A 288,358-nucleotide genomic window follows, 5' to 3' on the forward strand; every position below is an offset into this window, starting at 1 on the left:
CCGTATTCTCTGGTTGCAGTCCTGGTCGGTGGACTTGGACTCTAAGAAAACCCTGGAGGTGCTCCCGTTTAAAGGAAACATCCTCTTTGGTGAGGATCTCAACAAGATTGTCGCTGACTTGGCGTCTGCTAAGACTGCATGTCTACCTAGTACTACTCCTTCGGCCCCGAAGGCTAAAAGAGTACTTCCTTTCGTTTCTTTCACCCTCCGGGTAAAGCAAAGGGTCAGGCGTACCCAAAACAGTCTCACACTTCCAAAACCACCAAACCCAAGCCTAAACGTGCCTGGGCTGCCCGTCAGCCGGCTTCCAAATCTGACAAGCCTGCGGCATGACGGGATGGGCCTCCCCCTGGGGGATCCCAGGGTGGGAGGCTGATTTCTACAGTTCACCCAGGTATGGTTGAAGACCACTTCAGATGCTTGGGTGTGGGAAGTCGTCACTCACAGATATGCTATATCCTTCAAGACACATCCCCCTCCTCGCTGTTGCCTGACGGACATCCCTTCCGATCAGGTGAAGGCAACAACTCTTCGTTTAGTGGTACAATCTCTCCTGGACACCAGAGTGGTAGTACCGGTGCCTCTGGCTCAGAGGGGCAGGCGGTACTACTTAACGCTGTTCCCAGTCCCCAAACTGAATGGTTCCTCTCGGCCCATTCTCAACCTCAAATCTTTGAATAAGTTTGTGAGGGTCTCCAAGTTTCGTATGGAGACCCTTCACTCTATTGTCCTGGCTTTGGAACCAGGGGACTATGTGGTATTCCTGGATATACAGGATGCTTACCTGCATATCCCTATTGCCATGTCACATCAGCAATACCTGCGGTTTGCTATTGGCAATCTCCATTACCAATTCTGGGCCTTACCGTTTGGTCTGATCACGGCTCTGCAAATTTTCAGCAAGGTCATGGCAGCTATGACAGCTTCACTCCGCCATCGGGGCATCTGGATCCTGCTGTATCTGGATGATCTGCTGATCCTGGCCTATTCCCCAGAAGTTCTCCTTCATCATTTGGATCTGATGGTCCAGTTTCTGCCAGCCCGTGGGTGGCTCATCAACTGGAAGAAATCATCCCTGGTCCCTGCCCAGAGCATGGTGCATCTGGGAGCGTTGTTGGACACACACAACCAGAGGTTGTTTTTGTCACAGGAGAAAGTCCTGAAGCTTCAGGAACAGATACATTGCTTCCTCTCTCATCCGTGTGTGTCGATACACCCGGCGATGCAAGTACTAGGCCTCATGGTGTCGGCTTTCGACATGGTGGAGCATGCTCAATTTCATTCCCGCCCTCTGCAGAAACGGATTCTTGCCAAGTGGGACGGCCTGCCTCGCCGGATCAGGTCTCAAAGGATCTCCTTGTCTCTGGAGGTCCGTCTGTCACTGACCTGGTGGCAGCAGGACCATCGATTGAGCAGGGGTCGTCCCTTCTGGATCTCCAACTGGGTCCTTCTGACGATGGATGCCAGTCTGCGGGGTTGGGGCGCGGTGTTGGAACAACAGTCTCTTCAGGGTCGGTGGACCAGGGAGGAATGTCTCCTCCCAATAAACATTCTGGACTTGCGGGCAGTGTTCAATGCTCTGAAACTGGCCCGGCATCTGGTAATGAACAGGCCTGTTCAAGTACAGTCAGACAATGCCACCACGGTGGCGTACATAAATCATCAAGGCGGCACTTGAAGCCGCATGGCAATGTTGTAAGTGTCAAAGATTCTTCAATGGGCGGAACGCCATCTGCCAGCCATATCGGCAGTGTTCATTCCGGGGGTCCTCAACTGGAAAGCGGACTTCCTCAATCATGAGGATGTACATGCCGGAGAGTGGAGCCTCCATCCAGAAGTATTTGAACTCCTAATAGACAAGTGGGGCCTACCAGATGTAGACCTGATGGCGTCTCAACACAATCACAAGGTTCCGGTCTTCGGAGCAAGAACAAGGGATCCTCAAGCGGCGTTCGTGGATGCACTGGCAATTCCATGGAACTTTCGGCTGCCGTACGTGTTCCCTCCGGTGTCACTTCTGCCCAAAGAAGTGAGGAAGTTCAAGCAAGGAGGAGGAATCCTTCTTCTAATAGCTCCAGCGTGGCCCAGATGGCATTGGTTCTCAGACCTACAGGGTCTCTCGCTAGAGAGGCCTCCCTCAAGGTTCATATTTTTGCCTTGTCGATATGGTTTCAGAGAAAAATTGCGACTCTTCCTGATGTTCATGCCTTCAGGGTGTTTTGCGGATTCAACCTCCCTATGTCCCACCTGTGGCTCCTTGGTTTTGTCGGTGGTTCTGGAGGCTTTGCAAGAGTCTCCGTTTGAACCTCTTGAGTCTGCGGACCTTAAGTGGCTTACTCTTAAGGTTTTATTTCTGCTGGCTATTGCCTCTGCTAGACAGGTTTCAGATTTTGGTGCCTTATCCTGTCGGTCTCCCTTTCTGATTTTTCACTGTGACCAGGCGGTTCTTCAGACACGCCCTGGTTATCTACCTAAGGTGATGTCTTCTTTCCACCTTAATCAAGAGATTGTGGTTCCGGCCTTTATCGCTCCTGAATTGTCATCCAAAGAGTGGTCTTTGGACGTGGTACGGGCTCTCCGTATCTATGTGAAGAGGACAGCTTCCATACGGAAGTCTGATTCTCTCTTTGTCCTTTTTGGTTTTCAAACGTGGCTGGCCTGCGAATAAGCAGACCCTGGCCAGATGGATTAGACTGGTGATTGCACATGCTTATGTACAGGCTGGCCTTCCAGCTCCTGCTACCATCTAAGCCGCCCATTCTACTCGGTCTGTTGGACCTTCTTGGGCGGCCCGCCGTGGTGCTACCCTTGAACAATTGTGCAAGGCGGCTACGTGGTCCTCAGTGAACACATTCATAAGGTTCTATGCCTTCGATACTTCCGCCTCTAGGATGATTCCTTTGGACGCCGGGTTCTTGTGGCCACTACAGTGCATCCCCTCCCATAAGGAACTGCTTTAGGACATCCCCAATGTTATTCTCTGTGGAATATCAGTGTACCCCGCTGCAGAAAAGGAGATTTATGGTAAAAACTTACCCTTGTTAAATCTCTTTCTGCGTGGTACACTGGATTCCACAGGGCGCCCCTCCTGACGCACTTAGCTTCTTTGGGTTGGTATTAGCCGCTGATACCTTCTCCTGTCATGAGAATGTAGTGTACGTGGCTACTAACGGCTGTTGTCTCTTTTGCCTGCTACTGCATTGGACTGGTTAACAAAATTGAGCTACTGTGCACGGAGGCGGGGTTATAGAGGAGGCGGCGCTGAGTATCTTGGGAACAGTCAAAGCTTTTAGCCTGTTGGTGCCTCGGATCAAGATCCTACTCTACACCCCAATGTTATTCCCTGTGGAATAGAGTGTACCTCGCAGAAAGAGATTTAACAAGGGTAAGTTCTTACCATAAATCTCCTTTTTCCACTAAGCGCTGGCTGGTTACCCGGGACTGTCTAATTTGTAAGATGAGAGTATCAGGAACCTCCTTGAGTTCAGAATGACATGTTTAAAAATGACTGGAAAGATACAAATGGACCTTTATTTTAAATAAAAAACTTGAATGTATGTACAAACACACAGGCATATGGATAAAAGTAAGTTACAATAAAAGGTTCACTACATAGACAGCAAATAAATCACCCCTACTTACAGGGGTGGTATTCATGTGACCGGCGGTCGGGTGACCGACAGTCACATGACCTTCTCCAGCATCTCGACCTCTCACTATCCCGATGCTCGGCATGCAAACCAACAGGGACTATTTCCCCTCATGGGTGTCCACGACACCCATAGAGTGGAAATAGAACCCGTGTCGACCGCAGGTCGCCACCGAGCCCGCAAGGGGCTTGCTGCACTCGCCCCTCCCCGCCGGGATCCCGGCGTCTGTATGCTGACCGGCGGTCTCCTGACCGCCGGTCAGCCATACTACACCCCTTTCAGAGGCTAGATATGTAGAAATGTATTAAAGTCTTGTACAAAATACGTGTCTGTATTTCATGTCATCAAAATACAGATGCTCAGCCTCAGATGTAGCCACACGCTGTGTCATACTTAGAGGGGAATTCAGTTATATGCAGTAATTTACTGCAGGCTTATTGAACTGCTCAGTTTATTCAGGTACAGCCCACAGGTTGCAGTTTACAGGAAAACATTTTTTAAATGGCCCGATCACAGCTGGCATGAATGTGGTAACCCATAGATGTAGGAACTTATCCTAGATTCTATGGATTAATGCATATTAGCGGGGTAATTTACTAGGTGAGTAACAGAGCCTGTAATTAAATAGCCCCAGCGGGTACAGCCTGAGGCTACCACCCTTTTCCTCCTGCGGTAAATTACTGCATCTGATTGAATTTCCCCCATGGAGACATCTTACACTGTGACACGATTAATGACTATCCATTTGTAAACAGGTGGCAATTAATTCAGCAGATAATGTAAGTACAAATTACACCCAAAATGCCCATAAATGGTGTAACATATCACTTCCCTAATATTTATAAGTAGGAAGATATCTGGCTAAAAGTAGTTTTCTTGTTTTAGTAATATTTTATATATAATTGCTCCTAGAAAAATCCTCTCGTATAACTTAGCAGAGAAAATCCTATCCTAAAAGCATTATCTTTTTCTTTTTTTTATTCTTCTTTATAATAAATGAATGTGGAAGATTAACCCTTTCAGAGGTCCAGTTCCCTCTACAATGCCTTGTTGGGTGCGATGGGCTTGAACATCCTTCAGAGGACTCAAATCTAACACCTCTAGGAGTATTCTTTCTCGGTAGCTTCAGTTTTTTAGTGCACACTTGTCTAAATGAAACTTTCCTTTGCATACACATTTTAACTGAATCAGGAATTTTTACAAAACGTTTTGATGCCTCGGGTCTTAGATATTGCTCTAAATGGGACATGCACTGTTGTGCTTTCACCACGGGAATAATGGAACAAGGCTTTAATTGTGAAACAAACTCAATAAGTTCATCATATGAAGAATGGTCTGAATATGGAACCACAAAGATATCTTTGCGCCGGAACTCCACTTTTCGACTGGTGGGAAGAATAGCAATGGTTGGATAGTTACAATTCCATTTAAGCATGTTAGAATAATTAACTTCTGACTGATTCACCACACGGATTCTCCCTGCTCCATCCAGTGTTGCAAAGACATCTTCAGTTTCTAAGATAGTGAGTAATTCCAGTCTCTGAGGGCTTACAACAACCCAAGACTTAAAAGTCTCTGCCAAGTCCACCAGAAGCGACTCCTTTCCAATAGTGTAGAGGCCTGTAAGTTAAGCATTTTGGTCAGTTTCTAAAATATTTACATCTTAACACATTGTGTGGGCAGTTGAGTAATTACAGGGTGGCTAATCTGGCAAATGTCCAGGGGCCCAAAAGGTGAAGAGGTCCCACCCCAAAATCAGTCACTAAATACTGTAGACTACGTGATTTTGCCAATTTGTTTCTGTGTGTACTATTAACCACTTGCCTGGCATCAGATGCGACCATACCAGCAAGTGCTTTATCTGACCTGGTCGCACAGGACCAGTCAGATAAACAGTGTTAGCAGCGGCAGGGAAGAGAAACTTCTCTCCGCTGCTGTTCTCAGAGGGACTGGAAGGTCCCTCTGCCTCCTGCACCCTCCCCCAGTGTTGCTGTGCTGCCAATCATTGCTGATCGGTCAGCACGGCAAGACCCCACACCCAAAGGCTGCAGATAATAGCAGCCGCTGGGGAAGTGTAAACCAATCCCCCTCCCACCCCCCTGTGTACCTAGCAGCTGACGGGGGTGTAAAAAGCAATGTTGCAATGTTCCGATGTTTCCAATCGATGTTCCGATGTTAAGGAAAATTATATATATATATATTTTATTTAATTTTTTAATAAAAAAACTTTTTTTTTTTTTTAAACTAAAACCAATTTGGATAGGGTTAAATTCATGTTCTTCACCTAATTCAGTCATAAAAAAATAACATTTCTGAGCGTTTTTTTTGGGGGGGGAAATCATCAGTTGCGTGGTTAAGGTACTAATTGTCACGGTTCGGGTAACTGGTCCAGGGCCGTATTTTCGTATGGGCTCAATGGGCTCTTGCCCAAGTGCCCCAGGAGCATAAGGGCCCTAGGCTGATAGCTGAGGGTCCCCTCTTTCCAGAGGTACCAAATTTTTGAAAATCGGCCATAGGGAACCAGAGATATCCGACTTCAAAGCAGTGGTCCCCATCCAAGCCTGTTAATTGCTCTTGCCAGCCAGATATCTCGGGTTCTGTATGATGTAGAGTTTTTCTGAGGGTACATTATTTCAAAAGCTGGGACTCTCCACTTTTGGTGGACACTGGCAGCTTGTCTCTACTATGTCCAGAACCAGAGATATCAGCCTTCAAGCAGCTGGTCCCTGCTCCAGCTCCACACGCCTGGGATGCAGTTTTATATTTTCATTGGTGGATTGCTCTGGCTCCTGAACTCTGATCCCCAAGTCCCCAGAACCTCCTGACAGGTGAGACTCTCTCATTTTTTTCCCATTCAAATCTAAGAAATCATTTTCCAGGAACTTGAGATATCTACAGTCATGCAAGCTGCTCTCTCACCAGAAAATGATGAATATTAAGCCCACTCCGCTATCCACACCTCCCCTGTGTATTAAACACTCCCTGCCACCCTGGAGGTTATGTACCGGGCCCCTTCATTCAGCCCAATGCCACCTTCTATAGTTTAGTGTTCTCCATCCTGCCCCATCTGTGCAGTAAAGGAGTAATTAGCAGATTACTGCTCCAGGTTCTACATGTTTAGCGGAATATAGAACACCCCCTACCCCTGCAGGACATCAAAGCTGACGCTGATAGCCCCCCCCCCCCCCCTGGAGGATGGGTGGAGGCCCCAGTACATTGCTGTGCCCAGGGGCCCACACTGCTGTTAAGACGGCCCTGAACTGGTCGTCATTTCTTATCCGTCAAGTGTCTTCTGAGGTTGGCTCTGCGTTCCAGGCTCGGGTCCCAGCTGTGTTGCTGATGTATGTATTCTGCATCGCTCCACTGTTAACCTGTAGCACTGGTACAGTGTCCGCTCCCAGTATACTTGTCAGGTCCCTGAATGGCGTTCTCATCCCGCCGCGACCGCTGCAGTTGTGCCTGTGCCTTCAGTGTGCGGAGAGCTGGTTATGACGTCTCATGCTCACTGCGGTCTCTGTCACTGTCCCTGTGGCCTTGCTGCTCAGTGTGCAGAGAGCTGGGTATGACGTCTTCTACCCACTTCGGTCTCTGCCACTGTACCTGTGGTCTGGCTGTGCAAATGGATCAGTGTGGTGTCTCCTGCCTGCCGCGGCCTCTGCTGCCATTACTGTTGTTTTCCACATGTTTCTTCCCTGACTTTCCCTCCAAGTAGTAACATGGGCGCAGCCATGTTGCTTGTGGTCACATGCTCCTGTTTCCTCCAATCCACTGCGCTACAGAACACTGTCTAATTGCTTAGCCAATGCCTGCATACCAGCAGGTATAAATATCCTGTTCCTGTGCTGGAGGATGGTCAGTGCTTCAGTTATTATCCCAGTGATACCAGTCTCTTCCCATTGTGGTCGTTCCTGCCTGCAAACTCCACTAGAGACTCGCACCAGTTCTACTCCTCCTGGTGCAGCCTGACTCCGCAGTGTCTCAACACTGCATCCTGCGTTTTCTGGATTACTTAACACCGGCTCCCAGCACTCCAAGCTCCCAGCGGTGTCCTGTCTCTGTTCCCTGGTAATCTGAGCTCTCAAGCATCTCCTGTATATGCTCCCAAGCATCATCTATATATGCTCCCAAGCATCTCCTGTATATGCTCTCAAGCATCTCCTGTATATGCTCCCAAGCATTACCTGTCTGTACCTCCGCTCCCTAGCTACATTAGTGCTCACTAGCACTATCAACACAGCTCTTCCATTGGACCAGTCCCATCTGGTAAAACCCGGCAGTTACATAGTCACTAGCTTCTGTTCCCAAAGTCACCACTCTGTGCATCGGTGTTGGTAAGGACATACCACCTCAAGGTCCTTTAAGACTTTCTCCTGTTAAATCCACACCTAGAGACTTCCACTGCACTCTAAGGAACTGTGACTTACTGCCTGTGACTTCCACACTGCAACTGCTAATATACCTGTGAGCTGTGTACTCAATAAAGCCTTTGAAACTTATCCTCTGGTTGTCGTGGTCACGCCTTCGGGCATTGGTACTACAAGTGTACACGCATGTTCAGGAATCCTATCCTGCCTCCAAAGTTTAAGTATTCCTCAGCCCCTACAACTGAGGCTTCCTGCCGTCAGCACCAGCCCTCAGTTGTGACACTATTCAGATAAGAGTTGTGACTTCTAATAAAACGATATGATGGCCCCAGCGATCGACAGCGATTTGTGTTTCACAGCCGCCACCGCACTCGGGATGCAGCAACTCTCATCTTCTCCTTACTATATAGGCCTGCCCCCAGACTCATATAACTAGCCAATGGGTCTGGGGGCACACATATAGGAAGGAAAACTGAAGCAGAGTGCTGCGTCCTGAGGGGTCTACTACGTTTTGCCGGTGCTTGGGATCTTGACCGCCGGCATGCAGGCAGCAGGGCAAGCACAAAAGAGCTCCTTGCGGGCCACGTATTTATTCTCGCTCCTGGGGTGTCATGGACACCCCAAGAGGGAGAATAGTTCTCGGTATACTGGCTGTCGGGATCCCGGCGCCGGTATGGTGAGTGCAGGGATCCCGACAGCTGGCAAATCAAATGCCTCCTGTCCTGATTGCAGCCAGGCTGTGAAACACTGGTGCCGATCCCAGAGTCAAGCTGCTATCACACATATTACATGTAACATTAAATGGTGTTTTAACTGCCCCCCCCCCCCCCCCCCATGCTAGGGGCAGCAGCAGCAGCCACTGATAATGACTAGCAGCTGAGTAAGCGAAGACAATACACTTACACAGCTTTGCCACTATCTTGTAGCGCCGGCCAGTGGTGGAACTAGCAGCGATGCAAGCGGAGCATTGCACCGAGGCCAGCCACAGTGAAGGGACCCAAAGCTGCCGGCATTACAATGAGTCACACTGACTCGTATGCCCAGAGCCGGCCTTAGCTATAGGCAGGCTAGGCATTTGCCTAGGGCATCCAAGCATGTCTAGGGGCATCCAAGCATGTCCCTGCAGTATCTCATGCTGGGAGGGACAGTCCGCAAACTAACTGTTACTTTCCAAATGTATTCAATCAGTACTTGTATACACTGCTGTTTACATTTGTAAAAAAAAATGCACACTGTGCCTTAAACTTCCTCTGACATGCTTGAATGCCCCTGACTTGTGAGACCTCAGACAGACAGCAGAAGCCAAGTAAATGCAATTCCTGGACCTGTGACATTTTCACTGACTATATAAGGTTATTACTGGATGGCTTCTATAACACATGTGTATTTTGGAAGACTGCTTCACAGAAACCTGACATCACCTATATTGCTTGTGCACATAGGGGAGGGGGACCCTGTTATCCTGTGTCCCTTATCCCTGTGCAATTCCCAGGTGTCTGCAGGGACATAACATGGGCAATATTCTCCCCACACTTTATTTCCTAGTCAGTCCATGCCGTAAAATTCCCCTGCCACCCAGCACTGTAACGTGGTCAGTAAGTTGCGTTGTGCTTTTCTATATGAAACATCAGTGCAGCATGACTTTCGGACACATCAGACTGGAGGGCAGAGCATATCACTCCCACAGTATAAAGTAAAGGGCATGCAGTAACAGACACCAGCAAACACACTGAATAGTGAAGAGAATGGACAGTTTCTACATGTTTGATACTGGTCTTTTTGTATAACCAGCAAGTGTGGCAGTATCTGTGGCAGTAGATGTGTATTATGGGCATTACTAATGTGGGGCATATGTGTAAGGTGCATTACTGTGTGGCATTATGTGTATTATGGGCATTACTAATGTGGGGCATATGTGTAAGGTTCCTTTACTGTGTGGAATTATATGTATTATGGTCATTACTGTGTGGCATTGTGCAGAGTTGAACTGGCCCACAGGGTAACCCCCCGGTGGGCCCCACTACCTGAGCGTTGCAGGTACAGATGCAGAACTAGCGGTGGAGCTAGGGGGCACCAGACAAAATTTTGCCTAGGGCATCAATTTGGCTAGGGCCGGCTCTGCGTATGCCGCCGCTACCAGTGCTGCACCCGCCGCCAGTGACCCCGGTAACATATAGCAGTAGCATGCTGCGGCAGCACATATTCAGGTCACGGCCAGAGGCCCTCATTCCGAGTTGATCGCACGTAGCAACTTTTGCTGCTCGTGCGTTCAACTTGACGCCGCCTATGGGGGAGTGTATTTTAGCAAAGCACGGCTGCAATCGCTTGTGCAGCCCTGCTATGCTAAAAAAGTTTCCTGCAAAACAAGACCGGGGTCAGACTGACTTACCCTGTGCGACGGATCCAGCGACGAAGGTCCCAGGATTAACGTCAGAAATCCGCCCTCCAAACGCCTGGACACGCCTGCGTTCGAATTTCCACGCCCGGAAAATGGTGAGTATCCGCCCCGGAACGCCTCCCTGCAGTCAATCTTCTTGCAATCGCGCAAGCTATTACTTTCTTCTCTCTTCTGGTCGTTGCCTGGCGACGGCTGTCACTGGGCAACGACGTGCATGCGCATTGTGGGCGCCGCGCATGTGCAGTTCCAACCCATTTGCACCGCACCGAAGAACCGCTGCGTGCAAATGGGTCGGAATGACCCCCAGAGTTGGAAGAGGGGCCTTTCAATTCTTTCCTCTCCTCCCTTCTCGGGCGCCTGGTGCTGCTGCTGATTGTGAAGGGTAAGGAGGGGCTGCTCTCCCATCTCCTCCCCTTTCCTCTTGAATGCCTCCTCCTCACATATACTGCTGACTGTGGGGCTAGCTGCCCATCTGGAGGGGGAGGAGGGGGAGGAGAGGCCTCTCTATGCTACTCTGCCGTGACCTACTGTATTACAGTACAGCTGATGAGGAGGGACCCCTGTCAGTTTTCCAACCATCCTCCCTCTTCCTATGTATATTCCACCCCTCCCCATCTCTGCTGCCCATCTACATGCGCCTTTTCTTGGACACTCGGGACATGAGAGCATCATGTCATGCCAGGTTCTTGTGCCTGACCCCAGCGCCTTCTGTGATAATGGCAGGGAAGGAGAAGCCATTTCCCTGCGCAGTAGCAGCCCCTGGTGAGAACACACTAGTTTCACATGCTTTTTTAATTATTTATGTATGTGTCTAGAGATGAATGTCTATATCTATCAATTTAAATAGTTGCTGGTGTGGACCCAGAGTTTGTGAGTGTTTATGTATATATGTCTCCCACTATCTCCCTGTCAGCCACTGCCTCATCTGTCACCTGCTATCTCCCTCCTACCATCTCTCTGTCACCCACTATATCCCTGCCATCCTCTCCCTGTCACCCACTATCTCCCTGCCACCCTCTCCCATCACCCACTATCACCTTGTAACTCTCTCCCTGTCACCCTCTGCTCTCCACTGTCACCCTCTGTCTCACCCTGTTTGTCTCTCCCTCTGCCTTCTGCTGTTGGACTCTGCTTCTTCATCACCCTTGGCCTCTCCCCCCCCCCCTCTGCCTCCCATTCACCCACTGCCTCTCCCTGTCAAGCACTGACTTCCCCGCCACTCTCTTCCTGCACCCACTGTCTCCTCACCCACTGTCTACCTTTCACCCCTGTCTCCCACTATCGCCCTGTCTACCTTTATCTTCCTGTCTACCTTTATCTTCCTGTCACTCATTATCTTCCTGTCACCCACTGCCTTTCCTGTAACCCACAATCTCCTTGTCACCCTCTCCCTGTCACCCTTTGGCATTTGCTGTCTCCCTCTGTCTCTGCCTATTTGCCTCTGCCTGTTGCCCTCTGACTCTACCTGTCCATCTCTGTCTCTCCCCATTGCCCTCTGCCTCCCCAATTACTGCATCTCCTTATCTGCCCCTTCCTGAGACCTTCTACATCTCCCTGTCACCACTGACTCCCCTGCCATCCACTGCCACTCCCTGACACCCACTGCTTCTCCCTGCTACCCACTGCCTCTACCAGCCACCTCTAAATGTCACCCACTGACTCCCCAGTCACCATCTGCCTTTTCATCACCCACAGCCTCACCTGCTGTCACTCACAGCCTCACCCACTGTCACCACTGCATCTCCTCATATGGTGGAGGAGGGGGACCCAGATCATATTTTTGCACCTGGGCCCACCACTCGTAAGTTCTGTCACTGGCGCCGGCTCATGTATTTCTAATATGCACGGTACAGAAATTATTCGGATATGATAAAACATGTAGACCTAACGGTGTGAAGAAATCAAATACAGTAGGAGGCCAACCTTGACAGTGTGCCAGGGGCCTCCAAGCCTCTAGTTATGCCACTGTATGTGGGCCATATATCAGAGCCTCTTTCTACTGATCAAAAGCACAATTCAGCAGACATCAATGATTGGCATTCCATTAGGGAATCTGCTAAATCCTGCATGTTAAAAATCCAATTCCTTCCGATCCCAGTCTTTTTTTTTTTTTGTCATAATCAGTGAATTTAGGATTTCCGACATGCTGGATTTCCTTGATCCCCTGCCCCAGATATTGGTAGAACAGGGAATTGCCCAATACCTGCATGAAGTATGAGCCCCTTTAGCCCTGGTGTTAATGTACTTACATTAAAATAATGTAAAATGCACAAACACAGACTTTTATAGATAGATAGATAGATAGATAGATAGATAGATAGATAGATAGATAGATAGATAGATAGATAGATATAGGCAATAGTGAGTACAAGCGCCCACAAGTGTGACAATGTATTATAACAAAAGGAATACTTAGGTGGATATATTTTTGGCCCAGTGCATCCGGAAAGTATTCACAGCGCTTCACTTTTTCAACATTTTGTATTTTGGTATATTACAGCCTTATTCCAAAATGGAATAAATTATTTTTTTCCCCTCAAAATTCTACACACAATAACCCATAATGACAATGTGAAAAACATTTTTGAGATTTTTGCAAATTTATTAAAAATAAAAAACTAAGAAATCACATGTACATAAGTATTCACAGCCCTTGCTCAGTACTTTGTTGATGCATCTTTGGCAGCAATTACAGCCTCAAGTCTTTTTGAATATGATGCCACAAGCTTGGCACACCTATCTTTGGGCAGTTTTGCCCATTCCTCTTTGCAGCACCTCTCGAGCTCCATCAGGTTGGATGGGAAGCGTCGGTGCACAGCCATTTTCAGATCTCTCCAGATTCAATCGGATTCAAGTCTGGGCTATGGCTGGGCCACTCAAGGACATTCACAGAGTTGTCCTGAAGCCACTTCTTTGCTATCTTGGCTGTGTGCTTAGGATTGTTGTCCTGCTCAGAGATGAACCGTCGCCCCATTCTGAGATCAAGAGTGCTCTGGAGCAGGTTTTCATCCAGGATGTCTCTGTACATTGCTGCATTCATCTTTCCCTCTATCCTGACTTATCTCCCAGTTCCTGCCGCAGAAAAACATCCCCACAGCATGATGCTGCCACCACCATGTTTCACTCTAGGTATGGTATTGGCCTGGTCAATGAGCAGTGCCTGGTTTCCTTCAAACACGAGGCCTGGCATTCACGCCACAGAGTTCAATCTTTGTCTCGTCAGAACAGAGAATTTAGTTTCTCATGGTCTGAGAGTCCTTCAGGTGCATTTTGGCAAACTCCAGGCGGGCTGCCATGTGCTTTTCACTAAGGAGTGGCTTCTGTCTGGCCACTCTACCATACAGGCCTGCTGGTTGTCCTTCTGGAAGGTTCTCCTCTCTCCACAGAGGAATGCTGTAGCTCTGACAGAGTGACCATCATGTTCTTGGTCACCCCCCTGGCTAGGGCCCTTCTCCCCCGATTGCTCAGTTCAGATGGCCAGCCAGCTCTAGGAGTCCTGGTGGTTCTGAACTTCTTCCATTTATGGATGATGGAGGCCACTGTGTTCATTGGGAACTTCATAGCAGCAGACATTTTTCTGTACTCTTCCCTAGATTTAGGCCTGAAAGCAATCCTGTCTCAGAGGTTTACAGACAATTCCTTTGACTTCATGCTTGGTTTGTGCTCAGGCATGCACTGTCAAGTGTGGGACCTTATATAGACAGGTTTGTGCCTTTCCAAATCATGTCCAATCAACTGAATTTACCACAGGTGGACTCCAATTAAGTTGTAGGAACAGCTCAAGGATGTGAATACTAATGTAAATGTGATTACTTAGTTTTCTATTTTTAATAAATTAGCAAAAATCTCAAAAAAAACTTTTTTTCACTTTTTCGGTATGGGGTTTTGTGTGTAGAATTTGAGGGAAGAAATTAATTTATTCCATTTTGGAATAAGCATGTAAAATAACAAAAATAGGATTTTAAATACCTACTGGTAAATCCTTTTCTCGTAATCCATAAGGGATATTGGAGACACAATTAGTACGATGTGTATAGACAGGTCCAAAGGAGCAAGTGCACTTTAAAATTCTTCAACTGGGTGTGCTGGCTCCTCCCCTCTATGCCTCCTCCTACAGCTCAGTTATAGGTAAAACAGTGCCCGAAGGAGAATGACATACTTGAGAGAAGGAACGTAACAACAACAGGTGTGGTGAGATTTAAACACCAGCACAACAATTCATAACTTAGCCAGCAAGGTCTGGCAACATTAACATAATCTTAGCCAGCAAAGTCTGGCAACATTAACAGCAACAGCTGAACAGGAACACCAAACAGAGAACCTGCAGAAAGTCAACGCACAGAGGCGGGCGCCCAATATCTCTTATGGACTACGAGAAAAGGATTTACCGGTAGGTTTTTAAATCCTATTTTCTCTAGCATCCATAAGGGATATTGGGGACAGAATTAGTACGATGGGGATGTCCCAAAGCTTTCAGAACAGGCAGGAATGTGCAGAGACAACTGCAGCACCGCCTGTCAAAACTGGGTATCCTCATTGGTCAGGGAATCAAATTTGTAGAACTTCACAAAAGAGTTAGTCCCCGACCAGGAGCAGCCCGGCATAGTTGTAGGGCCGAGACTCCACGGGCAGCCGCCCAGGAGCCCACCGATCTAGTAGAGTGGGCCTTCAGAGACTGTGGAACCAGTAAGGCTGCCGACACATAAGCCTGTTGGATCGTAAGCTTAATCCAATGAGCAATGGACTGCTTTGAAGCAGGGCAACCCTTCTTTTGTGCATCAGACAGCACGAACAAGGAATCCGTCTTCCTGATCTGAGCCGTCCTCTTGACATAGATCTGCAAGGCTCGTACAGCATCCAATGCCTCCGGAATGGAAGCAGTGTCAGAACTGGACGTAATAAGTTGATCACAATAGGTTGATCAAAGTGAAACGCGGAGACCACCTTCGGCAGGAACTGCTGTCGAGTCCTGAGCTCTGCTCTGTTCTCGTAAACGACCAAGTACGGACTTTGCACGACAAGGCCCCCGATTCTGAGACAAGCCTAGCAGAAGCCAGAGCCAGTAACATCACCATTTTCCATGTGAGGTATTTATCCTCTACCGTCGTCAGAGGTTCAAACCAGGACTGTAGAAAGCGTAACATAACATCTAGATGCCAAGGTGCTGTAGGAGGCACAAAAGGAGGTTGTATATGAAGCACCCCTTGCAAGAAGGTCTGAACTTCAAGCAAGAGAGACAACTTCTTCTAGAAGAAGATGGTAAGAGCTGAAATCTGGACCTTAATAGATCCCAGACGTAAGCCCTTATAAACTCCAGCCTGCAGGAACCGTAGGAACTAGGGATGAGCGGGTTCGGTTCCTCGGAATCCGAACCCGCCCGAACTTCAGTTTTTTTTACACGGGCCCAAGCGACTCGGATCTTCCCGCCTTGCTCGGTTAACCCGAGTGCGCCCGAACGTCATCATCCCGCTGTCGGATTCTCGCGAGACTCGGATTCTATATAAAAAGCCGCGCGTCGCCGCCATTTTCACACGTGCATTGAGATTCATAGGGAGAGGACGTGGCTGGCGTCCTCTCCGTTTATAGAGAAGAGAGTGACACAGTAGAGAGAGACACAGTAGTAATTTTGGGGAGCATTAGGAGGAGTACTAGTAGTTACTTGCTGAAGTGATAGATAGTGTGACTGTATTATCTGACTTGTGGGGGAGACACTGACAGTGGGGAGCAGTTAGAGTCTGAGAGCAGGACTCAGGAGTACATATAACGTACAGTGCACACTTTTGCTGCCAGAGTGCCACACTGCCATTGTGACCACACTGACCACCAGTATAATATATATTGTGATTGTCTGCTTAGGAGTACTACTTGCAAGTTGCTGATAGTGTGACCAGTGACCTGACCACCAGTTTAATAATCACCACCAGTGAGTTTAATATATATATATATATATATATATATATAATTGTATATAATATATATATAATATTGTATACCACCTACCCGTGGTTTTTTTCTTTCTTTCTTCTTTATACATACTACTATAGTAGCTTACTGTAGCAGTCTGCGGTGCTGCTGAGCTGACAGTGTCCAGCAGGTCCGTCATCAGTCATTACATAATAAATATATATACCTGTCCGGCTGCAGTACTAGTGATATTATATATATATATATATATATATATATATATATATATATATTGATTTCATCTCATTATCATCCAGTCTATATTAGCAGCAGACACAGTACGGTAGTCCACAGCTGTAGCTACCTCTGTGTCGGCAGTCGCTCGTCCGTCCATAATTGTATACCACCTACCCGTGGTTTTTTTTTTTTTCTTTCTTCTTTATACATACTACTATAGTAGCTTACTGTAGCAGTCTGCGGTGCTGCTGAGCTGACAGTGTCCAGCAGGTCCGTCATCAGTCATTACATAATAAATATATATACCTGTCCGGCTGCAGTACTAGTGATATTATATATATATATATTGATTTCATCTCATTATCATCCAGTCTATATTAGCAGCAGACACAGTACGGTAGTCCACGGCTGTAGCTACCTCTGTGTCGGCAGTCGCTCGTCCATCCATAATTGTATACCACCTACCCGTGGTTTTTTTTTTTCTTTCTTCTTTATACATACTACTATAGTAGCTTACTGTAGCAGTCTGCGGTGCTGCTGAGCTGACAGTGTCCAGCAGGTCCGTCATCAGTCATTACATAATAAATATATCTACCTGTCCGGCTGCAGTACTAGTGTGATATAATATATATTGATTTCATCTCATTATCATCCAGTCTATATTAGCAGCAGACACAGTACGGTAGTCAACGGCTGTAGCTACCTCTGTGTCTTTTAGTTGTGCTTATTAAAATATGGAGAACAAAAATGTTGAGGTTCCAAAATTAGGGAAAGATCAAGATCCACTTCCACCTCGTGCTGAAGCTGCTGCCACTAGTCATGGCCGAGACGATGAAATGCCAGCAACGTCGTCTGCCAAGGCCGATGCCCAATGTCATAGTACAGAGCATGTAAAATCCAAAACACCAAATATCAGTAAAAAAAGGACTCCAAAATCTAAAATAAAATTGTCGGAGGAGAAGCGTAAACTTGCCAATATGCCATTTACCACACGGAGTGGCAAGGAATGGCTGAGGCCCTGGCCTATGTTCATGGCTAGTGGTTCAGCTTCACATGAGGATGGAAGCACTCAGCCTCTCGCTAGAAAACTGAAAAGACTCAAGCTGGCAAAAGCACCGCAAAGAACTGTGCGTTCTTCGAAATCCCAAATCCACAAGGAGAGTCCAATTGTGTCGGTTGCGATGCCTGACCTTCCCAACACTGGACGTGAAGAGCATGCGCCTTCCACCATTTGCACGCCCCCTGCAAGTGCTGGAAGGAGCACCCGCAGTCCAGTTCCTGATAGTCAGATTGAAGATGTCAGTGTTGAAGTACACCAGGATGAGGAGGATATGGGTGTTGCTGGCGCTGGGGAGGAAATTGACAAGGAGGATTCTGATGGTGAGGTGGTTTGTTTAAGTCAGGCACCCGGGGAGACACCTGTTGTCCATGGGAGGAATAGGGCCGTTGACATGCCTGGTGAAAATACCAAAAAAATCAGCTCTTCGGTGTGGAAGTATTTCACCAGAAATGCGGACAACATTTGTCAAGCCGTGTGTTGCCTTTGTCAAGCTGTAATAAGTAGGGGTAAGGATGTTAACCACCTCGGAGCATCCTCCCTTATACGTCACCTGCAGCGCATTCATAATAAGTCAGTGACAAGTTCAAAAACTGTGGGCGACAGCGGAAGCAGTCCACTGACCAGTAAATCCCTTCCTCTTGTAACCAAGCTCACGCAAACCACCCCACCAACTCCCTCAGTGTCAATTTCCTCCTTCCCCAGGAATGCCAATAGTCCTGCAGGCCATGTCACTGGCAATTCTGACGAGTCCTCTCCTGCCTGGGATTCCTCCGATGCATCCTTGCGTGTAACGCCTACTGCTGCTGGCGCTGCTGTTGTTGCTGCTGGGAGTCGATGGTCATCCCAGAGGGGAAGTCGTAAGCCCACTTTTACTACTTCCACCAAGCAATTGACTGTCCAACAGTCCTTTGCGAGGAAGATGAAATATCACAGCAGTCATCCTGTTGCAAAGCAGATAACTGAGGCCTTGACAACTATGTTGGTGTTAGACGTGCGTCCGGTATCCGCCGTTAGTTCACAGGGAACTAGACAATTTCTTGAGGTAGTGTGCCCCCGTTACCAAATACCATCTAGGTTCCACTTCTCTAGGCAGGCGATACCGAGAATGTACACGGACGTCAGAAAAAGACTCACCAGTGTCCTAAAAAATGCAGTTGTACCCAATGTCCACTTAACCACGGACATGTGGACAAGTGGAGCAGGGCAGGGTCAGGACTATATGACTGTGACAGCCCACTGGGTAGATGTATGGACTCCCGCCGCAAGAACAGCAGCGGCGGCACCAGTAGCAGCATCTCGCAAACGCCAACTCTTTCCTAGGCAGGCTACGCTTTGTATCACCGGTTTCCAGAATACGCACACAGCTGAAAACCTCTTACGGCAACTGAGGAAGATCATCGCGGAATGGCTTACCCCAATTGGACTCTCCTGTGGATTTGTGGCATCGGACAACGCCAGCAATATTGTGTGTGCATTAAATATGGGCAAATTCCAGCACGTCCCATGTTTTGCACATACCTTGAATTTGGTGGTGCAGAATTTTTTTAAAAACGACAGGGGCGTGCAAGAGATGCTGTCGGTGGCCAGAAGAATTGCGGGACACTTTCGGCGTACAGGCACCACGTACAGAAGACTGGAGCACCACCAAAAACGCCTGAACCTGCCCTGCCATCATCTGAAGCAAGAAGTGATAACGAGGTGGAATTCAACCCTCTATATGCTTCAGAGGTTGGAGGAGCAGCAAAAGGCCATTCAAGCCTATACAATTGAGCACGATATAGGAGGTGGAATGTACCTGTCTCAAGCGCAGTGGAGAATGATTTCAACGTTGTGCAAGGTTCTGCAACCTTTTGAACTTGCCACACGTGAAGTCAGTTCAGACACTGCCAGCCTGAGTCAGGTCATTCCCCTCATCAGGCTTTTGCAGAAGAAGCTGGAGGCATTGAAGGAGGAGCTAAAAGGGAGCGATTCCGCTAGGCATGTGGGACTTGTGGATGGAGCCCTTAATTCGCTTAACAAGGATTCACGGGTGGTCAATCTGTTGAAATCAGAGCACTACATTTTGGCCACCGTGCTCGATCCTAGATTTAAAACCTACCTTGGATCTCTCTTTCCGGCAGACACAAGTCTGCTGGGGTTCAAAGACCTGCTGGTGACAAAATTGTCAAGTCAAGCGGAACGCGACCTGTCAACATCTCCTCCTTCACATTCTCCCGCAACTGGGGGTGCGAGGAAAAGGCTCAGAATTCCGAGCCCACCCGCTGGCGGTGATGCAGGGCAGTCTGGAGCGACTGCTGATGCTGACATCTGGTCCGGACTGAAGGACCTGACAACGATTACGGACATGTCGTCTACTGTCACTGCATATGATTCTCTCACCATTGAAAGAATGGTGGAGGATTATATGAGTGACCGCATCCAAGTAGGCACGTCAGACAGTCCGTACTTATACTGGCAGGAAAAAGAGGCAATTTGGAGGCCCTTGCACAAACTGGCTTTATTCTACCTAAGTTGCCCTCCCACAAGTGTGTACTCCGAAAGAGTGTTTAGTGCCGCCGCTCACCTTGTCAGCAATCTGCGTACGAGGTTACTTCCAGAAAATGTGGAGAAGATGATGTTCATTAAAATGAATTATAATCAATTCCTCCGTGGAGACATTGACCAGCAGCAATTGCCTCCACAAAGTACACAGGGAGCTGAGATGGTGGATTCCAGTGGGGACGAATTGATAATCTGTGAGGAGCGGGATGTACACGGTGATATATCGGAGGATGATGATGAGGTGGACATCTTGCCTCTGTAGAGCCAGTTTGTGCAAGGAGAGATTAATTGCTTCTTTTTCGGTGGGGGTCCAAACCAACCCGTCATTTCAGTCACAGTCGTGTGGCAGACCCTGTCACTGAAATGATGGGTTGGTTAAAGTGTGCATGTCCTGTTTATACAACATAAGGGTCGGTGGGAGGGCCCAAGGACAATTCCATCTTGCACCTCTTTTTTCTTTCATTTTTCTTTGCGTCATGTGCTGTTTGGGGAGTGTTTTTTGGAAGGGCCATCCTGCGTGACACTGCAGTGCCACTCCTAGATGGGCCAGGTGTTTGTGTCGGCCACTAGGGTCGCTTATCTTACTCACACAGCTACCTCATTGCGCCTCTTTTTTTCTTCTTTGCGTCATGTGCTGTTTGGGGAGTGTTTTTTGGAAGGGCCATCCTGCGTGACACTGCAGTGCCACTCCTAGATGGGCCAGGTGTTTGTGTCGGCCACTAGGGTCGCTTAGCTTACTCACACAGCTACCTCATTGCGCCTCCTTTTTTCTTCTTTGCGTCATGTGCTGTTTGGGGAGTGTTTTTTGGAAGGGCCATCCTGCGTGACACTGCAGTGCCACTCCTAGATGGGCCAGGTGTTTGTGTCGGCCACTAGGGTCGCTTATCTTACTCACACAGCTACCTCATTGCGCCTCTTTTTTTCTTCTTTGCGTCATGTGCTGTTTGGGGAGTGTTTTTTGGAAGGGCCATCCTGCGTGACACTGCAGTGCCACTCCTAGATGGGCAAGGTGTTTGTGTCGGCCACTAGGGTCGCTTAGCTTACTCACACAGCTACCTGATTGCGCCTCTTTTTTTCTTCTTTGCGTCATGTGCTGTTTGGGGAGTGTTTTTTGGAAGGGCCATCCTGCGTGACACTGCAGTGCCACTCCTAGATGGGCCAGGTGTTTGTGTCGGCCACTAGGGTCGCTTAGCTTACTCACACAGCTACCTCATTGCGCCTCTTTTTTTCTTTGCGTCATGTGCTGTTTGGGGAGTGTTTTTTGGAAGGGCCATCCTGCGTGACACTGCAGTGCCACTCCTAGATGGGCCAGGTGTTTGTGTCGGCCACTAGGGTCGCTTAGCTTAGTCATCCAGCGACCTCGGTGCAAATTTTAGGACTAAAAATAATATTGTGAGGTGTGAGGTATTCAGAATAGACTGAAAATGAGTGGAAATTATGGTTTTTGAGGTTAATAATACTTTGGGATCAAAATGACCCCCAAATTCTATGATTTAAGCTGTTTTTTAGGGTTTTTTGAAAAAAACACCCAAATCCAAAACACATCCGAATCCGACAAAAAAAATTCGGTGAGGTTTTGCCAAAACGCGGTCGAACCCAAAACACGGCCGCGGAACCGAACCCAAAACCAAAACACAAAACACGAAAAATTTCAAGTGCACATCCCTAGTAGGAACCTTCCTCAGTGGAATTCTGCAGAAGGACATATCTCCGCCAGATATGATAATAGTGTTTTGATGTCACAGGTTTTCTGGCTTGTACCATAATGGCAATTACCTTTTTGGAAAACCCTTTGTGAGCTAGGATGTTCCGCTCAACTTCCATGCTGTCAAACAAAGCTGCCATAAGTCCTGGTAGATGAACGGTCCTTGTTGAAGAAGATCCCTTCTTAGTGGTAGAGGCCAAAGGTCCTGTACAGACGTGTCCAGAAGAGCCGTGTACCACGCTCTTCGGGGCCAATCCGGGGCAATCAAGATTGCTTCCACTCTTTGATGTCTAATCCGCTTGAGCACCCTTGGGATCAGAGGAATCGGAGGAAACAGGTAGACCAGCCAATAAGGCGAAGGCGAAGTCAGCCCATCCACTGTGCTTGCCTGAGGGTCTTCTGGTTCATCAGCAATAGCAGCGAAGCTTCTTGCTGAGATGAGAGGCCATCAAGTCGATCTGTGGGCAACCCCACCTGTCAATGATCAGTTGGAACACCTGAGGGTGTAGTCCCCACTCCCCCGGGTGGAGGTGGTTGCAACTTAGAAAGTCCACCTCCCAGTTGTCCACTCCCGGAATGATGATTGCTGACAGTGCTCTTGCATGCTTTTCTGCCCAGAGGAGTATTTTTGACACTTCTCGCATGCAGGCCCTGCTTTTTGTCCCTCCTTGTCGATTGATGTATGCCACTACCGTGGCATTGTCCGACTGCACCTGGATCGCCCAATCCCTTAGTAGAGGAGACGCCTGAAGCAGAGCGTTGTGGATAGCGTGAAGTTCCAGAATGTTGATTGGAAGAAGGGCCTCTTGGGCAGACCACCTGCCCTGGAACTGCGCCCCTTGGGTGACAGCTCCCCATCTCGCATCTGTCATGAGAAGGATCCAATCCTGAATCCCAAAGTTTCAGCCTCCCAGGAGGTTGGAAGACTGTAGCCACCAAAGGAGTGAAAACCTGGCCCTGGGTGACAGCTGAATCATCCAGTGCATCTGAAGATGGGAACCGGACCATTTGTTCAGGATGTCTAATTGGAAGGGTCTGGCATGGAACCTTCCATACTGTATCGCCTCGTAGGAGGCTACCATCTTTCACAATAATTTTATGCAAAGATGGACGGAGACTCGAGAAGGTCTGAGAACCACGCAAACCATTTCCTGGAGCGTTCTTGCTTTGTCCTTAGGGAGGAACACTTTCTGTGCTACAGTATCCAGTAGCATGCCTAGGAACAGGAGCCGCTGAGACGGTTCCAGGCGGGACTTCTGTAGATTGAGGATCCATCCATGGTGAGACAGAAGTTGGATAGTGAGATCTACATGGAGCAATAGAAGCTCCCTGGAGCTCGCTTTTATCAGGAGATCACATTGACTCCCTGGACCCTGAGCTGAAACATCATTTCCGCCATCACCTTCATGAACACCCTCGGAGCTGTAGACAGGCTGAAGGGTAATGCCTGAAATTGGTAGTGATTGTTTAGCAGGGCAAACCTCAGATAAGCCTGATGAGGAGGCCAAATTGGGATATCCAGGGACACTAGGAATTCCTGTTGTTCCAGGCCTGCACTCACCGCACTCAAAGATTCCATTTTGAATTTGAAAACCTTCAGGTAAGGATTCAAGGACTTCAGATTCAGAATGGGTCCCCCAGACCTGTCTAGTTTCAGTACTACAAACAGGCTGGAGTAGTAACCCTGTCCTTGTTGCAGTAGTGGTACTGGAACAATGACCTTGGACTGGACCAACTTCTCTATGGCCAGTAGTAGAGTACCATGCAAACTTCCCAAAACTGGTAAGCCTGATTTGAAAAATCATTGGGGAGGAGTACATCAAACCCATCAAGAGAGCGCAAAATCCAAGACAAAGTTCAACTGTATCATTTAGTCCATATGAAAATAATGTATGTAATCGATAGATCCAGAACGCTTCTCTACGACATAGTTGGCTATATCTATCCCCCCCCCCCTTCCTCTATTCGTTATTTTGATCTGTTTAATTCCTTTAATTGTAATGTCCTTATGTGTGGATTCAGTACAATATGTATTGTGGCTTGAAAGTGGGTGAGTTTTTATACCTTTGTTAATATTCCGCTAGTGCTCCATAAATCTGGTGTTTAGCATAGTTCGACCTACGTAGTTTTCCACAGTACACTGCATAGTGTAAATCACAAACGTTGACCTGCAATTAATACATTTCTTGATTTGAAAAACGGCCCCGCTATAATTACATGTAAATTCAGTTTCCTTCTTACTTGTATGATTGCAGGTATTACATGTAGTTCTCCCACACTGGATACTAATTTAGATTTAAAATTTTCAGATTTTCTGAAAATTATTTTCCCATTTAGCGCAACTACTTCTTTCAGCACCTCGTCTATTTTTAAGAGTTCTACATTTTTCTTAATAATTCTTCTAATCTCCTGTGCACAACTATTAAATTTAGTTATAAAGAATGTTGATCTATCTTCCCTTTTCTTCCTCTGTTTATCCAGACTTATTTCTATTTCTTTTTTGTTCCATCACTAGAAGATCTTTCCTTTCTATTTTACTAACCTCATTTAAAGCTGTTTGTATAATATCAGATGGATATCCTTGTTCCACAAAAGATTGGAACATTGTTTTGCTTGCCTCTCAAATGATTCTTCTGACCCTGCTATGCACTACTGGTTCCATCTCGGTTCCTAATATGCATTACTGGTTCCAGCCCAGTTCCTGATACACATTACTGGTCCCAACTCTGTTCCTGATATGCATTACTTGTCCCAGCCCAGTTCCTGATACACATTACTGGTCCCATCCCGGTAACCCTAATACACGTTACCTGTCACAGCCCAGTTCCTGTGAGGCATCACCAGTTCCAGAACGGTTACCCTGCTACTTGTTAAAGGAAAAGTAAAACCGTTATCTTGGTTGGCTGGTTGGTTGGTTGGTTGGTTGGTTGGTTGGTTGGATCAATTACTTACCAATCACTATGTTATGGGATGGGTGATCATCAATGATTTCCTTAATTTGCTTTGTTGCTTCTTGGCGAGAGGGTAACTTGAGTTTTGGATCACAGTTTGTATTATCCAGGTAAAGAACATCAATGTCCTTGTTCCTTAATGGTGGGTATGTTAGCATATCAGGGCTATAGCGGAAATCACCTACAATACAATAAATAATACAAATCACTGAAGATGTGTGTTCAGTAATTAATGAAAACAAATAAATGTTTGTTAACTTAACAATGGGCAAGTAAAGTTAATCTTTTTTGGATATGTATTGGAAATACAACATACTTAATGTGGAAAAGCATAGTATTTGCATGGTACACAAATATAAAAGCAACAATAAAAGACTCATCCCACAGCTCATACAGTATGCCATGGATACAAAGCTCACATTACAAGCTAAAGCATATGCATTAGATTGACAGAATATAGGTGAGCATGCAATCCCTTTGTTTATGAGGATCTAAAATGTTCCTCTGTATGGCGCTGCAGACCACATGTGGTGGCCAATAAATACATTATATTATTTTTATTATTATTATTATTATTATTATTATTATTAATAATAATAATAATAATAATAATTATAACATTCCAGAAACTTTTGCTCATAAAACTGTAATGTTAAGATGAGAGTTGATTATTTGTATCTCCCCTCTTTCTAACCAGGGCCAGTAGCTAATATAACAATATGAATATAGCAAAGTGAATGTACATGACAGTAATAAAAGGAATTTAAAAAGTTTGTGGCTTGAAACCTGTCTCCTCACATCAGTCTGATAGGAACCTCACAACACTGCTTTCCTTTAGTGTACCAATTCTCTCTGTGGCTGCCTTCTTGGCTCCATTGTCCCCCTGATGCAATGAAACTGTCCTTGCCCTGTGACATGAAGTTTATTCTCTGTGACATGACTATTCTGTCCAAGCATTAAGCATACTACAGAGGATAGTAAAAATGTATATAAACATGCAATATCACTGCCTGATGTTATAGTCACAAGTTGTGACGCTTAGGAACGCTTTGTCATAAACGATCTGGACCAGTGATCAGGGACGTAAGTTCATACCAGGCGTCTGGCAAGTTACAATAAAAAACAATCCTTATTACACAACTGGCTGCAGGCAAGCGATAGCAGCTCCCAAGAAGCCCCAAAGATAGATTCACCCAGGGCCGCCATTGGGGTAGACAGCTGGGACTTTGGTCCCAGTTCTGGACTGGGAAGGGGGCCCGCAGTGTAGATTGGTGCTGGACCGGCAGCTAACTGCAGTTGTCACGCCGGTCGCAAGCCAATTGGAACAACAGCCAATCAGTTGCGGACGCAGAGGCGGTTCCTAGTTGGCTGCATGTCTTCAAGTTACGATTGGCCATGCCTATTAGCAGGGCCGGACTGGCCATCTGGCACTTCTGGCATATGCCAGAAGTCAGGGATTGGCCATATGTTTAAAGCAGCAATCTTTACGAGACAAAACCAGTTTGGTTTTGCCTTGTAAATGATTGCCACTTTAAAAATATGGCCATCCTCAGATAGTATCCCGGATCTGCAGCAACCCGAATCCTATTACATTTACCCCCAGGACTTAGGATTCCTTAATAGCCATCCAGCGAACTTGGTGCACCTCTTTTTTTCTTTGCATCATTTGCTGTTTTTGGACTATTTTTTAAATCGGCCATCCTGTCTGACACTGCAGTGCCACTCCTAGATGGGCCAGGTGTTTGTGTCGGCCACTTGAGTCGCTTAGCTTAGACATCCAGCGACATTGGTGCACCTCTTTTTTTCTTTGCATCATGTGCTGTTTTTAGACTATTTTTTAAATCGGCCATCCTGTCTGACACTGCAGTGCCACTCCTAGATGGGCCAGATGTTTGTGTCGGCCACTTGGGTCGCTTAGCTTAGCCATCCAGCGACCTTGGTGCACCTCTTTTTTTCTTTGCATCATGTGCTGTTTGGGGACTATTTTTTAAATCGTCCATCGTGTCTGACACTGCACTGCCACTCCTAGATGGGCCAGGTGTTTGTGTCGCTTAGCTTAGTCATCCAGCGACCTTGGTGCAAATTTTAGGACTAAAAATAATATTGTGAGGCGTGAGGTGTTCAGAATAGACTGGAAATGAGTGGAAATTATGGTTAATTAGGTTAATAATACTATGATCAATATGACCCCCAAATTCTATGATTTAAGCTGTTTTTGAGGGTTTTTTGTAAAAAAAAAATGAATCCAAAACACACCCGAATCCGCCCAAAAAATTTCAGGGAGGTTTTGCCAAAACGCGTCCGAATCCAAAACACGGCCGCGGAACCGATTCCAAAACCTGAAAAATTTCCGGTGCACATCACTAATATATATATATATATATATATATATATATATATATATATATATCTATATCACACACACATTCGTACATACATACAGTACACAAATACATACACAATCACACACATACATAAACAAGCAAGCACACACAAACGTACATACTACCTACACACACTTACATAAGGTACAGTACTACATTTATACTGTGCATACCAGGCCAGGGGCTTGCAGCAGACAGGCGTCACTAAGAAGAAAGAGGGAGCTGCTGTGGTTGAGCATGCGCAGCCAGCAGCTCCCTCCGGACAATCTGTTTGTAGAGAGCTATGTAGCTCTCTGATGTTACTGCTATTGCGATTGCGGTCGTGGCTTTTGCTGAGACGGAGACAGATCTGTCTCCCTCTCTAAAACATTAAACTCAGGTCATCAGGGGGGTTTCCAGGTACTCAGAACCCCCCCCCCCCCCTCTGCGTGCGCCACTGAGGTGGGCACAACCATGTGCACTGCAGGGGGGGCAGATATGACATGTGCAGAGAGAGTTAGATTTGGGTGGGGTGTGTTCAAACTGAAATCTAAATTGCAGTGTAAAAATAAAGCAGCCAGTATTTACCCTGCACAGAAACAATATAACCCACCAAAATCTAACTCTTTCTGCACATGTTACATCTGCCCCCTGTGCAGTGCACATGGTTTTGCCCATCTGCTAACAAATTTGCTTCTGCGATCAACTCTGAATTACCCCGATAATTGTATAGGAAAGCTATGAAGGTAATGTGAGCAGTTCTGGAATTTGATAAACTGTCTGAATAGGTGAGTTTTCAGGGAACGCTAGAAGGTTTGAAGACTAGAGAAGAGTCTTACTGTACGTGGTAGGGCATTCCACAGAGTGGGTGCAGCCCCGAAGAAAGTTCTGTAATCGTGCATGGGGGCAAGTAATGAGAGTGGATGAGAGATGTAGATCTTGTGAAGAGTTAGAGAAAAGAAAAAGGAAGATTGCCCTAAGGTGGTGCACTGTAAATAATAAATATAACTTTTATTACAATATATGATAAAACCAGGGAATATTAAAAGGAAAATAAAGATGGTGAAAATAAGAAAGAAATCGTGATTAAAAGTTAATGTTCTGTGCACTAGATGTTGCTGGATGAACTACTTGTAAATATATCTTTAAATTCAGTATAAAGAGTGTCCTATTCACTCTTATCCTTAAAGCCCCAGCAATCAGAGATGTACAATTTTTACCAGCCTTCCCCAGACCTTACCCAATTTTTATCGTCCTTCCCAGGACCTCAAATATCAAAGATAATAAGTCATGTAGGGACAGGATAACCGATTACCACTTTGTGTTAAACGTATTCACCTTATCCAGTACCTGTCTATATGGAGTATATTGTTCATCATATTATCCCTCCCAGAGAAATGTGCTGGTCTGGTGGATTCATATGTGAATGCTGATCTTCTAGGGCATAAGTTTTATTTTCACATCCAGTTATGTTTCAGTAGTGAAACTGTTGCAGCTGCCGAACTGCTTAGTTTAGAGTGTGAGAGAATGTATTTCAGGCCACATAGAAAGTATTAACTCCACAAGGGGAAGATAGTTTGTGTCAGTTTGAAGACTGTTTCCATTTGTGTTTATTCCCCTTTCAGTGTAGCAGTTGTCAGGCAAAGTTATGCCAGCTTCACGTCGTGGCACTCTCTTGATTGGCTGTGTGCTCCTGTAGTGTCTGTGAGGCAGCACACGGCACAGATACAATGTAGCGCCTATGCGCTCCATTGTAGCCAATGGTGGGAACTTTGCGGTCAGCGGTTGAACGAAAGTAACCTCACCGCTGACCGCAAAGTTCCCACCATTGGCTACAATGGAGCTCATAGGCGCTACATTGTATCTGTGCCGTGTGCTGCCTCACAGACACTACAGGAGCACACAGCCACTCAGGAGAGTGCCACGATGTGGCGCTCCCTGATAGGCTGAAGGGACCCTCTTTGACAGGAGTCAGGGGGGGTCCTGGCAGTCGGGGAAAGGGGTCCCATGTATAAACATGGGACCCCTTTCAGTGCGTGGTTGGGTTTCATTTTTTTTGTTTTGCCAAGTACGTGGATTATACTTTGGACACAATCTACACTGGATTATGTGAGTATAATTTTTTTCACAGGTCCCCCAAGGATTCTACATGGAGAAGAGGACCGAGCCTCGTGGGAACATAGGTAAGTATGTATGTATGGAGGTGTGCATGTATGTAATAAACTTATACTTTCACGGTGTGTGTGTCCTGTTTTTTGAGGGGTAATTTTTTAGTAGTAGTACTACAGGTACCAGCGGGCCAGGTTTTCAACCACATGCTGGTACTTGTGGTTCTCCAAGTACCAGCTTGCGGGGGAGGCTTGCTGGGACTTGTAGTACTGCTACTAAAAACAATATTCACATTTTTTACACATGGCTATCAGCCCCCCATCCGCCGCCCTTGGATGGGGGGGGACAGCCTCGGGCTTCACCCCTGGCCCTTGGGTGGCTGGAGGGGGGGGACCCCTTGATTTAAGGGTTTTTCACTCCTCCCGGGTTCCCCCGGCCAGGGGTGACTAGTTGGGTATGTAATGCCAGGGCCGCAGGGACCAGTATAAAAGTGTCCCCCGGCTGTGGTATTATGTACCTGGCTAGTGGAGCCCGATGCTGGTTTCAAAAATACGGGGGGGACCCCTACGCTTTTTGTCCCCCGTATTTTTGGAACCAGGACCAGGCGCAGAGCCCGGTGCTGGTTGATGAAATACGGGGGAACCCCTGTCATTTTTTTCTCCATATTTTGTCAACCAGGACCGGCTCAAAGAGCCCGAGGCTGGTTATGCTTAGGAGGGGGGACCCCACGCAATTTTTTTTATGTTTTCACACTAAACAGACCCTTTCCCATAGATAACCATGCACAGATCTCACTGATCCGTGCATGGTTATCCAAACTCGACTGGAAAAAGCAGGTCTATTTTTTTGCTGCTTTTTTTAACGAATCGAAAAAAAACAGACCCGCACTTGAGCACTCAGAGACTAACACCCAAATACGAATGAATAGTTAATGCCCGTATTGTATGAAATAACAGACGTGTTTGACCGATGGTCTATTCATTCGTATTTCTGATCTTTAATAATCAAACCATTACGAATAGTCCAAACACTGCCGAGATTGGTGCTTAGTGAATTCCCGGATTGGGACTTTGAAAAAAAAACACAAATCGGACAAACTCGAATTCTTAGTAAATTTTGTCCCTAGTCTTCAAACTGACACAAACTATCTTCCCCTTGTGGAGTTAATACTTTCTATGTGGCCTGAAATACATTCTCACACACACTAAACTAAGCAGTTCGGCAGCTGCAACAGTTTCACTACTGAAACATAACTGGATGTGAAAATAAAACTTATGCCCTAGAAGATCAGCATTCACATATGAATCCACCAGACCAGCACATTTCTCTGGTAGGGATAATATGATGAACAATATACTCCATATAGACAGGTACTGGATAAGGTGAATACGTTTAACACAAAGTGGTAATCGGTTATCCTGTCCCTACATGACTTATTATCTTTGATATTTGAGGTCCTGGGAAGGACGATAAAAATTGGATAAGGTCTGGGGAAGGCTGGTAAAAATTGTACATCTCTGATTGCTGGGGCTTTAAGGATAATAGTGAATAGGACACTCTTTATACTGAATTTAAAGATATATTTACAAGTAGTTCATCCAGCAACATCTAGTGCGCAGAACATTCACTTTTAATCACGATTTCTTTCTTATTTTCACCATCTTTATTTTCCTTTTAATATTAGCTGGTTTTATCATATATTGTAATAAAAGTTATATTTTATTATTTACAGTGCACCACCTTAGGGCAATCTTCCTTTTTCTTTTCTCTAATGTATACTTACCTTGCCTGTGGTAGCACCCCCCAAAAAAACATTTCTTGATGAATACGAATGTAATTAATTAATGGGGGTCATGCATGAGATATAGATACACCTGTGCAACCAGTTTCTATATAGCGATCTTGTGAAGAGCGAAGGGGCCAGGTTGGGAGATATTTTGAGATAAGCGAAGAGATATATGCCCCAACCCCAGGGCACAGACAGCAGTAATAAATGGATTTATCTGTGCCCCTTATCAGTGTTGGACTGGGGCATGAAGGGCCCACAGGAGGAATGCAGTGGAAGGAGCCCATGTTTAGGGGCTGTGGCCAGTCTCCAGAGTGGGTGTGGCCAGCCAACACATTGGTATGGCTAACCTTTAGAGAGTGCATAGGCTGGGCCCCTTGATAAATATATATAGTAAATACTGCTAGTGCATACATGATACTGTAGCAGATTAATAACAGCAATGCTCTGTAAAGAATGCAACATAGTCCTGTGCAGTATACGGTAACATGAATATTTCAAGTGCACAGTCTGGAGTCTGATCCCTAGAGGATGAGATGAGCCCCCCTTCCCCTCCCCCCCACACACACGCTGTAGGGCCCTCCGGGGGGTTCCCTGTACTCCCCGGTGGGCCAGTACGGCCCTGCTCCTTATGCTCCCCTGACTTCTGGCACCTGGAGGCCAATGCTTCCATTGCCTTCCAGAGATACACCGTTGCCAGTGATCATGTCACTGTGTTTTCCTGCCTATTATCAGGGTCCAAATTGTGATGCATGGGGGTGGACACTATTTTCCTATGTGTCTAACTGTCTGGGTCCACCCCCCTCTTCCCAGCAATTACAGAATATTTTCTGCATATCCCTGAATGTCACAGTAAATACTCGCTCCCCAGGTTGAGAATCGCTGTTCTAGTGGATCTAGTAGGTGTTAAGGACTGCAAAAAATGTGCCTACTTTTTGGGTAGTGTTCCCAGGATACTGCAGAACAAACAGATTTATATTTTTTTGTGCATGGAAAATACAGTCTGGTTTTGTATGTAGCCGGAGCTGGCGCTACCTGCTCAGCAGCACCTGCAAAGCTGGCAGGCGCCGTGCTGCAGAGGTACTCTCTCCGCTCTGCTGTTGCTGGCGCGTATGAAGCGCAGCTCCAGTGCAAGTCTCTCTGGCTCAGTCCCTCCTCTCTCATCCCGGAGCCGGCAGCACTCTCTTGCTGATCTGTGTGCAGTAAGTACCGCACTCCCCCCTCTTTCTCCTCCCCACCTCCTGTGGATATAAGTGTAAGGGGCACTTCTAGGGTAAGGGGCATTATGTGTGGCACTACTACTGGTGGCCCTATGTGTGGCACTACTACTGTGGGCATTATGTGTGACACTACTAATGTGGGCATTATGTGTAAGGTGAGCTACTACTGTGGGCATTATGTATGGCAGTACTACTGCGGACATTATGTGTAAGGGGCACTACAACTGTGGGCGTTAAGTGTAAGGGGCAGTACTGCTGTGGGTGTTATGTGTATGAGGGACACTATTGTGGGTATTGTGTATAAGAGGCACTACTTGTGTCGTAACGTGAATAAGGTACACTACTACATTATGTGATACAATATGAATCAGGGGCACTATGGGACCGATTCAGACCTGATCACTAGACTGCGTTTTCTTACAGCCTGCGATCATATATGAACTGCGCATGCGTATGCACCGCAATGCACAGGCACAATGGACCACAGCAACGGGATCGCCAGTCAGCGACGAGATGGTGCAAAAATTCCAACTGTACCGGCGATCGCAAGGAGATTGACAGGAAGAAGGCATTTGTGGGTGGCAATTGACCATTTTGTAGGTGTGTCTGGAAAAACGGGGGTACTACTGTGTGGCCATGAACCTTCCTTGTGAGACCCCTTTTTGTGTTGCACGCCTTCAGCTTGCGCTGTCCCTTTATTAGGTATGCGAGGGTGGGTGCATATTTATTGTTTGCAGGTGGGCGCCAAACACCCTAGCCCCAGCCCAGCATGTAGCCCACAAATATTAGCTTTATTTTTACACTGCATATTATTTCAGTTTGGACACACCTAGAGGTGGATTGGTCATAGGGCTTACAGGGAAGATCCCCGGTGGGCCGACGCACCCGTGGGGCCTGTTTTGTTTGAGGACATGTGGTCCTATTTATAGACATAATGAAAAAGATGCAAAATAATTTGCATATATGAAAATTTCTTTGCCACTTAGCCTGTGATTGCAGATGATCTAGTGTATGCTCTGTCTGCCTGCTTGGCAGACATATAAGATTAAGTGAATAGTGATTGGGATACGGTTGGTGTAATAAGCAAGAAAATATATCTTTCTAAAGAATTGTATAGTTTCCTAAATTCTAAAGGTGTATCATATAATGTGCTCATAAATATTTAATTATTTCCTTTTAACTTCCCCCTTGATGCTGGACATGCCCACTATCTGGAAAGTCTTGGGGGGGAGGGTGCTTTCTGCCATGGCCCATGGCTAGACCTTACACCTCTGGTGCTGCCCATGTGGGGCCACTAGTACAAATTTTTCCAGGGCTGCTTTTTGTTCCCAATCCGCCCCTGGACACACCCCACCCAAATCTAAATCTCTCTGCACATGTTATATCTGCCCCATCTGCAATGCAACATGGTTTTACCTAGTTTGCTTTTTTGGTTTGCTTCCACATCTGAACAATCCCATCGCTTGCAATCGTTTTCTCACAACATGTGTACCAGAAAGATAGTGTCCACTTTTATAAATGAATAAATTCAACATACTGTAGAAAAGGACAGAGGCCCTCATTCCGAGTTGATTGCACGCTAGCTACTTTTAGCAGCCATGCAAGCGCATAGTCGCTGCCCACGGGCGAGTTTATTTTCTCTTTGCAAGTGTGTGAATGCCTGTGCAGCCGAGCGGTACAAAAACATTTTGTGCAGAACAAGACCAGCCCTGTAGTTACTTATCCTGCGCGATTAATCCAGCGACGGAGGCCCCAGAATTGACATCAGACACCCGCCCTGCAAACGCCTGAACACGCCTGCGTTTCCCCAACCACTTCCAAAAAATGGTCAGTTGACACCCATAAACGCCCTCTTCCTGTCAATCACCTTGCGATCGGCTGTGCGAATGGATTCTTCGCTAGAACCATTGCACAGCAACGATGCTCTTCGTACCCGTACGAAGCGCGTGCTCATTGCGGTGCATACGCATGTGCAGTTTTGCTGCGAAAATTGGCAGCAAGCGATCAACTCGGAATGACCCCCATAGGGCGCTATTCAGAGTTGGTAGCAGATTTTGCTCTCGATGCAAAATCTATGACCATATACCCACATGCTGGGAGTCGCCCAGCACAGGGCAGGGCAAATGAATTGCGATTGCATCGAATAGAGGTTGACCCCTGTCTTGCAGGAATCCCGCTGCCATGTTTCCTATCGCAGGAAATGCAGGTGATGTCATCATCCAGCCCCGAAAAAGACGCTTCTGATGCAGGACATTCGTGTCTAAAATCGCGTTATGCGTGGCTATGGACTTTTAGGATTTCCACTTTGCCGAACTGCTTGGACGCTGCTGTGCTATTCACAACATCTAGGAGTACCTGGAGTGATTCTCGCTGTTTGCCACCGTGGGATATTTCATGCTGTGTTTTTAACACCTTTTGTAAGTGTACATCTGTATTAAAACCATTTGTGTCTTTATGTATTTACTCTATTGCTTTCTGTTTTTGTTTCTATGGCACCTCATATACTATTGCGGAGTTCTGGATCTAGACGCTTTGATCCATGCTGTATTGCCACTATGGAACCTTTTCATGCTGCTAACAATCACTTGTTTGTAAGTGCACATCGACAGTAAAAGCATTTTTATTGTATTATCCTCTGCACTATTGTGTTTTTATTTTCTGTTCCCTACATGTGTTATTGTGGAGCCTATGGGGGTCATTCTGACCTGATCGCTCGCTGCAGTTCTTCGCAGCGCAGCGATCAGGTCAGAACTGCGTATGTGCTGGCGCCGCAGTGTGCCGGCGCATGGCTGACAGCCAAGGGCTGTAGTTGCCTAGCGATCGCCTCTGTCTGATTGACAGGCAGAGGCGGTCGCTGGGTGAGAGGGGGCGGCATGGTAGCATTTGGCGTCCATTTTGTGGGTGCGGTCATGGCCAGACCGTGCAGGAGGGCGGGCCGCAGCGGCTGCGTGACGTCCACATAGCCGCTGTGACCCGGGCAGCGACGAGTAACTCCCAGCCAGCCACAAGAGCTACGCTGGCTGGGAGTTACTCTTCAAGTACAAGAGCATCGCCGCTGTGAGATGCTTTTGTACTTGTGTGCGGGGGGGGGGGGGGGGGGGGCAGACTGACATGAGGGGCGGAGCGTCTCCCCGCATGTCAGTGTAGGTGATTGTAGCTGGGCTAAATTTAGCACAGCTACGATCAGGTCGGAATAACCCCCTATATGAATTAAAGACAAAAAGCTGTGAATGTGAGGGGGTGATTCAGACCTGATCGTAGATGTGCTAAATCTAGCACATCTACGATCAGTCACACTGACATGCGGGGGGGGGGGGGGGGGATGTCAGTCCCTGCCCCATCGCACAAGTACAAAATCGGTGATGCTTTTGTACTGGAAGAGTAGCTTCCTACCAGTGCAGCACCTGCGTGCTGGCAGGGAGCTACTCGTCGCTGCCCAGGTCGCAGCGGCTGCATGTGACGTCATGTAGCCACCGTGGCCTGCCCCCCCTCGTGTTGCCTGGACCGCGCCCCCTAAACGGCAGCTACACGCCGCAGACCTGCCCCCTCCCACCCAGCGATCGTCTCTGCCTGTCAATAAGGCAGAGGCGATCGCAGGGCTACGACAGTCGTCGGCTGTTTGGCATGCTCGGCGCACTGCGGCGCCAGCACATGCGCACTTCAGACCTGATCGCTGCTGTGTGAACACACACAGCACCGATCAGATCTGAATCACACCCATAGCCCGCAAAGCTTCCCTGCACAGTGGCGCACCCAGGGGGGTTTCCGAGCACCCAGAAACCCCCTCCACCAAAAAAAAAAACCTTTTTTTTTTTTTTTTTTTTAGCTGCATGAGTATTATTAATGGCTGTCTAGCATCCTCTGCAGCCTGCTGTCTTCCTGGTGGAACTTGTAAGTGCTTAATAAGAGTTTATTTTAATTATAGTACATATATATCCATGTGCATACATATATGTGTATATGTATGTATATGTATATATATATATATATATGTATATACGGTATATAAATGTGTGTGTAGATATATATATATATATATATATATATATATACACACACAGACACACTAGTTTTACGGGCCCAGCATATACTGGGTCACCTCAGTCCCCACCCCCGTGCTTGGCTCCACCCAGTTTTGGAAACCCCCCCATGCAAATCCTGCATTTGCCACTGCTGCATCTACAACTCTTGAAATTTAAGTGTACAGTATTTATGTTTTTTTGATATTGGTGGTATTTCTTGTGTGAACCATGTTTTTGTGGTGAATGTGGTATTCCTCCTAGCGCTTAAGTTTGTGTATTTACCCTTTCTAATGTGCACCGGAAATTTTTTGGGTTTTGTGTTTTGGTTTTGGATTCGGACGCGTTTTGGCAAAACCTCTCTGAAATTTTTTTGTCAGATTCGGATGTGTTTTTACAACAAACCCTCAAAAACAGCTTAAATCATAGAATTTGGGGGTCATTTTGATCCCATAGTATTATTAACCTCAATAACCATAATTTCCACTCATTTCCAGTCTATTCTGAACACCTCACACCTCACAATATTGTTTTTAGTCCTAAAATTTGCACCAAGGTCGCTGGATGGCAAAGCTAAGCGACCCAAGTGGCCGACACAAACACCTGGCCCATCTAGGAGTGGCACTGCAGTGTCAGACAGGATGGCAGATTTAAAAAATAGTCCCCAAACAGCACATGATGCAAAGAAAAAAAGAGGTGCACCAAGGTCGCTGGATGGCTAAGCTAAGCGACCCAAGTGGCCGACACAAACACCTGGCCCATCTAGGAGTGGCACTGCAGTGTCAGACAGGATGGCAGATTTAAAAAATAGTCCCCAAACAGCACATGATGCAAAGAAAAATAAGATTTTAAACCTACCGGTAAATCTTTTTCTCCTAGTCCGTAGAGGATGCTGGGGACTCCGTAAGGACCATGGGGAATAGACGGGCTCCGCAGGAGACATGGGCACTAAAAAGAACTTTAGGTATGGGTGTGCACTGGCTCCTCCCTCTATGCCCCTCCTCCAGACCTCAGTTAGAGAAACTGTGCCCAGAGGAGACGGACAGTACGAGGAAAGGATTTTTGTTAATCTAAGGGCAAGATTCATACCAGCCCACACCATCCACACCGTATAATATGGAATATACGAACCATTTAACAGTATGAAACAAAACAGCATCAGCCCGAGACTGATTAAAACTGTAACATAACCCTTATGTAAGCAAACTATAAACAAGTCTTGCAGCATTTAGTCCGCACTGGGACGGGCGCCCAGCATCCTCTACGGACTAGGAGAAAAAGATTTACCTGTAGGTTTAAAATCTTATTTTCTCTTACATCCTAGATATGCTGGGGACTCCGTAAGGACCATGGGGATTATACCAAAGCTCCCAAACGGGCGGGAGAGTGCGGATGACTCTGCAGCACCGATTGAGCAAACACGAGGTCCTCCTCAGCCAGGGTATCAAACTTGTAAAACTTTGCAAAGGTGTTTGAACCCGACCAGGTAGCTGCTCGGCACAACTGTAATGCCGAGACGCCTCGGGCAGCCACCCAAGAAGAGCCCATCTTCCTAGTGGAATGGGCCTTAACCGATTTTGGTAACGGCAATCCAGCCGTAGAATGAGCCTGCTGAATCGTATTACAGATCCAGCGAGCAATAGTCTGTTTAGACGCAGGAGCGCCAACCTTGTTGGCTGCATACAGGATAAGCAGGGCCTCCGTTTTCCTAACCCGAGCCTTTCTGGCCACATAAATTTTCAATGCCCTGACCACATCCAGGGACTCGGAATCCTCCACGTCCCTTGTAGCCACAGGCACCACAATAGGTTGGTTCAAATGAAAAGAAGAAACCACCTTAGGCAAAAATTGAGGACGAGTCCGCAACTCAGCTCTATCCACATGGAAAATTAGGTAAGGGCTTTTGTGAGACAAATCCGCCAACTCCGACACCCGCCGTGCCGACGCCAAGGCCAATAGCATGACCACTTTCCAAGTGAGATACTTTAATTCAACTGTCTGAAGAGGCTCAAACCAGTGAGACTTAAGGAACCGTAACACCACGTTAAGGTCCCATGGTGCCACCGGGGGCACAAAAGGAGGCTGGATATGCAGCACCCCCTTCACGAAAGTCTGGACTTCTGGAAGAGAAGCAAATTCCTTTTGAAAGAAAATGGATAGGGCCGAAATCTGAACCTTAATGGAGCCTAATTTTAGGCCCAAATTCACTCCAGTTTGTAGGAAGTGGAGAAAACGGCCCAGATGGAATTCTGCCGGAGTAGCAGTCTTGGCTTCGCACCAAGACACATACTTCCTCCAGATACGGTGATAATGTTTCGATGTCACCTCCTTCCTAGCCTTTATCAGAGTAGGAATGACCTCCTCCGGAATGCCCTTCTCCGCTTGGATCCTGCGTTCAACCGCCAAGCCGTCAAACGCAGTCGCGGTAAGTCCTGGAATAGACAGGGCCCTTGTTGTAACAGGTCTTCCCTGAGAGGAAGAGGCCACGGATCTTCGGTGAGCATCTCCTGCAGATCCAGATACCAGGCCCTTCGAGGCCAATCTGGAACAATGAGAATTGTCCGAATTCCTCTTCGCCTTATGATTCTCAGTATCTTTGAGATGAGAGGAAGAGGGGGGAACACCAGTGGCGTGCAGTGAGGTCAGTGGCTGGTGAGGCATGCCCACTAAAGCTGCTGCTATGGCCGCTGCCAGAGGCAAGTTTAGACCTCACGGAGCCCTAAGCAACACACCAATTTGGGGCCCCCTTCCTCATACAATCCATAGCACTATGGGGGTCATTCCGAGTTGATCGCTAGCTGCCATTGTTCGCAGCACAGCGATCAGGCTAAAAATCAGCATTTATGCACATGAGTATGCACCGCAATGCGCAGGTGCGTCGTACGGGTACAATGAGCATCGTGGGTTTGCATAGAATCTAACGAACATTCCAGTCACACGGCCGAATGCAGGAAGATTGACATGAAGTGGGCGTTTCTGGGTGTCAACTGACCGTTTTCAGGGAGTGCTTAGAAAAACGCAGGCGTGGCAGAAAAAACACAGACATGGCTGGGCGTTCGCTGGGCGGGTGTGTGATGTCAAAAGCCGTCCCTCCATCGTTAGAATCAACGCACACGAAGAGTAACTACAGGACTGGTCTTGTTTTGCACAAAATGATTTTGCAGGCGCTCTGGCGTTTGCACTTCTGCAAAGCTAAAATACACTCCCCAGTGGGCGGCGACAATGCGTTTGCACGGCTTCTAAAAGTAGCCAGCGAGCTCTGCTTGTGGTGGAGGCTGGAGACAAGCAGAGTCATCCCTGGCCAGCAGTACCAGTTTAGGAATGGGCTCTACCTAGCGCAGTTTAGGAACAAGCTGCAGGCAGGGAGGGTTAGGGTAATAACCTAACAGTTTTCGGTATTCTGACCATCGTCATCTCAAGCGCCACAATTCTAATACCATCCCTCACAGTGGTTGAAGTGGGGATATGGAAAAGTGAAGGTTGCAATTATGTGCGCACCGAAGGCATGTACGCCCTGGATAAGGGGGCATTGTCACTCACAAGGGGCGTATCCTTTAGTGTCGTTTATCACACCATATACTCCTTATACACCACAATAGTAGGACCCCTTATACTGTCTAGTACTGGTGTCCATTTCACATTATACCACACAGTATGTGCAGGAATTCACATTATAGCACACAGAATGAGCCGAAATTCACATTATATAGCACACAGAATGAGCCGAAACTCACATTATAGCATAGAGAATGAGCCGAAATTCACATTATACCACACGTTATGAGCCGAAATTCACATTATACCACACAGAATGAGCCAAAATTCACATTATAGCACACAGAATGAACCAAAATTCACATTATAGCACACAGAATGAACCAAAATTCACATTATAGCACACGGTATGAGCCGAAATTCACATTATAGCACATGGTATGAGCCGAAATTCACATTATAGCACACAATATGAGCCAAATTCATATTATGCCACATGGAATGACAAAAAATTCAGGGAGAGTGACAGCAGGGACAGGGAGAGTGACAGAGAGTGACAGGGAAAGTGACAGCAGGGACATAGGTACAGGGAGAGTGATAGAGAGAGGGACAGCAAGGGCATACTGTAGGGACTAGGGAGAGAGAAAGGCAGCAGGGTAGGATTACCTGTTTAGCAGCGGAGGTGCTGAGGATGCTATGGTCTGCGGTGCGGTGGATGAGGAGGCTGTGGTTGGCATTGGTGTGGAGGAGGCAGAGGTGCAGGGAAAGACTGAGGGCTGCGGTGCGGCTGAGGGTGGAGGAGGTGTAGCGAGGAGGAGGCAGAGGGCGGCGGCACTGCGGCTCCTATTACTGCAGCGCTACTCTTTCAAATCTGCTGTGGACCGGCAGCCTATCAGGAGCGGTACACCACAGAAGATCCGCTTATACACGATAGACCACAGAAGAGCCTTATGTATATAATATAATAAACTGATTTATTTTATTTATAAAAAATAAACAAATATAATAAATATAACATGTATGTTTGTTGTATTAAAAATCCTAGTACCGGTATTCACATATATGGACAGACAAATAGTATGAAAAAGATTAACTGACGATTCAGAGTGGAGAGAATAGAGTAGATTATTGAGACAAAATAAAATAGGATGGAGTGGGTAGAAACGCTAGTGTGCGTTTTACTCTACCCATCAATATGTATGTTGTTTCTTAGTAAAAATAATATTGGTTATAACGATCCAAAAGGTATTTTGACCTGCTTGGTATCTTCTTGTTTTTTTTTGGTATTTTCCTTTATAATGATACTATGTCTCAACCAAAGCCATGGTAGTAGTCACAATGTCTCAGTTCAAATGGATACCTTTATATTTTGTTACTTACGGACTCTCCGTTGCTGGAGGTGCCTGTCCGCACTGGTCCGAAATGACCCCCTTGGAGTCCGACTGGATGTTCCTGCCGGGGCGCTTATGTGCGCTGGTTCGGTGTCCGACTGGATGTCCCTTCTGGATGCGCATGCGGGTGCTGGTCTGGGGTCCGACTGGATGTCCCTGCTTGGAGGCACGTGCAGGCGCTGATCCGGGGTCCGTCTTGATGTCCCTGCTGGAGGAGCGTGCGGGCGCTGGTCGGGGGATGAGCGGTGCTGATCGGGGGAGGGGGTGCAGGTGATTAGCAGTGAGCGACGGTGCGTTAGGGGTGATGAGCGGGGGGGGGGGGGGGTTTGAGCAGTGAGCGGGGGTGAGCTGGGGGTTATGAGTGACGCTGAGTGGGGGGGGGGAGTTGATGAGCAGTGAACGGCGGTGAGCTGGGGGTGATGAGCGGCGCTGAACGGGGGGGTGATGGTCAGTGAGCAGCTGTGATGAGCGTCGGTAAGCGCGGGGGGGGGGGCTGGGAGTGATGATGTGATGAGCGGGGGGCTGGGAGTGATGAGCGGTGAGCTGCTGTCATGAGTGGGGGGGGCTGGGGGTGATGAGCGGTGACCTGCTGTGATGAAGGGGGGGGGGGCTGGGGGTGAAGCCCGGTGAGCTAGGGTGGATGAGGGGGGGGGGTGATGACAGGTGAGCTAGGGTGGAGGAGCAGCTGTGATGAGTGGCAGTAAGCGGGGAGGGGGGCTGGGGGTGTTGATGTGATGAGGAGGGGTGATGGGCGTGATGAGCACAGAGCAGTGATGAGCGGCGCCGGCGGTGACTGGGGGTGATGAGCGGCGGAGACGGGTCCTGGGGGTCATGAGCGGGGGGGCATGATGAGCAGTGATAAACGGCAGCGGCGGTGATCGGGTGATGAGCACGGCAGCGGTGAGCAGGGGGCGCTGGGGCTGATGAGCAGCGGGGAGTGAATTCAGCAGCGCCCGTTGCTCGATGCGGCCGCGTAGTCAGGGGAGCAGAGACGGCCAGGGACTTACAAGAAGTTTAGAGGATCTGGCTGCTGGCCGGATGAATGGAAGAGGGACCCGACCCGGGCTGCAGGTTGCTGATCGGCAGCGGAAGTGATGGGAAACTCTCATTATTTTGCCCAATCATATTTGCATCAATGACAGGGGCGGGCTTTCATATGGGCAGAAAGCACGCCCCTGTCACTGAGGCACTCATACTAGTGCCGCCTGACCTGCTTTTTTTAATGGGCGTTTACAGCCCTGTCTTTGGCCCCGCCCCCTGCCCGCCCCCCGCTTCCGGCCTTTTGCCATTATCCGCAGGCGGCACCGCTCTAGGTGCCTCCAAAACAAATTTGAACATGTTTTAAGATAATTACAATAATATAAAGCATATACTTATGTCACACAATATGTGTCATAAGTATCTTCTTTATATTATTGTAATCATTAATGACAGGGGAGAATGACAGGGGAGGCACTGCCTCCCCTGCCTCCCCTGACTGCACGTCCCTGGGGAACACATAGACCGACTGAAACACCCACGGTGTCACCAGTGCGTCCACTGCAAACGCCTGAGGGTCCCTTGACCTGGCGCAATATCTCGGAAGTTTTTTGTTGAGGCGTGAAGCCATCATATCTATTTGAGGCAGTCCCCACTGACTTACAATCTCTGCGAAGACTTTGATAATGTCGATTTTATCTTAAAACATAAAGCTATACCTTAAACACACCTTAAATACACTTTAAACCTTTAGCCGCTGCGGCCGCTATACTTAATACACACGCTCTGTACTTTATACACTGTTTGCGTACGGAGTCCTGTATCACTGTACGGACTTAGCGTACAAACGCCACGCTGGGGGTACAAAGTACACACAGCGCGCACACACCCAGAGATTCACTTTAAACCTTATACAGCAATGCGATGCGTTACTAATACACTCTTGAACCTTAGCAGGAAGACACAACACCGATTTGTAGTTAATCACTGGGTTCCGACACCACATAGTAATATTTCTGAAAGGGGGTTAACAATACAAATTATGCATTACAATACAACAGAGTAAATGGCTAGAGTCAATGTACATATGTGAGAATATTCGCATGCGCCTCCCGGTCCGGTCCTTCGCTATCAGGTTGATAACGTTGAGAGTCTTGTGCCCGGCCAGGCTGCAACAGGCTTTTTATACAATACTTCCAAAAGCAATACAATGGATACTGTAATCCCTTTGTCCATTGGACACAGGAATGCACCTTTACAGTACAGGAGAGGTCATAGGTTGATTTGAAAAGGTGGGCGATGTCTTTCTCAACTGCTCTTGTGGGTGGTCTCCCCTGGATTCCCGCCGCATACATAGTATGCAGTAAATACAGTTTATATCTATATTCTGCTTCTGCACCTAACTATCCGCAGGAACATGCGATCTTCCGCAAACCAACACCGGAATGTTACCCTTAAAATACCCTACAGCTGGATACCAAACACCAGCTTATAACCTTAGTCTGTCCCCTCTTATCCTGTAAAGGCGAATCCCTTTGTTCTGGAATCATTTGAACTGTTGATACTTTCTGATGTGGTGCAGGGGGACTATGTGTACAATGTGCACTATTTGGATTAAATATGTAATGTTTTGATAGCTCTCCATGCGTTCACAAACTCTGCGGTAAATACCCATACCACGCGCAGGACCGCGGGAGCGACCATACGCAAATTGCGGATATGTGCACGCACGGCGGAACAAGTGCACGCGCAGTGGGCATGTGTGTGCAGTTTATACGTGATGTGTGCTTTGCAATATTTTTCAACTTTGACAACTTCTTGATGAAGTCCCCACTCTCCTGGATGCAGATCGTGTCTGCTTAGGAAGTCTGCTTCCCAGTTGTCCACTCCCGGAATGAAGACTGCTGTCAGAGCGCTCACATGACTCTCCGCCCATCGAAGAATCCTTGAGACTTCTGCCATTGCCACTCTGCTCCTCGTGCCGCCTTGGCGGTTTACATGAGCCACTGCTGTGATGTTGTCTGACTGAATTAGAACCGGTAGACCTTGAAGTAAGGTCTACGCCTGACGAAGGCCGTTGTATATGGCCCTTAATTCCAGAACGTTGATGTGTAGACAAGCTTCCTGGCTTGACCACAGACCCTCAAGAGAAAGTTTGTTCCTTGAAAGAGATCAGGGAACCAAGAAGTAACCTCTTTGTGGGGGCACTCTTAATCAACAATTGAATTTAAAACATAACTTTTATTTAGTCAAAAAATAAAAAATGGATATGGTATTTAACCTTTTCCAAACATGATTTTTAAGTATATGTAAAATAATTAGGTTCGAGAACACATTAAATATGCTCAAAGTTGAGAGTTCTTTGTCCTAACTAATCAGTGTGGGTCGCCCATAGGTGAAAATATAATGTCTTATGAGAAAAACAATCAAAGATTTAAGGCAATTTCTCTTAATACAATTAAATTTTGAGAAACAGTGGTCAGAGAAATAATCATATTCTGACCTAACGGCACGTCAAAAATTCATAGCGGGACATCCAGCCAACAGCTTACAAAAATATCAAACAGTATCTCGCACAGTCACATAATGGTTATACATTTCACTCTTATTGTAGTAAAAATTACCACAAACATTATAGATAGTTTTGTGACAGAAATATTCCCAAGTACCTGTAAATAAATAAATATAACATGCATCCACTAGAGTTGTAGTTAATTATTTTCACTGATGGGAAAAAAAGAGGCATGTGAACAGCCCTTGCGGATCAAAGCAACAGGCTATTATCTATAAATGACCAATTAATTAGAAATATCAGTTAATGATTTTGTAGAAAACAGAGAAAAAAATAACTGAATGATGACAGTCTCCCTGTAAATAAGATCATAAAATATGGTCATGCAGTCAACATAAGGAGTTTAGGTACTCCACAAATTATGACTGTTTGTTCTAGATGTTGTTCTGGCAGATGGTGATCAAGCCCGTCATAGGGTGAAACGTACGTTCTGTTCTTGAGCGTCACATGACGCTATTTCCGGAATCCCGAGATACGTCACTGGGCCCGGACCTCGGCACTGACGGAGACGCCAGCCGTAGCAGCTGCATATGGGGACACCTTATCCCCATTAGGTATTTCAGTGCACTCTCATCACCTGCATGGCGGTTCCTGTTAACTCTGCACTGACTACGGTTAACAGGGTTGCAGGGTGCCGCAGCGGGTGACAGACGAACCACTTCTTTCTTTCTTCGGCCCGTTACCGTCGGACCGGCTCTCTCACCTCTCATTCACTGTGTGCCTGCATACACATGGGAAGGCAGCAGAGGTTGGCCAGACATATGGTACGGGCTCCTTTACTATCTACAGCAGGAGACTGTTCAGAAATTTTACCATGTTAAAGAGAATGATTATTACTCTCCCTATCATGTACTTGGGAGCTTTATCTCATTAGAAATGTATCCCTGTGAACCTATACCTGCATCTTACAATTAATCACAGAAAGACTCAAATCATCGTTATTTCCTTTTGCTGAAACTAAATATTGTTACATCTCTTATCTAGAACAAACAGTCATAATTTGTGGAGTACCTAAACTCCTTATGTTGACTGCATGACCATATTTTATGATCTTATTTACAGGGAGACTGTCATCATTCAGTTATTTTTTTCTCTGTTTTCTACAAAATCATTAACTGATATTTCTAATTAATTGGTCATTTATAGATAATAGCCTGTTGCTTTGATCCGCAAGGGCTGTTCACATGCCTCTTTTTTTCCCATCAGTGAAAATAATTAACTACAACTCTAGTGGATGCATGTTATATTTATTTATTTACAGGTACTTGGGAATATTTCTGTCACAAAACTATCTATAATGTTTGTGGTAATTTTTACTACAATAAGAGTGACATGTATAACCATTATGTGACTGTGCGAGATACTGTTTGATATTTTTGTAAGCTGTTGGCTGGATGTCCCGCTATGAATTTTTGACGTGCCGTTAGGTCAGAATATGATTATTTCTCTGACCACTGTTTCTCAAAATTTAATTGTATTAAGAGAAATTGCCTTAAATCTTTGATTGTTTTTCTCATAAGACATTATATTTTCACCTATGGGCGACCCACACTGATTAGTTAGGACAAAGAACTCTCAACTTTGAGCATATTTAATGTGTTCTCGAACCTAATTATTTTACATATACTTAAAAATCATGTTTGGAAAAGGTTAAATACCATATCCATTTTTTATTTTTTGACTAAATAAAAGTTATGTTTTAAATTCAATTGTTGATTAAGAGTGCCCCCACAAAGAGGTTACTTCTTGGTTCCCTGATCTCTTTCAAGGAACAAACTTTCTCTTGTGATTTATGTGTTTTTGACCTTGGGGAGCACCACCAGCAGGATAATTTGTTTCTGGAATATTTTTACCAAATACTACTCCATATTGCTGGTTTGCTATATATCTTTCATTACTCTTCAAATAGGTAGTGCAGGACACCTCCCCCTTTGACCACAGACCCTGGAAGCTTCTTCCCTGTGTGACTGCTCCCCATCCTCGGAGGCTCGCGTCCGTGGTCATCAGAACCCAGTCCTGGATGCCGAACCTGCGACCCTGTAGAAGGTGAGAACTCTGCAGCCACCACAGGAGACACATCCTGGCTCTGGGGGACAGGTGGATCATTTGATGAATCTGTAGATGTGACCCCGACCACTTGTCCAGAAGGTCCCACTGAAAAGTCCTGGCATGGAACCTGCCGAATGGAATGGCCTCGTAAGACGCCACCATTTTTCCCAGCACTCGAGTGCAGTGATGTACCGACAGCCTGTCCGGCCTCAAGAGGTCCCTGACCAAGCTCTGAAGTCCTGGGCCTTTTCCATTGGGAGAAAGACCCTCCTTTGTTCCGTGTCCAGAATCATGCCTAAGAAAGGCAATCGGGTCATTGGAACTAACTGTGACTTTGGTAGATTTAGAATCCAACCGTGTTGTTGTAACACCCTCAGGGAGAGTGATACGCTGTCTAGCAATCGTTCTCTCGATCTCGCTTTTATCAGGAGATCGTCGAAGTACAGGATAATTGTGACCCCCTGCTTGCGCAGGAGCACCATCATCTCTGCCATTAATTTGGTAAAAATCCTCGGGGCCGTGGAAAGCCCAAATGGCAACATCTGAAATTGGTAATGACAATCCTGCACTACAAATCTCAGGAACGCCTGATGAGGTTGATAAATGGGGACATGAAGGTATGCATCCTTTATGTCTAGGGACACCATATAATCTCCCTCTTCCAGACTTGCGATGACCGCCCTGAGCGATTCCATCTTGAACTTGAACCTCTTTAAGTATAGGTTTAAGGATTTTAAATTCAGAATTGGTCTGACCGAACCGTCCGGTTTCGGGACCACAAACAGGGTTGAGTAATAGCCCATCCCCTGCTGCTGCAGGGGAACTTTGACCACCACTTGTTGAAGGCACAACTTTTGAATTGCTGCCAAAACTACCTCCCTCTCTGGGGAAGAAGTCGGCAGTGCCGATTTGAAAAACCGGCGAGGAGGCACCTCTTCAAATTCCAGCTTGTACCCCTGGGAAACAATGTCTATTGCCCAGGGGTCCACCTGAGAATGAACCCAGACCTGGCTGAAAAGACGAAGACGTGCCCCCACAGGAGCGGACTCCACCCGCGGAGCCCCAGCGTCATGCGGTGGATTTAGTAGAAGCCGGGGAGGACTTTTGTTCCTGGGAACTGGCTGTAGCTGGCAGCTTTTTCCCCTTGCCCTTACCTCTGGCAAGAAAGGAAGATCCCCGAGGTCTCTTGGATTTATGCGGCCGAAAAGACTGCATCTGATAATGTGGCGCTTTCTTAGGCTGTGAGGAAACATAAGGTAAAAAAGTTGATTTACCAGCAGTAGCTGTGGAGACTAGGTCCGTGAGACCTTCCCCAAACAACTCCTCACCCTTGTAAGGTAAAACATCCATATGCCGTTTCGAGTCGGCATCACCCGTCCACTGTCGGGTCCACAGTGCTCGCCTGGCAGAAATCGCCATAGCGTTCGCTCTGGACCCCAGTATGCCTATATCCCTCTGAGCCTCTCTGATATAAAGGACCGCATCTTTAATATGGCCCAGGGTCAATAAAATAGTTTCCTTATCCATCGTATCCATATCAGCAGATAAGGTATCGGTCCACGCCAGTACAGCGCTACAAACCCAAGCCGACGCTATTGCCGGTCTGAGTAATGTACCGGTATGTGTGTAAATTGACTTCAAGGTAGTTTCCTGCTTGTGGTCAGCAGGATCCCTGAGGGCAGCGGTATCCTGAGACGGCAGCGCCACCTTTTTGGAAAGGCGCGTCAACGCCTTGTCCACCCGTGGGGAGGATTCCCACCGTATCCTGTCCTTGATCGGGAAAGGATAAGCCATAAGAATCCTTTTGGGAATCTGCAGTTTCTTATCTGGAGTTTCCCAAGCACTTTCAAATAACTCATTTAATTCAAAGGAAGGTGGAAAGGTAACCTCAGGCTTCTTTTCTTTAAACATGTGGATCTTAGGATTAGGCACCGCGGGGTCATCTATAATATGCATCACATCCTTTTAGCAATAATCCTATAATGAATACTCTTTGCCAACTTTGGCTGCAACCTCGCATCATCATAATCGACACTAGAGTCAGAATCTGTGTCGGTATCTGTGTCAACTATCTGAGAAAGTGTGCGCTTTTGAGACCCCAAAGGCCCCTGTGACATAAGGAAAGGCAGGGTCTGACCCACCGTACCGTCCCTGGACTCTGCTTTATCCAAACGTTTGTGCAATAAATTCACATTTGCATTTAAAATATTCCACATATCCATCCAGTCATGTGTCGGCGTTGCAGACGGCGACATCACACATGCGCTCCACCTCATCCAAAGGAGAGCCTTCCGCTTCAGACATGCAGACACGCACGTACTGACACACCACACACTCAGGGAAAGCTCTATCTGGAGACAGTTTCCCCACAAGGCCCTTTGGAGAGACAGAGAGAGAGTATGCCAGCACACACCCAGCGCCAATAACCCTGGAAAAACAAAAATTTACCCAGATATAGCGCTTTTATATATATATATTCACTGCACCAAATTATGTCCCCCCCATTCTTTAAAACCCACTGTCACCGGTGATCAGCAGGGGAGAGTCTGGGGAGCCAGCTTCTCAGCGTGTGCTGTGGAGAAGATGGCGCTGGTGAGTGCTGAGGAAGAAGCCCCGCCCCCTCAGTGGCGGGCTTCGGTCCCGCTTTTTTTAAAACAAACTGGCGGGGATACACTGAAATACCACTAAATAGTGTCAATCAAATCATAGCCAGCCCTAGAGGTATACATTGCTGCCCAGGGCGCAGCCCCCACGCCCTGCACCCCCCAGTGTGCGCTGTGTGTGTGTTCTGTGTGGGAGCAATGGCGTGCAGCGTTACCTCATTGAAGATCTGAAGTCTTCTGCCGCCTCTGAAGTCTTCTATCTTCTTATACTCACCCGGCTTTTATCTTCCGGCTCTGTGAGGAGGGCGGCGGCGCGGCTCCGGGACGAACCGCTAGGGGAGACCTGCGTTCTGACTCCCTCTGGAGCTAATGGTGTCCAGTAGCCTAAGAAGCAGAGCCTAGCATTTAAGTAGGTCTGCTTCTCTCTCCTCAGTCCCACGATGCAGGGAGCCTGTTCCCAGCAGGTCTCCCTGAAAATTAAAAACCTAACAAAATACTTTCTTTCAGGAAGCTCAGGAGAGCTCCCTGTAGTGCACCCAGTCTCCTATGGGCACAGTATTAAACGGAGGTCTGGAGGAGGGGCATAGAGGGAGGAGCCAGTGCACACCCATACCTAAAGTTCTTTTTAGTGCCCATGTCTCCTGCGGAGCCCGTCTATTCCCCCCATGTCTCCTGCGGAGCCCGTCTATTCCCCATGGTCCTTACGGAGTCCCCAGCATCCTCTTAGACGTAAGAGAAAAAAGAGGTGCACCAAGGACGCTGGATGGCTAAGCTAAGCGACACAAGTGGCCGACACAAACACCTGGCCCATCTAGGAGTGGTACTGCAGTGTCAGACAGGATGGCAGATTTAAAAAATAGTCCCCAAACAGCACATGATGCAAAGAAAAAAAGAGGTGCAATGAGGTAGCTGTGTGACTAAGCTAAGCGACACAAGTGGCCGACACAAACACCTGGCCCATCTAGAAGTGGCACTGCAGTTTTCTAGCGAGAGGATGAGTGCTTCCATCCTCATGTGAATCTGAACCACTAGCCATGAACAGCATTCCTTGCCACTCCGTGTCGTAAATAGCATATTGGCAAGTTTATTCTTCTCATCAGAATCTTTTAATTTTGATTTTTGGGTAATTTTACTGAACTTTTGTAGTATACTTGACGACACAGAGGTAGAGCAGTGGACTACTGTACCGTACTGCTATATATATATATACTGATGGTCACAGCAACATTCTGCACTGTCCCCTCCTACTATATACTGCGCACAACTAAAATGCAGCACAGGTATGGATGCATAGTATACTTGACGACACAGAGGTAGAGCAGTAGACTACTGTACCGTACTGCTATATATTCCATAGACAAAAACCTTACGGTTTCACATGTCCCATTAAGGCTTCTTAGACCTGATCAAAATTTCAGAAACCTGTTGTAACGCTTCCACTCAAACTCCAAAAAGCAATGAAATTCCGATCATTAAGGCTGACGCCTTAATGGACGTGTTCCTTGCGCAATACAGATATGGTATGCCATCACAGCCTGTGGGTAAGTGCAGATTCAGCACTCTCACAGAGTGAGATTGCTGTCACTCACACAATGGTGGAGCTGCTAATTCACAGATTTGTGTGCTTATTGGAATATACACATGCAGTCTATGCAACTGAAGGTCTGAGCAGTTTTGTGGTGCTCCCATCCCACTCAGTGCCCACAACCATCCCATTCGGTCACCACAACAATCCCACCTTGTTACAACAGCCTTCTCACTCCATACATCCATCTCACAGAGGGGCATATTTATTAAGCTTGGTGAAGTGATAAAGTGGAAAGTGATAAAGGACCAGCCAATCAGATCCTAACTGCCATGTTACAGGCTGGGTTTGAAAAATGACAGTTAGGAGCTGACTGGCTGGTCCTTTATCACCTTCCACTTTATCACTTCACCGAGCTTAATAAATCTGCCCCTTAGTATACACATTTAGCTCCATCAAACATCTTGGTTAATTGCTAAAACTATAATACCCCATCTACGGGCTATGCATCTACACTTACTTCCCCTATACACCCCATGCTGCTCAGAGAAAGCCCGAGGCAAAGACATACCCTGCCCGCAGCTGGGCTACCCCCAGTACCTCAGTGCTGGCCAGGCGGAAGTCTATGGAGGGGACCGAAAGGGGTTTCGGACCGCAGCAGCAGCGGCCGCAGCCAGATCAGCGAGGCCTGCACTTCCACCACCACTGTCACCTCTGTGTTGAGCATGTACACCAGTCCATACAGCACTCTCAACTACAGCGCCTTCCAGCACTACACCACCTATCTCACACTCTTCTCTCAGGGGTCTATTCATGAAGCAGTGATAAAAGTGGTGAAGTGAGCCAATGGAGAAGTTGTCCATAGCAACCAATCAGCATTGAAGTAACATTTATTATTTGCATACTATTCAATTGTATAAAGCAGTTGATTGGTTGCCATGGGCAACTTCCCCACTCATCACTGCTTCATGAATAAACCCACTCTTTTCTCAGTTTCAGGTGATTGCTTCCTTCCTTCCTTTTTCCTCTACCCACTGATGGGTGAGATACAGTAGCTGTACATATAATGGCCAGGTCACCCAGGTTTGTTGTAGAGTTGAATTTTCCCCGGGGGGTGGCCGGGCAGAAACAGGCAGATTATATTGCTTCAAAGTCGGCCATATTTGTACACCCATTTGAAGCTACTCTTAGTACACCCCATATAGGTGGCTACTGAGCATGAGCAACAAATTGAAATGCCCTATATTTAAAATGGGGCATATTTTACTAAATTTAAAAAAACCTGTAACTTTCTGAAAAACCTTAAACCCAAAATGCACTACACTGGGACAAGCTCTATCTAACATAACAAACCCAAAGTCTTAACTCGTCCTCTATCCTGAGTTATGCCATCCCAAATATCCCCCCCCCTCCCATAGGCTACATTAGAAAACTGTCACATTAGCCAAACAGGAAGTAGCAGAAAAAAATTGACAGTTTAAACTTTAGATTACTCCCAATTACTTATTTTTAATTATTTTGCCATTAAATTTGGCATGCAGCACCAGGTGAATATTCTACGCGTCTCTGCCAATTTTCACTTTTGAGGTGTAGCCTCTCAAACACCATGCCCCATCTCACGAGTTCCCTATGGGAGAATTTCGTTTGTTCGATTCAGCCTTTATATAAGGGCACAACCGTGCCCTTATAATACGCCAAGACAGGCGTGTAACTAGACTTTGTGGGCCCCATAGTAAAATTTTAAGGGGACCCCCAACTCAGGTCTCCAGCAGAGTGGGTATGGCTAGCAGAAGCGTAACTAGGGTCTTTGGTGCCCAGGGCAAGTTTAAGAATGGCCCCCTCCCCCACAAAAAAAAATCATGCACTTCCGAAAAAGGGGCATGGTCAACTGGGGAGGGGCATTATCACTGTTTTGGTGAGTAACTGAAAGAGACACATGGGGCAGAGAGAGAGGGTTACATTGGAAAGAGAACAAGAAACCAGGGGCAGAGAGAGATGGAGACATGAGAGAGAAAGGATCAGTAGCAGAGAGAGAGAGAGAGAGAGACCAGGGACAGTGAGAGGGACACATGGGAGAGAGTGAGACAGAGACCAAGGCCAGAGAGAGGAGACATGGAGGAGAGAGAGACCAGGGTCAGAGAGAGACTGGAAGACATGGGAGAGAGAGAGAGGTGGAGGAGACAGACCGGGGCATAGAAAGGGAGACAGAAACCATGGGTAGAGAGAGGGGGAGGGAGACAGACAGAGAGAGACCAGGGCCCGAGAGAGACTGGGAGACATTGGGTAATAGAGAGATCAGGAGACATGGGGGAGAGAGGGGGAGACAGAGAGAGACCAGGGCAGAGAGACAGATGGAGGCCAGGGGCAGAGAGAGAGAGACCAGAGCCAGAGAGAGACGGGGTGTAGAGAGAGAGAGAGAGAGAGGGGGGGGAAAACAGAGAGAGACCAGGTACTGTTACAGAAAGAGAGAGAGAGAGAGACCAGGGACAGTGAGATAGAGATACAGAGACCAGGGGAAGCAAAAGTCACACCAGGGGCAGTGAGAGATGGAGACATGAGAGAGAGAGAGAGAGAGAGACCAGGGGCAGTGAGAGGGACACATGGGAAAGAGGAAGACAGAGTCCAGGGCCAGACAGAGAGAGTGAGACATGGGGGAGAGAGAGGGGGGATATAGAGAGATCAGGGGCAGAGACAGTGAGAGACCAGCGGCAGAAAGAGAGGGAGACATGGGTCAGAGAGAAACTGGAAGACATGGGAGAGAGAGAGGTGGTGGAGACAGAGACACACCAGGGGCAGAGAGAGAGAGAGTGAGACAGACAGACTAGGGCCAGAGAGGGACTGGGAGACATTGGGGAAGAGAGAGAGAGAGAGAGAGAGGAGGAGACAGAAAGCAGGGACAGAGAGCCCATGAGACATGGGGGAGAGTGAGGAGGAGCCAGAGAGAGAACAGGGGCAGAGAGAGATAGACAGACGGAGGCCAGGGGTAGAGGGGGAGACATAGGGGATAGAGAAAGGGGGAAACAGAGAGACCAGGAACCATTACAGAGAGAGAGTAACAGACAGACCATGGGCAGCGAGAGTGACAGAGAGGGACCTGGGGCAGCGAGAGAGAGACCATGGACAGCGAGAGAGAAACAGATAAAGACCATGGACAGCGAGAGAGAGAGACAGAGCATGGACAGCAAGAGAGAGAGAGACAGAGCATGGACAGCAAGAGAGAGAGAGACAGAGCATGGACAGCGAGAGAGAGAGAGACAGAGCATGGACAGCGAGAGAGAGAGACAGAGCATGGACAGCGAGAGAGAGACAGAGCATGGACAGCGAGAGAGAGAGAGACAGAGCATGGACAGCGAGAGAGAGAGAGACAGAGCATGGACAGCGAGAGAGACAGAGCATGGACAGCGAGAGAGACAGAGCATGGACAGCGAGAGAGAGAGAGACAGAGCATGGACAGCGAGAGAGAGAGACAGAGCATGGACAGCGAGAGAGAGACAGAGCATGGACAGCGAGAGAGAGACAGAGCATGGACAGCGAGAGAGAGAGAGACAGAGCATGGACAGCGAGAGAGAGAGAGAGAGACAGAGCATGGACAGCGAGAGAGAGAGAGACAGAGCATGGACAGCGAGAGAGAGAGAGAGACAGAGCATGGACAGCGAGAGAGAGAGACAGAGCATGGACAGCGAGAGAGAGAGAGAGACAGACCATGGACAGTGAGAGAGAAACTATGGACAGCGAGAGAGACAAACTATGGACAGCGAGAGAGAGAGACAGATCATGGACAGCGAGAGAGACAGACAGACCATGGACAGCGAGAGAGAGAGAGACAGACCATGGACAGCGAGAGAGAGACAGACCATGGACAGCGAGAGAGAGAGACAGAGACCAAGGGCAGCAAGAGACGGATCAGGGGCAGAGACAGATACAGACCAGGAGCAATGAGAGAGAGACAGACCAGGGGCAGATAGAGAGGGAGAAAGACATACAGATAAGGGGCAGCGAGAGAGAGACACAGAGAGACCAGGGCCAGTATTTACTAAAAATCCGAGTTTTGCCGATTTGTGTTTTTTTTTCTAAGTCCCAATCCGGGAATTCACTAAGCAGAAAACTCGGCAGTGTCTGGTCTATTTGTAATGGTTTGATTGGCAAAGTTCAGAAATACGAATGGATAGACCATTGGTCAAACGCGGCTGTTATTTCATACAATACGGGCATTCACTATTCATTCGTATTTGGGTGTTAGTCTCTGAGTGCTCAAGTGCGGGTCGTTTTTTTTCCGATTCGTTAATAAAAGCAGCAAAAATATAGACCTGCTTTTTCCAGTCGAGTTTGGATAACCATGCACGGTTCAGTGAGATCTGTGCATGGTTATCTATGGGAAAGGGTCTGTTTAGTGTAAAAACAGAAAAAAAAATTGTGTGGGGTCCCCCCTCCTAAGCATAACCAGCCTCGGGCTCTTTGAGCCGGTCCTGGTTGACAAAATATGGGGGGGAAAATGACAGGGGTTCCCCCATATTTCATCAACCAGCACCGGGCTCTGCGCCTGGTCCTGGTTCCAAAAATACGGGGGACAAAAAATGTAGGGGTCCCCCGTATTTTTTAAACCAGCACCGGGCTCCACTAGCCAGGTACATAATACCACAGCTGGGGGACACTTTTATACTGGTCCCTGCGGCCCTGGCATTACATTACATACCCAACTAGTCATCCCTGGCCGAAAGTAACCTCACTGCTGACAGCAAAGTTCCCACCATTGGCTACAATGGAGCGCATAGGCGCTACATTGTATCTCTGCCGTGTGCTGCCTCACAGACACTACAGGAGCACACAGCCAATCAGGAGAGTGCCACGACGTGGCGCTCCCTGATTGGCTGAAGGGACCCTTTTTGACAGGAGTCAGGGGGGGTCCTGGCAGTCGGGGAAAGGGGTCGCATGTGTAAACATGGGACCCATTTCAGTGCGTGGTCGGGTTTCCGTTTTTTTGTTTTGCCAAGTACGTGGATTATACTTTGGACACAATCTACACTGGATTATGCGAGTATAATTTTTTTCACAGGTCCCCCAAGGATTCTACATGGATAAGAGGACCGAGCCTCGTGGGAACATAGGTAAGTATGTATGTATGGAGGTGTGCATGTATGTAATAAACTTATACTTTCACGGTGTGTGTCCTGTTTTTTGGGGGGTATTTTTTTAGTAGTAGTACTACAGGTACCAGCGGCCCAGGTTTTCCACTGCATGCTGGTACTTGTGGTTCTCCAAGTACCAGCTTGCGGGGGAGGCTTGCTGGGACTTGTAGTACTGCTACTAAAACAATATTCACATTTTTTACACATGGCTATCAGCCCCCCATCCGCAGCCCATGGATGGGGGGGGGGGGGGACAGCCTCGGGCTTCACCCCTGGCCCTTGGGTGGATGGAGGGGGGGGGGCCTTGATTTAAGGGGTTTCCACTCCTCCAGTGTACCCCGGCCAGGGGTGACTAGTTGGGTATGTAATGCCAGGGCTGCAGGGACCAGTATAAGTGTCCCCCGGCTGTGGCATTATGTACCTGGCTAGTGGAGCCCGGTGCTGGTTTCAAAAATATGGGGGGCCCCTACACTTTTTGTCCCCCGTATTTTTGGAACCAGGACCAGGCATAGAGCCCGGTGCTGGTTGATGAAATATGGGGGAACCCCTGTCATTTTTTTCCCCATATTTTGTCAACCAGGACCAGCTCAAAGAGCCCGACGCTGGTTGTGCTTAGGAGGGGGGACCCCACGCGATTTTTTTCTGATTTTTAACGACTTTAAACACCTTTTTAAGGTACACAATGAAGCCCTGCACGGATCTCACAGATCCGGCCGGGATTACTTGTGTTTTGTCAGGCAGTGTTTTACTCATCACTCCCGTAAAACACTGCCTAACATTACGAATCACATCGACATCGGAAAATACGAATTGGGAAAAGTCGGCAGCTTAGTGAATGATCGTATCAGGATACAAAAAGTTGCAGTAAAAAGCACCCGATACCATTCGAGTTCAAACACCCTTCAAAACGGCAAAAACACGAATCTTTGTAAATATACCCCCAGGTGTAGTAAGAGAGAGAGAGACAGACCAGGGGCAGAGAGAGAGAGAATAACAGACCAGCAGCAGTGAGAGAGAAAGACCAGGGGCAGCAAGTGTGAGAAACACATCAGGGACAGCAAGCGAATGACAGACCAGGGGCAGCAAGAGAATGACAAAGGGAACAGGGGCAGCGAGAGAATGACAGACAGAGACTAGGAGCAGCGAGAGAGATAGACAGAGAGACCAGGGGCAGCGAGAGAGATAGACAGAGAGACCAGGGGCAGCGAAAGAGAAAGACAGACAAGGGCAGTGACAGAACTAGAGAATGGTGGGCCCAGGAGCAACAATATGCATTGGGCCCCTCTCCCTTATTGAAAATGACAGCACGCGCCATAAGAAAAAACTGTTAATGGGTGACTGAAGTAGGGGTGACAGGGAGATAGTGGGTGACAGGGATATAGTGGGTGACTGAGGCATGGGCGACAGGGACAAAGTGGGTGACTGAGACAGGGGTGACAGGGAGATAGTGAGTGGCTGAGACAGGGGTGACGGAGATAGTGGGTGACTGAGGCAGTGGTGACAGGGAGATAGTGGGTGACTGAGGCAGGGGTTACAGGGACATAGTGGGTGACAGAGACATAGTGGGTGGCAGGGGCAACAGGGACATAGTGGGTGACCGAGGCAAGGGGTGACAGGTAGAGAGTGGATGGCTGAGGCAGGGGTGACAGGTAGAGAGTGGATGACTGAGGCAGGGGTGACAGGTAGAGAGTGGATGACTGAGGCAGGGGTGACAGGTAGAGAGTGGATGACTGAGGCAGGGGTGACAGGTAGAGAGTGGATGACTGAGGCAGGGGTGACAGGTAGAGAGTGGGTGACTGAAGCAGGGGTGACAGGGAGATAGTAGGTGACTGAAGCAGGGGTGACAGGTTGAGAGTGGGTGACTGAGGCAGAGGTGACAGAGAGAAAGTGTGCTTGAAGAAATGAGGCAGCCACAGTGTGCGACCCTGTCCCAGTGGTTTCCCTCCCTGGCTCCCCACTCACCTCACCCTGTGGTCCAAGCTCTCTCTGGTGAAAGTGCAGCAGGTGTGCGAGCACACCTCAGGAGGTGACAGCCGGGATGAGAAGGCAGTGGCTGCACCCTCCACATATGGTACTCTCTGCGATGTAACGGTCGGGCTGGCCCTGTATATACACACACATAGTAAAATACACATACATCCGCACACAGTCGCTCTCATACATTTGCACACCGCCGCTCTCATACATCCGCACACCGCCGCTCTCATACATCCGCACACCGCCGCTCTCATACATCCGCACACCGCCGCTCTCATACATCCGCACACCGCCGCTCTCATAAATCCGCACACCACCGCTCTCATACAGCTGCACACCGCCGCTCTCATACATCCGCACACTGCCGCTCTCATACATCCGCACACTGCCGCTCTCATACATCCACACACCGCTGCTCTCCTACATCCGCACACCGCTGCTCTCATACAGCCGCACACATCCACTCTCATACATCTGCACACCGCCGCTCTCATACATCCGCACACCGCCGCTCTCATACATCCGCACACCGCCGCTCTCATACATCCGCACACTGCTGCTCTCATACATCCGCACACTGCTGCTCTCATACATCCGCACACCGCCGCTCTCATACAGCCGCACACCACCGCTCTCAAACAGCTGCACACCGCCGCTCTCATACATCCGCACACTGCCGCTCTCATACATCCGCACACATTCGCACACCGCTGCTCTCATACAGCCGCACACATCCGCACACTTCCGCTCTCATACATCCGCACACCGCCGCTCTCATACATCCGCACACCACCGCTCTCATACAACCGCACACCACCGCTCTCATACATCCGCACACCGCCACTCTCATACATCCGCACACCGCCACTCTCATACATCCACACACATCCGCACACTGCCGCACTCATACATCCGCACACTGCCGCTCTCATACATACGCACACCGCCACTCTCATACAGCTGCACACCGCCGCTCTCATACATCTGCACACTGCCGCTCTCATACATCCGCACACCGGTGCTCTCATACATCCGCACACCACCGCTCTCATACAGCTGCACACCGCCGCTCTCATACATCCGCACACTGCCGCTCTCAGACATCCGCACACCGCCGCTCTCAGACATCCACACACCGCCGCTCTCATACATCCGCACACAGCCACTCTCATACATCCACACACATGCGCACACTGCCGCACTCATACATCCGCACACTGCCGCTCTCATACATCCGCACACTGCCGCTCTCATACATCCGCACACCGCCGCACTCATACATCCGCACACCGCCGCTCTCATACATCCGCACACTGCCGCTCTCATACATCCTCACACCGCTGCTCTCATACATCCGCACACTGCCGCACTCATACATCCACACACTGCCGCACTCATACATCCGCACACTGCTGCACACTTCCGCTCTCGTACATCCGCACGCTTCCGCTCTCGTACATCCGCACACTTCCGCTCTCATACATCCGCACACCACCGCACTCATACAGCCGCACTCATAAATCCGCACACTTATGCTCTCATACATCCACACACTTCCACTCTCATACATCCGCACACCGCCGCTCTCATACATCCGCACACTGCCGCACTCATACATCCGCACACCGCCGCTCTCATACATCTGCACACTGCTGCTCTCATACATACACACACCGTCGCACTCATACAGCCGCACACTGATGCATTCATACATCCGCACACTTATGCTCTCATACATCCACACACTTCCACTCTCATACATCCACACACTGCCACTCTCATAAAACCGCACACCGCTGCACTCATACATCCGCACACTGCCGCGCTCATACATCCGCACACTGCCTCTCTCATACATCCACACACCGCCGCTCTCATACATCTGCACACTGCCGCTCTCATACATCAGCACACCGCCGCTCTCATACAGCCACACACTGCCACTTTCATACAGCTGCATACTGCCACTCTCATACATCCGCACACCGCCGCACTCATACATCCGCACACTGCCGCTCTCATACATCCGCACACCACCTCACTCATACAGCTGCACACTTATGCTCTCATACATCCGCACACTTATGCTCTCATACATCCACACACTGCCGCTCTCATACATCCACACACCGCCGCACTCATACATCCGCACACCGCCGCACTCATACATCCGCACACCGCCGCACTCATACATCCGCACACCGCCGCACTCATACATCCGCACACTGCCGCTCTCATACATCCGCACACTGCCACTCTCATACATCCGCACACTGCCGCTCTCATATATCCGCGCAATGCCACTCACATCTATACATACATAGCCTCCATACATCTACACATCCAATCCCCGCGCAAGGGAACACTGAAATCACTATCACTTTTCCCTGGGGTGTGACCACAGCCAGCCACTACTCCGGCCACCATCTTGTGACACCAAAATACATCTTACCTATGGTCAGGGTTTTGCTGCTGAGGGTGGGTTGCTGCCTCAGTCTCCTGGTTGGTGCTGCGACTGGAGGGGGTACTGCTTCCCGGTGCTGCCGCTGTCTCCCAGATCATAATGCCGCTGGCCGAGTTGCGGCTTGGCGCTACTGCTGCCGGGAGTAACAGATTCCTGACTGTTGCTGGCGGCTGCATACTGCTTATTGCCGCCGGCACGCTAGCCGGCTCGACAGTGATGCTGGCGGGGGAGGTGGTGCCTGCTTCCTTCCCTCGAGCACGCCACAGTGTAAAAAAGTAAATAATAAATAGAGAGCATACACGGGGCACAGCATAAGGACACCTTGCTGTGAGGGGCACTAAATGCATAGGTTGCTGCACCCTCTCTCATGTCAGCCGCTGCCCTCTCGTTCTCTGGGCCGACAATTCCAGTGTGAGGTAGGAGGGGAAGAGAACACACTGGAGAGCAGCCCTGATATATAAAATAGGTGGAAGTTCTATAGGCAGCAGCAGCAGCAGAGACCAGCTAGCCAGTCTCCCAGTGCCCTGATCACTAAACGCCACCAGCACAGCATTACAGGAGGGTCCTATAGCGCTGCCCTAAGCTAACAGGTGTGTGTGCCAAGTGTACCCCGTACAGTGTGTTGCGCTCTGGTGTCTCTGAGAGGGGTGAGGTCACCGTGCCGCTTTAGTATATGGCTGTTCCTTAGTACTGTATGTTACAGCCCTGCACTAGTAGTGGCACCTCTACCCTATGTGAACCTGTGATATTATTTTCCTATTTACAGAATAACCGGGGAGAAGGCGGCCATATTGCGGCTCCCAAGTGAATCCACTCTAGTACACCCCCTGCAGGTGGCCACTGTGCAGGCGCAACAAATTGAAATGCCCTCTCTCTATAATAGGGCATATTTTACTTAATTAAAAAAAACCTGTAACTTTCTGAAAAACCACAACCCCAAACGGCACTACACTGGGACATGCTATATCTAATTAAACAAACCCCGAGTCTTAATTCTTACTCTACCTTGAGTTATGCCTTCCCAAAAAACTTCTCATTGACTATATGGGAAAACCATACTAAAAAGCCAAACAGGAAGTCGCAGAAAAAAAACTGACAGTTGAAACTTTAGGTTACTCCCAATTCCTAATTTTTTATTATTTTGCACTGAAATTTGGCATGCAGTACCGGGTGACGATTCTACGCGTCCATGCCAAATTTCAGCTCAGTATGTCTAATCAGTTTTGAGGTATAGCCCCTCAAACACCATGCTCCCATCTCAGAAGTTCCCTATGGGAGAATTCCATTTGTTCGATTCAGCCTTAATATAAGGGCATGACTGTGCCCTTATAATATTATATATATATATATATATATATATATATATATATATGTGTGTATATATAGCACAGGTGAACATTTTTTTATTGCCAGCTACTGTTGCCCAAATAGTTTGATTCTTCTAAATCAGTGTTGATTTACTCCTCCAAAATATCAGTTACTTTGTAACAACTCTATGACGATTACACGCTGGTGATAACAAAATAGCAATGCACTTCTATTGCGATCATATTTGACATATAGTTAGAGGTATTCTGTCAGCTGTGGAGCTTACAGCGAGCTTTTAGCTCCTGGTTTAAGAGGCTGTAGCTATTAAATTATTGCCAGCAATAAGTCCAGATGGTGTATCTAATACCCCTTTCACACCGCACAGCGACCCGTGTCGACCCAGTTTCCTACTTTCGTGCTCCAGTTTCCTACTTTCATCTTGACTTATGCTGAAAAGCTGAATCTTTTGACTGTGCTGCCTAAACCTTGAAAAAGGTCCTGGTGTGTACCGAAACGTTGGATACCTTCTGAGAACTGTGAGATTGACTTTGACATTAAATATGAAAAATCTTTGATTTATTTGATACCCTAGTCTGGAGAGTGCTATCATTTCCATACTGTGGAGATAAATAATGTTATATATATAATAGAGATGAGCGGGTTCGGTTCCTCGGAATCCGAACCCCCCCCCCGAACTTCAGCCTTTTTACACGGGTCCGAGGCAGACTCGGATCTTCCCGCCTTGCTCGGCTAACCCGAGCGCGCCCGAACGTCATCATCCCGCTGTCGGATTCTCGCGAGGCTCGTATTCTATCGCGAGACTCGGATTCTATATAAGGAGCCGGGCGTCGCCGCCATTTTCACACGTGCATTGAGATTGATAGGGAGAGGACGTGGCTGGCGTCCTCTCCGTTAGAATAGATAGAGACACTTGAGTTGATTACTTAGTAATTTTGGGGAGCATTAGGAGTACTCAAAGTGCAGAGTTTTGCTGATAGTTACTAGTGACTGACCACCACCAGTTTTATTTATTATTTAATATAATCCGTTCTCTGCCTGAAAAAAAATGATACACAATCACATACCATATCTGTGCTCAGCCTCAGTGTGCTGCATGATAATATCATCTATGTATATCTGACTGTGCTGAGTGCTCACTGCTCACACAGCTGAATTGTGGGGGAGACTGGGGTGCAGTTATAGCAGGAGTACAGTGCACACTTTTGCTGCCAGTGTGACTGACCAGTGACCACCAGTATATTGTCTGCCTGAAAAAGTTAAACACTCCTGTGGTGTTTTTTTTTTTTATTCTGTAAACGCATTCTGCTGACAGTGTCCAGCAGGTCCGTCATTCATTATATTATATAAATATTTACCTGCAGTAGTGTTATATTTTTTTTGTTCATCTCTATCATCTTTATCATCTCTATATTAGCAGATGCAGTACGGTAGTCCACGGCTGTGGCTACCTCTGTGTCGTCAGTACTCATCCATAATTGTATACCTACCTGTGGTGGGGTTTTTTTTTCTATCTTCTTCATACTAGTAGTTTAGGAGTCTGCTGACAGTGTCCAGCAGGTCCGTCATTATATTATATATACCTGCAGTAGTGATATATATATATTTTTTATATCATTATCATCTCTATACTAGCAGACGCAGTACGGTAGTCCACGGCTGTAGCTACCTCTGTGTCGTCAGTGCTCGTCCATAATTGTATACCTACCTGTGGTGGGGTTTTTTTTTTCTATCTTCTTCATACTAGTAGTTTAGGAGTCTGCTGACAGTGTCCAGCAGGTCCGTCATTATATTATATATACCTGCAGTAGTGATATATATATATATATTTTATATCATTATCATCTCTATACTAGCAGACGCAGTACGGTAGTCCACAGCTGTAGCTACCTCTGTGTCGTCAGTGCTCGTCCATAATTGTATACCTACCTGTGGTGGGGTTTTTTTTTCTATCTTCTTCATACTAGTAGTTTAGGAGTCTGCTGACAGTGTCCAGCAGGTCCGTCATTATATTATATATACCTGCAGTAGTGATATATATATTTTTTTTATATCATTATCATCTCTATACTAGCAGACGCAGTACGGTAGTCCACGGCTGTAGCTACCTCTGTGTCGTCAGTGCTCGTCCATAATTGTATACCTACCTGTGGTGGGGTTTTTTTTTCTATCTTCTTCATACTAGTAGTTTAGGAGTCTGCTGACAGTGTCCAGCAGGTCCGTCATTATATTATATATACCTGCAGTAGTGATATATATATATATTTTATATCATTATCATCTCTATACTAGCAGACGCAGTACGGTAGTCCACGGCTGTAGCTACCTCTGTGTCGTCAGTGCTCGTCCATAATTGTATACCTACCTGTGGTGGGGTTTTTTTTTCTATCTTCTTCATACTAGTAGTTTAGGAGTCTGCTGACAGTGTCCAGCAGGTCCGTCATTATATTATATATATACCTGCAGTAGTGATATATATATATATTTTATATCATTATCATCTCTATACTAGCAGACGCAGTACGGTAGTCCATGGCTGTGGCTACCTCTGTGTCGTCAGTGCTCGTCCATAATTGTATACCTACCTGTGGTGGGTTTTTTTTTTCTATCTTCTTCATACTAGTAGTTTAGGAGTCTGCTGACAGTGTCCAGCAGGTCCGTCATTATATTATATATACCTGCAGTAGTGATATATATATTTTTTATATCATTATCATCTCTATACTAGCAGACGCAGTACGGTAGTCCACGGCTGTAGCTACCTCTGTGTCGTCAGTGCTCGTCCATAATTGTATACCTACCTGTGGTGGTTTTTTTTTTCTATCTTCTTCATACTAGTAGTTTAGGAGTCTGCTGACCGTGTCCAGCAGGTCCGTCATTATATTATATATACCTGCAGTAGTGATATATATATATTTTTTATATCATCATCATCTCTATACTAGCAGACGCAGTACGGTAGTCCACGGCTGTAGCTACCTCTGTGTCGTCAGTCACTCGTCATCCATAAGTATACTAGTATCCATCCATCTCCATTGTTTACCTGAGGTGCCTTTTAGTTGTGCCTATTAAAATATGGAGAACAAAAATGTTGAGGTTCCAAAAATAGGGAAAGATCAAGATCCACTTCCACCTCGTGCTGAAGCTGCTGCCACTAGTCATGGCCGAGACGATGAAATTCCATCAATGTCGTCTGCCAAGGCCAATGCCCAATGTCATAGTACAGAGCATGTAAAATCCAAAACACAAAATATCAGTAAAAAAAGGACTCAAAAATCTAAAATAAAATCGTCGGAGGAGAAGCGTAATCTTGCCAATATGCCATTTACCACACGGAGTGGCAAGGAACGGCTGAGGCCCTGGCCTATGTTCATGGCTAGTGGTTCAGCTTCACATGAGGATGGAAGCACTCAGCCTCTCGCTAGAAAAATGAAAAGACTTAAGCTGGCAAAAGCACAGCAAAGAACTGTGCATTCTTCGAAATCACAAATCCACATGGAGAGTCTAATTGTGTCGGTTGCGATGCCTGACCTTCCCAACACTGGACGTGAAGAGCATGCGCCTTCCACCATTTGCACGCCCCCTGCAAGTGCTGGAAGGAGCACCCGCAGTCCAGTTCCTGATAGTCAGATTGAATATGTCAGTGTTGAAGTACACCAGGATGAGGAGGATATGGGTGTTGCTGGCGCTGGGGAGGAAATTGACAAGGAGGATTCTGATGGTGAGGTGGTTTGTTTAAGTCAGGCACCCGGGGAGACACCTGTTGTCCGTGGGAGGAATATGGCCATTGACATGCCTGGTGAAAATACCAAAAAAATCACCTCTTCGGTGTGGAAGTATTTCAACAGAAATGCGGACAACAGGTGGCAAGCCGTGTGTTGCCTTTGTCAAGCTGTAATAAGTAGGGGTAAGGACGTTAACCACCTCGGAACATCCTCTCTTATACGTCACCTGCAGCGCATTCATCATAAGTCAGTGACAAGTTCAAAAACTTTGGGCGACAGCGGAAGCAGTCCACTGACCAGTAAATCCCTTCCTATTGTAACCAAGCTCACGCAAACCACCCCACCAACTCCCTCAGTGTCAATTTCCTCCTTCCCCAGGAATGCCAATAGTCCTGCAGGCCATGTCACTGGCAATTCTGACGAGTCCTCTCCTGCCTGGGATTCCTCCGATGCATCCTTGAGTGTAACGCCTACTGCTGCTGGCGCTGCTGTTGTTGCTGCTGGGAGTCGATGGTCATCCCAGAGGGGAAGTCGTAAGACCACTTTTACTACTTCCACCAAGCAATTGACTGTCCAACAGTCCTTTGCGAGGAAGATGAAATATCACAGCAGTCATCATGCTGCAAAGCGGATAACTGAGGCCTTGGCATCCTGGGCGGTGAGAAACGTGGTTCCGGTATCCATCATTACTGCAGAGCCAACTATAGACTTGATTGAGGTACTGTGTCCCCGGTACCAAATACCATCTAGGTTCCATTTCTCTAGGCAGGCGATACCGAAAATGTACACAGACCTCAGAAAAAGACTCACCAGTGTCCTAAAAAATGCAGTTGTACCCAATGTCCACTTAACCACGGACATGTGGACAAGTGGAGCAGGGCAGACTCAGGACTATATGACTGTGACAGCCCACTGGGTAGATGTATTGACTCCCGCCGCAAGAACAGCAGCGGCGGCACCAGTAGCAGCATCTCGCAAACGACAACTCTTTCCTAGGCAGGCTACGCTTTGTATCACCGCTTTCCAGAATACGCACACAGCTAAAAACCTCTTACGGCAACTGAGGAAGATCATCGCAGAATGGCTTACCCCAATTGGACTCTCCTGTGGATTTGTGGCATCGGACAACGCCAGCAATATTGTGTGTGCATTAAATATGGGCAAATTCCAGCACGTCCCATGTTTTGCACATACCTTGAATTTGGTGGTGCAGAATTATTTAAAAAACGAGAGGGGCGTGCAAGAGATGCTGTCGGTGGCCAGAAGAATTGCGGGACACTTTCGGCGTACAGGCACCACGTACAGAAGACTGGAGCAACACCAAAAACGCCTGAACCTGCCCTGCCATCATCTGAAGCAAGAAGTGGTAACGAGGTGGAATTCAACCCTCTATATGCTTCAGAGGTTGGAGGAGCAGCAAAAGGCCATTCAAGCCTATACAACTGAGCACGATATAGGAGGTGGAATGCACCTGTCTCAAGCGCAGTGGAGAATGATTTCAACGTTGTGCAAGGTTCTGCAACCTTTTGAACTTGCCACAAGTGAAGTCAGTTCAGACACTGCCAGCCTGAGTCAGGTCATTCCCCTCATCAGGCTTTTGCAGAAGAAGCTGGAGACATTGAAGGAGGAGCTAACACTGAGCGATTCCGCTAGGCATGTGGGACTTGTGGATGGAGCCCTTAATTCGCTTAACAAGGATTCACGGGTGGTCAATCTGTTGAAATCAGAGCACTACATTTTGGCCACCGTGCTCGATCCTAGATTTAAAACCTACGTTGTATCTCTCTTTCCGGCAGACACAAGTCTGCAGGGGTTCAAAGAACTGCTGGTGAGAAAATTGTCAAGTCAAGCGGAACGCGACCTGTCAACATCTCCTCCTTCACATTCTCCCGCAACTGGGGGTGCGAGGAAAAGGCTCAGAATTCCGAGCCCACCCGCTGGCGGTGATGCAGGGCAGTCTGGAGCGACTGCTGATGCTGACATCTGGTCCGGACTGAAGGACCTGACAACGATTACGGACATGTCGTCTACTGTCACTGCATATGATTCTCTCACCATTGAAAGAATGGTGGAGGATTATATGAGTGACCGCATCCAAGTAGGCACGTCAGACAGTCCGTACATATACTGGCAGGAAAAAGAGGCAATTTGGAGGCCCTTGCACAAACTGGCTTTATTCTACCTAAGTTGCCCTCCCACAAGTGTGTACTCCGAAAGAGTGTTTAGTGCCGCCGCTCACCTTGTCAGCAATCGGCGTACGAGGTTACTTCCAGAAAATGTGGAGAAGATGATGTTCATTAAAATGAATTATAATCAATTCCTCCATGGAGACATTCACCAGCAGCAATTGCCTCCACAAAGTACACAGGGAGCTGTGATGGTGGATTCCAGTGGGGACGAATTGATAATCTGTGAGGAGGGGGATGTACACGGTGATGAATCGGAGGATGATGATGAGGTGGACATCTCGCCTCTGTAGAGCCAGTTTGTGCAAGGAGAGATTAATTGCTTCTTTTTTGGTGGGGGTCCAAACCAACCCGTCATTTCAGTCACAGTCATGTGGCAGACCCTGTCACTGAAATGATGGGTTGGTTAAAGTGTGCATGTCCTGTTTATACAACATAAGGGTGTGTGGGAGGGCCCAAGGACAATTCCATCTTGCACCTCTTTTTTCTTTCATTTTTCTTTGCGTCATGTGCTGTTTGGGGAGTGTTTTTTGGAAGGGCCATCCTGCGTGACACTGCAGTGCCACTCCTAGATGGGCCAGGTGTTTGTGTCGGCCACTAGGGTCGCTTAGCTTACTCACACAGCTACCTCATTGCGCCTCTTTTTTTCTTTGCGTCATGTGCTGTTTGGGGAGTGTTTTTTGGAAGGGCCATCCTGTCACACTGCAGTGCCACTCCTAGATGGGCCAGGTGATTGTGTCGGCCACTAGGGTCACTTATCTTAGTCACACAGCTACCTCATTGCGCCTCTTTTTTTTCTTCTTTGCGTCATGTGCTGTTTGGGGAGTATTTTTTGGAAGGGCCATCTGGCCTGACACTGCAGTGCCACTCCTAGATGGGCCAGGTGTTTGTGTCGGCCACTAGGGTCGCTTAGCTTACTCACACAGCTACCTCATTGCGCCTCTTTTTTTCTTTGCGTCATGTGCTGTTTGGGGAGTGTTTTTTGGAAGGGCCATCCTGCGTGACACTGCAGTGCCACTCCTAGATGGGCCAGGTGTTTGTGTCGGCCACTAGGGTCGCTGAGCTTAGTCACACAGCTACCTCATTGCGCCTCTTTTTTTCTTTGCGTCATGTGCTGTTTGGGGAGTGTTTTTTGGAAGGGCCATCCTGCGTGACACTGCAGTGCCACTCCTAGATGGGCCAGGTGTTTGTGTCGGCCACTTGGGTCGCTGAGCTTAGTCATCCAGCGACCTCGGTGCAAATTTTAGGACTAAAAATAATATTGTGAGGTGTGAGGTGTTCAGAATAGACTGAAAATGAGTGGAAATTATGGTTATTGAGGTTAATAATACTTTGGGATCAAAATGACCCCCAAATTCTATGATTTAAGCTGTTTTTTAGGGTTTTTTGAAAAAAAACACCCGAATCCAAAACACACCCGAATCCAACAACAAAAATTCGGTGAGGTTTTGCCAAAACGCGTTCGAACCCAAAACACGGCCACGGAACCAAACACAAAACCAAAACACAAAACCCGAAAAATTTCCGGTGCACATCTCTAATATATAATGCTGTATTATGATGAGTGTCCTGTGTATACTACACTAGTACCATACTGCCCTGATGCAGCCACGCTGCTCCCCATGCAGAGCGCCATCATACCTGTCACCGCACGGCCTCACTCCCTCCATGCCTCTCACTTTGACAGAGACCACCGAATACATGACGAAGTGCTCCAGGATTCCTGCCACGGCTCTGGCTACCATGTGCGTCAGTATGGAAATCCGTCCAGCAGGCTCTCGCAGTCGTCCCTAGGCAGCCTCCTCTCTCGCTTCCATTGGGATGCCGGCGCTTCGGAGCTCCATGGGGCTGCTATGGACAGGGGCGGCACAGAGCCCTCTCCCGGGTAGAGCTAGCAGACCGAGCTCTGCTCGCTGTGTGCAGCCAGGACGCAGCACACAAACTGACATGGGCCAGGCGATGAGAGTTTAGCAAGAGGTGGGGCCAGTGGACCATACATAGAGGGCGCAGCTGTGGCGTCCCTCTACCTTGCAGATTGGTTCAGATGGGGAACGCTGGCGGAGATGCTTTGTTGTGGAGTCACAGTGCGCCCTGAAGGACCCACTCACATTTCAAAATTGAGTTCCTCACTGCCTACAGTGCGTAAAATACGCATTATAGCGCATTTTTGCGAACACTGCGTCCTGTCTGCTGTCTATGAGCAGGGCACCACAGCAGTGCGAAACACTATGCATACTGCAGCCTTCTACCCCTGACTCACCTACAGCGGTCACCTGGGACAATACACGGGCACCAGTCTCTTATTAGAAGGAAGGAAGGTGCGTGGGTGTGTGACCAGCCTGCAGTGCACAAGGCTGAAAGTCACTGCACATCAATCCGTCCACATCCCACTGCTACCGCTTGAAATACATTGTGGGTGGTGTGGGGGAGGAGTCTGTGGCATTGGGTGAATGAGATGTGGGGGCAGGCTGCTAAAGTTGCAGGGAAGGAGGGGGAGGTAGCCAGAGGGATCTGAATGTGAGCCGCACGTACGGGACTACTGATCCTCCTTGCGCCAAAACCACCTCAGTCCGCTGATCCGGATATCTCCTGCTGCTGCCTGACTTCTTCCGTGCAGCACAGCTATCTTCTCCGGCTGCCGCTCCTGCACCCACTTCAGATGTGGCGGTACCACACCGCTCAGTAGGCAAGCGCTGTCAGTCAGGAGTCAGCGCTGCGCCAGATGCCTCCTCCGGATGTCCTCTGTTTGACTTTCTCCTGTGGCGCAGCTCCAGATATTCCTCCCGCTGCGGCTCCCACTTCGGGTAAGGGGACCATATTGCTCAGTAGGCAGCGGTTTTGTTATGCCTGCTCCTGTGGCTGCTATGCTGCTACCCATCTCCTCCACAGTCCTAATGGGTTGTTGCAGTCTGTAAGGGACCGCAGCGTGCACACACCCAGGAACTGCTGGCTCTACTCCCGCCGCCAGCAGCTACTTTTGTAACCTCAGCCTGCACGAGCCTGCTCTACTGGCGGCCACTGCGCAGCCGCAACAAATTGAAATGCCCTCTCTCTATAATGGGGCATATTTCTCTTAATTAAAAAAAACCTATAACTTTCTGAATAACCACAACCCCAAAAGGCACTACACTGGGGCATACTCTATCTAGTAAAACAAATCCCAAGTCTTAATTCGTCCTCTATCCTGAGTTATGCCTTCCCAAAAAACTTTCCATAGACTATATGGGAAAACCATCATCAAAAGCCAAACAGGAAGTCGCAGAAAAAAAAATGACAGTTGAAACTTTAGGTTACTCCCAATTCCTCATTTTTTATTATTTTGCCCTGAAATTTGGCATGCAGTACCGGGTGACGATTGTACGTGTCCATGCCAAATTTCAGCTCAGTACGTCTAATCACTTTTGAGGTGTAGCCCCTCAAACACCATGCCCCATCTCAAAGTTCCCTATGGGAGAATTCCGTTTGTTCGATTCCGCCTTAATATAAGGGCACGACCGTGCCCTTATAATATACTGGTGGTCACAGCAACATTCTGCACTGTCCCCTCCTACTATATACTGCGCACAACTAAAATGCAGCACAGGTATGGATGCATAGTATACTTGACGACACAGAGGTAGAGCAGTGGACTACTGTACTGTACTGCTATATATATACTAGAGATGTGCACCGGAAATTTTTCGGGTTTTATGTTTTGGTTTTGGGTTCGGTTCCGTGGCCGTGTTTTGGGTTCGAACGCGTTTTGGCAAAACCTCACCGAATTTTTTTTGTCGGATTCGGGTGTGTTTTGGATTCGGGTGTTTTTTTCAAAAAACCCTAAAAAACAGCTTAAATCATAGAATTTGGGGGTCATTTTGATCCCAAAGTATTATTAACCTCAATAACCATAATTTCCACTCATTTTCAGTCTATTCTGAACACCTCACACCTCACAATATTATTTTTAGTCCTAAAATTTGCACCGAGGTCGCTGGATGACTAAGCTCAGCGACCCAAGTGGCCGACACAAACACCTGGCCCATCTAGGAGTGGCACTGCAGTGTCACGCAGGATGGCCCTTCCAAAAAACACTCCCCAAACAGCACATGACGCAAAGAAAAATGAAAGAAAAAAGAGGTGCAAGATGGAATTGTCCTTGGGCCCTCCCTCCCACCCACCCTTATGTTGTATAAACAGGACATGCACACTTTAACCAACCCATCATTTCAGTGACAGGGTCTGCCACACGACTGTGACTGAAATGACGGGTTGGTTTGGACCCCCACCAAAAAAGAAGCAATTAATCTCTCCTTGCACAAACTGGCTCTACAGAGGCAAGATGTCCACCTCATCATCATCCTCCAATTCATCACCGTGTACATCCCCCTCCTCACAGATTATCAATTCGTCCCCACTGGAATCCACCATCACAGCTCCCTGTGTACTTTGTGGAGGCAATTGCTGCTGGTGAATGTCTCCATGGAGGAATTGATTATAATTAATTTTAATGAACATCATCTTCTCCACATTTTCTGGAAGTAACCTCGTACGCCGATGGCTGACAAGGTGAGCGGCGGCACTAAACACTCTTTCGGAGTACACACTTGTGGGAGGGCAACTTAGGTAGAATAAAGCCAGTTTGTGCAAGGGCCTCCAAATTGCCTCTTTTTCCTGCCAGTATACGTACGGACTGTCTGACGTGCCTACTTGGATGCGGTCACTCATATAATCCTCCACCATTCTTTCAATGGGGAGAGAATCATATGCAGTGACAGTAGACGACATGTCCGTAATCGTTGGCAGGTCCTTCAGTCCGGACCAGATGTCAGCATCAGCAGTCGCTCCAGACTGCCCTGCATCACCGCCAGTGGGTGGGCTCGGAATTCTGAGCCTTTTCCTCGCACCCCCAATTGCGGGAGAATGTGAAGGAGGAGATGTTGACAGGTCGCGTTCCGCTTGACTTGACAATTTTCTCACCAGCAGTTCTTTGAACCCCTGCAGACTTGTGTCTGCCGGAAAGAGAGATCCAAGGTAGGTTTTAAATCTAGGATCGAGCACGGTGGCCAAAATGTAGTGCTCTGATTTCAACAGATTGACCACCCGTGAATCCTTGTTAAGCGAATTAAGGGCTCCATCCACAAGTCCCACATGCCTAGCGGAATCGCTCTGTGTTAGCTCCTCCTTCAATGTCTCCAGCTTCTTCTGCAAAAGCCTGATGAGGGGAATGACCTGACTCAGGCTGGCAGTGTCTGAACTGACTTCACGTGTGGCAAGTTCAAAAGGTTGCAGAACCTTGCACAACGTTGAAATCATTCTCCACTGCGCTTGAGACAGGTGCATTCCACCTCCTATATCGTGCTCAGTTGTATAGGCTTGAATGGCCTTTTGCTGCTCCTCCAACCTCTGAAGCATATAGAGGGTTGAATTCCACCTCGTTACCACTTCTTGCTTCAGATGATGGCAGGGCAGGTTCAGGCGTTTTTGGTGTTGCTCCAGTCTTCTGTACGTGGTGCCTGTACGCCGAAAGTGTCCCGCAATTCTTCTGGCCACCGACAGCATCTCTTGCACGCCCCTCTCGTTTTTTAAATAATTCTGCACCACCAAATTCAAGGTATGTGCAAAACATGGGACGTGCTGGAATTTGCCCATATTTAATGCACACACAATATTGCTGGCGTTGTCCGATGCCACAAATCCACAGGAGAGTCCAATTGGGGTAAGCCATTCTGCGATGATCTTCCTCAGTTGCCGTAAGAGGTTTTTAGCTGTGTGCGTATTCTGGAAAGCGGTGATACAAAGCGTAGCCTGCCTAGGAAAGAGTTGTCGTTTGCGAGATGCTGCTACTGGTGCCGCCGCTGCTGTTCTTGCGGCGGGAGTCAATACATCTACCCAGTGGGCTGTCACAGTCATATAGTCCTGAGTCTGCCCTGCTCCACTTGTCCACATGTCCGTGGTTAAGTTTACATTGGGTACAACTGCATTTTTTAGGACACTGGTGAGTCTTTTTCAGAGGTCTGTGTACATTTTCGGTATCGCCTGCCTAGAGAAATGGAACCTAGATGGTATTTGGTACCGGGGACACAGTACCTCAATCAAGTCTATAGTTGGCTCTGCAGTAATGATGGATACCGGAACCACGTTTCTCACCGCCCAGGATGCCAAGGCTTCAGTTATCCGCTTTGCAGCAGGATGACTGCTGTTATATTTCATCTTCCTCGCAAAGGACTGTTGGACAGTCAATTGCTTGGTGGAAGTAGTAAAAGTGGTCTTACGACTTCCCCTCTGGGATGACCATCGACTCCCAGCAGCAACAACAGCAGCGCCAGCAGCAGTAGGCGTTACACGCAAGGATGCATCGGAGGAATCCCAGGCAGGAGAGGACTCGTCAGAATTGCCAGTGACATGGCCTGCAGGACTATTGGCATTCCTGGGGAAGGAGGAAATTGACACTGAGGGAGTTGGTGGGTGGTTTGCGTGAGCTTGGTTACAAGAGGAAGGGATTTACTGGTCAGTGGACTGCTTCCGCTGTCGCCCAAAGTTTTTGAACTTGTCACTGACTTATGATGAATGCGCTGCAGGTGACGTATAAGGGAGGATGTTCCGAGGTGGTTAACGTCCTTACCCCTACTTATTACAGCTTGACAAAGGCAACACACGGCTTGACAAATGTTGTCCGCATTTCTGTTGAAATACTTCCACACCGAAGAGCTGATTTTTTTGGTATTTTCACCAGGCATGTCAATGGCCATATTCCTCCCACGGACAACAGGTGTCTCCCCGGGTGCCTGACTTAAACAAACCACCTCACCATCAGAGTCCTCCTTGTCAATTTCCTCCCCAGCGCCAGCAACACCCATATCCTCCTCATCCTGGTGTACTTCAACACTGACATCTTCAATCTGACTATCAGGAACTGGACTGCGGGTGCTCCTTCCAGCACTTGCAGGGGGCGTGCAAATGGTGGAAGGCGCATGCTCTTCACGTCCAGTGTTGGGAAGGTCAGGCATCGCAACCGACACAATTGGACTCTCCTTGTGGATTTGTGATTTCGAAGAACGCACAGTTCTTTGCTGTGCTTTTGCCAGCTTAAGTCTTTTCATTTTTCTAGCGAGAGGCTGAGTGCTTCCATCCTCATGTGAAGCTGAACCACTAGCCATGAACATAGGCCAGGGCCTCAGCCGTTCCTTGCCACTCCGTGTGGTAAATGGCATATTGGCAAGTTTACGCTTCTCCTCCGACGATTTGAATTTAGATTTTTGAGTCCTTTTTTTACTGATCTTTTGTGTTTTGGATTTTACATGCTCTGTACTATGACATTGGGCATCGGCCTTGGCAGACGACGTTGATGGAATTTCATCGTCTCGGCCATGACTAGTGGCAGCAGCTTCAGCACGAGGTGGAAGTGGATCTTGATCTTTCCCTATTTTTGGAACCTCAACATTTTTGTTCTCCATATTTTAATAGGCACAACTAAAAGGCACCTCAGGTCTGCTAGTATAGAGATGATAATGATGTAAAAAATATATATATATCACTACTGCAGGTATATATATAATATAATGACGGACCTGCTGGACACTGTCAGCAGACTCCTAAACTACTAGTATGAAGAAGATAGAAAAAAAAAACCCACCACAGGTAGGTATACAATTATGGACGAGCACTGACGACACAGAGGTAGCTACAGCCGTGGACTACCGTACTGCGTCTGCTAGTATAGAGATGATAATGATATAAAAAATATATATATATCACTACTGCAGGTATATATATAATATAATGACGGACCTGCTGGACACTGTCAGCAGACTCCTAAACTACTAGTATGAAGATAGAAAAAAAAACCCCACCACAGGTAGGTATACAATTATGGACGAGCACTGACGACACAGAGGTAGCTAGAGCCGTGGACTACCGTACTGCGTCTGCTAGTATAGAGATGATAATGATATAAAAAATATATATATATCACTACTGCAGGTATATATATAATATAATGACGGACCTGCTGGACACTGTCAGCAGACTCCTAAACTACTAGTATGAAGAAGATAGAAAAAAAAAACCCACCACAGGTAGGTATACAATTATGGACGAGCACTGACGACACAGAGGTAGCTACAGCCGTGGACTACCATACTGCGTCTGCTAGTATAGAGATGATAATGATATAAAAATATATATATATATCACTACTGCAGGTATATATATAATATAATGACGGACCTGCTGGACACTGTCAGCAGACTCCTAAACTACTAGTATGAAGAAGATAGAAAAAAAACCCCCACAACAGGTAGGTATACAATTATGGACGAGCACTGACGACACAGAGGTAGCTACAGCCGTGGACTACCGTACTGCGTCTGCTAGTATAGAGATGATAATGATATAAAAAACATATATATATCACTACTGCAGGTATATATATAATATAATGACGGACCTGCTGGACACTGTCAGCAGACTCCTAAACTACTAGTATGAAGAAGATAGAAAAAAAAACCCCACCACAGGTAGGTATACAATTATGGACGAGCACGGACGACACAGAGGTAGCTACAGCCGTGGACTACCGTACTGCGTCTGCTAGTATAGAGATGATGATATAAAAAATATATATATATCACTACTGCAGGTATATATATAATATAATGACGGACCTGCTGGACACTGTCAGCAGACTCCTAAACTACTAGTATGAAGAAGATAGAAAAAAAAACCCACCACAGGTAGGTATACAATTATGGACGAGCACTGACGACACAGAGGTAGCTACAGCCGTGGACTACCGTACTGCGTCTGCTAGTATAGAGATGATAATGATATAAAAAATATATATATATATATCACTACTGCAGGTATATATATAATATAATGACGGACCTGCTGGACACTGTCAGCAGACTCCTAAACTACTAGTATGAAGAAGATAGAAAAAAAAACCCCACCACAGGTAGGTATACAATTATGGACGAGCACTGACGACACAGAGGTAGCTACAGCCGTGGACTACCGTACTGCGTCTGCTAGTATAGAGATGATAATGATATAAAAAATATATATATATCACTACTGCAGGTATATATATAATATAATGACGGACCTGCTGGACACTGTCAGCAGACTCCTAAACTACTAGTATGAAGAAGATAGAAAAAAAAAACCACCACAGGTAGGTATACAATTATGGACGAGCACTGACGACACAGAGGTAGCCACAGCCGTGGACTACCGTACTGCGTCTGCTAATACAGAGATGATAAAGATGATAGAGATGAACAAAAAAAATATAACACTACTGCAGGTAAATATTTATATAATATAATGAATGACGGACCTGCTGGACACCACAGGAGTGTTTAACTTTTTCAGGCAGACAATATACTGGTGGTCACTGGTCAGTCACACTGGCAGCAAAAGTGTGCACTGTACTCCTGCTATAACTGCACCCCAGTCTCCCCCACAATTCAGCTGTGTGAGCAGTGAGCACTCAGCACAGTCAGATATACATAGATATATCATGCAGCACACTGAGGCTGAGCACAGATATGGTATGGAGCGTTTTTTTCAGGCAGAGAACGGATTAAAAAAAACTAGCAAAACTCTGCACTGACTGTACTCCTCCTAACAGCTCTCCCCAATCCTCCCCACAATAAGCTAAGCAGCAATCAGATCAACTAACTACTAACAGTAACTATAAACGGAGAGGACGCCAGCCACGTCCTCTCCCTATCAATCTCAATGCACGTGTGAAAATGGCGGCGACGCGCGGCTCCTTATATAGAATCCGAGTCTCGCGATAGAATACGAGCCTCGCGAGAATCCGACAGCGGGATGATGACGTTCGGGCGCGCTCGGGTTAGCCGAGCAAGGCAGGAAGATCCGAGTCTGCCTCGGACCCGTGTAAAAAGGCTGAAGTTCGGGGGGGTTCGGATTCCGAGGAACCGAACCCGCTCATCTCTAATATATACTGGTGGTCAGCAAAATTCTGCACTGTCCTCCTACTATATATACTGCGCACAACTAAAATGCACCACAGGTATGGATGAATAGTATACTTGACGACACAGAGGTAGGTAGAGCAGTGGACTACTGTACCGTACTGCTGTATATATACTGGTGGTCAGCAAAATTCTGCACTGTCCTCCTACTATATACTACAATGCAGCACAGATTTGGAGCGTTTTTCAGGCAGAGAACGTAGATATTTTCAGCACACTGAGCACAGATATTTGCAGCTCACTGAGCACAGATATTTGCAGCACACTGAACACAGAAACTGAGAGAACGCTGCACGTCCTCTCGCTATCATCTCCAATGCACGAGTGAAAATGGCAGTGACGCGCTGCTCCTTACATAGAATACGAATCTGCGAGAATCCGACAGCGGGATGATGACGTTCGGGTGCGCTCGGGTTAACCGAGCAAGGCGGGAAGATCCGAGTCTGCCTCGGAACCGTGTAAAATGGGTGAAGTTCGGGGGGGTTCGGATCCCGAGGAACCGAACCCGCTCATCACTACTTTCTATATGACATTTTTGTGTATTTTGGATGCTTACTCTTAAACACAAGTTTAGCTGCATTGTGGGGGACTCTTATTGCGCACCATTTCTAAGAAACTTTTTTGACCATATTCTGAATCAATACAATAAGAGTTAACCGAAAATGACAGTTTTCATCCATGCTGCCGAAACCTTGACGACTAGTGTAATTAAGAAATATGCTGAATAAACAGTTTAATGAGCATAACTGTCAATACTTGAACGGCAATTCTGCAACAATCCATCAGTATTGGAATTCAACAATTCCAAAATTGAAAGAGGGGCACCGGACTGGGTATGGGACTCAGAGTCAGCAGTGTCTAGGTTGACACCTATTGGTCAACAGCGGTTAGGTCGACACTGGAAATAGGTCGACACTGCCATTAGGTCGACATGAAAAAAGGTTGACATGAGTTTTTTGTGTTTTTTTGGTGTCGATTTCTTCGTAAAGTGACCGGAAACCCCAATTAGAGCACCGTGTCCCCTCGCATTGCAAGCAAACTTTGGGCAAGGTGCTTCGCTCCGCTGCCGCTGCACTATGGCACAAGTTACCGTTCCCAATCGTAGTCCACGTGTATCGGAAAGTATGAAAAAGTAAAAAAAGAAAAAAAATGTGAAAACTCATATCGACCTTTTTGCATGTCGACCTTGTTCATGTCGACCTATTGACTAAGTCGACCTATTTCTAGTGTCGACCTAGCCACTGTCGACCAATGGGTGTCGACCTAATGGGTGTCGACCAAGAGTCCGGATACCCACCGGAATCTGGAGTGCAATGAAGAAATACCTATACAATCCTGAAAACTGGTTAGAAAAAGTAATCACTAAGCCCAGGATTCTTAGGTTCTACCCTATTCTAATCCTTTCCTATTGCACTTAAAATGTCAGTTTCCTTTTATGTTTTATAACCAGGGGATAATATCATTAGTACCTAAAATTACCTATTTTTACTTAATTCTGTAACTTAAGTAGAAACTATTTAAACTTACTGTGGAAATGTGCGGAATGAATAGTTTTCATATGTAATTCCAGAGCCGGTGCAAGGTTTCTCGGCACCCTAGACAAAATGCCTACTCTGCCCTGACACACCCCTACCCCCAAGAAAAAAAATGAAGACATGCCACTAGGTATGACATCTTGTGGCGACCCCCAGGCATGCTGTAGTGTGCGCGTGTGTGTTTGTATGGGGTTACGTTCATTATCCCGTTGCAGAAATACAACCATCAGAACACCAACACTGGCATCCAGAAAACATTGGGATCCCGACGCTGGAATCTTGACCGCCAGGATCCTGAAGGTAAGTATAGCCTGGAGGTTAGGGTTAGGCTGCGGGGGAAGGGGGGTTAGGGTTAGACTGCGGGGGAAGGGGGGTTAGGGTTAGGCTACAGCCAGGGGGGGTTAGGGTTAGGCACTACCGAGGGGGGATTAGGATTAGGGGTTAAGGTTAGGCTGTGGGTGGGTTTTAGGCACCAACCATGGAGGTTAGGGTTAGGCACCAAAGTGGGAGGTTAGAGTTAGCCTGCGTAGGGTTACGGGGGTAGGGGGTGAGTTACAAAGCTTAACTAACCCTTATCAGGATCTTCATCAGGATGCCAGCATCGGTATTCTAACCGCCGGCATCCCGTGTGCCGGCATATCATACCCAACCCTATATATATATATATATATATATATATATATATATGTATATATATGTGTGAGTGTGTATGTGTGTATATATGTATATATATATATATATATATATATATATATATATGTGTGAGTGTGTATGTGTGTATATATATATATATATATATATATATATATATATACACTGCTCAAAAAAATAAAGGGAACACTTAAACAACACATCCTAGATCTGAATGAATGAAATATTCTTATTAAATACTTTGTTCTTTACATAGTTGAATGTGCTGACAACAAAATCACACAAAAATTATCAATGGAAATCAAATTTATTAACCCATGGAGGTCTGGATTTGGAGTCACACTCAAAATTAAAGTGGAAAAACACACTACAGGCTGATCCAACTTTAATGTAATGTCCTTAAATAAGTCAAAATGAGGCTCAGAAGTGTGTGTGGCCTCCACATGCCTGTATGACCTCCCTACAATGCCTGGGCATGCTCCTGATGAGGTGGCGGATGGTCTCCTGAGGGATCTCCTCCCAGACCTTCCTGGACTAAAGCATCCACCAACTCCTGGACAGCATAGGCGTGCGCAGGACATTTTATTAGGGGGTGTACCGTTGGAGCGGTGTGTTTAGCACCACCTACTGGGTATGTCTAGCACCACCTACTGGGTGTGTCTAGCACCGCCTATTGGCATCAATGCAATATAAATTACATACCACAAGGGGCGTGGCCACTGCAAACAAGGGCATGTCAACATGACACGCTACCTGTTTCTAATCACTCTGGGAGCTTTCCTTCCCATTCCATATGCACCTTACCTATACGGTGGTTTCTCAGAACGGGGAACCTCTGAAGAAATGTTCTCCCTGGGCAGACAGCATCTTCAGTCAGTATTCACTATTCATGTAGGAAATTACATTGTCTAGAGGATGCTTGATCGTGTAGGAATATAACCAATATCATCATCATGCAACAGAGGTTCAACCAGACTTGTGTCACCTCCTGCCATCTGCGTCTCTCAGCGACACAAACATCTCCTCCCTGTGTTTCTCAGCCACACCATCATCTCCTCCCTGTGTGTCTCAGCCACACCATCATCTCCTCCCCTCCTCCCTGCGTTGTCTTTCACCCCTACGTCTTCTCTCATATACACCATCATCTTCTGACTGCGTCTCCCTGTCACGCATCTCTCACAATCCACCTCACTTTGTGTCTCTCAGTCTTCACTCTGTGCTAGGGATGGACATCGAAAGCAAACCATCATATGATGGCAATGCTCCACCATTGAAACTTTCGATGCAATGGTTACTAACCATCACATCAAAAGTATTCGATGGTGAAAACTATTTATATGACTAGTTCATGCGCAAAAGCCTGCATTTTCGTTTACAATGTGAGAATTGGGATCGGGGGCAGGGCCAGACTCTGAGCAACATATTACTTTATCACTGGACATTGTGTGTATAATATACATATATAATATACACACACAATGCCCAATGATGAAGTAACATTGCCCCCACTGTGCCAAATATACAATGCCCCCACTATGCCAGATATACAATGCCCCCACAGTGCCAGAGATACATTGCCCCCACTATGCCAGATATGCAATGCCCCCACAGTGCCAGATATACAATGCCCCCACAGTGCCAGATATACAATGCCCCCACTGTGCCAGATATACAATGCCCCCACAGTGCCAGAGATACATTGCCCCCACTGTGCCAGATATGCAATGCCCCCACAGTGCCAGATATACATTGCCCCCACAGTGCCAGAGATACATTGCCCCCACTGTGCCAGATATGCAATGCCCCCACTGTGCCAGATATGCAATGCCCCCACAGTGCCAGATAAACAATGCCCCCACAGTGCCAGATATACATTGCCCCCACAGTGGCAGATATACAATGCCCCCACAGTGCCAGAGATACATTGCCCCCACTGTGCCAGATATGCAATGCCCCCACAGTGCCAGATATACAATGCCCCCACTGTGCCAGATATACAATGCCCCCACAGTGCCAGAGATACATTGCCCCCACTGTGCCAGATATGCAATGCCCCCACAGTGCCAGATAAACAATGCCCCCACAGTGCCAGATATACATTGCCCCCACAGTGCCAGATATACAATGCCCCCACAGTGCCAGAGATACATTGCCCCCACTGTGCCAGATATACAATGTCCCCACAGTGCTAGATATACATTGCCCCCACAGTGCCAGATATACAATACCCCCACTGTGCCAGATATACAATACTCCCCTGTGGCAGATATACATTGTCCCACTGTGCGCTCATTGCCCCCCACCCCTTACCGCTGGCTCTGTTTCTTCTATGTGAGGGGCGGAGAGCGCAGCATAGCGTCTCTCTTGCCCCTCAATTCTCTTTGATGCCCGGTCTCACTCTCCAACGGCGGCGGGGTCAATCTGAAATGATGCGCCGGTTCGTTAGCCAATCAGAGCTCGCGGACCGGCAGCCAATCAGGAGCTGCGGCTGCCGGTCCATGAGCTCTGATTGGCTAGTAAACCGGTGCCTTATTCAGATTGACCGTGCCGCCGCCGATGGAGTGTGAGACTGGGCATCCAAGAGAATTGAGGGGCAGAGGAGGCGCTGCGCTGCGTTCTCCTCCCCTCACACAGAACAAAGCCAGCGGAATGCAGTATTGTGGACAACCCGGCGGTACGGCGTACCGGCTGGGAATTTCTTACAATAATGTGGATGGCAACTTGCTCAGTGCACGGTTTGCCTTGCTGTCTCACATGGGACCAATTCCAATGATTGTGGTGTGGAGTTTGTATGTTCTTTCCATGTTTTTTGTGTTTTCTCTTGGTTTTTCCCACAGTCCAAAACATACTCAAGCAAGGACTTTGTCCATAGCCCTCCTAAAGTATTCGCCCTGATCAGTGGTGGTGTATAGCTGGAGTGATATAAATATCTGTGAGGTCACTGAGTCTGTCTCCTCTGAATCCTCCTGAGCTCCGTGTGTCTGTGGCTTCTGCTGCTGCAGGGTAAGGTCTGGGATCTGATTGGCTCTCTGAGTCAGTGAGAGCCAATCAGAGCTTGCAGTGGGCCCTGTTGCCTAGCAGCAGCCTAGAGAGGGGAGGGGGTGAGGGGACTGGCTGAGCAGGCTCATGTCTGAAACAGACAGCCTCCAACGGACTTAGGAAGTTTCCCTGATAGACACAGCAGCAAGGGGAGGCATAGCTATTTGGAATTAGAAAAAAACAAGCTACCATCGGAAGACCATCGAATGGCTATCATTCGATGGTGAAAAACATCGGGAGGGCACCATTAAATGCTAAAAACACTACCATCGAAACGAAAACATCGATGGTTCGGAAACATCGACCATCGATGTCCATCCCTACTCTGTGCCTCTCAGCGCCCCTTCACTCTGTCTCTCAGCTTGTCCACCTTCATTCTGCGTCTCTCAGCCATCAACCCTTCACTCCATGTCTCTCAGCCTGCCTATCCTTTACTGTGTCTTTCAACCTCCACCTTCCTTCATTTTGTGTCTAATGCTGCTTACATACAATGCCCACAGCCGTAGTGCCCCTTATACAATGCCTATAGTAGTGGTGCCTTTTACACAATGCGCACTACAGTTGTGGTCCTCAGACAGTGCTCACAGTGGTTGTGCCCCTTACACAAGAGGCGCAAAGAGAGGAGAAAGAGGCAGAAACTTAAGAGAGAGGCAAAGAGAGAGGAGAGAGTCAAAAAGATGAGAGAGGCAGAAAGAAAAGAGAGCGGAGATACAGACAGAGAGAGGAGATAAAAGGCAGAGAGGAGAGAGGGATGAAAGAGGCACAAAGAGGAAAGAGAGGAAGAGCAGAGAGGAGAGACAGAAGTGAGGCAGAAATATGGGAGAGAAGCAGAACGGTGAGAGAAAGAGCGAGGAGAGAGGGAGCAGAGAGAGAGATGGAGGCACAGAGAGGAAGAGAGAGTGCAGAAAGGAGAAAAGCAGAGAGGAGAGAGGCAGAAAGATGAGAGAGATGCAAGGAGAAGAGAAAGAGAGAGGAGAGAGGGGACAGAGAGGCATCAAGAGGAGAAAGGCAAAAAAAGATGATAGGCAAATCAAAAAAGAGAGAGAGAGAGAGGAGACAGTGTCCCCATTAATCCTCAGGATCCCCCTAGTGTTCCCTATGAGCCATCAGACCCTAGATAGTAGGCCTCATATCCCCCTTTTACACAATGTGGCCCCCATCATCCCCAGTTTGTGGCCCTCAGTACCCACAAACTGTGGCCCCCACACAAACCAGCACTCAGTGTGGCACCTGTCAGCCCCAACCCATAGCCCTCACCTCCCCCTGCACTAAGTGTGGCTTCTGTCACCCCCATCATGTGGCCCTTACACCTCCTTGCACTTAGTGTACTCCTTTATTTCCCCCCTTGCTCATCAGCCATGCCCCCTCCCCCAGCTCCGTTGTCACTACTCATCACGCTCCCTGACCTCATTGATGGGAAAGCTGTCACTTGCGCCGGGGACACTCCGCCTGCTCCCCTGCCGGCCCCGGGACTCTTACCCTCCTGCAGGTGTCTGATCTGGCTGTCTCCGTCCAGCTCTCCATCCGCCATCACAGTGATTGCACCTGCGTCCTTGATGCTGCCCATGGATCCTCTTGCAGACTGTCCCCATTGGTGAATAGATGATCCTGGCCTGGCCCCTCCCAGTCGGCTCGAGTTCTGCTGCACTGCGTCCCTGCCACAACCCCCAGCAGTGTGACAACTGCTCCTGCTGCAATCTGTGCCACGGGTGCGGAGAGGAGGCAGCACTGTGGTCCACTTTGCTTATAATGACAGGTGCCAGCGGGCACTTGAGACCTGGTGGGCCCTAAGCAGCCGTGCCAGGAGTGGCGTGTGTGAGGGGTTTCCAGACATTAGGGGGTGCCTGTGCGCACCAGGCACCCCCCGTGCGCACGCCTATGCTGGACAGTCTGTTGGTGGATGGAGCGAGACATGATGTCCCAGATGTGCTCAATTGGATTCAGGTCTGGGGAACAGGCAGGCCAGCCCATAGCATGAATGCCTTCGTCTTGCAGGAACTGCTGACACACTCCAGCCACATGAGGTCTAGCATTGTCTTGCATTAGGAGGAACCCAGGGCCAACCGCACCAGCATATGGTCTCACAAGGGGTCTGAGAATCTCATCTCGGTACCTAATGGCAGTCAGGCTACCTCTGGCTAGCACATGGAGGGCTGTGCGGTCCCCCAAAGAAATGCCACCCCACACCATTACTGACCCACTGCCAAACCGGTCATGCTGGAGGATGTTGCAGGCAGCAGAACGTTCTCCTTGGCATCTCCAGACTCTGTCACGTCTGTCACATGTGCTCAGTGAGAACCTGCTTTCAGCTGTGAAGAGCACAGGGCACCAGTGGCGAATTTGCCAATCTTGGTGTTCTCTGGCAAATGCCAAACGTCCTGCACGGTGTTGGGCTGTAAGCACAACCCCTACCTGTGGACGTCGGGCCCTCATACCACCCTTATGGAGTCTGTTTCTGATCGTTTGAGTAGACACATGCACATTTGTGGCTTGCTGGAGGTCCTTTTGCAGGGCTCTGGCAGTGCTCCTCCTGTTCCTCCTTGCACAAAGGCGGAGGTAGCGGTCCTGCTGCTGGGTTGTTGCCCTGCTACGGCCTCCTCCACGTCTCCTGATGTACTGGCCTGTCTCCTGGTAGCACCTCCATGCTCTGGACATTACGCTGACAGACACAGCAAACCTTCTTGCCACAGCTCACATTGATGTGCCATCCTGGATGAGCTGCACTACCTGAGCCACTTGTGTGGGTTGTAGACTCCATCTCATGCTACCACTAGAGTGAAAGCACCGCCAGCTTTCAAAAGTGACCAAAACATCAGCCAGAGAGCATAGGAGCTGAGAAGTGGTCTGTGGTCACCACCTGCAGAAAAACTCCTTTATTGGGGGTGTCTTGTTAATTGCCTATAATTTCCACCTGTTGTCTATTCCATTTGCACAACAGCATGTGAAATTGATTGTCAATCAGTGTTGCTTCCTAAGTGGACAGTTTGATTTCATAGAAGAATGATTGACTTGGAGTTACATTGTGTTCTTTAAGTGTTCCCTTTATTTTTTTGAGCAGTATATATATATATATATATATATATATATATATATATATATGCAGATCATGTGGATCTCCTCTAATCACATGCAATGCACCGGGTGCCTCCGTAATGATGAAATATAAAACAGCAGAAGATGCGGCAGTCCATAGTGTTATTTGTGTGAGTCACCTGGAGTGCCGCGTCTGCTGTTGTTTTGTGTATATATATATATATTTATATTAGTGATGAGCGGGTTCGGTTCCTCGGAATCCGAACCCCCCCAAACTTCACCCTTTTTACACGGGTCATGGCAGACTCGGATCCTCCCGCCTTGCTCGGTTAACCCGAGCGTGCCCGAACGTCATCATCCTGCTGTCAGATTCTCGCGAGATTCGGATTCTATATAAGGAGCCGAGCATCGCCGCCATTTTTCACTCGTGCATTGGAAATTATAGTGAGAGGACGTGGCTGGCGTCATCTCACTTTGTTTCAGGGGGCTGCAGTGCAAATATCTTTATTCTGGGGACCAGCAGTATTATAGGAGGAGTACAGTGCAGAGTTTTGCTGACCAGTGACCACCAATATACGTTGTCTGCCTGAAAAACGCTCCATATCTGTGCTCAGTGTGCTGCATATATCTGTGCTCACACTGCTTTATTGTGGGGACTGGGGACCAGCAGTGTTATATAGGAGGAGTACAGTGCAGAGTTTTGCTGACCAGTGACCACCAGTATTATACGTTCTCTGCCTGAAAAACGCTCCATATCTGTGCTCAGTGTGCTGCATATTTCTGTGCTCACACTGCTTTATTGTGGGGACTGGGGACCAGCAGTATTATATAGGAGGAGTACAGTGCAGAGTTTTGCTTACCAGTGACCACCAGTATTATACGTTCTCTGACTGAAAAACGCTCCATATCTGTGCTGCATTGTAGTATCTAGTAGGAGTACAGTGCATAATTTTGCTGACCACCAGTATATAATATGTAGGAGTACGGTACAGAAGGCCACTGCTCTACCTACCTCTGAGTCGTCAAGTGTACTATCCATCCATACCTGTGTTGCATTTCAGTTTTGCACAGTTTGCTGACCACCAGTATATAATATATAGCAGTACGGTACAGTAGGCCACTGCTCTACCTATCTCTGTGTCGTCAAGTATACTATCCATCCATACCTATGGTGCATTTCAGTTTTGCACAGTTTGCTGACCACCAGTATATAATATATAGCAGTACGGTACAGTAGGCCACTGCTCTACCTACCTCTGTGTCATCAAGTATACTATCCATCCATACCTGTGGTGCATTTCAGTTTTGCACAGTTTGCTGACCACCAGTATATAATATATAGCAGTACGGTACAGTAGGCCACTGCTCTACCTACCTCTGTGTCGTCAAGTATACTATCCATCCATACCTATGGTGCATTTCAGTTTTGCACAGTTTGCTGACCACCAGTATATAATATATAGCAGTACGGTACAGTAGGCCACTGCTCTACCTACCTCTGTGTCGTCAAGTATACTATCCATCCATACCTGTGGTGCATTTCAGTTGTGCGCAGTATATATAGTAGTAGGCCATTGCTATTGATACTGGCATATAATTCCACACATTAAAAAATGGAGAACAAAAATGTGGAGGGTAAAATAGGGAAAGATCAAGATCCACTTCCACCTCGTGCTGAAGCTGCTGCCACTAGTCATGGCCGAGACGATGAAATGCCATCAACGTTGTCTGCCAAGGCCGATGCCCAATGTTATAGTAGAGAGCATGTAAAATCCAAAACACAAAAGTTCAGTAAAATGACCCAAAAATCAAAATTAAAAGCGTCTGAGGAGAAGCGTAAACTTGCCAATATGCCATTTACGACACGGAGTGGCAAGGAACGGCTGAGGCCCTGGCCTATGTTCATGGCTAGTGGTTCAGCTTCACATGAGGATGGAAGCACTCATCCTCTCGCTAGAAAAATAAAAAGACTTAAGCTGGCAAAAGCACAGCAAAGAACGGTGCGTTCTTCTAAATCACAAATCCCCAAGGAGAGTCCAATTGTGTCGGCTGCGATGCCTGACCTTCCCAACACTGGACGGGAAGAGGTGGCACCTTCCACCATTTGCACGCCCCCTGCAAGTACTGGAAGGAGCACCCGCAGTCCAGTTCCTGATAGTCAAATTGAAGATGTCACTGTTGAAGTACACCAGGATGAGGATATGGGTGTTGCTGGCGCTGAGGAGGAAATTGACAAGGAGGATTCTGATGGTGAGGTGGTTTGTTTAAGTCAGGCACCCGGGGAGACACCTGTTGTCCGTGGGACGAATATGGCCATTGACATGCCTGGTCAAATTACAAAAAAAATCACCTCTTCGGTGTGGAATTATTTTAACACAAATGCGGACAACAGGTGTCAAGCCGTGTGTTGCCTTTGTCAAGCTGTAATAAGTGGGGGGAAGGACGTTAACCACCTCGGAACATCCTCCCTTATACGTCACCTGCAGTGCATTCATCATGTCAGTGACAAGTTCAAAAACTTTGGATGACAGCGGAAGCAGTCCACTAAATCCCTTCCTCTTGTAACCAAGCTCCTGCAAACCACACCACCAACTCCCTCAGTGTCAATTTCCTCCTTACACAGGAAAGCCAATAGTCCTGCAGGCCATGTCACTGTCAAGTCTGACGAGTCTTCTCCTGCCTGGGATTCCTCCGATGCATCCTTGAGTGTAACGCCTACTGCTGCTGGCGCTGCTGTTGTTGCTGCTGGGAGTCGATGGTCATCCCAGAGGGGAAGTCGGAAGACCACTTGTACTACTTCCAGTAAGCAATTGACTGTCCAACAGTCCTTTGCGAGGAAGATGAAATATCACAGCAGTCATCCTGCTGCAAAGCGGATAACCCAGGCCTTGGCAGCCTGGGCGGTGAGAAACGTGTTTCCGTTATCCACCGTTAATTCACAGGCAACTACAGACTTGATTGAGGTACTGTGTCCCCGGTACCAAATACCATCTAGGTTCCATTTCTCTAGGCAGGCGATACCGAAAATGTACACAGACCTCTGAAAAAGAGTCACCAGTGTCCTAAAAAATGCAGTTGTACCCAATGTCCACTTAACCACGGACATGTGGACAAGTGGAGCAGGGCAGACTCAGGACTATATGACTGACAGCCCACTGGGTAGATGTATTGCCTCCCGCAGCAAGAACAGCAGCGGCGGCACCAGTAGCAGCATCTCGCAAACGCCAACTCGTTCCTAGGCAGGCTACGCTTTGTATCACCGCTTTCCAGAAGAGGCACACAGCTGACAACCTCTTACGGAAACTGAGGAACATCATCACAGAATGGCTTACCCCAAATGGACTCTCCTGGGGATTTGTGACATCGGACAACGCCAGCAATATTGTGCGTACATTACATCTGGGCAAATTCCAGCACGTCCCATGTTTTACACATACATTGAATTTGGTGGTGCAGAATTATTTAAAAAACTACAGGGGCGTGCAAGAGATGCTGTCGATGGCCAGAAGAATTGCGGGCCACTTTCGGCATTCAGCCACCGCGTGCAGAAGGCTGGAGCACCAGCAAACAGTCCTGAACCTGCCCTGCCATCATCTGAAGCAAGAGGTGGTAACGAGGTGGAATTCAACCCTCTATATGCTTCAGAGGATGGAGGAGCAGCAAAAGGCCATTCAAGCCTATACATCTGCCTACGATATAGGCAAAGGAGGGGGAATGCACCTGACTCAAGCGCAGTGGAGAATGATTTCAACGTTGTGCAAGGTTCTGCAACCCTTTGAACTTGCCACACGTGAAGTCAGTTCAGACACTGCCAGCCTGAGTCAGGTCATTCCCCTCATCAGGCTTTTGCAGAAGAAGCTGGAGACATTGAAGGAGGAGTTAAAACAGAGCGATTCCGCTAGGCATGTGGGACTTGTGGATGGAGCCCTTAATTCGCTTAACCAGGATTCATGGGTGGTCAATCTGTTGAAATCAGAGCACTACATTTTGGCCACCGTGCTCGATCCTAGATTTAAAACCTACGTTGTATCTCTCTTTCCGGCAGACACAAGTCTGCAGAGGTTCAAAGACCTGCTGGTGAGAAAATTGTCAAGTCAAGCGGAACGTGACCCGTCAACAGCTCCTCCTTCACATTCTCCCGCTACTGGGGGTGCGAGGAAAAGGCTAAGAATTCCGAGCCCACCCGCTGGTGGTGATGCAGGGCAGTCTGGAGCGAGTGCTGACATCTGGTCCGGACTGAAGGACCTGCCAACGATTACTGACATGTCGTCTACTGTCACTGCATATGATTCTCTCACCATTGAAAGAATGGTGGAGGATTATATGAGTGACCGCATCCAAGTAGGCACGTCAGACAGTCCGTACGTATACTGGCAGGAAAAAGAAGCAATTTGGAGGCCCTTGCAGAAACTGGCTTTATTTTACCTAATTTGCCCACCCTCCAGTGTGTACTCCGAAAGAGGGTTTAGTGCAGCCGCTCACCTTGTCAGCAATCGGCGTACGAGGTTACTTCCAGAAAATGTGGAGAAGATGATGTTTATCAAAATGAATTATAATCAATTCCTCCGTGGAGACATTCACCAGCAATTGCCTCCAGAAAGTACACAGGGACCTGAGATGGTGGATTCCAGTGGGGACGAATTAATAATCTGTGAGGAGGGGGATGTACACAGTGAAAGGGGTGAGGAATCGGACGATGAGGAGGAGGTGGACATCTTGCCTCTGTAGAGCCAGTTTGTGCAAGGAGAGATTGATTGCTTCTTTTTTGGTGGGGGCCCAAACCAACCAGTCATTTCAGTCACAGTTGTGTGGCAGACCCTGTCGCTGAAATGATGGGTTTGTTAAAGTGTGCATGTCCTGTTTATACAACATAAGGGTGGGTGGGAGGGCCCAAGGACAATTCCATCTTGCACCTCTTTTTTCTTTCATTTTTCTTTGCATCATGTGCTGTTTGGGGACTATTTTTTTTGAAGTGCCATCCTGCCTGACACTGCACTGCCACTCCTAGATGGGCCAGGTGTTTGTGTCGGCCACTTGTGTCGCTTAGCTTAGCCATCCAGCGACCTTGGTGCAACTTTTTTTTTCTTTGCATCATGTGCTGTTTGGGGACTATTTTTTTGAAGTGCCATCCTGTCTGACACTGCAGTGCCACTCCTAGATGGGCCAGGTGTTTGTGTCGGCCACTTGGGTCGCTTAGCTTAGTCACACAGCTACCTCATTGCGTCTCTTTTTTTCTTTGCATCATGTGCTGTTTGGGGACTATTTTTTTGAAGTGCCATCCTGTCTGACACTGCAGTGCCACTCCTAGATGGGCCAGATGTTTGTGTCGGCCACTTGGGTCGCTTAGCTTAGTCACACAGCTACCTCATTGCGTCTCTTTTTTTCTTTGCATCATGTGCTGTTTGGGGACTATTTTTTTGAAGTGCCATCCTGTCTGACACTGCAGTGCCACTCCTAGATGGGCCAGGTGTTTGTGTCGGCCACTTGGGTCGCTTAGCTTAGTCACACAGCTACCTCATTGCGCCTCTTTTTTCTTTGCATCATGTGCTGTTTGGGGACTATTTTTTTGAAGTGCCATCCTGTCTGACACTGCAGTGCCACTCCTAGATGGGCCAGGTGTTTGTGTCGGCCACTTGGGTCGCTTAGCTTAGTCATCCAGCGTCCTCGGTGCAAATTTTAGGACTAAAAATAATATTGTGAGGTGTTCAGAATAGACTGAAAATTAGTGGAAATTATGGTTATTGAGGTTAATAATACTATGGGATCAAAATGACCCCCAAATTCTATGATTTAAGCTGTTTTTGAGGGTTTTTTGTAAAAAAACACCCGAATCCGCCCAAAAATTTTCAGGGAGGTTTTGCCAAAACGCATGCGAATCCAAAACACGGCCGCGGAACCGAATCCAAAACCCGAAAAATGTCCGGTGCACATCACTAATATCTATCTATCTATCTATCTATATATATATATATATATATATACTGTATATATATATATATATATATATATATATACTGTATATATATATATATATATATATATATACACACACGTGTGTGTGTAAATATATATATATATATATATCTATACATAAAGAAAAGTAGTCCACGGCACTCCAATATTCCAGATTAAGAGATAAGTAACCATAAAGCGCCAGTGCCCTCCAATGGTAACAGCTGCGCTGTGTCTAGTAATATAGAATACTTGGTACAGCGGCACTCACGGCTTAAAGAAGAGACAGACTGCATGTCTGATGTCCATCAACGTTTCAGTGTTGTCATAACATTTTCATCAGGATATCCTGACAAAAATGTTATGACAACATTGAAATGTTGATGCACATCAGACCTGCAGTCTGTCTCTTCTTTAAGCAGTGAGTGCCGCCGTATCAAGTATTATATACTAGGTGCTTCATCGCGACCTACGGGCGCTCTTCACACTGTCGCAAGGGGCTACGCCCTCTTAACCCTTGCATGCCTTTCTGGGGTTCAATATTTGTATTATATGGAATATTACCTGCATTCCTTTGTTAGTGGTTAAATATTGCACAATGAAAGGGCGTGCGATGGTGAAGGAGGCGCAACACCTTGCGATGGCGTGAACAGCACCTGCAGGGCACAATGTACAGAATGTAGCGGGTGCGGGGGGGACTGCGGATGATGGAGGGTGTCTGTAGATGCTGCGGGTTAAGGGGGGCCTGGATGGGGAAGGGTCGGGAGGTGCTGCAGGTCGGGGAGGGGCAGAGGAGTGGGGGCTGAAGATGGGGGATGGGTCCGGAGGCACTGTAGGTGGGGGAGTGGCAAGGGTGCCACGGGTGGGAGAGGGGCAGGTGCGGGGATGTTGCGGATGGGTGAAGGGTTCCGTAGGTGCTGTGGGATGGGAAGGGGCGGGGGGGGGGGTAGGGGGTCCGGAGGCGCCGTGGGTAGGGGAGGGGCAGGTACGGGTGGTGCGGTGGATGGGGAAGGGGGTCCGGAGGCGCGGCAGGTGCGGGGGTGCCATGGGTGGGGGAGGGGTGGTTGAGGGGGGGACTGCAGATGCTGCGGGTGGAGGGGGGCAGGTGTGGGGGGAGACATATGGGGGGTGGATGGTGGAGGGGGTCTGGAGGTGCTGTGGGTGGTGGAGGGGCATAGGAGTGGGAGCCACGGGTGGTGTAGGGGGTCTGGAGGCACAGCGTGTGGGGGAGGGGTGGAGTGTCGCATGTGATGGAGGGGAAGGTGCGGAGGTGTGGTGCATTGAGGAGGGGTCTGGAGGCGCTGCGGGTACTGTACCTGCCAAAAAGGTAGTTGGAGGGCATGCAGTAACAGGGCCAAGACAGGAGTGACAGGGTCAGAACAGGGGTGACGGGGCTAGGACAGGGGTGACGGGGCCAGGACAGGGGTGACGGGGCCAGGACAGGGGTGACGGGGCCAGGACAGGGGTGACGGGGCCAGGACAGGGGTGACGGGGCCAGGACAGGGGTGACGGGGCCAGGACAGGGGTGACGGGGCCAGGACAGGGGTGACAGGGCCAGGACAGAAATGACAGGGACAGGATAGGGGTGACTGGGCCAGGGTAGGGGCGGCAGGACCAGGACAGGGGTGACAGGGCCAGTATAGGGTTGACAGGGCAAGCACAGGGGTGACAGGGCCAGGATAGGGGTGACAGGGCCAGCATAAGGGTGAAAGGGCCAGGATAAGGGTGACAGGTTAAGGCCAGGGTTGACGGGGACATGACAGAACACAGGGCACGGGAGAGATTGGTATTAGGGAAAAAACAGTGGTGACAGACAGATGTGTCTTACCGGAGTCACTGCTGCTGGCTGCTGCTGTTCCACTCCAACCTGTTGGGATCTGCTGCTGGGGGAGACTTGGCATGGCTGACTCTCTCAGGCTGGAGTCCTGCTTCCTCTGCCCGTCAGCATCCCTCCCCCCCTCCTCAGTCACACACCGCAGACCTCGCGTAGCTGCCGGGCACTGTGGTAAGGGGAGACTGGGAGTGACTGGTTAGCCCCCAGGAGACGCTGCGACTGGAGGGAGGAGGGGGTCATAGCATGCACGCAGCGCGGACCTCGCGGCTGCTGGGCACTGTGGTAAGGGGAGACTGGGAGTGACTGGTTAGCTCCCAGGAGACGCTGCGGCTGGAGGGATGAGGGGGTCGGAGCCTGCAAGCAGGTCGGACTTTTGCAGCGCTATCCGCTGGCTAAAGTGTGTGAAGGAGCTGGGCGCACCTCACTGCGGGTGGCAGCGCTGCAGATAGTGGTGGGGTTGCCGGGGCTGGAGATAACAGAGGCAGTACGGAACCTGCACAGCGGCAGGTGCCCCACAAAACTGCAGCTAAGAAGCGTGGAGTGTGCTAGAAAGTGACGCTCCTTCGCGCCAGAGAGACCCTGCTGAGTATGCTGATGTGGGGGGTCAAGCACACAGTGAGCCGGTGCCCGTCTGTCTGTACGGCATACCCCCTCACACACCCCCATACCTCCCAACTGTCCCGGGGTACCGGCAGCAGAGCTGGATTAAGGGGGGGGGGGGCAGGGGGTACGTACCGTGGGCCCCACAGTTTTAGGGGGCCCCCTGGCTGGAGTAGCTCTGTCCCAGCTCAGAAGCTCCCCCGTCCTGCCAGCAACAGCGGCAGCATTGTGCTACAGTCAGCACACGCTGCTGCGTGTTGGCAGGTCTGTGGTGTTGCAGGGAGGCAGCAGTCTCCCTGCTTTCTTCTGCCTGTGTGGGTGTGTAGGGGGAGCGACCACCTCCTCTGGATTTAGCCCTAGCTGAGGGGCCAAAATTCCATATAAAAAAAAATCCCAGAATTTGCATAAGGGGGCGTGGCCACACGAGGCGCGATTATGCCATGCCCCCAACCCCACAGCAGGCACAGCAATGAGATAGGGCTCCCCTGTCTCAAGTGCCCTGGGCCCCCCGGACTCATAATCCGCCCCTGGAGGCATGCCAGCAGCTCGCAGAGTGCTGGGCATGCCCCCTCACTGACGAAAACGGGGCCCCTCCCATGAAGCCACGCCCCCTTGTTTGCCACGCCCCCCTTTTCACTGCACGTGTGTCCCTCCTTCTGCCTGCAGAAAGCTGGGAGGTATGCACCCCTGTCTGCCTGAAGAAAGCTGGGAGGTATGCACCCCTGCCTGTGCCATGCCCATACTATCTGCTTCTGCTCCTAGTCTCCTATAGATTTGCCCAGATCTGTGACTCATTTGACTAACTCCGCCCAGTGTTGTGACTCCGCCCAGCGTTAGCAAATGAGTCACAAAGTCACAGATCTGGGCTATTATATATAGGAGATATATATATATATATATATATATATAATTGCAAAAATGAACCGTCACTCGTTGCCGATACCAGTGTTGTGCGGTGCCTTCAGTGAAAACTGTGTAGCAAACTTGGAAACTGCGGCACTCGTGGTTGATGAAAAAAAGATACAATTTAATGAGTCAAACCCATGGTGAATATGCCATACAAGGCCGACATTTCGGTGCCATGCACCGTTTTCAAGGCAGGCATGTAAAATGAACAAAAAATAAATAAAAAATTGCGATATTGGGTTAATAAAGCCTTTGCCACAAGCATCTGGTTGGAGATACATCTCTTTCAAGTTCTGACTGTGATCACCTGACTGTAAATTCCTCACATCAACTGAAAAATGTTTATGTATGATACTGTTATATTGTTTTATTGAACTTTATACACTTGTGTCAATGACGAATGTTTAGGTTACAAATATCGTTCATTTTTGTATGAATAAAAAATCTTTTAAATATTGTCATACTAAAGGCGATTTGGCTCCCACGAGAATCTTTTACTATTCCATATCTACTCCTAATACCTTATCTGACAGAGGGTATTTCTTAGTGGTTTGAGACTAGTGGTATAGCGCAAAAAAGGGTTATCTTTTGTTTTGCATATATATATATATATATATCCAATCTTCACCCCGTCACTCCTCCAAATTACTTTGCTGTGGTGCACTTACTTGTGGACATGGCAGTCCACCAACATGCAACAAACAATGATAGGTGGCACTCACAGACTCATGGAATGATGAAAAAACTTCACCCCGTGAAGTGTTTATTAAAGCAGACAGGTAACGTTTCGGGGACACTTCCCCTTCCTCAGACAATTAATCAGTGCCAAACAGTGTATATTTATAACATAAAATGACCCCACTTACCCCCACAGAAATGACTCTCAGCGGCGTGGACCACGGAGTTCCCAAGCTTCCCCTATCCCGCACTTCCGGTATCGGCGACTCGGCCTACCCGGAAGTGACATCATCAGGCTTTGCCGGTCCCCATGATAACGCGCCTAGAGTCCTGGTAAACAGAACAATGTGACAAATGACTCAATTAAAAAACATTTAAAGTAAATAAACAGTGACTAAAAACGGCACACACAGGCAAAAAGCGCTCTCACGGAGCTAGAGTGTGCCAACCAGTACAATAACAAATCAAACGGTGACATGACATATAGAACATGATAATAAAACCCATTAAAACAGAACAATGTGTCCTCCGCAATTAGAGCTTATCTATAAATTAAGTGGTACCATCCCACTAACATAAACCAATTGTATTTGAAAAACATGCTAAAACATCCATAATAGCAGCCTGGCATAGATAGCTAAACAGCAGAGGGAACCCTTATATCCATCAACTAACAAATATATATACAAGCAGTGCAGCCGCATCCACACTACTAACCAGGTGTGATGCTCATTTAATAATTAATCAAGTGTAAAAGGGTTTGAAAACTTTTGAGACATTTAGAAAAATTCATAAAAAATTATAAAAAATTAATTAATCCCAGGGACTCGTTTAACCCTGTAGGGGCCAAACAATCTAGGCGGAAAATCCACCTAGATTCTAGTTGGAGTAATCTTTTCCCCCTGTCACCACCCCCCATCTGGAGGCTGGAACATGGTCAATGGCCCTGTATCTGAGACTCACCAAACTGTGTTGATGTGTGGCAAAATGTTTTGCCACTGGTTGCTCACTGGTCCCTGTGTTGAGGGCTGCTCGAATAGCGGACCTATGCTGGGTTAACCGGACTTTCAGGTGGCATTCAGTTTTGCCTACGTAATAGAGCCCAAATGGGCAAACTATCACGTAGACAACAAACCGTGACGTTCAAGTTAAAGGCCACTTGATTTTTAATCTTTGGCCCGTGTGGGGATGTGGGAAAGTCTCACCAACCAGAAAAAAGGAACAGGTGGTGCAACCCAAGCATTTGAAGCAACCATTTTTCTTGCTTAAAAAATGCTTGGATGTGGTCTTAACGTCAAAACCAGTCACGTCGGTTTTAACTACCAAATCTTTCAGATTCTTGCCCCTGGAGTAACTCGGCATCAATTTACTATTTTGAAAACACTTCAGATCAGGGTCTGATGTGACCATTTGCCACATCCCCCTGACCTGTTTTGACAACCATGGGCTATTGGAATTAAATTCCGTCACCCATGGTATGATGTCCCTAGATAGGGCTTTAGAACGACGCTTATTCGGTTTCTGAAAATTGCACAACACTCTCTCACGTGCTTTTTTCAGTTCTGGTAGAGAGTACCCTCTTTCGGTGAATTTCAATACCATCTCATCCAACTGTGTCTCCCATGTAGCCGGGTTGGTGTTATTCCTGCAAACCCTCAGTAACTGAGAGTATGGCAGGCTACGAATCATCGCTTTGGGATGAGAGCTCTAAGCCCGGAGCAGGGTATTCCTGTCAGTGGGTTTCTTATATAAAGCCGTATCCAACTGCCCCTCCTTCAGCTGTATACATACATCCAGACACTGGCGTGCGCAGCACATTTTATTAGGGGGTGCACCATCGGAGGGGTGTGTCTAGCACCGCCTTTTGGGCATGTATAGTACCATCTATTGATGGTCAACGCATATAAAATATCCATCTTTGTACCAATCCTAATAAAGCAGATACATTATCAGATGTTGTGGTGTGCACCAAACAAACACACGCCCCTGATGGCACTCACTGCAATTACGCTGCTCCTCCTCAGCCTGGCCTGGCTCCCCCTCTCTTTCTCCTGCAAGCTGCAGCAGCTTACTTACAAGTCAGTCACTCACTGACACTGACTGTCGCAGACTAGTACTGATGCTGCTGGAAATAGAGTGACGTGTCAATTCTGCTGCCGGCCGTCTGCCAGTATTGAATTTGTCTTCCTAAGAGGAACGCTGGCTGCATGCTGCTCCTCATCAGTGGCTGGTGTTGGCATAGCATAGAAGGAGAGAGGTGTGTATGTGGCGGGTGTGGCGGGTAGGCATGCGAGCAGCATGACGTAATCACGTCACATCACACTGTTTTTGTACATGGAGGTGGAGCTGGGAATTTGAAAGCCGGTGTCAGTGGCACCCTTGATTAAGGCGTCGGGTCAGTAATGCATTCCTGACAGGGTGCAGCGCAGAGGGGACAGTAATCAGCCTGCTCGGCGATTGCTGCAGCAGGCATGTGAGATCGGGGTGCCAGACATTAGGGGGTGCCTGTGTGCACCAGGCCCCCCCTGCGCACACCTATGCATCCAGATAACAAATCTCTGATTTACTGGAAGTCCAGGTAAATTTAATGGGACTATCTGAGTTGTTTTGTCTAATGATAATCTCAATCAATCCCTGTATGTCATCTCTCCAAAAGATAAGGAGATCGTCAATGTAGCGGAAATATAACAGTATTGTTTCTGAAATGCTTGCGTCTTCAAAAAACAACCCTCTCTCAACCTCCCACATGTAACAGTTGGCAAACTACATCGAGCAACCTGTCAGCTGCCTATAGAACCTCCTATTAAACAAAAAGAAGTTGTGTGATAATGTGAAGGCCAATAACTCAATGAACAGACCCACATCTGCACCTGTGTAGAGCCTGTTTCCCGTGATCAGTCGTCTCACCGCCTCTAACCCTGCCTCGTGGGGAACACACGTATAGAGGCTGGTGACATCTAAAGTCACCATTGACACTTTACTAGGGACTGGTCCCAGCCCCGCTAATCTCTCTAACAGCATGCTAGTATCTTTTAGATGCGAAAAGGTGTCTTGAATGCATGGCTGCAGGTAGGTATCCAGAAACACAGCTATCGGTTCGCACAGAGACCACCAGGCAGAGATGATGGGTCTCCCCGGAGGCCTCTGTGCGTCCTTGTGAATCTTGGGGAGGGTGTAGAATAGTGGAACCACTGGCCATTTTGTGGACAATTTATCACTAATTACCTGTGAGATCAGCCCCTCACCCACCGCTCGTTTCAACAATAAATCTAACTCCAGCTTAAAACCAGAAGTGGGATCCTGTTCTAACAGACAATAAGTCTTACTATCACTGAGTAACCTGTCACACTCTGCTACATAAGAGGACGTGTCCTGAATAACAATCGAGCCGCCTTTATCATCGTCTCTCAAGATGATATCGGTCCTATGCTGCAGGTCCCTTAGTGCTTGTCGTTCATCACCTGTCCAGTGAGGGGCCGATCTCACAGGTAATTAGTGATAAATTGTCCACAAAATGGCCAGTGGTTCCACTATTCTACACCCTCCCCAAGATTCACAAGGATCTCACAGGTAATTAGTGATAAATTGTCCACAAAATGGCCAGGGGGTCTCTGTGCGAACCGATAGCTCATTGTGAGAGGCTTGCATTATAAAGTGAGGCTTGGCTTATTAAGTGAGTTTGAAACAGCAGCAGAGTGTGAAAAGAAACTAGGAGGAGGAGTGGATGAATCTAGGTGTGAAGTGATTAGGAGGAGGGGCTGAATAGAACAGCTATCTGAGAAACGATATAAACAGTGACCAGACTCAGTGAGCGTGCTCATTGTGAGAGGCTTGCATTATAAAGTGAGGCTTGGCTTATTAAGTGAGTTTGAAACAGCAGCAGGTGAGTTAGAATACAGCTAAAGGTGAGTTTTATAATACACCAAGTGACACAAAGATTTGCAATACCATTAACAACTGATACAATGTTTGGCCTTGTGCAGTGCAATGGATGTAAAGCATTTGTTTGGAAAGAGGCAGCGTGGAGACTCGGCTGCTGTCCAATCTGTGAGCAATTTTCTCTGCTGAAGGAGGAGATAGCAAAACTACATGCTGAGATTTGTAGGATGTCTGTGTCTTTGAAGCCTCCACTGCCTCAGAGAGCCACCAGAAGACATTCTGCCTGGACTACTGTGGGCTCTCAAGGGCAGAGATTTCCAGAGGGACACAGACACCTCCCGCAAGCGGTGACACTGCAAAACTCGTATGCTACTCTTGCAGGGCTGGAAGATACAACTAATAGAGGCACTTCAGAACAGGAGGATATGGGGACTTCTACCAACTATAGGAACAGGAAATGGAACAGGAAAATTGCATCTCCAAAAAGGACTGCACTTCTCTTGGGAGATTCCATTATTAGAGGAATACATCTGGGAAAAGCAAATGAAGTAGAGAAACAAGTAAGGTGCTTACCTGGAGCCACAGCTCCAAGGGATAAAGAGCGCATGCTAAGAATTGTGAAGGCAGAAAGAAAAGATGGGGAGGTGGATGTCATTGTCCACCTAGGGACAAATGACCTGGCTAATGCTGAACTCATAGCCGTAAAAGATGAATTTAGGAAGTTAGGGACTGCTCTGAAGCAGATGGCAACCACTGTATCTTTTTCAGAAGTATTGCCAGTACACAGAGGGGAAGACAGAACTCATTGCATCAGAAACTTCAATGTTTGGCTAAGGACATGGTGCAATGAGGAGAGATTTGGATTTATAGGCCACAGTCACACCATCTGGCAAGATAGGAGCATATACAAAAGTGACGGCCTGCACCCATCTTCAAGGGGAACAAGAATACTAACTGAACAGTTTGGATGCTTCATCAAGAACTATTTAAACTAACAAAGGGGGGCAGTGAACCAAACAGGAATAAAGAAATCTGCTCCCCCAACACAGAGGTATTGTTTCTGCAGGCAAAGGGAATAGGAAGCATATCCACAGCAACAGAAGATAATTCAGATCAAAACCAAATAAAAATAGGCAGAGAGAAGAACATAGCTAGGAACAGAAAAAGCACAAACAAAACTCTAAAAGCTATGTGTGCAAATGCTAGGAGCTTAGGTAATAAAATCCCAGAACTAACTGCAATAATGACAAGGGATGATCTAGACATTGTGCAAATGCTAGGAGCTTAGGTAATAAAATCCCAGAACTAACTGCAATAATGACAAGGGATGATCTAGACATTGTGGCAATTACAGAGTCAAGGTACAATGAAAATCATGACTGGGACATAGCTATACCGGGATATACTTTATTTAGGAAGGACAGAATTGGAAAAATCGGAGGTGGGGTAGCAATGTATGTAAAAAAAAAAAAACATAAATACTACATTAATACAAAGTATTGAAGAAAAAACTGAGGCCCTTTGGGTGACATAGAAACAGGGGAAAAGTTGATTATTCGTATTGGTGTGATATACAGGCCACCAGGTCAGGAAGAGGAACTCGACAAGAACCTATTGCAGGACATAACTAAAATGGCATTAAAAGGAGAGGTAATAATCATGGGAGACTTTAATCTTCCTGATGTAAACTGGGAGGTGTCTGTTGCTAGTTCCACTAGAAGTAGGGACATTTTAAATTCCCTTCAGGGAGCATCCCTCCACCAATTGGTGAGGGAGCCCACTCGGAAAGACGTAATATTAGACTTAATACTTACAAATGGAGACAGATTATCGGATGTAAAAGTGGGTGAAAACCTGGGATCCAGTGATCATCAAGCAGTATGGTTCAGCATTAAGACAGAGATTGACTCGTCCCATACAAAAACAAAGGTGTTGGATTTTAGGAAAGCTGATTTTGTAGGGATGGGAAAATGTGTAAGCGATTCTTTGGCAGAGTGGAGGAACTTGGAAGCAGTGCAGGAGAGGTGGGAAACATTAAAATGTGCAATATTGAAGGCAACAGACCTTTGTATCAAAACTGTTAGGAAAAACACAAGGAAAAGGAAGCCAGTGTGGTTTGCAAAAGAAGTAGCAAATATTGTGAGAGTAAAAAAGATAGCTTTTAGGAAATATAAGCAGACACAAAACAATGAAGACAAATAGATATATCTTGTTAGACAGAAGGAGACTAAGAAGGTAATCAGATGTGCAAAGGCACAAGCTGAGGAGAAAATGGCCCAGTCAGTGGGTAAAGGAGGCAAAACTTTTTTTAGGTATATAAGCGAAAGGAGAAAAACAAAAGGTGGAATTATAAAACTAAAGACGGACACTGGGAGTCTTGTTGAAGGAGACAATTTAATAGCAGATCATCTTAATGATTATTTTTGCTCAGTATTTACTACTGAAAGAGAGGGGAAGGGGCCACAATCAAGTTGCAGGGATATTCAGTAAAATGAAACAAGTACATTTACAGAGGAGAAGGTCCTAACAGAACTCTCAAAGCTGAAAGTGGACAAATCTATGGAGCCAGATGGGATACATCCAAGGATACTAAAAGAACTTAAAGAGGTGCTGGTAGTACCATTGACAGAATTATTCAACCAGTCATTAGCTACAGGAGTAATTCCAGAGGACTGGAAAAAAGCAAACGTAGTCCCACTGCACAAAAGTGGAAGCAAGGAAGAGGCAAACAACTACAGACCAGTGAGTCTTACATCAGTAGTAGGGAAATTGATGGAAACACTCTTAAAAGAAAGAGTTGTAGATTATCTCAAATCTGGCAATTTACAGGATCCCAAACAGCATGGATTCACTGGGGGGAGATCATGTCAAACAAATCTTATTGACTTTGATTGTGTGACTAAAGTGATGGATAAAGGTGGAGCCATGGATATAGCTTATCTAGACTTTAGTAAGGCTTTTGACACTGTTCCACATCGCAGACTGCTAAATAAATTTGAAAGTTTGGGATTGGATATTAGGATTATTGAATGGATAAGATCTTGGTTGAAGGATAGAAAACAGAGAGTTGTGGTAAATGGAGTGCATTCACAGGAGGGAAATGTTACCAGTGGAGTACCCCAGGGATCTATACTTGGACCAGTGCTTTTTAATATCTTTATTGGTGACATTGCAAATGGCATTAAAGGGAAAGTATGCCTTTTTGCAGATGATACAAAGGTATGCAACAGGGTAGACACACCAGGTGGGGTAAAACAAATGATTGAGGATCTAGGTAGACTAGAGGAATGGTCAAGAGTGTGGCAATTACAGTTTAATGTCAAAAAATGCAAAATCATGCACTTGGGTCTCAAAAATCCAAAAGCTAAATATAGTATTAATTAGAGATGTGCACTTTAAATTTTTCGGGTTTTGGTTTTGGGTTCGGTTCCGCGGCCGTGTTTTGGGTTCGACCGCGTTTTGGCAAAACCTCACCGAATTTTTTTTGTCGGATTCGGGTGTGTTTTGGATTCGGGTGTTTTTTTTTAAAAACACTAAAAAACAGCTTAAATCATAGAATTTGGGGGTCATTTTGATCACAAAGTATTATTAACCTCAAAAACCATAATTTCCACTCATTTTCAGTCTATTCTGAATACCTCACAATATTATTTTTAGTCCTAAAATTTGCACCTAGGTCGCTGGATGACTAAGCTAAGCGACCCTAGTGGCCGACACAAACACCGTGCCCATCTAGGAGTGGCACTGCAGTGTCACGCAGGATGGCCCTTCCAAAAAACCCTCCCCAAACAGCACATGACGCAAAGAAAAAAAGAGGCGCAATGAGGTAGCTGTGTGAGTAAGATAAGCGACCCTAGTGGCCGACACAAACACCGTGCCCATCTAGGAGTGGCACTGCAGTGTCACGCAGGATGGCCCTTCCAAAAAACCCTCCCCAAACAGCACATGACGCAAAGAAAAAAAGAGGCGCAATGAGGTAGCTGTGTGAGTAAGATAAGCGACCCTAGTGGCCGACACAAACACCGGGCCCATCTAGGAGTGGCACTGCAGTGTCACGCAGGATGGCCCTTCCAAAAAACCCTCCCCAAACAGCACATGACGCAAAGAAAAAAAGAGGCGCAATGAGGTAGCTGTGTGAGTAAGATAAGCGACCCTAGTGGCCGACACAAACACCGTGCCCATCTAGGAGTGGCACTGCAGTGTCACGCAGGATGGCCCTTCCAAAAAACCCTCCCCAAACAGCACATGACGCAAAGAAAAAAAGAGGCGCAATGAGGTAGCTGTGTGAGTAAGATAAGCGACCCTAGTGGCCGACACAAACACCGGGCCCATCTAGGAGTGGCACTGCAGTGTCACGCAGGATGGCCCTTCCAAAAAACCCTCCCCAAACAGCACATGACGCAAAGAAAAAAAGAGGCGCAATGAGGTAGCTGTGTGAGTAAGATAAGCGACCCTAGTGGCCGACACAAACACCGGGCCCATCTAGGAGTGGCACTGCAGTGTCACGCAGGATGGCCCTTCCAAAAAACCCTCCCCAAACAGCACATGACGCAAAGAAAAAATGACGCGCAATGAGGTAGCTGTGTGAGTAAGATAAGCGACCCTAGTGGCCGACACAAACACCGGGCCCATCTAGGAGTGGCACTGCAGTGTCACGCAGGATGGCCCTTCCAAAAAACCCTCCCCAAACAGCACATGACGCAAAGAAAAAAAGAGGCGCAATGAGGTAGCTGTGTGAGTAAGATAAGCGACCCTAGTGGCCGACACAAACACCGTGCCCATCTAGGAGTGGCACTGCAGTGTCACGCAGGATGGCCCTTCCAAAAAACCCTCCCCAAACAGCACATGACGCAAAGAAAAAAAGAGGCGCAATGAGGTAGCTGTGTGAGTAAGATAAGCGACCCTAGTGGCCGACACAAACACCGGGCCCATCTAGGAGTGGCACTGCAGTGTCACGCAGGATGGCCCTTCCAAAAAACATTCCACAAACAGCACATGACGCAAAGAAAAATTAAAGAAAAAAGAGGTGCAAGATGGAATTGTCCTTGGGCCCTCCCACCCACCCTTATGTTGTATAAACAGGACATGCACACTTTAACCAACCCATCATTTCAGTGACAGGGTCTGCCACACGACTGTGACTGAAATGACGGGTTGGTTTGGACCCCCACCAAAAAAGAAGCAATTAATCTCTCCTTGCACAAACTGGCTCTACAGAGGCAAGATGTCCACCTCATCATCATCCTCCGATATATCACCGTGTACATCCCCCTCCTCACAGATTATCAATTCGTCCCCACTGGAATCCACCATCTCAGCTCCCTGTGTACTTTGTGGAGGCAATTGCTGCTGGTCAATGTCTCCACGGAGGAATTGATTATAATTCATTTTAATGAACATCATCTTCTCCACATTTTCTGGATGTAACCTCGTACGCCGATTGCTGACAAGGTGAGCGGCGGCACTAAACACTCTTTCGGAGTACACACTTGTGGGAGGGCAACTTAGGTAGAATAAAGCCAGTTTGTGCAAGGGCCTCCAAATTGCCTCTTTTTCCTGCCAGTATAAGTACGGACTGTGTGACGTGCCTACTTGGATGCGGTCACTCATATAATCCTCCACCATTCTTTCAATGGTGAGAGAATCATATGCAGTGACAGTAGACGACATGTCCGTAATCGTTGTCAGGTCCTTCAGTCCGGACCAGATGTCAGCATCAGCAGTCGCTCCAGACTGCCCTGCATCACCGCCAGCGGGTGGGCTCGGAATTCTGAGCCTTTTCCTCGCACCCCCAGTTGCGGGAGAATGTGAAGGAGGAGATGTTGACAGGTCGCGTTCCGCTTGACTTGACAATTTTGTCACCAGCAGGTCTTTGAACCCCAGCAGACTTGTGTCTGCCGGAAAGAGAGATCCAAGGTAGGCTTTAAATCTAGGATCGAGCACGGTGGCCAAAATGTAGTGCTCTGATTTCAACAGATTGACCACCCGTGAATCCTTGTTAAGCGAATTAAGGGCTCCATCCACAAGTCCCACATGCCTAGCGGAATCGCTCCGTGTTAGCTCCTCCTTCAATGTCTCCAGCTTCTTCTGCAAAAGCCTGATGAGGGGAATGACCTGACTCAGGCTGGCAGTGTCTGAACTGACTTCACGTGTGGCAAGTTCAAAGGGCATCAGAACCTTGCACAACGTTGAAATCATTCTCCACTGCGCTTGAGACAGGTGCATTCCACCTCCTATATCGTGCTCAATTGTATAGGCTTGAATGGCCTTTTGCTGCTCCTCCAACCTCTGAAGCATATAGAGGGTTGAATTCCACCTCGTTGCCACTTCTTGCTTCAGATGATGGCAGGGCAGGTTCAGTAGTTTTTGGTGGTGCTCCAGTCTTCTGTACGTGGTGCCTGTACGCCGAAAGTGTCCCGCAATTCTTCTGGCCACCGACAGCATCTCTTGCACGCCCCTCTCGTTTTTTAAATAATTCTGCACCACCAAATTCAAGGTATGTGCAAAACATGGGACGTGCTGGAATTTGCCCATATTTAATGCACACACAATATTGCTGGCGTTGTCCGATGCCACAAATCCACAGGAGAGTCCAATTGGGGTAAGCCATTCCGCGATGATCTTCCTCAGTTGCCGTAAGAGGTTTTCAGCTGTGTGCGTATTCTGGAAAGCGGTGATACAAAGCGTAGCCTGCCTAGGAAAGAGTTGGCGTTTGCGAGATGCTGCTACTGGTGCCGCCGCTGCTGTTCTTGCGGCGGGAGTCCATACATCTACCCAGTGGGCTGTCACAGTCATATAGTCCTGACCCTGCCCTGCTCCACTTGTCCACATGTCCGTGGTTAAGTGGACATTGGGTACAACTGCATTTTTTAGGACACTGGTGAGTCTTTTTCTGACGTCCGTGTACATTCTCGGTATCGCCTGCCTAGAGAAGTGGAACCTAGATGGTATTTGGTAACGGGGGCACACTGCCTCAATAAATTGTCTAGTTCCCTGTGAAGTAACGGCGGATACCGGACGCACGTCTAACACCAACATAGTTGTCAAGGCCTCAGTTATCCGCTTTGCAGCAGGATGACTGCTGTGATATTTCATCTTCCTCGCAAAGGACTGTTGGACAGTCAATTGCTTACTGGAAGTAGTACAAGTGGGCTTACGACTTCCCCTCTGGGATGACGATCGACTCCCAGCAGCAACAACAGCAGCGCCAGCAGCAGTAGGCATTACACTCAAGGATGCATCGGAGGAATCCCAGGCAGGAGAGGACTCGTCAGAATTGCCAGTGACATGGCCTGCAGGACTATTGGCATTCCTGGGTAAGGAGGAAATTGGTGGGGTGGTTTGCGTGAGCTTGGTTACAAGAGGAAGGGACTTACTGGTCAGTGGACTGCTTCCGCTGTCACCCAAAGTTTTTGAACTTGTCACTGACTTATTATGAATGCGCTGCAGGTGACGTATAAGGGAGGATGTTCCGAGGTGGTTAACGTCCTTACCCCTACTTATTACAGCTTGACAAAGGCAACACACGGCTTGACAAATGTTGTCCGCATTTCTGGTGAAATACTTCCACACCGAAGAGGTGATTTTTTTTGTATTTTGACCAGGCATGTCAATGGCCCTATTCCTCCCACGGACAACAGGTGTCTCCCCGGGTGCCTGACTTAAACAAACCACCTCACCATCAGAATCCTCCTGGTCAATTTCCTCCCCAGCGCCAGCAACACCCATATCCTCCTCATCCTGGTGTACTTCAACACTGACATCTTCAATCTGACTATCAGGAACTGGACTGCGGGTGCTCCTTCCAGCACTTGCAGGGGGCGTGCAAATGGTGGAAGGCGCATGCTCTTCACGTCCAGTGTTGGGAAGGTCAGGCATCGCAACCGACACAATTGGACTCTCCTTGTGGATTTGGGATTTCGAAGAACGCACAGTTCTTTGCGGTGCTTTTGCCAGCTTGAGTCTTTTCAGTTTTCTAGCGAGAGGCTGAGTGCTTCCATCCTCATGTGAAGCTGAACCACTAGCCATGAACATAGGCCAGGGCCTCAGCCGTTCCTTGCCACTCCGTGTGGTAAATGGCATATTGGCAAGTTTACGCTTCTCCTCCAACAATTTTATTTTAGGTTTTGGAGTCCTTTTTTTACTGATATTTGGTGTTTTGGATTTGACATGCTCTGTACTATGACATTGGGCATCGGCCTTGGCAGACGACGTTGCTGGCATTTCATCGTCTCGGCCATGACTAGTGGCAGCAGCTTCAGCACGAGGTGGAAGTGGATCTTGATCTTTCCCTAATTTTGGAACCTCAACATTTTTGTTCTCCATATTTTAATAGGCACAACTAAAAGGCACCTCAGGTAAACAATGGAGATGGATGGATACTAGTATACTAATGGATGGACTGCCGAGTGCCGACACAGAGGTAGCTACAGCCGTGGACTACCGTACTGTGTCTGCTGCTAATATAGACTGGATGATAATGAGATGAAATCAATATATATATATATGTATGTATATATAATATCACTAGTACTGCAGCCGGACAGGTAGATAATATATTTATTAGGTAATGATGACTGATGACGGACCTGCTGGACACTGTCAGCTCAGCAGCACCGCAGACTGCTACAGTAAGCTACTATACTCTATAGTAGTATGTACAAAGAAGAAAGAAAAAAAAAACCACGGGTAGGTGGTATACAATTATGGATGGACTGCCGAGTGCCGACACAGAGGTAGCTACAGCCGTGGACTACCGTACTGTGTCTGCTGCTAATATAGACTGGATGATAATGAGATGAAATCAATATATATATATGTATGTATATATAATATCACTAGTACTGCAGCCGGACAGGTAGATAATATATTTATTAGGTAATGATGACTGATGACGGACCTGCTGGACACTGTCAGCTAAGCAGCACCGCAGACTGCTACAGTAAGCTACTATACTATAGTAGTATGTACAAAGAAGAAAAAAAAAAACCACGGGTAGGTGGTATACAATTATGGATGGACTGCCGAGTGCCGACACAGAGGTAGCTACAGCCGTGGACTAACGTACTGTGTCTGCTGCTAATATAGACTGGATGATTGATAATGAGATGAAATCAATATATATATGTATGTATATATAATATCACTAGTACTGCAGCCGGACAGGTAGATAATATATTTATTAGGTAATGATGACTGATGACGGACCTGCTGGACACTGTCAGCTCAGCAGCACCGCAGACTGCTACAGTAAGCTACTATACTCTATAGTAGTATGTACAAAGAAGAAAGAAAAAAAAAAACCACGGGTAGGTGGTATACAATTATGGATGGACTGCCGAGTGCCGACACAGAGGTAGCTACAGCCGTGGACTAACGTACTGTGTCTGCTGCTAATATAGACTGGATGATTGATAATGAGATGAAATCAATATATATATGTATGTATATATAATATCACTAGTACTGCAGCCGGACAGGTAGATAATATATTTATTAGGTAATGATGACTGATGACGGACCTGCTGGACACTGTCAGCTCAGCAGCACCGCAGACTGCTACAGTAAGCTACTATACTCTATAGTAGTATGTACAAAGAAGAAAGAAAAAAGAAAAAACACGGGTAGGTGGTATACAATTATGGATGGACTGCCGAGTGCCGACACAGAGGTAGCTACAGCCGTGGACTAACGTACTGTGTCTGCTGCTAATATAGACTGGATGATTGATAATGAGATGAAATCAATATATATATATATGTATATATAATATCACTAGTACTGCAGCCGGACAGGTAGATAATATATTTATTAGGTAATGATGACTGATGACGGACCTGCTGGACACTGTCAGCTCAGCAGTAGAGATGAGCGGGTTCGGTTTCTCTGAATCCGAACCCGCCAGAACTTCATGTTTTTTTTCGCGGGTCCGAGCGACTCGGATCTTCCCGCCTTGCTCGGTTAACCCGAGCGCGCCCGAACGTCATCATGACGCTGTCGGATTCTCGCGAGACTCGGATTCTATATAAGGAGCCGCGCGTCGCCGCCATTTTCACACGTGCATTGAGATTGATAGGGAGAGGACGTGGCTGGCGTCCTCTCCGTTTAGAATTAGAATAGATTAGAGAGACACTTGATTTACTAATTTTGGGGAGCATTAGGAGTACTCAGTAGTGTACAGTGCAGAGTTTTGCTGATAGTGACCAGTGACCACCACTTTTATTTATAATCCGTTCTCTGCCTGAAAAAAGCGATACACAGCACACAGTGACTCAGTCACATACCATATCTGTGTGCACTGCTCAGGCTCAGGCCAGTGTGCTGCATCATCTATTATCTATATATAATATTATATATATCTGTCTGACTGCTCAGCTCACACAGCTTATAATTGTGGGGGAGACTGGGGAGCACTACTGCAGTGCCAGTTATAGGTTATAGCAGGAGCCAGTAGTACATAATATAATCCGTTCTCTGCCTGAAAAAAGCGATACACAGCACACAGTGACTCAGTCACATACCATATCTGTGTGCACTGCTCAGGCTCAGGCCAGTGTGCTGCATCATCTATTATCTATATATAATATTATATATATCTGTCTGACTGCTCAGCTCACACAGCTTATAATTGTGGGGGAGACTGGGGAGCACTACTGCAGTGCCAGTTATAGGTTATAGCAGGAGCCAGGAGTACATAATATATTATATAGTGAGTGACCACCAGACACACAGTGCAGTTTATTTAATATATCCGTTCTCTGCCTGAAAAAAGCGATACACACAGTGACTCAGTCAGTCACATACCATATCTGTGTGCACTGCTCAGGCTCAGGCCAGTGTGCTGCATCATCTATATATATTATATATCTGTCTGACTGCTCAGCTCACACAGCTTATAATTGTGGGGGAGACTGGGGAGCACTACTGCAGTGCCAGTTATAGGTTATAGCAGGAGCCAGGAGTACATAATATTATATTAAAATTAAACAGTGCACACTTTTGCTGCAGGAGTGCCACTGCCAGTGTGACTAGTGACCAGTGACCTGACCACCAGTATATAATATTAGTAGTATACTATCTCTTTATCAACCAGTCTATATTAGCAGCAGACACAGTACAGTGCGGTAGTTCACGGCTGTGGCTACCTCTGTGTCGGCACTCGGCAGCCCGTCCATAATTGTATATACCAGTGACCTAACCGTGGTTTTTTTTTCTTTCTTTATACATACATACTAGTTACGAGTATACTATCTCTTTATCAACCAGTCTATATATTAGCAGCAGACACAGTACAGTGCGGTAGTTCACGGCTGTGGCTACCTCTGTGTCGGCACTCGGCAGCCCGTCCATAATTGTATATACCACCTAACCGTGGTTTTTTTTTCTTTCTTTATACATACATACTAGTTACGAGTATACTATCTCTTTATCAACCAGTCTATATATTAGCAGCAGACACAGTACAGTGCGGTAGTTCACGGCTGTGGCTACCTCTGTGTCGGCACTCGGCAGCCCGTCCATAATTGTATATACCATCTAACCGTGGTTTTTTTTTCTTTCTTTATACATACATACTAGTTACGAGTATACTATCTCTTTATCAACCAGTCTATATATTAGCAGCAGACACAGTACAGTGCGGTAGTTCACGGCTGTGGCTACCTCTGTGTCGGCACTCGGCAGCCCGTCCATAATTGTATATACCACCTAACCGTGGTTTTTTTTTCTTTCTTTATACATACATACTAGTTACGAGTATACTATCTCTTTATCAACCAGTCTATATATTAGCAGCAGACACAGTACAGTGCGGTAGTTCACGGCTGTGGCTACCTCTGTGTCGGCACTCGGCAGCCCGTCCATAATTGTATATACCACCTAACCGTGGTTTTTTTTTCTTTCTTTATACATACATACTAGTTACGAGTATACTATCTCTTTATCAACCAGTCTATATATTAGCAGCAGACACAGTACAGTGCGGTAGTTCACGGCTGTGGCTACCTCTGTGTCGGCACTCGGCAGCCCGTCCATAATTGTATATACCACCTAACCGTGGTTTTTTTTTCTTTCTTTATACATACATACTAGTTACGAGTATACTATCTCTTTATCAACCAGTCTATATATTAGCAGCAGACACAGTACAGTGCGGTAATTCACGGCTGTGGCTACCTCTGTGTCGGCACTCGGCAGCCCGTCCATAATTGTATATACCACCTAACCGTGGTTTTTTTTTCTTTCTTTATACATACATACTAGTTACGAGTATACTATCTCTTTATCAACCAGTCTATATATTAGCAGCAGACACAGTACAGTGCGGTAGTTCACGGCTGTGGCTACCTCTGTGTCGGCACTCGGCAGCCCGTCCATAATTGTATATACCACCTAACCGTGGTTTTTTTTTCTTTCTTTATACATACATACTAGTTACGAGTATACTATCTCTTTATCAACCAGTCTATATATTAGCAGCAGACACAGTACAGTGCGGTAGTTCACGGCTGTGGCTACCTCTGTGTCGGCACTCGGCAGCCCGTCCATAATTGTATATACCACCTAACCGTGGTTTTTTTTTCTTTCTTTATACATACATACTAGTTACGAGTATACTATCTCTTTATCAACCAGTCTATATATTAGCAGCAGACACAGTACAGTGCGGTAGTTCACGGCTGTGGCTACCTCTGTGTCGGCACTCGGCAGCCCGTCCATAATTGTATACTAGTATCCAATCCATCCATCTCCATTGTTTACCTGAGGTGCCTTTTAGTTGTGCCTATTAAAATATGGAGAACAAAAATGTTGAGGTTCCAAAATTAGGGAAAGATCAAGATCCACTTCCACCTCGTGCTGAAGCTGCTGCCACTAGTCATGGCCGAGACGATGAAATGCCAGCAACGTCGTCTGCCAAGGCCGATGCCCAATGGCATAGTACAGAGCATGTCAAAACCAAAACACCAAATATCAGTAAAAAAAGGACTCCAAAACCTAAAATAAAATTGTCGGAGGAGAAGCGTAAACTTGCCAATATGCCATTTACCACACGGAGTGGCAAGGAACGGCTGAGGCCCTGGCCTATGTTCATGGCTAGTGGTTCAGCTTCACATGAGGATGGAAGCACTCAGCCTCTCGCTAGAAAACTGAAAAGACTCAAGCTGGCAAAAGCACCGCAAAGAACTGTGCGTTCTTTGAAATCCCAAATCCACAAGGAGAGTCCAATTGTGTCGGTTGCGATGCCTGACCTTCCCAACACTGGACGTGAAGAGCATGCGCCTTCCACCATTTGCACGCCCCCTGCAAGTGCTGGAAGGAGCACCCGCAGTCCAGTTCCTGATAGTCAGATTGAAGATGTCAGTGTTGAAGTACACCAGGATGAGGAGGATATGGGTGTTGCTGGCGCTGGGGAGGAAATTGACCAGGAGGATTCTGATGGTGAGGTGGTTTGTTTAAGTCAGGCACCCGGGGAGACACCTGTTGTCCGTGGGAGGAATATGGCCGTTGACATGCCAGGTGAAAATACCAAAAAAATCAGCTCTTCGGTGTGGAGGTATTTCACCAGAAATGCGGACAACAGGTGTCAAGCCGTGTGTTCCCTTTGTCAAGCTGTAATAAGTAGGGGTAAGGACGTTAACCACCTCGGAACATCCTCCCTTATACGTCACCTGCAGCGCATTCATAATAAGTCAGTGACAAGTTCAAAAACTTTGGGTGACAGCGGAAGCAGTCCACTGACCAGTAAATCCCTTCCTCTTGTAACCAAGCTCACGCAAACCACCCCACCAACTCCCTCAGTGTCAATTTCCTCCTTCCCCAGGAATGACAATAGTCCTGCAGGCCATGTCACTGGCAATTCTGACGAGTCCTCTCCTGCCTGGGATTCCTCCGATGCATCCTTGCGTGTAACGCCTACTGCTGCTGGCGCTGCTGTTGTTGCCGCTGGGAGTCGATGGTCATCCCAGAGGGGAAGTCGTAAGCCCACTTGTACTACTTCCAGTAAGCAATTGACTGTTCAACAGTCCTTTGCGAGGAAGATGAAATATCACAGCAGTCATCCTACTGCAAAGCGGATAACTGAGTCCTTGACAACTATGTTGGTGTTAGACGTGCGTCCGGTATCCGCCGTTAGTTCACAGGGAACTAGACAATTTATTGAGGCAGTGTGCCCCCGTTACCAAATACCATCTAGGTTCCACTTCTCTAGGCAGGCGATACCGAGAATGTACACGGACGTCAGAAAAAGACTCACCAGTGTCCTAAAAAATGCAGTTGTACCCAATGTCCACTTAACCACGGACATGTGGACAAGTGGAGCAGGGCAGGGTCAGGACTATATGACTGTGACAGCCCACTGGGTAGATGTATGGACTCCCGCCGCAAGAACAGCAGCGGCGGCACCAGTAGCAGCATCTCGCAAACGCCAACTCTTTCCTAGGCAGGCTACGCTTTGTATCACCGCTTTCCAGAATACGCACACAGCTGAAAACCTCTTACGGCAACTGAGGAAGATCATCGCGGAATGGCTTACCCCAATTGGACTCTCCTGTGGATTTGTGGCATCGGACAACGCCAGCAATATTGTGTGTGCATTAAATATGGGCAAATTCCAGCACGTCCCATGTTTTGCACATACCTTGAATTTGGTGGTGCAGAATTTTTTAAAAAACGACAGGGGCGTGCAAGAGATGCTGTCGGTGGCCAGAAAAATTGCGGGACACTTTCGGCGTACAGGCACCACGTACAGAAGACTGGAGCACCACCAAAAACTACTGAACCTGCCCTGCCATCATCTGAAGCAAGAAGTGGTAACGAGGTGGAATTCAACCCTCTATATGCTTCAGAGGTTGGAGGAGCAGCAAAAGGCCATTCAAGCCTATACAATTGAGCACGATATAGTAGGTGGAATGCACCTGTCTCAAGTGCAGTGGAGAATGATTTCAACGTTGTGCAAGGTTCTGATGCCCTTTGAACTTGCCACACGTGAAGTCAGTTCAGACACTGCCAGCCTGAGTCAGGTCATTCCCCTCATCAGGCTTTTGCAGAAGAAGCTGGAGGCATTGAAGAAGGAGCTAAAAGGGAGCGATTCCGCTAGGCATGTGGGACTTGTGGATGCAGCCCTTAATTCGCTTAACAAGGATTCACGGGTGGTCAATCTGTTGAAATCAGAGCACTACATTTTGGCCACCGTGCTCGATCCTAGATTTAAAGCCTACCTTGGATCTCTCTTTCCGGCAGACACAGGTCTGCTGGGGTTGAAAGACCTGCTGGTGACAAAATTGTCAAGTCAAGCGGAACGCGACCTGTCAACATCTCCTCCTTCACATTCTCCCGCAACTGGGGGTGCGAGGAAAAGGCTCAGAATTCCGAGCCCACCCGCTGGCGGTGATGCAGGGCAGTCTGGAGCGACTGCTGATGCTGACATCTGGTCCGGACTGAAGGACCTGACAACGATTACGGACATGTCGTCTACTGTCACTGCATATGATTCTCTCAACATTGATAGAATGGTGGAGGATTATATGAGTGACCGCATCCAAGTAGGCACGTCACACAGTCCGTACTTATACTGGCAGGAAAAAGAGGCAATTTGGAGGCCCTTGCACAAACTGGCTTTATTCTACCTAAGTTGCCCTCCCACAAGTGTGTACTCCGAAAGAGTGTTTAGTGCCGCCGCTCACCTTGTCAGCAATCGGCGTACGAGGTTACATCCAGAAAATGTGGAGAAGATGATGTTCATTAAAATGAATTATAATCAATTCCTCCGCGGAGACATTGACCAGCAGCAATTGCCTCCACAAAGTACACAGGGAGCTGAGATGGTGGATTCCAGTGGGGACGAATTGATAATCTGTGAGGAGGGGGATGTACACGGTGATATATCGGAGGGTGAAGATGAGGTGGACATCTTGCCTCTGTAGAGCCAGTTTGTGCAAGGAGAGATTAATTGCTTCTTTTTTGGGGGGGGTCCAAACCAACCCGTCATATCAGTCACAGTCGTGTGGCAGACCCTGTCACTGAAATGATGGGTTGGTTAAAGTGTGCATGTCCTGTTTTGTTTATACAACATAAGGGTGGGTGGGAGGGCCCAAGGACAATTCCATCTTGCACCTCTTTTTTCTTTTCTTTTTCTTTGCATCATGTGCTGATTGGGGAGGGTTTTTTGGAAGGGACATCCTGCGTGACACTGCAGTGCTACTCCTAGATGGGCCCGGTGTTTGTGTCGGCCACTAGGGTCGCTAATCTTACTCACACAGTCAGCTACCTCATTGCGCCTCTTTTTTTCTTTGCGTCATGTGCTGTTTGGGGAGGGTTTTTTGAAAGGGACATCCTGCGTGACACTGCAGTGCCACTCCTAGATGGGCCCGGTGTTTGTGTCGGCCACTAGGGTCACTAATCTTACTCACACAGTCAGCTACCTCATTGCGCCTCTTTTTTTCTTTGCGTCATGTGCTGTTTGGGGAGGGTTTTTTGGAAGGGACATCCTGCGTGACACTGCAGTGCCACTCCTAGATGGGCCCGGTGTTTGTGTCAGCCACTAGGGTCGCTAATCTTACACAGCTACCTCATTGCGCCTCTTTTTTTCTTTGCGTCATGTGCTGTTTGGGGAGGGTTTTTTGGAAGGGACATCCTGCGTGACACTGCAGTGCCACTCCTAGATGGGCCCGGTGTTTGTGTCGGCCACTAGGGTCGCTAATCTTACTCACACAGTCATCTACCTCATTGCGCCTCTTTTTTTCTTTGCGTCATGTGCTGTTTGGGGAGGGTTTTTTGGAAGGGCCATCCTGCGTGACACTGCAGTGCCACTCCTAGATGGGCCCGGTGTTTGTGTCGGCCACTAGGGTCGCTAATCTTACTCACACAGCTACCTCATTGCGCCTCTTTTTTTCTTTGCGTCATGTGCTGTTTGGGGAGGGTTTTTTGGAAGGGACATCCTGCGTGACACTGCAGTGCCACTCCTAGATGGGCCCGGTGTTTGTGTCGGCCACTAGGGTCGCTAATCTTACTCACACAGTCAGCTACCTCATTGCGCCTCTTTTTTTCTTTGCGTCATGTGCTGTTTGGGGAGGGTTTTTTGGAAGGGCCATCCTGCGTGACACTGCAGTGCCACTCCTAGATGGGCCCGGTGTTTGTGTCGGCCACTAGGGTCGCTAATCTTACTCACACAGCTACCTCATTGCGCCTCTTTTTTTCTTTGCGTCATGTGCTGTTTGGGGAGGGTTTTTTGGAAGGGACATCCTGCGTGACACTGCAGTGCCACTCCTAGATGGGCCCGGTGTTTGTGTCGGCCACTAGGGTCGCTAATCTTACTCACACAGTCAGCTACCTCATTGCGCCTCTTTTTTTCTTTGCGTCATGTGCTGTTTGGGGAGGGTTTTTTGGAAGGGCCATCCTGCGTGACACTGCAGTGCCACTCCTAGATGGGCCCGGTGTTTGTGTCGGCCACTAGGGTCGCTAATCTTACTCACACAGCTACCTCATTGCGCCTCTTTTTTTCTTTGCGTCATGTGCTGTTTGGGGAGGGTTTTTTGGAAGGGACATCCTGCGTGACACTGCAGTGCCACTCCTAGATGGGCCCGGTGTTTGTGTCGGCCACTAGGATCGCTTATCTTACTCACACAGCGACCTCGGTGCAAATTTTAGGACTAAAAATAATATTGTGAGGTGTGAGGTATTCAGAATAGACTGAAAATGAGTGTAAATTATGGTTTTTGAGGTTAATAATACTTTGGGATCAAAATGACCCCCAAATTCTATGATTTAAGCTGTTTTTTAGTGTTTTTGGAAAAAAACACCCGAATCCAAAACACACCCGAATCCGACAAAAAAAATTCGGTGAGGTTTTGCCAAAACGCGTTCGAACCCAAAACACGGCCGCGGAACCGAACCCAAAACCAAAACACAAAACCCGAAAAATTTCAGGCGCTCATCTCTACTCAGCAGCACCGCAGACTGCTACAGTAAGCTACTATACTCTATAGTAGTATGTACAAAGAAAAAAAAAAACACGGGTAGGTGGTATACAATTATGGATGGACTGCCGAGTGCCGACACAGAGGTAGCTACAGTCGTGGACTAACGTACTGTGTCTGCTGCTAATATAGAGTCTAGACTGGATGATAAATTATTGATAATGAGATGAAATCAATATAATATCACTAGTACTGCAGCCGGACAGGTACTATATATATTTATTATGTAATGACTGATGACGGACCTGCTGGACACTGTCAGGTCAGCACAGCACCGCAGACTGCTACAGTAAGCTACTATAGTAGTATGTATAAAGAAGAATGAAAAAAAAAAAAACCACGGGTAGGTGGTATACAATATTATATATATATATATTTATTATATACAATTATATATATATATATATATATATATATATCGTTGGAGATCCGCACTCACATCAAAAAATACATAGAAACATGTTCAGGGTGCGCCCAGTGGAACTGACTCGGTCAGCCACAAATACATAGCAGAGATTCCACAAACGTGGAAAGGGGCACTCACTAGTAAATAACATATACAATTAGGTAGCATAAAACAATCATGTTTTTAATAGGTGCAACTGACTATTAAAAACATGATTGTTTTATGCTACCTAATTGTATATGTTATTTACTAGTGAGTGCCCCTTTCCACGTTTGTGGAATCTCTGCTATATATATATATATATATATATATATTAAACTGGTGGTGATTGATTATTAAACTGGTGGTCACTTCAGGTCACGTTGCAACTTGCAACTAGTACTCCGAGGCCTAAGCAGACAATCACAAAATATATTATTATACTGGTGGTCAGTGTGGTCACAACAATGGCAGTGTGGCACTGACTCTGGCAGCAAAAGTGTGCACTGTGACTGTACGTTATATGTACTCCTGAGTCCTGCTCTCAGACTCTAACTGCTCCCCACTGTCAGTGCCTCCCCCACAAGTCAGATAATACACTTACAGTCACACTATCTATTATCTAATCTAGTATAAATATCACTTCAGCAAGTAGTATAGTAGTATACAGTATAGTAGTACTCCTCCTAATAATGCTCCCCAAAATACTGTGTCTCTCTCTTCTCTAAACGGAGAGGACGCCAGCCACGTCCTCTCCCTATGACTCTCAATGCACGTGTGAAAATGGCGGCGATGCGCGGCTCCTTATATAGAATCCGAGTCTCGCGATAGAATCCGAGTCTCGCGATAGAATCCGAGCCTCGCGAGAATCCGACAGCGTGATGATGACGTTCGGGCGCGCTCGGGTTAGCCGAGCAAGGCGGGAAGATCCGAGCCTGCTCGGACCCGTGTAAAAAACCTGAAGTTCGGGCGGGTTCGGATTCAGAGGAACCGAACCCGCTCATCTCTAGTATTAATGGCACTATACTGGAAACTACTGAGGAGGAAAGGGATCTAGGAGTCACTATTTCAGATGACTTAAAGGCAGGTAAGCAATGTAACAAGGCAATGAGGAAGGCTAGTCAGATGATTGGCTGCATTGGGAGAGGAATCAGCAGCAGAAAGAAAGAAGTAATAATGCCACTGTATAGGTCATTGGTACGGCCTCATCTAGAATACTGTATTCAGTTCTGGAGGCCATATCTTCAAAAGGATATTAATACATTAGAAACTGTACAAAGGAGGGCAACTAAAATGGTGCATGGCCTACATCACAAAACATACCCAGAAAGACTAAGAAATCTCAATATGTATAGTTTGGAGCAGAGAAGGGAAAGGGGGGACATGATAGAAACTTTCAAATATATCAAGGGTTTTAACAAAGTCCAGGAGGGAAACATTCTCCAAATGAAGAGAAGCAATAGGACACAAGGACATGCACTGAGACTGGAGGGGGGGGGTTCAGGGGAAATTTGCGGAAAAATTATTTCGCAGTAAGGGTAGTGGACAAGTGGAATAGCCTCCCATCAGAGGTGGTAGAGGCTAAGACAGTAGAGCAATTTAAACATGCATGGGATAGACATAAGGATATCCTTACAAAGAAATAAGAATCAAATAAGGTTAGAGATAAAAATAATGTAAAAAAAAAAAGGGGCAGACTAGATGGGCCAAGTGGTTCTTATCTGCCGACAAATTCTATGTTTCTGTTTCTGGATACCTACCTGCAGCCATTCAATTCAAGACACCTTTTCGCATCTAAAAGATACTAGCATGCTGTTAGAGAGATTAGCGGGGCTGGGACCAGTCCCTAGTAAAGTGTCAATGGTGACTTTAGACTAGTGATGAGCGGGTTCGGTTCCTCGGAATCCGAACCCGCCCGAACTTCAGCTTTTTTTACACGGATCCGAGCGACTCGGATCTTCCCGCCTTGCTCGGTTAACCCGAGCGCGCCCGAACGTCATCATGACGCTGTCGGATTCTCGCGAGACTCGGATTCTATATAAGGAGCCGCGCGTCGCCGCCATTTTACACGTGCATTGAGATTGATAGTGAGAGGACGTGGCTGGCGTCCTCTCCGTTTAGAGAAGAAATAGATAGGAGAGTGAGAGTGAGACAGTGACACTTCATTTACTGGAGCTTAGGAGGAGTACTCAGACAGAGAGTGCAGAATTTTGCTGATAGTATTAGTTAGTTATACTAGTGACAGAGTGAGACAGTGACACTTCATTTACTGGAGCTTAGGAGGAGTACTCAGACAGAGAGTGCAGAATTTTGCTGATAGTATTAGTTAGTTATACTAGTGACTGACCAGTGACCACCAGTGCAGTTTTATATTATTTAATATAATCCGTTCTCTGCCTGAAAAAACGATACACAGTGACTCAGTCACATACCATATCTGTGCTCAGCCCAGTGTGCTGCTGCATCATCTATGTATAATATCTGACTGTGCTCACACAGCTTAATTGTGGGGGAGACTGGGGAGCAGTTAGGTTATAGCAGGAGCCAGGAGTACATATTAAAATTAAACAGTGCACACTTTTTTTCTGCAGGAGTGCCACTGCCAGTGTGACTGACCAGTGACCTGACCACCAGTATATAGTATACTATATTGTATTGTGAATGTCTGCCTGTAAAAGTTAAACACACGTCGTGTGACTTGTGTGGTGTTTTTTTATTCTATAAAATAAAAAACTCATTCTGCTGACAGACAGTGTCCAGCAGGTCCGTCATTATATAATATATACCTGTCCGGCTGCAGTAGTGATATATATATATTTTTTATATCATTATTTATCATCCAGTCGCAGCAGACACAGTACGGTAGTTCACGGCTGTAGCTACCTCTGTGTCGGCACTCGGCAGTCCATCCATAATTGTATACCACCTACCCGTGGTTTTTTTTTTCTTTCTTCTTTATACATACTACATCTCATTATCATCCAGTCTATATTAGCAGCAGACACAGTACAGTACGGTAGTCCACGGCTGTAGCTACCTCTGTGTCGGCACTCGGCAGTCCGTCCATAATTGTATACCACCTACCCGTGGTTTTTTTTTTCTTTCTTCTTTATACATACTACATCTCATTATCATCCAGTCTATATTAGCAGCAGACACAGTACAGTACGGTAGTCCACGGCTGTAGCTACCTCTGTGTCGGCACTCGGCAGTCCATCCATAATTGTATACCACCTACCCGTGGTTTTTTTTTCTTTCTTCTTTATACATACTACATCTCATTATCATCCAGTCTATATTAGCAGCAGACACAGTACGGTAGTCCACGGCTGTAGCTACCTCTGTGTCGGCACTCGGCAGTCCATCCATAATTGTATACCACCTACCCGTGGTTTTTTTTTCTTTCTTCTTTATACATACAGACTACATCTCTTTATCAACCAGTCTATATTAGCAGCAGACACAGTACGGTAGTCCACGGCTGTAGCTACCTCTGTGTCGGCACTCGGCAGTCCATCCATAATTGTATACCACCTACCCGTGGTTTTTTTTTTCTTTCTTCTTTATACATACTACATCTCATTATCATCCAGTCTATATTAGCAGCAGACACAGTACAGTACGGTAGTCCACGGCTGTAGCTACCTCTGTGTCGGCACTCGGCAGTCCGTCCATAATTGTATACCACCTACCCGTGGTTTTTTTTTTCTTTCTTCTTTATACATACTACATCTCATTATCAACCAGTCTATATTAGCAGCAGACACAGTACGGTAGTCCACGGCTGTAGCTACCTCTGTGTCGGCACTCGGCAGTCCATCCATAATTGTATACCACCTACCCGTGGTTTTTTTTTCTTTCTTCTTTATACATACAGACTACATCTCTATCAACCAGTCTATATTAGCAGCAGACACAGTACGGTAGTCCACGGCTGTAGCTACCTCTGTGTCGGCACTCGGCAGTCCATCCATAATTGTATACCACCTACCCGTGGTTTTTTTTTTCTTTCTTCTTTATACATACTACATCTCATTATCATCCAGTCTATATTAGCAGCAGACACAGTACAGTACGGTAGTCCATGGCTGTAGCTACCTCTGTGTCGGCACTCGGCAGTCCATCCATAATTGTATACCACCTACCCGTGGTTTTTTTTTCTTTCTTCTTTATACATACATACTACATCTCTTTATCAACCAGTCTATATTAGCAGCAGACACAGTACGGTAGTCTACGGCTGTAGCTACCTCTGTGTCGGCACTCGGCAGTTCATCCATAATTGTATACCACCTACCCGTGGTTTTTTTTTCTTTCTTCTTTATACATACTACATCTCATTATCATCCAGTCTATATTAGCAGCAGACACAGTACAGTACGGTAGTCCACGGCTGTAGCTACCTCTGTGTCGGCACTCGGCAGTCCATCCATAATTGTATACCACCTACCCGTGGTTTTTTTTTCTTTCTTCTTTATACATACATACTACATCTCTTTATCAACCAGTCTATATTAGCAGCAGACACAGTACGGTAGTCCACGGCTGTAGCTACCTCTGTGTCGGCACTCGGAAGTCCGTCCATAATTGTATACCACCTACCCGTGTTTTTTTTTTCTTTCTTCTTTATACATACATACTACATCTCTTTATCAACCAGTCTATATTAGCAGCAGACACAGTACGGTAGTCCACGGCTGTAGCTACCTCTGTGTCGGCACTCGGCAGTCCATCCATAATTGTATACCACCTACCCGTGGTTTTTTTTTTCTTTCTTCTTTATACATACTACATCTCATTATCATCCAGTCTATATTAGCAGCAGACACAGTACAGTACGGTAGTCCACGGCTGTAGCTACCTCTGTGTCGGCTCTCGGCAGTCCATCCATAATTGTATACTAGTATCCATCCATCTCCATTGTTTACCTGAGGTGCCTTTTAGTTGTGCCTATTAAAATATGGAGAACAAAAATGTTGAGGTTCCAAAATTAGGGAAAGATCAAGATCCACTTCCACCTCGTGCTGAAGCTGCTGCCACTAGTCATGGCCGAGACGATGAAATGCCAGCAACGTCGTCTGCCAAGGCCGATGCCCAATGTCATAGTACAGAGCATGTCAAATCCAAAACACCAAATATCAGTAAAAAAAGGACTCCAAAAACTAAAATAAAATTGTCGGAGGAGAAGCGTAAACTTGCCAATATGCCATTTACCACACGGAGTGGCAAGGAACGGCTGAGGCCCTGGCCTATGTTCATGGCTAGTGGTTCAGCTTCACATGAGGATGGAGGCACTCAGCCTCTCGCTAGAAAAATGAAAAGACTCAAGCTGGCAAAAGCAGTAGCACCGCAAAGAACTGTGCGTTCTTCGAAATCCCAAATCCACAAGGAGAGTCCAATTGTGTCGGTTGCGATGCCTGACCTTCCCAACACTGGACGTGAAGAGCATGCGCCTTCCACCATTTGCACGCCCCCTGCAAGTGCTGGAAGGAGCACCCGCAGTCCAGTTCCTGATAGTCAGATTGAAGATGTCAGTGTTGAAGTACACCAGGATGAGGAGGATATGGGTGTTGCTGGCGCTGGGGAGGAAATTGACCAGGAGGATTCTGATGGTGAGGTGGTTTGTTTAAGTCAGGCACCCGGGGAGACACCTGTTGTCCGTGGGAGGAATATGGCCGTTGACATGCCTGGTGAAAATACCAAAAAAATCAGCTCTTCGGTGTGGAAGTATTTCACCAGAAATGCGGACAACATTTGTCAAGCCGTGTGTTCCCTTTGTCAAGCTGTAATAAGTAGGGGTAAGGACGTTAACCACCTCGGAACATCCTCCCTTATACGTCACCTGCAGCGCATTCATAATAAGTCAGTGACAAGTTCAAAAACTTTGGCCGACAGCTGAAGCAGTCCACTGACCAGTAAATCCCTTCCTCTTGTAACCAAGCTCACGCAAACCACCCCACCAACTCCCTCAGTGTCAATTTCCTCCTTCCCCAGGAATGCCAATAGTCCTGCAGGCCATGTCACTGGCAATTCTGATGAGTAATCTCCTGCCTGGGATTCCTCCGATGCATCCTTGCGTGTAACGCCTACTGCTGCTGGCGCTGCTGTTGTTGCTGCTGGGAGTCGATGGTCATCCCAGAGGGGAAGTCGTAAGCCCACTTGTACTACTTCCAGTAAGCAATTGACTGTCCAACAGTCCTTTGCGAGGAAGATGAAATATCACAGCAGTCATCCTGCTGCAAAGCGGATAACTGAGGCCTTGACAACTATGTTGGTGTTAGACGTGCGTCCGGTATCCGCCGTTAGTTCACAGGGAACTAGACAATTTATTGAGGCAGTGTGCCCCCGTTACCAAATACCATCTAGGTTCCACTTCTCTAGGCAGGCGATACCGAGAATGTACACGGACGTCAGAAAAAGACTCACCAGTGTCCTAAAAAATGCAGTTGTACCCAATGTCCACTTAACCACGGACATGTGGACAAGTGGAGCAGGGCAGGGTCAGGACTATATGACTGTGACAGCCCACTGGGTAGATGTATGGACTCCCGCCGCAAGAACAGCAGCGGCGGCACCAGTAGCAGCATCTCGCAAACGCCAACTCTTTCCTAGGCAGGCTACGCTTTGTATCACCGCTTTCCAGAATACGCACACAGCTGAAAACCTCTTACGGCAACTGAGGAAGATCATCGCGGAATGGCTTACCCCAATTGGACTCTCCTGTGGATTTGTGGCATCGGACAACGCCAGCAATATTGTGTGTGCATTAAATATGGGCAAATTCCAGCACGTCCCATGTTTTGCACATACCTTGAATTTGGTGGTGCAGAATTTTTTAAAAAACGACAGGGGCGTGCAAGAGATGCTGTCGGTGGCCAGAAGAATTGCGGGACACTTTCGGCGTACAGGCACCACGTACAGAAGACTGGAGCACCACCAAAAACTACTGAACCTGCCCTGCCATCATCTGAAGCAAGAAGTGGTAACGAGGTGGAATTCAACCCTCTATATGCTTCAGAGGTTGGAGGAGCAGCAAAAGGCCATTCAAGCCTATACAATTGAGCACGATATAGGAGGTGGAATGCACCTGTCTCAAGTGCAGTGGAGAATGATTTCAACGTTGTGCAAGGTTCTGATGCCCTTTGAACTTGCCACACGTGAAGTCAGTTCAGACACTGCCAGCCTGAGTCAGGTCATTCCCCTCATCAGGCTTTTGCAGAAGAAGCTGGAGACATTGAAGGAGGAGCTAACACGGAGCGATTCCGCTAGGCATGTGGGACTTGTGGATGGAGCCCTTAATTCGCTTAACAAGGATTCACGGGTGGTCAATCTGTTGAAATCAGAGCACTACATTTTGGCCACCGTGCTCGATCCTAGATTTAAAACCTACCTTGGATCTCTCTTTCCGGCAGACACAAGTCTGCTGGGGTTGAAAGACCTGCTGGTGAGAAAATTGTCAAGTCAAGCGGAACGCGACCTGTCAACATCTCCTCCTTCACATTCTCCCGCAACTGGGGGTGCGAGGAAAAGGCTCAGAATTCCGAGCCCACCCGCTGGCGGTGATGCAGGGCAGTCTGGAGCGACTGCTGATGCTGACATCTGGTCCGGACTGAAGGACCTGACAACGATTACGGACATGTCGTCTACTGTCACTGCATATGATTCTCTCAACATTGTAAGAATGGTGGAGGATTATATGAGTGACCGCATCCAAGTAGGCACGTCACACAGTCCGTACTTATACTGGCAGGAAAAAGAGGCAATTTGGAGGCCCTTGCACAAACTGGCTTTATTCTACCTAAGTTGCCCTCCCACAAGTGTGTACTCCGAAAGAGTGTTTAGTGCCGCCGCTCACCTTGTCAGCAATCGGCGTACGAGGTTACATCCAGAAAATGTGGAGAAGATGATGTTCATTAAAATGAATTATAATCAACTCCTCCGTGGAGACATTGACCAGCAGCAATTGCCTCCACAAAGTACACAGGGAGCTGAGATGGTGGATTCCAGTGGGGACGAATTGATAATCTGTGAGGAGGGGGATGTACACGGTGATATATCGGAGGATGATGATGAGGTGGACATCTTGCCTCTGTAGAGCCAGTTTGTGCAAGGAGAGATTAATTGCTTCTTTTTTGGGGGGGGTCCAAACCAACCCGTCATATCAGTCACAGTCGTGTGGCAGACCCTGTCACTGAAATGATGGGTTGGTTAAAGTGTGCATGTCCTGTTTATACAACATAAGGGTGGGTGGGAGGGCCCAAGGACAATTCCATCTTGCACCTCTTTTTTCTTTTATTTTTCTTTGCGTCATGTGCTGTTTTGGGAGGGTTTTTTGGAAGGGCCATCCTGCGTGACACTGCAGTGCCACTCCTAGATGGGCCCGGTGTTTGTGTCGGCCACTAGGGTCGCTTATCTTACTCACACAGTCAGCTACCTCATTGCGCCTCTTTTTTTCTTTGCGTCATGTGCTGTTTGGGGAGGGTTTTTTGGAAGGGACATCCTGCGTGACACTGCAGTGCCACTCCTAGATGGGCCCGGTGTTTGTGTCGGCCACTAGGGTCGCTTATCTTACTCACACAGTCAGCTACCTCATTGCGCCTCTTTTTTTCTTTGCGTCATGTGCTGTTTGGGGAGGGTTTTTTGGAAGGGACATCCTGCGTGACACTGCAGTGCCACTCCTAGATGGGCCCGGTGTTTGTGTCGGCCACTAGGGTCGCTTATCTTACTCACACAGTCAGCTACCTCATTGCGCCTCTTTTTTTCTTTGCGTCATGTGCTGTTTGGGGAGGGTTTTTTGGAAGGGCCATCCTGCGTGACACTGCAGTGCCACTCCTAGATGGGCCCGGTGTTTGTGTCGGCCACTAGGGTCGCTTATCTTACTCACACAGTCAGCTACCTCATTGCGCCTCTTTTTTTCTTTGCGTCATGTGCTGTTTGGGGAGGGTTTTTTGGAAGGGACATCCTGCGTGACACTGCAGTGCCACTCCTAGATGGGCCCGGTGTTTGTGTCGGCCACTAGGGTCGCTTATCTTACTCACACAGTCAGCTACCTCATTGCGCCTCTTTTTTTCTTTGCGTCATGTGCTGTTTGGGGAGGGTTTTTTGGAAGGGCCATCCTGCGTGACACTGCAGTGCCACTCCTAGATGGGCCCGGTGTTTGTGTCGGCCACTAGGGTCGCTTATCTTACTCACACAGTCAGCTACCTCATTGCGCCTCTTTTTTTCTTTGCGTCATGTGCTGTTTGGGGAGGGTTTTTTGGAAGGGACATCCTGCGTGACACTGCAGTGCCACTCCTAGATGGGCCCGGTGTTTGTGTCGGCCACTAGGGTCGCTTATCTTACTCACATAGCGACCTCGGTGCAAATTTTAGGACTAAAAATAATATTGTGAGGTGTGAGGTATTCAGAATAGACTGAAAATGAGTGTAAATTATGGTTTTTGAGGTTAATAATACTTTGGGATCAAAATGACCCCCAAATTCTATGATTTAAGCTGTTTTTTAGGGTTTTTTGAAAAAAACACCCGAATCCAAAACACACCCGAATCCGACAAAAAAAATTCGGTGAGGTTTTGCCAAAACGCGGTCGAACCCAAAACACGGCCGCGGAACCGAACCCAAAACCCGAAAAATTTCCGGCGCTCATCTCTACTTTAGACGTCACCAGCCTCTATACGTGTATTCCCCACGAGGCGGGGTTAGAGGCGGTGAGACGACTGATCACGGGAAACAGGCTCTACACAGGTGCAGATGTGGGTCCGTTCATTCAGTTATTGGCCTTCACATTATCACACAACTTCTTTTTGTTTAATGGGAGGTTCTATAGGCAGCTGACAGGTTGCTTGATGGGGTCCCCGGTGGCCCCGTTGTTTGCCAACTGTTACATGTGGGAGGTTGAGAGGGGGTTGTTTTTTGAAGACGCAAGCATTTCAGAAACAATACTGTAATATTTCCGCTACATTGACGATCTCCTTATCTTTTGGAGAGATGACATACAGGGATTGATTGAGATTATCATTAGACAAAACAACTCAGATAGTCCTATAAAATTTACCTGGAATTCCAGTAAATCAGAGATTTACTATCTGGATGTATGTATACAGCTGAAGGAGGGGCAGTTGGAGACAGCTTTATGTAAGAAACCCACTGACAGGAATACCCTGCTCCGGGCTGAGAGCTCTCATCCCAAAGCGATGATTCGTAGCCTGCCATACTCTCAGTTACTGAGGGTTTGCAGGAATAACACCAACCCGGCTACACGGGAGACACAGTTGGATGAGATGGTATTGAAATTCACCGAAAGAGGGTACTCTCTACCAGAACTGAAAAAAGCACGTGAGAGAGTGTTGTGCAATTTTCAGAAACCGAATAAGCGTCATTTTAAAGCCCTATCTAGGGACATCATACCATGGGTGACGGAATTTAATTCCAATAGCCCATGGTTGTCAAAACAGGTCAGGGGGATGTGGCAAATGGTCACATCAGACCCTGATCTGAAGTGTTTTCAAAATAGTAAATTGATGCAGAGTTACTCCAGGGGCAAGAATCTGAAAGATTTGGTAGTTAAAACCGACATGACGGGTTTCGACGTTAAGACCACATCCAAGCATTTTTTAAGCAAGAAAAATGGTTGCTTCAAATGCTTGGGTTGCACCACCTGTTCCTTTTTTCTGGTTGGTGAGACTTTCCCACATCCTCACACGGGCCAACGATTAAAAATCAAGTGGCCTTTAACTTGCACGTCACGGTTTGTTGTCTACGTGATAGTTTGCCCATGTGGGCTCTATTACGTAGGCAAAACTGAATGCCAGCTGAAAGTCCGGTTAACCCAGCATAGGTCCGCTATTCGAGCAGCCCTCAACACAGGGACCAGTGAGCAACCAGTGGCAAAACATTTTGCCACACATCAACACAGTTTGGTGAGTCTCAGATACAGGGCCATTGACCATGTTCCAGCCTCCAGACAGGGGGGGTGACAGGGGGAAAAGATTACTCCAACTAGAATCTAGGTGGATTTTCCGCCTAGATTGTCTGGCCCCTAGAGGGTTAAATGAGTCCCTTGGATTAATTAATTTTTTATAATTTTTTATGAATTTTTCTAAATGTCTCAAAAGTTTTCAAACCCTTTTACACTTGATTAATTATTAAATGAGCATCACACCTGGTTAGTAGTGTGGATGCGGCTGTAGTGCTTGTATATATATTTATGTTAGTTGATGGATATGAACGTTATGGTAAGAACTTACCGTTGATAACGTGATTTCTCTTATGTCCACAGGTATCCACAGGATAACATTGGGATATTGTCGAGCGACAGCGAAAATGGCACCAACACGGTCACAAGCTTTCTGGCCTCCCAGGATGCATTGGGGCCTCCACTATATAGTCCGGCCCACTGACTCAGTCAGATCATTTTTTTCCACAGCGATTTTAGGCAGGAACATTAGGTAGAGACCTGTACAGGCGATAAGAACACACATGCACACCCTTCCATACAAGAAGGAAGAGGTTTAGTGATTGTCTAGATCCTCAAATCAGATGTGTCAGGGTGGGATCCCTGTGGACATAAGAGAAATCACGTTATCAACGGTAAGTTCTTACCATAACGTTCATTTCTCTGGCTGGGTCCACAGGATTATCCACAGGATAACATTGGGATTCCCAAAGCCATTTTAGTGGTGGGGACGCTCCTGATTGCACAGGAGGACCTTTTGCCCGAAGTCTGCGTCATGAGAGGCAAAAGTATCCAAGGCATAATGTCTGATGAATGTGTTTATGGAAGACCATGTGGCTGCCCTACATATCGTTTCTGCTGATGCACCCTGTTGTGCTGCCCAAGAAGGACCTACCTTACGTGTAGAGTGTGCAGAGACATTAGCCGGAATAGGGAGATCTGCATGAGAATAAGCTTCAGATATTACCATTCGGAGCCATCTCGCCAGCGTCTGTTTACTAGCAGGCCATCCTCTTCTATGGAATCCACAGAGGATGAAGAGGGAATCTGTTTTCCTGATGGCACTAGTACGATCTATGTGAAGTTTTAAAGCCCGGACCACGTCCAGCGACGCTTCTCCCACAGATAGTCCCGATACCTGAAAAGCGGGGACTACAATCTCTTCATTCAGTGAAATTTTGATACCACCTTTGGAAGATAGCTAGATCTCGTTCTGAGAACTGCTCTGTCTGGAAAAAAACTTAGGAAAGGAGACTTACATGATAATGCGCCCAAATCTGACGCCATTGCCAGTAAAAAAAAGACCTTTAACCGTTAACCACTTAAGATCTATTCTCTCAAGTGGTTCAAACAAAGGACCCTGGAGAAATTTAAGAACTAAATTCAAATCCCAGGGAGCTGCAGGAGGAACAAATGGAGGTTGAATATGTACTACCCCTTGGAAAAACGTACGTACATCCTGTAGGTCAGCAATCTTCTGCTGAAACCATACCGTCAATGCTGAGACTTGCACCCTCAAGGAAGCAACCTTCAACCCTTTATCCAATCCTGCCTGCAGGAAATCCAAAATTCTAGCTACTTTAAAGGATCTCTGATTGTAATTTTTTCCAGAACACCAATGAATATAGGCTTGCCATATTCTATGATACACACGGGCCGAAGAAGGCTTTCTTGCTCTAAGCATGGTTTGGATTACTTGCTTTGAAAATCCTTTAGCCTCTAAGATAGAGGTTTCAACAGCCACGCCGTCAAAGACAGGCGATCCAGATGACTGTGACAACAAGGACCCTGCATTAATAGATCTGGACGTTGAGGGAGCAGTATCGGTGCTTCCACGGACATTCTCAACAGATCTGTGTACCAATGCCTTCTTGGCCAAGCTGGAGCTATTAGAATAATTGCTCCTTTTGCCTGTTTTATCTTTCTCACTACTCTGGGTAACAGAGATATTGGAGAGAACAGATATGCCAGCTGAAACCTCCATTCCACCGACAGTGCGTCTACCAGGACCGCTCCTGGGTCCCTTGTTCTTGATCCGTACCTCGGACCTTTGTTGTTTAGACGAGACACCATAAGGTCTATCTCCGGTAGACCCCATCTGTTCACCAGTGTCTGAAACACTTCTGGGTGTAGTGCCCATTCGGTTTCCTGAATGGTGTGCCGACTGAGAAAATCCGCTTCCCAATTTAGTACATCCGGGACAAATACTGCTGACAATGCCGGGAGATGGAGTTCTGCCCATTTTAGAATGGGAGTTACTTCCTCCATCAGACTCTTGCTGTGAGTTCCTCCTTGATGATTGAGGTAGGCTACTGCCGTTGCATTGTCTGAGCGGATCTGGACTGGTCTTCCTTGTAGATTGTCCTTTGCCTGAATCAGAGCCAAGTAGATGGCTCTTATTTCTAACAGATTTATCAGCAGGCGACTTTCCCTTGCTGTCCATTTTCCCTGGAACCATAGGCTTCCGAGTACCGCCCCCCAGGCTGGCATCTGTTGTCAGGACTTGCCACTTTTTTATCCAAAAGGGTCTCCCCTTGTTTAAATGATCTGTCTGTAGCCACCATGCTAGAGACCTTTTTACATTCACTGGAATCTTTATCATCTGCTTCTTTATTGTTTGATGATTTCCGTTCCATTTGGTCAAAATGAGATGCTGCAATGGTCTGGAGTGGAATTGCGCATATTCCACCATGTCGAACGTTGATACCATCAGACCCAACAGTCGCATTGCTGCATGGACTGACATTGTCTGGGCTTGCAACGCTTCCTGAGCCATGACCTGCACCTTGACTTTTTCTCTCTCTGTAGGTCTGAATCCAATATGGCTCCCAAATGAACCATCCGCTGTGACGGATTCAGGGACGACTTCTCCCAATTTATGAGCCACCCGTGTCTCTGTAAACAAACTATCGTCTGTTGGAGATGGCTCGACAGTAAATCTTGCGACTGTGCTAAGATTAATAGGTCGTCTAGGTATGGGAATATTCTTATCCCCTGCTTGCGCAGACAAGCTGCCATAACCACCATGATCTTGGTAAACACCCTGGGTGCTGTAGCTAGCCCGAAGGGCAGAGCTTGGAACTGGAAGTGTTCCTTGAGGATGGCAAACCTGAGGTAACACTGATATGATAGTGCTATAGGCACATGCAGGTAAGCATCCTGTACATCCAGAGATACCATATAGTCTCCCGGTTCCATAGCCAACATTATGGAGCGTAACGTCTCCATGTGGAACTTCGGGATCCATATGTAGTTGTTCAACATCTTCAGATTTAGAATTGATCGATATGACCCATTTGGTTTCTGGATTAGAAACAGATTGGAGTAATACCCCTGTCCCCTTTGTGATGGAGGTACTGGGACAATCACACCTGACTGCAGTAAATTTTGGACTGCTTCTTGCAGGGCATTGGCCTTCGACTCTATACAAGACGGGCTGGTGCAAAAAAATCTTTGAGGAGGCTGCCTCCTGAATGGGAACCCATACCCCTGAGATACTACCTTCTGCACCCAGGCATCTGCTGTTGACTGTTGCCATATGTGTGCAAATTGCAGGAGTCGGCCCCCAACCCTGGAATCCTCCAGGCGGAGGCCCGTCTCTTCAGGCTGAGGGTTTCTGCTCAGGTTTGGAAGCTGGCTTTTTGCTAGCCCACTGCTTCCTACCCCTGGATTTAAACTGGGGTTGTTTAGGCTCCTCTTTAGCTTTCGCTTTGCTTTGCCAGCGAAATGAGCGAAATTTTAAACCCTTGTACTTAGGGTTATAGGTAGCCGGAAATCTGACCTTTTTCGATTCAGCCTCTGACTCTAGGATATCCGATAAAGGTTTTCCAAATAATATATTACCCACGAAAGGCAATGCTTCCAATTCTTTCTTGGACTCCGCATCTGCCTTCCAGGTCCGTAGCCAAACTGCTCTGCGAGCGACTACTGTCAGGGCTGAAGCTTTAGAAGCAACAGTGCCAACATCAATAGCTGCTTCTTCTAAATACTGGGCAGATTGTCTAAAACGGCAAAGACGATCCTCTTGCTCCCTTAGTAGGAGAGGGGATGTCATTCTCTAGTTCCTCTATCCATTCGCCCATTGCCTTTGCTACCCAGGCCGAAGCCATAGCAGGTCTGACCACTGCACCTACAAGAGAAAAAATATTTTTCAATAGGCTCTCTACCCTTCTGTCTGTGACATCATTCAAAGAGGTAGATGACAGTGGTAAAGCAGATTTATGCACGAGCCGCAGATCATGTGCATCTACTTTTGGAGGAACTTCTCTCTTCGAACAATCTCCAGCAGGAAATGGATAATAAGAATCCCATCTCTTAGGAATCTTATACTTTTTACTGGGCGCTGCCCAAGACTCATCCATCATTTCCGTCAACTCATCTGACGCTGGAAATTCAGCCTTCACTGACTTTGTTTGTTTGAATACAGGTGCTTTTGCTTTTAATGCTGTCTTGGCTGGTTCTTCCAGAGAAATCACAGCCTTCACTGCATTAATGAGTTCAGCTACATCATCTGAACTAAAGCTCTGCGACTGATCATCATACGGAGTTGACTCTATTGTTTCCGCATCATCAACCAATGTATCATCTTGTGTAGTCTGCCATACAGACGTATCTGTCTTAGTCTTACCTGCCCCTTGGTTGCTTGTAGAAGCTACTGGAACCAAACCATAGGAAGGGAGCTGCATGTATGGGTTCATAGTGTAACCTAACCCTTGAGGTGGTGCTACTGGAGCTAACCTGTCCGCTATTGAAGACAGAGTCTTTGCGAACATATTCCATGGTGGCTCTACTGGAGGCTGAACTAACTCCTGTTTTTTACTTCGCTGAAAAGCGAAACAGTTTGCACACAAACCCTCATAAGTGACCAATTGATTCATATCAATTACCCCTGACTTACAAGATAAGCATGTTAGGGCTATGGGAGTGCTTGACAAATTCTCCTCATCACTTTTGCCGCTCACAGACATTTTATCTGATATTGACTACACAATTTTGTGACTGAAAAACACCCTATAATCAGTATATAGAGGTGAAATCAATCTGACCACAGTGCACCTGATTTGAGGGTCAGAACAGGACTGACATTACACAGAAAAGTCAGCACGCATACTAGCAGTCAGTCACATGTTAAAGCATTAGACATTGTCATATGAGAATACAACCTCCATAATAACTTATACAAAAGTAGGAAAATTGTACTTCTGTTTAACTGGTTCTAATTTCAACATAACATGCAGAAAACACAGTAATATACAGGTCTCATATGCAATATGTACTAAAAATTAACAATGCATACCAAGGAGTAGAAAGGAATTTTTAGTACTGTATACCCTGCCTCCAGAGAGCGGGATACAGGGAGACTCACCACACTTCCATATCCAAGCAAAGACGCTCGTAAGACTCTGAGTGGATTCAGACGCTACTGGTGTATACTGCCGCTCTTGGTAACTGATATCGGACATGGACGCTCACCAACGGACACGGACGCTGAGCGACTCCACGTCATGCAGACGCTAAAGGCCTGCAACTCGGTCTGGGTGGGTTTATATCCAGTGTACACAACCGCAGCATCTAAGCTGCGACCGAGTACCCTCGTGGTAGCGTCTGAGCCGGAAGTGAGGTCATTCAGTTCATGAAACGAGAGACACGCGGGAACTGGCCATGAACTCGGAGGAGGGACGGCCAGGAGAGCGTCTGAAACCCCCCGTTGACTAAAACTCCCAGGATCGTGGCCTCACCTAGTCCTGGCGCCTATGATCCCCAGAGCGTAGCGCTGTCACACCAGGATGTTCGGCGCATCAACACACTGTTTGTAGTGTCCACCAAATCAGTGTAGCTGTGTCCTGACCCCTCTAGTAAGAGGAAGTCCATAGACTCACCGTCTGCCCATGCTCCGGCCACAGCCTGGTAACGTCTGCTGGACGTGCTAGAACATCCGACACAGACGCCCGTCGAGACAGCACTGTACCGCGGAGGTAAGCTTTGTTGCGACCCAGTGGGGAGTTGTTGGAGCGACCCTTTCTAATATGCGTTTAAGACGCTGTTAAGAGAAGTCGCTCAAAAACCAAAACAGTAAGTCTATAAAAATAAATTAAAGAAAACTTAAGGCTGCTTTCACAGCAGCCCTGTGACCATGCGGCGTCCTGCCGCACCAAGCAAAAAACTGATCTGACTGAGTCAGTGGGCGGGACTATATAGTGGAGGCCCCAATGCATCCTGGGAGGCCAGAAAGCTCGTGACCGTGTTGGTGCCATTTTCGCTGTCGCTCGACAATATCCCAATGTTATCCTGTGGATAATCCTGTGGACCCAGCCAGAGAAATAAGGGTTCCCTCTGCTGTTTAGCTATCTATGCCAGGCTGCTATTATGGATGTTTTAGCATGTTTTTCAAATAAAATTGGTTTATGTTAGTGGGATGGTACCACTTAATTTATAGATAAGCTCTAATTGCGGAGGACACATTGTTCTGTTTTAATGGCTTTTATTATCATGTTCTGTGATATGTCACCGTTTGATTTGTTATTGTACTGTTTGGTCTTTTGCCTATGTGCCCCGTTTTTAGTCACTGTTTATTTACTTTAAATGGTTTTTAATTGAGTCATTTGTCACATTGTTCTGTTTACCAGGACTCTAGGCGCGTTACCATGGGGACCGGCAAAGCCTGATGACGTCACTTCCGGGTAGGCCGAGACACCGATACCGGAAGTGCGGGACAGGTGACGCTCGGGAACTCCGTGGTCCACGCAGCTGAGAGTCATTTCTGTGGGGGTAAGTGGGGTCATTTTATGTTATAAATATACACTGTTTGGCACTGATTAATTGTCTGAGGAAGGGGAAGTGTCCCCGAAACGTTACCTGTCTGCTTTAATAAACACTTCACGGGGTGAAGTTTTTTCATCATTCCATGAGTCTGTGAGTGCCAGCTATCATTGTTTGTTTTATATATATATATATATATATATATATATATATATACACATATAAATGTATGTATGTATATGTGTGTGTATATACTGTATCTTGCATTTTAAGGGCACCTTGATGGCTGCATAGGAAGGAGTCCCAGTGCAGCAGGGGGTCCGCCTGCAGTCTGCTCTGTAGCCGCAGTACCTTACTTGACAGACCAGGATCAACCGGTATAGTAGCTCAACATGATAGCCCCCGCAGAACTTCAGTGATGTCAGAGGGATGGAGAGCCGGGAGGCAGCAGGCAGGCAGGGTCTCCTAGATGGTCCCGGCATCCAAGAAGAACATAGAGCCAAGCGGAGTGGAGCTCCGTTCCCGGGGAGGATGCAGCTGACAGGTGCCCAACAGGAGGCTCTAACTCACAAGGCAGAGGCGGCAGGCGGGCGGGCAGCAGCAGCTGGAGGGACAACAGTTCAGAGCCTCACATAGATCAGGACAGGAGCTGGCGGAGCAGATGATAAATGTACCCGCTATCTTTACCAGGCAGGTCATTCCCCCATACTTCATTCTGTTCACAGGCATCCACAGCGGACCGCCCCCTCAGGTCCCGCCGCCTAAAGTTGCCTAATGGAAGCTCCGGCCCTGTGTAATTCATATACAGATGTGTCCTATTACAGCCTTGCTGTGCAGCATAAGCAGTGCAACTGCTGGCTCCAGAGATTTGCGGATGTGAGCGTACGTATGCACCCACGATCCATCCACTTTTATGGGAAAGCCGCAGCTGCGAATAGATCCCAGCCTCCCGTGTCAAAATGCATCATGGGAGCAAGCACTGCAAGGAAGTGGCAGGACACATCTCTAATAAAGGCACAGTGTTCCGCACATAATGATATGTTGCGTTGTTTAGTTTTATTTTTATGCAAACTGAAATTATTAAAGCCTATAAAATTCTAAAACATGGATTGAAAAAAAATATTTTAGTTTTTTAGATCCTAAAAATCCTGAACCTAGTAATCACATATATTTACCTGTATGTAGGACAGTACCAAAGTATCCCTCAAACAGGAACATAACAGAGCCAGGGCAATGGTTGGCATCTATTAGAGTAACAGACACCTTCTCAATACCACAGTCATCCAAAGGCAGCAAGTGGCACACTCCAACTTCCAACGGATTGATCCATTTTTCCTTAACCTAGTGAACAGAAATCATGAATGGTACAGATCTAGAAATAAATGGCTATAATTATGGGATGCGGTTAAGATACCGGCGTTCAACATCACGCCAGTCGGGATGCCGACACCGGAATCCCGACTTTGATCAGAATGCCAATGCCAGCATCCCGACATCAACTGAAATGCCAGCGCCGGGATGGTGAAAGCCAGAATCCCAACTGAGACACCACTGGACTACACTACTGGTAAGCCGCGGATGGGGGGACTTAGGTTTAGGCTGCGGGGGGAGGGTTAGGCTGTGGGTAGGGGAGATTAGGGTTAGGCTGCTAGGGTGGGAGGGATAGAGGTTAGGCTGTGGGTTGGGGGGACAGGGTTAGGCTGCTGGGAAGGAAAGGTTAGGGTTAGGCTGTGGGTATTGGGGGATAAGGATAGGCTGTGGGTAGGTGGGGTCAGAGGCGTAGCGTGGAGACATGACACCCGGAGCAGGGCCATGTGACGGCACCCCCACCCACAACCACACATACATACATACATACATACATCAGGGACATGCAGTCAGGTAAGGCAGTGCCTCCCCTGTCATACTGATTAAAATAATACAAAGAAGATATTTATAACACATTCTGTGTCATATAAATCTTCTTTGTATTATTCCTATTGTTTTGGCTGTGTAAATGCAGACCACTGTGGATGGGAGGCAGCGAGAGCAGTGCCTCCGGCTGACAATAATAAAGAGGTGGGGGGGTGGGGCCAAGCCACCGGCAGAAAAAGACCATTCAAAAAAATGAAAAGCGGCAGCTCTAACTCTGCCTCAATGACAGGGCTGTCAGCTCAGCCTATGTACAAAGCACGCCCCTGCCTCTCTCTGGCTCTCCCCTCTGTCTATCATTCTGACAATGCCCCTTTCCTCCAATCACCTCTCCCATGCACGGAGAGGAGGTCTCCGAGGATCTGGCTTTGAATGTGGGTGACTAGCATGTTCCCTGAGGCTCCCCTCTCCTGTAACCTTAACACAGCCACAGTACATACAGTTTTGTGTTGAAGCTGCAGCAGTGCAGCTTATTCTCCGGCCAGTGTGATGAGCTCCGATCAGCTGGGCACGTAACATCAGCCCGAGGCAGAGGCCCCCAACCTGCCAGAGCAGGAGCTGGCGACACCCCCTACCCCTCTCATCACAGCTCCTTTCCTGTCCGGCACTCTGTTGGGGGCGGACCTTGCACACGGAAACTCTGGCAACTAACATGGGTTAGTTAGTATATTTGTGTGACTGAGCTAGTAGTCAAGGTCCTAGGTTCAATCCCCACTATGGACGGGCTGCAATTATATTTAACACGTTGATTTTTATGATTCTACTTTTTTAACCATAACTATTTGCTATAGACAGGGGGGCGAGCGCAAAGCAGCCCCTTGCGGGCTCACTGCGCTGGCCACGCTGCGGGCACGGTGCCTTGCTACGCTTGGCACACTAATTTATTCTTCCCGTATGGATGTTGTGGACACCCACGGAGGGAGAATATGTCGGGACTGTGGCGGTCGGGATTCCGGTGTCGGTATTCCGACCGCCGGGATTCCGTTCGGCAGGATGTTGACCGCGTCCCTGCTACAAGTAGTTTGGTGGCCTAATGGATAGGTGTCCTGCTTTAGAATGCTGTGGTCATGGGTTTGGTTCTTTGCTAGGGCATGCATTTTTTTAATTCTGAATTGATTATTCAAATATAGTTTGTAGTGTATTTAGACATTATACATTATATTATTTTCTGCTGTGAAGGATTTCTCCCCCCCCCCAAAAAAAAATAAAATAAAAATAAAATAAAAGTCTAAATACGCCCCTGGGTGGCGCTGTACTGGGGACTGTTTGTGCTGCATGTCCCTGGAGGCAGAGGGTGATATGCAGGGGAGCCCCATCAGAGCACAGCCTGGGTAGAGAATGACAAGCATAGACAAGGGGCATAATTTGTCCGGTTTCCTACCTCTGTATGAGTATACTTACCTTGATACGGAAAAGTGGGTCTCTCCTCCTCCGCAGCGCCATCTTCCCAGTGACAACTTTGGGACGATGGTGCCGCACAGTGCGCCATATTCCAAAATATTACAGGGAAGGTGTGGTACTGTATATGCAGTAAATCCGGTTGATACTAGCCAGTGCCTCCCCAGCCATTGACCTCACCGCACCTCACTGACATACATACATACATACATAGATTCACACACATTTAGGCACAGACACACATAAACACACACATATACACAGATACACAGATATATACACGCACACATAAATACACAAATATACACACACATATGTATACACAGATATACAGTACACAGACATACATGAACACACATACACAGCTATATACACACTCATATACACACACGCACACAAACACACAAATATACACAGACATACATAAACACACAAACACAAATATACACACACACATACTGTATACAAAGATATATACACATTAACACACACATACATATATACACATAAACACACATATGCACACAAACATACTGTATACACACATTTACAAACACATTTACACACACAGACATATACACAAACACACAGTATACACAGACAAACACATACACACAGTATACACACATTAATTCTCACCAAGTGGGCAGCAGCATAGCAGCTCCTCGTTCTAGCTTGGAGGGGCGGAGCTTCTATATGATTGACAGGCTGGGCCTCGATGGGTAGAAGGAAAGGACTGAGGAAAGGGAAGGGTGGCCACCATACATGTTCCAGATCACTGAATGCAGATACTTGACCAAGCCTCCAAACCTCCCCACTTCCCTAACACACCACACTGCACTGCACTGGACTCTCTGCACTGCAATCAGTGACAGGGAACATACAGGCAGTGTGGTGGCCACCCACCCACCCCTGCCCTCTCTTCTAGTCATCTCCTACACCGAGATCCCGGCTCTCAGCTGTGTTACAGGGAGCTGTCGACTTCTTCCCCAGCGGCACCTGGAGCTCGAGCTCAAGCTCCACTTGCTCCACTCTCCCTACACTCTTGGGTGGGGTTAGGGTTAGGCTGCAGGGGAAGGAGGGTTAGGTTTATGCTGTGGGGGGTTAGGGTTAGCTTATGCTTTGGGGACTGTCAGGATTTTCACCTCCGAGATGCTGCAGGCAGTCGGTATATTGACATCCAGCATCCAGGGCTCCGGGTTATTGTATGCATTCCATAATTATGATACATGACAAATCCAAAGGTTTAAGATAGGAATTTACAACAGAAGCAATTGTACCTCTTTTTCTCTAGCATCCATAAGGGATATTGGGGACACATTAGTACATGGGGTATAGGCGGGTCCAAAGGAGCCGGGGTACATTAAAGTTCTTCAACTGGGTGTGCTAGCTCCTCCCCTCTATGTCCCCTCCCACAGGCAGTTTAGGAAAAAGTGCCCTCAGGTGAGGATGCACACTCTGCAAGCTCCAGAGTTTTCTTCAGTTTTATTTCAAAACTTTTATTATTTTTGGTATGCTGTTTTGGCAACAGCATACCTGCACCGTGGGAGTTGGAGGGGCGGTCACCAGCCTTGCGAGGTGTCAGAGCCGCTTCCCCGCTGCAGGACCACCGTCCTGAGAGGCTGTCTGTTCAGTGGGGCGTTGCGCCTTAGCTGTCGCAATCACAGCACACCGCACACCCCTAACCGCTAGGGGGGTCCCCCAGTTCACTGTGCGGCTGACACGCAGGGGAGGTATACAGGACCCTCCTGGGGGGGACCCGCTATAGTCCTGAGTAAACTGGCTAGCGGTGGCTTAACCTAACACTTGTGTGACGTTTTTAGCACTTTTGGAATACTTTGCCAGTATAAAGATATCAGTAGCTCCGACGCCATTGGGGGGCGGAGCTACCTCAGAGCGGGCTCAGCTGCATTTTGGTGTGTATCTCAGGGGGAGAGCCGCTATTGTGCACATTCCTACATCCCATTAGGGAAGATAGATATGTAAATACAGTGTTTCACTGAGATACAGCTAGCAGCCTTACTGAGGCTATATAGCTTGGGTGTGCTGGTACCTTCTCTCGGTCTCCTCTCACATATAGTGAAGCAGGCTTGCATTATAATGTCTGCATTGTCTGTATATGTTGGTGTATTACTGTCATCATGGTAAAACACAAGTTATGCAGTATGTGTAACACCAGGTTCTCTCCACTTTCTTCTGGCGACATTTCTTGTGAACAATGTAGTCAGTCCTCACAAAACATTGAGGAGACTGTGGGAGAGGGTCAAGAGCCTCCCTGGCTTGGTGCCATCAAAACTATGATGTCTGATATGTCATCTCAGCTCACTGCAAATGCCCATAAAACGCAAGACAGGCAGCAGGCTGTTGCAAATTTAGCTGCTAGGGCTGATGTTCCCCATCCCCCCCTCTCTGCTGCAGGTCCACAAAAACGTGCATTACCTGCGTTACTATCAGCCTCTGATGAGGATATACAGGAGGATGGGGAAGATGTTGACCCCATATGTGGGGACTCCACTCCTACACAGGGTATTGAACCCCTCATTCTGGCTATACGGGATGTCTAGAGGACACTGCAACACAGCAGTCGTATTTCCTCACACAAAACAAACTGAGTGTCATCTTCCCTGATTCTAAAGAATTAGATGACTTATTTAAGTTAGCCTGGAAAAATCCAGATAAATATCAGGTGTCAAAACGGTTTTTGCATACTTTACCTTTTGCCCCTGAAGGCAAAAAATTCGGGAAAGAATCCCCGGCTGTGGATGTCTCTGTTTCTCGCCTCTCTAAGAAGGTGGTACTCCCTGCTCCAGGCTCCTTTACCATAAAGGACCCTGGGGATAGGAAAATTGAGACCACTCTGAAATCTATCTACACAGCTGCAGGTATATCTCAAAGACCGGTCATAGCAGGTTGCTGGATTACACATGCTATTCATACGTGGACTACTCAAATTCAGGAGGGCCTCTCTGGGGATATGACCCTGGTTACTACAGTGACTCTCCTAAAACACATTCAGGAAGCGGCACGCGTCCTCTGTGACTCGCTCACACATATTGGCAATATTAATGCTAGGACTACTGCTATGGCAGTGTCAGCACACAGGGCCTTGTGGTTGCGTCAGTGGATTGCAGAATCCAAGCGCAATGTGGAATCTCTTCCCTTTACAGGGGAATGGCTCTTCGGGGGCGAATTGGACTCGTGGATCTCTAAAGTTACTGCTGGAAAATCCACGTTTCTTCCCTCAGGGGCCCCGCCAGCTAGACGTACCTACCCGGGACCGTCTACTCAGTCCTTTTGGTCCACCAGATTTTGATCTAGGGCCAGAGGGGCCTCCGACACAGCTAGAGGCACCAGAGGTAAGCCTAAGAAACCAGCCTTTGCCGGCTCTCAGGAACAGAGCACTAGTTCAGCTTCCACTAAAGCCTCAGCATGATGGTGCCCGCCCACCCTGAGGAGATCTCGAGGTGGGAGCTTGGTTGCGTCACTTCAGCCACATCTGGGAAAGTTAATGTCAGGATACCTGGGTAAGGGACCTTATCTCTGAAGGATACAAGCTGGAGTTCGACGGTGCTCCTCCCCAACTATTTTTCAAATCAAGCTTACCAGGTTTGGAGGATACGTGTGTTACGCTGCTGCTGTCCATCAACAAGCTGGTTCAGTACCAGGTCATTGTTCCAGTACCACTGCAACAACGAGGACAGGGTTACTACTCCAATCTGTTCGTAGTGCCAAAACCAGACGGGTCAGTAAGACCCATTTTGAATCTGAAGTCCTTGAACCCTTACCTGAAGGTTTTCAAGTTCAAGATGGAATCTTTGACAGCAGTGATTGCTGGCCATGAAGAACAGGAATTCCTGGTATCCCTGGATATCAAGGATGCCTATCTCCATATCCCAATTTGGCCTCCTCATCAGGCCTGTCTGAAGTTTGCCCTGCTGAACGATCACTACCAGTTCCAGGCATTACCTTTCGGCCTGTCTACAGCTCCAAGGGTGTGCACGAAGGTGATGGCGGAAATGATGTTCCAACTCCGGGTCCAGGGGGTCAACGTGGTTCCTTACCTGGATGATCTCCTGATAAAAGCGAGTTCCACTGAGCTTCTATTGCTCCATATAGATCACACTATCCAAATTCTGTCACGCCATGGGTGGATCCTTCTCAGCGGCTCCTGTTTCTGGGAATGCTACTGGATACTGTAGCACAGAAAGTGTTCCTCCCAGAGGACAAAGCGAGAACACACCAGGAAATGGTTCACTTGGTTCTCCGACCTGCTCGAGTGTCCATTCATCTTTGCATAAGATTGTTGGGGAAGATAGTAGCCTCGTACGAGGCGATCCAGTATGGAAGGTTCCATGCCAGACCTTTTCAATTGGAAATCCTGAACAAGTGGTCCGGTTCACATCTTCAGATGCACCAGATGATACAACGGTCACCCCAAGCCAGGATCTCTCTCCAGATTTCAGCTCTTTCAGTCTTCTTCCAAAAGAAGTTGGCTGTGTTGCCAGAAGTTCAGACCTTCTTACAAGGGGTGCTTCACATACAACCTCCGTTTGTGCCGCCCACGGCACGTTGGGATTTGGATGTGGTGATGACATTTCTACAGTCCTTCTGGTTTCAACCTCTGATGACGGTAGAAGACAAGTACCTCACGTGGAAGACGGTGATGTTACTGGCCCTGGCTTCTGCTAGACGTGTCTCAGAATTGGGGGCCTTATCATGTAAAATTCCATACTTGGTCTTTTACGAGGACAGAGCGGAGCTCAGGACTAGGCAGCAGTTCCTGCTAAAGGTCATCTCTGCGTTCCACTTGAATCAACCTATTGTGATCACGTCAAGTTCTGGCGCTTCTGCCCCTCTGGAGGCTTTGGATGCGGTGCGAACCTTGAAGATCTATGTCAAGCGAACGGCTCGGATCAGAAAGATTGATTCCTTGTTTGTGCTATATGATGCACAGAAAAAGGGTTGCCCTGCTTCAAAGCAGTCCATTGCTCGTTGGATTAGACTTACTATCCTGAAGGCCCACTCTACAAGATCAGAGGGGTCTTCCTGGGCGGCTGTGGAGTGCAACTGTGCCGAGCGGCTATCTGGTCTGGGAAGAACACTTTGTGAAGTTCTACAAATTTGATACCCTGGCCAAATAGGATACCCAGTTTGGGAAGACGATGCTGCAGATGTCACCGCACGTTCCCACCCAATCTGGAAGCTTTGGGACATCCCCATCGTAATAATGGGTGTCCAATATCCCTTATGGATGCTACAGAAAATAGGATTTTAATACCTACGGTAAATCTTTTTCCCGTAGTCCATAAGGGATATTGGGCGCCCGCCTCTGTGTGGTGACTTTCTGCAGATTCTCTTTATATGATTACCTGTTCAGCTGTTGCTGTTTGTTGCCAGCCGTTGCTGGCCCAGTTTTGTCATGGTTTGCTGGTGTATAAATCTCACCACTATTTGTTGTTAAGTTCCTTCTCTCAAGTATGTCCTTTCTCCTTCGGGCACTGTTTTACCTATAACTGCCTGTGGGAGGGGGCATAGAGGGGAGGAGCCAGCACACCCAGTTGAATAAATTTAACGTGTACTGGCTCCTTTGGACCCCGTCTATACCTCATCGTACTAATGTGGCCCCAAGGGGCCTAATTCAGATCTGTTCGCTCGCTAGCATTTTTTATGAGTAGCTCTGACCTTACTCAGCCGCTGCGATCACTTCAGCCTATTCAAGTCTGGAATTGACGCCAGACACCCGCCCCGCAAACGCCTCAACATGCCTGCGTTTTTCCAAACACTCCCTGAAAACGGTCAGTTGCCACCCACAAACGCCCTCTTCCTGTCAATCTCCTTGCAATCGGCTGTGCAAATGGATTCTTCGCTAGAACCAGTGCACAGCAACGATCCGCTCTGTACCCGTACAACACGCCTGCACATTGCGGTGCATACGCATGCACAGTAGTTACCTACAGGGACAAAAGGTCGACATGAAAATTGTAAACAGTAGAAAACATTGACTGGTTAAAAAAGATTAATAGGATAAAAAAGGTCAACTTGGAAATCGTTGACACAAAACAGGTTGGCACAAGTTTTTAAAGTTTTTTGGGTATCATCTGCAATGTTTCATCATATATGAACACAATCAGGGCTGGTCTGGCCCACGGGGGGGGGGGGGGAGGTTAGGTACAGGGGAAACCTCAGGTGGGCCCCACTACCTGGGTGGCCCCAAGCTCCTCCTCTAGGGATCAGGTTCCAGGTGTTAACTTGAATTAAACATATGTTACCTTATACTGCACAAGACTATGATGTATTTTCTACAGTGCATTGGTGCTATTAATCTGGTACACTATATTTATCAAGGGCCCCAGTCTATGCACTCTCCATTGGTTAGGTAAACCAGTGTGGGGGCTGGCCATACCCCTAAACATGTGCCCCTACCACTGTGTTTACCCGGTGGGCCCTTCATGCCCCAGTCCAACACTGACCACAATTATTGCAAATGTATACGCTTGCCACACTTTGGCAGGTGCCTCGCTGCACTCAGCACTGGTTACTATTCCCAGTCATAGTCCACGTGGGTGGTTTATCGAGCATAAGTTGTAAAGGATGTGAATAACCCCCAAAGCTTGTGTAGACCATATGTGTGTCGACCATTGCAATGTAGACCTTTTGTACCTGTTGACCTCATGCACTGTCTACCTTTTACCTGCCAATGTTCTGACCCTGTCGACCTAATGCTTGTCCCCCATATGGTGTTGACCTATTGACTGTCTATCTAGACACTACTTATCCATACATTAGAACCCAGGTTTAAGGGACTTATTATTAGAGATGAGCGGGTTCGGTTCCTCGGAATCCGAACCCGCCCGAACTTCATGTTTTTTTTCACGGGTCCGAGCGACTCGGATCTTCCCGCCTTGCTCGGTTAACCCGAGCGCGCCCGAACGTCATCATGACGCTGTCGGATTCTCGCGAGACTCGGATTCTATATAAGGAGCCGCGCGTCGCCGCCATTTTCACACGTGCATTGAGATTGATAGGGAGAGGACGTGGCTGGCGTCCTCTCCATTTAGATTAGAAGAGAGAGAGTGAGATTGATTTGAGACAGAGACACTTGATTTACTGGAGCTTAGGAGTACTGTAGAGAGTGCAGAGTTTAGTAGTGACTGACCACAGTGACCACCAGACAGTGCAGTTTTATTTAATATAATCCGTTCTCTGCCTGAAAAAAACGATACACAGTGACTCAGTCACATACCATATCTGTGTGCACTGCTCAGCCCAGTGTGCTGCATCATCTATGTATATATCTGACTGTGCTCACACAGCTTATAATTGTGGGGGAGACTGGGGAGCAGTGCCAGTTATAGGTTATAGCAGGAGCCAGGAGTACATATTATTAAAATTAAACAGTGCACACTTTTGCTGCAGGAGTGCCACTGCCAGTGTGACTGACCAGTGACCTGACCTCCAGTATAGTTAGTAGTATACTATATTGTGATTGCCTGAAAAAGTTAAACACTCGTCGTGTGACTTGTGTGGTGTTTTTTTTTTTATTCTATAAAAAACTCATTCTGCTGACAGACAGTGTCCAGCAGGTCCGTCATTATATAATATATACCTGTCCGGCTGCAGTAGTGATATATATATATATTTTTTATATCATTATTTATCATCCAGTCGCAGCAGACACAGTACGGTAATTCACGGCTGTAGCTACCTCTGTGTCGGCACTCGGCAGTCCATCCATAATTGTATACCACCTACCCGTGGTTTTTTTTTTCTTTCTTCTTTATACATACATACTACATCTCTTTATCAACCAGTCTATATTAGCAGCAGACACAGTACAGTAGTCCACGGCTGTAGCTACCTCTGTGTCGGCACTCGGCAGTCCATCCATAATTGTATACCACCTACCCGTGGTTTTTTTTTCTTTCTTCTTTATACATACATACTACATCTCTTTATCAACCAGTCTATATTAGCAGCAGACACAGTACAGTACGGTAGTCCACGGCTGTAGCTACCTCTGTGTCGGCACTCGGCAGTCCGTCCATAATTGTATACCACCTACCCGTGGTTTTTTTTTTCTTTCTTCTTTATACATACATACTACATCTCTTTATCAACCAGTCTATATTAGCAGCAGACAGTACAGTAGTCCACGGCTGTAGCTACCTCTGTGTCGGCACTCGGCAGTCCATCCATAATTGTATACCACCTACCCGTGTTTTTTTTTTCTTTCTTCTTTATACATACATACTACATCTCTTTATCAACCAGTCTATATTAGCAGCAGACACAGTACAGTAGTCCACGGCTGTAGCTACCTCTGTGTCGGCACTCGGCAGTCCATCCATAATTGTATACCACCTACCCGTGGTTTTTTTTTTCTTTCTTCTTTATACATACTACATCTCATTATCAACCAGTCTATATTAGCAGCAGACACAGTACGGTAGTCCACGGCTGTAGCTACCTCTGTGTTGGCACTCGGCAGTCCGTCCATAATTGTATACCACCTACCCGTGGTTTTTTTTTCTTTCTTCTTTATACATACTACATCTCATTATCAACCAGTCTATATTAGCAGCAGACACAGTACGGTAGTCCACGGCTGTAGCTACCTCTGTGTCGGCACTCGGCAGTCCATCCATAATTGTATACCACCTACCCGTGGTTTTTTTTTCTTTCTTCTTTATACATACTACATCTCATTATCATCCAGTCTATATTAGCAGCAGACACAGTACAGTACAATAGTCCACGGCTGTAGCTACCTCTGTGTCGGCACTCGGCAGTCCATCCATAATTGTATACTAGTATCCATCCATCTCCATTGTTTACCTGAGGTGCCTTTTAGTTGTGCCTATTAAAATATGGAGAACAAAAATGTTGAGGTTCCAAAATTAGGGAAAGATCAAGATCCACTTCCACCTCGTGCTGAAGCTGCTGCCACTAGTCATGGCCGAGACGATGAAATGCCAGCAACGTCGTCTGCCAAGGCCGATGCCCAATGTCATAGTACAGAGCATGTCAAATCCAAAACACCAAATATCAGTAAAAAAAGGACTCCAAAACCTAAAATAAAATTGTCGGAGGAGAAGCGTAAACTTGCCAATATGCCATTTACCACACGGAGTGGCAAGGAACGGCTGAGGCCCTGGCCTATGTTCATGGCTAGTGGTTCAGCTTCACATGAGGATGGAAGCACTCAGCCTCTCGCTAGAAAACTGAAAAGACTCAAGCTGGCAAAAGCACCGCAAAGAACTGTGCGTTCTTCGAAATCCCAAATCCACAAGGAGAGTCCAATTGTGTCGGTTGCGATGCCTGACCTTCCCAACACTGGACGTGAAGAGCATGCGCCTTCCACCATTTGCACGCCCCCTGCAAGTGCTGGAAGGAGCACCCGCAGTCCAGTTCCTGATAGTCAGATTGAAGATGTCATTGTTGAAGTACACCAGGATGAGGAGGATATGGGTGTTGCTGGCGCTGGGGAGGAAATTGACCAGGAGGATTCTGATGGTGAGGTGGTTTGTTTAAGTCAGGCACCCGGGGAGACACCTGTTGTCCGTGGGAGGAATATGGCCGTTGACATGCCTGGTGAAAATACCAAAAAAATCAGCTCTTCGGTGTGGAAGTATTTCACCAGAAATGCGGACAACATTTGTCAAGCCGTGTGTTCCCTTTGTCAAGCTGTAATAATAAGATTTTACTTACCGATAAATCTATTTCTCGGAGTCCGTAGTGGATGCTGGGGTTCCTGAAAGGAACATGGGGAATAGCGGCTCCGCAGGAGACAGGGCACAAAAAGTAAAGCTTTTCCAGATCAGGTGGTGTGCACTGGCTCCTCCCCCTATGACCCTCCTCCAGACTCCAGTTAGGTACTGTGCTCGGACGAGCGTACACAATAAGGGAGGATTTTGAATCCCGGGTAAGACTCATACCAGCCACACCAATCACACCGTACAACTTGTGATCTAAACCCAGTTAACAGTATGATAACAGCGGAGCCTCTGAAAGATGGCTTCCTTCAACAATAACCCGAATTTGTTAACAATAACTATGTACAATTATTGCAGATAATCCGCACTTGGGATGGGCGCCCAGCATCCACTACGGACTCCGAGAAATAGATTTATCGGTAAGTAAAATCTTATTTTCTCTATCGTCCTAGTGGATGCTGGGGTTCCTGAAAGGACCATGGGGATTATACCAAAGCTCCCAAACGGGCGGGAGAGTGCGGATGACTCTGCAGCACCGAATGAGAGAACTCCAGGTCCTCCTTAGCCAGAGTATCAAATTTGTAAAATTTTACAAACGTGTTCTCCCCTGACCACGTAGCTGCTCGGCAAAGTTGTAATGCCGAGACCCCTCGGGCAGCCGCCCAAGATGAGCCCACCTTCCTTGTGGAGTGGGCCTTTACAGATTTAGGCTGTGGCATGCCTGCCACAGAATGTGCAAGTTGGATTGTGCTACAGATCCAACGAGCAATCGTCTGCTTAGACGCAGGAGCACCCATCTTGTTGGGTGCATACAATATAAACAACGAGTCAGATTTTCTGACTCCAGCTGTCCTTGCAATATATATTTTTAATGCTCTGACAACGTCCAGTAACTTGGAGTCCTCCAAGTCACTTGTAGCCGCAGGCACTACAATAGGCTGGTTCAGATGAAATGCTGACACCACCTTAGGGAGAAAATGCGGACGAGTCCGCAGTTCTGCCCTGTCCGAATGGAAAATCAGATATGGGCTTTTGTAAGATAAAGCTGCCAGTTCTGACACTCTCCTGGCCGAAGCCAGGGCTAGAAGCATGGTCACTTTCCATGTGAGATATTTCAAATCCACCTTTTTTAGTGGTTCAAACCAATGAGATTTTAGAAAGTCCAAAACCACATTGAGATCCCACGGTGCCACTGGAGGCACCACAGGAGGCTGTATATGCAGCACTCCCTTAACAAAGGTCTGGACTTCAGGGACTGAAGCCAATTCTTTTTGAAAGAAAATCGACAGGGCCGAAATTTGAACCTTAATAGATCCCAATTTGAGACCCATAGACAATCCTGATTGCAGGAAATGTAGGAATCGACCCAGTTGAAATTCCTCCGGCGGAGCACTCCGATCTTCGCACCACGCAACATATTTTCGCCAAATTCGGTGATAATGTTGCACGGTTACTTCCTTCCTTGCTTTAATCAAAGTAGGAATGACTTCTTCCGGCATGCCTTTTTCCTTTAGGATCCGGCGTTCAACCGCCATGCCGTCAAACGCAGCCGCGGTAAGTCTTGAAACAGACAGGGACCCTGCTGAAGCAAGTCCCTCCTTAGAGGTAGAGGCCACGGATCTTCCGTGATCATCTCTTGAAGTTCCGGATACCAAGTCCTTCTTGGCCAATCCGGAACCACTAGTATCGTTCTTACGCCTCTTTGCCGTATAATTCTCAATACTTTTGGTATGAGAGGCAGAGGAGGAAACACATACACCGACTGGTACACCCAAGGCGTTACCAGCGCGTCCACAGCTATTGCCTGCGGATCTCTTGACCTGGCGCAATACCTGTCCAGTTTTTTGTTGAGGCGAGACGCCATCATGTCCACCATTGGTCTTTCCCAACGGGTTACCAGCATGTGGAAGACTTCTGGATGAAGTCCCCACTCTCCCGGGTGAAGATCGTGTCTGCTGAGGAAGTCTGCTTCCCAGTTGTCCACTCCCGGGATGAACACTGCTGACAGTGCTATCACATGATTCTCTGCCCAGCGAAGAATCCTTGCAGCTTCTGCCATTGCACTCCTGCTTCTTGTGCCGCCCTGTCTGTTCACATGGGCGACTGCCGTGATGTTGTCCGACTGGATCAACACCGGTTTTCCCTGAAGCAGAGGTTCTGCCTGGCTTAGAGCATTGTAGATTGCTCTTAGTTCCAGAATGTTTATGTGAAGAGACGTTTCCAGGCTCGTCCATACTCCCTGGAAGTTTCTTCCTTGTGTGACTGCTCCCCAGCCTCTCAGGCTGGCGTCCGTGGTCACCAGGATCCAATCCTGTATGCCGAATCTGCGGCCCTCCAATAGATGAGCACTCTGCAACCACCACAGAAGAGACACCCTTGTCCTTGGAGACAGGGTTATCCGCAGGTGCATCTGAAGATGCGACCCTGACCATTTGTCCAACAGATCCCTTTGGAAAATTCTTGCGTGGAATCTGCCGAATGGAATTGCTTCGTAAGAAGCCACCATTTTTCCCAGGACTCTTGTGCATTGATGTACAGACACCTTTCCTGGTTTTAGGAGGTTCCTGACAAGCTCGGATAACTCCTTGGCTTTTTCCTCCGGGAGAAAAACCTTTTTCTGAACCGTGTCCAGAATCATCCCTAGGAACAGCAGACGAGTTGTCGGCATTAACTGGGATTTTGGAATATTCAGAATCCACCCGTGCTGTTTTAGCACTTCTTGAGACAGTGCTAATCCCATCTCTAGCTGTTCTCTGGACCTTGCTCTTATTAGGAGATCGTCCAAGTATGGGATAATTAATATGCCTTTTCTTCGAAGAAGAATCATCATCTCGGCCATTACCTTTGTAAAGACCCGAGGTGCCGTGGACAATCCGAACGGCAGCGTCTGAAACTGATAGTGACAGTTTTGTACAACGAACCTGAGGTACCCCTGGTGTGAGGGGTAAATTGGAACGTGGAGATACGCATCCTTGATGTCCAAGGATACCATAAAATCCCCCTCTTCCAGGTTCGCTATCACTGCTCTGAGTGACTCCATTTTGAACTTGAACTTCTTTATGTACAGGTTCAAGGACTTCAGATTTAGAATAGGCCTTACCGAGCCATCCGGCTTCGGTACCACAAAAAGAGTGGAATAATACCCCTTCCCTTGTTGTAGAAGAGGTACCTTGACTATCACCTGCTGAGAGTACAGCTTGTGAATGGCTTCCAAAACCATCTCCCTTTCGGAGGGGGACGTTGGTAAAGCAGACTTCAGGAAACGGCGAGGTGGATCTGTCTCTAATTCCAACCTGTACCCCTGAGATATTATCTGCAGGATCCAGGGATCTACTTGCGAGTGAGCCCACTGCGCGCTGTAATTTTTGAGACGACCGCCCACCGTCCCCGAGTCCGCTTGAGAAGCCCCAGCGTCATGCTGAGGCTTTTGTAGAAGCCGGGGAGGGCTTCTGTTCCTGGGAAGGAGCTGCCTGTTGCTGTCTCTTCCCTCGACCTCTGCCTCGTGGCAGATATGAATAGCCCTTTGCTCTCTTATTTTTAAAGGAACGAAAGGGCTGCGGTTGAAAAGTCGGTGCCTTTTTCTGTTGGGGAGTGACTTGAGGTAGAAAGGTGGATTTCCCGGCTGTAGCCGTGGCCACCAAATCTGATAGACCGACTCCAAATAACTCCTCCCCTTTATACGGCAAAACTTCCATATGCCGTTTTGAATCCGCATCGCCTGTCCACTGTCGCGTCCATAAAGCTCTTCTGGCCGAAATGGACATAGCACTTACCCGTGATGCCAGTGTGCAGATATCCCTCTGTGCATCACGCATATAAAGAAATGCATCCTTTATTTGTTCTAACGACAGTAAAATATTGTCCCTGTCCAGGGTATCAATATTTTCAATCAGGGACTCTGACCAAACTATCCCAGCACTGCACATCCAGGCAGTCGCTATAGCTGGTCGTAGTATAACACCTGCATGTGTGTATATACTTTTTTGGATATTTTCCATCCTCCTATCTGATGGATCTTTAAGTGCGGCCGTCTCAGGAGAGGGTAACGCCACTTGTTTAGATAAGCGTGTTAGCGCCTTGTCCACCCTAGGAGATGTTTCCCAGCGCTCCCTAACCTCTGGCGGGAAAGGGTATAATGCCAATAATTTCTTTGAAATTTTCAGCTTTTTATCAGGAGCAACCCACGCTTCATTACACACGTCATTTAATTCTTCTGATTCAGGAAAAACTATAGGTAGTTTTTTCACACCCCACATAATACCCTGTTTAGTGGTACCTGTAGTATCAGCTAAATGTAACGCCTCCTTCATTGCCAAAATCATATAACGTGTGGCCCTACTGGAAAATACGGTTGATTCGTCACCGTCACCACTGGAGTCAGTGCCTGTGTCTGGGTCTGTGTCGACCGACTGAGGCAAAGGGCGTTTTACAGCCCCTGACGGTGTTTGAGTCGCCTGGACAGGCACTAATTGATTGTCCGGCCGTCTCATGTCGTCAAACGACTGCTTTAGCGTGTTGACACTATCCCGTAGTTCCATAAATAAAGGCATCCATTCTAGTGTCGACTCCCTAGGGGGTGACATCCTCATATTTGGCAATTGCTCAGCCTCCACACCAATATCGTCCTCATACATGTCGACACACACGTACCGACACACAGCAGACACACGGGGAATGCTCCTAACGAAGACAGGACCCACTAGCCCTTTGGGGAGACAGAGGGAGAGTTTGCCAGCACACACCAAAAGCGCTATATATAACAGGGATAGCCTTATAATAAGTGCTCCCTTATAGCTGCTTTATATATATAAAAATATCGCCATAAATTTGCCCCCCCTCTCTGTTTTACCCTGTTTCTGTAGTGCAGTGCAGGGGAGAGACCTGGGAGCCGTCCTGACCAGCGGAGCTGTGAGAGGAAATGGCGCCGTGTGCTGAGGAGATAGGCCCCGCCCCTTTTTTGGCGGGCTCGTCTCCCGCTATTTAGTGAATCCAGGCAGGGGTTAAATATCTCCATATAGCCTCTGGGGGCTATATGTGAGGTATTTTTAGCCTTTATATAGGTTACATTTGCCTCCCAGGGCGCCCCCCCCCAGCGCCCTGCACCCTCAGTGACTGCGTGTGAAGTGTGCTGAGAGGAAAATGGCGCACAGCTGCAGTGCTGTGCGCTACCTTTAGAAGACTGCAGGAGTCTTCAGCCGCCGATTTTGGACCTCTTCTGACTTCAGCATCTGCAAGGGGGCCGGCGGCGCGGCTCCGGTGACCATCCAGGCTGTACCTGTGATCGTCCCTCTGGAGCTGATGTCCAGTAGCCAAGAAGCCAATCCATCCTGCACGCAGGTGAGTTCACTTCTTCTCCCCTCAGTCCCTCGTTGCAGTGATCCTGTTGCCAGCAGGACTCACTGTAAAATAAAAAACCTAAGCTAAACTTTTTCTAAGCAGCTCTTTAGGAGAGCCACCTAGATTGCACCCTTCTCGGCCGGGCACAAAAATCTAACTGGAGTCTGGAGGAGGGTCATAGGGGGAGGAGCCAGTGCACACCACCTGATCTGGAAAAGCTTTACTTTTTGTGCCCTGTCTCCTGCGGAGCCGCTATTCCCCATGGTCCTTTCAGGAACCCCAGCATCCACTAGGACGATAGAGAAAAGTAGGGGTAAGGACGTTAACCACCTCGGAACATCCTCCCTTATACGTCACCTGCAGCGCATTCATAATAAGTCAGTGACAAGTTCAAAAACTTTGGGCGACAGCGGAAGCAGTCCACTGACCAGTAAATCCCTTCCTCTTGTAACCAAGCTCACGCAAACCACCCCACCAACTCCCTCAGTGTCAATTTCCTCCTTCCCCAGGAATGCCAATAGTCCTGCAGGCCATGTCACTGGCAATTCTGACGAGTCCTCTCCTGCCTGGGATTCCTCCGATGCATCCTTGCGTGTAACGCCTACTGCTGCTGGCGCTGCTGTTGTTGCTGCTGGGAGTCGATGGTCATCCCAGAGGGGAAGTCGTAAGCCCACTTGTACTACTTCCAGTAAGCAATTGACTGTCCAACAGTCGTTTGCGAGGAAGATGAAATATCACAGCAGTCATCCTGCTGCAAAGCGGATAACTGAGGCCTTGACAACTATGTTGGTGTTAGACGTGCGTCCGGTATCCGCCGTTAGTTCACAGGGAACTAGACAATTTATTGAGGCAGTGTGCCCCCGTTACCAAATACCATCTAGGTTCCACTTCTGTAGGCAGGCGATACCGAGAATGTACACGGACGTCAGAAAAAGACTCACCAGTGTCCTAAAAAATGCAGTTGTACCCAATGTCCACTTAACCACGGACATGTGGACAAGTGGAGCAGGGCAGGGTCAGGACTATATGACTGTGACAGCCCACTGGGTAGATGTATGGACTCCCGCCGCAAGAACAGCAGCGGCGGCACCAGTAGCAGCATCTCGCAAACGCCAACTCTTTCCTAGGCAGGCTACGCTTTGTATCACCGCTTTCCAGAATACGCACACAGCTAAAAACCTCTTACGGCAACTGAGGAAGATCATCGCAGAATGGCTTACCCCAATTGGACTCTCCTGTGGATTTGTGGCATCGGACAACGCCAGCAATATTGTGTGTGCATTAAATATGGGCAAATTCCAGCACGTCCCATGTTTTGCACATACCTTGAATTTGGTGGTGCAGAATTTTTTAAAAAACGACAGGGGCGTGCAAGAGATGCTGTCGGTGGCCAGAAGAATTGCGGGACACTTTCGGCGTACAGGCACCACGTACAGAAGACTGGAGCACCACCAAAAACTACTGAACCTGCCCTGCCATCATCTGAAGCAAGAAGTGGTAACGAGGTGGAATTCAACCCTCTATATGCTTCAGAGGTTGGAGGAGCAGCAAAAGGCCATTCAAGCCTATACAATTGAGCACGATATAGGAGGTGGAATGCACCTGTCTCAAGTGCAGTGGAGAATGATTTCAACTTTGTGCAAGGTTCTGATGCCCTTTGAACTTGCCACACGTGAAGTCAGTTCAGACACTGCCAGCCTGAGTCAGGTCATTCCCCTCATCAGGCTTTTGCAGAAGAAGCTGGAGACATTGAAGGAGAAGCTAACACGGAGCGATTCCGCTAGGCATGTGGGACTTGTGGATGGAGCCCTTAATTCGCTTAACAAGGATTCACGGGTGGTCAATCTGTTGAAATCAGAGCACTACATTTTGGCCACCGTGCTCGATCCTAGATTTAAAACCTACCTTGGATCTCTCTTTCCGGCAGACACAAGTCTGCTGGGGTTGAAAGACCTGCTGGTGAGAAAATTGTCAAGTCAAGCGGAACGCGACCTGTCAACATCTCCTCCTTCACATTCTCCCGCAACTGGGGGTGCGAGGAAAAGGCTCAGAATTCCGAGCCCACCCGCTGGCGGTGATGCAGGGCAGTCTGGAGCGACTGCTGATGCTGACATCTGGTCCGGACTGAAGGACCTGACAACGATTACGGACATGTCGTCTACTGTCACTGCATATGATTCTCTCAACATTGAAAGAATGGTGGAGGATTATATGAGTGACCGCATCCAAGTAGGCACGTCACACAGTCCGTACTTATACTGGCAGGAAAAAGAGGCAATTTGGAGGCCCTTGCACAAACTGGCTTTATTCTACCTAAGTTGCCCTCCCACAAGTGTGTACTCCGAAAGAGTGTTTAGTGCCGCCGCTCACCTTGTCAGCAATCGGCGTACGAGGTTACATCCAGAAAATGTGGAGAAGATGATGTTCATTAAAATGAATTATAATCAATTCCTCCGCGGAGACAATGACCAGCAGCAATTGCCTCCACAAAGTACACAGGGAGCTGAGATGGTGGATTCCAGTGGGGACGAATTGATAATCTGTGAGGAGGGGGATGTACACGGTGATATATCGGAGGATGATGATGAGGTGGACATCTTGCCTCTGTAGAGCCAGTTTGTGCAAGGAGAGATTAATTGCTTCTTTTTTGGGGGGGGGTCCAAACCAACCCGTCATATCAGTCACAGTCGTGTGGCAGACCCTGTCACTGAAATGATGGGTTGGTTAAAGTGTGCATGTCCTGTTTATACAACATAAGGGTGGGTGGGAGGGCCCAAGGACAATTCCATCTTGCACCTCTTTTTTCTTTTATTTTTCTTTGCGTCATGTGCTGTTTGGGGAGGGTTTTTTGGAAGGGCCATCCTGCGTGACACTGCAGTGCCACTCCTAGATGGGCCCGGTGTTTGTGTCGGCCACTAGGGTCGCTTATCTTACTCACACAGTCAGCTACCTCATTGCGCCTCTTTTTTTCTTTGCGTCATGTGCTGTTTGGGGAGGGTTTTTTGGAAGGGCCATCCTGCGTGACACTGCAGTGCCACTCCTAGATGGGCCCGGTGTTTGTGTCGGCCACTAGGGTCGCTTATCTTACTCACACAGTCAGCTACCTCATTGCGCCTCTTTTTTTCTTTGCGTCATGTGCTGTTTGGGGAGGGTTTTTTGGAAGGGCCATCCTGCGTGACACTGCAGTGCCACTCCTAGATGGGCCCGGTGTTTGTGTCGGCCACTAGGGTCGCTTATCTTACTCACACAGTCAGCTACCTCATTGCGCCTCTTTTTTTCTTTGCGTCATGTGCTGTTTGGGGAGGGTTTTTTGGAAGGGCCATCCTGCGTGACACTGCAGTGCCACTCCTAGATGGGCCCGGTGTTTGTGTCGGCCACTAGGGTCGCTTATCTTACTCACACAGTCAGCTACCTCATTGCGCCTCTTTTTTTCTTTGCGTCATGTGCTGTTTGGGGAGGGTTTTTTGGAAGGGACATCCTGCGTGACACTGCAGTGCCACTCCTAGATGGGCCCGGTGTTTGTGTCGGCCACTAGGGTCGCTTATCTTACTCACACAGCTACCTCATTGCGCCTCTTTTTTTCTTTGCGTCATGTGCTGTTTGGGGAGGGTTTTTTGGAAGGGACATCCTGCGTGACACTGCAGTGCCACTCCTAGATGGGCCCGGTGTTTGTGTCGGCCACTAGGGTCGCTTATCTTACTCACACAGCGACCTCGGTGCAAATTTTAGGACTAAAAATAATATTGTGAGGTGTGAGGTATTCAGAATAGACTGAAAATGTGTAAATTATGGTTTTTGAGGTTAATAATACTTTGGGATCAAAATGACCCCCAAATTCTATGATTTAAGCTGTTTTTTAGGGTTTTTTGAAAAAAACACCCGAATCCAAAACACACCCGAATCCGACAAAAAAAATTCGGTGAAGTTTTGCCAAAACGCGGTCGAACCCAAAACACGGCCGCGGAACCGAACCCAAAACCAAAACACAAAACCCGAAAAATTTCCGGCGCTCATCTCTACTTATTATCAAATAATATTTGTGGCATATCCCACAAAAATACTCACATTCAGAGGACATTGGGGTATATGCAATTCCGGGCGAATTGCAGCACTTTTTCGCCCGTTTTAAATTCGACACAATTTGACCGTCGAATTCCGGCAGGTGGTTTCCGGAATTCGACATATTCAATAAAAAAACGAATTCGACAGTCCCGCTGTCGAAAAACGGCCGATTTGACGGATTTTGATTAGATTTTTAAAAATGTTTAAAAAACGGAAAAAAACCCGGAAAAAAAATTGCGTGGGGTCCTCCCTCCTAAGCATAACCAGCCTCGGGCTCTTTGAGCCGGTCCTGGTTGCCACAATACGTGAAAAAAAATGACAGGGGATCCCCCCGTATTTTAACAACCAGCACCGGGCTCTGCGCCTGGTCCTGGTGCAAAAAATACGGGGGACAAAAAGAGTAGGGGTCCCCCGTATTTTTTGTTCCAGCACCGGGCTCCACTAGCTGGACAGATAATGCCACAGCCGGGGGTCACTTTTATACAGCACCCTGCGGCCGTGGCATTAAATACCCAACTAGTCACCCCTGGCCGGGGTACCCTGGAGGAGTGGGGACCCCTTCAATCAAGGGGTCCCCCCCCCAGCCACCCAAGGGTGAAGCCCAAGGCTGTCCCCCCCCCCCATCCATTGGCTGCGGATGGGGGGCTGATAGCCTTGTTGAAAATGTAAGAATATTGTTTTTGCTGAAGAACTACAAGTCCCAGCAAGCCGGTACTTGGAGAACCACAATTACCAGCATGCGGGGGGAAACGGGCCCGCTGGTACCTGTAGTTCTACTGCAAAAAAAATACCCAAATAAAAACAGGACACAGACACCGTGAAAGTATAACTGTCACAGAAAGGTCCCTTCAGCCAATCAGGAAGCGCCACTTCGTGGCACTCTCCTGATTGGCTTTGCGCGTCAGAGCTGTCAGACGCGCATCGCACAGTCCCCTCCATTATCTTCAATGGTGGGAACTTTGCGGTAAGCGGTGAGGTCACCCGCGGTCAGCCGCTGACCGCGGGTAACCCCACCGCTGACCGCAAAGTTCCCACCATTGAAACTAATGGAGGGAGCTGTGCGATGCGCTGTCTGCCAGCTCAGACGCGCAAAGCCAATCAGGAGAGTGCCACGAAGTGGCGCTTCCTGATTGGCTGAAGGGACCTTTCTGTGACAGGAGTCATGGGGGGTCTCTGCGTTCGGGGAAAGGGGTCCCATGTGTAAACATGGGACCCCTTTCAGTCCGTCTGGTTTGGGTAAATGCGTTTTTTTGTTTTGCCAAGTACGTTGGTTATAATAAAAGAACCGGATACTGGATCAGGTGAGTATAATTTTATTTTCAGGTACCCCGGACGTCGACATTGGAGACGAGGCCAGAGTCGGCGTGTCAACATAGGTAAGTATGTGTGTCGGCATGTATGTAATAAAGTTATACTTTCACGGTGTCTGTGTCCTGTTTTTATTTGGGTATTTTTTTTGCAGTAGAACTACAGGTACCAGAGGGCCCGTTTCCCCCCCGCATGCTGGTACTTGTGGTTCTCCAAGTACCGGCTTGCGGGAGAGGCTTGCTGGGACTTGTAGTTCTTCTGCAAAAAACAATATTCTTACATTTTCAACAAGGCTATTAGCCTCCCATCCGCAGCCCTTGGATGGGGTGGGACAGCCTGGGGCTTCACCCCTGGCCCTTGGGTGGCTGGGGGGGGGGCCTTGATTGAAGGGGTCCCCACTCCTCCAGGGTACCCCGGCCAGGGGTGACTAGTTGGGTATTTAATGCCACGGCCGCAGGATCCCCTGTCATTTTCCCCCCCGTATTTTGGCAACCAGGACCGGCTCAAAGAGCCCGAGGCTGGTTATGCTTAGGAGGGGGGACCCCACGCATTTTTTTCTTCTGATTTTTACACCATTCCATAAAAAAAAAATATATATATATATATATATATATATTTTTGAAAATATATAAATACTTGTGCCTCCTAAATAGACAAACCAAGTACCTAATCCCTTCTAATATAAATAGATATGCTATTACCAATAAAAAAAACACACAAAAAAACATGTTTTTACATTTTTTTTATTAGAGTCCGCCAGCAAAGTGTGGCGGATTGAAAATGACGAATTTACTGTCTAAAAGCACTGTTGTCGAATTTACAATCTTCAATTGAATATACTTTTGTCGAAATGCCGCATTTGTACCATTGCAGAAAAGAGGATTTTGGTACTTACCGATAAATCCATTTCTCTGAATCCTCTAGGGGACACTGGAGTCTTATACAGTAGGGGTGTGAAGCTTGCAACCGGAGGTGTGGCACAATCTAAAATTAGCATTGTCTGCACAGCCGGTTCCTCCCCCTTCACAGCCCTCCTCCCTCAGTTTGGAAAATTTGACTGAGAGAATAGGACATGACACTTGAGCACATGGCGAGGAACCGAACCGTACAACCTATCAAACAGCACCCAAGAACTCTTAACTGGAAAATCAACGCTGTTTGGAAAAACTATGTAAAATCCATATTAGGCACAGAGCCACAATGTGATTTGATCCTATGACCTTGTTTGTCAAAGTCCTGGGACTAACTATGTGGGTCACAAGAGTCCTTTGAACAGGAAGTGTGAACCCAGCAGACTGACAGCACTGAGGCGGGCGTCCAGTGTCCCCTAGAGGATTCAGAGAAATGGATTTATCGGTAAGTACCAAAATCCTCTTTTCTCTTTCATCCACTAGGGGACACTGGAGTCTTATACAGTAGGGGACGTCCCAAAGTTATCCCCCAGGGAGGGAGTGCTGTCAGTGGCCTGCAAAACTAAACGTCCGAACTTAGAGCGTCCGGACGCCAGGGCATCAAACTTGTAAAATTTCGCGAACGTGTGGGCTGAGGACCACGTCGCCGCTCTGCAAAGTTGAGTAGCGAAAACACCTCTGACGGCCGTCCACGAGGCACCCACTGATCTGGTAGGAGCACCCGTCTGAACCGGAACCTGATTGCTACAGGAAATATAAGCAAGTCGAATTCACCTAGACACAGACTGCGTAGATGTTGGCCAACCCGTCTTTGGCCCATCATAAAGAACAAACAATGGTCCGACATTCTGAAGGACGACGTAACTTGTACGTATACCCGTAAAGCTCGGACAACATCCAAGGACACGCATAGGTGTGCGCAGGGGGGGTGCCTGGTGCGCACAGGCACCCCCTGTCTGGCACCCCGATCTCGCATGCCTGATGCAGCGATAGCCAAGCAGGATGATCACTGTCCCCTCTACGCTGCACCCTGTCAGGACTGCATCACTGACCGGACGCCTGGGTTAATCAAGGGTGCCACTGCCACTGGCTTTTAAACTCCCGGCTCCACCTCCATGTACAAAAACAGCATGATGTGACGTGATTACGTCATGCTGCTCGCACGCCCACCCGCCACACGCCCACCTCTCTCCTTCTATGCTATGCCAACGCCAGCCAATGATGAGGATCAGCATGCAGCCAGAGTTAAGACAGATTCAATACTGGCAGGCGGTCGGCAGCAACATTGACACGTCACTCGTTTTTCCAGCAGCAGCAGTACTAGTGTACGACTGTCAGTGTCAGCTTGCAGGGGAAAGAGAGGGGGAGCCAGACCAGGCTGAGGAGGAGCAGTGTAATTGCAGTGAGTGCCATCAGAGGTGTTTGTTTCGTGCACACCACAACATCTGACAATGTATCTGCTTTATTAGGATTGGTACAAGGGTGGATATTTTATATTGCGTTGACCGTCAATAGATGGTGCTAGACACGCCCAAAAGGCGGTGCTAGACACACCCCTCCAATGGTGCACCCCCTAATAAAATGTGCTGCGCACGCCTATGAGGACACGTCCCCATCTGCGAGACCTCGGAAAGATGGGACCACAAGTGGCTGGTTTACGTGAAACCCCGAAACAACCTTAAGAAGGAAACCTGTTCTTGTACGGAGTTCTGCTCTAACTCCATGAGACATTCAAAGGACTCTAACCCAATAAGGCTCCCACTCAGGAACCCGCCTGGCGAAACCAAGGCAAGCAAGAACGTGACCTTCCAATAGAGATAGTTCAGGTCTGTTCTTGTCAACGACTCAAATGTTGGATATCTGAAAAATTCCAACCCAAATTTAAGTCCCATGGCGCCTTTGTAGGGCGAAAAGGGGGTTGTATCCTCAGAACCCCCTGTAAAAAAACTTGAACCTCTGGCAAGAATGCTAACTGCTTGCTGACCTAGGATGGAGAGAGCTGAAATTTGAACGTTCAGAGAGCCCAGTCTCAGTCCTACATCTAGACCGGTCTGAAGGAATAGTAGAAGTCTGGAATTCGCCGAATTCCACCCACGGTCAAGTTGACACCAGTCCATGTACCTCTTCCAAATCCTGTAGTAGTGCAGGGCTGTGACCGGCTTCCTAGCGGTAATCATCATAGGAATGGCCGTTCTAGGTATCCCTCTGTTTCTTAAGATCCGTGTTACAATAACCACGCTGTTAAACGCAGCCTATGCAGGTCTGGGTGTTGGAACAGTCCCTGAGATAGCAGGTCCTCCCTTTGAGGTAATCGCCAAGGATCTTCCACTAGTAACCCTCGCAGGTCAGAGTACCCACTCCTTTGGGGCCAATCTGGTGCAATTAGAATTGCCCATTCTCATTCTCGGTTCAACCGTTTCAGAACCCTTGGTATGAGTGGGAAAGATGGAGAAATGTAAACCCTCCTGTAACACCAAGGAAGTGTTACTGCATCCACTCCTTCTGCTGCTGGATATTTTGTCCTGGACACAGATCTGGGAAGCTGATGGTTTCGCTGAGGCGCCATTAGATCGACTAGAGGTATACCACATCTCCTCACCCCCGTGTCGAAAATCCGTGGATGTAGGCACTACTCTCCCGGATGCATGTCCTGGCGGCTGAGATCATTTGCTTTCCAGTTTTCCACACCTGGAATGAACACTGCAGAGAGGATGATGTTTCGCCCTTCTTCCCACAACAAGATCTTTGTGGCTTTCTTTAACGCCATCCTGCTCTTTGTTCCTACTTGATGGTTTATGTAAGCAGTCGTCGTGACATTGTCCGACTGTATCTTTGAGTGTTGACCCATGACTAGGTCTGCGGCTAAGAGAAGCGCATTGTAAACAGCTCTCAGTTCGAGAATGTATCTGGGCAGGTTGCCCTTCATGCTCTAAGCCCGCAATAACTGACTGGATTTATTCCATCCTGAATCTGCAAACCGTTAGGACTTTGTACCACTAGGACGGTATCCCAACCTCTGAGACTGGCGTCCGTTGTCAGGATCCTCCAATCCCAAATGCAGAATCTCTTGTATGCTGCGAGATTCTTGTGCAATGACCACCAAATCCGTAGGGTCGTATGCGTGGTGGATGTTGGATTCTTTGATGTAGAAGCCAGTGCGAATCTGCTCCCTGAGCAATGAGTGTCATCTGGAATGGTCGGGAATGAAGTCTGTCGTACCGGAGCGCTGTGAATGACGCCACCCTCTTCTCTAGAAGTGGCACACAGAGGTATAGAGAAACCATCTGTGTCCTCCGTACCTGAGCCACTAACCTTTGTGGGTCCTGGATCTAGTGCTCTGGTAGGAATACTCTCAATTGTATAGTGTCCAAGATGAGACAGAGGAATTGACTCCCTTGAGTTGGCATGAGGTTGGATTTCTAGAAGTTCCCAATCCACCCATGTTGAATGAGAATTCGATGAGATGCTGACCATCCTTTATCAGCTGTTTCTGTGAAGAGGTCTTGATAAGGTATGATCGTGACCCCCAACTGTCTCAATCCTGTCATCGCTATTGTTATGATCTTTATAAAGAGTCTTGGGGCTGATTATAGACCTAATGGCAGGGCCCTGATTCGGTAGTGATCCCACACCGGTGCAAATCTTAAGTAAGCTTGGTGAGGGGTCCGAATCGGAATATGAAGGTATTTTGCATTACCAAAAGTTTTGAATAAAATCCCATTCATCAGTGAGGATTAGGGACTGGCGACTTAAGCCTTTGTATGCAGGATTCTTGCCTTCTGTAACGCTCCTGCTCGCAACGGGCACCTTAGGCCCTCGCATTGTTAATACACAGCCTGAGTGTACACTCTTGCACTTCTATCCAGTAACCCTGGGAAATATCTTGGTGACCCAGACGTCTGGTGATGTTTTGGCCCAGACGTCCCCAAGGTGGACCCCAGGTGAGCAGGAAGACCCTCCTGCCATAGGTTTGTCCTGCTTTTGTGGTGTCGACTGTCTTCTGGCTAGGTACGACAGCGATCGAATGAACTTAAACACTGGTCCCGAGCAACTTCCTCTAACGTGTGAAGTGGTGCTCGAGTAAGAAGTAGGTAGAAAGGTAGATTTCACTGTAGTTGCCTGCAAAATCCACTTGTCTAACTCCTAAAATAACATCTAACCCCCAAAATGGAACAGCCTCTACTCCTGGAATCATAGACCACTAGCCATTCTCTGAGCCATAAAATTCTTCTAGTGTAAATGGCCAAAACAGAGATGTGGGGCGCTGTGTTACTAGCGACCCTTGAAGTCTGGCACATATAAGTCGCTGATTCTCGGATATGCTCCGCTGAGAAATTTCCTCCAGGCGACTTTCTTACGCCCAGCCCATGCTACAAATGTGCTGTTATAAAATGTGATTTTAATGCAGTGTGCACATATCCTTTTAGGCGGTCACGTTAGGCATAGGTGACATTTGTCAATGAGGAGAAGGATACGAATAAATCGAAAAACACTCTGGTTCCTTAACTCCTTACGTCAGGAAACTTAGGATCTCCATAACCGCTTCTATAAGGGAATCTAAACTCCTGAACTAAGGCAGACTCAATTATCTCGCCCTTTCAACTATAAGACCCTCTTCCTCCTTCGTGTAAGATGGGGAGGGTTCTCTGAAAAGCCTTGCTCACATTGCATAATGCTTGCGCAGGAGGGATTCAGTTAAATCAGAATACCTCCATGGTCTCTGACATTTCTTTTGAAATCTTTGGCGGAACCTTGCTCCCGTGTTGAGCGCCTTTAACTAAACAGGAACGCATACCCGGGAGTCACCCAAACTAGCGCTGATCTTATTACAGTTTGTGCACACATAATAAGCTCTTGGTAAGTGCTTTTAACATCTGAAGCCGCACCCCATAGAGCGCTTCTCAGTGCTTTCCACCTTTATAATAGGAACAGAAAGACCGTAACGGGTGATGGATATTAAAGATACACCGGATTCATCTAGCTGGATAATTTCATTATATACTACAGATGAGTCCCCGGTTATCTCGACTAGTTTTCTGCGCATAGGCACAACATGACTTCTTAGCATAAACCCTTCGGCTATTGTCTTCGAACAATACAGCAGGGGATTAAGTCATTACAGCAGGGGATTAAGTCCGACTGGCAAATCTCAGTAATCCTATTAAAGGTTAAGGTAAATGTGGACCCATACATAAAAAATAAAAAATTAAAGTAATAATAATAATAAGAAGAATATCACCAGCTGTTGCCACCCTCGCACACCCAACTGTATTTCAGTTCTGGGGTCGGGTTTGTGATCCAGTCGTTCCCTTAATTTCGTCGGGATCTTTTGTGTAGAAGTCCCTTGAAAATATATAGCCAACTCTTTGTTAGAGTACATTGAAAATCCATTGCAGCAGAGTCCTATATATAAAATATCCACTAGAGGGAGCAGTGTTCTATCATAACAAAACCTGTTCCTTTGCTATGACTGGTCTGGAAGCCTAACTAGTCTAAAGGGGCGTATACCTTCTAATAGAAACTTTTAGGCGCCTCTAATAGTTTTAAAATGGCCGCCACTATATATTTAATATATATATATATATATATATATATATTCACTAAAGTGTCACTCTGCCCCAGCCCGTTTTCTATACATTCCCTCCACATTTATTGTCTCCCCCAGTTCCCTCCATGTTGCGCTGGCAGCTGGAGGTCTATAAAAGAAGGGGGGCGGCGGGGGAGCTTGCTAGCCTGCCAGGTATTAAGTTATACGGCAGCCGCGTTGAGAAGCCGCTGCTGCTCTTCTCCCATCAGATGTTCCAGCCCCCAGCGCCCTCGTACTAGCGCCGGCGGCGGGAGGCGTGTGGGGGGTACAGCCCAGGTCCCGGCGGATTGCAGGGGAAGCTGCGGCTGCTAGCCGCGAAAGATCGTTTCAGCGGGAGGCACTTTTGAAGTATCCCGCTGTGTTTAAGCGGCGGCGTTATACGGCCGTTGACAGCCGCGCTATGTCTTCCTCAGCCTCCGTTTGTATAGGCAGGAGGGGCGGACGGGGGAGCGGACATGAAGCGGTATTTAAAAGTGATCTCTTGTCTAGCTGGCCAGTTTGCTGTCTCCCCTTGTGTCACAGCGCCAGGGGAAGGAGGGGGGCGGTGGGGAAAGCTGTGCTGCTGAGTTCCAGTGCTTAGAGCTAGAAGGTTAACAGCGTGTGTGGTCCGCGGGAGGGAGACTGTTAAACTGCCTCCTGGATCCATGAAAAAGCTATTTGTTACTGTTCTTTTTCTTTTTATGCCCTGTATCTAAAGTTTAACTATAACTAGGGCCCTTTTACAACCAGTACTCACTGCTGACTCTGTGCTCCGGATTTTCTGAGGAGAGATGCAGATCCCCTTTAGTAGGGATCATTGTCTCTCTATTGTTAAGACTTTCGTCCCCCTTTTCATTAGGTTAACTCAGTCTCAGTATTGAAATGGAGCAGGAGCTCCTTCTGTGCCTGTTACCTCCTTGGCACAATTTTTCAAACTGAGGGAGGAGGGCTGTGAAGGGGGAGGAACCGGCTGTGCAGACAATGCTAATTTTAGATTGTGCCACACCTCCGGTTGCAAGCTTCACACCCCTACTGTATAAGACTCCAGTGTCCCCCTAGTGGATGAAAGAGAAATGTCGAATTTGACAAATATCGAATTTCAAAAAGTCGAATTTGGAATGGCCGTTTTTTTTGCGAAAAGTACTGTATTGCATTGTCGAATTCTTTTTTTTGGCGAAAATGTCCCGTTTTTCGACATTTTCGGGAATTCGACCGCAATTGCATATACCCCATTGTGTTGTTCATTGTGTGGACTGACATCCATCACACACTAATGTCACGTATATCAGTATCATAGGTCCTGCCAATAGAATGGGCTCCCACTGCACAAGCATGTAGGAGACGGTACAAACTTTACAGAGTTATTATATAGATAAGATTTCATCATAAAACTACCTGCCTTAATGTTTTTGTTTTGTTTTCTACTTTTACATTATTTCATACTGTACCTTCAACTTATGTTCAAGGATCTTGGCTGTGACTGCCGAACAGTACAATGGATGTGACCATGTAGACAATAAACCCTCGGTATGATCACTGTGCATATGGGACAGAAAGAAGAGTCTGATGTTGCTGTATCTCCGGATACGCCAATAGTCCACAGCAATAGGGGTGTCTTCAATAACAGACCCACTCATTCTCAACCTCAGTTGGAAGACAAATGTCTAATAAGGGGGGAAATAAAATACATCAAGTTCTTATGCTTAATGGAGTAATAGATAGCAACCTAAATTAACAGCTTTATCATACAAGGTAAAATGTATGCAAATTTATCTTAAATATAGTCATTAATTGCCATAGGTCTTGCTATCGGAGGCTTTATTCATAGTTGGTAGCAAAATGCGTCAGAAAAATAATTCCCATTTTTGTGACCCTAAAAAATGTGCTCAAACTTTTCAGAGCATGTACAGGACTATAGTTACCGTTGCCGGCTTCTTTCCGCAGAGTTCTCCTGAGAAGTAACCGAGGACACCCTCTCCCCCCCCCCCCCCACCTCACGCACACACGCGGTTTGCACATATGCAGACCATTGGCCACACCTACATATTAGGACTCAGGGGTCATAAACCCAAATGTCCTGTGTTTGCAAGAGACAGATCTTATCGGAAGTGCTGTCCCTTGCATAATTAGTCATGCATTGTTGATTAGCAGGATTGTTGCAGTGAATATAAATTTCTCTCTTTCCTATATCTGTTTCAACTCGTCTCTGAGAAGATCGCAGGGAAAAATTGGGATTCTCCATAATATGATCTCTACCTGTAACTGGGCAGGTAGGAAACTTCTGGTTGCCATGGGAAACTTCTCCACATGCTCACTACTACACTCTATTCACTGCTTAGTACATCTCAACCTAAGTTTCCTACCTGGTTTCCCATGGCAACCAATTAGCTGCTCTGTACAATTTTATAGTATGCAAATGATAAATGTCACTTCAATGCTGATTGGTTGCCATGGGCAACTTCTCTCTTTTCATTGCTTAGTACATTTCCCCCTTAATTTAGTTAGTTCTGATTTATTTATTTTTCCTTTCTTGCATACCTTCATGATTCTGACAGATCTTAGATGGATCTCGGGGGGAGATGTACTAAGCTTTGAATAGTGAAGACTGATAAAGTACCAGCCAATCAGCTCCTAACTGCCATGTCACAGACTATGTTCGAAAAATGACAGTTAGGAGCAGAGTTGGACTGGCCCACAGGGGTACAGGGGAAACCCCTGGTGGGCCCTCCTCCTCCTCCTCCTCTAGGGATCCTGTTCCAGACTGGGTACTTGAATTATACATTATACATATGTTACATTATACTGCATATGACTATGGTGTATTTTCTACAGAGCATTGCTGTTATTCATCTGGTACATTATCATGCATGCACTAGCAGTATTTACTATATACTCAATGTTTATCAAGTGGCCCAGCCCATGCACTCTCTAAAGGTAAGGCAAACCAATGTGGCGGCTGGCCACACGCCCTCCGGAGACTGTCTACACCCATAAACATGGGCCCCTACCACTACATTCCCCCAGTGGGCCATTCATGCCCCAGTCCAACACTGGTTAGGAGCTGATTGGCTGGTAGTTTCTCACTCTCCATTTTATCACTTTTTAAGGCTTAGTAAATCTGGCTTTTGGGCTGGGATGTTCTAAAAGGAAAATGTGTCCAAAAATAAAAAAACTGAAGTTTTCTAAATGTGATCACATTTCCCATATGTACAGAACCAAACTTCCGGAAATGATACATTCCAGGGCCTGGACCAGGTGGGTAATGCCAGCTGTAGCTGGCATTACCCAATAGAAACCTATGGCCTCTTCGCAATTCCCCCTGAGAGGGATCCAATCAAATCACTCCCAGTACCTCAATCCACCCCCCGGCGGCCACCACTAACACTAAGCATGCACTGAAGTACAGCACTCAGAGGGCTATTCTTTGTACATTTCTACTTACATGCTGCGTTAATAATTGTGGTATGTTTCCGATAAGTGGCAGGATGTACACATCCCGCCCCCCGTGTTTGTAAAATGACAATTAGGAGCTGGTTGGTTGGTACTTTATCTCCATCCAGTTTATCTCTCTCCAAGGATTAGTACATAGACCCCAGCTTCCCACAAATACAGCTGCTTTGCCTCCAACCCTGAATTAAGCCCTATATTTATGCCTTTGCAGATGTGTTCTGTAAAGGTGCATAGGCACAAACTACTGTAGGGAAGCTTAAGATAGCCAGAAGCCCCATAAACACTTAACGAGTCGCCGCCCACGCCGATATTGGCGGCTGCGGGGACTCGGCGGAGTGCCAGCATCAGTAAGTGCATACACACTTGCCGATGCCAGTGTGGAAGGTAGCGATGGCGGGCGTCGGGAGGAATGACACCCATGCTGCATCTGCAGCAGGGCTGTCGTTAACAAGGACCGCCCTTGCCTGTACATGTTCAGATGAGGGAGGGGGTCGTTAAAAATGCGCGGGAGCACGCATCATTAACGACACTGAGTGTACACACTAGATGGGATTGTAAAAGATCTTGCTCAGATTGACCCTTCCGAGCGAGATCTTTTACTTTCTCGTCTAGTGTGCATGGGCCTTTATGATATTGGAATATTTTGTTCCAATAAAGATAAGGTAGCCAAACACAGTACACAAGGACCCATAATGTTTCATGTTTTCCAGGCCACTTGTGGATCTATAGAATGGGGCAGTTAGGAATGAAGGGACAGGTAGTTATTAATACACCTGTACACGAGCTGCATGGTCTGGAAAACATTAACTGCTAGGGTCCTTCAGGACAGAGGACCTAATTCAGACCTGATCGCAGCAGCAAATTTGTTAGCTACTGGCCAAAACCTTGGGGGTAATTCCAAGTTGATCGCAGCAGGAAATTTTTTAGCAGTTGGGCAAAACTGTGGTGGTCATTCAGAGTTGTTCGCTCTGTAATTTTCTTTGCATCGCAGCGATTTTCCCGCTAACTGCGCATGCGCAATGTTCGCACTGCGACTGCGTCAAGTAAATTTGCTATGCAGTTAGGTATTTTACTCACGGCATTACGAGGTTTTTTCTTCGTTCTGGTGATCGTAATGTGATTGACAGGAAGTGGGTGTTTCTGGGCGGAAACTGGCCGTTTTATGGGAATGTGTGAAAAAACGCTACCGTTTCTGGGAAAAACGCGAGAGTGGCTGGAGAAACGGAGGAGTGTCTGGGCGAACGCTGGGTGTGTTTGTGACGTCAAACCAGGAACGACAAGCACTGAACTGATCACAGTGGCAGAGTAAGTCTCGAGCTACTCAGAAACTGCACAGAGTAGTCTTTTCGCAATATTGCAAATCTTTCGTTCGCAATTTTGATAAGCTAAGATTCACTCCCAGTAGGCGGCGGCTTAGCGTGTGCAAAGCTGCTTAAAGCAGCTTGCGAGCGAACAACTCGGAATGAGGGCCCATGTGCACTGCAGGGGGGCAGATATAACATGTGCAGAGAGAGTTAGATTTGGGTGGGTTATATACTGGCTGCTTTATTTTTACACTGCAATTTAGATTGCAGATTGAACACACCACACCCAAATCTAACTCTCTCCGTACCTGGCACTGGGGATGGGCATGTTTGGTACTGGGGGGCATGTTTGGCACTGGGGGGTATATGTGTACTTGGCACTGGGGGGGGGGGCATATTTGGCTCTGGGGGTATATGTGTACCTGGCACTGTGGGGGAATATCTGGCACTGGGGGCATATGTGGCACTGGAAGCTCAGCCCTAGCAACAAGCATTACCCCCTGGTTACAAGCACAACACCCAGCTCACAAAATCCCTGGCAACAAGCATTACCCCCTAACAACGAGCATGACACCCAGTGCATGAAACCCCTGGCTACAAATATTACCACCTGGCAACAAGCTTGAAACCCAGCACATGATACCTCTGGCAACAAGCATAACACCTACCGCATGAAATCCCTGGCAACGAACATGACACCCTGGGCATGAAAACCCCTGGCACCGTGCATGGAACCAAGAGTATGAAACCCCTGGCAACGAGCAGGTAATTTAAAAGTAATTAGAAGCCTTACTGTAGGACTTAATGTGTAATGGGCATTGCGGTGTGTGGCATAATGTATCACGGACATTGCAGTGTGTCTCATAATGTGTCACAGGCATTATGGTGTGTGGCATACTATATCACGGGCATTGTGGTATGTGGTATAATGTCTCAGGGGCATTGCAGTGTGTGGCATAATGTATAACGGGCATTGCGGTGTGTGGCATAGGGTATAACGGGCATTGCGGTATGTGTCACAGGCATTACGGTGTGTGGTATACTATATCACGGGCATTGTGGCATGTGGTGTAATGTCTCAGAGTCATTGCAGTGTGTGGCATAATGTATCACAGACATTGCAGTGTGTGGCATAATGTATCACGGACATTGCGGTGTGTGTCATAATGTGTCACAGACATTGTATGTGCTATAATGTATCAGGGGCATTGCAGTGTGTAGCATAATGTATAACAGGCATTGCGATTCCTGTCATAATATGTCACAGGCATTACGGTGTGTGGCATAATGCATCACAGGCATTACGGTGTGTGGCATAATGTGTGGGGGCATTATGGTGTGTGGCATAGGGCTAGATGCATCATCGCTTAGAAAGTGATAAAATGGAGAGTGAAAAAGTACCAGCCAATCAGCTCCTAACTGCCATCTCACAGGCTGTGTTTGAAAAATGTTAGTTAGGAGCTGATTGGCTGGTACTTTTTCACTCTCCATGTTATCACTTTCCAAGCGATGATGCATCTGGCCCATAATGTCTAAGGGCCATTGCAGTATGTGGCATAATGTATACTGGGCATTACTATAAGGAGGAAAAATGACAAATAATGTAAGGGGCATGAATCAGGATTTTTTTTTCCCTCTGGTGGCCAATGTCTGGGCGTGCAGGTTGCAAAACTGGGGTATAAGGTAGTCTTTTCCTGCAATGCCACGCCCCTATATGCAAAGTCACGCCCCTTTATTGCGGCGCGTGTGCCTTCGGCGCACGAAGGTTCATCGCTTTGCTAGTGCCAATTATGGGGAGGGGGGGGGCGCCAGAGAATTTTTTGGCTTGGGGAGAAAAATTTCTAGTTACGCCACTGCGCCGCCTATAGGGGAGTGTATTTTAGCTTTGCAAGTGTGCGAACGCATGTGCAGCCGAGCAGTACAAAACCAGTTTGTGCTGTTTCTGAGTAGCTCTGACCTTACTCAGAAACTGCACAGCCGCTGCAATCACTTCAGCCTATTCGAGCACGGAATTGACGTCAGACACCCGCCCTGCAAACGCCTCGACACGCCAGCGTTTTTCCAAACACTCTCAGAAAATGGTCAGTTGACACCCACAAACACCCTCTTCCTGTCAATCTCCTTGCGATCGGCTGTGCGAATGGATTCTTCGCTAGAACCAGTGCACAGCAACGATCCACTTTGTACCCGTACGACGCGCCTGCGCATTGCGGTGTATACGCATGTGCAGTAGTTTACAGATCGCTGCGCAGTGAAAAACGCTAGCGAGCGAACAGATCTGAATTAGGCCCTTGGTTTTGCCCATTAGCTAACACATTTGTTTCTGCAATCAGGTCTGAATTAGGCCCAGAGTTTGGCCACCACTGCAATGAGGTGATGGAAACTGAATACATTGGTCACATTATTATCAGCATTGATTGGATGTATACAAATGGTGGAGCCATTTTAGCCTTTATGGTATCACTGCATGAGCTCTTTTCAATTCCTTGTTAGGATTTTGTACCATGCATTTTCCTCAAGGAGCATTCCTTTGTACAGTGAGTTTCCCAGGCTGGGTTCCAAGCAGTGGTGTTTCTTAGGTCAGAATTGTATGATACTGTAGGAAAATTGTTCTTTTGCTGTTGGGATGTATAGTACAGATGTGTCTTCATACATCTAGCCTCAATACGTTATACAGTGCGAGACACCCGACGTGACTGATCCACTCAGAGAGAAAGTCTTATCTTCTTTTTCTTTACATTTGCATCACAGACGCAGCAAAACACCAAAGTGAGATTCTGGGCTGCGACTTTAACCGCACATTAATTCATTTTAAACATGTACAAAGTCACAGGTGAAGCACAGTAAACCTTGGCGTGGGAAAAAATAAGAATTTACTCACCGGTAATTCTATTTCTCGTAGTCCGTAGTGGATGCTGGGAACTCCGTAAGGACCATGGGGGACAGCGGGCTCCGAAGGAGGCTGGGCACTCTAGAAAGATTTAGGACTACCTGGTGTGCACTGGCTCCTCCCACTATGACCCTCCTCCAAGCCTCAGTTAGGACACCGTGCCCGGACGAGCAGACATAATAAGGAAGGATTTAGAATCCCGGGTAAGACTCTTACCAGCCACACCAATCACACCGTACAACTCGTGATACTATATCCAGTTTGACAGTATAAAAAACAACTGAGCCTCTCAACAGATGGCTCAACAATAACCCTTTAGTTAACAATAACTATTAACAAGTATTGCAGACAATCCGCACTTGGGATGGGCGCCCAGCATCCACTACGGACTACGAGAAATAGAATTACCGGTGAGTAAATTCTTATTTTCTCTAACGTCCTAGTGGATGCTGGGAACTCCGTAAGGACCATGGGGATTATACCAAAGCTCCCAAACGGGCGGGAGAGTGCGGATGACTCTGTAGCACCGAATGAGAGAACTCCAGGTCCTCCTCAGCCAGGGTATCAAATTTGTAGAATTTTGCAAATGTGTTTGCCCCTGACCAAGTAGCTGCTCGGCAAAGTTGTAAAGCCAAAACGCCTCGGGCAGCCGCCCAAGATGAGCCCACCTTCCTTGTGGAATGGGCATTTACAGATTTTGGCTGTGGCATGCCTGCCACAGAATGTGCAAGCTGAATTGTACTACAAATCCAGCGAGCAATAGACTGCTTAGAAGCAGGAGTACCCAGCTTGTTGGGTGCATACAGGATAAACAGCGAGTCAGATTTTCTGACTCCAGCCGTCCTGGAAACATATATTTTCAGGGCCCTGACAACGTCTAGCAACTTGGAGTCCTCCAAATCCTTAGTAGCCGCAGGCACCACAATAGGCTGGTTCAGGTGAAACGCTGACACCACCTTAGGGAGAAACTGGGGACGAGTCCTCAATTCTGCCCTATCCATATGGAAAATCAGATAAGGGCTTTTACATGATAAAGCCGCCAATTCTGACACTCGCCTGGCTGAAGCCAAGGCCAATAACATGACCACTTTCCACGTGAGATATTTCAGATCCACGGTTTTTAGTGGCTCAAACCAATGTGATTTTAAGAAACTCAACATCACGTTGAGATCCCAAGGTGCCACAGGAGGCACAAATGGGGGCTGAATATGCAGCACTCCTTTCACAAATGTCTGAACTTCAGGTACTGAAGCTAGTTCTTTTTGAAAGAAAATCTACAGAGCCGAGATCTGTACTTTAATGGAGCCTAGTTTTAGGCCCATATTCACTCCTGCTTGCAGGAAATGCAGAAATCGACCTAGTTGAAATTCCTCTGTTGGGGCCTTTTTGGCCTCGCACCATGCAACATATTTCCGCCATATGCGCTGATAATGCTTTGCCGTAATATCTTTCCTGGCCTTAATAAGCATAGGAATGACTTCTTCCGGAATACCCTTTTCCTTTAGGATCCGGTGTTCAACCGCCATGCCGTCAAACGCAGCCACGGTAAGTCTTGGAACAGACAGGGCCCCTGTTGTAGCAGGTCCTGTCTGAGCGGTAGAGGCCACGGGTCCTCTGAGAGCATCTCTTGAAGTTCCGGGTACCACGCTCGTCTTGGCCAATCCGGAACCACGAGAATGGTGTTTACTCCTCGCTTTCTTATTATTCTCAATACCTTTGGTATGAGAGGCAGAGGAGGGAAAACATAAACCGACTGGTACACCCACGGTGTCACTAGAGCGTCCACAGCTATCGCCTGAGGGTCCCTTGACCTGGCGCAATATCTTTTTAACTTTTTGTTGAGGCGGGACGCCATCATGTCCACCTGTGGTTTTTCCCAACGGTTTACCAGCATCTGGAAGACTTCTGGATGAAGTCCCCACTCTCCCGGGTGAAGGTCGTGTCTGCTGAGGAAGTCTGCTTCCCAGTTGTCCACTCCCGGAATGAACACTGCTGACAGTGCTAGTACATGATTCTCCGCCCATCGGAGAATTCTTGTGGCTTCCGCCATCGCCATCCTGCTTCTTGTGCCGCCCTGTCGATTTACATGGGCGACTGCCGTGATGTTGTCTGACTGGATCAGCACCGGCTGGTGTAGGAGCAGGGATTTTGCTTGACTTAGGGCATTGTAGATGGCCCTTAGTTCCAGAATATTTATGTGAAGGGAAGTCTCCTGACTCGACCATAGTCCTTGGAAGTTTCTTCCCTGTGTGACTGCCCCCCAGCCTCGAAGGCTGGCATCCGTGGTCACCAGGACCCAGTCCTGTATGCCGAACCTGCGGCCCTCTAGAAGATGGGCACTCTGCAGCCACCACAGTAGCGACACCCTGGTTCTTGGAGACAGGGTTATCAAGCGATGCATCTGAAGATGCGATCCGGACCACTGGTCCAACAGGTCCCACTGAAAGATTCTGGCATATGGAACCTGCCGAAGGGAATTGCTTCGTAAGAAGCCACCATCTTTCCCAGGACCCGCGTGCAGCGATGCACTGATACCTGTTAAAACTCCCTTTTTTCGAAGGAGTATCATCATTTCCGCCATCACCTTGGTAAATACCCTCGGTGCCGTGGACAGTCCAAACGGCAGCGTCTGGAATTGGTAATGGCAATCCTGTACCACAAATCTGAGGTACTCCTGGTGAGGATGGTAAATAGGGACATGCAAGTAAGCATCCTTGATGTCCAGGGATACCATGTAATCCCCCTCGTCCAGGCTCGCAATAACCGCCCTGAGCGATTCCATCTTAAACCTGAATTTTTTTATGTATGTGTTCAAGGATTTCAAATTTAAAATGGGTCTCACCGAACCGTCCGGTTTCGGTACCACAAATAGTGTGGAATAGTAACCCCGGCCTTGTTGAAGTAGGGGTACCTTGATTATCACTTGCTGGGAATACAGCTTGTGAATTGCCGCTAGCACCGCCTCCCTGTCTGAGGGAGCAATCGGCAAGGCAGATTTTAGGAACCGGTGGGGTGGAGACGCCTCGAATTCCAGTTTGTACCCCTGAGATACTATTTGAAGGATCCAGGGATCCACCTGTGAGCGAGCCCACTGATCGCTGAAATTCTTGAGGCGGCCCCCCACCGTACCTGGCTCCGCCTGTGGAGCCCCACCGTCATGCGGCGGACTTGGAAGAAGAAGCGGGGGAGGACTTTTGCTCCTGGGAACCTGCTGTTTGTTGCAGTCTTTTTCCCCTACCTCTGCCTCTGGACAGAAAGGACCCGCCTTTTCCACGCCTGTTTTTCTGGGTCCGAAAGGACTGAACCTGATAAAACGGCGCCTTCTTAGGCTGTGAGGGGACATGGGGTAAAAATGCTGACTTCCCAGACGTTGCTGTGGAAACTAGGTCCGAGAGACCATCCCCAAATAATTCCTCACCCTTATATGGTAACACTTCCATGTGCTTTTTTGAATCTGCATCTCCTGTCCACTGGCGAGTCCATAAGCCTCTCCTAGCAGAAATGGACAATGCACTTACTTTAGATGCCAATCGGCAGATTTCCCTTTGTGCATCTCTCATATATAAGACTGAGTCTTTTATATGGTCTATGGTTAACAGGATCGTGTCTCTGTCTAATGTGTCAATATTTTCTGACAGTTTATCTGACCACGCAGCGGCAGCACTGCACATCCAAGCTGACGCAATAGCTAGCCTAAGTATAATGCCTGTGTGTGTATATACAGACTTCAGGATCGCCTCCTGCTTTCTATCAGCAGGTTCCTTGAGGGCGGCCGTATCCGGAGACGGTAGTGCCACCTTTTTAGACAAACGTGTGAGCGCTTTATCCACTCTAGGGGGTGTTTCCCAAAGTGACCTATTCTCTGGCGGGAAAGGGAACGCCATTAGTACCTTCTTAGGAATTACCAATTTTTTATCAGGGAAAGCCCACGCTTCTTCACACACTTCATTTAATTCATCTGATGGGGGAAAAACTACGGGTAGTTTTTTCTCTCCAAACATAATACCCTTTTTAGTGGTACCAGTAGTTATATCAGAAATGTTTAACACCTCTTTCATTGCCTCAATCATACAGTGAATGGCCTTAGTGGGCTGCACTCATTACTTTCCATAAGCCCATCCACTCAGGTGTCTGCCCCGCAGGGGGTGACATCCCTTCTAAAGGCATCTGCTCCGCCTCCACATCATTATCCTCATCAAACATGTCGACACAGCCATACCGACACACCGCACACACACAAGGAATGCTCCGAATGAGGACAGGACCCACAAAAGCCCTTTGGGGGGACAGAGTGAGAGTATGCCAGCACACACCAGAGCGCTATATAATGCAGGGACTAACTAAGTTATGTCCCCTATAGCTGCTTTTTATATTATATATGTATTGCGCCCAAATTTAGTGCCCCCCCTCTCTGTTTTTACCCTGTTCTGAAGTGTAGACTGCATGGGAGAGCCAGGGAGCTTCCTTCCAGCGGATCTGTGAAGGAGAAATGGCGCCAGTGTGTCTGAGATAGCTCCGCCCCTTTTCCGCGGCCTATTCTCCCGCTTTTTTCTGGATTCTGGCAGGGGAATTTACCACATATATAGCCTCTAGGGCTATATATTGTGGTCTTTTTGCCAGCCAAGGTGTTTTTATTGCAGCTCAGGGCGCCGCCCCCCCCCCCCCAAGCGCCCTGCACCCTCAGTGACCGGAGTGTGAAGTGTGCATGAGGAGCAATGGCGCACAGCTGCAGTGCTGTGCGCTACCTTGGTGAAGACTGATGTCTTCTGCCGCCGATTTTCCGGACCTCTTCTTGCTTCTGGCTCTGTAAGGGGGACGGCGGCGCGGCTCCGGGACCGAACACCAAGGACTGGGCCTGCGGTCGATCCCTCTGGAGCTAATGGTGTCCAGTAGCCTAAGAAGCCCAATCCGGCTGCAAGCAGGCGAGTTCGCTTCTTCTCCCCTTAGTCCCTCGCTGCAGTGAGCCTGTTGCCAGCAGGTCTCACTGAAAATAAAAAACCTAAAATTATACTTTCTTTCTAAGGGCTCAGGAGAGCCCCTAGTGTGCATCCAACCTCGGCCGGGCACGAAATCTAACTGAGGCTTGGAGGAGGGTCATAGTGGGAGGAGCCAGTGCACACCAGGTAGTCCTAAATCTTTCTAGAGTGCCCAGCCTCCTTCGGAGCCCGCTGTCCCCCATGGTCCTTACGGAGTTCCCAGCATCCACTAGGACGTTAGAGAAATCCTTGCACTTCATATCCAGATTCAAGGCAGAATATAGTGGCGCCCGACTTTAGCCGACATGCGTGATTCCGGCCGAACTCTGACTATTTTTTAAAGGGGCAATCACTTACAAGTCCCCTTTAAAAAAAGGTTCAAGTTCGGCCGGAATCCCACACGTCGACTGAACTTAGGCAGCATTACATCCCACCCACTGGCTCATTCGAACATTGAACTGATCAGAGTAATCTAGTAGTTTGTCACTTCAAGTTGTTTTATTTATTCAAATAAGATACACATTTTGAGTAAGAATGCCAAATTGCTTTCTCACAAATATTTAAAATGCCCGCTCTAATATATATTGTAAACGCCTGCACCTCTTATTACCATATCCCATGAATGTGCGCTATACATCGCAAAACACTGCATCCCATAAGAGAAAACAATACACCCACACATTATCTGAGTTCCAAAGCTCATTGATGTATATATTTGTTATTAACAAGGATATGGATTCAATATATATTACAAAGTACAGTATACCTATAGTTACATGGTTACACTCACACAGTAAGCAGTTAAAACATAGTTACATACAATTACATACAGTTACAGGCCAGCGATACAATTACCATTCCCTCCAATGCATCTTATGTCTCTCTCTCTCTCTGTAAATAAATACAGGAACTGAACTGGCAGCAAGTCCATCATCCTCTGAGACCAAAAAGCCACTGAGCTCCTGTGTGATCAATGTGTTATCTAGTTTCTGGGGGAGGGGTTCACGATGAGTCACCAGTCCCTTTGTATATGGTAATCAGGTTCAGCCTTGAAGACATCCAAAGGGCTGGCCTGAGTTTCCTGTTCATTACCTGTTTGGAATATCTATTGTTCTAATAAAAGTGATTTTAGCTTTCATACATTTAATCATAATTATCCGCTGCAATGTCCCACAACTTCACAACAAGCATCAAATGAATCTACACATCAATCTGGTTGCTTCAATAGTAAACATGACCGGCCTATCTGGTTTCATTCAAATAATACACATACATGACATTACTTCATTTTATATAATTTGAAATCATCATGATGTCTGGCGCTTGATATTATTATAATTATGTACTGTATGAAATAAGTGTCGAATCCATCTCTGTGGCATGTCCATGTAAATGCGTGTGTTACCATATATTGCTGTGCTCGCTGCGCATATTTGCAAGTATAGCGACTTATGTGTGTAGTTTGTATGTTCTCTATGTAATATTTTTGACTTCGACAGTCCACCCTTTGGCAGCACACAATAACTGCCATCAATTATTAACATAAGAAAAAATATTTCATACAATAATCGGTGACCTAGACACAAGTATGTATTAATTTTGCAAATCAGACACTTGACTATATTTGGGGAAGACAGGGAGGAGGACGAGACATCCTCTATATGCACTCGGCGGTCACGGGACCACTGGTTGGGTGTGGGACAACATTCAACCTATAGAGCAGGCATTTTCAACCACGGTCCTCAAGGCACACCAACAATGCAGGTTTTAGTGATATCCAGGCTGCAGCACAGATGGTTAAATCAAAATAACTGAGCTACTAATTAAGTTACCTGTGCTGGAGCCTGGATATCACTAAAACCTGCACTGTTGGTGTGACTTGAGGACCGTGGTTGGGAATGCCTGCTATAGAGTATGCTGGGACAGTGCTTTGGCCTATAATGTCTGATTTGCGACGAACATTTCACACATACATGTACCTACGTCTTTGTACACTGATGTTTGGATTCGATTGAGGTTCTGCTGGGTAGATAAAGAAGACACAAACAAATCATGACAGTGACATATAAAATTTTCATGATCTACATATTCCTATCATTTTCTGAACATTGTTTCCATTTCTGGAACGTATGCTAGGTCTGTTTAATAATTGAACAAGGGTTATAAGTAGTGTTCTTCCTAAATAACAAACCTTCGGAGTTCAGGGAGAGCCACTCATAAACCTTTCTTCCACATATATTAATGAGCTCTTTATCTGCAATGTGTGAATAGCCATTGGCTGATTGTTCCTGATTACCTCTGAACTCCATAACTACTAGAACTTTGATTTTTCTCTGACTTTAACAAACTGATCGGCTAATCCTGGGATCCTATAAGGAGATCACTCCTTCCTACAGAGCCAGTTCCAGTCCCACACTCGACTCCTTATAAAAAAAACCTTGCAAAAAGTGAATATCCTGAAAGAAAATGTTTGTCAGCGGGAAAGAGAGAAAAGAGAAATAGAACAAAACAACTCTTGTTCATAACAAATCAATTACAATGACTGGTCTTTCTGCAATCCTTCAGTACACTCAGGTAGTGTTCAACAGTGCCGCCTCTCAGTCTTCACAGAACAGAGTCTCTAGTGATACGAGGTTCTCTTTTCCTTGCTCTTTGAACACACAGTTCACTTGGAACACACAGTTCACTTTGCTCTCCACCTTGCTCTTTGAACACAGTTCACTTGGAACACACAAACTCGATGAATGTGCGCAATAAACTACTTTGTCACGAGTTCTCTCCGGGTCAGCGACCTTCTTGCAGTGGGACGAGTGGACCCAAGTCTCTCTTTCGGCGACCTTTAGTGCTGTCAACAAAATTTGGTATGGTCCTTCCCACCTGTCTATTAGGCAACCTGAGCGTAAGAACAATCACACAGTCTCAAGACAGTTAGCATTTGGCATACCAGCAATCAAGAGTTTCAAGTTCTTTTGTCAAGTTCTCAAATGCTGGCTCATCTCAATAAGGTACTGTACTGTCACCTCATTGGTGTATTTCTGATCATTGTGCGGATCAATCATGACATGAGGTTGTCTTCCAAAAACAACCCAAAAAGACACAAATACCAAAACAAAAAACAAATTTCGAAGAGGGTGATTCGTTGAGTGAAGATCTGGGAGTGGTTCCGAAGCTACATAATACTAGTGGCAGTATCTATGATCACAATAGTACAATTTCAAGCTTTGCTCCTACTTCTAGGGGTACCATTGTCTACACACAAATTTCTGCGCAATTTTTCTTTGTGGTAAACACAGCACCATCCGTGGCGGCAGGAAATGCCTCTACTCAATTTGAGAAAACATCAGTGCACACCAGTACATAACAATAATTCCTAAAGGGTGTTAACTGTACAAAGTCGATTTGTATTTCCTGAAAAGATCCGTCTGCAGGAGAGTTATGGGATGGCTCTGTTGGTATTGCTTTACCAATATTCTTCCTCAATCAAGTAAGACAGGTCATTGCTCTCTTACCTGCATGAGAATAGAATCCTGGCGCACACCAGTAGGCTCTCATCAGCCTGCACCTACCCTCTTTGCCTAGATGAGTCAGACCGTGTGCCACCTCAGCTAGACTTGGAAGGTATGCTCTGGGGGCTACTGGTTTACCGTGTCCACCTGTCCACAGTCCTGAGGACTCCTGGTCATACCCCTTTGTCCTCCAGACTGCCTCTTCCTGCAGGGAACACAATTTTTTTGTATCTTAATTTAACTATCGTGTGTTTGCAGTGTAGAGTACCATGAGCATAACTCAAAAAAAAGAAAAGAAAAAAGAAACATCTCTTTGAGGAGAGAAAGAAGAAGAAAATGAAAAAGAAAATGTCAGGTTTGTCATTCACCAACAGGCATATCAGTGTCTATACAAAATTTCCCTTCACCAGTATTCCCATTCTCCACCATTTGTGCATGACAAGGCACACTGCAGTAATACTGGTGTCATCGTGCTGTTGAGATATACTGGGTTCGGGCAGAACTCTGAAGGACCTAGGCATGTTGAGTTTGAACTGTACTTGGGTCCATGTATTGTACCACCCTGTGTGAACGCAAAAGATGAAGAGGAAAACTGTAGAGAAACAGAATAGAGGTTGGTGACAGATGAGTTTGTAGAGGTGAAGAAGATTTTATAAAAATTTGACAACTGGATTGGGCACTACGGGGAAGTGATTCTCTACTTGGTCTATACCCCTTAAAAAAAATCTGTGTGTCTTATCTCTACTGGGACTATCCCAGCCATCAATCCAGTGTCCTGTCCATCCTAAGTTCATAGGGAACCCGGTAACTGTGAGATAATTTCCTCTACCTGTGATGGACATGCATCTAGAACAGTAGAATGCGACATTAGTCTTCAAGTTTTGTCAATGGGTAATGTTGCATTTATTTTGTTCTTCCCATTAGCCGAATCTGTGTTTTCTATATGGCTTATGATTCCTTACTATATGTCCCTTGGTCCCGTCTATGTGTTTAATAATGTGGCTTGTGTTTTCTGTCTAGGGGATCTATATTGACAAATGTGTCCTACTACTCCTACAATCTCTGGCAAAATGCCCTTCCTTCCTACACGTGTAACATTATTGACCATTAGGGATCTGGGGTTTGGACTGATGGGTCTTTCCTGTATGTGCCAGTATACTTACCATCCTCAACCTCTCCACCTGTTGTTCTCTGCGCCTAACACTATTCTTGTGATGTTCAATAGCACACTATCTAAGATTAGCTACTGTGACCCCTTTCCAATTTTGCAAAGAAGTCTGCACCCCGACACTCAATGCCTTATTGAGTCCGTCCATTTGCACAGAGACAGCCACCTCCCATTTGCCGAATTAGTGTTTACCAGTGACCTTATCCAAACTGAGAGTTTTCTATTACTGCAAAAGACAAAAAGAAAAAATTTGACAAGCTTCTAGGTCATGCGAAGTATTCATTCAATCCTTCTCATCCCGTATTACGGGTCTGTACATGGTCCAACAAACATTTCCGAGCTCATCTTTACTAGGGGCATTACTAGGAATGAATACTTCTTATATGGTAACTGAGAGAAATACCCTGGGGTTATCTTGTCTCTGTCCGCTTTCCTACTGGCGGACAGGTTTTTTCTCCATTTCTGACGTTACTTTCTTGATTTTTTTTTTGTTTTATTTTTGGGTTTTACTATATATGTACACGAATGATACCATACTTACCTGTTCCACTGGTCTCAGCCACTTCCCCCACAGGTTACTGATCTTCTTTTACTGGTTGGATACTACTCTGGGTGCATGAGAAATGGCTGAAAACGATCAGGTCACCTTCTCTGCCTAAATAAAACTTCAACATTCATTAGTACATATATAGGTTACAGTCATAGTTTTCATATTTTTATTATTTTCTATAGTTTGTATGCTGGCCGTAACTGCTTCCACATCTACATATAGCGGTGTACTTGAATTCTCTTTTTTTTTTTTCTTCCTACTTATTTATTGTTGCTACAAGTTCAAACAGTTCTTATATTTCCATTCTTGTCTTATATGACTTTGGTTAGACATACCACCTGCAATACCTTAGGATCAAACTCGCCAACCCCTCTTGCTGTCACAGGTTTAAACAATTTGTATGTCTGACCCTTTGTTTTCGGGATTTTATCAGACATATTCTTATCCTTAAGTTCTGCAGTACCTCTGGTTCAAAGCTGCCCACCCTAGGGAATGGTACCCTATCTTTGTCAGTCATACATTTCCATTCAGACAAAAAGTCTTCAGCGTGTGGACCATATTTCCCACACATAATACTTTTTCCTTTAAACTTCGCTGACCCCCTGGGCCGCGGCTCTTCAACCTGAACCCTGGCTACCATACGTCCCTTAGTTGAGCAACTGGCTCCCATAATTTGTGGGTCTTGCCTTCTCGGCTATTCCCACAAATACCAAAATACTCAATATAAGGCTACGGTGAAAGTTCTCTGAGCGCTTCCACCCACTCTCGCCCACGCTGGCCAGTACTACCATACACTGTTGATAGCGAAGGCAATGTACCCAACTTAGGGTTCCTATCAGACCTTACAACACAGTAATTTCTTTCGGTGGAAGTTCTGTTTGGAATATTTTCCTGAGAGAGGCAGCGAAAAATTCCTTTTCGGTATCTTTCAACTGGAATTGTTTGTAGGGTGAAAAACAGAGAAATTAGATAACTATCCTTCACCCTTTCCAGTGAAGCCCACCAGGGAGATTTTCCTGACATTGTCAAAGAAAAACCCCTTTTGTCTATGCAATCACGTCTGCGTATGCTCTCCCACAGCGCATATGACACAATGGTATCACGTTGTGCTGTGCAGAACACACGGACATGCGATGCAATAGCACAGCCTATAGATACTAGTTATCTATATGCCCTACGATTGCTGTAGACCACCTAGCCTAGATCACTCCAGACCACTTCAGTGTATGGGATCACTAAGACCACTTCAGACCACATCAGTTCTAATCACGCAAGGTTGCGAACCCTATGCCGCCAGGCCTCTACTAACTCGGTGTTACCACTTCAGACCACTTCAGTTTCTGAGTTCAGTTCCACTCACTCCTACGTTCGCTCACTCAAATACACTTTGGTTTTTCTGTACAGAAAATTTGAATTCATTCAGATAGGCAGCTTTACCCCAGAGGCATACAGTTTTTAAACTAAATTTAGAGTAACCTGCTTTTGAAATCTGATAGTTATGTGCTATTGTATTAAATGTCTACTATCCCACCTTTGAACTAAACGACACTATTGTATAATTTGTATTTAGCGCCCGCATTCTTACGCACTTTGCGTAAACATGCAACCGTGCATGTCTCTTACGCTGCGTGTGCATTCCTTTGCTTTGTCCAAGACACGTGTACAAAACCCTGCGTCCGCAATAAAACAAATCACACAGCTTGTATAAATGTGAGCAATACTAACTATAATCGCTCACTTAACACAACACAGTTTTTTCTGTATAAACCTTTACAACCAGGCCAGACTGCGTTTGTGCTTTACACCTACTTCCGTAAACATTTATTTTAGTTTTAACTATATAGCAACAAATGTATCCTATTTCACACAGATCTAAAATGACTGCAATAATCTATAATTTAAATGATATGATTCAGATTGGATAGCTATCTTGCATAACATACACTGGTATAAATATACACATAATTATAATAATATTATATATATATGTACCATTCACTGGTCTCCTATGAGACTCATTTACCCATTCAGTGCTTCTAATTTGCATATCAAAGCTATGTGCTTTTGCCTGCCTGTAAAAGTGGTTTTCACTGCTAAGAAAAAGCAGTTACACAGGTTAATTTGCATTTCAATGGCTATCTTAAACTAGCAAGCAGATTTAACTAAATCCTGGAGGAAAAAGAAAAAAAAACTTTGTTTATATCTGTGTGTAATTCTTACATCAAGTATTCATCTATTAACTCTCACTAGGCCCAGCTGAAACTATTTGTAATTGACTATGTCATGAGTTAAATAAATGCATTGGTAACTCATAAATGGTGTTTGATGTGACCAAGGAAAGCTGATTATTCTGAGCAGTAAAAATCAGCCATTTAGAAAATGACCTTCCCAAAATGGCCGCTGCTCCTCCCCCTTTCACATCCATGAGGGTTACACAAAATGGTGGACAGGCCATGTGGTTAGTCCAAAATGGAGGACAGACCATGCGGCTTCCTTTGTCACAAAGCAATAACACACCATACAAGCACCAGAAGTTATTTTAGGCCTGAGTAAAAAAAAAAAAAAACTATATTGAGGCTATGCAGCAACTTTTAAACCTACTTAACAGATAAACAATCCAATCTGAATCAAACACAATATGAATTATTTGAACTTTGCTTTGCAACAATAAAGACATTTTAGCATCTTAAATATTTTGAGAAATGCATTGTCCCTTGAAATTTCATATCATTGGCTTACTGATAACACAAGAATACATTAACGTGGATGTTATTTTCATCAGCTTGGCAATGCATACATCGGAGCCGATCAATTACAGCCGCGTTTGTAATGTACAGTGCATCATTAAGACCCTGAAATCCCGTAAGAGCCCTCATCTAAGAATGCCAAATTGCTTTCTCACAAATATTTAAAATGCCCGCTCTAACATATATTGTAAACGTCTGCACCTCTTATTACCATATCCCATGAATGTGCGCTATACATCGCAAAAACTGCATCTCATAAGAGAAAACAATACACCCACACATTATCTGAGTTCCAAAACTCATTGATGTATATATTTGTTATTAAAAAGGATATGGATTCAATATATATTACAAAGTACAGTATACCTATAGTTACATGATTACACTCACACAGTAAGCAGTTAAGACATACAGTTACATACAATTACATACAGTTACAGGCCAGCGATACAATTACCATTCCCTCCAATGCATCTTATGTCTCTCTCTCTCTGTAAATAAATACAGGAACTGAACTGGCAGCAAGTCCATCATCCTCTGAGACCAAAAAGCCACTGAGCTCCTGTGTGATCAATGTGGTATCTAGTTTCTGGGGGAGGGGTTCACGATGATTTACAAGTCCCTTTGTATATGGTAATCAGGTTCAGCCTTGAAGACATCCAAAGGGCTGGCCTGAGTTTCCTGTTCATTACCTGTTTGGAATATCTATTGTTCTAATAAAAGTGATTTTAGCTTTTATACATTTAATCATAATTATCCGCTGCAATGTCCCACAACTTCACAACAAGCATCAAATGAATCTATACATCAATCTGGTTGCTTCAATAGTAAACATGACCGGTCTATCTGGTTTCGTTCAAATAATACACATACATGACATTCCTTCATTATATATAATTTGAAATCATCATGATGTCTGGCGCTTGATATTATTATAATTATGTACTGTATGAAATAAGTGTTGAATCCATCTCTGTGGCATGTCCGTGTAAATGTGTGTGTTACCATATATTGCTGTGCTCGCTGCGCATATTTGCAAGTATAGCGACTTATGTGTGTAGTTTGTATGTTCTCTTTATGTAATATTTTTGACTTCGACATGAGCGTGAAAGACGCTAGGCACAGACGAGTCGCCTGAGACCTGTTTGGCGTGACTGAAGCCACAATGTATGAGGACACATCTGTATGTACATATGCATACCCTCCAACTGTACCTTTGTGGCCGGTACAGTACCATTTTTTTATGGTCTGTACCAGCCAAAAAGGGCTTTGTAATGATTTTTAACTCACCAAATTTCCATTGAAAGTATAGGAAAGGGGGTGGTGGCCACACCCCCTTCACACATGGCCATGCCCCTTTCCCTAATTTGTACCTTTTTTGTGTCAAATGTTGGACGGTATGCATATGCATTCTATCGAAGAGACTTCCATAATGGTGATAGTATGCACAAAGGGGCATAGCCGCAGATACCGGTAGAGCTTGATGTTTCTTTTGTATGACTATAGTGCAAATTCCCCAATTTCTATATGTAGGTCATCTTATTACATTGTCCTAGTGATCCTTACGGGTGTTAGTGGGGATGGTCTGAAAGACAAAGACACTCCTGTCCAAAGTCACCATGGTTAGTACTAATGTGAGGACAGAGAGAACAGATTTTGGTCTGTCTTTTTTATTGAGCAAAGTGACAATTCCACTAAGTTTCTCTATCTACCCAACACTGTATTTGTGTCTTGGTTTGCCATGCCAGACATTACTTAGACAGGTTACATTGTAGTAGCCGCAGATCGATAGGTGACAGATATACTGTATGACAGGTTCATTGTCTAAAATTGATTTGTTTAACCTTGTATGCATATGTGGAATCAAAGCTGGACCTTTTTTTTAAACAGCACAGATGGAGAGGTGAGTGTGTTACAGATTTTTGGTTACAGTTAATAATACCAGTGCCGTAACTAGACATTTTAGCGCTGTGTGCAAGAAGCAGCACCAGCGCCCACCGACACACCATATACAAAAGAGGGCCAATGCACACCGCAGGCGTGTGCCAAAATATAGGAGCGTGGCTTTATGTGGAAGGGGCGTGGCCACCAAGCTCTCTTTTACACATTACGGCAGGCAGAGCTCCCTTTTACACAGCACAGCAGGCAGAGCTCCCTTTTACACAGCACAGCAGGCAGAGCTCCCTTTTACACAGCACAGCAGGCAGAGCTCCCTTTTACACAGCACGGCAGGTAGAGCCCCCCTTTTACATAACACGGCAGGTAGAGTGCCCCTTTTACACAGCACTGCAGGTAGAGTTCCCCTTTTACACAGCACATATTACAGGAACAGAGCCCCATTTTTTTTACACATTAGGCAGGTATAGTAAGAGTGTGTGTGCGCATTAGGCAGACATAGTGAGAGAGAGAGTGTGTGTGTGTGTGTGTTTGTTTGTGGTATTCACCTGTGGGGGCGATCCAGCATGCAGGGCTTCCACATGCTGACCCTCCTATCCGGGAGCTGCACACTGCAGTTGCGCTCCCTCTTTATTACAGCCGGTGGCGGGACTCACACACGGGGGTGTGTGCTACCACATGGCAGCTGTGGCACCACTCCCCATCCCTTGCCCTGGCGGCAGGACTCACACACGAGATACAGGGGGGGGCTGCGCTACCACATGGCAGCTGCGGCACCGCTCCCTGTCCCTTGGCCAGGTGGCGGTGGGCATGGCAGCTGCAGAGACGGCGGAGGGAAACAGGCACTGGTGGCAGGCGGAACATACACTACTGCTTTGACTCACTTGGTAGAATGGCCGTGCGGGCGGGGGGGTGCTGCCAGATGGTGCGCCTGTAGTGCATTTGCGCTGTGGGCAAGGCACCATCGGCGCACACACATTTACGGCCTTAAATAATACATCTTCAACTTGTTTATAGTTATTTATGATATACCAGGGTTGAGTCTTATTCTGTTGGCCTGGTGTTCATTGACAAGAGCAAATATCAGGAGGAGTGGGCTCATACATGCTTTTCCCCTTTTAAGAAGCCGCTAAGGGCCACAGTGGAGAAACGCATCTGCGCATAATGCATGCTGAAAGGCTACTGTTTATAATTACTAAGGATGATAATCGGCACCAGTCCATTGTATTAACAAACGGATACACAGAGCTTCTATCATCCACTAATATTATTGCTTGGATTCTGAGGAGCCCCTAGCTACAACCGCCACTGGCCAGCAAACGGCAGTTCTGTGAGTATAACGCCTGACTCCCAATTAGCGGGATGCCAGGCACAAACAAATGGCGGTGATTTAGGAAGTCCTAGCAGCGGTCCGCAAAGAAATGCACCATAGAGGGAAGGGGGTGGAGCTAACTCCCGGAGTTCAACTCCTTGCTCTCAGCTGCCCCGGCGCTATCAGAGTACAGCAGAAGCTGGCAGCCATTACTAAAGGCAGAGGATGCACTGTTCAGTGGTCCCTGCAACACTAGAGCTGCTGCTGCTGAGGACTGCACTGACCTTCTAAGGCAGCGCTGAGACTGAGAGACCTTAAACAAGATTGTGAGTTATCAATAGTGTAGAGGTTTTGTTAGGAGAGTAATTGAGCATGGTTGGTTCTAAATCGGAGTGGGAGAAGGGACCATCTGACGTCACTAGGGGAGGAGACACATCACCAGGGGGAGGAGCTACGGCCGAACAGGGTACCCGAAAAGTGGGCTCGTTTAGCTCGCCACGCTTCGGGCTCGGTGGCTCGCTCCGCTCTGCTTGTTGCCTGATTACTAAAGGTAATAGCTAATGGCGTGGATAGTAGAGGAACTATCCCGCTGGCCTAGCTCCTCACCCTTGTGTCGTGCCTCCTCCCCCTGGCGTAAAAGGTCCCTTAGGCCACTTGAATCTAGCATCTACCCAGCGAGGAGTTAGCTACATATCTAGGGGGGTAAATCAGAGTTCATCGCAGCAGCAAATTTGTTAGCAGTTGGGCAAAACCATGTGTACTGCGGGGTTCAGATATAACATTTGCAGAGAGAGTTAGATTTGGGTGGGTTATTTTGTTTGTGCAAGGTAAATACAGGCTGCTTTACTTTTACACTGCAATTTAGACTTCAGTTTGAACACACCCCTCCCAAATCTAACTCTCTCTGCAGATGTTATATCTGCCCCCCCCCCCCCCCCCCCGCAGTGCACATGGTTTTGCCCAACTGCTAACAAATTTGCTGCTGCAATCAACTCTGTATTAGGCCCTATGTGAGGCATCTAAGGAGGTATGTAATCTCGTTTCTGCGTTGTCGGATGCAGAGCTCTCTGGTTGCAACAGTGGCAAGCAGACGCAGAATCAAAGAGGGAGGTGGAAGCATTACGTTTACTGGCGACGTACTGTTCGGGCCCAACCTGGACAAGTGGATTTCCCAGGCAACTGGGGGTAAGTCTACTTTTCTCCCCTCAGCTGTGCCAGCCACTCGAAGGCTTTATTCTGGACCATCCTTTCGGGCCTCTGGAAGATTCAGAGGTCGTTCCAGAGGAGGATCAGCACTTTCTCGTTCCAGAAAATGTGGCAGGGCCATGGCGACCTCTTCCCTCCAGGACATGGAGTCCACCATGAAACCCAGTGCATGACAGGTTTCCCTCTCATCTGGGGGACCCCAGGGTGGGAGCTCGTCTGCGGGACTGTCTGGGCAGAATCCTGCCTCTATGCCTGGGTATGGGACCTCAACACTCAGGGGTACAAGCTCGATTTCCAGTTCCAGCCTCCTCAGTTTTTCACCACCAGTTTGCCAGCTTCAGATGACAGGCATGTCATTTTACAGTAGTCTATACACAAACTCCTGACAGCATGAGTGCTGGTACTAGTTCCCACACATCAGCTAAAATAGGGGTTCTACTCCAGTTTATTTGTGGTTCTGAAGCCGGACGGCTCGGTCAGACCTAGTCTGAACTTAAAGGATCTCTAACCTTTTTCTGAGAGTTGTTTTCAATTTCAGTATAGAATCCTTTTATTTAGTCATTGCACAATTAGAGGAAAAAGTGTTCCTAGTGTCTTTGGACATCAAAGACACTTACCTGCACATACCCATCTGGCCACCCCACCCCCTTCCCTCCCCAGATGAATCGGCGACTTGCCATTCGTGACTCATATCATCAATTCCAGGCCTTACCCTTCAGCCTGCAATGGCCCCCAGGGGTTTCACGAATGTCATGTCGATAACGATGGCACTCCTAAGGACAAGGGGGATCATGATCATTCCAGAAACCAATTATTCCAGAATATAGGAGTGTCTCACAGGCTCCCCATACGACTTGGGTGGATCCTTTTTCCAAAAGTTCCATGTACAACTGCCGTAGCAACTTCATTTCCTGTGTATGATCCAGGACAGAGAAAAAGAGGATTTTTATCCCTCAGAACAAGGTGAAAGCCATTCAGGATAGGGTTCGTTTGGTCCTACAAAACAGTCGAGTGTCGGTGCATTTATGCATACGACTGCTGTGGAGGATGTTGGCGGCCTTAGAAGCAATTCCTTATGGCCGTTTCCAATCAAGACCTTTTTAGCATAATCATCTATATCAGTGGTCAGGATCCCACTTGTTCCTTCACCAGAGAGTGACATTGGCCCCCAGAACTCAGATAGTCCTACTCTGGTGGTTGACCACATCTCGCCTATGGAACTAGGGGCTCGGAGTGTGGGATTGGACTCTCCTCACCACAGAAGTAATCCTGCGAAGTGACTCAGGACTAGTGATGGGTAGTTCATGAATGATTAGTTCAAAATGAACTAATCTTCAAAGTGAACTAGCTCGTTCAGTTCGCAGCTCTGGCAAAGATTAGTTAATCAGGAAGGAGGAGTTAGACACAGACAGACCCAGCAGCTGCATTAGGCTACTCACTGTCTCACTCACTGGATTTTCACTTCCTGAATCTGATGCTGTAAAATGAAAGTTAAAAGTACAACACTGCCCAGTAATACAGATCTAATTAAAAAAAAACTAGCATCTGCACTGCCTAGCCAAAGTCTATGTGTGTCTGTGAGTGAGCATGTGTGGTCATGCTGCTCACCTTTCTGTGATACAATCACTGTCCTATTAATCCAGATGTCCAAACACTTGCTGCTGTTTCTGGTACTACTGGCTCCTGAGCATACTGCTGTGCTAAATCTTCTGCTGGGTGTTGTGTGGGTGCTGCTGCAGCAGCACTGTTGTTATTCAACTCTCACTCAGCAATACTCATGAGCCAGTACATCTCTGCTGCCACAGGTGGCACTGCTGTGCTCAGACATGGAGTGGACTCACTCTGTGGAGCTGATTGAGCTACATTGTCCTGATTACTCATGAGTCACTCTCCTTGCAAGTAGCTCAGCAGTTCAGTGATTCATACAGATTACTGATCAGCTCACTGACTCAATCACTCATACAGCCATATGAGTCAGTACAGTACCTCTGACCTACCATGTGTGGCACTGCTGTGTGCAGGCATATGCTATGGAGCTGATCCTGTACTGCATACAGCCATGATGAATTCACCTAGCATATTAAGTCACAAGGTACACTGTCACTCCCAATCAGCCAAAGACACAGTTCTGAGTGCTGCATGCTATCCTGTAGGGTCTGATTACTCCACACAAGACATAGGGGGATATGTACTATAAACCTTCAACTGCCATAAAGTAGAGCAGTTGCCCATAGCAACCAATTTGTGTGTGTGTGTGTGTGTGTGTGTGTGTGTGTGTGTGTGTGAGAATACTGAATACTCATGAGTCAGTTTACCTTAGCTGCCACAGGTGGCACTGCTGTGCTCATGGAGTGAACTCTGTGGAGCTGATTGAGCTACATTGTCCTGACGACTCATGAGTCATTCTCCTTGCAAGGAGTTCAGCAGTTCACTGATTCATACAGGTCACTGATCAGCTAACTGACTCAATGACTCATACAGCAATGTGTCAGTACAGTACCAATAAGCTACCGTGTGTGGCACTGCTGTGCTCAGCATATACATTGTATGGAGATGATCCTAAACTGCATTACCATGATTCATTCCCCCAGTATATGAGGTGACAAGCTACACTCCCAATCAGCTAAAGACACAGTGCTGAGTGCTGCATGCTATCCTGTAGGGTCTGCACAAGACATAGGGGGGTATGTACTATGAACATTCAAGTGACAAAGTAGAGCAGTTGCCACTAGCAACCAATCAGCTTCTGTCACTTTATATACTGTTGAAGATAAATGACAGAAGCTGATTGGTTACTTTGCAACATTTCTACTTTATCTCTCTCTAAGGTCTGTTACATTGGGGCAAAGGGACATTTTTTTCTTTTAATTAGTGTATTTTAAAAGCAGAAAAAAGTGACTTATTAGTTACATTACTCTGAATTTGGGTCTTTAACTTGCATATTTTATGAAGTAAAAATTAGTACCAACAATGGGATTAATATTGCAGAGATAAATATGTCACTATAAAGGTTGCTATATAACTTATTGCTTTTCTTAAATATAAAAAAATCTGACATATTAAACATATCTGATCATTTGAACAAGATTATAACTCCTACAATGAGCTAGTATTAGAAATACCTACTCTATGTGTAATAGTCTAGACTAGTTCTAATTCCATTCACTTCTCTCAGAGCCAGTGAGTGAAATGATGAAATAAATGAACTACATGAACTAATCTTCTGAACTAATCTTTTGAGTGAACTAGGTCATAATGAACTAATCACCAAAGTGAACTAGATTTCCCATCACTACTCAGGACACCCACTTCCAAGGCCACTGTACTCCACAGGAAGCGACGCTGCCTATAAACATCTAGGAATGGCAGGGAGTGTTCTAGGCTCTACAGCTAGCACATCATTTGTTGCGGGGCCAAAGCGTCAGAGTCCAGTTGGAGGACGCCACGACTGTGGCGTACATAAACTAACAATGTGGCACCAAAAGTCGAGAGGCAATGAGTGAGGTAAGCCGCATTCTTCCCTGGGAGGAGGAATATGCTGTGGTAATATAAGCAAGATTCATTCCTGGCAGGGACAATTGGGAGGCTGACTATCTAAGTCGCCAGGACATACATCCCGAGAAATGGACTTTCCAGCCTTAGTGTTTTGACATATGGTCCATTTGTTGGGCCTTCCACAAGTTGACCTTATGGCACCCAGACAAAATTATCAACTGCCACTGTATTGTTCTTGAACAAGGGACCCGGCAGCCATAGAGGTAGATGCATTCACAACATCCTGGTGGTTCTGGTTTGTCTACCTGTTTCCACCATTCCCTCTGCTGCCTCGTCTTCTTCAATGCATCAAGAGTGAGAAGGCCACGCAGAGCTTGGTATTTCAGCATTTGTTTGCTTCTGATAGATGATTCGTGGCCTCTACTGCTGCAAGAGAATCTGCTACAACAGGGGCCTTTCGTCTATCCAGACTTAAGGTGGCTTCATTTGACGGCATGGCTGTTCAAAGGGCAAACCTAAGGCAAAGAGGGATTCCGGCGGCAGTCATCCCTATTATTCTCGGAACCGAAAGGAAGTTATTAGTAGCCACTACCACCGCATCTGGAACGCTTACGCACCCTGGTGTGAACGTTGTGGAACGTTTCCCACTATCTTCAAGATGTCACAGCTCCTCCTTTTTTCCTGCATGCAGGTTTCTCAGCCACATTACATATAGGACGGTACAGGTGTCTGTGTTGTCCATCTCCTTCCAGAAGAAACTGGTTTTGTTTGCGGATGTTAAAACCTTTCTTCAGGGGGTTGTCTGTTTACAACCACCTTTTGTACCTCCCACGGCACCGTGGGACCAGGAGATTGTCCTTTTGTTCTTACAGTCCTCTCTGTTCGAACCATTTAAGAAGGTGGAGTTGAAGTAACTATCATGGAAAGTGGTACTTCTACTTGCCCTGGCTTCTGCCAGAAAGTGTCAGAGCTCGGAGCTCTGCCCTTTTGCCCTCGTATCTTGATCCTCAAGGAAGATAGGGCCAAATGCCGCAAGTAAATGTCATTGCTTTCATGGGCGGTCTCGATTTTCCACATTAACTAACCTCTTGTGGTACCGGTTCTTCCAGGAGACTCTCCTGCTTCCAGATCTCTGGACGTTGTCAGGGCTTTCAGACTCTATATGAACAGGACTGCTTCTCTGAGGATATCAGACTCATTGTTTGTCCTGTATAATGCCGCCCGGCCTGGTTTGCTGGCATCAAAGCAGACTCTTGCACGATGGATACGTCTGGCCATAACACAGGCCTATGTGGCCTTATCCAGGGAGCCTTCAGTACAGTGCATTCTATGCTCTCAGTGGGTCCCTCGTGGGTGGCTGCCTGCAGGGTTTCCATGGATCAACTTTGCCAAGCAGCCACTGGGTCTGGCTGACTTTTTGTCAGGATTTACCAGTTCGACAGGTTCACGACCTTTGTTTCGCAGGGTTCTCAGTGCCATCCCGCCTGTGATGGGAGCTCTGGGAAGTCCCCATTGTAAATAGCACTCCAGTGTCCCCTAGTGGATTAAGGAGGTAACAGGATTTTGATACTTACCGGTAAATCCCTTTCTCCAATTCCACAGGGGACACTGGACACCCACCCTGGGCTGTTCCTTCCTTCCATGGTTATTGTCATTATGTGTTTAAGTGTTTTAAGTTCTTCTTTTGACTGTTTCCTTATGTTTCACACCTGTTGTGTTCGTTGTGTGTGCTTGTTTCACTCCTCCTCTGAAGTTTATTCTTCTAGATCTCCTCGGGAACGGGAGGGATATAGAGTGGGAGGAGGTAGTCACACTTCTAAATTCTTAAAATGCCAGCTCCCGGTTAGCACACACTCTATACCCCATTGTAAAGAGCACTCCAGTGTCCCCTGTGGAATTCAGGAAATGTATTTACCAGTAAGTACCAAAATCCTGTTTTTGGTGTGGTTATCTAAGATTTTATATCACTATTATATGTTTTATGCATGTTTCATTAAACTTTTTATATTTTATATTTAATGTTTTTTATGGTGACTTACAGGATAATTTTTGCTTATTAAAGTATATCATATTTTATTGCACCCAAATCTGTTGATTAATATTTCTTATTTTGTTGGCCTGGTGTTCCTTGACCAGAGCAAGTATCAGAGGGAGTGGGTTCAATCCTATCAAGTTCAATTCAATAGTTTGAACAAAACTGATATTATGCCGTTAGTGAGGAACATTTGTGAGGGATTATAACATAGGGTATTGATTGCTTTTTAAAAAACAAAATGGAATTCAATTTGCATCATTAATGACCATGTGACATTGTCAAAGGTCATCTCCTGAGAATGCGGTGGCGAGAAAGTTAATTTTCTTAGATGTAGTGTATTGTATATATTGTTCTCCTCGTGTTGTCTAACACATGCCTCTAAAGGATAAAACCCCTCCTTATTAGGATGTATTAGGCTGGGTACTAATGGTAGAAAACTGTTAATAAGTTTGCATTAATTTTTTAAATCAGAATTTAGTAAAGAAATTGGGAAACCGTGCAATAAGAGGCAGGGATGTCACTATGCTGTGTGACATCCTATGCGCTGGGAATACCCCATGCACGTGGTGAAGGCGTACATAGACAAAAAAGGGAATGGTTTCACATGAAGGGGTGTGACCTCACTGGAAGGGGGCATGGCCTCATAGACCAATCACAGTTTTTATCACTCTGGTGGTCCCAGATATGCTGGGCTTCCCCTGGAGACTTTCTGCCTGCAGTGCCGGCTCCTACATTGTGACAGGACCTGAGTGCTGTTTGTAGTGTTACAGTGGCTCCTGTCTGTGAGGAGGATCTGGAATTTTTGGTATTACTCTTCGGCCGGTGACACCCCGATGCAGCCCACAGCTCCCGCACCACCCAAGTGACACCACTGGCTAGAAACATCTCTAGCTGTGATTTTATCTGGTCGGTGTGCGGTACTTCTTGGTACGTGTGTGATGCTACTGTAGTACAGGTTCATGAAGGGAATTATTCTTGATGAAAATGTCTTGCATTAAGACATACAGTAGGGTATGCATCCGGGGCCAAATTAAGGCTGGTGGGGGCCCAGGGGCAACAAAGTTTTGGTGACCCCCACTACTAAAATAGCTGGCAAACACCCCGAAGCACCTACACCGACACAAATTCACACTGAACACCCCCCCATCCATCTACCTGGACAGGACAGTGCGGGTCCGCTGTGTGCAGGGCCCCCAGGTCTGACCTCTGCTGTAGGGAGCAGTGATGGGCACCGCACTTTTTACCTGGCACACACATCTGCAATGGAAGCTACTCCATGAGCCGCAGGAGGAGGGCTACTCAGCTGCAAATGGCTGTGTGTGGAGGCCACGGAATGACCACCCCCATAGCCCCTCCATTAATCCAGCCATGTATGCATAATACCCAAGAGCAGTGTTTTCCAACACCAAGCATCAGGGAAACCTAATAGTTTTAATCTTTGTATTCAAGACTCACTTACTTTCACTTGTGATTCTATAAGTAGACCTGGAAAACATGCACTGTTGGGGTTCTGTGAGGACTGGATTTGGGAAACACTGCCATAGAGCTTTGAGGGATATAGTGCATACCTGCCTACCCTCTCGGAGGACTTTCAAGTAGTCTCCTGAAGCCGTGGAATGATGATAGGTGGCTCTTCCACATTCCGTCCACTTTCTAGTGAAGCGGGCAGCATCGGGATAAAATCAATGAAATCGTGGGGCCTATGTGAAGGAGGCAGGGCTAAAAGATGCAAATTGCCCACTCCCTCCCTGAAATGCCCATATTAGGAGCAGGGACTAATGGCATAACAGTCCAGCCCCGCCCCCCTCTCTGGTCTCCTCCTACAAGAGAAGACAAAAAATATAGGCAATTATAATTTAGTGACATTATAGCATTCCTTATCTTCTCATTATCATTTGCTGTATAGTTGACAGTATCACACGAACCCTCTCTGGGATATTACTCCATTTGCATGCATGTTATTAGCCTTCTTTTTCTTTTTGTAGAAGTACTCGTCTCATGATTTAAGAGCACATTTTTAGATGTTTTGCTTATAGATGTTTACAAATAATTAAACATTAATTGCGCAATCTATCTAATTTGTATATAGCTTATTATGGTCAGTTTAAGTGACTTCTTTTCTACTAACCACTGCCTTGTCTGTTTCCTGTACTAGCGCACTGCTAACTCAGTTTTGTAAATTGATGGAAACATAATCAGGGGCTACTGTTGCTTGAAACTGCAAAATTGTTAGTTATTTCAATTAATCTTCAGGAGGTTCTGCCTCCAGGGGGGTTGTTGAAGCCTTTGAAAAGGGCGACCTGGAGGATAAGTTTTTGGAGTGATTCAAATAATATTGATTTTTATTTTTTTTTGGGTGGGGGGGGGGATTATGCACCTTAATTTAAGTTTTTCTACCTTGGTGCTGATATTTCTGTTAATCTTAAAGAACGATGTCAATCTGAGTCTAAATAGGCTGTGTACAAAGGGATGGATGGGGGTTTGCTAGCAAAGAAGCTAAAGGTTTGAAATGATTGTGAAGGGTGAGTTCCAGATGGAGTTAGATTGTGGGATGAAAATGCACTCCCAAGGAGTTGAATGGAAGGTGAACAGTTAGGACTAAAGATGGGTACACACATTACAGATGTGTCCTTTAACGTTGTTGCTGTGTATAGCAGCGTGTCCCAGCATAGCGTAGCCTCCATCTATGGGTTTGCATGCTTCCTGCTAACATACTCTACCTCATGCTAGCTGTGCCGCAATTGCCGCAATGTGTACACATCGCCGGGCAACAGCATACAAGGACACATCTGTACAATTCCTTGCTGATTGGGCTAAGGCTTAGAATAGTGTGTACCCTGCTTGACCTGCTGCTGACGCCCATAGTGACATGAATTGTATATGTGTATGGACTTCTGTGGGAACGGGAGGTCAGCCCAACAAAGCTGGGTTCTCACCTATACAATCGTCAGCTCATTCTCCCGACAAACGTCTATTAATGCTCCTGGAACGGTTGGGATTGGGAGGTCACATTTTATGTGCTGTTTAATATTTGTCAGTCTTCCCGATCCCATAGAAGCCCGCACACACACATACAATTCATGTCAGTATTGTATGTGTGTGTACGGGTGTCAGGAGTAGGTCAAGCTGGAGATACTCTGCTCTGCTGATCGGGAGCATTAACCAACTACAGCAGGGGATTGTACATAGCTAAATGCCAGTGTTTGCCCCTGTTGTACATGTGTGTATCCAACTTAAGATGAGACTTCCTGATCCCAAACGTTTATCGACTAACACTACTGCATTGGTGTTGCATACAGACCCATGCAATAAACGGGCGTTCTCCCTGAATCGGGAGAATGGGCCGACGATTGTATAGGTGTGTACCCAGATTAAAGCTCTTCCTCTTCATTTCAGTCACATGTGTTCAACTAGGTCATTGATGAGACAATCAGAAATTAAGAGGGACCTCCAGGAGCAGAGCACTTTGTACCTGATGGAAGGGGTCATGTTGGAGGGCCTGTCAATGGTCAGCTTAAAGAACTGTTTTGTAATCAACAATGCTTTATGGATATGTGGGAAGGTACGTTGTGAATCATTTGAAGTATTACCTGACTTTTAGTTCCTGGGATGTTTGACCAAATGGTTGTCCTGAAGAGGCCTCATTCTGGTGTACCCAGATGTTGAACCAACACTGTAAAGTAGGTCAATAAAATTATTGACTTAAAACAACATTTTGAGAACCATCTATTATATAATCTGCTACTGTGTCTGTCCAGCACAGGTACAGTAAGAGCTGCAGGGAGGTTCTGACTCCCCCATACCACTCTCCCGTCCCCCCAGCTGTCACTGCTTGACTGCCTGAAGAGAGAGAGAAATAGGGAGTAGGAATGAGATGAGAGAAATAGATCGGGGGACAGAGATGAGAAAAAGTGGGGTCGGGAGACAGATAAGCAAGACAAATGGAGGAGGGCTAACAATGAGAGGGAGACGTGGGGGAACAGTGACAGAAATGAGAGAGACTGATACGAAAGGGAGATAGGAGGAACAGATATCAGAGAGATGGGGAGAGGGACAGAGATTACAGAGACACACAGATGGAGTAGGGGGCAGAGATGAGCAGCTGGGTGAAACAGAGAGGGAAAACTTGCAACATCAAGTGAGAGAGCTAGTGACCTAGCAAATGATGAGTCCAAACTACTAGTTAAAAATTTTGTGTTTGCTATGTGCAAAGAACAAACTGTTTACTAAGCATGTTCACTATGCCTAAGTATATTTTTGTATAAAATTAACTATAAGATTGTCATACTAGCATATAAACATTTACATTTAATAAAACATAGTCTTACATTAACCAGGTAATTCATTAAAACATTATTAATATATGTTTAAGGAAATATACAAATGATATTCATGTTAATAAGGTAGTAAAACTTCCTTATGTGATCTCCAGTATGCTCCAGTGATAGTAGCTTTAGAATGTAAGCTCTCACGAGCAGGGCCCTCTTCCCTCATGTGCTTATCCTTTCTTACTTTAATAATCTTCAACTGCATAAACTCCAGCAGTCTTCTGCCACCTGATACTTATTCCAGTGTCATCTGCTGATGTAACTATGTTTATTTACCCTGTACTTGTCCTATACTGTCATCAACTGTAAATTGCTGTTTTCCTGTTTGATTATTCATGTACTCTGTAATTGGGCGCTGCGGAACCCTTGTGGCGCCATATAAAAAAAGGATAATAATAATAATAATAATAATAGCGGCATAGATAAAAAGCTACTATACCACTAATACTATAGTGTGCTGGTTAGATAGATGGATGCTGCACTAATGGTGCCCAGTGGCGGATCCAGGAAGGGGGCACAGTCCGGCGGCAGCGTGTCTCAGCTGTCAGGAGGAGAGAGCGGCTATGTCTGGCGGTGTGTAGCGGACTTCAAACCAGCCGCCGGTACATGAGCCAATCAGAGCTCGCAGACCGGCAGCCAATCAGGAGCCGCCGGTCCGCGAGCTCTGATTAGCTCACGAACCGGCGGCTAGTTTGAAGTCCTACACGCCGCCAGTCATAGCCGTGCTCTCCTCCTGACACCCTCAGAGCCGGGCAGAGAAGCAGCAGCGGTAAGCAGCTGCAGCACTGCTGTGGGGGCATTTGTATACCTGCTGTGGGGGCAATTGTATACCTGGCACTGTGGGGCATTTGTATACCTGGCACTGTGGGGGCAATTGTTTACCTGGCACTGTGGGGGCAATTGTTTAACTGGCACTGTGGGGGCAATTGTATACCTGACACTGTGGTGGCATTTTTGGATCTGGCACTGTGGGGGCATTTGTGGATCTGGCTCTGTGAGGGCATTTGTGGATCTGGCACTGTGGGGGCAATTGTGGATTTGGCACTGTGGGTGCAATTGTGGATTTGGCACTGCACTATTGGGGGATATGTCTGTGTATCACGTCTGATTTTAATTGGCCACACTCATTTTTTTGGCGCGCGCGCACACAGTACCTCTATGGGACACTCTCTGTCTCATTGGTCACCGCTTAGCCCCGCCGAGAGTGTCCCATTCTACTGAATGGGGCGCATGCGTGTCACGGACACTTGCGCGCCCCAGACGCGGTGATAGGCCCAGGCACAGACGGAACTCCATCTGTAATGTAAGGGGGCATAAGTCAGAACAAAAATATAGTGCTATGGATTGTTTGAGGTAGGGGGCCCCAAATCGGTATTTCACTTAGGGCCCCATGAGATCTAAATCTGCCTCTGGCCGGTGCCGCACAGGGAGATGACGGGCGCCCACTGAGATTGTGTTACCAGCGGGCGCCCGTCTCTCCTCACCAAAAGCCAGAGGCAGGAGCTCAGTACTGAGCTCCGGCTTCCGGCGCTGTCACTGTGCGGCGTGCGCTATGGGAGAGACGTCAGTCATGACGTCTCTCATATAGTGCTGAGAGGACGCCAAGAGAGGAGGACTGCAGCGGTCTGGAAGCGGGAGCGGGGCTCGGTAAGTATGATGTTTTTTTTCTTCCTTAGTGCAGCGGGGGCATCTACTGGGGGCAAACTATGGGGGGGACATTATTACTGGGGGCCAACTACAAAGGGGCTAACTACTGGGGGCAAACTACAGGAGGGCATTACTACTGGCGGCGTAACTACAGGGGCATTACTACTGGCGGCGTAACTACAGGGGCATTACTACTGGCAGTGTAACTACAGGGGCATTACTACTTGGGGGCTAAACTACAGGGGGGCCAAACTAAAGGGGGCATAACTACAGGGGGATAACTACAGGGGGATAACTACAGGGGGATAACTACAGGGGGATAACTACAGGGGGCATTACTAATGGAGGCTAAACTACAAGGGGGGCATAACTACAGGGGCTAAACTACAATGGGGCAAACTACAGGGGGGCATTACTACTGGTGGCTAAACTACAAGCAGGCAAACTACTGGGGGCATTACCACTGGGAGGCTAAACTAAAGAGGGTGGGGGTAAACTACTGGGGTCATAACTGCAGGGGCATTACCACTGGGGGCATAACTACTAGGGCGCTAAATGACTGGGGGCATTACTACAGGCAACGTTACTACTGGGGGCAATACGGGCATTGCATAAGGGGCACCACTACTATGGGGTCTATATAAGGGGCACTACCAGTACAGTGGACATTTCATAATGAGCACAACTGTGGGCATTGTATAAGAAGCGCCACCTCACATGCACCGAAGCCGCACGCAAATGTACTTGGCCCTTCCATGGTGCCCCCCCTATCATTTTCTTCTGGATCCGCCCCTGATGGTGCCCATACACTTATGAGATAATCGGTGCTATCCTTCAATTTCGACCACATCTGTGAGAGAAATCGAAGGATTGTATGCAGATTTTAGGTACCTTGAAATGCGATGCGCGGGCACGCCGCTGGAATATCGCGTCTCAAGATATTATGTGCTGCACTTAATATCTCTCGCATCGCAGTGCGATCACATGTGGTTTTAAAACCACATGAGATATATCGCACTGCGATGTGCGATGGGCACCCGCCGGGAGCGGCCATAGGCCGCTCCCACTCGGCGGTGACGTGCTGATCACGTGATTACCATGCAATCTATTGCATGATCGCATGGTAATCACTTTGGCAGTTCAGGTGCGATTTCATCGCACCTGAACTGCCGGTGTGATGCCCTGCGATGTCGCGTCACGGGGCATCGCATAAGTGTATGGGCAGCATAAGAGTTAGCCATGTATTCTAACCTATCAGCATAAAGCCAGTGTTACAGTTAATCAATGAACGGCTTAACTGGTCATTCAAATCTGGGCTTCTCACAGAGGAGAGACAGAGTGCATTTTATATTCACAAAGAAGTTAAACACCCGAGCCTGTGATTGCATGTTCCAGGCAAGAATGGGTTAAGGTGTGGAGATAAGCTCTTGTTTGGTGGGGTGAAGTTAGGTTATCATATGAGGTTGAGTGAAGAGGTGGCGTTTCAGGGTAATTTCAGAACATACTTAACAAGAAGCTGGCAGCCACCTCCAGGAGTGGTCAGCCAGGTCGGAGCAGCGGGGGTAGGTCTCACGATGCAGCAGCGAGGGCGTGGCAAGGATGACAGAGGGGGCGGGATTGTGTCATCATGTCCCCGCCCATGCAATACAATGCCAAGATTATCAACATTGCTAGGCAGGGGGCGGGGCCAGGATGATGCAAATTGAATATCTGACCCCCGAGCCGCTCACTTTGGACAGCGGCAAAGGGGGGTTGGCAGAGGATGCAGGGGGTTGCGGGATGCTGTGCTCGGCCGGGAGACTTGCCCACTCTTACGGGTAGGGGGGTGGGAGCGCCACACGATTTTTCGGGAGCCTCCCGGCCATTCCGGGAGAGTATGCAAGTATGTTTCAGAACTGTCTGGGAACTTCCTGTCACGCGTTAGGAGCAGGTGTGTCTCTTATTTTATTGGAATTTTTATCCTCGTTTTCTTAATTTCCTGATCTATTTATATTTTTTATTACTTGTTAGTGTACTTACTAGCTAGTCGTATATCCTGTCCCTGTTGTTTTTCCTATACCTCTGTCTGCCCTCTGTCTCACTGCCTGTTCATCTGTCCTGTCTCTTTCCTCTTTCTAACAATGCCTCGTCCCCATGCTGCAGGCCCGCTCATTGCTGGGAGCAGGGGAATCTGTTTCAGCTGCTACTTTGATTGAGGGTGGGGAGCTGGGTGGCTAGGTGGCTGCTGGGCTTACTGATGAGGCTGGGTCCATACGGCCCGGGGGAGTTAGGCTCGCTCATATGCACAGGTTTTGGCTGTGGTATTGCCTGCGGCCACCTCTGATATCGGGGCTCTACATCTCAGCTCTTCAGTGGTAGGTACACCGACGGCGCAAGTGGCCCTTCAGACCCCTCCCCCATTAAGAGGACTGAAGCCTGCAGCTCTGTCGGCATATATGGCGGCTATGGCCTTGGGTTCCGTAGGACAATTGTCCGCTTTAGATGCGCAGCAACTCAGAGCGCAACTTGCTCTGTTGGTGGCTCAGTTCATGCAGATTCTGGCACTTGCACTTAGCCTCCAAGGATGTATATGACGGGGGTTCCAGTGTCACTACAGACATTGTCAACGCGCAGCTGCCCCCTATGGACGCAATTGAGGACAATGGTATGGTTGTTCCTCCTGTTTTGGTTTCTGCTTCCTCTCCAGATGGTGCTGGATGGTTCCAGAGACTGGCATTCCCGCTAGGAAGGGACGCAGTCGGGCAGTTTCTGGAGGGGTGATCTGGGTGAGTCTGGTTTTCGGTTGATGCAGTATGGGATATTGGTATGGTATCCTCAGTGGACTAGTTCTAGCATTTTCTCTAGGGTTGCAGGATCAGGGGATTCCTGGCGTCGGTCCTCTGAGGGCTCCCACTAGCTTCGACATCGGTGTAGACGTTATGGGAGGAGCCATCGGGCTAGGTCTACCATTTCCTCTACCGAATCAATTTCTTTTTTCTTTTTTTTCCAAAAAACTTTTTATTGAGTCATCATGAAAGTCACAACATATACATAAATCGTAAAACAATAGTGCATTGGCTTTAAGATCACGCAGTGCACATCATCGTCTTCTACATTCAACAATAGTTTAGACAATATTCTTCTTAAAATAAAAAACCAGTTAACAGTTATCATGCTACTGTTATTGTACATGTTATAGGCAACCCAGAGGGAGGCCGCCACAGCCACCCGCATCTAGACCAAGGATACCAGTTGTTCCTGTGCGGCTAGTCTAGTTAGGTACCACGTGGTGTTTTTGAGGCTGTTATGAATGTTTAGACGCGTGGTAAGGGGCAAGGTGGGGATGTAGGATTCCCACAGGTGAAAGAATCGTTCCACTTGTTTACCTCTGTCCACAATGGCCTCCACCCAGTCCATCATAAATATATGATTTAACTTATTTAGGAATAATGGTATCTGTGGTGGTGTACTATTTATCCATCCCTGTAGTATAGTCTTTTTCCCTGCTGCGCTTAAGGCTATCAGTAATTTTTTACATTCCGATGGCATGCGGAGGGCAGGATCAATAATACCCAGGACTGCCCATTCAGGGGTGAAGGGCACATAGGTAATTAGATTTGCCTCCGCATATCTCCTAACTAGATGCCAGAAGTATTGCCCAATCGGGCATGTCCACAAACAATGAAAAGTATCTACTTCACTCTGATGACATTTTGGACAAGAGTGCGAGTCGGTCGCTCCCATGTGGAAGCGCCGTAGCGGGGATAAGTAAGTGTTATGATATACATTAAGAAACAACTCAGTGTACATGCTTGCTGGGAGGACTTTTCTGGAGTAAAGTAGCGATTTTTCCATAATTGGTATGGTCAGATCAGGAAAGTGAGCCAACCAAGTGGACATACCACCCCTCACAGTAGCGTGGTCTAATATTTTTCTCAAGAAAGTGTAGTGGATGGAAATGGCCTTACGTTTCCGTACCGGGAGTGCTAAGATACTATCCAGAGAGTTGGTCCAGTCCCCATAGCAAAGTGTGCAAGGACATGTCTGACATAGAAATGTGTCTGCAAAAATGAAAGGGGAGATGAGACAATCACCTCATGCCTCGCTGAGACCTCTGAGAGGGTGAGCGGACGGTGGGCCTCCACTGCCACTAATGAGCAAATTGATGTTATGCTCTCCTCCCTCCAAGTCTGGAAGGGGTGAGCAGCCATGCCGTCCAAGAAGTCTGGGTTTTTAATTAGGGGTAGGTGTAAGGAGTAATATGGGTTCAGTTTCGCATCATGTCACAGTATGTGCCACATCTTCCTGGTAGACCATAGAAGAGGGTTAGACCGAATGTGATCAGGTATTTCCCAGTCATGCTGATGGAGGAAACATGTCAAGGCTACAGTCGGAAGGAAGCTTTGCTCGAGGGATGTGTTCGTGTAAATAGAGCTGTTCTGCAACCAGTCCCTTAAGTGTCTCAAAAGAGCAGCGTGATTATAAACCACTACATCTGGAAAATTAATACCCCCATTGGATTTAGGCTGAGTAAGCTTACGCAAAGCGATGCGAGCTCGGCCCCCCCTCCATATAAAGGTTCTAATAAGTTTATTAATCTGTTGTGAGTCCTGCTTCGTCAACAGTATGGGAAGTGTTTGCAAGGGGTATAGTAGGCGAGGTATTGCCACCATTTTCAAGAGACTGGCCCTACCAAGGTATGACAATGGAAGACGTTCCCATCTCTTAACATCATCGTTCAAGGTGTGTATTACCTTATGTACGTTGAATTTGTATAGTTCTGAAATATAGCGTGGGACCCTAATACCCAAGTATGTGATATATGTGGATACCCAATGAAAGGGGAAGTGTGCGGCCCAAGTCAGACACGTCACAGTGCCACACAACAACAGGGCCTTTGATTTGTCCATATTAATACTAAAACCCGAAATGCGGCCGAATAAATTAATCCCATCCATGATCTGAGTTAGGGAACATTCGGGGTCCGATATATAAAGGAGGATGTAGTCAGCGAAGGCTGAGAGTTTAATTTCCTGACTACCCACTTTTATCCCTCTGAAAACAGACCAACCCTGCAATGTTCTAAGCAGCGGGTCAAGAGCCAAGTTAAATAGGAGAGGTGATAAAGGGCATCCCTGAAGGGTTCCCCTTTCCAAAAAGAACCGTTGACCTCTGATCCCGTTAATTAATAGTGAGGCGGATGGAGCGCTGTAGATATATTGTATATAGTTAATAAAACTCACATCAAACCCCCTTTTCTCCAACACAGCAAATAAGTGTGGCCATAGTACCATATCAAAAGCCTTATTGGCGTCGAGGCTAAGAAGCATGTTGGAGTCTGTACAGGGAGACTGGGATGCCGCTACCGCCACCAGTGCCATGCGGATTGCCTTAACCGCATGTCTGCCAGTCACAAAACCCATTTGTGTCGTGGTGAGAATATCAGGAAGGATGGATTGGAGCCTCGTCACCATAATCTTAGCTAGGAGTTTGTAATCTACATTTAGGAGACTAATTGGTCTGTAGGAGGAAAGGAAATTGGGGTCCCTACCAGGTTTAGGAATAAGTGTAATAAAGGCTTCATTAAAAAGCGGGGACGGGGAACTCCGTTCGTGTATTGCGTGAAACAGTTCCAGTAATGAGGGGACAATTTGGGCCTGTAACATGCGGTAATAATCGCCCGACAAGCCATCTGGGCCCGGGGACTTACCATGGGGCAGATTGGAGATGGCGGCGTTAATTTCCTCCGCCGTTATAGGGCCCACAAGGGTTTCTCTCTGGTCTCTGGTCAGAGGGGGCAGCACGTCATCCGTGAGCAACTGTGTTTGTATATCAGTGTCTAATTGTGTCGATTGAAACAGGGACTGAAAGTAGGAATGGAATTGTTCTACTATTTCCTGCGACTTTGTGATAACCCGACCCGACCTGGGGTGATGTATGGTAGTTATAACATGACGTTGTTGGGGAAGTCTAGAGATGATCGCCAATAATCTACCAGCCTTGTTGCCCCATCTATAGAATTTATTTTTGGTGTAATCTAAGGAATGTTTCGCTTGGGTGGCTAAATAGGTTTCAAGTAGGCGTCTGGCCTGTTTGTATTCGTCAAGGGTAGTCTCTTTTGGGTTAGCAGTATATGTTCGAAAGGTCCTGGACATAGTAGCTTTTAACGTGGTGTATTCCAATTTGGAGTCTCTTTTCTTCCGAGAGACATAACTAATAATATGACCCCTCATCACTGCCTTTGAGGCATTCCAAAAAATCTCGGGTTTGTCCCAATATTCTATGTTGTCATCAACGTAATTAGTCCAATGATAAGTTAGGTATAATTTAAAGTCCTCTGAATTTGTCAAATATTGTGGGAACCGCCAAATACGATCTGTCGGTTGCATATGGGGATGGGCCAGCGCTAGCGTGACGGGGGCATGATCAGAGATCAATATGTCGAGTATATATACCCCCGCGATCTGGGATATTAAGTCATCGGCTATTAAGAACCTGTCAATACGAGACAAGGTTCCATGAGCTAGCGACAAATGGGTGTGTGTCCTATCAGTCGGGTGTAGCAATCTCCATGGGTCAGAGAGGTCCAGTGAGTCTCGAAAGGCCAGTAGGTGTCTGCTCTGGAAGTCAGTAGTTCTCGGCACACTTGGTGATCTGTCAACTGTAGGATCGTCCACCATGTTATAGTCCCCCCCCCCACTATCAGGGAGTAGTTAGTTCTGCTTAAAAGAGTATGGGCAATGTCCTGAATAAATGTATGCGTAGTGACATTAGGGGCATATAAATTGACAAGTGTATATTTGGTATGGAAAAGCTCTATGTCCATAATGATATACCTGCCTTCGGGATCAATGATTTCTGACAGGACAGTAACAGGTAGGTTTTTCTGAAAAAGTATCGCTACCCCTCTGGCCTTCGTTTGAAAGGGAGCAGCTACACAGGGGCCGAGCCATGGTGCCTTCAAAACATTTTCCTCCCCCGCCAGCCAGTGGGTCTCCTGTAAGAAAATCACATCTGGGTGGAAACATTTAAGGTGTGCGGTCACACGTCGTCACTTGATTGGGGAGTTAAGTCCCCCTACATTCCAGGAAATTAATTGTATTGGCTTCGGGGGTAGTACCTCATCTGAGGAAGAAACTACAGACGGCATGGCTACCCAATCCCCTCAGGGCAATGTGAAACTTGACTGGTAATCAATAAATTCAGGTGGACAGCGGTGGTTCCCCTCCCGAACCAAGGTCGCCAGGACATCAGTGATTTCATCAACACAAACATCAGCATGACATAAAATATATAACACAGTCTTAATGTGTGAAACAACAATAGTAAACCATTATGACTCATAACACCTTTTTCCAACATTTTATCAACTTCCAAAACCATAGTGGGCACCAACTAGGTCTAGTGGTGCGCACACAAAAAACCAACAAAATAAATATTAAACTGTTAAGGTGAACACTTGTAGTAAGGTACTATATTATCTAGCACATATCCACCCGAGGTGGAAGCACCCGATACAATCAACCCCTTGTTCCTTCCCGACAAACCCTAACAGGTGATTTTGATGGGGGTTTATGGGTCAGAAAACGAGACCTCGCCACCTCCGGATCCGTGTAAAACACCTGATTACCATTCTCTGTGACCCGTAGTTTTGCTGGGTACAACAGAGCAAACCTGATGTTTTTGCTATGCAAATGGGAGCAAACTTCAGAGAATTCCTTTCGTTTCTGAGCCACTGCAACTGAGAAGTCTTGGAATATCAAGATCTTGTGACCCTTGACCAACAACTCTCTAGTTTTACGATAAGCTGTGAGAACCCGTTCTTTGGCCCTATAGTCAAGGTAGCGAGAAATGACCGGGCGCGAGCGCTTTCGCACCCCGTCCTGCATCGCCCCCAACCTATGGACTCTTTCAAGATGTGAGATTTCCATATCATCTATAATTCCCAACGAGTTTGGGAGGTCTACAGAGAGATATGAGGAGAGGGCCTGGCCCGTCAAGGACTCCAAAACACCTATAAATCGAAGGTTATTCCTACGAGATATATTCTCCAGGTCCTCGACTTTATCCTGCAGTTGCTGTATATAGGTATGCTGGGATGATATCCCCGCCTGACAGTATTGGACTAGGTCCTCAGTGTCTCCCAGTCTCGTTTCCAATGCAGTAAGACGCGTTGCATGAGAGTCTATGCGAGCCAGACCCGACTAAGCGGGCCTGTAGGTCGTCAAAACGCTTATCAAGTAAGGGCATGAGAAAATCAGAAATCTCTTTGGCCGTAAGAGGAGGGGTTGTGTCACTGGGCAAACTAGGTGGTTCCAATCCGTGTCCAACCGGGGAGGGTGGGCCTGATTTAGGGAGGGCTCTTTCCCCTTACCCGCCTTATAGGAGGTGTTGGACTGCTTCGGGGGCATGGTCTTGTCGAGGTATTTGTCCATACCCCAGAGGATGAAATATGGGGCAGTCAGCGTCACCTCTAAGTAGTGCTTCTCCCGGTATGGACAGTGGTAAAGAAACAGAGGCGGTTACATACAAAGCTCGGGCGGAGGTGATAGGCCAAGCCCATTATCTAGAGCATACCGCAACCCGCAAGGGGGCTCATGAAGCAGCCCCGGCAACAAACTACATCAATTTTTAACCAGGATAAAAGTATATATCTAGAAACAATATACTATGCAACCAGAAACAGTATGTTATGTCAAGCAATACAGAATAGAGTACTGAGATGAAAATAACAAACATCACATGTGAACTATATATAAAAAATAACAAATATTACAGGAAGGTTCCGATAGGAACAGTAGAAAGTGAGATGGTATCAGGATATATGAAAATGAATAAAAAACAGCAGATAAAGATCATGGTCAGCAGTCAAATATACCAGGCGTAAAGTCCTCGTCTGACGGTAGATGGCACTATTACATTAATTGCAGCACAATGGATCAAAGTAACCATTAACTTCCAGGTGCAACAGTATTGCATGTATAGCAAACAGGGCTCAGATCTAGTAATCAGGCAGGTAGTATATAAAGTCCCCTTCTGAGAATGCAGCACCAGCCGGTGCTATATGATTCCTGTTGATGCGGTAGGGACCCCAATAGGAGTAGGCATGAAGTTACAGCCAGAGGCAGTGACACAGTTAGTGATGGGTGTTTTTACAGCCCTATAGTTATATACCAGGAAAGTGGGGCTCAATAGAGGCTCTAAAAAGAGGCCAGTACGCCTCTCAAGTTTATAAAAAGCTCCCGCACGCACTATCAATGCACAGAAGAAATGCAGGGGTAGGGGAGAAAGAATAAGGGAGTAAGTGAGGGTAAAATCAGTTGGGGGGAAAGAATGAACTGCAAGGGGGGGAAAGGGTTCACACAAAAGGGGGGATGGTATCAAGTATAGGGTAATGCACAAGAAGTGAGTGTTAGTAGAAGGTGATGGGGAGGACAAACAATGTTAGTACCTGCAGTGGGTATTGAAGCACCCCCTGGATTGCCAGCCAGCAGATAGATCTGGAAGCTGTAGCCCCGGACTCCCCTGGATGAAGGCAGTAAAAGCGGGTGTACGGCCGCGGCAATCCCAATGACAGGCTCCAGCGGCTCGGACAGCAGAGGGGCACCGTGAATCCCGCGGATCCAAGCAGGGACGGACCCACAGTCCCGCCAGCACCAGCGGTCACATACACAGGCTCAGATAGGGGCAGAAAACATCGTCTCCAGTGTGTTTGGCTCTCTCCGGAGGGAGAGCTTCAGCAGCAGGGGTGAGCATATAACCGCGGCGATCCGTGCAGGCAACTCCGGCGGCACAGATGCAAGCGGGTAGCGCTGGTCACAGCCGACCCGAGAATCCCCGCGATGCACCCGCGAGGCGGCGGTCCCGACAAGCTCCTGGGGGACAGCCCGTGCTGCTCTTCAACCCCCGATGGACAGATGCGGTAGGGTTCAGGGGGGCTCCCCCGCTCGGCAGGCAGCAGCTCCACAGTCGTCAGTCCGTCCCGCTGTGTTGTCCCGGGCCAGTAAATGGAACCTCCACCCGGCAGCCCAGCCCCGGGAACCCACGGGCCACTACTCGGGCACACACGGCAGCAGCGCCACCTCTCGAAGCACAGAGAAGGGCGCCCGTAACTTGGTCACACAAAGGGAGTGGGTCCGCAGCACGAGGGGGCAGGAAAGATGAAGGAGGCAAGTTGATCTGTGCTCAGTAGCCTCATGCGCGTTCCTCCCGAGATTCGCGCCAAAGGCAGGCGGCCATCCACGCCGCTTATATAAAACGTCCGACTTCGGTGAAAAATAGGCCCACAGGGGCGAGTAGGGTATCAATCTGTTCCAGTATACACAGGGAAAACGCTCCCATCAAGCATGTATCCCCATGGGGGCAGGGGGGGAGGATTGGTATAGATTACTCTAGCCCCTGTGCAGACAGGGATTAAAAAGCGGCCATGCTGGATGCCCCGCCCCCCGAATCAATTTCTTATCAGTCATCCAGTGATGAAAGGGGGGCTTCAAAGCTTTGGCATAAGTTTAGTAGCCTTAGCTCTTCAGCTTTGGAGGACCCGGATGAGGCATTCCATTGTGCAAACACTGCGGATTCACCCTAGAGTACAGGAGCGAATTCGTGTTGGACGTTGGAATTGTTACTGAAGCAAATCGAAAAAGCGGCAAGATTAGGAGACGTAATAGTGTTGGGGGATTTTAACTATCCAGAGATAAATTGGACAAATGATTCATTCAATACGGCTAGAGGTAATAGTTTTTTAAAAACACTAAATGATCACTACTTACTTCAACTAATCGAGGAATCAACTAGGGGTGGTAATTGAGACTGGATTGCGGAATTCCTTTGTGGAGTGCGCCCATTTTCGTGTGGGGGAGGGGCTTTTTCTATTTTGTCAGTCCAGGGCCCCACAATTTCTGGTGGCAGCCCTGCCCGGGTCGCGGTGATTATCCCCCTGCCAGCATGCAGGAGCTGCACTGGCAGGGAGCTACTCAGCGAGTGCAAAAGCATTGTCACTGTCCGATGCTTTTGCACTCTTGCGAAGGGGGGTAGGGCCTGACAAGCGGGACGGACTAGCCCTGTGCTTGGCATCCCCTCGCATGTCTGAGAAACTGATCATACATGTGCTAAATTTAGCACATCTACGATCAGATCTTAATTAGGCCCTAGCTACAATGCAATCCTAGACCTGGTATTAACAAACAAAGGGAATTTGATATCAAAGCCCATGGGAAACTGCGATCACAATATGGTCACATTCAATACCAGTTTTCACAAGCAGCCTTATATAGGCTCAACTAAGACTGAATTTTACCAAAGCCAACTTCGACATTATGAGGGAAACTTTAAGGGACATTGACTGGGAAATTGTGTTTCAAGGCAAGAATATTACAGAGAAATGGGATATATTAAAAACGTTGCTCGCTAGTTATACTCATCAGTTCATTCCCATGGGCAGCAAACAAAGGAGTAATAATTCAAAACCAATGTGGCTTAACAAAAAGATTAAGGAACTAATGGCCAAAAGGAGGCAAGCATTAAAAAAGTATAAAACGGGCGGGACGGTGGAGTCATTCCAATACTATAAGAATTGTAACAAAAAATGCAAAAAAGAAATCAGAGCATCTAAAATAGAAATGGAAAAGCTAATAGCAAAGGAAAGTAAATCGAACCCCAAAAAGTTTTTTAAATGCATCAACAGCAAAATATAAAAGAAAGAGTATAGGCCCTTTAAAAGGCAATCTAGGTGTCCTAATCAAAGCGACAATGACATAGCAAAAAAAGTAAACAAATTTTTCTCATCTGTATTCACAAGAAAGGACCAGATGGCGGGATTGATGAATAACCTCAGCAATGATAATGTCCCACTGCTTAATGCTTATTTAAGCGAGGAAGTAGTCTGTGGCCGATTAAATAAAAATAAGATTAATAAATCACCTGGTCCTGACGGAATTCACCCAAAGGTTCTCATGCAGCTACACTACGAATTAGCAAGACCCCTATATTTGATTTTCAATGACTCACTTACATCATTCATGGTCCCCAAAGACTGGTATATAGCGGAAGTAGTGTTGATATTTAAAAAGGGAGTTAAATCTGAACTGGGTAATTATAGACCAGTAAGTCTTACATCTATAGTGGGGAAAGTACTAGAAGGTATTTTAAGGGATAGAATACAAGAGTTCCTTGAAACCAATATGGTTATTAATAGGAACCAACATGGATTTGTGAAGGATAGATCATGTCAAACTAACTTAATAGGCTTTTATGAAACAGTTAGTGCAAACCTAGATCAGGGTAAATAGGTGGATGTAATCTTTTTAGACTTTGTTAAAGCTTTCAATACAGTACCTCACATGAGACTTACTGTATCTACAAATTAAGAGAACTTGGGCTAGGAAGCACAATATGCACTTGGTGGTGGTAAATGGAATGTTTTCGAATTGGACTGAAGTCCTAAGTGGTGTGCCACAAGGGTCTGTACTTGGACCACTATTGTTCAACATTTTCATAAATGATTTAGAAGTATCTCTAGAGAGCACAGTGTAAATTTTTCAGATGATACCAAACTGTATAAGGTTATAAATTCAGAGGGGGATGCTGAGTCTCTTGATAATGACTTATTTAAACTGGAAACATAGGTAGCAAAATGAAGAAGGATGTTCAATATAGACAAATGTAAGGTAATGCACTTTGGTAAAAAGAACAAAAATGCTTTCTACATACTAAATGGGGAAAAACTAGGGGATTCTGTACTGGAAAAAGATTTAGGTGGTCACATAGATAAACTTAGCAGTAATACCCAAAGTAGGATTGCAGCAATAAAAGCAAACAAGGTATTACAGTACAGCATTAAGCAGGGAATTGATGCAAGGGATAAGTGTGTTATACTCCCATTATATAAATCACTAGTGAGACCAGATCTCAAATACTGTGCACAACTATGGGCACCATACTACAAAAAGGATATGCTGGAACCAGAAAAGGTTCAGAGACGGGCAACCAAATTTATTAAGGGGATGGAGACTAGAATACAAGGAAAAGCTTCCTAGGCATGTTTACACTGGAAAAAAATTAGATTTAGAGGAGACGTGATTAACATTTACAAATATAAAAGGGGTCAATACAATACAATACACAGAGTTAGCAGGGGATTTGTTTTTGGTAAGATCATCACAAAGGACAAGGGGACACCCGGTTAGAGTAGAGGAGATTTTGCACACACAGACGGAAAGGTTTCTTCACAGTAAGGACAATATGTATTTGGAATTCCCTGCCTGAGAGGGTAATAAAGGCAGACTCGTCATTACTTTTAAGAATGGGCTAGATAAAATCCTAATAGATAAGTATATACAGGGTTATGGTTGGTAAATCATGCACTATAGTAATAAATGTAAAAAAAAAAAAAAAAAGGAATTGACATAACAGCTAAACATTCACCACAGTTAAAATTAGTCTTAAAAATTATTAAAGTGGAGGAGATCACAAACAAGTTGAACTCAATGGACAAATTGTCTTCTTATAACCTCAAAAACTACTGTATGTTACTATGTTACTTCACACGTCCGTGGTGACAGGCGGGTCCAAAGGGAAGTGCTTTGCTTTTAACAATGGGTGGTGCTCCTCTGGGCCAAAATGTCTCTTTCGACACCAATGCCTCCAGTACGGAGATTGAATTCAGCAAAGACTGTAAACGAGGGGGCGTTGGCGGCCCCTTGTCAGGTGGACAATGTGGGGGTGCCTGTACGAAATAGTGCTCCTACGTCAGTGGATGTGGCTGCCATATTTGGATGGCTTGACATCTAGCCTAGGAGTCTTCATGTGGAATTTTTGCATGCTGGCTTCATTCATGGCTTTCAGCTTCCCATATCGTGTTTAGTACTTATAGGTGTGCCATGGAATTTTCATCCTACTAGGGAGTACCCGTCAGTGGTTAAGGAGAAGGTCATGAAGGAAGTCAGGCTGGGTAGGATGATTTGCTCCTTTTCGGGAACCCCCTTGCTGGACATGGTGCTTTCTCCGGTAGAGGGGTTCCTAAGAAAGTTCCAGGAAAGTTCTAGCTGATCCAGCATTTGTTTTGGCCTGGAGGTTCCTCGATAATGATGTGATCTCAGAGGATGTGTCGTGTGACTTATCAGTCTTTTGAAGAGGCGTTGGATATGGCCTGATCGTTTGGGTGTGGTGTCCCAAGATTGATGTGGACTCCGCCTTCCGCTTGTTACCTCTGCATCCAGATTGCTTTCGGTTCATGGGGTTTCGTTTGGGTGACGAGTTCTATTTGGATTGGTCCCTGCCTATGGGGTGCTCGATTCCTGTGCGTACTTTGAGAAGTGCACTTTTCTGCACTGGTGCATTCTTAGTCGATCTGGTGAGTGTGGAGTTGTCACTACTTGGATGATTTCCTGATGGTGGGTCCACCAGGTTCTCCTCATTGCGATAACCTGTTGGTGGAGGCTCTTTTGTTATATGTGTAGTTCGGAGTTCCCATCGCCCACGAAAAGACATAAGGGCCTTAGCTAGTCATGTCCTTTTTGGGGATTGACACCTTGGAAGGGGTATGCCATCTTCCCCTAGAGAAGGCGAGTCATTGGGTAGGTCCAGAGCGGTGGCGGTCAAAACTTTATCTTCATCCACGGCTTAGTAAATAGACCCCTAAATTTTTGCCAAGCATGGATCATTAATTTTACATGGACCCTTCAGAATATAGGCGAGCAATCAATTGGGTAAAAAGGGATGTGTTGGGGACAGGGGCATAACTAGAACTTTTTGGGCGGGAGAGCAAAATTTTGAAATGGACCCCCCTTTTACAGAGTGGGGAGTTACAGGGTGGCACACACAGAGCAGCACAGTGAGGGTACAGGGTGACACACACGTGTTGAGTGCGGCTATAGGGTGTCTCTCACTCACTCACACAGACAGACACACACGGGGTCTATATTACTATTTATTAAGAAGATAACACAGAAGCAATATAATAAAAATATGAATAGTTAAAAAAATATGGGCATACATCTCATAATGCTTTAGGACATTATGACATTATTTTAGCCAATTCAGTGTAAACAAATTAGTTTAACTTTATCATAATTCGGAAGACCTCACAACATCAGAGACATAGGGGCAGGGGAGTCTCATTATTGCTCAATTAGCCCAATTGTGCATCATCCATTTAAAACTTTAGTTAATTTATTCTTACAATAGTTAATACAAGGTAAAATGTACAAACTAAGTTTATATTATATGCACATCTGACTTTTCAATAACTTCAATTTCATGTTTAACCATATAGTCGTGGGAAGCAGTTACTTAACCGACAGCCGGGATACTGGCGGTCGCTATACCAATGCCGGCATCCCGAACAAGGACACCATCTCAGCATCAACATTCCGATGCCAAAAGGGATGCCGGCGTCACAATACCGACAGCATCCCGAACGTCCTGACAGCTGGATGCGCTGGTGTCCTGCCGTAGGGGAATAGGGAGAAGGATAGGTTTAGGCAGAAGGGGGGTTACGGGGTAGCGCAGGGAAGGTTAGGAACTGGGAGGGGGGGAGGGTTAGGCATATATATAAAGGGAGGTTAGGGTTAGGAATCAAGCAGGGAAAGTTAGGTTTATGCTGCGGGGAAGGGAGGGTTAGGTACCAAGCAGAGAGGGTTGATTAGGCACCACCAGGGAGGGTTAGGGTTAGGCACCCACAAGGAGGGCCGGTAACAGGGGGGGTCAAAGGGGACACCTGTACCAGGCCCCAAGGATCAGAGGGGCCCCAAGGATATGACAGTACCCAGCAGGCATGTGAGCAGTCTTGTCCAAATATGGCAGTGAGCTGTACACAGTGTGGGTGCAGCCACAGAGCGACAGCAGCCTCTCACACACAGTGCCTGTGCGCAAAGGTGTGCGCCCGCTCTTCCGGGTCCAGCTCTGTTAGAGGCAGTTATGGGACATGGCAACAGCTCCGCTGACCAGGATTCCTGTGCCCTGCGCTGGCCTCTTTTGGTGGGGTGTGAGGGTTGCATGGTACTGGGGAGTGCAATGCAGGTGAGTCTCTCCCCAGGGTAAGAGCGGATTGGTGAGGTAAGACAGGGCTTTAGGATAGGGTGGTGGAGCTCGGAATGGTGTGTGTGTGGGAGGAAGGTGAGATATACATATTTATGTATGTGTATAATTAAATTTATTTATTAACAGTTTCTTATATAGCACAGCAAATTCCATTTTGCTTTAATATATATATATATATATATATTCGTGATGTGCACCAGACATTTTTCGGGTTTTGTGTTTTGGTTTTGGATTCGGTTCCGCTGCCGTGTTTTGGATTCGGACGCGTTTTGGCAAAACCTCCCTGAAATTTTTTTTGTCGGATTCGGGTGTTTTTTTTCCAAAAACAGCTTAAATCATAGAATTTGGGGGTCATTTTGATCCCATAGTATTATTACCCTCAATAACCATAATTTCCACTCATTTATAGTCTATTCTGAACACCTCACAATATTACTTTTAGTCCTAAAATTTGCACCGAGGTCGCTGGATGATTAAGCTAAGCGACCCAAGTGGCCGGCACAAACACCTGGCCCATCTAGGAGTGGCACTGCAGTGTCAGACAGGATGGCACTTAAAAAAATTGGCCCCAAACATCACATGATGCAAAGATAAATTAAAGAAAAAAGAGGTGAAAAATGGAATTGTCCTTGGGCCCTCCCACCCACCCTTATGTTGTATAAACAGGACATGCACACTTTAACAAACCCATCATTTCAGCGACAGGGTCTGCCACACGACTGTGACTGAAATGACTGCTTCTTTTTTGGTGGGGGCCCAAACCAACCAATCAATCTCTCCTTGCACAAACTGGCTCTACAGAGGCAAGATGTCCACCTCCTCCTCATCCTCCGATTCCTCACCCCTTTCACTGTGTACATCCCCCTCCTCACAGATTATTAATTCGTCCCCACTGGAATCCACCATCTCAGGTCCCTGTGTACTTTCTGGAGGCAATTGCTGGTGAATGTCTCCACGGAGGAATTGATTATAATTCATTTTGATGAACATCATCTCCACATTTTCTGGAAGTAACCCCGTACGCAGATCGCAGATTGCAGACAAGATGAGCGGCTGCACGAAAACACTCTTTCGGAGTACACACTGGAGGGGGGGAAACTTAGGTAAAATAAAGCCAGTTTGTGCAAGGGCCTTCAAATTGCCTCTTTTTCCTGCCAGTATACGTACGGACTGTCTGACGTGCCTACTTGGATGCGGTCACTTTCAATGGTGACAGAATCATATGCAGTGACAGTAGACAACATGTCAGTAATCGTTGGCAGGTCCTTCAGTCCGACCCAGATGTCAGCACTCGCTCCAGACTGCCCTGCATCACCACCAGCGGGTGGGCTCGGAATTCTTAGCCTTTTTCTCGCAGCCCAAGTTGCGGGAGAATGTGAAGGAGGAGCTGTTGACGGGTCACGTTCCGCTTGACTTGACAAGTGTCTCACCAGCAAGTCTTTGCACCTCTGCACACTTATGTCTGCCAGAAAGAGAGATACAACGTAGGCTTTAAACCTAGGATCGAGCACGGTGGCCAAAATGTAGTGCTCTGATTTCAACAGATTGACCACCCGTGAATCCTGGTTAAGCGAATTAAGGGCTCCATCCACATGCCTAGTGGAATAGCTCCGTTTTAGCTCCTCCTTCAATCTCTCCAGCTTCTTCTGCAAAAGCCTGATGAGGGGAATGACCTGACTCAGGCTGGCAGTGTCTGAACTGACTTCACGTGTGGCAAGTACAAAGGGTTGCAGAACCTTGCACAACGTTGAAATCATTCTCCACTGCACTTGAGTCAGGTGCATTCCCCCTCCTTTGCCTATATCGTAGGCAGATGTATAGGCTTGAATGGCCTTTTGCTGCTCCTCTATCCTCTGAAGCATATAGAGGGTTGAATTCCACCTCGTCAGATGATGGCGGGGCAGGTTCAGGAGTGTTTGCTGGTGCTCCAGTCTTCGGCACGCGGTGGCTAAATGCCGAAAGTGGCCCGCAATTCTTCGGGCCACCGACAGCATCTCTTATACGCCCCTGTCGTTTTTTAAAAAATTCTGCACCACCAAATTCAATGTATGTGCAAAACATGGGACGTGCTGGAATTTGGCCACATGTAATGCACGCACAATATTGGTGGCGTTGTCCGATGTCACAAATCCCCAGGAGAGTCCAATTGGGGTAAGCCATTCTGCGATGATGTTCCTCAGTTTCCGTAAGAGGTTGTCACCTGTGTGCCTCTTATGGAAAGCGGTGATACAAAGCGTAGCCTGCCTAGGAACGAGTTGGCATTTGCGAGATGCTGCTACTGGTGCCGCCGCTGCTGTTCTTGCTGCGGGAGGCAATACATCTACCCAGTGGGCTGTTACAGTCATATAGTCCTGAGTCTGCCCTGCTCCACTTGTCCACATGTCCGTTGTTAAGTGGACATTGGGTACAACTGCATTTTTTAGGACACTGGTGACTCTTTTTCTGAGGTCTGTGTACATTCTCGGTATCGCCTGCCTAGAGAAATGGAACATAGATGGTATTTGGTACCGGGGACACAGTACCTCAATCAATTCTCTAATTCCCTGTGATTTAACGGTGGATACCGGACACACGTTTAACACCACTGCAGCTGCCAAGACCTGAGTTAACCGCTTTGCAGCAGGATGACTCCTGTGATATTTCATCTTCCTCGCAAAGGACTGTTGGACAGTCAATTGCTTACTGGAAGTAGTACAAGTGGTCTTCCGACTTCCCCTCTGGGATGACGATCGACTCCCAGCAGCAACAACAGCAGCGCCAGGATGCATCGGAGGAATCCCAGGCAGGAGAGGACTCGTCAGACTTGCTAGTGACATGGCCTGCAGGACTATTGGCTTTCCTGTCTAAGGAGGAAATTGACACTGAGGGAGTTGGTGGTGTGGTTTGCAGGAGCTTGGTTACAAGAGGAAGGGATTTAGTTGTCAGTGGACTGCTTTCGCTGTCACCCAAAGTTTTTGAACTTGTCATTGACTTCTGATGAATGCGCTCCAGGTGACGTATAAGGGAGTATGTTCCTAGGTGGTTAACGTCCTTACCCCTACTTATTACAGCTTGACAAAGGCAACACACGACTTGACACCTGTTGTCTGCATTTCTGTTAAAATAATTCCACACCGAAGAGGTGATTTTTTTTTGTAATTTGACCAGGCATGTCAATGGCCATATTCGTCCCACGGACAACAGGTGTCTCCCCGGGTGCCTGACTTAAACAAACCACCTCACCATCAGAATCCTCCTTGTCAATTTCCTCCTCAGCGCCAGCAACACCCATATCCTCATCCTGGTGTACTTCAACAGTGACATCTTCAATTTGACTATCAGGAACTGGACTGCGGGTGCTCCTTCCAGCACTTGCAGGGGGCGTGCAAATGGTGGAAGGCGCCAACTCTTCCCGTCTAGTGTTGTGAAGGTCAGGCATCGCAACCGACACAATTGGACTCTCCTTGGGGATTTGTGATTTAGAAGAACGTACAGTTCTTTGCTGTGCTTTTGCCAGCTTAAGTCTTTTCATTTTTCTAGTGGGAGGATGAGTGCTTCCATCCTCATGTGAAGCTGAACCACTAGCCATGAACATAGGACAGGGCCTCAGCCGTTCCTTGCCACTCCGTGTTGTAAATGGCATATTGGTAAGTTTACGCTTCTCATCAGACACTTTTAATTTTGATTTTTGGGTCATTTTACTGAACTTTTGTTTTTTGGATTTTACAAGCTCTCCACTATGACATTGGGCATCGGCCTTGGCAGACGACGTTGATGGCATTTCATCATCTCGGCCATGACTAGTGGCAGCAGCTTCAGCACGAGGTGGAAGTGGATCTTGATCTTACCCTATTTTACCCTCCACATTTTTGTTCTCCATTTTTTAATGTGTGGAATTATATGCCAGTAATATATCAATAGCAATGGCCTACTGTACCGTACTGCTATATATATATATATATATATATATATATATAGAAAAACGCAGATTCCCAAGAGCGCTAGTGATGTAATGTAATTACACAATTCTTCCAGCGTTTATTTCATCAGAAAATGTTAACTGGAGGATGTTTAGATCTGGGGACCTGTAACAGACACCCCTCACCAAAAAGTCACCCAAACAAGAGGCCAACAGGCCAATTAATAAAAGGCTATTTTAATAACATATAATTTTTATGCACAATATAAAATTTTACAAAAAAATTACATCACTAGCGCACTTGGGAATCTGCGTTTTTCTTTGTATGTTCCCGAGGTCTCCCAACAAAGACCTCTCCCAGTGTGTCGCTCTTGAGTTGGCGCGAGATAAGGATACTTCTGTGTTTTTTTATATATATATATATATATACATACATACATACATACATACACTGGTGGTCAGCAAAATTCTGCACTGTCCTCCTACTATATACTGCGCACAACTACAATGCAGCACAGATATGGATAGTATACTTGACGACACAGAGGGAGAGCAGTGGACTACTGTACCGTACTGCTATATATATATATATATATATATATACTGGTGGTCAGCAAAATTCTGCACTGTCCTCCTACTATATACTGCGCACAACTACAATGTAGCACAGATATGGATAGTATACTTGACGACACAGAGGTAGAGCAATGGACTACTGTACCGTACTGCTATATATATTCTGGTGGTCAGCAAAATTCTGCACTGTTCTACTATATGCTGCACACAACTACAATGCAGCACAGATATGGATGGATAGTATACTTGACGACACAGAGGTAGAGCAATGGACTACTGTACCGTACTGCTATATATATATATATATATACTGGTAGTCAGCAAAATTCTGCACTGTCCTACTATATACTGCGCACAACTACAATGCAGCAGAGATATGGATGGATAGTATACTTGAAGACACAGAGGTAGAGCAATGGACTACTGTACCGTACTGCTATATATATATATATATATATATATATTGATAAAGCTAAATATTTATCGTATATAAAACACTTTAAGAGGTCTAAGAACACTGTACGCTATCTACGTAAGAAGTACCGTAAGGGTACGCAAGTTGCGTAACGATCGCTCAACCGTAGTCGAGACGCTCAAGCGTCACGTTCGCTTACGGCCCAGAGATCACAGGCAGGCACGCTATTGGCTGCCGGCTAACGTAATGATTCGCTATAGCGTAGCGGACGCTCGGGACCACGAGGAGATCACCAGCGGTGCAGACGCTTACAACGTTAAACCTTTATATCTATACCTTTAACAACGAAATATACAGTAAACCTTAGTGTGGTGATAACGTGTAAATGCAACCTGGTGTAACCTGATTAACTCACAAGCTGTTTGAGCGTCACCGACGCTCTGAGATTACTTAACACTATATAAAGAATACACAGATACCTGGGCTTAGGGTCCAAAACCTATTATATGTATTATAACTATTATACTTGCAAAAAGAATCACAGTACAAATGATACATTACAATATAACATAAACCAACTAACCAGATAACTACACAGGAAATACAATACAATACAATCAAAGGAAAATACGAGAGAGAGAGAGAGAGAGAGAGAGAGATGGCTCACAGTAAGACAATATGATTACGGAGAAAACTTACGCACAAAGGGAAACGATCGCATGCGCCTCGATATCCAGCTCCCGATTATCAGCAATGAGAACCGTTGAAGAGAGTGAACTGGATACGGTCGGCCTGCCTATTTATGCCCCACACACAATACAATTCAATGGTCCCTACAATCTCATTGTTCATTGGACATAGGAATTCGGCTTCGCATTATAACAAAAGGTCATAGGTTGATTCATACAGGTGGGCTGTGACTATTTCCAACTGCTCAGGTGGGAGGGAAACTGGGTTTCCCGCCGCATGGGTAATAAAGTGCAAATAAAGTAAATGTTCATAAACTTCTTATGTCCATAACTATTCGCACGAGCGATTGATCTGCTTCAAACCAACACCGGAATATTTCTAATTAAATGTTCTTCCGATGGATACTAAACACCACTGTATTACTCCTGTCTGACCCTTCGTATCAAACAAAGAGGGATTTCTCTGTTCATGAACATTCTATATTAACCAAACTTTCAGAATCTATCAAAGGGACCATGATCTACAAAATACATTATTACTGAAAATATGTTACGATTGAGTCGCACGCTACAACCACATAAACTCTACCGTAAATACGCATACCGTGCGCCTGCGGGTGCCCGCGACTGTGAGTATGCGCACGTACGGGAGAGCATGCGCAGCACGGACCTGAATGAGGTGCAAATATGGTAGTGTGCATAGAGATATTTTTCTGACTTTGACAGTATATATACTGGTGGTCAGCAAAATTCTGCACTGTCCTCCTACTATATACTACAATGCAGCACAGATATGGAGCATTTTCAGGCAGAGAACGTAGATATTTGCAGCACACTGAGCACGATATTTGCAGCACACTGAGCACAGATATTTGCAGCACACTGAGCACAGAAACTGAGAGCGCGCAGCCACGTCCTCTCGCTATCATCTCCAATGCACGAGTGAAAATGGCGGCGACGCGCGGCTCTTTATATGCAATATGAATCTCGCGAGAATACGACAGCAGGATGATGACGTTCGGGCGCGCTCAGGTTAACCAAGCAAGGCGGGAAGATCCGAGGCTGCCTCGGAACCATGTAAAATAGGTGAAGTTCGGGGAGGGGGTCGGATCTCGAACCGAACCCGCTCATCTCTAGTATATATATATATATATATATATATATATATATATATATATATATATATATATATATATATATTTCCAGGAAGGGTAACAAGAAGAAATTCCACGCACGGCAATGCTGATAAAAGTCCAATTATTTTGTATGCAAGTTACAGCATAATAATGCTATAAGTAATGTTACAGCATAACAGTGCTACGTAATATAATATGAGGGTGCCAGACAGGGCCGGTTCTTGCCCTTGCGGCGCCCCGGGCAAAAGTTGGGGGCGTGGCTTAACATGGGGGCGTGGTCAGTCACGCCCCCCATTTGTAGCGCCGCTGAAAAAAAAAAGAAAAAAAAAAGTATACTTACTGTACCCCGCTCCTGTTTCCAGACCCTGCAGACCGGCGCCGCTCTTCTCCTCGGATCTATGGGAGAGACGTCAGTCATGACGTCTCTCCCATAGCACAGCATAAGCGCTAGAGGTCAATTATGACGTCATCGCGCACCGCACACCAAAGGTCCTCTCCATGAAGGGAAACTAGACGCTTAGCGTCTGATTCCCTTCAGGGCGGGGGAGGACCAGCGCCACGAAGGGAAACCAGATGCATAGCGTCTGGTTCCCTTCTCACAGCGGGAGGGGGGGCACAGCGGGGGGACACTGCTGGGGCGCACACTGACAGTGGAGGATCTTGCCATGGTGCGGCGCCCTCCGGATGGCGCCGGCGCCCTCCGGAAGGCGGCGCCCCGGGCAAAAGTCCTGCTTGCCCGTGGCAAGATCCGCCACTGGTGCCAGAGATAATCCTGCAAGGGAGGGTTAGGGTAGGTAAAGGGTGAGGGTTAGGGAGCTTACTGGGGGACTGTCGGGATTATGAAGGATGGATGTCAGTGTCGGTATACTGACCACCGGCATCCCGTTAATCGGTCAATCATACGGATCCCATACTCGTATTCCCTGGGCTGTGGCTCCTACAATGCATTACAAAAGGATACCAGTAATGTAAAACTAGACTTCTTTAAATAACTTTATTTTTTACTTCCACTCGGAATAATGTAATATTCATTTGTGTACACCCCCAATGCATAAACTGCAGTTCTTATTATATCAATAATATTCTTCTTACCTTTTAAGAGCCTCATTTTCATTGGGATTTTCCCCCCCTTGTGAAGCAGCTGAATAGAAGCAGATCAAGTATCTGTTTGTCCTCTCTGTGTTGGTGTCATTATTATACTTTACTGCAGTTTCTGTTTTAGTTCCTGGAAAATCTCACTCAGCTGTTTCAGGTTTTGAAAATTAGTTTTACTTTCCAAAAATAGAAACTGAAAGTACAGTATGTGTAATCTGCACAATTTACACCGTACGTACCTTCTCTATCAGTCCCAGAGACTCCAGAATTTTGATGAGTCATCGGAGGAATTCAGTTGTTTTGGATGACACTAATTAATGGGTGCCTGATGTAGCAATTCAATTGTTTTTGGATGCCGGGTTTAGCTGTGTAAAGCTGCTAAACCTGTCTATGGTCCTGGTTAGGACACACAAACTACCATTTGGGCCATACTTGCCGATATTCTGGCTGCCCCCTCAGGAGTACTTGACTACAAGTTCTGTAGTATGATAAAGATGATGGTACACATCATGGCAGCCCAAGGTTTAGGCATCTTAGAATGTGGAGATACTAGTGTGGGGACACTAGTATTAATGGTTAAAAAAAGTGACATTGGAGGTAGGAATATGTGGCACTGGAGGTAAGTATGCCACAGTGAGTTTTCAATTGGTTATAAATATGACAAAAGCCGAAGAAAATGGATCTTGTAAGGATACAATATGAGAGAGGGTACACAATCAGAGCTCATCTGGAATCCTGAACCATGGGCATTTGTCTTGTGAAGTTCTCTATTGATCGTAGATGTGTGTGTGTGACATGTGGGGGGATTATGAGGAAATAACCATAAAATCAGATGAAGGTGACAGTGGTAAAATCATTCTTTAGTGATTAGGACCTGGCTATGGGAAAGGAAAGAATATGGTCAAAAACCTTGGGCAAGAACTTCTGGGGTCCTATTACAGGAGACACTAAACGTGAAAGCGTATATCGTGTTATGATGTCATGAAGGATGATACCATGAGAATTTGGGGGGGAATAGTGGGGGAAATTGCACAGAATGGGAGTGAAAGTGACTAGTGTGTTGATTTGAAATAGTGAGAATTAATAATTGGAGCCTGTGGGAGTTACTAGGTAAAAGAGTGCATGTAATACAAAGTTGCCAAATGCAGACTGCTTGTAGCCGTACAAGCTACAAGCAGGCTGCATTTGGCAACTTTGTATTATGGATGCGTAAACACATGGAATAAAAATCAACTTATATAACAAAGTTCCTGGAGTGACGTGCATATTGCGATATACTGCAATGGAGGACTATATATATATTGAAAGAAGAACGGAGGGCGCAGGTATGAATCAACAGGTTTACAATTCCATTTATTAAGAACATATGCTCACATACATCTCGGTTTAAAACGGTGCACTCAGTCCTCCAATCAATCAAGCATTGGAACCGCTCTCTCCCGTAGATGAATCTCCGTCTACTGCAGGGATCACGGGTGCCGTCTGCTCATCCACCGGAACCAGGACCAAGTTCAGACCATCTGTCCTTTGCTCCACAGGCCACGCCCAACGCGTTTCGTCAATAGACTTCATCAGGGTGTGTGGCTATGGTCTGTCATCTCCTTAATTTATACTAAATCAAACACCTGCACTTCATTATCAACTTAACCTGTGCAGTCTACATAGATTCACAGACTTCTCCGCCTACACATCTTATTCTAGACATAAAACACACTAATATCGTGTAATTTAAGAGACTCATATGCAATATGAACTCTCCAAACAAATTCATACATCGGCACAAATCAAATCATACATTTCCTTCATTATAAAATCATCATATTTGTATTAAAAAACTAACACATCCTAACTATTAAATTAACAGCCAGTGCTTATATTTTAGCGCAGCATGCGCTGACGTAATATGGCCTGAAAGATATAAAGATTTTGACAGTAAAAAATGATATATATGTATACATATTTGCGGACAACTACTAAAAATCGATCATTCAAAAGACAAGCCCAGCAAGTGCAAATCATATACAAATACTCCAATTTGGAGGCAGTCTTTTCTTTTAACCCCCTACAACCTGGATTCTATTATAAACACCCATTTTTTCCGTAAAAAACCGCAGCTCTTACAAGTGGCAAAGGGATCAATGATCCGACTACAATGCCACACAGAGCGGGTTCCCCGGAATACCCCTAGTGTAAGAATGGTGTGATATCATAGTTTTCATTTAATCCTAATGGGCTAATTGTTTCTAATGCATGGATCCAAAAAACTTCCCTTTTACTTAATTGTTTCAGAATATCCCCTCCTCTCTCATCCAGCCTAACATGTTCTAATGCCCTAAAGCTAAACTTACTTAAATCCCCACCGTTACACTTCAAGAAATGTCTTGGGACACTATGTTCTTCGCATTTTTTCACTATACTCCTTGTGTGTTCTAACATACGAATTTTTAACTGGCGTTTCGTTTTGCCTACATAGCGTGCTCCACAAGCACACTCTATCATATATATCACACAAGTAGTTTGACAGTTTATCATTTCTTTTATATCCCAATGCTTACTTCTATCCCTATTCCAGACTCTCCTTCTTTCTTTACTTACGAAGGAGCACATTTTACATTTGTCACAGGGAAAAAAAACAGTTGTTTTTTTCAACCATGAATCGTCCTTCATTTTGGACAGATTACTTGGTGCTAAAGAACTCTTCAAACTTTTCGCTTTCCTAAACACAACCTGCGGTCTTTCTGGTAACACCCCCTTCAGCACCGGATCTACTGATAAAACCTCCCAATGCTTCATAAGAATATTCTTAATTTCCCTACTTTTAGTATTATAACCTGTAACAAAGGGTAATAATGTACTTCTCCTTTCATTTTTACTCTTATAAGACAGGAGACTCTTTATGTCTACCATATCTGCTTTCTTCTTACATTTTTCTACTAGTTTGAGGGGATACTTTTTTTCAAGGAATCTTGTTTTATACAATTCTGTCTGTTGTTCATACATATCTTGATTCGTACAGTTACGTTTGACCCTTAAAAATTGCGAATAAGGTATGTTCATAATCCAATTTTTATAATGGCAACTGTTGAAATGCACATAATTATTGCTATCAACTTTTTTTATGTATGTATAAGTGCTTATCGTATCTCCTGGACCACATTCTCCTGTATCAATCACCAAGTCAAGAAATTCTATTTTCTCAGTCTGGAAATTGGAAGTAAATCTTAAATTTGTAATTGTTATTATTTAAATACATCATAAACATATCAAACTGTTCTCTACCTCCTCTCCATACCACCAGTATGTCATCTATATAGCGATGATATGAAAGAAGGGATCCAGAAAATGGATTGTTATAAATCACCTCATGTTCCCAATGGGTACGCCCTACGCTCCGAGCTTTGCTAATCTTTATTTAGGAAAATGGGAACATGAGGTGATTTATAACAACAATCCATTTTCTGGATCCCTTCTTTCATATCATCGCTATATAGATGACATACTGGTGGTATGGAGAGGAGGTAGAGAACAGTTTGATATGTTTATGATGTATTTAAATAATAACAATTACAAATTTAAGATTTACTTCCAATTTCCAGACTGAGAAAATAGAATTTCTTGACTTGGTGATTGATACAGGAGAATGTGGTCCAGGAGATACGATAAGCACTTATACATACATAAAAAAAGTTGATAGCAATAATTATGTGCATTTCAACAGTTGCCATTATAAAAATTGGATTATGAACATACCTTATTCGCAATTTTTAAGGGTCAAACGTAACTGTACGAATCAAGATATGTATGAACAACAGACAGAATTGTATAAAACAAGATTCCTTGAAAAAAAGTATCCCCTCAAACTAGTAGAAAAATGTAAGAAGAAAGCAGATATGGTAGACATAAAGAGTCTCCTGTCTTATAAGAGTAAAAATGAAAGGAGAAGTACATTATTACCCTTTGTTACAGGTTATAATACTAAAAGTAGGGAAATTAAGAATATTCTTATGAAGCATTGGGAGGTTTTATCAGTAGATCCGGTGCTGAAGGGGGTGTTACCAGAAAGACCGCAGGTTGTGTTTAGGAAAGCGAAAAGTTTGAAGAGTTCTTTAGCACCAAGTAATCTGTCCAAAATGAAGGACGATTCATGGTTGAAAAAAACAACTGTTTTTTCCCCCTGTGACAAATGTAAAATGTGCTCCTTCGTAAGTAAAGAAAGAAGGAGAGTCTGGAATAGGGATAGAAGCATTGGGATATAAAAGAAATGATAAACTGTCAAACTACTTGTGTGATATATATGATAGAGTGTGCTTGTGGAGCACGCTATGTAGGCAAAACGAAACGCCAGTTAAAAATTCGTATGTTAGAACACACAAGGAGTATAGTGAAAAAATGCGAAGAACATAGTGTCCCAAGACATTTCTTGAAGTGTAACGGAGGGGATTTAAGTAAGTTTAGCTTTAGGGCATTAGAACATGTTAGGCTGGATGAGAGAGGAGGGGATATTCTGAAACAATTAAGTAAAAGGGAAGTTTTTTGGATCCATGCATTAGAAACAATTAGCCCATTAGGATTAAATGAAAACTATGATATCACACCATTCTTACACTAGGGGTATTCCGGGGAACCCGCTCTGTGTGGCATTGTAGTCGGATCATTGATCCCTTTGCCACTTGTAAGAGCTGCGGTTTTTTACGGAAAAAATGGGTGTTTATAATAGAATCCAGGTTGTAGGGGGTTAAAAGAAAAGACTGCCTCCAAATTGGAGTATTTGTATATGATTTGCACTTGCTGGGCTTGTCTTTTGAATGATCGATTTTTAGTAGTTGTCCGCAAATATGTATACATATATCATTTTTTACTGTCAAAATCTTTATATCTTTCAGGCCATATTACGTCAGCGCATGCTGCGCTAAAATATAAGCACTGGCTGTTAATTTAATAGTTAGGATGTGTTAGTTTTTTAATACAAATATGATGATTTTATAATGAAGGAAATGTATGATTTGATTTGTGCCGATGTATGAATTTGTTTGGAGAGTTCATATTGCATATGAGTCTCTTAAATTACACGATATTAGTGTGTTTTATGTCTAGAATAAGATGTGTAGGCGGAGAAGTCTGTGAATCTATGTAGACTGCACAGGTTAAGTTGATAATGAAGTGCAGGTGTTTGATTTAGTATAAATTAAGGAGATGACAGACCATAGCCGCACCCCCTGACGAAGTCTATTGACGAAACGCGTTGGGCGTGGCCTGTGGAGCAAAGGACAGATGGTCTGAACTTGGTCCTGGTTCCGGTGGATGAGCAGACGGCACCCGTGATCCCTGCAGTAGACGGAGATTCATCTACGGGAGAGAGCGGTTCCAATGCTTGATTGATTGGAGGACTGAGTGCACCGTTTTAAACCGAGATGTATGTGAGCATATGTTCTTAATAAATGGAATTGTAAACCTGTTGATTCATACCTGTGCCCTCCGTTCTTCTTTCATTACATGCACATTGGGATTAGTGGCTCTAATCCCTAAAGGAGGAAGCGGCAGCGTACATCACACAGAACGGGACCCAGGATACCAACAAAAGACTAAAAGCGTTTTAAAGGAAAGTGTGTTGAATGCGCAGCTTTTTATTAACGACTATATATATATATATATATATATATATATATATATGGATATATAGATATAGATATATACACACACTGCTCAAAAAAATAAAGGGAACACTTAAACAACACAATGTAACTATAAGTCAAACACACTTCTGTGAAATCAAACTGTCCACTTAGGAAGCAACACTGATTGACAATCAATTTCACATGCTGTTGTGCAAGTGAAATAGACAACAGGTGGGAATTATAGGCAATTAGCAAGACACCCCCAATAAAGGAGTTGTTCTGCAGGTGGTGACCACAGACCACTTCTCAGCTCCTATGCTTTCTGGCTGATGTTTTGGTAACTTTTGAAAGCTGGCGGTGCTTTCACTCTAGTGGTAGCATGAGACGGAGTCTACAACCCACACAAGTGGCTCAGGTAGTGCAGCTCATCCAGGATGGCACATCAATGCGAGCTGTGGTTTGCTGTGTCTGTCAGCATAGTTTCCAGAGCATGGAGGCGCTACCAGGAGACAGGCCAGTACATCAGGAGACATGGAGGAGGCCGTAGCAGGGCTACAACCCAGCAGCAGGACCGCTACCTCCACCTTTGTGCAAGGAGGAACAGGAGGAGCACTGCCAGAACCCTGCAAAATGACCTCCAGCAAGCCACAAATGTGCATGTGTCTACTCAAACAGGGCCGGCTCTACCATTAAGCAGCTTTAGGCAGCTGCCTAGGGGCGCCGGCCCCTGGAGGGCACCTCTGAATATATCTAGCAAAAAAATGAAGGATGTCTCTATATGCGACCTCCTCCTTTTACACTGAGCTGACCACTGCTGCTGGTCTAATCAGGTGCAGCCGCCGGTATCAGGCTGTACCACATAGCACCCCAGCGCTTCCTCCGTGCCGACACATGTATCATCAAGTCATGTTAAGGCATATTGGAGGCATTTGTAACGATGGCTACCGAGGGGTGCCTCCACGGCCACCCCTCATATGCATCTCCTCCAGGCCCCTGGATCCCAACTCTCCAGCAGCAAGCAGCACCTGACTACATGTCTGTACCCGAAGCGTCACTGTAATGCTGCTGCTGCTGCCTGTATGAGGACTCCTGCTAATGACGAGTAAAAAACAAGAAAACAACTTAAGGTAATTAACCTGTGAGGGTTTCCATTAGAGCACAGAAAGTACAGAGAGCCTACAGCCTGGTGGGTGGATAGCACTTGTAACAGCATAATAGGGAAAACTCATGTACTGGGGCACAATACAGTACAAACAGAGGAGGGAGGGGGGGCAGGTCAGTAATGAACTTACAGATGGGGGGGTGGAAAACAATATGGGGCATACAAATGTGTATTTCTGCATACATACATACATATATATATATATATATATATACACACACACATACAATCATACAATTAAAGGGATATAGTTGGCATCACGGCAGACAGGATGCCAGCATTAAACATACTGGTGCACTTTAGAAATTTGAGTGTTGTCCCTTTTCTCTGTATATGTATAATGATGCAATTCACCACAGCCCATTTAGTGGCCACCTTCTTCTCCCCTCCTTGAGGTGGTGGTGGTGGTGGGGAAGGGGGGTTTACAGGTTAGGGGGCGCTAGGATGAAGCCTTGCCTAGGGTGCATGGAGACCTTGCACCGGCCCTGGCTCCTCGCTTTTACCCCTGCCTGATGAGTTAATAACACAGCTCCACATCATGTTTTAGAGGAGTGTCTGGGAAAACGCAGGAGGGACCAGGGGTTTGGAGGGAGGGTTTCTAGCGTCACCTACGGCCCCGATCATCGCAGTGGCTGAGTAAGTCCTGGGCTGAGCAGAAACTACACAAACCAATGTTTGTGCAGTTCTGCTACAAATGCGTTCACACACCTGCACATAGCTAATACCCTCTACAGTAGGGACACAATGCTCTGCTTCTGGATTTTTCTCTTAATTTATGATTGCAGACACCTGTTTTGAACAGGTAATGGATAAGAAAGGCGTTTCACCACAGGTGATGGCAATAATAGGATTTTGGTACTTACCGATAAATCCTTTTCTCCTAGTCCGTAGAGGATGCTGGGGACTCCAAAAGGACCATGAGGTATAGACGGGATCCGCAGGAGCTTGGGCACACTGAAAAGACTTAATCTGGGTGTGAACTGGCTCCTCCCTCTATGCCCCTCCTCCAGACCTCAGTTATAGGAACTGTGCCCAGGAGAGACGGACATTTCGAGTAAAGATTTTTGTTTAAACTAAGGGCTACCAACATACCAGCCCACACCACAAACATACCATACAACCAGAGTAACATTAAACCAGATAACAGTATGAATTAACAACAGCAACAAGCTGAAACAAGAAATACACAACCCGTGTATAAACTAATTTAACTAGCAAGAAAACACTGCAAGTAACAGTCCGCACTGGGATGGGCACCCAGCATCCTCTACGGACTAGGAGAAAAGGATTTATCGGTAAGTACCAAAATCCTATTTTCTCTTATGTCCTAGAGGATGCTGGGGACTCCAAAAGGACCATGGGGTTTATACCAAAGCTCCAGAACGGGCGGGAGAGTGCGGACGACTCTGCAGCACCGACTGAGCAAACGCAAGGTCCTCATCAGCCAGGGTATCAAACTTATAGAACTTAGCAAAAGTGTTTGAACCCGACCAAGTAGCTGCTCGGCAAAGCTGTAACGCCGAGACGCCTCGGGCAGCCGCCCAAGATGAGCCCACTTTTCTGGTAGAATGGGCTTTTACTGACTTCGGCACCGGTAGTCCGGCCGAAGAATGAGCCTGCTGAATCGTACTGCAAATCCAGCGTGCAATAGTCTGTTTTGAAGCAGGATAACCAATTTTGTTGGAAGCATACAAGACAAAAAGCGCCTCAGTTTTTCTGGCAACAGCTGTCCTAGTGATGTAGATCTTCAACGCTCTTACAGCATCCAGAGATTTTGGAATCGCCACAGCCTCCGTAGCCTCCGGGACCACAATAGGTTGGTTAATGTGAAATGAAGAAACCACCTTCAGCAGAAATTGTTGACGAGTCCTCAATTCCACCCTATCCGCATGAAAAATTAAGTACGGGCTCTTATGAGATATGGCCGCCAACTCTGACACCCGCCAGCGCCAACAGCATAACTACCTTCCAAGTGAGAAATTTCAATTCAAACTTACGCAAAGGTTCAAACCAGGAAGACATGAGAAACCGTAAGACCACATCAAGCTCCCATGGAGCTACAGGAGGCACAAACGGAGGATTGATATGCATTACTCCTTTCACAAAAGTCTGAACCTCTGGGAGGACAGCTAATTCTTTTTGAAAGAAAATAGACAAAGCCAAAATTTGCACTTTGATGGAACCTAATTTCAGGCCTGCGTCTACTCCCGCCTGTAAAAAGTGGAGAAAGCGCCCCAAGTGAAAATCTTCCGCAGGAGCCATTTTAGACTCACACCAGGAAACATACTTTCTCCAAATACGGTGATAATGTTTCGCCGTAACCTCCTTCCTAGCCTTAATGAGAGTTGGAATCACCTCCCTGCGGATACCCTTACGAGCTAAGATCTGGCGCTCAACCTCCATGCCGTCAAAGGCAGCCGCAGTAAGTCTGGAAACACGCATGGACCCTGCAACAACAGGTCCTCTCTTAGAGGAAGCGGCCAAGGATCTTCCACCAGTAATTCCTGAAGATCCGGGTACCAGGCCCTTCTTGGCCAATCTGGAACGACGAGAATCGCCTGAACCCTTGCTCGTCGAATGATCCCCAGTACCTTTGGAATGAGAGGAAGTGGAGGGAACACATACACCGACTGGAACACCCACGGAGACACCAGGGCATCCACTGCACTGGCTTGGGGGTCCCTTGACCTGGAACAATACCTCGGGAGCTTCTTGTTGAGACGAGACGCCATCATGTCGATCAGCGGAATTCCCCAACGTTTTGTCACCTCTGCAAATACCTCTTGGTGAAGAGCCCACTCTCCCGGATGGAGATCGTGTCTGCTGAGGAAATCTGCTTCCCAGTTGTCCACTCCCGGTAGGAAGACTGCTGACAGGGCGCTCACGTGTTGTTCCGCCCAGCGAAGTATTCTTGTGGCCTCCGCCATTGCCGCTCTGCTCCTTGTTCCGCCTTGACGGTTTATATGTGCCACCGCTGTGATGTTGTCTGACTGTACCAGGACAGGTCGACCCTGAAGAAGGCTTCTTACTTGCAGCAGGCCGTTGTAAATGGCTCTTAACTCGAGAACATTTATATGGAGACAAGCTTCCTGGAGCGACCATTTCCCCTGGAAGTTCCTTCCTTGGGTGACTGCACCCCAGCCCCGGAGACTTGCATCTGTTGTCAGAAGTACCCAATCCTGGATACCGAACCGGCGTCCCCCTAGGAGGTGAGGACTTTGTAGCCACCACAGGAGAGAAATTCTGGCTCTGAGAGATAGACTTATCTTCCGGTGCATGTGCAGGTGAGACCCGGACCGTTTGCTCAGCAAGTCCCACTGAAACACCCGGGCATGAAACCTACCAAATGGAATGGCTTCGTACGCCGCAACCATTTTCCCCAGAACCCGAGTACAGTGATGGATCGACACACTCGTCGGCCTCAGAAGTTCCCTGGCCATCGTCTGCAGTTCCAGAGCTTTTTCTTCTGGAAGAAATACTTTCTACAAATCCGTGTCCAGAATCATACCCAGAAAAGGCAGCCGAGTGGTCGGAATCAACTGAGATTTTGGCAAATTGAGTACCCAACCATGCTGTCGCAGAACCAACAGTGACAAATTTACACTTCTCAGCAACCGTTCCTTGGACCTCGCCTTTATCAGGAGATCGTCCAAGTACGGGATAATTGTAAACCCTTGTTTGCGGAGAACCATCATTTCCACCATGACTTTGGTGAAAATCCTCGGAGCCGTGGAAAGCCCAAACGGCAACGTCTGAAATTGGTAACGAGAATCCTGTATCGCAAACCTGAGGAAGGCCTGATGTGAAGGACATATCGGGACATGTAAGTAGGCATCCTTTATGTCGACTGACGCCATAAAATCCCCCCCTTCCAGGCTGGCAATTACCGCTCGAAGAGATTCCATCTTGAACTTGAAAACTTTCAAGTATGGATTGAGGGATTTTAGATGTAGAATTGGTCTGACCGAACCGTCCGGTTTCGGCACAACAAAGAGGCTCGAGTAGAACCCCTCCCCCCGTTGGGACGAGGGAACGGGAACAATGACCCTCTGTAGACACAATTTTTGTATCGCTGCCAGCACCACCTCCCTGTCCGGAAGAGCTACTAATAACGCTAAAATGAAGAACCGGTGAGGGGGTATCTCCCGAAACTCCAGCTTGTATCCCTGAGACACAATCTCTAGGACCCAAGGATCCAGGTCTGATTGAATCCAGACCTGACTGAATATTTGTAGACGGCCCCCCACCGGTCCGGACTCCCCCAGGGAAGCCCCAGCGTCATGCGGTGGACTTGGTAGAAGCAGGGGAGGACTTATGGTCATGGGCGCCTGACACTGCAGGTGGTTTCCTTCCCCTTCCTCTACCTTTTGAAGCGAGGAAGGACGAACCTTTTCCACGCCTGTATTTATTGTGACGAAAGGACTGCATCTGCTGATGTGGTGCATTTTTCTGTTGTGTGGTAACATAAGGAAAAGAGGACTTACCCGCGGTCGAGACCAGGTCAGCCAAGCCGTCCCCAAACAAGACAGTACCTTTGAAGGGTAACGCTTCCATAGCCCTCTTGGAGTCGGCATCAGCATTCCATTGATGGATCCACAACGCCCTCCTGGCTGATAGCGACATGGCATTGGCTCTTGATCCCAAGAGACAGACATCCCTCGCCGCATCCTTCAGGTAATCTGCAGCGTCCTTGATATAACCAAGAGTCAAAAGAACATTATCTTTATCAAGGGTATCCATATCATTAGCTAAATTCTTAGCCCATTTAGCAATAGCACTACTCACCCATACCGACGCCATAGCAGGTCTGAGCAATGCACCCGAATTAGTGAAAATGGACTTCAGAGACGTCTCCAGCTTGCGATCCGCCGGATCTTTGAGAGCTGCCGTGTCAGGAGACGGAAGCGCCACTTTCTTAGACAAGCGAAATAGAGCTTTGTCAACATTTGGAGACGCCTCCCATTTTTCCCTGTCATCAGAGGGGAACGGATATGCCATGTAAATCCTCTTGGGAATCTGCCACCTCTTATCTCCGGAACTCCCAAGCCTTTTCACAAAGAGTATTCATTTCATGAGAGGGGGGAAACTTCACCTCAGGTTTTTTCCCCTTAAACAAGCAAATCCTTGTTTCCTGTACCGCAGGTTCATCAGAAATGTGTAAAACATCTTTTATAGCCACAATCATGTACTGAATACTCTTAACTAATCGTGGATGTAAAGCAGCCTCAGTGAAATCGACGGAATCAGAGTCCGTGTCGGTATCCGTATCTACCACTTGAGTAAATTGCCGCTTTTGCAACCCAGATGGGGTCTGTACCTGAGACAAAGCCTCTTCCATGGACTTTTTCCACACCTGTGTCTGTGACTCAGACTTATCCAACCTCTTTGATAAAGAAGCTACATTCGAATTTATCGTACTGAGCAATGCGAGTAAATCAGGTGTCGGCTGCATCGACAGTCCCAAATCTAGCCCCGCATCCGCTCTCCCAATAACCTCCTCTGGTGAATAACATTCAGCCTCAGACATGCCGACACGTAGTACCGACACACAGATACACACAGAACGTCCCAGCTAGGTGACAGGCCCACAATGAAGCCCAGATAGAGGACACAGAGGGAGTATGCCAGCTCACACCCCAGCGCCCATATATCCCGACAAAAGATACATGTACTCAGCGCTGCTTAATTTATAATGATAAGAAGCACCACACTGCGCCCCCCCCCCCCCTTCTGAATATCTCCCCGTTACTTGTGATTGGAATGTGGAGGTCCCGGCAGCATCTCCTTCAGCCGCGTGTTGAAGGAGAAGATGGCGCGCTTCAGCCCGCCAAATTTGAAAATGAAAAAGATGCCGGCGGGGGTTTAAGAAACGGTGCCGAGGCACCGAAAGCCTTCTACCGGTCCCCGACCTTAGTAACAGGCTGCCAAGGGCGCCCCCCCCCCGTAACTACCGTTGGTGATGTGTGTGGGAGCATGGAGCACAGCGTTACCGCTGTGCTGTACCTTCCATTACTGAAGTCTTCTGCCGTCCTGAAGTCTTCTGATCTTCTCATACTCACCCGACTTCTTTCTTCTGGCTTCTGTGAGGGGGTGACGGCGTGGCTCCGGGAACAAGCAGCTAGGCACACCAAGTGATCGAACCCTCTGGAGCTAATGGTGTCCAGTAGCAGAGAAGCAGAGCCCTTAACTAAGAAGAAGGTGGTCTGCTTCTCTCCCCTCACTCCCACACTGCAGGGAGCCTGTAGCCAGCAGGTCTCCCTGAAAATAAAAAACCTAACAAAAAGTCTTTTCCAGAGAAACTCAGGAGAGCTCCCCTCTGAGTGTCCAGTCAGTCCTGGGCACAAAGTCTAACTGAGGTCTGGAGGAGGGGCATAGAGGGAGGAGCCAGTTCACACCCAGATTAAGTGTTTTCAGTGTGCCCAAGCTCCTGCGGATCCCGTCTATACCCCATGGTCCTTTTGGAGTCCCCAGCATCCTCTAGGACGTAAGAGAAAATAAATTGAGGTGGAACTCCAGAAGCAGAGCATTGTGTCCCTCCTGGAGAGGGTCATGTTGGGAGGTATGCTGTAGGTCTATACCCAATTTGCAGGTTGTAGTCAAAGGGGTTGTTGCGCAGTTGGCCCCATTTTGCTCTACCACAAGCATGTGTAGAGCAATGCCATGCAAGATATGCTACAATAACTGGTCTAGCAACAACTTTGCATCAGGCCCAAATTCTGGTTGTCAACTAAAAACCTCAAACACACAATACCTGTAATTATAAACTGAGATAATAGTGTATTGTACTATTTAAGATTTCATCTCAAATTATCAAAGTTGCTTTCTACTTTGCACTTCCAGTTTCTATCAAAAGACATCTGGTTTTTCACACTTCACTGCTCCATTTGATGAGAACCTCATCCCAGGTAAAACATTAACTCATACAATGAATTAATACATATTGGGCGCAGCTATTACTATAGACACAATTAATACATTTTTATATATAAAAACAAGAGCACCAGTAAAATAATCTCCTATATATTTGCTCAAGTCTGTGACTCTGTGCCCGTAACGCTGGGCGGAGTCACAGCGGTGGGCGGAGTCACAGAGCCCGCCCACCACATGTGCAGCAAGTCTCTGCTCCTGCTGCCTGTCCATGTCACACCCCTTCCCCTCTCCCCCCCCAGCAAATCTGACTAACCAGCCACGGCGCGCCGAACAACAACTGCTGCCCCTGGCATACACATTAGGAGGGACGGGTGGCGCAGGAGAAGGCTCTCATAGCCCTCCCTGCCCCGCGTACACAGACCCGCCGCCTCCTCCGCACACATCCCGCTGTCAGGAGCAGAGTGCTGCAGTGACGTCATCTCCTGCAGCACTCTCCTCCTGTCACACAGCCGACACACACACTCTCCAGTCTCCGGGGGCTGCCAGCATCTACAGGCAAGCTGGAAACACCCCCGGCGCGAGAGAGAAAAGACCCGCGAGGCCACGCCCCCTTTTACTGTAGGTCACGCCCCCATTTCGCCGTGCGAGGGGGGGGGAGCCCTGGGGGAGGAAATGTCATAGTACAGACTGCTCTCCCACACCTGGTGACGCCTCTGGATACTGGACTATTTCACAGCCTGCAGCAGCCACACACAGCCCCAACGGTGAGTCCCTCCGCCCATCCTAGCTACTGTATGTCTGGTCACCACTTTACACAACTCCACCCCCTCCACTACTTCCCCCCCTTTCTTCATCAGCTTCCTCACTGGGGACCCTCCCTACCGCCCCGCGTCTCTGTATCCCCTCCCTACCGCCCCGCGTCTCTCTATCCCCTCCGAACCGCCCCGCGTCTCTTTCCCCTACCTACCGCCCCGCGTCTCTCTATCCCCTCCCAACCGCCCGCGTCTCTTTTCCCTCCCTACCGCCCCGCGTCTCTCTATCCCCTCCCAACCGCCCCGCGTCTCTCTGTCCCCTCCCTACCGCCCCGCGTCTCTCTATCCCCTCCCAACCGCCCCGCGTCTCTCTGTCCCCTCCCTACCGCCCGCGTCTCTCTGTCCCCTCCCTACCACCCCGCGTCTCTGTCCCCTCCCTACCGCCCCGCGTCTCTCTATCCCCTCCCAACCGCCCCGCGTCTCTCTATCCCCTCCCAACCGCCCCGCGTCTCTGTCCCCTCCCTACCGCCCCGCGTCTCTATGTCCCCTCCCTACCGCCCCGCGTCTCTCTATCCCCTCCCAACCGCCCCGCGTCTCTTTCCCCTACCTACCGCCCCGCATCTCTCTATCCTCTCCCAACCGCCCCGCGTCTCTCTATCCCCTCCCAACTGCCCCTTGTCTCTGTCCCCTCCCTACCGCCCCGCGTCTCTGTATCCCCTACCTACCGCCCCGCGTCTCTCTCTATCCCCTCCCAACCGCCCTGCGTCTCTTTCCCCTACCTACCGCTCCGCATCTCTTTCCCCTCCCTACCGCCCCGCGTCTCTGTCCCTCCCTACCGCCCCGCGTCTCTCTATCCCCTCCCAACCGCCCCGTGTCTCCCTGTCCCCTCCCTACCGCCCCGCGTCTCTCTGTCCCCTCCCTACCGCCCCGCGTCTCTATATCCCCTCCCTACCACCCGCCTCTACCACCCCGCGTCTCTCTGTCCCCTCCCTACCGCCCCACATCTCTGTATCCACTCCCTACCGCCCCGCGTCTCTGTCCCCTCCCTACCGCCCTGCGTCTCTCTGTCCCATCCCTACCGCCCCGTGTTTCTCTGTCCCCTCCCTATCGCCCCACGTCTTTGTATCCACTCCCTACCACCCTGCGTCTCTCTTTCCCCTCCCTAACGCCCCGCGTCTCTTTCCCCTCCCTACCGCCCCGCGTCTCTTTCCCCTCCCTACCGCCCCGCGTCTCTTTCCCCTCCCTACCGCCCCGCTGTATCCCCTCCCTAAGGCCCCATGTCTCTGTATCCCCTCCTCCCTACACCTCTGTATCCCCACCTTACCGCCCCGCTTCTCTCTATCCCCTCCCTACCGCCCTGCATTTCTCTATCCCCTCCCTACCACCCGCGTCTCTCTATCCCCTCCCTACCACCCGCGTCTCTGTATCCCCTCCCTACCGCCCCGCGTCTCTGTATCCCCTCCCTACCGCCCCGCGTCTCTGTATCCCCTCCCTACCGCCCCGCGTCTCTGTATCCCCTCCCTATCGCCCCGCGTCTCTGTATCCCCTCCCTATCGCCCCGCGTCTCTCTATACCCTCCCTACCGCCCCGCATCTCTGTATCCCCTCCCTACCGCCCCGCGTCTCTGTATCCCCTCCCTACCGCCCTGCGTCTCTGTCCCCTCCGTACCGCCCCGCGTCTCTGTATCCTCTCCCTACCACCCTGCGTCTCTGTATCCTCTCCCTACCCCTCTGCGTCCCATACACGGTCCATACCACCGGCTCCTTGATACCTCCCTGACAAACCCTCACCAGGAGGACAGGAGCCATAACCCCCTGCGGTGCCCCCCATAGTTACCGGTATATTGGTGATGCTCCGCTGTGCCGCCTCCTCCCTATCCCTCACTCGGCAAGCGCAGGGCGCAAGCCCTGCACCGAGCACATGACCGTGCTGTCCATGCCCATTGGCCCTAGGAACAGCACCAGCCTGCGCACCCTCCTCCTACTGCACCTGAGGGGGGCACGCACATAGCGCATGCAGAGGGGACTGGTGCACCTGCGGCCGCGTGGAGACATTGCGTGCGCAACATGTCCGCGTTGCTACACCTGAAGGATGGTACGGTGTAGAGAGAGGACACAGCTGCCTCTGTTCCGCATTGTACCAGCACTCCTCTCTGTGTCTAATGACACCGTATAACTCTTCATGCGGGGAAGTCTATATCACATACATCCTTATCCGTGTCCTATATATTGTTACACATACAATCATATAGTTATAGGTCCTGCACCCACCCCCCACCTGCATCCACCTCCCCCTCCACCAGCAGCATCTACATACTCCCTGCCTCATCCGCCCGCCCCCCTGCACCCACTACATTCTGTACATCGTGCCCTGCAGGCACCGTTAACGCCGTCGCAAGGGCCTACACCCCCTTCACCATCTCAAGCCCTTTCGTCGTGCAATATTTGACCACTGAAAAACCTAGGAATGCAGGTAATACTCATACAAATATTGAACCCCAGCAAGGCGTGCAGGGGTTAAGGGGGCGTAGCCCCTTTCGATGGTGTGAAGAGCGCCCGTAGGGCGCGATGAATCGCCTAGTGACTACAATAAATGTGCAGCTCCCAATGGGTGATCTGGATTAACACCCCAATATAACAATATAAGAAATATTATGAGAGCACATAAAATGTATGCACATATATAAAAACCATATAAACAGTGTAATTTACTGCTATAAACCTCCCATGGAGAAGTGCAGCACAATTATAGCATATCCGGAATGTAGTGGTTCTTATCTCAGGATAAGAACCCCTACAGTGGTGAGCATTCAATTTACCTATTTGAGAGGACATTGCAACACTATCCTCTCTAGCTACACTGTGTGACTACTGTATATTCATATCTCCATCTGTGGCTGATTATCATCCTACTGGATAATTGGCACTGGACTATACTAACTTTGATTATTTTGCATACACTGTAATTGTGCTGCACTTCTCCATGGGAGGTTTATAGCAGAAAATTACAGTTTATATGGTTTTATATATGTGTGAATTAAATGTAATTCTTTCAAATTTTATGCGCTCTCATAATATTTCTTCTATTAAAACATTGGGCCTAATTCAGATCTGTTCGCTCGCTAGCGTTTTTCGCTGCGCTGCAATCAGGGCTCTACTGTGCATGCATATGCAGTGCAATGCACAGGTGCAACGTATGGGTACAATGTGGATTGTTGATGTGCACTGGTTCTAGCGAAGAATCCATTTGCACAGACGATCACAAGGAGATTGATAGGAAGAGGGTGTTTGTGGGTGGCAACTGACCATTTTCTGGGAGTGTGTGGAAAAACGCAGGCGTGTCGAAGCGTTTGCAGGGCGTGTGTCTGATGTCAATTCCGGGCTCAAATAGGCTGAAGTGATCGCAGCGGCTGAGTAAGGTCAGAGCTACTCAGAAACTGCACAAGCTGTTTTTGTACAGGGCGGCTGCACACACGTTCGCACACTTGCAAAGCTAAAATACACTCCCCTATAGGCGGTGTCTATCCATTCACAGCGCTGCAAAAAATAGGTAGCGAGCAAACAGATCTGAATGAGGGCCATTGACTCAACCAATAGCAATCGTAATTGAAGGCAAAAAAGATTTTATTATAAAGAAGATCTTGGCTCGGGACTCCTGCCTGTGGAAGATGTATTCTAGATGTGGAATAGTTGTTTACAGTATGAAACAATGAAGTAATGATAACACCAATTAAAGAAATATATTGGTACTTTCCACAGATTTAATTGAATGTTTTGATGCTGCTCTACATAACAGTTTAGTATATACAATAAGAAGTAATGAAAAAAGGGGCTGTCCCGTGAAAATCAGGAGAGTTTGGAGGTATGTACTAGGCAGGTGCATAACTATAGTGGGGCAGGAGTTGTCGCTGCTGCTGGTCCTGGGGTCATAGGGCCCTGACTCAGGAAACCCATCTCACCAACTCCCCGGGCAATTTTCTTGTTTGTAGATTATTTCTTTTGCACTGCAGATGCTTGTGGCTTTGTTGGGCTTGCTGTTCTTTTCGCTTATGCATCTGCTTGGATCTAGAGCAGCCGTACAGAGAATTAGGACTCTGGTATTTCCTGAACTACAGAAGGATTTGTACGGGTACAATATTGAACTGGTAATGGTGACTGAATGCAGTATGTGGGAGGAGCAGCTAGAGTCACATGTAGTGTGTAATGTGGAGAACCTGCTGTTCTCTGTTCTGGTCTCTTGTGGAAGATTAACCCACATCAAACATACTGGCAGCCATTCCTCTACCCAACCTCCTCTCCTAGACAATCCTTACATAGTGAAGTGAGGACCCAGTACACACATAATCCCACCCCAGGTACTCACATGGGGTGAGGATGAGAACCACCAGTATAGATATGATTCCCTCACCCAGTATGAGTACTACAACACATACACTCACACTCTCCCCTGCTCCCTGTCACACTCGCAGAATTTTTCTATGGGGACCACAAACGTTTAGTGGGCACGCCCCTTTTCCTATACTTTCAATGGAAGTTTGGAGAGCCAAAAATCAGTATAGACCATAAAAAACACATACTGCACCTGCCAAAAAGGTACAGTTGGAGGGTATGCAATCAGCTCCTGTAATTTTTCAAACACAGCCTGTAACATGTGTCATCCAGGACCTGAAGCAGTAACCCTCCCAGTGAAAAGGAAGTACAGTAAGCATAGAAATAATAATATGCTGTAAACTATGGGTTGCACACACTGTGAAACAGGTCACTGTTGTGACAGTTCCATGTACAAACGGACTTCCTTGTTCTTAAGATTGCAGATTAATTTTAAAAAGGGTCAATAGCACTGTGTCCGCAAGGACATGTAGCCAACGAACACATTATATTGCTAAAAAATTAAAACACATGGGGTTATTCAGAGTTGTTAGCAAATCAAAAAAGTTAGCAAATGGGCAAAACCATGTGCACTGCAGGGTGGGGGGCAGATATAACATGTGCAGAGAGAGTTAAGGCCCATACAGATGGGAGAGATGTGTGCTGAGCGAACCGCTCAGCACACATCTCTCCCGCCGCTCAGCAGAGCGTGATGTGTGGTGAGCGATGTGGGGGGAGGACGGGGGGCCGCTCATTTCACCCGCATGCAGGCCAATCTAGCACCGGCGATAGCGATGTGCGGGGCCGCGCATTGCTATCGCTAAGGGGGGTAACACACGAGTGATCTGTGCTTAAAATCTAAGCAATCTAGTCAGATTGCTTAGATTTTAAGCATGGATCTCTCCGTGAGTACCCCCCTTAAGATTTGGGTTGGTTATATTGTTTCTGTGCAGGGTAAATACTGGCTGCTTTATTTTTACACTACAATTAAGATTTCAGTTTGAACACACCCCACCCAAATCCAGTGTCGGACTGGGGCATGAAGGGCCCACCGGGGGGATGCAGTTATAGGGGCCCATACTTTAGGGTGTGGCCAGCGTCCACAGAGGCTTGAAATACAAAATAGTCAAGTGCAGTGTAATACAACATATCTACCATGTATAATACAAGTTCACAGTATGGAACCTGATCACTAGAGGAAGGAGTGGGCACTCGGGCAGTGGGGCCTACCGGTGGTTTCCCTGGTACCCCTGTGGGCCAGTCCGACCCTGCCCAAATCTAACTCTCTCTGCACATGTTATATCTGCTCCCCCTGCAGTGCACATGGTTTTGCCCATTAGTGTACTTTTTTGGTTGCTAACAACTCTAAATAACCCCCATAATTCCTATATACATTGTTATAATTATATCAGCTGGGAAAGTATGTGGCAGGAAGTATGTGCAATTCCAAAATATAACTGGTAATAGCAATATAAAATATATAAACTCTTGATATATAAATATATCAAAAGGATCAATGACACAGGAACTGATAATATTCCATATTTATTAAAATTAAATAAAGTAAATAATATACGGTAAATAAAGTAAACAACTAATTAATAACATAAGAAAATAAATTATACACATTCCTCCATCACAGTTCTTCAGAGTAGACTGCAGGAATGATGGGCCTGATTTAGCATTGTAGTCCCAGCGGCTGCGGACAATGATGAGGCGTAGTTCGCAGATCAGTTATCGAGCTTCTGAATACTCCTACAGTATAGTTGTGCAGCTTGGCCACAGGAAGTGAAACACCACAGCCACTGTTCCTGAATACGGGATCGCTGACACATATCCAGCCTTTTTCCCAACATTCCCTATAACCACCACCATCGTGATTGTCAATCACTGTAAATACATCCTCTCTGCTGGTGCCATCGCAAGCCCTTTGCAGCACATGGGCAGTGCGACTCAGACCTACGCAGTCGGCCGATAACCATTCAACTGTAAAATAACTGCGTTTGCGTATACCGTAACTCTGTACTAGGCACAATATCGTCTAATCAAATCATGCTGCAATAACACTGTTCTAGTCTGATCACAATATACAGTAGAACGCGGTGAGATAATATATATAATAGTATTAATAGAACTATAATCAACACAGTCTTATTTTAAAAAGAGATCTACAAGTGGACCCAAAATATCTCAATTTAATCGGTGAGTTCACGTGACATTAGACATAGCCCTGCTAATGATATTAAACAAGAGACCAATTAAGCTACAAATCTGTTGTTGTCAATTTCAGGTAGCATATCAGCATAAAGGGCATAGCATGTTTGTCTGCCCTCCTATACCCACACACCTATGTTCTTCATCATCTTAGTGGCATGAATGAATGTAACAATGTAACATTATGGGCCTAATTCAGACCTGATCGTAGATGTGCGAAAAAATGCACATTTACAATCAAAATCTCAGGCATGCGGGGGGACGCCCTGCACAGGGCTAGTCTGCCCCACATGCCAGGTCCTAACCCCCCACCCCGCAGAGTGGTGATGCTTTCACACCTGCCAAGTAGCTCCCTGCTTGCGAAGGCACACAGCTACTCGCCAAAGTTTTGGCCACAGGAGCTGCGTGTGACATCACGCAGTTGCCGCGGCCCGCCCTGCAAACAGTTCGGAACACCTGCATTGTCCGGACCGCACCGTGAAAACACAGCCGACACGCCCCGCGACGGCCTCTACCTGTCAATTAGGCAGACGTGATCGCACAAGTGAGATGCCTTCGCATCTCACTATGTGCGCACACGCAGTGCGTCCGCTGCACCATGCGCACACAGCACAGGGCTTCAGCCTGCGATCCTACCACTGCAGCGACAAGGTCTGAATTAGGCCCTATGTTGTAGCCCAAATTCTGATTTTTCCTAGTTCCTCTTATTATTTTGCCCCAATGATTAGAAAGTATGATAACTGTAGGTACTAAAGGTGCCCACCGACTAAGGTAGTGTGCATACTACTCACACAGAGGACAGAATTGGACTAACGGCTGTATTGGCTAAACAAGAATATTACAGGTCTTCTTGTGTGAAAGTATCTCTGTAACATGACTGATTAAGCACTATTGTTCTTCAATACTATTATAAATATATAGGCGCAAATTTATCAATTATCGGGTGTTCGACCCAATACTTGTTATTACTTATCGCTGCCATTCATGGCAATAAGAAACTAATTACCGCCCAAACGCATCCAAACTCATACACTAAGAGAGGTGCTTCAAAAGGAGCCGTACCCTCTGTGTTTTCGTAGTAAAATGACCAAATCGGTGGTCTCTTCACAACTCTATTGGGACCTCTGCCCACCCCTGAGTGCAACTGCGCCTATACAGTCTACTGACCATGCATGTCCGGTGGCTACTGTCTTGCTTGGTAATTTATGCAAAATGTAGTCCATATGCTACAGCAGCTAATGCCATCTGAAGCTTGGTAAGTCTTACAGTTTTAATACCTACCGGTAAATCCTTTCTCTTAGTCCGTAGAGGATGCTGGGGTCACATCAAGAACCATGGGGTATAGACAGGATCCACAGGAGACATGGGCACTTTAAGACTTTCAAAGGGGTGTGAACTGGCTCCTCCCTCTATGCCCCTCCTCCAGACTCCATTTATAGGAACTGTGCCCAGGGAGACGGACATTTCAAGGAAAAGGATTTATTGTTAAACGAAGGTGAGATACATACCAGCTCACACCTCAAGCACGCCGTACAACATGGCATTTAACACAACGCAAGTCAACGGCATGAACATCAGCAGCAACAGGCTGACTATAAACGTAACATGTGTGTAACCACAACTAATAACTGCAGATACAGTACGCACTGGGACGGGCGCCCAGCATCCTCTACGGACTAAGAGAAAAGGAGTTACCGGTAGGTATTAAAATCCTATTTTCTCATACGTCCTAGAGGATGCTGGGGTCACATCAAGAACCATGGGGTTATACCAAAGCTCTAGAACGGGCGGGAGAGTGCGGATGACTCTGCAGCACCGATTGACCAAACATGAGGTCATCATTAGCTAGGGTATCAAACTTGTAGAACTTCGCAAAGGTGTTTGAACTCGACCAAGTAGCTGCTCGGCAAAGTTGTAATGCCGAGACCCCCCGGGCAGCCGCCCAGGATGAGCCCACCTTTCTGGTAGAATGGGCCTTCACCGATTTCGGTAACGGTAATCCAGCCGTAGAATGAGCCTGCTGAATCGTATGACAGATCCAGCACGCAATAGTCTGCTTGGAAGCAGGAGCCCCAATTTTATTGTGAGCATACAGGACAAACAGAGCCTCTGTTTTCCTAAACTGAGCCGTTCTGGCGACATAAATTTTCAAAGCTCTTACTACATCGAGAAACTTCGATTCCAGCAAGGCGTCAGTAGCCACTGGCACCACAATAGGTTGGTTCAAGTGGAACAACGAAACCACTTTCGGCAAAAACTGCTGATGAGTCCTCGACTCTGCTCTATTTTCATGGAAGATCAAATAAGGGCTCTTGTGAAACAAGGCCGCCAATTCAGACACCCGCCTTGCGGATGCCAAGGCCAACAGCATGACCACTTTCCAAGTAAGGAATTTCAACTCTACCTTCTGTAAAGATTCAAACCAATGAGATTGAAGGAATTGCAACACCACGTTAAGATCCCATGGAGCCAGGAGGGGGCACAAAGGGAGGTTGGATGTGCAACACGCCTTTCACGAAGGTCTGAACTTCTGGAAGGGAGGCCAATTGTTTTTGGAAGAAAACCGATAAAGCTGAAATTTGAACTTTAATTGAGCTTAACTTTAGGCCCGCTTCCACACCGGCTTGTAGAAAATGGAGAAAACGTCCTAACTGAAATTCTTCCGTAGGAGCCTTCTTGGATTCACACCAAGACACGTATTTTCTCCAAATACGGTGGTAATGTTTAGACGTTACTCCTTTCCTGGCCTGAATAAGAGTGGGGATGACTTCCTTGGGAATACCCTTTCAGGCTAGGATCCGACGTTCAACCTCCAAGCCGTCAAATGAAGTCGCGGTAAGTCTTGGAACACGCACGGCCCTTGCTGTAACAGATTCTCCCTCAGAGGAAGAGGCCAGGGATCTCCTATGAGTAATTCCTGAAGACCTGGATACCAAGCCGTTCTTGGCCAGTCTGGAACAATGAGGATCGCTTGAACCTTTGTTCTTCTTATGATCTTTATCACTTTTGGAATGAGTGGAAGCGGAGGAAACGCGTACACCGACTGAAACACCCACAGTGTCACTAGGGCGTCCACTGCTATTGCTTGAGGGTCTCTCGACCTGGAACAATATCTCTGAAGTTTCTTGTTGAGGCGAGACGCCATCATGTCTATTTGAGGAATTCCCCAAAGACTTGTCACTTCTGCAAAGACCTCTTGATGAAGACCCCACTCTCCTGGATGGAGATCGTGTCTGCTGAGGAAGTCTGCTTCCCAGTTGTCCACTCCTGGAATGAAGATCGCTGACAGAGCACTTGTATGCCTTCCCGCCCAACGGAGCACCTTTGTGGCCTCTGCCATTGCCGCTCTGCTCTTTGTTCCGCCCTGGCGGTTTATGTACGCCACTGCTGTTATGTTGTCCGACTGAATCAAGACGGGCCGATTGCGAAGATGTTCCGCTTGCAGAAGGCTGTTGTGAATGGCCCTTAACTCCAGAACATTTATGTGTAGACATTTCCTGGCTTGACCATCTTCCCCGGAAGCTTTCCCCCTGCATGACTGCTCCCCAGCCTCGCAGACTCGCATCCGTGGTCACTAGGATCCAGTCCTGCATCCCGAACCTACGTCCCTCTAGGAGGTGAGAGCTGTGCAGCCACCACAGGAGTGAGATTCTGGTCTTGGAAGACAGGGTTATCCTTCGGTGCATGTGCAGATGGGACCCGGACCACTTGTCCAACAGGTCCCACTGAAACACTCTGGCATGGAATCTGCCAAACTGAATGGCCTCGCAGGCCGCCACCATCTTCCCCAGCAACCGAGTGCATTGCTGGATCGATACCCTTTCTGGTTTCAGCATTTGTTTGACCAGGTTCTGAATTTCCAGAGCCTTTTCCACTGGAAGAAAAACTCTCTGTAATTCTGTGTCCAGAATCATTCCCAAAAACGACAGCCGTCTCGTCGGAACCAACTGTGATTTTGGCAAGTTTAGGAGCCAACCATGTTGCTGCAGAATTGTCAGGGAGAGCGTAATGTTCTGCATCAATTGGTCCCTGGATCTCGCCTTTATCAGGAGATCATCCAAGTACGGGATAATCGTGACTCCTTGCTTGCGTAGGAGAACCATCATTTCGGCCATTACTTTGGTGAAAGCCCTCGGAGCCGTGGACAGACCAAACGGCAACGTCTGAAATTGGTAATGACAATCCCAAACTGCAAACCTTAGGTAAGCCTGATGTGGGGGATAAATGGGAACATGCAAGTAGGCATCCTTTATGTCTACCGACATAAAATCCCCCTCCTCCAGACTGGAGATCACTGCTCGGAGAGATTCCATCTTGAATTTAAATTTTTTTAAGGTAGAAATTGAGGGATTTGAGGTTCAGGATTGGTCTGACTGAGCCGTCAGGCTCGAATAAAAGCCTTCTCCCTGTTGTGACGGGGGAACCCTGACAATGACTTGATTGTGACGCAATTTTTGTATTGAGGTACATACCACCTGCCTGTCTGGAAGAGAAGCTGGTAAGGCTGATTTGAAAAAAATCGGTGAGGGGGGACGTCTTGAAACTCTAGTTTGTACCCTTGGGACACTATTTCTAAAACGCATGGGTCCAGGGCCGAACGAGCCCAGAACTGACTGAAGAGCCTGAGACATGCCCCCACCGATGCAGACTCCCGTAGAGGAGCCCCAGCGTCATGCGGTGGACTTGGCAGAAGCCAGGGAGGACTTCTGCTCCTGGGAACCGGCCACGGCCGGTGATCGTTTCCCTCTTCCTTTTCCTCTAGAAGCAAGGAAGGAAGACCCTCGGCCTTTTCGGTATTTATTGGGCCGAAAGGACTGCATCTGATAGTGGTGTGCTTTCTTTTGTGGTGCAGGCACATAAGGTAAAAATTATGACTTACCTGCGGTAGCCGTAGATACCAAATCAGCGAGACCGTCACCAAACAACACACCACCCTTATACGGTAGAGACTCCATAGCTTTCTTAGAGTCAGCATCAGCCTTCCATTGATGAATCCACAATGCTCTCCTAGCTGAGACTGCCATGGCATTGGCCCGTGATCCCAAGAGGCCAATATCTCTCGCAGCTTCCTTTAGGTAGACTGCAGCGTCCCTGATATGACCTAGTGTCAAAAGAATGCTATCCCTATCCAGGGTATCCATTTCAGATGACAAGTTATCTGCCCATTTTTCGATAGCACTACTCACCCACACAGAAGCAATGGCTGGTCTGAGTAGCGTACCCGTGGTGACATAAATGGATTTCAATGTATTTTCCTGTCTACGATCCGCAGGATCCTTTAGGGCTGCTTTGTCAGGGGACGGGAGAGCCACCTTTTTGGACAGCAGTGACAGAGCTTTGTCCACAATGGGGGGTTGACTCCCATTTTTCACTATCCCCAGAGGGAAACGGATACGCCACTACAATCCTTTTGGGAATCTGAAACTTTTTGTCAGGACTTTCCCAAACCTTTTCACAAAGCGTGTTCAGTTCTTTAGAGGGAGGAAATGTTACCTCAGGTTTCTTCCCTTTATATATACAGACCCTAGTATCAGGAACAGTAGGGTCCACAGTGATATGTAATACATCTTTTATAGCCACAATCATGTACTGAATGCTCTTTGCCAGTTTTGGATCTAATCTGGCATCACTATAGTCGACACTTGAGTCAGTGTCCGTGTCGGTATCCGTGTCTGCCAGCTGGGCAAATGAACTTTTTTGTAATCCCGAGGGGGTCTGGACTTGAAACTACACATCCTCTATGGATTTCTTCCAAGCCTGGTTCTGAGAAACAGATTTATCCAATCTTTTATTTATCAGAACCACATTTGCATTCAAAGCACTCAAAACATTCACCCAATCAGGTGTCGGCAGTGCCGACAGGGTCACTCCCACAGCCGTTTGTGTCCCTAACATAGTCTCCTCCTGGGAAGAGCACTCCGCCTCAGACATGCCGACACACGTGCACCCACCACACGCAGATACACTGGGCCTATAGGGGACAGACCCACAGTAAAGCCTGTCAGAGACACACAGAGGGAGATATTGCCCGCTCACACCCCAGCGCCCAAACCCGGTCCGAAAACACTACAGAAAATGTCCCAGACCTGCAGCGCTTTTATAAGTTACATATAATGCACCAAAATCACTGTGCCCCCCCCCCCCCCGTTTTGCACCCTTTGTACAGCAGTGTGAGGAAGGACCAGTGTCTCTGCAGCCTTGTGTAGAGAAAATGGCGCCGCGCTGTGTGGGCTAAGCCCCGCCCCCGTAATGGCGCGCGTCAGACCCGCTCTTTTTTTAAATTATTTTATACTGGCGGGGGTCCGGACACTGCCCTGGCACTTAGTCCGCTCTTACCAGATAGTTATTTGAGGCTAAAATGCTGCCCAGGGCGCCCCCTCCTTCCCCCTGCACCCTGTAGTGCTGCTGAGTGTGGGAGCATGGCGCGCAGCGCAACCGCTGTGCGGTACCTCAAAGCCGTCACTGAAGTCTTCTGATCATCTTCTACTCACCTGTCTTCTGGCTCTGCAAGGGGGGCGACGGCGGGCTCTGGGAACGAGCATCTAGGCGTACCTAACGATCAGACCCTCAGAGCCTTTAAACTCACAGAAGTAGATCTGACTTCTCTCCCCTAAGTTCCATGGAGCAGGGATACTGTTGCCAGCAGTTCTCCCTGAACATAAAAAAACCTAACAAAGTCTTTTCAGAGAAACTCAGTAGACCTCCTCAGTGTGCATCCAGTCTGCCAGGGCATAGATTCTAAACTGGAGTATGGAGGAGGGGCATAGAGGGAGGAGCCAGTTCACACCCCTTTGAAAGTCTTAAAGTGCCCATGTCTCCTGTAGATCCCGTCTATACCCCATGGTTCTTGATGTGACCCCAGCATCCTCTAGGACGTATGAGAAATAATGTAGTTTTAAGATGCACTTTTCGGCCAATTGAGTAATTAATCAGGATGCAGTTATGCGGTCACTTTACCGACCCTGGGATCCCGAACAGTAAACAGCCCGCCATTCAGCATGCTGACCAACAGGGACTTTTCCCACTCATGGGTGTCCACGACATCCATACAGTATCAAACCTGTGGCGAGCACATCTAACCACCAAGCCTGCTGCGTGGTGAGCACAGCAAGCCAACAAGGGGCTTCGTTGCGCTCGTCCTCCCTGCCAGCCATCTAACTATTGAGATCCCGGCATCAGTATGCGGACTAGCGGTCTCCCGCACAATAAAGTTTATTTTGTCAAGGCGCAGTGGCATGAAATATACGTTATGGTAAGAACTTACCGTTGATAACATGATTTCTCTTATGTCCACAGGTATCTACAGGATAACATTGGGATATTGTCGAGCGACAGCGAAAATGGCACAAACACGGTCACGAGCTTTCTGGCCTCCCAGGATGCATTGGGGCCTCCATTATATAGTCCCGCCCACTGACTCAGTCAGATCAGTTCTTTCCACAGCGATTTTAGGCAGGAACATCAGGCAGAGACCTGTTTAGGCGATAAGAACACACATGCACACCCTTCCATACAAGAAGGAAGAGGTTTTAGTGATTGTCTAGATCCTCAAATCAGATGCGTCAGGGTGGGATCCCTGTGGAAACCTGTGGACATAAGAGAAATCACGTTATCAACGGTAAGTTCTTACCATAACGTATATTTCTCTGGCTGGGTCCACAGGATTATCCACAGGATAACATTGGGATTCCCAAAGCCATTTTAGTGGTGGGGACACTCCTGATTGCACAGGAGGACCTTTCGCCCGAAGTCTACGTCATGAGAGGCAAAAGTATCCAAGGCATAATGTCTAATGAATGTGTTTATGGAAGATCATGTGGCTGCCTTACATATCTGTTCTGCTGAAGCACCCTGTTGTGCTGCCAAAGAAGGACCTACCTTATGTGTAGAGTGCGCAGAGACATTAGCCGGAATAGGGAGATCTGTATGAGAATAAACTTCTGAAATTACCATTCGGAGCCATCTCGCCAGCGTCTGTTTACTAGCAGGCCATCCTCTTCTATGGAATCCGTAGAGGATGAAGAGAGAATCTGTTTTCCTGATGGCACTAGTACGATCTATGTAAATTCTCAAGGCTCGGACCACGTCCAGCGACGCTTCTACCGCAGATAGTCCCGATACCTGAAAGGCTGGGACTACAATCTCTTCATTCAGGTGAAACTTTGATACCACCTTTGGAAGATAGCTAGATCTCGTTCTGAGAACTGCTCTGTCTGGAAAAAAACTTAGGAAAGGAGACTTACATGATAATGCTCCTAAATCTGACACTCTTCTGGCTGACGCCATTGCCAGTAAATAAGAACTTTAACCGTTAACCACTTAAGATCTGCTCTCTCAAGTGGTTCAAACAAAGGACCCTGGAGAAATTTAAGTACTAAATTCAAATCCCAGGGAGCTGCAGGAGGAACAAATGGAGGTTGAATATGTACTACTCCTTGAAAAAATGTACGTACATCAGCAATCTTCTGCTGAAACCATACAGTTAACGATGAAACTTGAACCCTTAAGGAAGCAACTTTCAACCCTTTATCCAATCCTGCCTGAAGAAAATCCAAAATCCTAGCTACTTTAAAAGATCTCGGATTAAAAAAATTTCCAGTACACCAATGAATATAGGCTTGCCATATTCTATGATACACACGGGCCGAAGAAGGCTTTCTTGCTCTAAGCATAGTTTGGATTACTTGTTTCGAAAATCCTTTAGCCTCTAGGACAGAGGTTTCAACAGCCACGCCGTCAAAGACAGGCGATCCAGATGACTGTGACAAAAAGGACCCTGCATTAGCAGATCTGGACGTTGAGGGAGCAGTATCGGTGCTTCCACGGACATTCTCAACAGATCTGTGTACCAATGCCTTCTTGGCCAAGCTGGAGCTATTAGAATGATTGCTCCTTTTGCCTGTTTTATCTTTCTCACTACTCTGGGTAACAAAGATATTGGAGGGAACAGATATGCCAGATGAAACCTCCATTCTACTGACAGTGCATCTACCAGGCCCGCTCCTGGGTCCCTTGTTCTCGATCCGTACCTCGGAACTTTGTTGTTTAGACGCGACGCCATAAGGTTTATCTCCGGTAGACCCCATCTGTTCACCAGTGTCTGAAACACTTCTGGGTGTAGTGCCCATTCGGTTTCCTGAATGGTGTGCCGACTGAGAAAATCCGCTTCCCAATTTAGTACACCCGGGACAAATACTGCTGACAATGCCGGAAGATGGAGTTCTGCCCATTTTAGAATGGGAGTTACTTCCTCCATCAGACTCTTGCTGTGAGTTCCTCCTTGATGATTGAGGTATGCTACTGCCGTCGCATTGTCTGAGCGGATCTGGACTGGTCTTCCTTGTAGATTGTCCTTTGCCTGAACTAAAGCCAAGTAAACGGACCTTATCTCCAACAGATTTATCGGCAGGCGACTTTCCCTTGCGGTCCATTTTCCCTGGAACCATAGGCTTCGGAGTACCACCCCCCAGCCTTGCAGGCTGGCATCTGTTGTCAGGACTTGCCACTCTTATCCAAAAGGGTCTCCCCTTGTTTAAATGGTCTGTCTGTAGCCACCACGCTAGAGACCTTTTTACATTTACTGGAATCTTTATCATCTGCTTCTTTATCATCTAATGATTTCCATTCCATTTGGTCAGAATAAAGTGCTGCAACGGTCTGGAGTGGAATTGCGCATATTCCACCATGTCGAAGTTTGATACCATCAGACCAAACAGTCGCATTGCTGCATGGACTGACATTGTCTGGGCTTGCAACGCTTCCTGAGCCATGACCTGCACCTTGACTATCTTTTTCTCTGGTAAGAGAACTTTCTGTAGGTCTGAATCCAATATGGCCCCCAAATGAACCATTCGCTGTGACGGATTCAGGGACGATTTTTCCCAATTTATGACCCACCCGTGTCTCTGTAAACAAACTACCGTCTGTTGAAGATGGCTCAACAGTAAATCTTGCGACTGTGCTAAGATTAACAGGTCGTCAAGGTATGGGAATATTCTTATCCCCTGTTTGCACAGATAAGCTGCCATAACCACCATGATCTTGGTAAACACCCTGGGTGCTGTAGCTAGCCCGAAAGGCAGAGCTTGGAACTGGAAATGTTCCTGGAGGATGGCAAACCTGAGGTAACACTGATGTGATAGTGCTATGGGCACATGTAGGTAAGCATCCCGTACATCCAGAGATACCATGTAATCTCCCGGTTCCATAGCCAACATTATGGAGCGTAACGTCTCCATGTGCAACTTCGGGATCCATATGTATTTGTTCAACATTTTCAGATTTAGAATTGGTCGGTATGACCCATTTGGTTTCTGGATTAGAAATAGATTGGAGTAAAACCCCTGTCCCCTTTGTGATGGAGGTACTGGGACAATCACACCTGACTGCAGTAATTTTTGGACTGCTTCTTGCAGGGCATTGGCCTTCGACTCTATACGAGACGGGCTGGTGCAAAAAAATATTTGAGGAGGCTGCCTCCTGAATGGGAACCCATACCCCTGAGATACTACCACCTTCTGCTCCCAAGCATCTGCTGTTGACTGTTGCCATATGTGTGCAAAAAGAAGGAGTCGGCCCCCAACCCAGGAATCCTCCAGGCGGAGGCCCGTCTCATCAGGCTGACGGTTTCTGTTCAGGTTTGGAAGCTGGCTTTTTGCTAGCCCACTGCTTCCTACCCCTGGATTTAAACTGGGGTTGCTTAGGCTCCTCTTTAGCTTTGCTTTGCCAGCGAAATGAGCTAAATTTTAAACCCTTGGACTTAGGGTTATAAGCAGCCAGAAATCTGACCTTTTTCGATTCAGCCTCTGATTCTAGGATATCCGATAAAGGTTTTCCAAATAATATATTACTGACAAAAGGCAATGCTTCCAATTCTTTCTTGGACTCCGCATCTGCCTTCCAGGTCCGTAGCCAAACTGCTCTGCGAGCGACTACTGTCAAGGCTGAAGCTTTAGTAGCAACTGTGCCTACATCAATTGCTGCTTCTTCCAAATAATGGGCAGATTGTCTTAACCGGCAAAAACGACCCTCTTGCTCCCTAGTAGGAGAAGGGATGTCATTCTCTAGTTCCTCTATCCATTCGCCCATTGCCTTTGCTACCCAGGCCGAAGCTATAGCAGGTCTTACCACTGTTCCTACTAGAGAAAAAATATTTTTCAACAGGCTCTCTACCCTTCTGTCTGTGACATCATTCAATGAGGTAGATGACAGTGGTAAAGCAGATTTATGCACGAGTCGCAGAACATGTGCATCTACTTTTGGAGGAACTTCTCTTTCGAACAATCCACAGCAGGAAATGGATAATAAGAATCCCATCTCTTAGGAATCTTATACTTTTTACAGGGCGCTGCCCAAGACTCATCCATCATTTCCGTCAGCTCATCTGACGCTGGGAATTCAGCTTTCATTGATTTTGTTCGTTTAAATACAGGTGCTTTAGCTTTTAACACTGTCTTGGCTGGTTCTTCCAACGAGAGAACAGCTTTTACAGCATTAATAAGTTCAGCTACATCTTCTGAACTAAAGCTCTGCGACTGATCATCATACGGAGTTGAATCTATTGTATCATCACCATCCGATGTATCATCTTGTGTAGTCTGCCACACAGATGCATCTGTCTTAGTCTTACCTGCCCCTTGGTTGCTTGTAGAAGCTACTGGAACCAAACCATAGGAAGGGAGCTGCAAGTATGGGTTCATAGTGTAACCTAACCCTTGAGGTAGTGCTACCGGAGCTAACCTGTCCGCTATTGAAGACAGAGTTTTTGCGAACATATTCCATGGTGGCTCAGTTGGTGGTTGAACCAACTCCTGTTTCTTATTTCGCTGAAAAGCGAAACAGTTTGCACACAAACCCTCATAAGTGACCAATTGATTCATACTAATTACCCCTGACTTACAAGATAAGCATGTTAGGGCTGTAGGAGTGCTTGGTAAATACTCCTCATCACTTTTGCCGCTCAGACATGGTATTAACCTGTTATTGACTACACAATTTGTGACTGAAAATCACCCTATATGTCAGTATATAGAGGTGAGATCAATCTCACCACAGTGCACCTGATTTGAGGGTCAGAACAGAACTGACATTACACAGAAAAGTCAGCACACATACTAGCAAGTCAGTCACATGTTAAAGCATTAGACATTGCCATATGAGAATACAACCTCCATAACAACTTATACATAAGTAGGAAAATTGTACTTCTGTTTTAAACTGGTTCTTTTTTCAACATAGCATGCAGAAAACACAGTAATATACAGGTCTCATATGCAATAGGTACTAAAAATTAACAATGCATACTAAGAAGTAGAGAGAATTTTTAGTACTGTATACCCTGACTCCGTAGAGCGGGATACAGGGAGACTCACCACACTTTCATATCCAAGCAAAAACGCTCGTAAGACGCTGAGTGGATTCAGACGCTACTGGTGTACACTTCCGCTCTTGATAACTGATAACGGACACGGACGCTCACCAACGGACACGGACGCTGAGCGACTTCCACGTGAATGCAGACGCTAAAGCCTGCGACTCGGTCTGGCGGGATTATCTCCAGTGTACACAACCACAGCGTCTAAGCTGCGACCGAGTACCCTCGTGGTAGCGTCTGAGTCGGAACTGAGGTCATTTAGTTCATGAAACGAGAAACACGCGGGAACTGGCCATGAACTCGGAGGAGGGGCGGCCAGGAGAGCGTCTGAATCCCCCTGTTGACTTAAACTCCCAGAATCGTGGCCTCTACCTAGTCCTGGCGCCTATGATCCCAGGAGCGTAGCGCTGTCGCACTCTAGATGTTCGGCGCATCAACACACTGTTTGCAGTCTCAACCAAATCAGTATAGCTGTGTCCTGACCCCTCTAGTAAGAGGAAGTCCATAGACTCACCGTCTCCCCATGCTCCGGCCACAGCCTGGTTACGTCTACTGGACCTGCTAGAACATCCGACACAGACGCCCGTCGAGACAGCACTGAGGTAAGCGTTGTTGCAACCCGGTGGGTAGTTGTTGGAGCGACTCTTTCTAGAATGCGTTTAAGACGCTGTTAAGATAAGTCGCTCAAAAACAATATAGTAAAAATAAAATAATAAAAGCTTGAGGCTGCTCTCACAGCAGCCCTGTGACCATGCGGCTTCCTGCCGCACCAAGCAAAAAAACAGAACTGATCTGACTGAGTTAGTGGGTGGGACTATATAGTGGAGGCCCCAATGCATCCTGGGAGGCCAGAAAGCACGTGACCGTGTTGGTGCCATTTGCACATGTACGTTTAACATATGGTTACACCTCTATGCCGAAACCCACCCACCCGGGGTGTTAGACACAGACCAGGAGTCTACTCGTTTGGAGTTGGGTGTTCCCTCCAAATATACTTCCAGGAATCTGCTCAGGGGCCAAGCCTGCTATCTCTAACCTGAAACCAAGCTCCAGAGATGGGCAATCAGGGTCCCCTGGCAGAGTTCCCTGGCAAAGGCAGGTGGGGGAGGCCCACAATCCGACAGAGAGCTCCGGACTCCTGCTAGACCACCAATGAGAAAGGCAAGTGCATTTTATCTTTTAGAATACATTTAAAATATATTTCACATATAAAGATGGAGCCCTGCTCATCTATCCCTTTAATAGGATTAATTGAGCCAGGGCTGTCGGACTTAATCCCCTGCTGTATTGTTCTCTCTATATTGTATTGCAGCTGAGAACAATAATAAACCTTGGTGCACCTAGGCGCAACAGAGAAGGCTAGATGAGCGAGGCTCCATCTGTACATACAGTAGTTTGTGCCTGGTCCCTGCACAAGGCTTTACACAACAGCACTGCAGCTCGGGATCTGCTCTTCCCGCCTCAGTGCTGCACAACCCCTTAAATAATCTTTATTGGAAATATTCTTATGCTTTATTTTATACTCCCCCTGTTGCAACATGGGCCCCTGGGCGAGCAGTAACTCTCCCCTGGTGCGGAACAGTGCACCGGGTGTTAACTACTCAAATTGCTGAAGTTTTGTGCTGGGTGTACGTGTGCCTGCCCCTCCCAGTCCCCCAGCGTGGAGCAAACAAAGCCCTGCATTGCCGACTGGGAACTGGCTTCCCTGGTCCCCCCAGCGGCAGCTCTGCTATCCCCTGCAGCGGTTCCCTACACACTGCCCGCTGCCTTGGTAGTGCTGGGGATCCCAGTGGTCGGTATTCCTGCAGTGCACAAAGGGTTAACACAACACTGCCTCCCTCAGGGCACAGCACACTGCACTGAAGGTTAACTAGCACTATTGTCACAGCCTACGGAGGTGATCCAGGACTGCGGAGCTTTACACAGCACAGGGACAGCTAATTAGCTCTCCTGGCCCACTGGGGGGGGGGGGGGGGGATTAACATACATTGCCACGGCCACCGGTCATGGTCCGGGGCACATCAAAGCACATTCAAAATAAGAATTTACTCACCGGTAATTCTATTTCTCGTAGTCCGTAGTGGATGCTGGGGACTCCGTCAGGACCATGGGGAATAGCGGCTCCGCAGGAGACAGGGCACAAAATTTAAAAGTTTGACCACTAGGTGGTGTGTACTGGCTCCTCCCCCTATGACCCTCCTCCAAGCCTCAGTTAGGATACTGTGCCCGGACGAGCGTACACAATAAGGAAGGATTTTGAATCCCGGGTAAGACTCATACCAGCCACACCAATCACACCGTACAACTTGTGATCTGAACCCAGTTAACAGTATGATAAAGTAGGAGCCTCTGAAAAGATGGCTCACAATAATAAACAACCCGATTTTTTTGTAACAATAACTATGTACAAGTATTGCAGACAATCCGCACTTGGGATGGGCGCCCAGCATCCACTACGGACTACGAGAAATAGAATTACCGGTGAGTAAATTCTTATTTTCTCTGACGTCCTAGTGGATGCTGGGGACTCCGTCAGGACCATGGGGATTATACCAAAGCTCCCAAACGGGCGGGAGAGTGCGGATGACTCTGCAGCACCGAATGAGAGAACTCCAGGTCCTCCTTAGCCAGGGTATCAAATTTGTAGAATTTTACAAACGTGTTCTCCCCTGACCACGTAGCTGCTCGGCAGAGTTGTAATGCCGAGACCCCTTGGGCAGCCGCCCAAGATGAGCCCACCTTCCTTGTGGAGTGGGCATTGACAGATTTAGGCTGTGGCAGGCCTGCCACAGAATGTGCCAGTTGAATTGTGCTACAAATCCAATGAGCAATCGTCTGCTTAGAAGCAGGAGCACCCAGCTTGTTGGGTGCATACAGTATAAACAGCGAGTCAGATTTTCTGACTCCAGCCGTCCTTGAAATATATATTTTCAATGCTCTGACAACGTCCAGCAACTTGGAATCCTCCAAATCGCTAGTAGCCGCAGGCACCACAATAGGCTGGTTCAGGTGAAACGCTGATACCACCTTAGGCAGAAAATGAGGACGCGTCCTCAATTCTGCCCTGTCCGAATGGAAAATCAGATATGGGCTTTTATACGATAAAGCCGCCAATTCCGACACTCTCCTGGCTGAAGCCAGGGCCAGTAGCATGGTTACTTTCCATGTAAGATATTTCAAATCTACCGATTTGAGTGGCTCAAACCAATGGGATTTGAGAAAATCCAAAACTACATTGAGATCCCACGGTGCCACTGGGGGCACAACCGGGGGCTGTATATGTAGTACTCCTTTTACAAAAGTCTGGACTTCAGGAACTGAAGCCAATTCTTTCTGGAAGAAAATCGACAGGGCCGAAATTTGAACCTTAATGGACCCTAATTTGAGGCCCATAGATAATCCTGTTTGCAGGAAATGTAGGAATCGACCCAGTTGAAATTCCTCTGTCGGGGCCTTCCTGGCCTCACACCATGCAACATATTTTCTCCAAATGCGGTGATAATGTTGTGCAGTCACCTCCTTCCTGGCTTTGACCAGGGTAGGGATGACCTCCTCCGGAATGCCTTTTTCCCTTAGGATCCGGCGTTCAACCGCCATGCCGTCAAACGCAGCCGCGGTAAGTCTTGGAATAGACACAGTCCCTGCTGAAGCAGATCCCTTCTTAGAGGTAGAGGCCACGGATCTTCCGTGAGCATCTCTTGAAGTTCCGGGTACCAAGTCCTTCTTGGCCAGTCCGGAGCCACTAGTATCGTTCTTACTCCCCTTTGCCGTATAATTCTCAGTACCTTGGGTATGAGAGGCAGAGGAGGAAACACATACACTGACTGGTACACCCATGGTGTTACCAGAGCGTCCACAGCTATTGCCTGAGGGTCTCTTGACCTGGCGCAATACCTGTCCAGTTTTTTGTTGAGGCGGGACGCCATCATGTCTACCATTGGTCTTTCCCAATGGACTACAATCATGTGGAAGACTTCTGGATGAAGTCCCCACTCTCCCGGGTGAAGATTGTGTCTGCTGAGGAAGTCTGCTTCCCAGTTGTCCACTCCCGGGATGAACACTGCTGACAGTGCTATCACATGATTTTCCGCCCAGCGAAGAATCCTTGCAGCCTCTGCCATTGCCCTCCTGCTTCTTGTGCCGCCCTGTCTGTTTACGTGGGCGACTGCCGTGATGTTGTCCGACTGGATCAACACCGGCTGACCCTGAAGCAGAGGGTTTGCCAGGCTTAGAGCATTGTAGATTGCTCTTAGTTCCAGTATATTTATGTGAAGAGACGTTTCCAGGCTTGACCACACGCCCTGGAAGTTTCTTCCTTGTGTGACCGCTCCCCAGCCTCTCAGGCTGGCATCCGTGGTCACTAGGACCCAGTTCTGTATGCCGAATCTGCGGCCCTCTAACAGATGAGCACTCTGCAACCACCATAGGAGAGAGACCCTTTTTTCCAGGACTCTTGTGCATTGATGCACAGACACTGTCCCTGGTTTTAGGAGGTTCCTGACGAGTTCGGATAACTCCCTGGCTTTCTCCTCCGGAAGAAATACCTTTTTCTGAACAGTGTCCAGAATCATCCCTAGGAACAGCAGACGTGTCGTCGGGATCAGTTGGGATTTTGGAAAATTCAGAATCCACCCGTGCTGTTGGAGCACTACTTGAGTTAGTGCTACTCCGACCTCCAGCTGTTCTCTGGATCTTGCCCTTATCAGGAGATCGTCCAAGTAAGGGATAATTAATACGCCTTCTCTTCGAAGAAGGATCATCATTTCGGCCATTACCTTGGTAAAGACCCTGGGTGCCGTGGACAATCCAAACGGCAGCGTCTGAAACTGATAATGACAGTTTTGTACCACGAACCTGAGGTACCCTTGGTGTGAAGGGCAAATTGGGACATGAAGGTAAGCATCCTTGATGTCCAAGGACACCATAAAATCCCCTTCTTCCAGATTCGCTATCACTGCTCTGAGTGACTCCATCTTGAACTTGAATTTTTGTATGTACAGGTTCAGAGATTTCAGATTTAGAATAGGTCTTACCGAGCCGTCCGGCTTCGGTACCACAAATAGCGTGGAGTAATACCCCTTTCCCTGTTGTAGAAGGGGTACCTTGATTATCACCTGCTGAGAATACAGCTTGTGAATGGCTTCCAATACCGTCGCCCTGTCTGAGGGAGACGTTGGCAAAGCAGATTTTAGGAACCGGCGAGGGGGAGACTTCTCGAATTCCAACCTGTAACCCTGAGATACTACCTGCAGGATCCAGGGGTCCACCTGCGAGTGAGCCCACTGTGCGCTGAAATTCTTGAGGCGACCCCCCACCGCCCCTGAGTCCGCTTGTAAGGTCCCAGTGTCATGCTGAGGCCTTTGCAGAAGCCGGGGAGGACTTCTGCTCCTGGGAAGGGGCTGCTTGCTGCAGTCTCTTACCCTTTCCTTTGCCTCGGGGCAAATATGAATGTCCTTTTGCTCGCTTGTTCTTATAGGAACGAAAGGACTGCGGCTGAAAAGACTGCGTCTTTTTCTGCTGGGAGGGGACTTGAGGTAAAAAGGTGGACTTCCCGGCTGTTGCCGTGGCTACCAAATCCGATAGACCGACCCCAAATAATTCCTCCCCTTTATACGGCAATACTTCCATATGCCGTTTGGAATCCGCATCGCCTGACCACTGTCGTGTCCATAGACTTCTTCTGGCAGATATGGACATCGCACTTACTCTTGATGCCAGAGTGCAGATATCCCTCTGTGCATCTCGCATATAAAGGAATGCATCCTTTAATTGCTCTATAGTCAATAAAATACTGTCCCTATCCAGGGTATCAATATTTTCAGTCAGGGAATCCGACCAAGCCACCCCAGCACTGCACATCCAGGCTGAGGCGATTGCTGGTCGCAGTATAACACCAGTATGTGTGTATATACTTTTTAGAGTATTTTCCAGCCTCCTATCAGCTGGATCCTTGAGGGCGGCCGTATCAGGAGACGGTAACGCCACTTGTTTGGATAAACGTGTGAGCGCCTTGTCCACCCTAGGGGGTGTTTCCCAGCGCGCCCTAACCTCTGGCGGGAAAGGGTATAACGCCAATAACTTCTTTGAAATTAGCAGTTTTTTATCAGGGGTAACCCACGCTTCATCACACACGTCATTCAATTCCTCTGATTCAGGAAAAACTACAGGTAGTTTTTTCAGACCCCACATAATACCCCTTTTTGTGGTACTTGCAGTATCAGAGATATGCAAAGCCTCCTTCATTGCCGTGATCATATAACGTGTGGCCCTACTGGAAAATACGTTTGTTTCTTCACCGTCGACACTAGATTCAGTGTCCGTGTCTGGGTCGACCGACTGAGGCAAAGGGCGTTTTACAGCCCCTGACGGTGTTTGAGACGCCTGTACATTTGCAGCGTGCTGACATTATCACGTAATTCCATAAACAAAGCCATCCATTCCGGTGTCGACTCCCTAGGGGGTGACATCACCATTACCGGCAATTGCTCCGCCTCCACACCAACATCGTCCTCATACATGTCGACACACACGTACCGACACACAGCAGACACACAGCGAAAGCTCTGATAGAAGACAGGACCCCACTAGCCCTTTGGGGAGACAGAGGGAGAGTTTGCCAGCACACACCAAAGCGCTATAATTATATAGGAACAACCTTATAGAAGTGTTGTTTCCTTATAGCTGCTTAAATATATATAATATCGCCAAAAAATGCCCCCCCTCTCTGTTTTTTACCCTGTTTCTGTAGTGCAGTGCAGGGGAGAGCCTGGGAGCCTTCCTAGCAGCGGAGCGGTGTAGGAAAATGGCGCTGTGTGCTGAGGAGATAGGCCCCGCCCCCTATTCCGGCGGGCTCTTCTCCCGGTTTTTCTGAGACCTGGCAGGGGTGAAATACATCCATATAGCCTCATGGACTATATGTGATGTATTCTTTTTAGCCAGAAAGGTATTAACATTGCTGCCCAGGGCGCCCCCCCCAGCGCCCTGCACCCTCAGTGACCGCCGGTGTGAAGTGTGCCTGAGCGCAATGGCGCACAGCTGCAGTGCTGTGCGCTACCTCATGAAGACTGAAAAGCCTTCAGCCGCCGGTTTCTGGACCTCTTCTTACTTCGGCATCTGCAAGGGGGTCGGCGGCGCGGCTCCGGTGACCCATCCAGGCTGTACCTGTGATCGTCCCTCTGGAGCTAGTGTCCAGTAGCCTAAGAAGCAAATCCATCCTGCACGCAGGTGAGTTCACTTCTTCTCCCCTAGGTCCCTCGTTGCAGTGAGCCTGTTGCCAGCAGGACTCACTGAAAATAATAAAACTATCAAAACTTTTACTCTAAGCAGCTCTTTATGAGAGCCACCTAGATTGCACCCTGCTCGGACGGGCACAAAAACCTAACTGAGGCTTGGAGGAGGGTCATAGGGGGAGGAGCCAGTACACACCACCTAGTGGTCAAACTTTTAAATGTTGTGCCCTGTCTCCTGCGGAGCCGCTATTCCCCATGGTCCTGACGGAGTCCCCAGCATCCACTAGGACGTCAGAGAAATAATGATTTTGAAACCCTTGGCATCTAGCGTTCACATACATTTAAATATGGCACCTAGCAACGATTGTCTCTTTAAATATTGCACTGCAGCACGTGGGGGGGGGGGGGGTTAACCCTTTCAGTGCCACGGTCACCATTAACCACGTGGGTCGGGGGGTCAAACAATCGTCAAATGAGGGCATATTTTCAAGCAATGAAAAATAAGATTTTACTTACCGATAAATCTATTTCTCGTAGTCCGTAGTGGATGCTGGGGACTCCGTAAGGACCATGGGGATATAGCGGCTCCGCAGGAGACAGGGCACAATAATAAAAGCTTTAGGATCAGGTGGTGTGCACTGGCTCCTCCCCCTATGACCCTCCTCCAAGCCTCAGTTAGGATACTGTGCCCGGACGAGCGTGCATAATAAGGAAGGATATTGAATCCCGGGTAAGACTCATACCAGCCACACCAATTACACCGTACAACCTGTGATCTGAACCCAGTTAACAGTATGATAACAACGAAGGAGCCTCTGACAAGATGGCTCACAACAAGAATAACCCGATTTTTGTAACAATAACTATGTACAAGTATTGCAGACAATCCGCACTTGGGATGGGCGCCCAGCATCCACTACGGACTACGAGAAATAGATTTATCGGTAAGTAAAATCTTATTTTCTCTGACGTCCTAGTGGATGCTGGGGACTCCGTAAGGACCATGGGGATTATACCAAAGCTCCCAAACGGGCGGGAGAGTGCGGATGACCCTGCAGCACCGAATGAGAGACTCCATGTCCTCCTCAGCCAGGGTATCAAATTTGTAGAATTTAGCAAACGTGTTTGCCCCTGACCAAGTAACTGCTCGGCAAAGTTGTAAAGCCGAGACCCCTCGGGCAGTCGCCCAAGATGAGCCCCCTTCCTTTTGGAATGGGCTTTTACAGATTTTGGCTGTGGCAGGCCTGCCATAGAATGTGTAAACTGAATTGTATTACAAATCCAGCGAGCAATCGTCTGCTTAGAAGCAGGAGCACCCATCTTGTTGGGTGCATACAGGCTAAACAGCGAGTCAGATTTTCTGACTCCAGCCGTCCTGGAAACATATTTTTCAGGGCCCTGACAACGTCAAGTAACTTGGAGTCCTCCAAGTCCCTAGTACCCACAGGTACCACAATAGGTTGGTTCATGTGAAAAACAGAAAACACCTTAAGGAGAAATTGAGGACGAGTCCTCAATTCTGCCCTGTCAGAATGAAAAATTAAGTAAGGGCTTTATATATGATAAAGCCGCCAATTCTGACACACGCCTGGCTGAAGCCAGGGCTAATAGCATCGTCACCTTCCATGTGAGATATTTTAAGTCCACAGTGGTGAGTGGTTCAAACCAATGTGACTTTAGGAAACTCAAAACAACATTGAGATCCCAAGGTGCCACTGGGGCACAAAATGAGGCTGTATATGCAGTACCCCTTTTACAAACATCTGAACGTCAGGCACTAAAGCCAGTTCTTTCTGGAAGAAATTCGACAGGGCCGAAATTTGAACCTTAATGGACCCTAATTTTAGGCCCATAGACAGTCCTGTTTTCAGGAAATGTAGGAAACGACCCAGTTGGAATTCCTCTGTAGGGGCCTTCTTGGCCTCACACCACGCAACATATCTTCACCAAATGCGGTGAAAATGTTTTGCGGTTACATCCTTCCTGTCTTCGACCAGGGTAGGGATGACTTCATCTGGAATGCCCTTTCAGGATCCGGCGTTCAACCGCCATGCCGTCAAACGCGGCCGCGGTAAGTCTTGGAACAGACAAGGCCCCTGCTGGAGCAGGTCCTTTCTTAAAGGTAGAGGCCACGGGTCTTCCGTGAACATCTCTTGAAGTTTCGGGTACCAAGTCCTTCTTGGCCAATCCGGAACCACGAGTATCATTCTTACTCATCTCCCTCTTATGATTCTCAGTACTTTTGGTATGAGAGGCATAGGAGGGAACACATACTCTGACTGGTACACCCACAGTGTTACCAGAGCGTCCACCGCTATTGCCTGAGGGTCCCTTGACCTGGCGCAATATCTGTCTAGTTTTTTGTTCAGGCGGGACGCCATCATGTCCACCTTTGGTTTTTCCCAACGGTTTACAATCATGTGGAAGACTTCCCGATGAAGTCCCCACTCTCCCGGGTAGAGGTCATGCCTGCTGAGGAAGTCTGCTTCCCAGTTTTCCACTCCCGGAATGAACACTGCTGAGAGTGTTATCACATGATTTTTCGCCCAGCGAAGAATCCTTGTAGTTTCTGCCATTTCCCTCCTGCTTCTTGTGCCGCCCTGTTTACGTGGGCGACTGCCGTGATGTTGTCCCACTGGATCAATACCGGCTGACCTTGAAGCAGAGGTCTTGCTAAGCTTAGAGCATTGTAAATTGCCTTTAGCTCCAGTATATTTATGTGGAGAGAAGTCTCCAGATTTGATCACACTCTCTGGACATTTTTTTCCTTGTGTGACTGCTCCCCAGCCACTCAGGCTGGCATCCGTGGTCACCAGGACCCAGTCCTGAATGCCGAATCTGCGGCCCTTTCATAGATGAGCACTCTGCAGCCACCGCAGAAGAAACACCCTTGTCCTTGGAGACAGGGTTATCCGCTGATGCATCTGAAGATGCGATCCGGACCATTTTTCCAGCAGATCCCACGGAAAGGTTCTTGCGTGAAATCTACCGAATGGGATCGCTTTGTAAGAAACCACCATTTTTCACAGGATCCTTGTGCAATGATGCACTGATACTTTTCCTGGTTTTAGGAGGTTCCTGACTAGCTCGGATAACTCCCTGGCTTTCTTCTCCGGGAGAAAACATCCTTTTCTGGACTGTGTCCAGAATCATCCCTAGGAACAGTAGACGTGTCGTCGGAAAAAACTGCGATTTTGGAATATTTAGAATCCACTCGTGCTGTCGTAGAACTACTTAAGATAGTGCTACTCCGACCTCCAACTGTTCTCTGGACCTTGCCTTTATCAGGAAAGCGTCCATATTTCTTTTAAGAAGAATCATCATTTCGGCCATTACCTTGGTAAAGACCCGGGGTGCCGTGGACAATCCAAACGGCAGCGTCTGAACTGATAGTGACAGTTCTGTACCACGAACCTGAGGTACCCTTGGTGAGAAGGCAAATTTGGACATGTAGGTAAGCGTCCCTGATATCCAGTGATACTATATATCGTCCCCTTCTTCCTGGTTCGCTATCACTACTCTGAGTGACTCCATCTTGATTTGAACGCTTGTATGTAAGTGTTCAAATATTTCAGATCTCACCGAGCCGTCTGGCTTCAGTACCACAATATAGTGTGGAATAATACCCCTTCCCTTGTTGTAGAAGGGGTACTTTGATTATCACCTGCTGGGAATACAGCCTGTGAATTGTTCCCAATACTGCCTCCCTGTCGGAGGGAGACGTTGGTAAAGCAGACTTCAGGAACTTGTGAGGGGGAGACGTCTCGAATTTCCAATGTACACCTGGGATACTACGTGTAGGATCCAGGAGTCCACTTGTGAGTGAGCCCCCTGCGTGCTGAAACTCTTGAGATGACCCCCTACCGCACCTGAGTCCGCTTGTACTGCCCCAGCGTCATGCTGCGGACTTGGCAGAAGCTGTGGAGGGCTTCTGTTCCTGGGAATGGGCTGCCTGCTGCAGTCTTCTTCCCTTTCCTCTACCCCTGGGCAGATATGACTGGCCCTTTTGCCCGCCTGCCCTTATGGGGACGAAAGGACTGAGACTGAAAAGACTGTGTCCTTTTCTGCTGAGATGTGACTTGGGGTAACAAAAGGTGGATTTTTCAGCTGTTGCCATGGCCACCAGGTCCGATGGACCGCCCCTTTATACGGCAATACTTCCATGTGCCGTCTGGAATCTGCATCACCTGACCACTGTCGTGTCTTCGTCTGGCAGATATGGACATCACATTTACTCTTGATGCCAGAATGCAAATATCCCTCTGCGCATCTCGCATATATAGAAATGCATCTATAGTCAATAAAATCTTGTCCCTGTCAAGGGTATCAATATTTTCAGTCAGGAAATCCGACCAAGCCCCCTCAGCGCTGCACATCCAGGCTGAGGCGATTGCTGGTCGCAGTATAACACCAGTATGTGTGTATATACTTTTAGGATATTTTTCAGCTTCCTATCAGCTGGCTCCTTGAGGGCTGCCGTATCTGGAGACGGTAACGCCCCTTGTTTTTATAAGCGTGTGAGCGCCTTATCCACCCTAAGGTGTGTTTCCCAACTCGCCCTAACTTCTGGCGGGAAAGGGTATACCGCCAATAATTTTCTATCGGAGGAAACCCACGTATCATCACACACTTCATTTAATTTATCTGATTCAGGAAAAACTACAAGTAGTTTATTCACACCCTACATAATACCCTTATTTGTGGTACTTGTAGTATCAGAAATATGTAACACCTCCTTCATTGCCCTTAACATGAAACGTGTGGCCCTAAAGGAAAATACGTTTGTTTATTCACCGTCGACACTGGAGTCAGTGTCCGTGTCTGTGTCTGACTGAGGTAAATGGGCGTTTTTACAAGCCCCTGACGGTGTCTGAGACGCCTGGACAGGTACTAATTTGTTTGCCGGCCGTCTGTCGTCAACCGACCTTGCAGCGTGTTGACATTATCACGTAATTCCTAAATAAGCCATCCATTCCAGTGTCGACTCCCTAGAGAGTGACATCACCAATACAGGCAATTTGCTCCGCCTCCTCACCAACATCGTCCTCCTACATGTCGACACACACGTACCGACACACAGCACACACACAGGGAATGCTCTGATAGAGGACAGGACCCCACTAGCCCTTTGGGGAGACAGAGGGAGAGTTTGCCAGCACACACCAAAAACGCTATAATTATACAGGGACAACCCCTTATACAAGTGTTTTCCCTTATAGCATTTTTATATATGTAATCATATCGCCAAATAAGTGCCCCCCCTCTCTGTTTTAACCCTGTTTCTGTAGTGCAGTGCAGGGGAGAGCCTGGGAGCCTTCCTCACAGCAGAGCTGAGCAGGAAAATGGCGCCGTGTGCTGAGGAGAATAGGCCCCGCCCCCTTTTCGGCGGGCTCTTCTCCCGGAGTTTGTGAGATCTGGCAGGGGTTAAATACATCCATATAGCCTCAAGGGCTATATGTGATGTATTTTAGCCATAAAAAGGTATTATACATTGCTGCCCAGGGCGCCCCCCCCAGCGCCCTGCACCCTCAGTGACAGTTGGTGACTGTTGGTGAAGTGTGCTGACAACAATGGCGCACAGCTGCAGTGCTGTGCGCTACCTTATGAAGACTGAAAGTCTTCTGCCGCCTGTTTCTGGACCTCTTCAACTTCGGCATCTGCAAGGGGGGTCGGCGGCACGGCTCCGGGACGAACCCCAGGGTGAGACCTGTGTTCCGACTCCCTCTGGAGCTAATGGTGTCCAGTAGCCTAAGAAGCAAATCCATCCTGCACGCAGGTGAGTTTACTTCTCTCCCCTAAGTCCCTCGTAGCAGTGAGCCTGTTGCCAGCAGGTCTCACTGAAAGAAAAAAACCTAACTTAAACTTTTATTCTAAGCAGCTCAGGAGAGCCACCTAGATTGCACCCTTCTCGGCCGGGCACAAAAATCTAACTGAGGCTTGGAGGAGGGTCATAGGGGGAGGAGCCAGTGCACACCACCTGATCCTAAAGCTTTTATTATTGTGCCCTGTCTCCTGCGGAGCCGCTATATCCCCATGGTCCTTACGGAGTCCCCAGCATCCACTAGGACGTCAGAGAAATCATAAATTTGGGCGCGAAGGAGCACTCATTACTTTTGTGCATAGGGCTGCGTTGACCCATAAATCCATCCCTGACAATGGGCCTGATTCAGGTCTCGAAGCTAGTGCATGATACAAAGTACTGATGTTCTGTTCTTTGTGCATATGCTACACCCGTACTGCACATGTGCAATACGGGTCTGCGATGTAACATGCAGACCGGCCTCATACTGTCAGTGATTGACGGTCTGATACTGTTTGGTGGTAGGAGAGGGACAGCGTTGGCAGCGGTTTCCTAAAACAGAGGAGTGTGGGAGAGGGACAAGGTCATGATCTCTGTCAGGGGAGGGAGTATTACCACAGACCAGGATAGAACCAATTCTTCGAACAAAGAAAAAAAAGAAGCTTGTGAATGGTGCAATGATCAAATAAAATACAACTTTTATTGAGTTAAATTAAAAAAGTTTAATTAATTTACACTATATAATTTATATTTAAAAACAATAGTTAAATTATAGAAAAAGTAAAGAATGTGTATAGATTGAGAAAATTGTGAAAAATAAAAACTATTCAACTGTGTTCCTGTGTTGTGTTTTCTGTTAAGCTGTGATATGTATTTGTACTCTATCGAGTTGATCGCTAGCTGCATTCGTTCGCTGTGCAGCAATGAAGCAAAAAAAAACGGCACTTCTGCGCAAGCGGTGCAATGAGCACGCGTCGTACAAGTGCAACGAACGATGTAGTTTCACACATGGTCCAGCGAAGCTTTTCAGTCGCACTGCTGGCCGCAGAGTGATTGACAGGAAGAGGGCGTTTCTGGGTGTCAACTGACCATTTTCAGGGAGTGTTCGGAAAAACGCAGGCGTGGCTGGGCGAACGCAGGGCGTGTTCGTAACGTCAAAACAGGAACTGAACAGTCTGAAGTGATCGCAAGCGCTGAGTAGGTATTGAGCTACTTTAAAACTGCACAAAAAAAAATTGCCGCCACTCTGCGATCCTTTCATTTGTACTTCTGCTAAGCTAAAATACACTCCCAGTGGGAGGCGGCATAGCGTTTGCACGGCTGCTAAAAACTGCTAGCGAGCGATCAATTCGGAATGAGGGCCAATATACGAATTAGAGTAACAAGGTTAGGGATTAGAAATATTACAATTCTTCGACAAAACTAGTATTTTAATAAATTTTAATCTAAGCTAATTAGCCATCTGTTATTAGCCAACATCTGTTAAAATTAGGTAGTTGCATAACACCATATCTGACAAAAAAAATTTTTTCCCGTTTAATTAAATTGAAATCTAAATTGCAGTGTAAAAATAAATGTGTCTAAAGAATGATTCCCCAATCCACCAATCTGCGCCAATACATTACAGACACAGTATTTTTCAGTGATATGCAGATCATTTTCAGCATATACAGATCTGCCAATCTTGAAAGACTCCTCTGTTTACTAGAAATGGTCTGCAAATCTGCTAGTTGTTACTATACACTAGCAATCTACAGCCCCAATTGATCTGTGAAATCCAACATGTTGGACAACCTGATTTACTAATCCCAATAACTTTTTGCTTGGAATCTACGATCTGTGAACCCCATACATTGCAGATTGTTTTACACAATCATCTGCAAAACACCAAATTGTCTTAATTGATTGCTGATGTATGGTGGCCTTAACATTTGTAACTACATGCAAAAGTAGCTAGTATTCACCCTGGGATTTACCCTGGCAGTAGGAATGCCGACACCTGAATCCCGACACTGCTTGGAATACCAACACATGGGGGGGTTGAGGTTAGGTTTAGGCCGTGGGGCAAGGCTTAAGGTTAGGCACCACTGGGGATGGTTGGGGGGTTAGGTTTCGGGGAAGGGAGGGTTAGGGTCCGACTGCGATGGGGGAGGGGGGCGTTAGGGAAGTTAAGGATTAGGGATAGCATCCTTACCTTGTAGGTGTTGGGATACTGAGCGTCAGGATGACACTGTCGGTATTCTGGCTGCCAGCGTCCCAAGCGCCGGGATCCCAATACCATACCTCTACCTTGCACAGACAAAATGTAAATGTATTTTCTCCCCTTGCATGGTTGGTTCCACGCACAGAGTTATAGTACTTGCTTTTTTTTTTGCTTTACTTACAAACATGAATCAGGCCGAAATTTTAAATTGCAGTGTTATAACCACCGCTGCAATCCTCTCTTCGTCATTTGGCTCTGTCCCCTTGGAGCCTTCATAAGAAACAGACAGCAGTATATATATATATATATATAATATAATGGGTAACACACTGTTAAAAAACACACTAGGTAGCTGAAACTCAATATTAATCGAATTTAACACTGCATACCATCCATCTTCAAGATACCCATGTCTGTAGTGTACTAGTATGTATTGGAACTATCATTGCACTTCTGGATCTATAACTGGTTAACTATTCAGTAGCGTGGGAAGAACAGAGACCGAATGACTACTAATCTGCACATGACTGCTAATCTGCTAATTCAGGAACATTTAGAATATCTTTTCTTTATTATTTTTTATTGCAGACCACATGGTCAGCAATGCAATAGCTTTCTGTCTAAGGTGCCTGCAGGTTAATGGTGTAACTATCTCAGGTAGCTGTTTAAGATTAATAGAGGGCCCATGTGCAAGGTCTTTGTGGACGCCCTTCTCTCTGGCAGCGGCCACAGCACTGAAGTCTCTGGCTAGAGTCTAGGGCGTATGTGCAGGTCTTAGAAAATGGCATCCACTCCTTTTTCTCGAGGACATCACTACAATGCATGCGCAAATCTCTGGGAAAATATCCGCCACATCTTTTTCCTGGTGATTTGTTTCTGCAGTGCCGGCCGCAGGACTTTGGAGGGGTAATTATAATTATATGGGTAAGGGTGTGCAGTGTGGGCCAATATGAACTGGAAGGAATACAGTGTGGCGTAATATGACCTGGTGTCACTTCAATGTGGCATAATATGAACTAGGGGCACTACAATGTGGCATATTATGAACTGAGGGCACTGTGTGGCATAGTGTATAAAGGGCCTTATTCAGCATGGCAAAAATAGCAAAACTGCAACTGAAGCTAAATAAGGTCCACTGGTTGAATTACAATATGGCATATTATAAGCTGGGGCACCACAATGTTGCATAACATGAACAGGGGGCACTGTGTTATATAATGCGAACCAGGGCAGTGTGTTATATAATGCGAACCAGGGCACTGTGTTATATAATGCGAACCAGGGCACTGCTATTGGGCATAAAATGAACTACAACAATACTATGGGACATAAAATGAACTAGGGCACTGCTACTGGGCATAACAACCACTACAAAGAGGTGTCTCTATAGAAGCATTGTGGTGTGGCCCGTTCAAAATTTTGTTATGGGACCCACAATGATCTGTCTCTGCCCTGTTTATTGTCCTTCAATTATATTTTCTTAATAGATCTCTAACCTACTAATAACACTCCCTCTTATGCAAACAGTACTAAGTTAATTGTTTTCATTTTATTACATTTAAAACATTTTTGATTTGCAGTTATATTACCCATAGATTGTATCCCCACACATCTGCAACATTTCTTTACTGCTTTATCAAACCATCTTTACCATGCTTTTACCACTATGCTGTGATATTGTAAATTAAGGAGTGTGAGAAAGGAGAAGTACTATTTGTCAGTGGGGAGTAACCCTTGCTACATATGAATATTTTGTCTTGAATCAAACTACACTTCTCTCTTTTTTTTTTTTTTTAATCACAGACTTATTGGTAGAAACAACACATTAAAGAATATCTGGGTGATAAGGTGGTATGAAAGTATTAATCATGTCCTAAATTTTCTAAGCCACATGACAATGGTCAGGGCTCAAGGATGAATAACAGGGGGTGGGGGGATAGAGGAGGCAGTCCTGGGGTCCCCACATATAGAGGTCCCCCAGTGTGTGCAATTACCAGGGCCCAGGAGTACCGGCAGTGTCATCTTCTGCGGCGGTTCAGCTGTGCTGTATACAGTGTCTGCCGCAGAGATTGGAGAGTAGACATGTCTCGAAGTATGTCGGGAGTTCAGTGGAGAGTCGCAGCGTCGTGGTGCAGTATGAATACGCGAACATACGCATGGTGAATAGCAGTAGTGAGACACCATCCCAGAAACACACACAATGTTAATCGTGGGGGCCTCCACACCATTCATTGTCTTGGGCCCCCACAAGCTTTAATCCGGCTCTGCTAGGGATCAGTAACTGGATTTTTACTATTTTATTTCTAAGGGACCACACATTTGAATCTAATTTTAGTCAATGTTTTAGTCATAACTTTTGCAATTTAATTATACCGTAATGGATGTTGCTGAAGAACATTTCTCTAAAATTCCCTTGAGAAGTTTGCATACCTTTTATCTATGTGTTTAGTAATCTAATGCCTTACGTTTCTTAGAACAAACAAGTGCATACACAATCCTATTTCCTTCTTAGCAGGACATTTATTTTCTGCAAAAACCTAGAACACATCATTGTTCTTTAAAAATATGAAACCCTACTTCCAGTGTTAATTTTGACAAGGATTTTAAATGTAGTTACAGGGCTAGATGCATCATCGCTTGGAAAGTGATAAAATGGAGTGAAAAAGTACCAGGCAATCAGCTCCTAACGGTCATTTTTCAAACACAGCCTGTGACATGGCAGTTAGGAGCTGATTGGCTGGCACTTTTTAATTCTCCATTTTATCACTTTCCAAGCGATGATGCATCTAGCCCTTAGTCTTAGTCACTTTTTTTTTGCCTTGTTTTAGTCAATATTTAGGGGTCTATTTACTAAACCTTTGATGGAGATAAAGTATCAACCAACCAGGTACTTACTGACATTTTTCAAACCCAGCCTGTGACATGTCAGTTAGGAGCTGATTGGCAAGTACTTTATCTCTGTCCACATGATCAAAGACTTAGTAAGTAGACCCCTTAGTCAGTGGATCTCAGTTTTTTAATTTTAGTTTAATTTAGTGCAATTTTAGTCCTGAAATAAATGGCAGTCGATGGTAACTTTTAGACATTTTTGTTGACAAAATTAACACCCAATTCATGAATGCCGGCAGGCTCGGTAGCCCCACAACGTAATTACTCCAAATTTGCTACGCGGTGTGCTGGGCCTGCTGGGACACTGACAGCAGTGTCACAAGTCATTTAATAGGCCTCTCTTTAGGCAGTGTGGACTATATAGCCAGGGGCCGGCCTTAAATGCTACGCGGACTCTAGAACAGATATACAGGCTGTGAGGTAAGTTCATTTTAAACAGGAGGGAGAAAATGGGTACTTGAAAGCTCAATAATTATTTTTGGGGGCCCCACAATTTGTTTGTCCAGGGGCTCCCACACACCTTGACCCAGCCCTGACAGGATCACAGGGTCATACATCATACACGGCAGGAGTCAGGTGCACAGGCACACAATCTTGGTCAGGAATGTGTCTGGTACACAGAAGGTATATACAAGTATAACAGTAACTGAAAAAATTGATATGACCTACTATAATATACTCTGACACTAAATCGTGCATAAAGTGCGGTTTCAATAGACAAGAATGTTTATATTGGGCTCCACAGGTATTTGGTGTATGATTGCAAGTTAAAATGTCATCTGTGCCGCATGCTTAGGCTATGTACACACTAGGACAATGTGCGCATGATGCGACATCGATAGCGACGGGACCCGGCATCGGCAAGTGTATACACACTTGCCAATGTCTGGAGCGACGGAGCGTTCGGCAGCATGGCCCTCGTTAGCAACATCACCTGTCGGACCTGCATGTAGGTTCAATGGGCGATGCCACATACGACCCGTGGGAGCGCACATCGTACATATTATAGTGCATAAACACTAGACTATGTGAATGATACATCGTACGATCAAGCCAATATCATCAGGATCGTACACAATATCGCCTAGTGTGTACGCACCCTTGCTCCTATGGGACAGCCACTGCTACCAGAGCAGTAGTTGCCTGGAGAGGTGAAGGCAGTCAGACAGGAGCAGCAGCTGACACAGAGGCGCCAATGAATGAGGTGGAGACCAAGACCCCACCTTGAATGATAAGACCGTGTTATGCACCAATTTGTTGCAGTACCTGGCTCTATTAAAAACCTGGAAATCACCCACCCCAAAATATAGGCACTTAATAATCTTACTTAACAAGACAGGAAAAAAAAGTAGTAACTTTTCCTGCTATTAAAACTTCCATATACAACAATGTGTATAACAAATACAAAATGGAATGTTTGTAGTACAGTCTCGAGACACTCTCTTGATCACAAAGTAAAAAAGCTAACTAAACTAAACTTTTTTCCTTGGGTAATTCAATTGTAAATGGGTTATATAAAATATGAATGCCAGAGCTGCATGTTATACTGTACAACGTAAAATAGTTATTTCTTATATCATCGTGTCTATTTATCAAAAACTCAAAAGCCCTAAATCTAGTAAAAATGGGATGGTTATTCAGACTTTTGTCTACTTATCAAACTATAGCCCTTACCTCTGGTATTCTGTATCCCATACAAAGCCAATGTATTATAGACAGCTGTGCAATACCAACCACAAATGGTTTATTATTACAATAAAGCATTTTTATCTAGATTTAAATAAATAAAAAATTGATAGAAAAGAAAGTTGTAATGAATATGGAACAGGATGCCTGAGTCCCAACCTCCAGTCTCAGTGTGTTTAAAGGAGCAATAAGCTGGCTCACGTGTGAGCTTCTGTAAAAGGACTAGCTTGGCAAGCAGAAAGATTACTTCTAAAGCTGCTTGCCGGTGTCCTTAGCATCATTCAGCTGCCCCAGTCTCGTTTTTATTTGATAAATTGCTGCAGGGTCATCTTAATAATTAGACCCAATATGAACCATACAGTATTATAGCCCTGATAACACATATATGCCCAGATTTATCAAGCCTTGTGTATAAAGTTATGTGTATAAGGGCATTAATAAAGGTTGGCGTAATGTGTAAGGTGCATTATGTTTATAAGGACAGTAATAATTTGTGTCACACGAAAGGGCACTACTGTGTGGTCTAATGTGAATAAATAGCAATATGGTGTGGTATAATGTGAATAAGGAGCAATTCAGTGTGATCTAATGTTAATAAGGGGCACTACTGAAAAGAGTAACGTATATTAGGTAAAGTGGTACTACTATGTGAATGAATGTGAATAAGGGACACTATTGCATGATAAAATGTGAAAAAATAAAATATGCACAATTGTGTGGTGTCATTTAAATTGGGGGTACTATTGTGTGGCCATGCCCCTTCCCAGCAGGATCAGGCCCCTTTTTGGGCTGTGCAGCAAATGTACGCACTGTTCCTATGTAAACTATAGGGAATAGGAGCACCAAAATGAGGACTGCTATCGGTGAGGAGTGATGGTGCTGGGAAAGGGGTACAGGGTTAGAGGCGGAACTAGCAGCGGTGCTAGGGGACACCAGCCAAAATATACGCTATGGTAAGAACTTACCGTTGATAACGTGATTTCTCTTATGTCCACAGGTATCCACAGGATAACATTGGGATATTGTCGAGTGACAGCGAAAATGGCACCAACACAGTCACGAGCTTTCTGGCCTCCCAGGATGCATTGGGGCCTCCACTATATAGTCCCGCCCACTGACTCAGTCAGATCAGTTCTTTCCACAGCGATTTTAGGCAGGAACATCAGGCAGAGACCTGTTTAGGCGATAAGAACACACATGCACACCCTTCCATACAAGAAGGAAGAGGTTTTAGTCATTGTCTAGATCCTCAAATCAGATGCGTCAGGGTGGGATCCCTGTGGACATAAGAGAAATCACGTTATCAACGGTAAGTTCTTACCATAACGTATATTTCTCTGGCTGGGTCCACAGGATTATCCACAGGATAACATTGGGATTCCCAAAGCCATTTTAGTGGTGGGGACGCTCCTGATTGCACAGGAGGACCATTCGCCCGAAGTCTGCGTCATGAGAGGCAAAAGTATCCAAGGCATAATGTCTAATGAATGTGTTTATGGAAGACCACGTGGCTGCCTTACATATCTGTTCTGCTGAAGCACCCTGTTGTGCTGCCCAAGAAGGACCTACCTTACGTGTATAGTGTGCAGAGACATTAGCCGGAATAGGGAGATCTGCATGAGAATAAGCTTCTGATATTACCATACGGAGCCATCTCGCCAGCGTCTGTTTACTAGCAGGCCATCCTCTTCTATGGAATCCATAGAGGATGAAGAGAGAATCTGTTTTCGTGATGGCACTAGTACGATCTATGTAGATTCTTAAAGCCCGGACCACGTCCAGCGAAGCTTCTCCCGCAGATAGTCCCGATACCTGAAAAGCTGGGACTACAATCTCTTCATTCAGGTGAAACTTTGATACCACCTTTGGAAGATAGCTAGATCTCGTTCTGAGAACTGCTCTGTCTGCAAAAAAACTTAGGAAAGGAGACTTACACGATAATGCTCCTAAATCTGACACTCTTCTGGCTGATGCCATTGCCAGTAAAAAAAAGAACTTTAACCGTTAACCACTTAAGATCTGCTCTCCCAAGTGGTTCAAACAGAGGACCCTGGAGAAATTTAAGAACTAAATTCAAATCCCGGGGAGCTGCAGGAGGAACAAATGGAGGTTGAATATGTACTACTCCTTGAAAATACGTACGTACATCCTCTAAATCAGCAATCTTTTGCTGAAACCATACAGTTAACGCTGATACTTGAACCCTCAAGGAAGCAACTTTCAAACCTTTATCCAAACCTGCCTGAATGAAATCCAAAATCCTAGCTACTTTAAAAGATCTCGGATTGACATTTTTTCCAGTACTCCAGTGAATATAGGCTTGCCATATTCTATGATACACACGGGCCGAAGAAGGCTTTCTTGCTCTAAGCATAGTTTGGATTACTTGTTTCGAAAATCCTTTAGCCTCTAAGATAGAGGTTTCAACAGCCACACTGTCAAAGACAGGCGATCCAGATGACTGACAACAAGGACCCTGCATTAGCAGATCTGGACGTTGAGGGAGCAGCATCGGTGCTTCCACGGACACTCAACAGATCTGTGTACCAATGCCTTCTTGGCCAAGCTGGAGCTATTAGAATGATTGCTCCTTTTGCCTGTTTTATCTTTCTCACTACTCTGGGTAACAGAGATATTGTAGGGAACAGATATGCCAGCTGAAACCTCCATTCTACTGGCAGTGCGTCTACCAGGACCGCTCCTGGGTCCCTTGTTCTCAATCCGTACCTCGGAACTTTGTTGTTTAGACGAGACGCAATAAGGTCTATCTCCGGTAGACCCATCTGTTCACCAGTGTCTGAAACACTTCTGGGTGTAGTGCCTATTCGGTTTCCTGAATGGTGTGTCGACTGAGAAAATCCGCTTCCCAATTTAGTACACCCGGGACAAATACTGCTGACAATGCCGGGAGATGGAGTTCTGCCCATTTTAGAATGGGAGTTACTTCCTCCATCAGTCTCTTGCTGTGAGTTCCTCCTTGATGATTGAGGTATGCTACTGCTGTCGCATTGTCTGAGCGGATCTGGACTGGTCTTCCTTGTAGATTGTCCTTTGCCTGAACTAAAGCCAGGTAAACGGCCCTTATCTCCCACAGATTTATCGGCAGGCGACTTTCCCTTGCGGTCCATTTTCCCTTGAACCATAGGCTTCCGAGTACCGCCCCCCAGCCTTGCAGCTTGGCATCTGTTGTCAGGACTTACCACTCTTTTATCTAAAAGGGTCTCCCCTTGTTTAAATGGTCTGTCTGTAGCCACCACGCTGGAGACCTTTTTACATTTACTGGAATCTCTATCATCTGCTTCTTTATCGTCTGATGATTTCCGTTCCATTTGGTCAGAATAAGGTGCTGCAACGGTCTGGAGTGGAATTGCGCATATTCCACCATGTCGAAGATTGATACCATCAGACCCAACAGTCGCATTGCTGCATGGACTGACATTGTCTAGGCTTGCAACGCTTCCTGAGCCATGACCTGCACCTTGACTATCTTTTTCTCTGGTAAGAGAACTTTCTGTAGGTCTGAATCCAATATGGCCCCCAAATGAACCATCCGCTGTGACGGATTCAGGGACGACTTTTCCCAATTTATGAGCCACCCGTGTCTCTGTAAACAAACTATCGTCTGTTGAAGATGGCTCAACAGTAAATCTTGCGACTGTGCTAAGATTAACAGATCGTCGAGGTATGGGAATATTCTTATCCCTCGTTTGCGCAGACAAGCTGCCATAACCACCATGATCTTGGTAAACACCCTGGGTGCTGTAGCTAGCCCGAACGGCAGAGCTTGGAACTGGAAATGTTCCTGGAGGATGGCAAACCTGAGGTAACACTGATGTGATAATGCTATAGGCACATGTAGGTAAGCATCCCGTACATCCAGAGATACCATGTAATCTCCCGGTTCCATAGCCAACATTATGGAGCGTAAAGTCTCCATGTGGAACTTCGGGATCCATATGTATTTGTTCAACATTTTCAGATTTAGAATTGGTCGGTATGACCCATTTGATTTCTGGATTAGAAATAGATTGGAGTAAAACCCCTGTCCCCTTTGTGATGGAGGTACTGGGACAATCACACCTGACTGCAGTAATTTTTGGACTGCTTCTTGCAGGGCATTGGCCTTCGACTCTATACGAGACGGGCTGGTGCAAAAAAATATTTGAGGAGGCTGCCTCCTGAATGGGAACCCATACCCCTGAGATACTACCACCTTCTGCACCCAAGCATCTGCTGTTGACTGTTGCCATATGTGTGCAAAAAGAAGGAGTCGGCCCCCAACCCAGGAATCCTCCAGGCGGAGGCCCGTCTCTTCAGGCTGACGGTTTCTGTTCAGGTTTGGAAGCTGGCTTTTTGCTAGCCCACTGCTTCCTACCCCTGGATTTAAACTTGGGTTGCTTAGGCTCCTCTTTAGCTTTCGCTTTGCTTTGTCAACGAAATGAGCAAAATTTTAAACCCTTGGACTTAGGGTTATAAGCAGCCGGAAATCTGACCTTTTTCGATTCAGCCTCTGATTCTAGGATATCCGATAAAGGTTTTCCAAATAATATATTACCGACAAAAGGCAATGCTTCCAATTCTTTCTTGGACTCCGCATCTGCCTTCCAGGTCCGTAGCCAAACTGCTCTGCAAGCGACTACTGTCAAGGCTGAAGCTTTAGAAGCAACTGTGCCTACATCAATTGCTGCTTCTTCCAAATACTGAGCAGATTGTCTTAAACGGCAAAAACGATCCTCTTGCTCCCTAGTAGAAGGGATGTCATTCTCTAGTTCCTCTATCCATTCGCCCATTGCCTTTGCTACCCAGGCCGAAGCCATAGCAGGTCTTACCACTGCTCCTACTAGAGAAAAAATATTTTTCAACAGGCTATCTACCCTTCTGTCTGTGACATCATTCAATGAGGTAGATGACAGTGGTAAAGCAGATTTATGCACGAGTCGCAGAACATGTGCATCTACTTTTGAAGGAACTTCTCTTTTCGAACAATCCACAGCAGGAAATGGATAATAAGAATCCCATCTCTTAGGAATCTTATACTTTTTACTGGGCGCTGCCCAAGACTCATCCATCATTTCCATCAGCTCATCTGACGCTGGGAATTCAGCTTTCACTGATTTTGTTCGTTTAAATACAGGTGCTTTAGCCTTTAACACTGTCTTGGCTGGCTCTTCCAACGAGAGTACAGCCTTCACAGCATTAATAAGTTCAGCTACATCTTCTGAACTAAAGCTCTGCGACTGATCATCATACGGAGTTGAATCTATTGTATCATCATCATCCGATGTATCATCTTGTGTAGTCTGCCACACAGACGTATCTGTCTTAGTCTTACCTGCTCCTTGGTTGCTTGTAGAGGCTACTGGAACCAAACCATAGGTAGGGAGCTGCAAGTATGGGTTCATAGTGTAACCTAACCCTTGAGGTGGTGCTACGGGAGCTAACCTGTCCGCTATTGAAGACAGAGTCTTTGCGAACATATTCCATGGTGGCTCTGTTGGTGGTTGAACCAACTCCTGTTTTTTACTTCGCTGAAAAGCGAAACAGTTTGCACACAAACCCTCATAAGTGACCAATTGATTCATATCAATTACCCCTGACTTACAAGATAAGCATGTTAGGGCTGTAGGAGTGCTTGATAAATTCTCCTCATCACTTTTGCCGCTCAGACATGGTATTAACCTGTTATTGACTACACAATTTGTGACTGAAAATCACCCTATATGTCAGTATATAGAGGTGAGATCAATCTGACCACAGTGCACCTGATTTGAGGGTCAGAACAGGTCTGACATTACACAGAAAAGTCAGCACACATGCTAGCAGTCACATGTTAAAGCATTAGACATTGCCATATGAGAATACAACCTCCATAACAACTTATACATAAGTAGGAAAATTGTACTTCTGTTTTAAACTGGTTCTATTTTCAACATAGCATGCAGAAAATACAGTAATGTACAGGTCTAATATGCAATAGGTACTAAAAATTAACAATGCATACTAAGAAGTAGAGAGAATTTTTAGTACTGTATACCCTGCCTCCGTAGAGCGGGATACAGGGAGACTCACCACACTTACCTATCCAAGCAAATACGTTCGTAAGACGCTGAGTGGATTCAGACGCTACTGGTGTACACTGCCACTCTTGATAACTGATAACGGACGCTCACCAACGGACACGGACGCTGAGCGACTTCCACGTGTATGCAGACGCTTAGGCCTGCGACTCGGTCTGGGCGGGTTTATCTCCAGTGTACACAACCGCAGCGTCTAAGCTGCGACCGAGTACCCTCGTGGTAGCGTCTGAGCCGGAAGTGAGGTCATTTAGTTCATGAAACGAGAAACCCGTGGGAACTGGCCATGAACTCGGAGGAGGGACGGCCAGGAGAGCGTCGGAATCCCCCTGTTGACTTAAACTCCCAGGATCGCGGCCTCTACCTAGTCCTGGCGCCTATGATCCCCGGAGCGTAGCGCTGTCGCACTCTAGATGTTCGGCGCATCAACACACTGTTTGTAGTCTCCACCAAAATCAGTGTAGCTGTGTCCTGACCCCTCTAGTAAGAGGAAGTCCATAGACTCACCGTCTCCCCATGCTCCGGCCACAGCCTGGTTACGTCTGCTGGACCTGCTAGAACATCCGACACAGACGCCCGTCGAGACAGCACTTATACCCGAAGGTAAGCGTTGTTGCGACCTGGTGGGGAGTTGTTGGAGCGACTCTTTCTAGTATGCGTTTAAGACGCTGTTAAGAGAAGTCGCTCAAAAAAAAAATATAGTAAGTCTATAAAATAAAATAATAAAAGCTTGAGGCTGCTCTCACAGCAGCCCTGTGACCATGCGGCTTCATGCCGCACCAAGCAAAAAACTGATCTGACTGAGTCAGTGGGCGGGACTATATAGTGGAGGCCCCAATACATCCTGGGAGGCCAGAAAGCTCGTGACCGTGTTGGTGCCATTTTCACTGTCGCTCGACAATATCCCAATGTTATCCTGTGGACCCAGCCAGAGAAATCTTGCCTAGGGCATTATATTGGTTAGGGCCGGCTCTGGACATCACTACTGGTTCCTGTGGCCAGACGTATCAGTAAGCCAACTGGGAAGTGTGTATGCTGTGCCACATACTTTCCAAATCGGTCAGTCGGCTAGTCAGACATACAGCCAATCCATTGGCCAAGTGTGTACCACACATTAGGCAAATAGGCTGCATCCAGAGAGCCGCAACTGTCTTATTAGGTTGGTCATTAAATGGACAGGTCTCAATAAGCTTAATGTATATCTTTAGAATACACATTAAGGAAAACCATTACGATAAAATCCAGCAGTTACAAAACACATGGTCATTTCAGAGTATAGATGCACAGTACATACCCTGGTCATACAGAGGCTCCTCTTCCCTGTGCATATCGCAGTAAGATGTACAATATGTGCCTTATTCATTACAATACAAAACAGAACAATTTCACCATGCAAAGCGGCAGCTCAGCTAGCGGGTATCTTGACTTTCTCACTGAATAATTACTTCCTCTTTTTGACAGGCTGGTTTATAATGGTACAGTAAAGCCATTTAATTCTAAGTAAAGTATTGTTTTATTAAACAAAATAATCCCTTTAAAGTGCAAAAAAGGTAAAAATTAAGCATAGTCCCTGAATTAGTGCATTAAAAGTTTATATTACCTAATGACTACAGATGCTGTATTAACTTTAGATGGGAAAGTTCCGCACCTATATACCGTGTTTCCCCGATAATAAGCCCTACCCCGAAAATAAGCCCTACCCTTGCTTTTGGAAACTGGTCCAGAATAAGCCCTACCCCGAAAATAAGCCCTATCAAAATTCCCATTACCCGAGTCCTTGCACTAAATTTAATGCCCCCAGCTCCACCCCCGCTAACCCCCTTCACCGCCGCCCTGCTTGAGGGGTACTGTATCAGCCGTTGAAGACTCCAGCTCCCAGTCCCAGGGATGCTGCCTGCTCATGATGTCACCGCGCACATCACGCGGCTTCTGTACACGGCTTGAGCGGAGTAGCAGCGGCGCCGGCGGAAAGCAAGAAGAACAACTGGAAACTGGAACTGGAAAGTGCTGTAGGTGAGGAGCAGGACTGGGGGCATGGTGGCTGTAAGGGGGCATGGTGGCTGTAAAAGGAGGACTGGGGGCTGTAAAAGCAGGACTGGGGCATGGTGGCTGTAAAATAAGCCCTACCCCGAAAATAAGCCCTATGGTGTTTTTTGTTGAAAAAAAATAAATAAGACAGTCTTATTATCGGGGAAACACGGTACTCATACCTACCAATGTGTGATGGCAGCAAGGCAGGACCCAAAAAGGTGCATGGCCTTGGCTGGATGGGGTTGTGGCCTCTGGCTGGAGGTCATGGCCTCGTGTAACATCCCCGGGTTTTTTCTTTTTTGGAGGCGTGCCCAGCTCTCCCCGAGCAGCTGGAGAGCCACTGGCTCACTTCCCTGCACTGTTTAGATGCCATGTGCACAGCATCTATGCAGAGATCTTGAGATGCACCAGCGGATCACGGTAGCAGGCAGGAGGTGGCTATTTACACCAGACGCCTCCTGCTGCATTTGCATATTAGCTGTATTGCACAGCCACTTCCTTGCGGCTGTGGAATAGTGTACAACTCTTAATTAGGCCCAATGAAGTTAAGAAAACCGTCTAAACTCTGATTTAAAGATACATGGGTATATAGATACATAAGGACTCATTTATCTCAATCCACATTTAAAATGTGGTTGTGGTATGATATTTTTGCTCCTAAAATGTGC

General features: G+C 46.9%; 1 protein-coding gene across 2 annotated transcripts; it reads right to left on the minus strand.

Moving 5' to 3' along the window:
- Window positions 1-3,505: 3,505 nt before the first annotated feature.
- On the minus strand, window positions 3,506-226,555 carry LOC135051160 (5' exonuclease Apollo-like). Of its 2 annotated transcripts, XM_063957293.1 has the most exons (7): window positions 226,423-226,555; window positions 200,215-200,297; window positions 198,193-198,444; window positions 167,538-167,753; window positions 137,059-137,224; window positions 24,812-24,991; window positions 3,506-5,270 (listed from the first exon to the last, which is right to left on the minus strand). In XM_063957293.1, exons 4-7 carry the CDS (start codon window positions 167,724-167,726, stop codon window positions 4,597-4,599), a joined length of 1,209 nt encoding a protein of 402 aa, XP_063813363.1. In that variant the 5' UTR covers window positions 167,727-167,753; window positions 198,193-198,444; window positions 200,215-200,297; window positions 226,423-226,555; the 3' UTR covers window positions 3,506-4,596. The 2 variants fall into 2 exon arrangements, with proteins under 2 accessions (XP_063813363.1, XP_063813362.1); XM_063957292.1 differs by lacking the exon at window positions 198,193-198,444.
- Window positions 226,556-288,358: the final 61,803 nt, after the last annotated feature.

Source organism: Pseudophryne corroboree, chromosome 2, assembly GCF_028390025.1.
Source record: "Pseudophryne corroboree isolate aPseCor3 chromosome 2, aPseCor3.hap2, whole genome shotgun sequence".
Taxonomy (NCBI): domain Eukaryota; kingdom Metazoa; phylum Chordata; class Amphibia; order Anura; family Myobatrachidae; genus Pseudophryne; species Pseudophryne corroboree.

Coding starts and splice junctions, on each gene's coding strand:
- LOC135051160 (XM_063957292.1), bottom strand. CDS start 167,726: ATGAGTGGGTCTGTTATTGAAGACACCCCTATTGCTGTGGACTATTGG. Junction 137,225..167,537: donor TCCTTGAACATAAGTTGAAG/GTACAGTATGAA, acceptor TCTGTTCACTAG/GTTAAGGAAAAATGGATCAA. Junction 5,271..24,811: donor ATCCCATAACATAGTGATTG/GTAAGTAATTGA, acceptor CTTAACTTACAG/GCCTCTACACTATTGGAAAG.